The sequence below is a fragment of the Natrix helvetica genome (assembly GCF_964273705.1).
Source record: "Natrix helvetica genome assembly, chromosome: 2".
Taxonomy (NCBI): domain Eukaryota; kingdom Metazoa; phylum Chordata; class Lepidosauria; order Squamata; family Natricidae; genus Natrix; species Natrix helvetica.
In genome coordinates this window covers 35,233,468-35,521,825 of record NC_138552.1, presented here as the reverse complement: position 1 = coordinate 35,521,825, position 288,358 = coordinate 35,233,468, and the positions used below count along the sequence as shown (strand labels likewise).

At 39.3% G+C, this 288,358-nt stretch overlaps 4 protein-coding genes across 6 annotated transcripts in view; 3 read left to right on the top strand and 1 right to left on the bottom strand.

Moving 5' to 3' along the window:
• The window catches only part of SV2C (synaptic vesicle glycoprotein 2C), a 90,474-nt gene extending 2,763 nt beyond the window's left edge, over nt 1-87,711 (top strand). Inside the window, exons 2-13 of the mRNA XM_081940310.1 lie at nt 20,616-21,300; nt 35,555-35,735; nt 40,304-40,455; nt 55,814-55,947; nt 56,468-56,557; nt 65,476-65,586; nt 67,345-67,433; nt 71,887-72,051; nt 73,912-74,045; nt 75,760-75,963; nt 76,933-77,092; nt 84,998-87,711. Of these exons, the coding sequence (XP_081796436.1) occupies nt 20,721-21,300; nt 35,555-35,735; nt 40,304-40,455; nt 55,814-55,947; nt 56,468-56,557; nt 65,476-65,586; nt 67,345-67,433; nt 71,887-72,051; nt 73,912-74,045; nt 75,760-75,963; nt 76,933-77,092; nt 84,998-85,181 (2,184 nt within the window). The 5' untranslated portion in view covers nt 20,616-20,720 and the 3' untranslated portion in view covers nt 85,182-87,711. The remainder of the gene's footprint in view (nt 1-20,615; nt 21,301-35,554; nt 35,736-40,303; nt 40,456-55,813; nt 55,948-56,467; nt 56,558-65,475; nt 65,587-67,344; nt 67,434-71,886; nt 72,052-73,911; nt 74,046-75,759; nt 75,964-76,932; nt 77,093-84,997) is intronic.
• A 30,770-nt stretch (nt 87,712-118,481) lies between these two features.
• Nucleotides 118,482-253,132, top strand: IQGAP2 (IQ motif containing GTPase activating protein 2). Of its 2 annotated transcripts, XM_081940132.1 has the most exons (38): nt 118,482-119,051; nt 150,586-150,685; nt 192,134-192,290; nt 194,287-194,364; nt 195,797-195,873; nt 201,252-201,319; nt 201,710-201,823; nt 203,156-203,334; nt 205,380-205,467; nt 205,963-206,126; nt 206,513-206,600; nt 208,035-208,198; nt 210,525-210,685; nt 211,120-211,244; nt 212,063-212,226; nt 218,719-218,809; nt 222,700-222,861; nt 223,904-224,046; nt 224,817-224,987; nt 225,605-225,688; nt 226,302-226,373; nt 226,664-226,733; nt 227,963-228,171; nt 229,572-229,721; nt 231,507-231,670; nt 232,073-232,297; nt 234,855-234,995; nt 235,317-235,401; nt 238,226-238,458; nt 238,923-239,055; nt 241,390-241,492; nt 242,743-242,884; nt 244,737-244,824; nt 247,344-247,556; nt 248,708-248,868; nt 250,776-250,919; nt 251,077-251,185; nt 252,317-253,132. In XM_081940132.1, the coding sequence occupies exons 1-38, from the start codon at nt 119,000-119,002 to the stop codon at nt 252,428-252,430; spliced, it is 4,986 nt and encodes a 1,661-aa protein (XP_081796258.1). In that variant the 5' UTR covers nt 118,482-118,999; the 3' UTR covers nt 252,431-253,132. The 2 variants fall into 2 exon arrangements, with proteins under 2 accessions (XP_081796258.1, XP_081796259.1); XM_081940133.1 differs by lacking the exons at nt 205,963-206,126; nt 206,513-206,600 and having other exon boundaries at nt 118,486-119,051.
• On the bottom strand, nt 213,909-216,604 carry F2RL2 (coagulation factor II thrombin receptor like 2). Its single transcript, XM_081940136.1, has 2 exons — nt 216,414-216,604; nt 213,909-215,266 (listed from the first exon to the last, which is right to left on the bottom strand). The coding sequence occupies exons 1-2, from the start codon at nt 216,475-216,477 to the stop codon at nt 214,167-214,169; spliced, it is 1,164 nt and encodes a 387-aa protein (XP_081796262.1). The 5' UTR covers nt 216,478-216,604; the 3' UTR covers nt 213,909-214,166.
• A 9,292-nt stretch (nt 253,133-262,424) lies between the features above and the next one.
• On the top strand, nt 262,425-271,662 carry F2R (coagulation factor II thrombin receptor). Of its 2 annotated transcripts, XR_014174253.1 has the most exons (3): nt 262,425-262,616; nt 269,379-270,840; nt 270,877-271,662. XR_014174253.1 is itself a non-coding variant. In XM_081940134.1 (2 exons), the coding sequence occupies exons 1-2, from the start codon at nt 262,532-262,534 to the stop codon at nt 270,572-270,574; spliced, it is 1,281 nt and encodes a 426-aa protein (XP_081796260.1). In that variant the 5' UTR covers nt 262,425-262,531; the 3' UTR covers nt 270,575-270,842. The 2 variants fall into 2 exon arrangements, 1 of the variants encoding a protein (XP_081796260.1); XM_081940134.1 differs by lacking the exon at nt 270,877-271,662 and having other exon boundaries at nt 269,379-270,842.
• Nucleotides 271,663-288,358: the final 16,696 nt, after the last annotated feature.

The following is a 288,358-nucleotide window of genomic DNA, read 5'->3' as shown; positions in this document are numbered from 1 at the left end:
ATCCTATCCAAATCTTAGTTGAAAACATTCCGATTGATTGTATTAATACTGACCCAAGTAAATACTGCAAGATTTTTATAACCTTGTCACCTAGGTGGATCCTAAGCTTGCGAATCTTAATGGAAAATCCCATTCAATATAATTAAGTTTGCTGTCATTGTCTATATATAGCAGGGGATCTATATAAACCTATTTATCAAAATCTGAATGTTGGTGCTTATTTAATCAAACACGTTTATTAGATTAAATGCAAATAGAAAGGAGTTTTCAGCTATGCAGGCTTTGTTATGTCACTGATAGCATTTAACATTTAACTAATTTAATTGAACTTTACTAAGTAACAGGATGTAGCTTTAAAAGGATGAGTAAAAATGTTTATTTTATAAAATGAAGTGCATTATATATATTAAATTATTAGGCTCAAAGGTATCAGCTTGTAGTATTTCCTTTTTAGATAAAAATACATATTAAAAAAACTGTTTTAGGATGCAAGATTAAACATGGGAGCAAACTTTAATAATGTACTTCATAAAATGTATACCTATCAGTAAAAAAAATCATTTTTTTTGCAATTACTGCATGTAACTTTTAATTTTACGCATTGCAACCCAGCAATTATAAGCACTAGGCAACCAAATGTGTATTTTGTGAAGGATATCAAATCGGCAACCTTCTTTTATAAAAGTACAGTATGCTCTTTGATGGACCATTAAAAATGTCTTTTACTAGATAATTTTGATTAGTAAATTAGATAAGTAAATTAGTAAGATTATTAAAAATCTCTCTTTTTAGCTCCAGTATGACTATTCGCTTTAACAAAAAGGTATTTTCCAGAATATCTTAACTGTTGTGATATTTTTTAGAAATAAAGATTATCTGCAAATTATTTGTAGGATATTTTACTCAGGAGAAAACTGATGTTTGAAAGGTAGGAAAACTATTAACTTGGAGAACTTAAGGATGAAGTAGCTGTATTTAAATTATATATTGCCTGTGCTAGATATTTTAAACTGGGAAGAATGTAAATCTAATATATGTTAACTGTGCAAACAGTAAACTTGGTATTCATCTCAGAATCAGGAATTCTGGTGGAAATTCCACTGCCCCATTCTAAGATTGTACAGAAAAAATAAGATCAAAAGAAAGCAGCGCCATGTTGGTCTGTGAAGTTCTTTTTCATTTCTGAGGTAGAAAGTAGATGAATAAAAGGCTTGTCTCGTACCCTTGCAACCTATGCAGAAATATTTAGAATATATTTCTGTTTGAGTATTCATAGTGGATAAATAAAACAAATCCAAATGAAAGTATCAAAATCAGCTGAAGTAATACCTACCAAATAGTAATTAGATGGCCTTTTATCCTACATATCTAAAGGTGGCTTTTCCAAATATAATTAATTTGTTTTTACATTTTATGCTGAAATAACAAAGACTTGCACTAGGGGAATAGTTATCAGTTTTCTAACCTTTGGAAGGTTTTCAAAAGGAGGGGGGACACAGGTTTGTTTGGGGATTGGGATAATATTGTCCTTCAGATAAAAGTTTTTCCATTGCAGTATAAAGTGAAAAAACAATGAGGTATCTGAAGAAGCTGAATCTAATACATTTATTGTTAAAATGTACATTGATTTGAGAGTGTTGTCAATTGAAGAAACAGGTTTCAAGTAATAATTTAAAATATCCTTGATTTATCTGAATGCTGTGGGCAAAATTTGCTCATGCACTATATGGTTCTATGTATGCATTTTAACACTGACATTTTTCTTGTTTCCTTAATCCATTCAATAGATCTTTTATAGTATTATTACTAACATTGGATTTGAATTTTAGGAATAAGAAAATGCTCCCCTCCCTTTATTACAAACACACCAAACACAGATTGAAGTGCTGTATTAACATTCATAATAGATGGCACAAACTAATAAAATAGCAATGTCTTCCGATCTTACAGAAAAGAAAAATAATCTTGCAGTTCCTAGGTAGTTTGATAGAATTTCCTGGGTATAATTGAACAGGCTAAACTAGAAAAGAGTGGTGAGGAGAAATCTTATCATTTTGCATGCTGGTTGTGAAAATAATTTCCAGAAGGAAGAGAAATTACTCTTCAGAGAAAACCAGCAGAAATCACTATTGATTAAATAAAAATAAAATGTTTAGGAAATCAAGGCTAAATGTGTAAAATATGATTGCCCGAAGGTATAAAACATCAGTTGATAATTAAAGTTACTACATTACCAAAATAATTAGTTCCCTGCTTCAAGTGCTAATTAACCGTAACCCCATATTCTTGCAGCATTGGGTAATTCATTGATTGGATTTATATATCACACTAAGCCATAGTTTGTTTAACCTGATTTATAGAATAAATTAGATGACTGAATTTGAGAATGGTTGAAGTAATAAGTAATTATTTATAAACTATAGCATCTGAGTTCATACAACTTACTAAGGCAAAATCAAATAACAATGACATTAGATATTTGTGTGAACCAAAATATCAATTCAGAATAGAGGGAAGTGACACTCATATTAGAACAAGGAAGAAAAATTAACATTATAGCTATTGCAAATGCATCTTTGGATTAGTGATTACAGGAGCAAGACAATAAGTCATTGCAAGCTCATTTTATATAGTTTATTTGGTTTTGGAAATCCTTGGCGTTTTTCTCCTTTGTTGTTAAGATGTCCATGAACTATTGGTGGATTGGTTAAGATATAAGCAAAGATCAACCAATTAGCAAACTTGGAAATCAATGTGAAAATTGAAGGGCTTGAAATATGATTAACAAAAATAAGAGAACAAAACTTGGAATGGGACAGATAGGCTTGAAAGAACAGCGAGGGAGCACCAAGAAAAGAAAATATGGAGTAGGGAAAGAAAACTGGAGAAAGGATGGATAGAAAGATATTTGTCAGGGAGAAAGAGCAAAAACAGCAAGCAGCAATTATCCAAGTTGTGTTGGGTGCAAAGCCTCATTATTTTATTGGGCTGGTTTAGGTAGTCCACAGGTTTCCTAAGAATGGGCAAATATAGGAAAAATCTGAAACCCACATCCTCCTTCAGTACAAGAAGTGCTCTTCATAATCTCTTAGCTGACTGATCAAAACAGTTGATTCATCTGGTAGATGTGGAAAAATATTTACGAGTAATTGTTGAGGCTCAGGTCACATGGCAAATGGCAAATGGGTTGGAGGAAGTAGCAAGCAGGGCCATATCTAAATTGATCACTCATGGTTTATCTTCTCATATATAAGGTTGACTATAAAGGGCAGATCTGTCTTGCCAGGGTTTGAATTGATTACTTAGAGAGATAGACTAGAAACGGGATGTAATTAGAGTAAAGTGGCACATTTAGTCTTACTAAATTAATACCTGTGATTTAAAATCCGACTGTGGTTCTGTCAGGAGATAACTTTGCATAATGTCTTCTAAGCACCTACTATACATTGACATTACAAAATGTTTCACAATAATAGATGCAGAATTATTTAGCTCCACTGATTTTCCAGAGTGGTAGATTTGAGAATAATTTTTGGTGGAATTTTGTGGAAAGTACACTGTTGGAATTGGGTTTTAAATAGCTGTATGTTTGGTGGAAGTCATTGGGGTTCATATTCAATGTTAAATTGAAAAGAAATTTTGAGGTTTCCTTTGACTATTTATTTCAGCATCCCTGTTTAAAGTTGTTTTGTTTACTTAAACTAAATACTGTGTGTCTAAGTTCAGATATAGCGAGACAATAGAATTAAAAATAGCAACAAAATGTATTCACATATTTAAATAATAATTTAGTATTAAATCTAAACAGGACTATTGTTTAACCAATTTGAATTATATGCAGTACTATGCAAATGTCTTAGACCACCATTAGATTTGTTGTGTATAATGACCATATATAATTATGTCTTAGTCTCCTTATTAAAATACAACCAGAAAATACAAATTTGTATGCAGTATTCAAAAACAGGAAAAATCAGCTTTCATAGGCCATGTAGTGTGACCTCCCCATATCCTTGAGCATCAGCAGACACACAGCTCCCATAAACCTAAATGTAATGGAACCTAAGTACAGTCATTGCTAACATCTGTATGTGTTCTATTTGTGATCCAAAATGATGCTGTGCAAAAAAGTCTATTATACCAGGTTTGTGCAAGATGTGCTTGAAAGTTAATTAGCAAGTTTCCAATGTAATTCATTGGAAGCTTGTTAATAAAAATCTGATGAGAAGTTCCTCAGAATATCTTCTTTGAGAGACTGGAGGAAGTCCAGCCTGGTTCAGCATCTGGCAGCTTCATTGGGATTCCAGGTTGACCTTTCTACAGTCAGATGAAACTTGATCAAGAAGGTCGTTGTGGAAGGGTAGCAGCCAAGAAGCCACTTTTGCAGGAGGGGTACAGCATGAAAAGTCTAAGAGATGGACTGAGGATCAGTAGGAAAGGATATTATAAAGTGATTAATCCTAATTTGAAATTTTTGGGTCAAATCGTTGACAATATGTGAGAAGAAAAAATGGAGATAGATGGACAAATGAGAGCTTGTGGCCTTCAGTGAAGCATGGCAGGCTGCATTTCTGCTAGTGGTGTCTCCAGAGTCCAGACCTGAATATTATAATGTCAATACGGGATCACTTGGACAGAGAAAGAAATAGAAGACAACCTAATTCTAAAGAACTCTGGAAAGTGCTGAAAGAAGCCTGGTATAATATTCTAGAAGACTACCTTAAAAAACTTCAGGAAAGTCTCCCCAAAAGAGTTCAAGTGCTTAGAGCCAAGGGAGGTCACACTAAATACTGACTTGCCTGACGAAGCCATTTTGTTCTGAAAATTGTATTTGTTTAAATTTTGTGTACATATTTCCCGTATTTTCTGTTTGAATCTTAATACAGAGATTGAAAAATAATTATAATGATAATTAAAACTTTACTAAAACAACAAAGTGGGTGGTGGCCTGTGACTTTTGCACAGTAGGCTACTAGTTGATATTTTTGTTGTTTTTCCTACAGATTATGCTAAAAGCAACTCACATTTTTTATAAAAAAAGCAATAATACAAATGTGGTCAAAAGTATTGGCATGTCTCCGTTTTTGCCCATCGCAGGCTCCCAGAAAGCCTCGCACATAGAATTATGGGTGTGGCCATTCCTGCACACAACCCCCCTGCGCTCCCCCCGCTTTTGGCACGCGATGGGAAAAGGTTAGCCATTACTGATATAGAAGAATATCTTAAGATACACGAAAAGCAATGTATTTGGTCTATGGATTATAGAATAAAGAATGGTGGATGTTATTTTCTTGTGTCAATTTCAATTTATTTTACAGTAAATTGGGATTTTTTTGGGGGGAATGTGGGGATACCAATATTTTAACTGCAATTATAAAATGATTCAAATACATAATAACTAGTCTCAGAATAAAATGAATGATAGAAATATAAATCCAAAGAATAGGAATACACTGCAGATAGGAACAAACAGATCTCCATTTTATAAATACTACATGGGATTTTTTTTTTGTCACGAATGTTTAGATACTGTTAAGAGAGCTGCACAATTTGAATCATTAACGCAAATAGACTTTGGCAACTTGAAGATGTATGGACTTCAATTCCCAGAATTCTCCCATCAGCCATGGAGAATATACAAGGAGTGTTTTTTTCTGTGTATGTTGTGATGCTGCATGCATGTCCCAAATGGGTCTACGACAATTTGCCATGGCCAACTTGCCATCACCAACTCACTGCAACCAACTTGCCACAGCTGACTCACTATGGACAACTCCATGGCTAACTAGCTGCTGGAGAACTCACCATGGCCAATTCACTGTAGGAGAACTCACCGCGGGACAAGAGTTACACTAATATTGAAGAAATAGTGGAATAGAGGGATAAGATGAAAACAAAAATTAAAATATTTTAGAAATTGTTTTAAATAATTAAATTGAATTGAATTGTCCCACAGCAAGTTGTTCTGTGACGAGTTGCCCATGTTGAGTTATCATGGAGCGAGTTGGCTGTGGCGAGTTGTTCCATTCTGGTCCCAAAGAGATGCAGCATTCTCACTTTCATTTTTCAGAAATTGAATGTATATATGCCATGTAAAAATGTATATATGCCATGAAAAAGTAAACAGAAAGTCTTCAAGAAGTCTTATTAAGTATTAAGACAGTGCACGAGGCAGAGGCCTTTATTAAAAAACATTTTTCTCTCCCAGAGGATGAAGACAGTGGAGGTGGGGGAAAAAGCAGTAATCTAGAAGACATGGGGAAGGGGGGGGGGCTGTGGCTCCACCTGGGGACAGGAAGGAGGGAGCAATATCGCAAAGGCTCAGGTCACAAAAATAAATATATTTGAAATATTATTGTAATTGTTGATATTCTAGAAAGTGACAAAGAAAGAGAGGATTGAACATATGGCTGATATAATGTAAGAACTCTGTATATGATTATCCTTTACATGTTATTTTTAAAATTGTAGAAGCGTGAGAATTGGGGGGATTTCTACTACCAACATGGGAGCTACCAAAATTTTCTATGTACCGTATTACCCTTTTCCCATAAATGTTTTAAGACCAATAAAAAAAAATTACCAAAAAAAAGTCTTATTCAGTAACATTTAGCAAGAATTGTTTTTATTGTGCCTAATTTGCCAAGTCATAAAATAGATGTTCCAACTAAGATTCTGTGTTGATTTTTTGCAAGAGAGTTATAATTATCTTTAATTACTTCCAATTCTTTTTAATAATGGAAAGTAGATGCTTTTGATCGGTGTTTATTATCATAACAATCAGTTCATCAAATTTGACTTCTGTTTCAGTGGGATCTTTATTCATTTCATATTTTAATAGTTGTGTCCTTAGGATTTTGAAGAAAAACAAGTATCATTTCTAAACAAATTAATTATATGGAATAAACATTTTTATTACTCTTAATACTCTGTGATAATCAATAATTAGATTAAATAAAATAAGGAAAAAAACCGGCACTTTGATTTAGTACTCTTGTTTATTTCAAAGACCTTTATGTCTGCTTCACTGATTCTGATTATAGTTTGTATGGTGAATATAATAGATTGATTATAGCAATATCATTAAATACACATTCCATTTCCAATAACAGACCTTTCAGAAATTTGCATTCCAAACTATCAAGTGCTTTGAAGACCCCCAAAGGTAAAAAAAACCCCAAGTAGAATGATAGTACACTTAAGAATGATGTATTGTGCGAAGTACTCATTATACAGAATTATGTTAAGGACATTTTTGTTCCTGGTTACCAGATGCAAAAATGAATATCCATGGGGCAAAATATTTGTAAAGAATTTCTTCCTGGTGAGATTTTGATTTACAGTCATTTTTAATTCTCTAATGTTATATGTTAAATAGAATGACTGATTAGAAGGCATCTTTTAAAGTATTTTCCTTTGTCATAGGCAATATCTGAGTAAAACAGCCTTCTTCAGCCAGACAATCTCCGTGAGATGTTGGACAACCCCATCTCGCTCAGTCTGTCTTAGGAGAATAGTTGCTTTAGTTCGGACCTCAGGCTGGTGTCAGGGTGAAAAAGTCTGGGGCTAAAAAAATGTTGCTTTGATTTGTATTCCTGAGTCTGAAATCAATGTTCTTATGTCGCATCTTGCAGTTAATACCTAAAAACTGAAAAAAGGATCCACAATTAGCTAATATTTCCATAAAGAAATTCATGATGCTATTATTAATCAAGTACACCTACTTAGGTTAAAAGAATGCAATAGCAGCAACAATGAATGATGAATTGTTTTGAGAGCTTCGTGAATTGTAGAGGCTTTGGTTTCTGTGAGCTTGTATAAATTAGGTGTTGATAACAATACAGTGCACCTTATCTGTGACATACAGGGAACAATATTGATGAGGAAATGCTTCTATGATTTGCAGATAATCATGATGTCTACAGTTGTACCAAAGAAGGCTTATTTTTAATGGTGAATGTGAATTATATCCACGCATACTTTTTTTTTTTTGGCATCCAAGGGGCTGCTTAAAAGCAGAAGTGATTTAATTCAAGAACAGTACCTGTAACTAGTTATTATAAAAATGCCAAATTGTCAAAGGGAAGAAATAATTAAAACTTGTAAGAAATTGCTAGTTTTTCTTGACGGGGAGACAAATTATTAAAGAATGCACTGAGAAATGAAGAACTTTGCCCACAATAGAATTACTGATTAAAGTTGCAGCTATTCAGCAGTACGTGCTTCTTGTTCATGGGAAGGCAACAAAGATCATGTCAAAAGAATTCACTGGGATATAAAATCCAAAGGATAAGTATAAATTTCAAGTTTGTAAATATATTTCTTGAGACTCTTTTTTAAATGTCCATTGAATTGAATATCTTGGTCATCTGCTGTTGGTTCTGACCATAACTTCACCTCCTTTTCACTTGAGTGTTTCTTTCAAATGTATTTAAATTCATGTGTGTGTATGCTCATTTTAATTATGTCCCATTGGTAAGAGAGCTAATACATCTGATACTGTATTTAGGATATCAATTCTAGAATGGACTATATTTTAATTTCCCATTTTGTCAGTGCAGAGAGTTGCTATCAAGCAAGTGATAAACTGTCATATATAAGGCAAAAGGAGTAGGAGTACTAGTAGGTATTCTGGGGATGATAGTTTTAGTGAGCAAAGATTAAAATTAAAAACGGCTGCTCTTCTGTGTTAAAGCTTGATTAATCCTTCTAATTACCTTTATCTCTGAATTATTGTTGAGGATGGATTACTTAATTAAAATGTGTAGGCTAATTCCATCAAGCTTTTGATTTTTGGATTTTTCATCTAGAAAAGCAACTTAGCTGTTGACCCAAGCTTTGTTAGCGAATACCCTCCAGATGTCTAAAAATGAAACTCCTATTTTATCTAATGGGAGTCCAGTATGTATAGTGATCTATGTATCTGGAGGTAATAATGCTGGGAAACATCTCAGGAGCTTCTGATTTCCTGGGTGACAACTATTTATCTTCTCTCTGGTGTTTTTTAATTAAATAACATGCGGCAAATAGGCTGCATGTCTTAGCAGGCAACAACATGAGAGAAGTGTATGGTGAGATTGCAGGAAGGAATGTTATAAAGCTGAAGAAATTATAGTGGTCAAAGGATGAGAAAATGTTGAACTATTTGATTAGAAATAATGTCAGTCACATGATGAGACACTTAACATTTGGCATGACTTATGATGACTATAATTCCAGGCTCTATTATGATCTTAAGTCAAGGACTGCCTGCACACAAAACAAGGCTTGGGTAACTTAATTAAATAAAGCCAGCTGCTTAAGTTGTTAAAATGTTTAGTTGATGACTAATGGAACATGCACACTATATATTCAGCTCAATGTATTATTAAACATACTTTCTTTGGTGTCTTTGTATTAACAGTTACTGAAAAAAGGTTAATCTATTATTCTAGATTTAGTCATTTCACCCTTACTATATATTTTAATAAGAATGATGAAATGGCCATTGCCCAATGCATTTAGAAATATTTTCTGCATGGTATAAGAAAAAAAAAGAATTTGCATATTGACTCTAATACCGTGATGATGAATCTATGGCACATGTGCCAGAGGTGGCAGGGAGATCCCTTTCTCTGAGTATTCACGTCATCGCCAGCTGCTCTTCCATCGCACGCATCCATGCCATCCAGCTGGTTCGGCACCTATGTGCATGGCAGCCAGCTGCTGTCTTCTGGGTTCCAGTGCATGCATTCACACCAGCCAGCTGATCTTCGTACAACCAGCAAGCCGGCATGCATGCTCACATCGGAACCCAGAAGAGAGCAGCTGGCCAATGTGCATGCTCACAATGGAACCTGGAAGTGAACCTGGCTGCCACGCTCATGCGTACTGGCCAGCTGTTCTCTTTCGGGTTCTGGTGCATACTCGCACTCCAGTTTTGGCACTCGCTGTCAAAAAGATTAACCATCACAGCTCTAACGCAACAAGATTTTTTCTTGATAATGTCAGAGGATATACTCTATACCTGGCTGAAGCAATATATATTGTACAGTTACACAGGAAGCTGCATTAAATCAATAACTCTAAAGAAACTTTGTGGGCACAATCTCATCCACTACCACATAGAGATAATGTCAATTTCTGTTTGTTTAGGGAGATACTGAAACATACTCTCTCTGAATTCTAGAATTAGCCAGGCACGAGTAGAGTTGCTTGCCGAAATCTTGATATGCAATTTGAAAGTGATCTAGCCACAGAAAAGGACAGATGTTAACATACAGGTAGTTTGACTTAAAACAGTTCATTTAGTGACTTCAAAGTTACAAAGGCACTGAAAAAAAATGACTTAAAACTGTTTTTCACACTTAAGAACCGTTGCAGCATTCCCATGGTTACATGAACAAAATTCAGATGCTTGGCAAGTGATGGTATTTATGATGGTTGAAATCTGTTGGGATCATGTGATCTTCTTTTCAACCTTCGGGCAAACAATGTCAAAGGTGAATCCAGATTATTAATTTAACAAATGCATGATTCACTTAACTGTAGCAAGAAAAGTTAAAAAATGGGGCAAACTCATTTAATAAATGTCTCACTTAGCAACGTAAAGTTTGGGCTCAATTATGGTCATAACACAAGAACTACCTGTACTCCGTATTCAGATTATGCTTCATCTTCTCCAAAGCAACATACAGTATGTGCGTGCCTATGTGAGTTGGAGCTGACATTTTCTGAGACAAACCTATGGCAGGGGTGTCCAAACTTGAGAACTTTAAGACTTGTGGACTTCAACTCCCAGAATTCTGGGAGTTGAAGTCCACAAGTCTTAAAGTTCCCAAGTTTGGACACCCCTGACCTATGGTCACTGAAGACTCAAATCAAAGGCCAATATGGGCTCCTGTCCCAGATCATGTAGATTCCAATTCTTTTGCCCAACTCCATTCCAGTTCTCCTACCCAAACAGTCTTAGGTCCAGATCATTGTATCAACTTTTTATTTTCTTTTTCTTTTTACAGTGTCCCATTCATTATCGCTTTGATTTTGACTACATCTCATACTATCAAATATCTCAAACTTAACCTTTCCTTAACTTTCCATAAGTCTATTCTGTTCCTCCTTTTATCTTCCATTTCTGTTGTCTTGCAAAAACCCACCTTGAAAAACAACCTTAACTCTAAAGTGAATTCTGTTGAAGGAGACCTTTGATTAAATTTTATAGTATCTAATATATTTAAAGGACTATGTATACATTCATTTAGAATCTTAACTCTTATTCTAAATGTAGCAGTATTTTGAAGGCCTTGTTAGGCAGACTAAGTGTATTGTACAGATGATTCAATATACAGGCTTATCTGAAAGAAAACTGCCAACAATCATTAATTTTGATAAAATCAGAGTAAATCACATTAAACCATCAGTTTGAAAATGGCATTGTACCGGAAGTATTTTGCTATATGCTTATCAGTCTCTTACTGATAAGAGGGAGATTTGTTTGGAAATCACTTTTTAAAATTTTAAGGAATTGTGGCATAACTCCAAAGTTCTTTAATGAAAGAATTGTTATCGCTTTGTCTGATGAATTGAAAAGAGAGGTATTGAGATGTATAACAAAGTACTTCCACATACAATCAATCTAGTCTTATAAACACTCCATACGATTATCCAAGAGGAAAAAAGCTCCTTTTAAACTACCATGGAAATTTACAAGGGATGTTACTTCAGTCATATCAGGGATGTTGATAGAACATAATGGATTTTCCTGTACACTGCTTGGAGAGTCCAAGCATGGGTTAAATTAGTCTGGATGCCCTAGAAGTGAGGAATCTTTTTATTTGGCCACGCCTCCTGGTCCTCCTTAACGCCAGATTTTTTTCCTCAGTCTGGCCCGTGTAGGGACTTTTTTATGAGTTCCAGCTTCTAATTTTAACTCAGGTTTGGACTCTCTTTTCTTAACTTTGTTTTCCTTTTTCCTTGCTCCTGTTTTTTTTTCCTATCCAGCTTAGCCTTTTTTTATCCGTATTCTTTGAGTTTTTTGTTATTTTTTAATTTATTCATTGACTATTGACTGTGAGCCTCAATTACTGGCATTTCTATTGACTGTCTTTTGACTCTGATCTGCATTGCATCAGAATCTGCATTACCAGGGCATTACCAAAATCTGGCATTACGCCGCCCTGAGTCCTTTGGGAGAAGGGTGGCATATAAATCCAATAAAACAAACAAACCATCTGTGCCTGACCCAGCTACTTGAGTCTCCATCGTCTCTGCTATTCATCCGCGCCTGATTCCAGATGGCTGAGAATCCTAACACTGCAGCTATGGAGTAGCCTGGACCATGTTCTTCCCTTGACGGTAGACCAGGTCCCTCCCAAGCTCCTAGCCAGGAAAAATCCTCAGGCAAGGGCAGGAAGGCAAGGAAGGGCAGGGTGGCCAGTCAAGGTAGTCATCCCTACCAATCATTCGCAGCCATGGATAGGAATGCTGAATGGCGGCAGCCGGCTCTCGAGAAACAATTTGAGAAGGCCCAATGCCAGGCATCAAAGGAGGCCCCGCAGCTCACTGCATGGGCTGAGCCGGCCCTTCCACCTCCTTCCATGGGGGATCTCCTGAGGGTCATTGAAGAGGAGGTACAGTCACAGGATTTATCCCTGGATATATCCTTGGCAGATCCAGGTTCCCCCACACCTTCTTCTGTCTCGGAACTAGGGTCAGGAAACGTAGCGCCCATCCCTGGGGAGATTATAGGCCCATCGCCTGTGAGCCAGGGACACTCCTCTTCCAGGGCTAGAGGCAGACATGGACCCACTGATGTTCAGGAGCCCGAACTGTCCGCCCACATGCAAGCGGTTATCGCCCATGCTATCTCCCAGGGCATAGCTGAGAGTTTTCAGAGGAGGGACCAGATGCTGGACAAGACAGCACCAACTGGTTCCAGACAGGAGGCACTCGCTACCAGCTGCCGGGCACGCCATCCTTCTCTGGAATCTTCTGTGCTCAGTGTGGTCTCCGTCTTGGAAAACCCGGAGCAGGAGGAGCAGGAACACAGAGGCCGCGGGAAGCCCCTTTGCAGGGTAGAGCAATTTGGTGAATATCTGCAGGACAAAATCGCTCAGATCCGGAGTGAATGGGACTCCTTTAGTGATCCAGGGGGAGACATCAGAGGCGAGTCTTGAGGGACCATTCTGGGAGGAGTTTGACTCTGTTGCCGCCGAGGATATGGACAGGTTACGTGGGCGACTGTGGGCCACCACATGTTTATTGGACCTGTGTCCCTCCTGGCTTGTACTGGCAACCTGGAAGGTTACACGAGGCTGGCTCCAGGGACTAGTGAACGCTTCGTTGAGCAAGGGGTCCTTGCCAGCCGTCTTGAAAGAGGCGGTGGTGAGGCCCCTACTTAAGAAGTCTTCTCTGGACCCAGTAGAGTTAGCTAATTATCGTCCTGTCTCCAATCTTCCCTTCTTAGCGAAGGTTGTTGAGAGTGTGGTGGCGCAACAGTTCCCTCGACACCTGGAGGAAATTGATTATCTAGACCCGCGCCAGTCCGGTTTCCGGCCCGGTCACAGCACTGAGACGGCTTTGGTCGCGTTGGTGGATGATCTCTGGAGGGCGAAAGATGGGGGTTGTTCCTTCATCCTAGTCCTTCTAGATCTCTCAGCGGCTTTCGATACCATCGACCATGGTATCCTGTTCCGTCAGCTGGAGGGATTGGGAGTGAGGGGCACCGTGCTGCGGTGGTTCTCCTCCTTCCTCTCCGGTCGGACGCAGTGTGTGTTGATGGGGGAGCAGAGGTCGACCCTGAGGCCGCTCACGTGTGGGGTGCCTCAGGGATCGGTCCTCTCGCCTCTCCTGTTCAACACATACATGAAACCGCTGGGCGAGATCATTCGAGGATTCGGGGTTGAGTATCATCTGTATGCTGATGATACTCAGCTATACATCTCTACCCCGAGCCACCCCAACGAAGCCGTCGAAGTGATGTCCCGGTGTCTGGAAGCCGTCCGGGTCTGGATGGGAGACAACAGACTCAAGCTCAACCCCTCCAAGACGGAGTGGCTGTGGCTACCGGCGCCCCGCTTTAGCCAGTATGTTCCATCTCTGGCCATTGGGGGTGAACAATTGCCCCCGGTGGACAGGGCGCGCAATTTGGGCGTCCTCCTAGATTCCCGGCTGTCGCTGGATGATCATGTGACAGCCGTGGTTAGGGGGGCGTTCAACCAGGTTCGCCTGGTGCGCCAATTGTGCCCCCTACTAGAGCGGGACGCCCTTCGCACAGTCACTCATGCCCTGGTGACTTCCCGCCTTGATTACTGCAATGCTCTCTACATGGGGCTCCCCTTGAGATGCACCCGAAGGCTACAGCTGGTCCAGAATGCAGCCGCACAGACAATAATGGGGAGTACTAGGTACTCCCATGTAACACCGCTCCTGTGCGAGCTGCACTGGCTGCCTGTGGCTTTTCAGGTGCGTTTCAAGGTGTTGATTGTCATCTTTAAAGCGCTCCATGGCTCAGGACCTAGTTATCTGCGGGATCACATCCTACCCCACACATCCCTGCGGCCAATCCGCTCTCACAGAGAGAGACTCCTCCGGGTACCATCCGCTAAGCAATGCGGGCGGGCGGTGCCCAGGAGTAGGGCCTTCTCTGTGATGGGCCCAACCCTGTGGAACGACCTCCCCCCTGATATTAGAACTACTGTTGATCTCCGCTCCTTCCGTAAGAAACTCAAGACCCACTTGTTCAAATTAGCTGGCCTGGCCCAATTGTAATTGTAATCAGAAATATAGTATAATCTAATCCTGACCTTCCTGGATGGCATTTTAAATTTTTAAATTTTGGGATTTTTAATTGGTTTTAATTGGAACTATTTTAACTATCATTAGTTTGGTTATTGTACAGACTGTGTGTTTAAGTTGGTTTGTCTGGGTTTTGTGTTTTGCCTTGTCTATTGTATATTTATTGTCTGTACACCGCCCCGAGTCCCTTCGGGGAGAGGGGGCGGTTTATAAATTTAATAAACTAAACTAAACTAAACTAAACTTTTGGAGGACGAAGATCATCTTCTGGATGCCTCTGCCTTCTCCGGCCTTTTTAAGCCTAATTTATTTAAATCCATCTTGCATAAGGCTAAGACCATTACCCAGTTGGGTACTAAGCCCTAAGCCGGTCAGGGTTCCTCAAATTCAACCTTAATTAACCCTAACGACACCATTTTTAATATGCAGCCCCCCCCCAGGACCTTGTCCCGGTTCCCAGCCTCTTCATGGATGTCGTTCAGCAGTAGTGGGTCCCACCTGGTTCCCTCGCCACACCAAGTGATGGGGACAAAAAGCTTTATTCGGTAGAATCAACTCTAGAGGATGTATTGGTCTTACCTTCGGTAGACCCCCTGATATTGGTCCTTACCTCCAACTCTGTTCTTCCTGCAGACCTTATGGAGGGCCTCAAGGCGGAAGACAAGAAAGTGGAGGGGCCTGCCATAAAACCCATCTGGCAGCAGCCTGGGCCATTAAGGCGTCTTCTTCCACATCATTCTTAAATAGAGCTTCCATCATTTGGTTACGTGAGCTACAGTTTAACCTTCCAGCGGGAGACATTTGTCTCAGGATGTATCCAAAATCATTGCGGTGGCGCAGTACTCAGCTGATGCCTCCCTCAATGTGGTGAAATTTGCCTCTAGGGCACTAGCCTCCAATGTGACGTCTTGCCGCCTGATCTGGCTTCGTCACTGGCAGGCAGACCAGAAGGCCAAGTGGAAGCTCGCTTCTGCTTCTTTTAAGGGGACTAAGTTGTTTGGAGAGCTCTTAGACCCCTTCCTAATTGAATCCAAAGATAAGGGGAAGATACTTCCTACCCTAAACAAAAAGCAGGAATGCAAGTCCACTCCCTATTTTAGGAGGCAGTCCTTTCGTGCAAACGACTCCTCATTCAACTCTTCCTGCTAATCAATCATCAAACAGGTCCCAGGACAGGGGTAGGCAGCAGTTCAATTTTCACAGATCCAACCGCGGTGGAGGCTCCCAGAGGCCCTACTGCAAATCCAAGTGACCACCACGGCTCTCCTCCCATTGCGGGACAACTCCAGCTCTTCGTCTGCCAGTGGCAACTGACCATGGAGGATGCTTGGGTCCTGCAGACCGTGAGAGAAGGACTCTCTCTAGAGTTCCTCTTGCGCCCCCCAAGGAATTTCATCTGATGCCCCACCCCCTCTTGTCCTCTCAAGAGAGAGCTCATGGCCCAGGAGATTCATCATCTCCTGGAGATCAATGCCATAGAGCAGGTACCACCCAACCAGGAGCGGAGGGGATTTTATTCCATCCTCTTCCTGGTACCCAAGGTGTGTGTGTGGAGGGCAATACTGGACCTCAGGAACCTCAGTTATCATCTTGCATGCAGGAGGTTCAAAATGCAATTCCTGCAGACCATCTTTGCAGGGATTCGCCAGGGGGACTTCCTCACGTCCATAGACCTCAAGGAGGCATACCTACACATCCCAATTCGGCCACAACACCGGTTCTTGTACGCGGGCCAACGCTATCAATACAGGGCCCTGCCATTCGGCCTGTCATCAGCACCCAGGACCTTCACCAAAATTCTGTCAGAAGTCACAGCACATCTCATGCGTAGGTCTGTAAGGCTCCAGTGTTACCTGGACGACATTCTCATCCAGTCGCCGTCCAGGAAACAGGCCTTGCGGGACCTTCAGGTCACATGCAGTCCCTCCAGATCCACGGGTTCTCCGTGAACCTGGAAAAAAGCCACCTCACCCAGACCACCAAGTTTCTCCATCTGGGGGCAGTGATAGATTCGGGGCCATCACATCAACTTGGACACCTTTGTTTGTCTCATCACACCATCAGCCTTCACTGGTTCCAGAACTGGTCAAAAATCTGGCGTTAAGGAGGACCAGGAGGTGTGGCCAAGGAAAAAGATTTCTCAGTCCTAGGGCAACCAGACTAATTTAACCCATGCTTGGACTCTCCCGCAGTTCACAGAAAAGGACACTTTAGGTAAGCCAATGGTCATTCTCAGACAATACTCTAATTTCATGTGCAAAAATATTGCTAAGTATTATTGCCACCTGTGTATACACCAAAAACTTTGCAGGTGAGTCTAAGTACTAGACTAAACAGCCTAGGTGTATTAGAATATAGATAGGATAAGGTATATCCTCCAATCTCTTAACTATCACATTGCCTGTATTGAATCGTACTCGTTCTTTTGCATTTTGAGTAAAATATGCCGTCTCTCTGCTTTCTTCATTAATCACTCCCAAAGGAAAATCAAAATCAATTAAAAGCAAATTTAAAAGTATTTTCTGTAGTCATGTTTCCTGAACATGATTCTGCAAGTTCAGATTTTCTAGAAGTTGCATTAGTGCATTTGAAATAAAGTAGAATAGAAATAATTTGGTTTTCCAAAAGTGAAAGAGCTTCACTATTATGTGCCACATTTACCAATGAGTGCATCCAGATATTTTGGACTATAACCGGTTATGCTGCCGTATTAAAGAAAATTGTAATTTGGAATATATGGACGGTACCCTAGATTATATGATCATATAAATATAACCAGAAAGTCTGTAAGGAATTAGAGAGCCAATTCATCAGGCTAGAAACAAGGAAAGTGAATTCTAGTTTCCACTTGGACACAAAGCCATTTGGATAATCTTGAGCTAGACATTGGAAACCGTCAATGGCAAATGACTTCTGAAATCTTGCAAAGAAAACTGCAAATTTTTGTCCAGATTCTTGAGCTGTCAGAGCTCAAACACACACACACACACACTCATGAATCATTGAATTATAAATTTAAAGATCCTTTCATAAGTGCCATTGTGGCAGATAGCTGAGTGTTTTCTTTGGTATCAAGCCTTTAACTCTTGATCCCCTTGGGCATTTACTCTGGAGCACAGAATATACGTTCTTGGAATTTAACAATATTGATAAGATTACTGATGCTTTTTAGAGCTCAGAGAATACTTGGTGACCAATAAGGATCAGAAGATATTATTTTCCTCCAGTCCTAATTAATCCCTTCTCCAAAGTCACTTAGTTGCAAGGTAAAATTTATACCTATTCCAAATTGCAGGATATCTTCCTGGAAAGCTGGGTGGGTGGGTGTCAACTCCCTCTTCCCAACTCCTAGTTTCTCAACTAGAATATTATAAGCTGTTTGGTTCTGTTAGGTCAATATATTCATAATTAATTAATTAAGAATTAACGATTGAGGCAAGAAAGCTGTTTGGAAAAACTAAAGCAAGAAAGTAAAGAAGGATTACTCTCTTGCCTTAGTTTTTCTAAACAGCTTTCATGCCTCAATCAATTACATCAAATTAATAAGAAAATTAATAGAACTCTAAAAGTAATTTACAAAAAGTAAGATTGAAAAGATGAGGAAAAGGCCAGAGAGTTATAAAGAGAATGTCTATAGATGTGTACCTTATGCTTCTGGTAGAAAAACAAGCCTAGTTCAAATGTTGGTCACCTAACGTATCTAGAAACCTTTACCTATGTGACTATTGTTTCAGTATCTATCGGCTAAAAACAGGTGCTCCAAATCAAAAGTTCACAGGTGCCTCTTAGGACCTGTTTGTATCTTAGCCTCTGTTCATATTAAGGGCTTGTATGCAGTGGTGGCATTCAGCCAGTTCGCACCTATTCGGGAAAACCAGTTGTTAACTTTCTAAGCAGTTCGGAGAACACGTTGATGGAAGAAAACTTACTTAGTTTTTTTACCCATTTTACAGGGCTAATCCTGTAAGGAAGGCAGGAAGGAAACATTCTGGTGTTGCTTCTAGCCCAATCTTTATTGCCTTGCTTACAGAAACTGCCTCTCTGGTTAACTCTTATTACATTGTAACAACTAAGGCGAAGAGCCCATCGACCTGAGTGAATTGAGTTGGCTATGCCCACACGGTCATATGACCACTGCCTACCCAGCTGGTCATTGGGGCAGAGAACCGATTGTTAAATTATTTGAATCCCACCACTGCTTGTATGATGTGAAGTATGATTGAAATAAATTACGGAGATTTTTGCGATTGCATTCTAGACACTTGATTGCACAGAATAGAATTGAATAATCTTAATGAATGAAAAGAAATGGACTCAGACACAGTGAAGGAATAACCCTCCCCCAATAATAATTACGCATTTTGCAAAGATGCCATTCTCTTCTTTCTTTTACTGTCTTTGTGCTTTCTCGTTAGCTTTCAGTTCTGAATGTATGAAATCACACTGCCTTTACAGAGGTGATAACATATAACCCTTGAGGCTGGTGGGGCTAGCTTTTTACAGTATCATTTTCATGAGATGTTTTGGAACAATGTCAGGCAGATTTTAAATCAAAGATGCTCCATTCATGAGTGTGCTGCAGTGAATATGTGAACACTTAATCATTGGAAAATGGCATTGTGTAGTGACAATTCCATCCCTTTTCCTTTTAGCAGAATTGCTAAATCATTTTGATAATAGCATTTAGGACTAAAGTGAGAGTCCTTGGAGAGGAGTTTGGCTTTTTGTCTAATTGGATTGCCTTCATTCTATTGGTCTTCCAAGTGTCATTAATCTCTTCCAGACGAAATAACTAAGCATGTAATGATTATTAAGGATAATGCAACCTGAAATCTCTGTGTGACTTGATTTTATGGTGCAAAAAATCAAATACATACTAGATTTCATTTCAGTATATTTGACATCTAATTTTAGGCCGATGGGCATATATTTTTAGTGTAAGATGAATGGGAAAGGGCTCTGTTCTTGATGTGCTGTGCAGTAAACTTAAAGTCTGAACAGATGCTAAATTTATGGGTTCTGTGTGAAGATTGCAGAGTATTACATAAAGCTTCGCTTTTGCATGATTGGATGATTAGTGTTCAACAATGGAAATATGCTGGAGATAGGCAAGATGCAGGCTTGGAACAGAAACTCCCTCCCTTAGCAACTCCCTTTAAACTGCTGAAATTTGATCTTTTGAACTGACCCTTTTTCTTTTAGTGCAGAAAGTTATTCAGTGTTGCTGAGAGAAAAATACTTTCTTCTTTTGTACGATACTTGATCATTTCCTTGATTCTATGTTGGGTGTCAAACGATTTCATTGAGGGACACATCAGGGTTGTGTATGACCTTGGGGGACCGGAGCGGGTATGGCCAGGGTGGTCATGGCCAGCTCAACATCACTCAAGTTGGACGCGCCTGTGGTGGCCTGAGGTTCTACCAGAGAACGGGCTTCCGAGCTCCGTTTTCGGCAGTGATGGTGTCCTGCAATCCTCTGCCAGTGAAAATGGAGCTCGGGAGGGCTATCCACAGCCTTCGGTAGCTCCATTTTCGTTGGCAGAGGCACCGTGAACTGTTCCTTTGCTGTTTCTAAGGCGGCCCGTGGGCCAGGTCTACAAGTGCCATGGGCCGGATCCGGCCTGCAAGCCTTGAGTTGACAACCCTGATCTATGTCATCTGAGATCTGTGTTGTGTGTAGGAGCATTTCTGTATTGCACCAGACATCTGTAAACTAGTATGTTTTAATCTGTGGGAAATGGGGTAGATAGTTATGTTTCCTAAGCATGAATCATTTAAAATCTTTTCTGTGATTATCTTAAGAATAAACAACTTTTAATTTACTTTCTTCTTCTTTTTAGGTTTTGTTTTGAAAGTGAATGTGGTTTGGAGTTTCCCACTGCTGTTATCAAGCACGCTTACCTTTTTGGACAGAACTATAAGGAATACACCTTGCTAAGTAGACAATGGATAGAGCTTATGAGATGGATGATAGGGCTTCATTAGCAAAAGGAGCTCGGGACATTGCTAAGGAGGCCAAAAAACAGGCAGTAAAGAAATCAAACCGACCAGTAGATAGAGCTCAAGATGGCCACACTGAAAGATCTTACAGTAGATTCCAGACTGAAGAAAACAATGATTACTATAATCAAGATGGAAATTATGAAGGAGAACGAAATGAAGATGAAGGATCAAGTGACACCGAAGGACATGATGAAGATGATGAGATTTATGAGGGAGAGTATCAAGGAATCCCAAGTACAGACCAGAACAAAGACAGAACTGCAGCTTTAGGACAGCAAACCACAGATGTTTACAAGGATCGAAGTGAATTGGAGACAGAGCGAAAAGCTGATGAAGAAGAGCTAGCACAGCAATATGAGTTAATCATTCAAGAATGTGGGCATGGACGTTTTCAGTGGGCCCTCTTTTTTGTCCTTGGGATGGCACTAATGGCAGATGGAGTAGAGGTTTTTGTGGTTGGATTTGTATTGCCCAGTGCTGAGACAGATTTGTGCATCCCCAACTCTGGATCAGGGTGGCTTGGTGAGTGTTACTTCAAATCTGTCACATTTGAATCATAATCAGACCAATGCTATCTGGATAACTATTTGAACATATGTAAGATGTTTTCTATTTTGGTAAGACAAAAGTTGTGTTTTTCTTTTCATCCGCATTAAGACAAGCAAAAAAGCAAGTTTATAGTATAGTTTTTATTGTCAGTGTACAAAATAAATACAACAAAATTGGTTTGTTGTTCCTAATTGTCCAGTTGCTTAAAACTGAAAGCTAAGGTGTAAAAGTCTTTAATAAATATATGCCTAGGCCCGTGATGGTGAACCTATGGCGCATGTGCCACAGGTGGCACGTGGAGCCATATTTCCCGGCACGGCAGCCCACAGCTCTGGTACGCATGTGTGCACCAGCCAGCTAATTTGTGGCCTTCTGGAGGGCCAGGAGAGGCCATTTTTGCCCTCCCCAGGCTTCAGGAAAGTCTCCGAAGCCTGTGGAGGGTGACCGCATGCGCAGTTTGGGGGGTTGTGCAGGCATGCGCAAGTGGGGTCGCACATGCATGCACCTGTGGGGGGGGCACACAATTCTGGTACACCTTTAGAAAATGGTTAGCCATCACTGGGCTAGGCTATGAAGCATAAAAACAAGTATATAAGGTTAATGAGAAATTAAGAAATTGCCTTAATCTGCAGTATATTGTGAAGGGTAAATCAGACAAAGTTCAAAGGCAAAGAAGCTGGTACTAAATTGATCGACAACAATCAAAGGAATCAACTCTTCTTTCCACCCAGAAGTGAAAAACCACACAACCTGTTATGCTGCATGAAGGAAGAGATTTAAGCGGTATCGTTTTATTCTGTCATATATAGGATTAGACTCTTAACAGACCGAAGTAGTGGGATTTCTTCATTAGCATCTTATCTGCAATTGTACGTAAACATGGAGGGTATGCTGCAGTCAGGCATTTTGTTTGGAAAAATGCCCACCTGTACCTCCCCCAAGGGTCAGTGATAAACTGGGGTACAAGCATCATCATACGGGAGTACCCTCCCCTATTTCCCCTATGAAAAAATCATATTTTGTGTCTGGTGTTTTGTGAAGAGGCATGCTTCTTATGAAAATATCCTTATCATGTTCTCAAAACTCAGAATGTGGCCACTGCCCCTCTACTTACCTTTCCTATTGTCCTTTCTGGATATTATAAAAATCTATCCTGAATTTATCAGCATTTTCTACATGTGACAAAGCAAAGAAATATTGGAGTAAGGTTCACGTCTTAATACAGAAGATTCTTAGAGTGAATATAAAGATAAAATCAGACACTTTTCTTTTAGGCTTAATGGATAAAGAATTTGGAAAAAAAAGGAACTTTGATGTTATATATGTTGATGGCAGCAAGATTACTTTATGTACAAAAAAATGGAAGGACACTTTGATTCCCACAATGGACGAATGGCTGCAAAAGTTGACCGTTAGCAGAAATGGCTAAACGGACTGCTTTGATCAAAGAAAAGAACACAATTAACTTTGTTTCTATTTGGAAATTGCTCTTGGACTTTGTATTTGAAGTGGGGAAAAATGAAACTTTGATTTGGGGTTTTGCTGATTAGATAGATTTGTTTTTATAGAAATGGCTAGTATATGCTATTATATACAAATAAAAAGTTGAGGTTTTATATTATTACTTATTCTACTGCACCAAAAGGAGTAGGAAGTCAATGCTTCCCACCCCCACCTCCCACACACACTACATTTCTCTCTTCCCTTTTCCCTTCTTTATTTTCCCATTATTTTATTTTTTTTCTTGTAGTTCAGTACTTTATATTGTGATAAAATAGTAAAATAATAAAACAGAAAAAGAATTCATCTGCATTTTCAAAATGGTGGCTTTTCAGAAGAATATAACCCTTTCTGTCTATGTTGGGAATGTAATATAATTTTGGGCCATTATGTATTCTGTTAGGTATACACTTGCTTTCATTTAGCTGCAACCAGCTAAATTAAGATAGTTTCTCTCTTGCTTGGCATCTTTGAGTGTCTGTCTTTTGCTTTGTGCTCTATCCACTGAGTCAGAAGTTTTGGAGGCCATGTTTCATCATCTGAATGCTCTAGCTGTTCTGACAGTGCCTGTGTTTGATCAGAAATTGAAACTCTGGAAAGAGTACAGAGAAGAGCAACAAAGATGATTAGGGGGTTGGAGGCTAAAACATATGAAGAACGGTTGCAGGAATTGCGTATATCTAGTTTAATGAAAAGAAGGACTGGGGTGACATGATAGCAGTGTTCCAATATCTGAAGGGCCTGCCACAAAGTAGAATGGGTCAACTTATTCTCCAAAGCACCTGAAGGCAAGACAAGAAGCAGTAGATGGAAACTAATCAAGAGGAGAAGCAACCTAGAACTAAGGAGAAAATTTCTGACAATGAGAACAATCGATCATGGAATGACTTGCCTTCAGAGGTTGTGGCAGAGGTGGTATTCAGCCAGTTCTGACAGGTTCTGGAGAACCGGTAGCAGAAATTTTGAGTAGTTCAGAGAATCGGAAAATAGGTTGCCCCTGCCTCTGCTGCCTCCCAGCCAATCTTCTTTTGTTGCCGTGAACAGGGGAACGGAGCTGGAAAGCAGGTTAGTGGGGTGGGGAGAGAATGTTTTTTTTTGCCAGTAATCTTCTCCCAGAAGTGGGGAGAGAATGGGGATTTTGCAGTATCCTTCCCCTGCCACACCCACAAAGCCATGCCCACAGAGCCATGCCCACAGAACTGGTAGTAAAAAAAATGGAATCCCATCACTGAGTTGTGAGTGCTTTAAATGGAGGTTTTTAAGAAGAGATTTGGCAACCATTTGTCTGAAATAATATAAGGTTTCCTGCCTGAGCAGGGAGTTGGACTAGAAGACCTCCAAGGTCCCTTCCAACTCTGTTATTCTGTATTCAGTCATCTCTGATGATTCCTGGTTTGGAGTCTTCTGAGGCTGATATTCCAGAGATTCATCTGGAGCTGCTTTTTAGGGTTAGAGTCTAAGGCTTGGGACTTGACAATAGTTAAGGAATACCAGTTTTGATGTAGCTAGTTTACATAGTGTAGCATGGGCCTGGGTTATTTGAAGAATTATTTCTCCTCAGTTACTGCATCTATCCATCCTATCAGGCCTGGGAGAAATGGCTTGTGACGAGTCTCATCATTTAAGGAGATAATCTAACAGGACCCAAGAATACTTACCTTTTGGAACATCATCTCTCCCTCCAGGTTAGATTTGTCCCAGACCTACTTGCCTTTCAAAAAGCTCTAATGACCTAGTTGCATCAGTGAATCTGCGGATCTAGTTATGGTTTGAAACCGGGTGGATTTGATTTAAATCAAGTCGATTTAAATCATGATTTAAATCACTAGTAAAAAGGCTTGGTTTAAATCAACCCCTACTTAAATCATAATTTTTAAAGAACAGCTGTCATTTCTGACAGAACAATTAATCAGTGGAATAACTTGCCTCCAGAAGTTGTGAATGCTCCAACACTGGAACTATCTTTAGACAGGTTTTTACTCCAAAAGCATTTTATTAAAATAAATTTGATAAAAATAAAGGATTTTAATGATTTAATGATTTAAATAAAGAAAATCCATTTTTCTGAAAATCATCTATTTTTAGCCATCATGGTTTGAAAACTGCTCGATTGTTATTCTGATTAACTTGCACTTGCTTTTTATGCTTTTTGGGTTTAATTTCAGTTTTAATTTGCCTCAAAAGGTTCTTCCGTGTTTTGGATATTGGTTGCATTATTTGGGTTGTTTTTATTTATATAAGTTGCCCAGTTGCAATTATGAGATGGGTGATTATGTAAATTGAACGAATACATAAATAAATAGCCACCCTCTGTTTTAAAACATTTAAAAGAACCCAATAGAATTGCCTTTTCTTTGTTCAACTTCTCAGACTAACTTTTGTCATTTTTGCTGTATTGATTTGTGTTCAGGTGTTCATTTTGTAAAAAAAATAATCTTCCCTATCACTTTTTGCATGTTGGCTAGCTGATAGCAAATCAGTGTGGACTGTTACCACAACTACTCTTGTGGTGCTTAAGTGAAAAAAAGTGTGAGTTATCCTTGACCTTTGAGCATTTGTTCAGCAACCATTGTTCAAAGTTATGATGGCTTCTCCGGTGGAGTGTGGGATGCAGGCCGTATGTCCCGGTGCGGGCGTACCGGTGCCTGCTTGGAGCACCGAGTACCGGTATGGTACGGTATTCCGGAGGGCCCGCCCGCCCATCCTCCTTACCTGTATTTGAGCTTTTCAGCGTTTCCGCGCATGCGCACGGTGCGTACAGCGGCTGCGTGATGTTTCGCCAAGCAGCTGGAGCGTCATGGAGGCGTTGCAAGAGATGACGCATGCATGTGTGCTGCACGTGTTCATGTGGTGGACGCCGGGCCCTATTGCACTGTACCAGTTGCAACGGGATCCAGAACCCACCACTGCTCCGGTGTAGTATGAAATATCAAATTGCCTTTGCTATTGTCACTAAGGTGAGCAATGGTGCAATTCAGCCAGTTCTATCCAGTTCGAGTGAACTGGTAGCGGTGGCTGCAGGAGGCTCCACCCATCCGCCCAGATGTCATCACGTTCCGCTTTTGACATTCTGCACATGCGCGTGTGCTCACATTTGCGAACCAGTAGCGAAGGTAAGTTGATTTCACCCCTGAAGGTGAGCATCTGTTTTCACAGTTTTCACATATAGATGCTGCCTGAAATAGATTGTCTGGAGTTCTATTTGTCTGGGGTGAACTTCCCATCTTGGGCGACCCTGTTGGGAGTAAATGTTCTTGATGTAGTGTTCTTTACTGATCCCTCTGGGATCGCAATAAGGCAGCATAGTAGGACTTAAAAGAATTAGAAGGAATAGATTAACGCTTTTTTTTAAAAAAAAAACATATCTTACCAAACTCAATGTTCAAATGATCCGTATAAATCTTTATGATAAAGAAAAAAAAATTAAGATCCTAGCGAATGGATCTTCTGAATGTGACCAAAGCACATCTAGTTTAAGCTGGTCAATCCTGAGTAAGTAGACAGAGTTCTTGTTCCTGTGAGCTCTGCCACAGGATCTGCATGGTATAGCTCCACACCTCTCTTGTCTGGTCGAGGTCTGCTGGGAGGTGCCATGCAGTTGTAGTCCAAGCAGTAGTTAGTGCTTCTTTGTGAGAGGGGGTGATCCCACCTGACTTAAAAGAAGGGGTGATATGCCCCGTCCTTAGGAAGCCATAGTTGGACCTGATAGTTTTGGGTAACTTCTGCCCAGTCTCCAACTTTCCCTTAATCTAAAGTTTTGTTAATAATTCATTTTGACATATGATTCATATTATACTGCCTCTTTTATTTAATATTTTTTTAATGTTAATAACCATTTTGAAATCTCAGATTAATGCAAGAAACTTTCAATCTAGACCTGCTCCAGGCAGGTCCCCCCCCCTCCCAAGAAAGACTATTAAGAGCGGCTGCAGGGAGTTTGGCTTTCTCTGGCCATTCCCTGCCTGATTCCAGCGCAGATCTGCAGCGCCTTGGGTCTTCCAATTTTGGCGCCAAAAAAATTGCTCGCTGTTATTGATCCCTGCCGAGCCCCATTTCCTCAGGACCTGGACTGAATTAAAGGGCCTATTATCCAAAGCTATATCACATAAAGGGACTAATTACAACCAAGCTGTGATAGGACTGGAAGTGTACCATGGCCAGCAAGAGTGTGGCTGAAGTCAGGGATCAAACTGAACCTACCTCTAACAAGCGCAGCACGCCTGCTGCTAAAGAGGACAGTGCAGGATGCCCTGCAAAAGGGAAACAGCCCAAAGCCGGGAAGGTCTCAAAGGCTGCAGAAAGGTTGGCTGAGAGGAGACAGAAGGTCCTGGAGAGACAATTTCAAAAGGCAGTTAGTGCTCAGGCACAAACTGTTCAAGTCAGGAAACCACCACCAGCTCAGGTTCCTGCAGACATTCCCATAGTGGATATTCCACGGGAGGGCTCTCCGTCTCTAGCGGACGAAAGGGACTTTGGTTTTTCTCCCAACCCTTCCAGGACATCCCCCCAGGTCTCCTGATTCCTCCCTAGAAGAGGTGGACATGGAGGAGGCCTGCTCTCTAATGGGGGAGGAGTCTCCCCCTTCTGGCCCTATTTCTGGTACCACTTCTGAGATTCCAAGCGATGCAGGAGGTGGTTGCATGGGCAATATCACAGGGAATTGCAGATGGCATCCAACAGCTGGGGCTCACCTTGCCCCTCAAGAACAAGGCCAAAGCTAGGGTGCAGACCACAGGAGCTCACACTCAATCCACTGGAGCCTCCCCTCCTGCTTCCTCAGCTGTCAGCGAGGTGTCTGAAGAGGAGGAGGGTGGTAGGACGCTCCTGATCTGTCGGAGGATGAGAATCCGGTCCCCGACACCCTCGCCTTCTCTGGCTTATTCAAGCCTTCAATGTTTAAGGCCATTCTGACAAAGGCTAGAGCTTCATCCATTCAAATGGGACTCCCCACCCAATCCGATAAGACTGCCACTGAACAGGGTAGCAAGGAAACGGTCGGATCAGGGGATCCAGGTGCAGGTCTCTTTAAGGAGATGACCCCCCCCTCAGGACCTGGTTCCGGCACCACAGCAGTTCCTGGATGTTATCCAGCGACAATGGGTCCAGCCTGGGTCGATGGCTAATCCCAGTGGGGTGGATAAAAAGCTCTACTCTATGGAAAGTGGCATGGAGGATCTCCTGAAGCTTCCTCAAGTAGATGACCCCCATAGTGGCGCTACCCCCAACATGGTCCTGCCAGCCGACCTACTGGAGGGATTCAAAGCGGAAGACAAGACTGTCATTAGGATTTTAATTGTTTCAAAGTACTGTAATTTATTTATTTATTTTCTACCTCCTCCATATTATATTGTTGTGATTGTTGTTATTGTACATCGCCCCGAGTCCCTGGGGGGAGAGGGGGCGACTAAGAAGTCAAATTAAATAAATAAATAAATAAGAAGGTGGAGAAGGCCTGTCATAAGACTCACATGGCCACCACGTAAGCCATGGAGGCTTCTTCCTCCTCTTCCTACTTCAGCAGGGCAGCCCTATTTTGGCTCCGCAAGCTGCTAGCCAACCTCCCTGTCGGAGACACTAGATCGCACCAAGACGTCAACAAAATTATTACAGCGGTCGAATACTCGGCTGACGCTTTCCTTAATGCCAACAAATTTTCCTCAAGGGCTATGGCATCTAATGTGACCACACGGCGTCTGCTGTGGCTTCACCACTGGTAGGCAGACATGAAGGCAAAGTGGATGTTGGCCTCCGCCCCTTTCAAGGGTGGTAAGCTCTTTGGTGAGGCCTTGGACTCAGTCTTAATTGAGTCCAAGGACAAACGCAAAGTCTTACCAGCAGTCACCAAGAAACCGGATCGCAAGGGTCGTTCCTTTTTTCGTAGGAAGCCCTTTTGGAACACTGACTCCCCCTCCACATCTGGAGATTTACTAGATCCTATCCCCAAATGCAGGACCGCTCTCAGGATAGGACATCCTTCAGGGACAAAACCAGACAACAGGGTAACCGCAGGTCCTTACGAGGAGGGTTCTCCAAGCTCCTTTCGCAGAACCAAGGGACCGTCACCGGTCACCTACTATTGGGGGTCGGCTACAGCTCTACACCGCCCAGTGGGAGGAGACAATGACGGATGTTTGGATACTGAACACGATCCGTCACGGCCTTACCTTAGACTTCCTTTCCTTTCCTCCACGGACCTTCATCCGCTGCCCCCTCCTGAAATCGATCCACAAGCTACAATTGATGCAGGCAGAGATCCAGCATCTACTCAACACATTGGCCATAGAGGAGGTGCCCCGGGGTCAGGAGGGAGGATTTTACTCAATCCTCTTTCTAGTCCCCAAAACCTCGGGAGGGGTGAGAGCCATACTGGACCTCAAAAAACACAACATTCATATAGCATACAAGCGCTTCAAGATGCAATCACTCCAGACCATCTTGGGTTGCATCAGGAAGGGCAACTTCCTGACATCAATTGACCTGAAGGAGGCGTACCTGCACGTTCCCATTCATCCATTTTATAAATTTCTTTTATTTATTTTTATTTTTTCCATATTTTCTCTTAGTTGTAGTTTTAAACATCTACTAAAGTAAATCAACTAAAATGGAGGATTTTCATTGTGAGGCGCAATTAATCCTAGAGAATGAGGAATATTTATGTGGTTTCATGGCATATGCCATTGAGGATCTCTTTAAACCTTAAGTAGATTTCAGACTAGAGAATCATGCTAATTTGCTTCTATGAAAGGATGAATTTAAGCCTTTCATGGCTACTGCTTCTGCATTTAATATCAAAAATCTAAAAGAAACATTTGAGGGTCCTCAGTTACAGAGAAAATAATAATCTGACTTGAGTGTTATTACAGGGAATATAACATATACTTAACCAAGTCTGCCTTATCTCAGTCTTGTCAGTTAGGATTCTCTCTTAAATATTAGCAGGAACTATTGGGTAAGTGAAGATAGGTTCAAATGATACTTTTGACGCTATTAGTAAAAGTATCTATCAGTTATTTCACATCATTTCTTGAGATAAATTTAATATTGGTAACCTTGTTCAGTAATTATTACGTCATAGTATTTGCATTAGTACATGTATATATTTTCTTTCATGATTAAACTACCTTTCAACAGATGCTGTTTTTATTTTGCATGGTAATAATGGAACACATTATTTGTGCAAATTGGATTAAATAATGTGGCCTCTGTCTAGTCTTTGGCTATTCAAGGGCTATATGATGATTCAGGTAGGCAATCTGGTGCCATCCAGTTAAACTGAATTTCAGTAACCATCAACCTTGCCCAGCATTGGGAATTGCAACAGATTTCATACTATATATTATCTATTTCTGTAAGATGATAATTAAGCTTGGAAATTATTCCTTTGATTTTAAATGCATTTGAAAAGCAACTCTATTTAGCTGGCTCTTGGATTTTTCCCCTTTAGTGTTATCATTCATCTGAGGTATGATGAATTACAGGTAGTCCTTGCTAAATGTCCATTTATTCAAAGATAGTTCAAAATTATGATGGCATCGAACAAGTCTTAGTTATGGCCAGTCCTTGATGTTATAGCCATTGCAGCATCCTTATGGTCACATGATCAAGATGTGGAATCTTGAAAAACCCACCTGCATTTATGACCAGGTCACTGGTGGGTTCCAGATCCCGTTGCAATCGGTATGGTTGCAACGGGGCCCGGCGTCCTCCACATAAAAGTATGTGACGTGCGCATGCGTCTTACCTTCTAGTGACGCATCCGCAGGCCTCCGTGAGACTCCAGCTGCTCGGTGGAGCATCGTGGAGGTGCTGTACGCGCCATGTGTGTGTGCAGAAGCGCCGAAGGCTTTAAAGGACAGGTAAGGAATGCGGGCGGGCGGGTAGGCTCTCCGGAGCACCGGAACGGAACGGTAGCCGGTGCTCCGGGCAGGCTCTGGTATGCCCGTACTGGGGCATACTTCCTGCAACCCACCATTGGACCAGGTCCACCCACCTATCTCTTCCCCATCACTGTCTTTTAGTCTGCTTTGTATTCTGTTGCTCCTCCTGCTCTACGTTCTGTTGCTCTAGAAAGGTTTTGTCCAACCAACAGCTATCCCATGATGGGCTAAGTTGGGCATGCCTCATCAGCAGTGGGAGGAAGAAGATGACAAAGGTCAGTTGGTGCAGGGGGATACAGGATAGCCAAAAGGGCAGAGATGGGGGAGAAATAGGTTGGTGGGAAAAGTTGAAGTGGAGGTGAATGCAGTTGGACAGGAGAAAGTGAGCTCCTGGCTTATCAATGGTGCATAATCCTGCCTAACAATTGCTGCCAGGACTACCAAAACTTTTGTCACTAAGCAGTACAGTTACATGGTATTTTACCTAATGCATCATTTAGCAAAGGAAATTCCAGTTCCAGTAAAACTCTTTAGTCATGAACTAGCTGTATACTTTGTACATTGCATTTTCTTGTGTCTCTTTGTTTAGGGAGACTCCAGATTTAAAGACAGACTTCGATGAATTGGCTTGCTTATAAGTGTATGCACTCTTGATTTAGATGTTAACATCAAAATATTTATGAATCTTCCCTGAACACAATGGCGAGGAACGCGACAGAGCTGGAAAGGTAAGAGGTACGCCTCGCGGCCCAACACCGCCCACTTCGCCCCAATGGTAAAGGCAGCCTGCCTGGTTCCCTTCCCTGCCATCCCTTTAGCGAAGGGTGGCAGGTGGGGGAGGGCGAGAAGCAAGGCGCGCCTCTTATCTTTCCAGGTCCGTTGTGTTCCTCGCCCATTAAAACCCCTTGTAAAAAACTCGCGAGTGGAACTCATGAGGTTTTTTTTACAAGGGGATTCAATGGGCGAAAGGGTGAGGAATGCAATGGACCTGGAAAGGTAAGAGGTGCGCCTCACTTCATCCCCCCACCTGCCACCCCTCGCTAAAGGGACGGTGGGGAAGGGAACCAGGCAGGTTGCCTTTACCATTGGGGCGAAGTGGGCGGTGTTGGGCCGCGAGGCGTGCCTCTTACCTTTTCAGCTCCGTCACGTCCCTCGCCATTGTGTTCAGGGAAACCCCTGGTAAAAAAAATCCCTTCTCACGACTTCAAGAAGTTTGATTGAACTCGCGAGGTTTTTTTACCAGTGGCTTCCCTGAACACAATGGCGAGGAACGCGATGGAGCTGGAAACGTAAAAGGCGCGCCTCGCTTCTCACCTGCCCCAGAAAATAATAAGCCCTCCCCTATAATAAGCCCAAGGCCATATTTCATGGGACAAAAGAAAATAAGACCCTGTCTTATTTTGGGGGAAACACAGTAACACAGTTGTTAAGTGAATCTGGCTTCCCCATTGATTTTGCTTGTCAGAAGGTCACAAAGGGTGATCAGGACACTGCAACTGTCATAAATGTGAGTTAGTTGACAATCACCCTAATGTTGTTTATGTGGCCATAGGGATGTTGCAATGGTCGTAAGTGTGAAAATGGTCATAAGTCACTTTTTTCAGTGCCATTGTAACTTTGAATGATTACTAAATGAACTCCAAGTTGAGGACTTTACTCTCTCTAAGGTTTGGTGTAGAACAGACAATGTAGAAGAGGTTTGTATAAACATTGGATTAAAATTAATTTAATATTTTCGGCTAGCATGGCCTCCTGCCCTGGATGAAGGAAATTGATTTAAAGGTTTGTGTTCTGTGTCAGAGATCAATAACACAGAGCCGGTTTATGTCTCCTCACATTCCTCTCAATGAGAATTATACTTCCAGGGCAAATTGTTGTTCTAATTTTGGGGAAGGTCAGGACTAAGGCTGCCAGATTTCACCTTCAAAAATCTAGACAACCACAGATATAAAAATAATAGCTTTATGTTTTTATTATGGTTTTGCTGCTATTGAAAGGGCCAGATTTTAAAGGCTAAGAGACATATTCTGAATTCAACCATTACCCATGTCCAAAATAGACAATTTTTCCTCCAAATTATATTTGGCACCAAAAGTTAATAATTTAATGCTCATTTTGTGCACACCTCTTATGTTACTGTTGGACTCATCCAATCTAAAAAGCCAAAATAGAAGAATGTGGGATATTCCTGTTACTTTTATTATGTTTGTAGCATTTTCTTTATTCTTTTTCCTGGGACATGCATCATATTTTTGGTAATTACTTCATGTTTGCCATATATTGGGCTATATAATCCCCTTAAAAAATAAATACATCATACAAAGTTTGGCAAATTGAAACTCACATCCCATCGAGGTGACACATGGAAGCGGACCAGGGCAATGTCTCTTGACTGCAAAATCATCTGGTCCTCTGATGGTCATGTGTTATCCACAACTGTTGTGGAATTAGGAACTCTTGTTACATGGAACATATGTGAGAAACTGCTCGTATATAGGTTTCACCTGGAAGACTTATATTTGCTGAAGGGATGGTATTGCATGTGATTCACGAAATAAAATCTGGAGAAACAAGTCTTGTCAGACTCTTATTCTTGTGAAAGTGCACCGAGGAATATAAGGTATGGGCTATAATTTGAAATAAATGCCCAGAAAAGTTTTTAAAAAACTTAAGCAAAATCTTATTTACGGTAAGTATTTTTTACTGCACCATTTGTCTTTGGGCTGTTTTATAGAAAGCCTTCTAAATAAAGTGAGATGCTAGCCTCCTCCTCAGGCCACAAAAGCAGTTGTAAAAACGTGAATTTACATATTTTCACAACAGATTGTCAATTCCTTGTGACTGGTTTCAAATTCTACCTGGTTTTGGAACAAAGATATTAAGAATTTATGCTGATGAAGCAACTGCAGCATTTCTTTAGCCATGTTTTTAGGAGACATTGAACCTGTAACGTGACGAGATATAATTCTTTTCGAACATACTTGACAACCTGTAACCCATTAGGTCATCCTTTGAAAGAAGGTCATACAGTCTGAGTGACCAGAATTAAGATTAAACTTTAGACTGATCATATTTTTTTTACAACGTTAGATGGTTCTGTGATCGTCTAAGAAGAGCATGTAAATATATAATGTATTTATAAAATATATAAATCATAATCATGTCACCATGGGCAATGCGGCCCAGAGGCACTTTTGTGAATGAAACTGGTCTGATTATCATGGAATTTCGGTTCTACAGTAGTAATGGGTCCCAGATTTTCTACCCATTTTTATAAGTAGACTTGTAGAAATCTTGATTCAAAAATTGTTATGATATGACGCACCATTTGGGCTAACTTAAAGGTACAAACAGAAAGATAAACATAATAAAAGTTTTAGTAGTATATAGATTTATAGTGGAATATATTATATTGGTAATTTCTTATTTCATTATTGCTGTGGTATTTGCTTGCCTTGTGCTTTATTTTATTATATCTATGTGCATCTGATTCAGGGGTGAAATGCTACCAGTTCACCCAAACCGGTAGTACAAATGCTACCCATTCACCCGAACCAATAGTAAAAAAAATGCTACTGGTTCGGGCAAACTCTTTTTTCCGATGATCAGCTATAACACATGATTTAGATTAGCGAGAAAGCAGGATTGCGTGGCACAGCAAATTTAAATACTAGATATTTTGGCAAATAAATATATATTAAATGTGAGATATGAGGGGAGAGGGAACTGTTCCCATAAATGGATATGCAAATTATTCACTTGCAATAGTTCTAAATAAATGATAGCACTGGTTAATACTAAGAGAGTTAGGGAGTTAACAGACTCAAACTCAACCCGTCCAAGACGGAGTGGCTGTGGCTACCGGCACCCCGGTTCAACCAGTTACGTCCATCACTGGCCATTGGGGGCGAACAGCTGGCCCCCGTGGATCGGGCACGCAATTTGGGTGTCCTCCTGGATGCCCGGCTGTCAATGGATGACCATGTGACAGCCGTGGCAAGGGGGGTGTTTCACCAGGTTCGCCTGGTGCGCCAATTGCGTCCCCTATTGGACCGGAACGCCCTCTGCACAGTCACCCATGCGCTTGTGACGTCTCGACTGGACTACTGTAATGCTCTCTACATGGGGCTCCCCTTGAGATGCACCCGAAGGCTGCAGCTGGTTCAGAATGCGGCCGCGCGGATAATTGTGGGAGCTACTAGATACGCCCACGTAACACCTTTGCTGCACTGGCTACCTGTGGCTTTCCGGGTGCGTTTCAAGGTGTTGGTTATCATCTTTAAAGCGCTCCATGGCACAGGACCTAGTTATCTGCGGGATCGTATCCTGCCCCATACATCCCTTCGGCCGATTCGCTCTCACAGAGAGGGACTCCTCCGGGTGCCGTCCACTAGGCAATGCCAGCGGGCGACGCCCAGGAGTAGGGCCTTCTCTGTGATGGGCCCGACCCTCTGGAATGACCTCCCCCCGGATATCAGGACTACCACTGACCTCCGCTCCTTCCGTAAGAAGCTAAAAACCCACCTGTTCAATTTAGCCGGCCTGGCCTAATTCCCAATTTTAGTCCCTCAAGCCTGCATTTTTAAGTTTTTTAGGGGTATGCTTTTTAGTTGCTTTTAATTCTTACTTTTCTGTACAGCTGTATCAGGTTTAATTCGTTTTTAAGGGGATAGGATATTTATCTTTTGTATTTGTTTTAATGAGACGCCTGTACACCGCCCCGAGTCCCTTCGGGGAGAGGGGGCGGTCTATAAATCCTGGAAAATAAATAAATAAATAAATAAAGAACAGAAATGTTATCGTGATAGTACTGTATAATCCTACTCATTATTTTTTTGTGTCTGTTTCAGGTAGCATAGTATACCTTGGGATGATGGTGGGAGCGTTCTTCTGGGGAGGCTTGGCAGACAAGGTGGGAAGGAGACAGTCTCTTCTGATATGTATGTCGATCAACGGATTCTTTGCTTTCCTTTCATCATTTGTCCAGGGCTATGGCTTCTTTCTCTTCTGTCGATTACTCTCTGGATTTGGGTAAGCTCTTCTTCTGCTTTCTTCTATTTTCTCAACCACACTTGTTTGCTGATCTGTTTTAAGATGAAGTGATACTAATGGTTATTCCCCTTCAAAAGATCACATTTGAAAGTAGGGTGCTTCAGATATTTTTACATTCTTAGTCTGCAATTTTGGCTATAGTCATCCCTATTATTCAGGTATGGCAATGTTATACAACTAAGGAAGAATAAAGGAGATAACTCCAACAGTGATGGCTGAAAATCCTGAAATAGATTAGCCAGTTTTGTTTGGCTGAAAGGAGAATTCCTGGAGAACCTGGAGCAAGGCTCTCTGAAACGGACATCAATGAGGGTCCCGGAGAGAAAATGAAGGGGGAAGAGGAACCCCCTGGGACAAAAAACTACCCATAGCAGATGGATTTGGAAAACTGAAGAAGAGTATGAGAAATCAACTGCTGGTCATTAGCAGTCTGAGCAACAGTGCTAGTCAGTGTAATTACGCTTGTCTTATATCTAAACAGGAAGTAGGAAGTAAGTTTAGACACAAATGTAAGTACTCTATTCATGTAATTCATTGATATATTATACTATACACATAAGAAGTAGCAGAAATTTTACTACTAGCAGGAAACTTTACTTTTTACCAGTACTAAAGTAACAACTTATTACATCAAACTTTTATGACATCAAAGGATTGTGTCAAAAAATTATCAATTTAGATCTTCTTAATTCATTCTTATCAATTGACCCATTTGATAATGTCAATTTGCTAGCATTCGTGTAAGACCATCCCCCACTTCTTCAAACAGCATTGCTCTTTTAAATATTCTAAAATTTGTAAAACTTTACAATATAGGACAGCGATGGTGAACCTTTTTTGGCTCGTGTGCCATAAGTGGGGGGAGCGCAGGGGGGTCATGCACAGGCGTGCCGCACCCATAATGCAATGCGTGACCCCCAGTGGGCATGCGCGCACTACAGGCGCAACCCCCCCATTTTGCATGCTTTTTTCGCCCTCCCCAGGCTCCAGAGGCTTTTTAGGACCATGGGGAGGGCAAAAACAGCCTCCTCCGCCCCCCGGGAAGCCCTCTGGAGGCTTCAGGGACCTTCAGGAGGCTTCCCTGAAGCCTCCGGAGTGCTCAAAACGACCCTCCAAGCAAACCGGAAGTCACTTCCCGAACGTCCAGTTTGCCCGTAGAGCTGTTTTTTTGCGCTCCGGAGGCTTCAGGGAAGCTCATGAAGCCTCCGGAGGGCCTCTGGGTGCGGGGCGGGGGAGGCTCTTTTCGCCCTCCCCAGGCTCCTATAAAGCCTCTGGAACCTGGGGAGGGCAAAAAATGGCTTTTAAAAAGGGTGAACTCAGCTGGCCAGCTCACGCATGCGCGCTGGCCAGCTGACAGGGCAGCTCCACACGTGCCCTGACAAATGGCTCCGTGTGCCACCTGTGGCACGCGTGCCATAGGTTCGCCATCTATAGGACACTGGGTTAGCCTCCCAGAGATATGCAAGGCTTCAATTTTTTGTTGGTTTCGGAAGTTTGTTCCCAAGCCTGAGGTTAGAGCTGTGGAGCCCCTGTTGTTGTTTTGGTCTAGGCAACAATTCAGGTGATCCTGAGGACACAGATAAACTTCCAAGTGGCCTTAATGATTCTCTAAAAGAATGCAAATGACTAGCTGTCTGCAAGGAATATAAATCCTTCCGTTCCCCACCATCCAGTCAGAGCTGGATAATCTTCTTGGATGAGAAGCGAAATGTCTTCAAAGAAAAACAGGAAAGTCCAGCTGCCTATTGAATAAGCACCTTTGGGACAACCATGACCCAGATGACTGAGAATCTCCATAGACAACCATCTTGGTGTCATTTTTGGATTGTGCAAGTGATCCAGAGAGACTGAGCCCTAAAGAATCCCAATTCCTTGTGTGATATTGACCGAGTACTACGTCAAAGATTTATCACTTTGAATATATACATTTAATTTATTCCAACTAATTGGCCTTAATGATAATATTGATTTACTAGGATTTATGTAAGACTATCTCAATTTCATTTAAAAAAACATAAGCCCTTTTAAACATTCTAAAAGAAAAAACTTACATTCTAAGAAAAGAAGTTGCAGAATTCTATAAATTCACTTCTAAGGAAATATTCTATGAAATAAATCTTGAAACGGGAGTTTATAAAGAGAGCATGTAATGACAAGGAAAGTTTATAAGGGAATGCTTACATATTTTCTGTTTCACTATTTGTTTGAATGACTTCAATAAAGGTGTGCAAAAATATGAATTTGAAATAATCTGATCAATCTTTGACTTGCTGTTTCAAACCTGGGTAATGGCTTGTTCTGGGTGTTTTTAAGATGGTCCAATCTAACACAGTTTGTTTTGATTTTGGATCAGTCTTGATATATTCTTTTATGTTACAACATTTTGTATCGCAGTAATTTTCACTGTTGTGCATGTTTGCTACACTTCAGTTCTTCAAGATATTATAGCTATATCTTGCTACATATCATTAAATGCATATTTCAAGTCTGTGCAGATTGTCTATTGTCCATATGTTTGATTGCTTGGGGTGGGTGACCTGAATCATTGCCAGTTTTCAGTAGTAACTGTTTGTTTAGTTATAATTTAATTTTAAATGGTTGATTTGTGTTGTGTTACTGTACTTTTGTTATAAATTGATTTGGAATTTTAAATGGTATGAAAAGTAGCATAAAATTAGTAAATAAAAATATATCGATATTTTTAGTATATTTTGTAATTGGTCCAATACATTCATTAATTTGTTTGTTAAATTTTAAACTCTTTCAGGAGCTTAGTGTAATGTGCATAGCAATCTTTCCTCCAATTATTTCTCCATAGCATCTCAGTAGCATTGCAAGAGATCTCTTTTGTAGCAGCAGTGGGACCTAATATTAGTTCAAGCTGAAGAGAGCCAAATTTGCAGCTATGAAATGTCCTCCTTAAGGAGACCTCAGAGACAAAAATTGTGCCATTAAATATTTGTCTCTTTATCTTCCTTTCCCTTGCACCATTTCCTAGCTGGATATTGCCTTTCTGGATTAAATAACTGTCTTTAAATCTATCGTTTGTTGCAAATAGGTAATTGTGGGAGAAGATTTCGGTAAAGTAGGCACTGGGAGATCCCATTTCCAAAACACGATGCTGCTTAAATTTCTCTGGATCTGAACAGTGACTCATGTGTGATAATCTTTTATGTGAAAATTGTTTCTAAATATTAAATAGCAAGACCTTTCAGTATTTAATAGTTACATAAAGTATTTCAGTATGTGGTGATGTTGCCTCAGATGTCTCCTTAAGCACCAATATCAGCATTAAGAGCTTATGATAATCAAAGCTAAATTTCAGACATATTGAACAGCTTATGTAGAATGGGAACTTATCATTGTTTAAGGTTGATAGTAATATCTGAAATACTGTGTACAACGTAACAATCCCCAGATACCCACTGTCTAACTCTAAACCATCAAAAATATTACTAAATTGTGTATTGTAGAAATGAATATTTGTAACTCACGGTTGAACTGTGGGGTCCTTGGTGCTCCCTCAGCTTAATTGTTTTCTTTAACAACCAAGCGGAGAGAACGCTAATTACCCCCATATGTATTGCTCATTTTGATTATGCAATACGGTTGATTTTTTAAAAATATCTTAAGTACTGCATTATTTGTTTCACTCTACAGTATATTTAAGGTCTGTTTACACAGACTAAAATAGTAGCCATTAGCTAATATTGTTTGAAATACAAAAGACTGTACTTCATATACCACTATGACAATTTAAGAAAATTTTAAACCAATTGTGGGTGACCTTTTCACATTCCTCCATTGCATCATTAGTATCCCTGATCTACTACATGGATATGTTTCTTCCGTGTCCTCAGGTCCGTCTACATGCATTTATACTTTCTTCTTCCTGTCCAGAGAAGTTCAGGGAAATCACGAAATATTTCTATCTCTCCCTTCGATATCTGACGCTTTGGCTCTGTGTGAGGTGCTAGGAGCATCCATCCAGCGGTGCCTGCAGGCTGTCAAAAAAGTCAAGATAATACTGGATCCAGAAAGGTCCATTTGAAGCATTGTCTGCTTTTTATATGCAATACGTTTTTGACCACACCCTGCTGATGCCATGTCAGTGGTGTGCCTGGAAAACAGGCAGTCCCATCACCATTGAATCTTGGCACCTAGCGGTTTGTTACCGTAGATGAGCAAATCCATCAGAATCTTTGCTTAAGCAAAACAAAAACACTAAATAAATAAGAGCAATTCAGAGAGGCTGGGAGGATTTACATTCTTTTTCATCTCAGATTACAATAAAGCCAGAGAAAGGCTTGGGGAGTTAACATGCTTGTATTTCTTCAAAGCTGTGCCTGGATAATGTTCGGCAATACAGTGGCTTACAGATACAAGCTTTCCTTAATCAACATTTCTTTGATGTAAATAAGTAATTGGTTTATTTGTCAAGATTTCCAGAACTCTATTGCTTTTGGCGTGTTCCTTCTCAAAATAATGCAGAGCTCCTACAGACTTTTTGTTCCTGTTATTCTTTTTGGTTTTGCTTTTGTTTTTAGGATTGGAGGAGCTGTTCCAGTTGTATTTTCATATTTTGCTGAAGTACTTGCTCGAGAGAAACGTGGAGAACATTTAAGTTGGCTTTGCATGTTTTGGATGATTGGAGGTATCTACGCATCTGCCATGGCCTGGGCAATCATTCCTCATTATGGTGAGAACGGCAAGATTTTTTTCCTGTAACTTCTATTTCCATTGTACATAAACACTTAAACCAGTTTAAATTACAATTGTTCTTCCATTGCCATTTTCCTGATGGAATTACTTAGAATCAGAAGTATTCAGAAAAATATATGTACATAGAGTTCTTGACAATATGCACATGTATATTTTTAAATTCAGTTTAATATAATTCTGCTAACAGAAGCCATTGTCTGAGGTTACAGATCTATGTGAAGTTAAATACAAACCATTGCAATAAATGGTGAGACTATTTGGCCCTTATCCCATGATGTCCATACAAAGACATTGTTCTTTGGGTGGCAATTTCACATCGGAGAACCTGCATTATCTAAAATTCCAGTAATATATGCAGGAATGCGCAACCCTAGAGTAATGGAGGGAGAAAAGTTTTGTTCTGTAATTATAGTAGCACTTTTAAAAATTCAGTATACAAAATTTACTTAAATTTATTTTTAAATAATAAAAGGATCAATAGTGTTTGACTTAGAAATAAGCATGATTTCTTAACTTATCTTGGGGTAAGGCATTTATATACACAGTTAAGTGTCTTTCAAAGGTTATTTACCATATTTGCTATAAATAGCTTAATAATATTTAAATGCCATAAGTATTTTCACTTTTCTTTCGGTAAATATTTGAAAGAAATATTTCTTTTTCCTCAATAGAAGATATTTTGGTTATGCCAAGCCACTTAACCTTTTCAGTACTGATTATCTGTGTTACACCTAGAATCTATTCAAAGTTTGTGAGGTTGCTATATATAGTACTTACTGTAGCAATAACACTTAGACTTACATACCACTTCACAGTGCTTTACAAGCCTCTCTAAGCAGTTTACAGAGTCAGCCTATTGCCCCCAACAATCTTGGTCCTCATTTTATTGACCTTGGAAAGTTGGAAGGCTGAGTCAACCTTGAGCCTGGTGACATTCAAACTGCCAAATTGCAGACAGCCTGTAGTTAGCAGAAGTAGTCTGCAGTACTTATACAGTCAGTAGTATTATTTTATACTATTCCAGAACTGTGATTACTAGGCCATCCCATTGTTACTAGAACCTTCTTAATAGATGAGCCTGGGTGATGAATGAACAGGCATTGTAATCTGTATAGGCCACCATCACCAATATGTTGATTTATTTGGGAAGGAGGAAGTCAGCCAGCTACTGGCTCACTCTGTTTTCCATGTAGCAGCCATAGCATTCTTCCATCATATCTATTCCTGTAAAGCTTAACTTAGACTTGTCTGCGAATAGTGAGTAGAATGAATGAGCTGGAAGCTTGGAGGTCTTCTAGTCCAGCCCCCTGCTCAAGCAGGAGAACCTATACTATTTCAGATAAGTGTCTGACTAGTCCAGGGGTCCTCAAACTTTTTAAACAGGGGGCCAATTCAGGGTCCCTCAAACTGTTTGGTGGCCAGACTGGCTGGATGGGCATGGCTAGGAGGTCATATGACTAGGTGGGTGTGGCCAATTTAGCAGTCCATTAAACAATGCATACAAACTTTAATTTGTTTTGTTCCTGGGGGAGTTTTGTTTGCTTTTGTTTGCATGTTGCTCTTTTGGTTGACTTTTCTTTTTACTAGATCGTTTCTTTAGTTGTTTAGGAGTCTAGTGGTCCACTTCAGGAAACTCAGTTTTGCAGCAATTCTTTTCAGCCCCAAGGAGCTTACAATCAACAAGTCTCTCTTTCTCTGTCTATCTGTTTATCTCTTTGTGTGTCTCTCTCTCTCTTTCTCTCTCTCTCTTTGTGTCTCTCATATTGTCTTGTCTGCCCACATCGCTCCAGCCACCCGCCGGCTCCTGCCCTGGACTGGAACTGGAACACAAGGCCAACATTTTTGGCCTGTAGAGTGCTACTGGAGATGGGGGAGGCCAAAACAGGCCCAGGAGCGTCTGTGCACCCCATTTTTCACCTCCCTGCTTCCAGAAGCACTCTGCAGCCAAAAATGTTGGGCCTTACGTTCCAATTCCAGCCCAGGATGGGGGCCAGTGGGTGGTTGGAATGATGTGGGTAGGGCAGTTCAGTCAGTCCTGCGCGAGCTGGATTAATGGCTTCGGCAGGCCGTATGCAGCCCGCAGACCATAGTTTGAGGAGCCCTGGTCTAGTCTCTTCTAGACTGACTCTTCTGTGCATAGGCATTGACATCTAACTATGCTGAGAAGGAATTGGTAAGTAGAGGTTGCAGATGGGCTAATACACACAGCTCACAAATCTCAACTACGTGTTGTGCAAAGATGTGTGTTCTGCATGCTGAGTAGTTAAACCAACTTTCTGTTGGGAAGCAGACAGAATACAAGGCCTGTTTTCTGTGCTTTGTTGTTTGAGCACCCCCTAGCCAGAACTTTAACAGAGCTGCTTGTTTGCATGGGTATTTAAGGTAAATTCCATAGTTCAGTCAGTTCAATTATTTCAGATATTTTAAAAAGAACCATCCATTTGGGTTGGGTAATGCTTTACAGAATTGGTATTTGAAGGGTTGGATGACCTCTCCGTTATGTTTTGGGAGCTGACAGACCTGTTATTCCTTGCGTTGCAGAAGACTACTGAAATTTAGGACTAGAATGATACACATACACAATTAAGGCTAAATCATGAGCATATGGCTAGCGCAGAGGTTATTGGAGCATGCTTGTATCATAGTTAGACCCAAATATGAAATGGCTTTTAAGCCAGCTGAGTGCCTTTAGGCCACTTATTCTCATTTACTCCAACTCACCTCACAGGTTTGTTGTTGTGGGGGGGAAAGGAGCAAGAGCAGTGGTGGGTTCCTACCGGATCGCACCGGATCGCGCGATCCGGTTGGAGAATGAACCCGGAAGTGATTTCCTGCCCCGCCCCCTTGGCGTTTTTTGCATCGGGGCTGACTCCCCGCCACCACCCTGCCCGATGATTCCGGGGGGCCATCCAGGAAGACGAGGAACGCAAGGGGGGGACGAGGAACGCAAGGGGGGGCCCTGCCCCCCCCCCACTGATGGCCGAATCTCGACGCGTTCCTCCTCTCAAAGATCTTTTGGGAAGGGATAGAACTGCAAGGGGGAAAAGCCTCCCATTGAAAACAGCGCTGAGTGAGGTGGGGAATCCTTCCGTTCCCCTCTCAAAGATCTTTTGGGAAGGGATAGAACTGCAGGGGGAAAAGCCTCCCATTGAAAACAGCGCTGAGTGAGGTGGGGAATCCTTCAGTTCCCCTCTCAAAGATCTTTTGGGAAGGGATAGAACTGCAGGGGGAAAAGCCTCCCATTGAAAACAGCGCTGAGTGAGGTGGGGAATCCTTCCGTTCCCCTCTCAAAGATCTTTTGGGAAGGGATAGAACTGCAGGGGGAAAAGCCTCCCATTGAAAACAGCGCTGAGTGAGGTGGGGAATCCTTCCGTTCCCCTCTCAAAGATCTTTTGGGAAGGGATAGAACTGCAGGGGGAAAAGCCTCCCATTGAAAACAGCGCTGAGTGAGGTGGGGAATCCTTCAGTTCCCCTCTCAAAGATCTTTTGGGAAGGGATAGAACTGCAGGGGGAAAAGCCTCCCATTGAAAACAGCGCTGAGTGAGGTGGGGAATCCTTCCGTTCCCCTCTCAAAGATCTTTTGGGAAGGGATAGAACTGCAGGGGGAAAAGCCTCCCATTGAAAACAGCGCTGAGTGAGGTGGGGAATCCTTCAGTTCCCCTCTCAAAGATCTTTTGGGAAGGGATAGAACTGCGAGGGGGAAAAGCCTCCCATTGAAAACAGAGCTGAGTGAGGTGGGGAATCCTTGCGTTCCCCTCTCAAAGATCTTTTGGGAAGGGATAGAACTGCGAGGGGGAAAAGCCTCCCATTGAAAACAGCGCTGAGTGAGGTGGGGAATCTCTCAACAATCTTTTGGGAAGGGAGGCTTCTCAAAATGGGTTTCTCTTTGCACCCTTCAATCCGTCTCTCTCTCCCTCTGACGTCCCCCAATGGCTGAGCATGAAAAACTGGTGGGAACAGTGCAGAGGAAAAGGAGGAGGAAGGAAAGGGGGGAGAGAAACGGGGGGGGGGGGAGGAAGAGAGAGAGAGAAAGAGTGACACCCAAAGGGGGGAAGTTGGGAGAAAGACCTCCCTCTAAATACTGATGCCCTCTGCTTTTGGGGGGGAAAGGAGAGGAGGGTCCTTGGTGAACCTCTACCCCCTATTCCCCCTATCCCAGTTAAGCCAGCTAGGTTTGGGACCCAGCCTTTCTAACCTCATTTGGGATCTTCTAACATCCCACTCCCACCCGGTCACAAGGCCAGCAAGCCACTCCCACCCGGTCACATGGCTGGCAAGCCACTCCCACCCGGTCACATGGCTGGCAAGCCATTCCCACAAAGCAGGCCACACCCACAGAGTAGGTTCCAAAAAATTTTGAAACCCACCACTGAGCAAGAGGGTATGTTAGATATGTCTGCTGTCTTGAGTTGTGTATAAAAATAATAAAGGCATGATATAAATTAAAGAAATAAAACTTTATTTAAATTTGGGCAAACAGGAAAATCAGCTTATTCAGCTCAAGGTGGTTTGTCTTTATTTTCTTTTGTTAGGAATAACTGCAAACTTGACAAACAGATTCCCTGAATTGGTTGACATAAACACAAATGTTGACTTGGCACGCTTCTACACAAATTTTATTTGATGTCATTTCAATAGCTTATTCACCAACATGCTCAATATTGTTCATGCACGTTAAAAATAAGCCAAATGCACAAAACAGCTGCCCCTAATTGTTCCATTATTACTTTAAACAGCATTTCCTCTTCTCTTTCTCTTTCCAACTCTGCCTACCAAAGAATTGTTTTGGTCAACAACTTGTTGATATGGAAAACAAGTGTAGCCTCAGAGTTGTGGCTTAATTCCCAAGGAAACCAAAATCTGATGTTGGTTAGTCATTGATAGCACTAAGAATATCCAACCATTGCCACCTTTTGCATCTGCTAAAACAGTAGAGATACTTATTTTTTTTTCACCAGTGGCTTTTAGAGGATGCGCTTACAGTTCTTCCATAAAATATATGTTCCTAACTGCAAATATACATGATTGCACCAAATCCAAATCTAAATTTTAGAAAGGACGTTATTCTAGTATTTTTTATAAATAAATTTGTTTTGGTAGCTGATAATCTATTGATAGTACTAGACTTACCTCAACAATTGGCACTGGAACCTCCATAGCTAAGCAATGCAGTCGTTAAATGAGTCATCGTGACCACACCCAATTTTACAATTTTATTTTTTATTTTTTGCAGGAGTCATTATGGATTAAATAAGAATCTTGTAATTGTTTAGTGAATCTGGCTTCTCCTGTTGACTTTGCTTGTTGCTCCTATTGACTTTGCAGGCAAAGTTGCACATGATGATCAAGTGACCATTGGGTTACTGTGAAGGTTGTAAATGTGAGGACCACTTATAAGTCACTTTTCCCAGCATTGTTATAATTTAAATGGTTGCTAAATAAATGGTCATAAGTTTGGAATTACCCGTAATTATTTAAATATGATTTACAGTGCTGGATACCAAGCTATTTCAGAAAACCTCTGTTGGCTAATATTGTAAAATAAATATATCAAACGGGGAAGAGAGAGATAGAAAGAATCTATTTAAAAGATTATATTCAGCATAAGAATCATTTTCATTCTGGTGGAGACAGATCATTTACAATACAACCTAAGTTCCTAATTTATTCCTAATGTATTGTTTTACTGTACTTTCATGTTTTTATTATTCAAAATTACTTCTTTATGATTTCAGACATTTTAACTTCTACATTGTCAGATACCTGAGTTCAAATGTTTCTTTTATTTGTCGAGACCAGTTCTAATGGTCTGTGCATCTGAACCTACTACATTTTTGGAAAATACATTATCGGTAGCAGAAAAGCTGATTGCAGTGGTCATGGATGACTTCATTATGGAAGACAGTGAATTGTTTTAGGCAGAATGCATCTCTTTGCAGGCAGTATCCAGTCATTTCCATCTACCAAAGTTGCTGGTGGACCATATTTCCCCCCTTTTTTTTACGTCCTCCTGATGCCCATTTGATTTGTGATGGAAGCTTCACTCTATCTAAATATTCTATCTTGAATACAATGAAGTTATTTAGAATATCAGGCTGTAAAGAGCTACTCTGAGTTTATATGTATCTTAAATTGAGACAAGATTTGTACTAGCAGTTTTGTATCTAAATGTTATAAGAGTGCCATCCAGTGGCTAGTTCAGCTTTTCATCTAATTGAAACCAGTATTCCCTTTCCTACTGTATATCCCCATGGCCATAGTAAGCATTTATTTACTTATTTAATTTGATTTGATTTGATTTCTATAGCTGCCCATCTCAACTAGTAACTCTAGTCAATGAACACCATAAATGCAATAATATTATTAACACTACATACCTTGACTTTTTTCTGGAGTTCAAATGACAATCCTGTGAAGGTTGAGACAATGTAATCTACTGAACTCTATGGTTGAATGAGATTGAATGGGAATTCCATGGGATTTGAGCCAGAAACTTCCCGGTCCAATTTGACACCTCAACCAGAACCTTACATCTTTTTTTTAAAAAAATCTGGTTTAAAAAAATAGCAAAAAAATTCAAGAACAGTAGTCTTAAATGAAATCTGGGGGATAAAGTAATTTTGTCCTTTGATAGGTCATTCTGATGACATATCTAACTGCAAGCTAAGTGCATTTCAGTAGAGTTAAAATGAAAACAATGTAACCATTTCTGTTTTGGGCTGATCTAAGCTCCCTTAATTATTTGTGGGCATGGAAGAAGTTAGAAAGCTAATGATATTTTGGACCTGGAGCTTTTCATACCTTGGAATTCCTCACCTCAGAACCAGCTGTGGAGATTTGCAACATTGGCGTGGATCCTCAAGTCGTATTCCTCCTTCTGAGGTTCAGGGCTCAGGATTAGGCACGAGAAGAGACTCAGAAAACCTTATCTCAGAGACCATAACATTTTTTTTTCCAAGGAGAAAGCCAGCTAATAAGTTCCTTTAATATCCAATCAATACATCCTTTTGCACTCCCTAACTTTCTGTTATACAGGTAATCCTTGACTTGCGACCATTCATTTAGTGACCCTTCAAAGTTGCAGCAGCACTGAAAAAAGTCACCCAGGTCGTGGTTGTCCCAAAGGTGCTTTTTCAAGAACCAACTGTATTTTCTTGGTTTTCTTTGAAGACGTTTCGCTTCTCATCCAAGAAACTTCCTCAGCTCTGACTAGATGGTGGAGAATGGAAGGAGTTATAGGTGAAACTCAAAAAATTAGAATATCGTGCAAAAGTTCATTTATTTCAGTAATGCAACTAAAAAGGTGAAACTAATATATGAGATAGACTCATTGCATGCAAAGCAAGATAGTTCAAGCCGTGATTTGTCATAATTGTGATGATTATGGCTTACAGCTCATGAAAACCCCAAATCCACAATCTCAGAAAATTAGAATATTGTGAAAAGGTGCAATATTCTAGGCTCAAAGTGTCCCACTCTAATCAGCTAATTAAGCCATAACATCTGCAAAGGGTTCCTGAGCCTTTAAATGGTCTCTCAGTCTGGTTCAGTAGGAATCACAATCATGGGAAAGACTGCTGACCTGACAGTTGTGCAGAAAACCATCATTGACGCCCTCCATAAGGAGGGAAAGCCTCAAAAGGTAATTGCAAAAGAAGTTGGATGTTCCCAAAGTGCTGTATCAAAGCACATTAATAGAAAGTTATATGAAAGGGAAAAGTGTGGAAGAACAAGGTGCACAAGAAGCAGGGGTGACCACAGCCTGGAGAGGATTGTCAGGAAAAGGCCATCCAAAAGTGTTGGGAACTTTCACAAGGAATGGACTGAGGCTGGAGTCAGTGCATCAAGAGCCACCACACACAGACAGATCCTGGACATGGGCTTCAAATGTTGTATTCCTCTTGTCAAGCCGCTCCTGAACAAAAAACGACGGCAGAAGCATCTTACCTGGGCTAAAGAAAAACAGACCTGGTCTGTTGCTCAGTGGTCCAAAGTCCTCTTTTCTGATGAGAGCAACTTTTGCATCTCATTTGGAAACCAAAGACCCAGAGTATAGAGGAAGAATAGAGAGGCACATACTGCAAGTTGCTTGAAGTCCAGTGTGAAGTTTCCACAGTATGTATTGATTTGGGGAGCCATGTCATCTGCTGGTGTTGGTCCACTGTGCTTCATTAAGTCCAGGGTCAACGCAGCCTTCTACCAGGAGATTTTGGAGCACTTCATGCTTCCTTCCGCAGACGAGCTTTATGGGGATGCTGACTTCATTTTCCAGCAGGACTTTGCACCTGACCACACTGCCAAAAGCACTAAAATTTGGTTCAATGACTGTGGGATTACTGTGCTTGATTTGCCAGCAAATTCGCCTGACCTGAACCCCATGGAGCAGTGATGGCAAACCAATGGCACATGTGTCACAGATGGCACACGGAGCCATTTGTCAGGACATGTGAGGCGCTGCCCTGCCAGCTGGCCAGCGCGCATATGCGCGATGGCCAGCTGATTTCACCCCTTTTTAGAGCCATTTTTCGCCCTCCCCAGGCTCCAGAGGCTTTATAGGAGCCTGGGGAGGGCGAAAAGAGCCTCCCCCGACCCCCCCGGAGGCCCTTGGGAGGCTTCATGAGTTTCCCTGAAGCCTCCAGAGCGCAAAAAACCAGCCCTACAGGCAAACCGGAAGTTCGGGAACAGACTTCCGGTTTGCTCGGAGGTTCATTTTGACTGCTCCGGAGGCTTCAGCGAAGTGTTCTGAAGGTCCCTGAAGCCTTCAGAGCGCTCAAAGCGACCCTCCGAGCAAACTGGAAGTGACTTCTGGTTTGCTCGGAGGTTCATTTTGACTGAGACTGTGGATTTGGGATTTTCATGAGCTGTAAACCATAATCATCACAATTATGACAAATCACGGCTTGAATTATCTTGCTTTGCATGTAATGAGTCTATGTCATATATTAGTTTCACCTTTTAAGTTGCATTACTGAAATAAATGAACTTTTGCATGATATTCTAATTTTTCGAGTTTCACCTGTATATTCCTTGCAGACAGCTAGTCATTTGCATTCTTTCAGAGAGTCATTGAGCTCATTGCCTTGCTTAGCAATGTAAATTTAGGGCTCAATTATGGTCATAGGTTGAGGACTACCTGTACTACCTTTCATGGTAGATCTTACAAATAAATGTTAAATAATCAATAACAACTACATAATAGGTTACTGAAGAAAAACATTTGCCAGTACAAGTATTAATTCTAAAATATTTGAGCTAGTCACAAATATAAAAGATGCCCTGTCTTTAAATGAGTGCCAATAAGTCTTAGATATATCCAGCTTAATCCAAACTCAAATGAGTGGCTTTTTCATTGTTTATGTGTGTAGAAAAAGTATTGTGGCAAGGGGCATTAAAAAAAAAACCCATTGTGACTGCATGATCAAAGCTTGCCCTCTTTATGTGCATCATGAAATACAAAACAGGAACAGACTTCTGTTGTGTAATCATGCCTTCCCTCTTGATGTCTCGTACCATCTCCCAAAGCCCCTATTACAGGTTTTCAACAAAGACCTTCTTTACTCTAAAGCTATTGGATTCAGTCTTAGTGCATGATATATTCTGATATAGCCCTCTCAAAAAATTTCCGTACGCTTACGGAAAATATTCTAGAAGCCATCTTTTTGCTGCAAAATCAGAAAATAAAGAAATAAATAAAAAGAAATACTTCCCCTGCTCTCCCAACACACAAAAACTAGTTTAGGGTTGATTTATTCTGAAAAGGACTTAGAAATGAAAAATGCAGTTTTTATTATTTTTGTTAAAAAGCGAGACAGCCTTTCTTGGCTATAATGGGTTCTGTTGAATAGGATTGTTTATGTGTTTTATCATTGATCTCTCTTATGCTAATATCATCCTGTAGCCTGTCATTGCAACTTGAATGATTTATTTGGTCTTTCTTGTAATCAGTAGAGTGAGAAGGTGATATTTAACGTGAAGCTGCTGCAGAGATTGAAAAAAAAACTGAAGGTTTTATTTCATGCCACAGCCCCAGAAAACCGTTCCCAACATGCACTTGGGCCTATTGTTTTAACAACCCGTCTCACCCCTTGGAACTTGCTGCTGCTTTCAAGATTAATGACTTTTGAATTCAGCATTTGCAGGGAGCAAGGGTGAAGTTTAACTTTGCAGAACTGCATTGCTGTCTGAATGAATCAGACAAAGAACGCTATACATCTTCCTGTTAGGTCAAAAAGAACGGCAGATGGAAACCAAGAGCACACCTCCATTTGGCAGAAATGCTTATCTGCAGATAAATCTATTCCAAATGCATTTTTAAAATTTAGTTGGTGGAAAGCAATATCTAGAAATCACATCCTTCATTTGCAAAATAACAAGGAATCTTAAAAAAAAACCAACCCAAAATGGCATATACTAGTATAATCACTTGTATAAAGCTATAGACAATTGTACGGTTCTACATTAAAATAAATAACATTATACTGTAATTATTTTAAAAATAGATTAGTTTATTCTCTGTTGCGATATTAAAAAGTAAAGGATCCAAATTTTCAAGAGGGCGAAATTTTATTTTTTGACGATTAGTTGGGTTTTGGTAATTATAAGCTATGGGACATCTAAGACTGAGTGAAGTAAAAATTAAATTACAGCTGAATGTAAGAAACATCTGGCAACATTGATATAATAATTGGAGACTATTTCATTCAAGCCTTGGGGTTTCATACATAACTGATGTGGCATCAAAATACGTAAACGGAATGACATTTTTAGCACTATCCTGTTTTTAGCAGCAATCATGATAGGTGTCTTTTCTCCTTTGAAACAAGTGAACATGCATAGTAAATTTTTGAAAATAGGAGAGATTGGAAATTATGTTTTATCCTGTTTTAGATACTTCAGTTTGATTAGATACAATACAATACAATAGCAGAGTTGGAAGAGACCTTGGAGGTCTTCTAGTCCAACCTCCTGCCTAGGCAGGAAGACTTATACCGTTTCAGACAAATGGCTATCCAACATCATCTTAAAGACTTCCAGTGTTGTGGCATTCACAACTTCTGGAGGCAAGCTGTTCCACTGATTAATTGTTCTAACTGTCAGGAAATTTCTCCTCAGTTCTAAGTTGCTTCTCTCCTTGATTAGTTTTCACCCATTGCTTCTTGTTCTACCCTCAGGTGCCTTGGAGAATAGTTTGACTCCCTCTTCTTTGTGGCAACCCCTGAGATATTGGAACTATCATGTCTCCCCTAGTCCTTCTTTGCATTAAACTAGACATACCCAGTTCCTGCAACCGTTCTTCATATGTTTTAGTCTCCAGTCCCCTAATCATCTTTGTTGCTCTTCTCTGCACTCTTTCTAGAGTCTCCACATCTTTTCTACATCGTGGCGACCAAAACTGAATGCAGTATTCCAAGTGTGGCCTTACCAAGGCATTATAAAGTGGTATTAACACTTCACGTGATCTTGATTCTATCCCTCTATTTATGTAGCCTAGAACTGTGTTGGCTTTTTTGGCAGCTGCTGCACACTGCTGGCTCCTATTTAAATGGTTGTCCACTAGGACTCCAAGATCCCTCTCACAGTTACTACTATTTAGCAAGGTACCACCTATGCTGTATCTGTGCATTTCGTTTTTCTTGCCTAAATGTAGAATCTTACTCTTTTCACCATTGAATTTCATTTTATTAGATAGTGCCCAATGTTCAAGTTTGTCAAGATCCTTCTGCATCTTTAGCCTATCTTCTGGAGTGTTGGCTATTCCTGCCAGCTTGGTGTCATCTGCAGATTTGATGAGTTTCCCATTTATTCCCTCATCCAAATAATTGATGAAGATGTTGAAGAGTACTGGGCCTAAAGCCGAGCTTTGGGGAACTCCACTGCATACTTCCCTCCATGTAGATGCAGTTCCATTGAGAACTACACGTTGAGTGCGGTTGGTCAGCCAGTTACGAATCCATCTGGTGGTGATGCTGTCTAACCCACATTCTTCTACTTTATTTAGTAGTAGGTTATGGTGTACCTTATCAAATGCTTTACTGAAGTTCAAGTAAACTATATCCTCTGATCCACTAATTTTGTAACTTTGTCAAAGAATGCAATAAGATTAGTCTGGCATGATCTGTTTTTGACAAACCCGTATTGGCTTTTGGCTATTACTTTGTTTACTTCTAGGTGTTCGCTAATTCGTTGCTTGATTATCTTTTCCAGAATCTTTCCTGGTATTGAGGTCAGGCCAATAGGTCTGTAGTTTCCTGGATCTATTTTTTTTCCTATTTTGAAGATGGGAACCACATCAGCTCTTTTCCAGTCCTCTGGCAGTTCCCCAGTGCTCCAGGATCTCTGAAAGATATAGTTCAGTGGTTCTTAGGTCTCGTCTGCCAGTTCCTTCAGAGCCCTGGGGTGTAATCCATCCGGTCCTGGTGATTTGAACTCATCTAGGGTAGACAGGTGCTCACTTACCATTTTCTTCCCTATTTCAATTTGTGTTCCTAATCTAATTTTTGTGGTGCTGTTTTTGATAGGTTGGACTGTTTTATCCCTTTGTGTAAAGACAGATGCAAAAAATGAGTTAAATAGTTCTGCTTTCTCCCTGTTGCTTGTCACCTTCTTGCCACTTTCTCCCAGCAATGGACCAATTGTTTCCTTAACTTTTTTCTTGTTTTTAACATGTTGGAAGAAGCTTTTTTTGTTATTTTTTACTTTTGTGACAAGCCTTTCTTTATTGTGAGCCTTAGCTTTCCTCACTTCATCTTTACAGGCTTGGCCTATTTGCTGATATTCTGCCTTAGTTATGTCCCCCTCTTTCCACTTTTTATACTTATCTTTTTTGTCTTTCAATTTGTCAGAGAGTTCTTTATGCAGCCATGCTGGTTTCTTTGGGGAGCTGTTATTTTTCTTCTTCATTGGTATTGTGCTAGACTGGACTTTTGTAATCTCATTTTTCAAAATTTCCCAAGCTTCTTGAGTTGTTTTCCCCTTGAGGATTCTCATCCATGGAATTCTTCCCAAGCTCTCTCTAAGTTTATTGAAATTAGCTCTCTTAAAGTCCAAGACTCTAGTTTGACTTTGTTCTACTACTTGTGTTTGTACAATGTTGAATTCCAATATTGCATGGTCACTTGCCCCCAGGGTTCCTGTGGCTTCAACACCTTCTATCATTTCCTCTCTGTTAGTGAGAATTAAGTCTAATATGGTGGATCCCCTTGTTCCCTTCTCTACTTTTTGGGAGACAAAGTTGTTCGTTAGGAACCTGTTGGATTTTCCACTTGATGCAGAGTTTGTTTCTCAGTTAATGTCAGGGTAGTTAAAATCCTCCATTATTATTGTAGTGTGCTTCCTACATACCTTCGTTAGCTGACTAGCAAAAAGTTCATCTACTTCCTCTGCTTGGTTGGGTGGCCTGTAGTATAGACCTATGGCAATGTCATTCCCCCCCCCCCGACCTTTAATATTGACCCAAATGCCTTTAACATAGTTCTCATCATTGTTGTGCTCTATTTCTGTAGAGATGTAATTATTTCTTATATGTAGTGCAACTCCACCTCCTCTTTTATTTGGTCTATTTCTTTTAAATAATTTAAATCCTTCTAGCTGTATGTTCCATTTGTGGGTTTCATCCCACCAAGTTTCTGTAATGGCAACAATATCGTATCTGCCCTCATTTACTTGAATTTCTAATTCACCCTGTTTATTCCTCATACTCTGTGCATTGGTGTATAGACATTTGAGTCCATTTTGATTGACCCTGTGTTTACTGTCTACATAACCTATGTTATGCCTTACTGCCCATATTTTCTTGCCACTTGTATGATTCATGCACATGGTATGGCACTCACTATTAAATGCTTGGGTTTGCTTGACAGCAGGAGTGATAATCTTACACGCACAAACATCTATGTTACATGCACTGATAACCCTATGAATTTTAGATTGCTAGGGACATAAATGTTCTGTCTCAATGCAAATCATCTCTTTTGTACAGTTTTTCATTGGACCAGCTGCAGGCATCATGACTAATAAAACCAAAGCCTTCCCTTTTACACCACTCCTTTAGCCACACATAAAACTCTGCTACACGCTGGCCCTTCCCTTTTTGTTCCTTAGATACTGGTAAAATCTCTGAAAAGATAAGCCTACAACCTATACTACTAAGTTCATACCCCAAGCTCTGGAAATCATTCTTCACAGAAAGTACTTCTTTTTGGGACAGATCATTTGTGCCAAGATGTATAATAGCATCAACGTCACAGTCCTTACTTGCATTCTTGACTATCTTAAGAATATACCTCTTGTCTCTGCTGGCAGTAGCACCTGGCAGACACCTAACCTCTTTTAAAACCTCCATATCCTTTCCTAAATTTACATCCCTTACGATTGAATCACCAACCAGAAGATGACTTCTCTTTTTGCATACCTTGCTCTTCTTGTGCTCCCCATTTCGCCTTTCCAAAGAAAGTTCTTCATTTTGGACTACGATCCCCTGCTTATTTGAGTCATCATTATCACAACTACCTTGACCTAATGGCATGCGGGCCCCTACCTCAGTCTCTTTGTCTCTCTGACTCCCCCCTTGTATCCAGCAGCTCCAATCACCAGTCTCAGGAAGTTCAAATGAAATTGAGTTAAAAGGCCCCTACCTCAGTCTCTTTGTCTCTCTGACTCCCCCCTTGTATCCAGCAACTCCAATCACCAACCTCAGGAAGGTTCAAATGAAATGGAGTTAAAGGGCCCCTACCTCAGTCTCTTTGTCTCTCTGACTCCCCCCTTGTATCCAGCAACTCCAATCACCAGCCTCAGGAAGGTTCAAATGAAATGGAGTTAAAGGGCCCCTACCTCAGTCTCTTTGTCTCTCTGACTCTCCCCTTGTATCCAGCAACTCCAATCACCAGCCTCAGGAAGGTTCTGGGAGCTTCTGGGAGTCATTTAATCTGTGGACTCTGTAAATCTAAAACTTGTAGACTTGAATAAAATACATATTTTATGCAAGATATTTGTCTGGTGTCAATTTGTGTCTGAGAAAACTAGGTTTTAGATCTTTTTGTACAACGGTAATAGTATAGGTACAGTATTAATATATATTATAAGAGAAGATGTAATTTCTTTGCATGGTTAAATGTGTGGATCTCAGATGAAGATATGCCACGTGTATAATCTAATATATTAACTAGTTCTTAATCTTATTGAAGATATTTTATACATGCAATGCAAAGGAAAGCTATTGCAGATATGTACAAAATAAATACTTGGTCTATATATGAATAATAAAAAGGCAGTTCCTTTTTACCATAATTTCTTCATAATTAATGAAAATTGAGTGATACTTTTATCTCCCTTTTCAGGATGGAGTTTCAGCATGGGATCTGCATATCAGTTCCACAGTTGGCGAGTATTTGTTATAATGTGCGCCCTGCCTTGTGTTTCTGCTGTGGTGTCACTTACCTTCATGCCAGAAAGTCCAAGGTTCTTGCTTGAGGTAGAATATCTTCATTCCTTCAAGATGTTGAGCTTACCTGAGTCTTAATATCAAGCTCAGATCCACCATTTAAATAAAAAATAAATAAAAATCAGGCAAAGCATTTTCAGTGGGGACTTGACATTTTTGAAGTTCTCTGTCTGGCAAATGTTATTTTTCCTCTTTCTCTTTGAGAGATTTAATAAAAAATCTTTTTAAAAATTCTATCAAGTTTTCATCTATATTGCTTTTAGTCTGATTTTATTCTAATTTTTATTTGGTGATCTGTCTTAGGTGAAAAAATGTATTGCTGAAGATCTAAACATATTAAGGAACAATGTTCACAATAAATATTGCTTTATAATATTACAATAAATGAGGTGATTTAAGGCTATTTGATACCAAATATACTCCACAATATGCCATTGAGATAGAAAAATATTTAAGGGTAGATGTATTTTGAATGAATACAGATTGCTTTATCAACAGCTTGCATTTTCATAATTCTTTCTGAAATTTTCAAATGTCTTCATATCCTTAGGTTGGAAAACACGATGAAGCTTGGATGATTCTCAAACAAATTCATGATACAAATATGCGAGCTCGTGGCCAACCTGAAAAAGTTTTCACAGTGCGTATTTTGTATACAAATATATCTCATTAGTGGAAAATAAGTTGTAATTTAGACTGGAAAAGTTATCAGTAAAAACCATACATTCTTCTTGAGGAAAATAACACCGTGAAGAATACCTACAACAATTATTCACATAGATCTTGAAGATATGTTTTTGTTTAAGGACATTTCTTGATCCGTCATTGGGGTCCCGATAGCCTTGATAAAATTATCTGGCCATAATTCTTAATTCTTGTAGCCCTAGGGCTGCAGCATATTCTTTCCCCAGTTTCCCTCTGCTCACACACAAATACACATGTACCCTTGCCTCCCTCAATTTGCACCACACTGCAACAACCCTCTAACTCATGCGTAACCTGCACTGGGCCTCCCCCATCACCCTGCAGCAGCCCTGCACTCCTCATCTGGATCTCTCTCTGCTTTTGGTTTAACAACCCATGCATCACAACCAGGATTGCTGTCACCAAGTCATGTGATCATGTGAATTGCACTTTATGACTTCATCGCTTGGAAATTCTGGTCCCAGTTGTGGTCATAAATTGATGACTCATGCGCAAGCAGCCAGATCCACATATGAAAGGTTCAAGTTGACTACTTTATTTTGTTCTATCTATTATACAGGAATATCCCAAGACTGCTTACCTTCCCTTGGGAACAAACAGATAAGGTTCCATGAAACTTAAAGGGAATCAGCTCTTGTGGCTGTAAAAAGACTCAAGACTACCATAGTTCCCCATTTGATCCCTCCTCCCTGCCTGGCTGGAATTTTCCCAATAATGACTACCTATAATGTTCTTTTTTATGTATTGTTAAGTTTAGTAGGGTCTGTAAAGTTGCTTCTTTTTCCATGTTGGTTATAGCTCAGTTTTGAAGGGTATTATGCAAAAATCATAACAACATTAAAAATTGATATTGTCATGAATTTATTTCCTTCATTCATTAAAGTATGTTTTTAAAGAGCTGCAGTCAACCATTTTTATAGTTTTTAAAAGCTCTACAGATAAGCTGATTTCTCTAATAATACGCAAAATATCCCTGTTTCTAAAGAACCTGCACTTTCATATTCTCCTGTTCAGTTGACTTTCTATGCAAATCGTACTTTTCCTGTGCGCTGCTTGGAGAATCCAAGCATGGGTTAAACTCAGCCAATCTGCCCAGGACTGAATTGAAACTTTAGCTACGCCTCTGGTGTTGCCTTGACTGCCAGATTTTTCAATTCAGTCAAAGCCCAGTGGACACAGTTTTTTTTCTCTCAGTCTTTTGCAGATTGCTTGGACTCTCTAATTTCCTTTTTTTGCTGTTACTTTAAATATTTTTCCTTCCCTTCCTTCCCTAGAGAGCAGCTACGTTCCCTCTAAGGTGCGCGGCTGCGCTAGCGCGCAGGTGGCAAGAAAACACCGCGCAGCAGTTTTCAACTGCCGCGCAGTGATTTCTATTGCCACAGGCTTTGGAAGCTGGGGAGGTCCTTTGCAGGCAGCTAGAACGGGCTGCCTGCAAAGGACTTCCCCAGACTTGCTTTGAGGAGCACGGGGCGACTGAGGCTAGTTGTGAAGCCCCAAAGCCCCCACCGCCACCGGAAGAACTGCTGCCACCTCCTCCTCCTCCTCTAACAGGCAGCACTGCCGGATTTGCCGCCCGGCGCTGCGGCTGAGATGAAGCCGGCAAAGCTCCAGCCGGCATCTCCGTGCGTGGCAGCGGCGCCTCCCCTCTGCTCGGAGCACCTGAGCTCAGCGCTGGGTTACCCCTGCCTGCCCCCTCCTCCTCCTCCCCCGTGCTTTTGAAGAGCCATGAGGCTGCGGGAGACAGTAGGAAGGCAGGGAGGGAGCAGGGGGGGAAAAAGCCTCATGTTTCTTCAAAAGCACGGAGGAGGAGGAGCGGGCACGGGTTACCCAGCGCTGAGCTCAGGAGCAAATCTGGTGGTGCTGTTGGAGGAGGAGGAGGTAGCAGCAGTTATTCTGGTGGCAACTCGTCGGCAACTTCAGCAGCAGCCCTGCCCACAATGAAGAAAGCAGAGATGGAGCAGATCCACGCAGATGACGTCGCTGCAACATGACTGGAGGAGGAATTCTGGGAGTTGAAGTCCACAAGTGTTAAAGCTGTCAGGTTTGAAGAGCTCTGCATTTTTTTTCTAGGGGTGGAAGGGTCTTGTAACTTGACAGCTTTAAGACTTCCATGCTTCAAATGCCAGAGTTCCTGAGCCAACAGGACTGGAGGAAAAATTCTGGGAGTTGAAGTCCACAAATCTTAAAGCTGTCAGGTTTGAAGACCCCTGGGGGTTTTTTTCCCTAAAGGGTTAGGGGTGCAAGGGTCTTGTAACTTGACAGCTTTAAGAGTTGCGTGCTTCAAATGCCAGAGTTTCTGAGCCAACATTTTGGTTGCTAAGCAGGAGCGTTGTTAAGTGATACTGATATTATATAGCCCTTTGAATTAAGCGGGTACCTTGAAGAAACATAACTTTGAGTTTCAAATAATACTGATTTCGTTGTTGTCTTAGGTGACATCTGTGAAAAAAATTCGGGTGCTCAGGCATGAAAATGTGCCGCTCAAACACTATACTTTTCTGCTCACATCGAAAAAAAATTAGAGGGAACATTGGAGAGCAGAAGCGGTGAGAAGAGTTTTTTATTACCTTTTTGGTTTGTCTCTCGTCCTCCTTCACCAGTCTCTGCTCCTATGGTGTCCCAGGCTCGCTCGGGCGCTGCGGAGGTCGTAGGTAGCTGCCGGTTGAGGCGTGGGGTCGGAGTGCTGACGCCCATGCGATTGCGCTGTTGTTTTCACCTGTACGATCGTCCCCCCAGCAGGGGGCTTTTGTCGCTGCCATCCGTGCACATCTGGAGGAGCCGGCTGCTGGCGTGGAGGCTCGGCAGGCTTCTTTAACTACTTCTGGCAGCCATTTTGGATCAAATTTTGGCACGGCCACCATTTTATTTTTGCATTTTTCCCGCGTTTTTTCTTGCCTGCTGATGCCTTTCTGCCCTGCTCACAACAGATCGCCGCTTCAGACTGCTTGTCCGGACCTCCGGCGGGGTCTTTGTCCTGGGATTGATTCCCTGCGGCTCAGGAGTTCTCTTGGCCTCAGCGGTCAGGCTCATGGCTTCCCGAACTGTGCTGATGCTGGGAATAATTAACTCGCACCTGATCCACTGGCCTCTATTTCCACCAGATTCCTCTGGCTGCCGCCTTCAGTGCCTCCATCTCGGGAGTGCTAGGGCATTGATCCAGGGTCGCTAGGGTGATGAGTGAAGAGCCCCTAGTTCCCTTCTAGTCACCCCAAGATTGCTGAGATGGCAGATCAGGGCCCTGAGGATATTAGCCAGCCAAGCCCCTCTACCAGCAGGGCTCCTTCCAGGCAGGATAACAAGGCAGCCAAAGAGGCCCTAAAGGCAAGCAAGCCCTACACTAGACAGGATAAGCAGCTAGGGCCAGGCCTCGATAGAGATGCCCTTCATCTCTAGAAGGCCTTGGAAAAGCAATTCCACAAGGCCCAGCAACAGACCCAGGCCTCCAAACGGACCCCTCCCAGGGATTCCTCGCCCGAGGCCAGACCAGGGCAAAAGCCTCCCATCACTGAGAGTGAAGGGGAAGGGCAGGAATTCTCCCCTCAGGCCTCGCTAGCTATGGCAGCTTCCCCAGGCTCCCCAGGACCCTCAGTGGCTAACCATGTAGACCTTTTTGAATGCCTCTCTGAGGGAGAGGAGGATCCAGCTCCCTCGAGTCATCTGGCCCACAACTCCTACTGGATCAGCCTTCCATTAGGGGTCTCCCTGTGGAGGATCAGGGCCCCAATCTTTCTGTTGAGATGCAGGACGTTATTGCCAGGGCCATTTCCCAGGGGATTGAGAATGGGATGCGTCAGCGGGCCAAGTGCCCACCCAAGACCCACCACTCTCAGGCCCCGGCTCCCCCCAAGGACGTTCCACAGGACCTATGGCGTGCCTCTCCCCATTCCTCCCTGGATAGTGAGGATTCTGCCTGGAAGGAAGATATCCTACCCAACTCTGAGCCAGACTTCTCAGGGGATGAAACTGCTGTACCTGATAAGCCCGCCTTCACCGGTTTGTTAAAGCATACTAATTTCGAGACTATCTTGAAGGCCTCTACCCATTTAGGCTCTTCCACCCCGGACCAGGCAGTTCCTGATCCCTCGGACCTCAGTGAGGGCCTGTTCGACGAACCGGTTCAGGCTCAGGAAATAGTTCCCATTCCCAAATTATTCCTTAATGTAGTACAGAACCAATGGGCACAGCTGGGTTTGGAAACTGGAGACGTTATGTTTGGAGCGCGGCGGCGGCGGCACCCTGGCTCTGCAGAGAGAGCTGGGCCAGGACATGGTGAGGCTGGGAGGCATGCTTGCTGGGGGCGGAACAGGTGCTCGTGCAACCCCCTTCTCCATCCGGGCAGAGCTCCATGCTCTGCCCTAGGGGGTATCCTTAATGTGCCAAGCCACGGGAGCTGGGAAGCAGGCAGAGTGCCTTAGGGATACCCCCTAGGTCAGTGAATGGCACTCTTCCCAGCTGGAGAGGGTTTTTTCTGGACGGTTGCTCATGAGCGTGGTCACCTCATGGCTACTTCGTCCCTGAGGCTGTGCCCGGCTCTTCGAGAACCCGCTCGCAAGGGAGCAGCTGCCCGGCAACCCCAAAACAATAATTCCCCCTATAATAAGCCCAAGGCCATATTTCATGGGACCTTATTTTCAGGGAAACACAATAGTCTGGAAAACTTGCTGAAGCTGCCCCCTGTGGACGCGCCGGTGGCTGCACTCCTTCCTCAGTGCTTCCTCCCGACCTACTGGAGGGGCTCAAGGCAGAGGACAAGAGAGCAGAGAAACCCTGCCATAAAACTTAACAGGTGGCTGCTTGGGCGATTAAGACATCCACCTCTGCATCTTTCCTTTCCAGAGACTCTCCCCTCTGGCTGAGACAGTTACTCATCTGACTCCCGGCCGGGGATAGCAGACTCAGACAGGATGTCAACAAGATCATTGCGGCCACTGAATACACGGCAGATGCCACCTTGAATGCCACCAAGTTTGCGTCTAGGGCCCTAGTTTCCAACATCACCACCTGTCACCTCTTATGGCTTAGATATTGGAATGTGGACGTGAGGTCAAAGTGGAAGCTTGCTTCTGCCCCGTTCAAGGGGGATAAGCTTTTTTGGGGAGGCGCTAGATCCAGTCCTTATAGAAAATAAGGAGAAAAAGAAGGTTATGCCTTCGGTCACCCAAAAATCTGAGCGTAAGGGTTCCAACTTTTATAGGAAGCAGGCCTTTCAGGCCGTGGACTAGCCTTCCGCCTCTAGCTCCTTCCAGAGGTCCTACTCTCAGAACGCTGACAGATCACAGGACCATCAGTCCTTTTGTGACAGAGGCTGCCAGCAGAATTTTTCCAAGCGGCCTTTCTGCCGGGGGTGTGTGTCTGGCTCCAGACCTTTCTGCCAGTATAAGTGACCACCATCGGACGGCTCCCAGAGGAGGGCGTCTTCAGCTGTTCCACGCCCAATGGGAGCACATCACTCGGATCAGTGGGTCCTACAAATGATTCGCATAGGTCTGACACTAGAATTCATTTCACCTCCACCTCGTCACTTCATCCAGTGCCCAACCCTCTCCTGCCCTGTCAAAAAAGCTCTCATGGAACAGGAGATCCTTCACCTCAGGGAGATCAGGGCCATAGAACCGGTTCGACCCGGTCACGAGGGAACAGGGTTTTATTCCATTCTCTTCCTTGTCCCAAAGAACTCGGGGGGGGGGGGAGAGTGGAGGGGCATATTAGATTTTAAAAAGCTAAACCATCACATAGCGTACAAGAGGTTCAGGATGCAGTTCCTCCAGTCCATCTTGGGCTGCATCAGGCCAGGAGACCTTCTAACATCCGTAGATCTGAAGGAGGCTTACCTGCACGTACGGATGTTACATATCCGCAAGGCCCACCGCAGATTTCTCAGGTTTTTTTATGCAGGCCAGCACTTTCAGTACAGGGCTCTGCCATTCGGTCTGTCATCAGCCCCCAGAATTTTCACAAAAATCCTCGCAGTGCTAGCAGCCTACCTCAGATCGCGTCCAGTGCAGCTCCAATGCTACCTGGACGACATTCTCATCCAGTCATTGTCCTGCCAGCAAGCGAAGCAAGACCTGCAGTACACGATGAAAATCCTCCGAGACCACAGGTTCTTTGTCAACCTAGAAAAAAGGCATCTGGAGCCGACCACCAGGTTGCAACACCTCGGCACCATCATAGACACTATAGCGTGTCAGGTCTTCCTGTCTCTAGACCAAATGACAAGCCACAAGACCTTTGTGCAACAGATACACCAGTCGCGGCACACCTCGATTGTGCAGTTGTCCCAACTTTGGGGCAAAATGATATCCTGTCTGTCCATCGTGCCAGGCCAGGCTCCACTCTCGACGGCTGCAGTGGCATCTCTTACTGCACCAGCGGGCCAAGCAGAGCAACTCACCAGCATTGATTCCGGTCCCTCTGGGTGCGTCGGTCCTTCGGATGATGGATGACTTCCACCCTAGCGAAGGGCTCTTTCTTCAGGGAACCAGACCGTGTCACCATCACGACGGATGCCAGTCTTTTCGGCTGGGGGGCTCACTTCCACAAGCAAATAGCACAAGGCAGGTGGTCAGCAACCAAGTTGACACACAGCATCAACTGTTTGGAATTGGGGGCAGCGAGATTGGCTCTTCTTTGCTTCCAGAGCAACATCCAGGGACAACACATGATGATCCTCACAGACAATGTGGCGGCCAAGGCACACATAAACCGCCAGGTGGGCACCCGATCCAAGTTCCTGGTGGCGGAGGCTGAATCCCTAGGAAAGTGAGCAGATAGATACCTGTGCTCAATTCATTTGAAGCACATCTCCGGGGTGAACAACATCCAGGTAGATTGGCTGAGCAGGGCCATGGTCGACCATTCGGAGTGGCGCCTGCATCCGGACCTGTTCCATTACCTGTCGCAGAAGATTTGGCCAACCGGTAGTCGATCTATTCGCTACCCTGGAGAACGCTCATCTTCCCAGGTTCTTCACACAGTTTTACACCCCAGAGGCAGAGGGGGTCAATGCCTTACATTGCCCCTGGCCGCCAGTACTTCTCTATGCATTTCCTTTGTTGCCCTTCCTGCCCAGAGTGATTTGAAAGATCCTGGTGGAGGTCCTGCTTGTGGCGCCCTTCTGGCCCAGGAGGACCTGGTTCGCCTATCTCGTGAGTCTGTCCATCAATCCACCTTGGCTGATTCCCCAGCAAGAGGTCTCTCTCAGCTAGGGGGCTCTATAACATCCGGAGTCCCAGCGGCTGCAACTAGCCATCTGGCACTTGAGAGGGACCTCCTGAGCAAGGGCAGACTCTCCGACAATGTCATCCACCCTATTCAGGCATCCAGAAGACCTGCCACGACCAGGATATATGACGCCACCTGGAGGTCCTTTGAAAATTGGTGCACACCGCATGAGGTAATGCTGGCTGTGGCTACCGTCCCTCAGGTTTTGGACTACTTACAGGATGGACTGGACCAGGGTCTGGCACCTAACACTCTCAGGCGTCAGGTGGCTGCTTTATCCACGATCCTTGTGCCTAATAGTCACTCGTCGCTTGGCCGTCACCCCATCATCCGTAGTTTCCTGCGGGGCACCACCAACCTGAGACCACTGGTCGTCCATCGGTACCTGTCATGGGAACTCGAGGTCGGGTTACTAGCCCTGATAGACACGCCCCTTGAGCCACTACGTTCCGCCAGTCTGAAATCTGACATTTAAGACCGTCTTTTTAATTACCATCATATCTGCGCAACAGATCTTGGAGTTGGCAGCACTGTTGGTTCAGGAGGACTTGTGTCTGATACATCCTGACAGAATGGTCCTCTGGCTGGACCCAGCATTTATTCCGAAGATCAACTCCTGGTTTCGCCAGGCCCAGGAAGTTGTCCTTCCGGATTTCTGTCCACATCCCAAACATCTGAGGAAAAAAAGATGTCACATGCTTGATGTTCGTCACATGCTACGTAGGTACATCAAGCGCACGGCAGCGTTCAGATGTTCTGAGTCACTTTTCGTGTCTTTTCAACCTGCATCCCAATGTCGCAAAGTCTCTTTATCTACCATCCGATGTTGGCTGCGTGCATGCATTGCCCTCCCTTACGTCCTGCAATCCAGACCAGTGCCACACCATATTACCACACATTCTACATGGAGCGCCGCCGCCACCGCGGCCTGGGCGACCCAGGCACTAATAGAGGAGATTCACAGGGTGGCTACTTGCACTTCCTTATCTCTGTTTGTTTGGAACTATAAATTGGACAAATTCACTTCTGCAGAGGGGGCATTTGGGAGTCCTACAGGTTATTCATAACAGCGGAGAGACCATGGACTCATCAGTTTCCTGCCCTAGTGACATTTAGCTTGGGTATGTCCCATGCTTGGACTCTCCAAGCAGCGTACAGGAAAATGAGCATTGGCTTACCTGAAGGGTCATTTTCTGTACGCTGCGAAGAGAGTCCAACCCCACCCTGGGGTCTTTCTCCGCTGTCGATTCGTACTTTGGACGCTTTATGGACTTACTTGGACTAACTTTCAACACGCACAGATCCACACTTTCATTGAAAAATTTGGCAGTCAAGGCAACATGAGAGGCGTGGCTAAAGTTTCAATTGAGTCCTGGGCAGATTGGCTGAGTTTAACCCATGCTTGGACTATCCTCGCAGCGTACAGAAAACGACCCTTCAGGTAAGCCAATGGTCATTCTCTTTCTTTCTCAAGAGATGGAAACTACAGCCAAGATTAGATGTTTTAATTTATAAACATGCAACTTGAAGCTGTTTATCACCTTTTAGATAAGGTGGTTAAATTTCTTGAACAATCAAATGCTTGTTTCTCAAGTAGAAAAAAAAATACTCTTCTTGTGTTCTCCATAGGTTAACAGGATCAAAACGCCAAAACAAATAGATGAACTTATAGAAATAGAAAGTGACACAGGCACCTGGTACAGGAGATGCTATGTCAGAGTGCGCACAGAACTGGATAGCGTAAGTAACAATCTCTATAATATTATTTATATTTAAGTAAAAACCGGTCTAGAGAATCTAGAGAAATTAAACATTTACCATTATTATCAAGTTTAAATAAGACAGTGTTAAAATTACTAAAATAGATATAAAACATCTTCTTGTGCTTTTAATTTCTCCCCCAAAATTAAATATTCTGTGATTCCATGTTTTTATAGGGATAAATGTTTCAGATAATGGTACTTGCTTTATCCTTCCCCTTCTCCCAAAAGTTGGTGATATGCTCTCAATTTATTCTTGTGGCTTAGTGGCTCACTCAATAATCCACAAAGATAAAGTTTGATGTGGGTTCTCACATGTCCATTTTATTACTGTCATACAGTAATGGGGTATGCTAACTGAATTTGGCAAGAATAGCTTCCCTATACATCATGCAACAAGGCAAATACAATCAGGTTATGGCTTCTAAAGTTTATAAATATTGTTAATCAGCTGGAGTACAAAAAAAAGGGAAGTCAGAACTCAAATACTTATCTATACTTTTTAGTAGTTCTTTTTCATTTCCTTTTTCTTTCCTTTTTAATATTTATAAACAATAATGTGGAGATTTTGGAACTAAATTCAAAGATATGTATTTCTACCTTTTGATAAAGATAATTCAATATATTTGGTCAGGTCTGGTCAATTTTTTTATTAATGTTAAAGCATTATTGTATAAATTAAATTTTTTTCTTTATCCAGTTATTGTATTGACCGAATAAAGCCACCAAAATGGGATGTACTGAAACTTCCAGGAAAAACTTGGTTTCTTTCGTTCTTTTAAGTTGCTTCTTAAATTTGCCAAAGTTTATATCATTTATATAGCCCCTGTACCAGTGGTGGGTTGCCAATTTTTTTACTACCGGTTGCGCAGCGTCCTGGTGAGTGGGCTGCGAGTACTGGCACTGCTAATATGATCCAGGCCGAACCGGGAGCAACCCACCTCTGCCCTGTATATTAAATTGTTAGACCAGAATTGGTGTGGTTCAGTTATGTTGCATCCCTGGTGCTTGACTTCTAAAGCTTAATTCAGAAAATTAAACTAAAAGTAAAATAATTTCTGAAATAATAATTAAAAACATCATCTAGAGTCCTCTACCAAAATAACAGTAATGTGGATACTTCGAGTGGGTAAAGATGCTAAAGGTCCCTATTCCAAAAATGACCAATATGTGATGTCGTTCTTCTACTTTTATGCAGTCTGGGAAATCTGGGGTCTGTAATCTCCAGTACTTAAGTTTCAGATGAAAGATGTTAGCTCTCTGTGCCTATTGATGCCATATTTGGCCCAAGAGCATTTGTTACCACTATCTGATACTCTGGCTTTTACTCCTAGTTTTGAGGTTCATAAAGGCTTCCCTTTCATGTTGCACTGCTCAGTTAGGGGTTGTGTTATTTCTTGATTTAAGCAGCTGTTGTTAAAAGCAGATCAAGTAGAGTATTCAGAAATCCAGTTAAATCTGTAAAACAAGACTACGCAGCTTTAGATATGAGCCTGATATTCCAGAAACTGGATTAGTTATTGCTGTTTCAGAGGAAAAATTGGGCACCTCAAGCATTTTTCCTGTCATATATGTCACTGAAAACCATCTTTCCCTCAAAGTAGCATTTTTTTGAGGATCCTGAAGTGAAGCACAGAATCTAACTTTCTGTGATGCTTATTCTCAAGTTTACTTGTATTTTTCATTTAGGTTTACATGAAACTTTAGAAACAATGCAGTTTTTCTTATTTTCTCACAGATTTGGTTAACATTTAAGAGGTGTTTTACCTATCCAGTCAAGGACAATACAATTAAGCTTGCAGCAGTTTGGTTTACTCTTTCTTTTGGGTAAGGTTGATAAGAAATATATAGATTTTGTAATTGTATTGCATTCATTTTGTTGCAAATTCATACTCATCCACGTATGGTGCAGTGGACTGGATGGATATGCTGCATTTACTTTGTGAAGAAAGATTCAAACAAGTTAAACATGCCATATTCCATTTAATAGGATTTTTCTTTATTATTCTCTAAACTAAAAACTTCCCCCATTATATATTTACTGTGAAGCAGCCGTGCTGGTTTCATTCATTTTCCACAATATCAGTGTATGGTATCATCAAATTACTGTCATCTTAAATTACTTCAAATCCTTTTTGAAACTGAAGAAAATAAGTCTTTGAAAAGCATAAAATTACACTTCAACATGCTACACAATAGAAATACTCTTTTTTTTTTAAAGACGTACAATTTGAGATGTGCAATAATATTGCTAGTGATTGGGCTACTTCCAAAGTATCTGTATCTTGGCATTCCCTTAGTGCAGTGACGTGCGGTGAGGTTTATGACTGATGAGGCTGGTGACGTCATCAAACCACGTGGTTGCTCCGATCGCATGGGCGCAGCCCAAACGGAGAAGTTTCTTTTCTCAGAAATGTCAGAAAGAGGCAGGCAGGCTGCCGCAGCTCCACTGAGAAGACATTTCTGAGAAGAGAAACTTCTCCTTTCTCCTCCTCCCCCCCCCCCCTTCTAGCACTGATGATGTTACCGTGTTTCCCCGAAATTTTGGGGCTGCCGGGTGGCTGCTCCCTTGTGAACTGGCTCCCGAAGAGCCGGGCACAGCCTCGGGCGAAGCAGCCATGAGGTAACCATGCTCACGAGCAGCCGCCCGGCAAATCCCCTCTCCAGCCGGGAAAAGCGCCATTCACTGACCTAGGGGGTATCCCTAAGGTGCCAAGCCATGTGGTGCTCTGCCCGCCCCCCCAGCTCGGCACATTCGGGATACCCCCTAGGTCAGTGCATGGAGCTCTGCCCGGCTGGAGAAGGGGGTTGTGCGAGCGCCTGTTTCTCCCGCAGCTTCACCAAGCCCTTGCGCAGCTCTCCCAGGCCACTGCCGGTGACCGCCCCGCTCCGAGCATAACTTTCAAAGTCCAAAACTCGGGGCCGAGTCTTCCGGCATCGGCCGCTCTAGGAGTGCTCTCTATGGCTGCTGGAAGACTCTGTCCGGAAAACTCTCTGTCCGGCAGCCGGCCCACCATAGAGAGCACTCCTAGAGCGGCCGATGCTGGAAGACTCAGCCCCGAGTTTTGGACTTTGAAAGTTATGCTCGGAGCAGGTCGGCGGCGGTCGGCGGCTGGCGGTGGTGGCCTGGGAGAGCTGTGCAAGGGCTTGGTGAAGCTGCGGGCGAAACAGGCGCTCGCGCAACCCCCTTCTCCAGCCGGGCAGAGCTCCATGCACTGACCTAGGGGGTATCCCGAATGTGCCGAGCTGGGGGGGCGGGCAGAGCACCACATGGCTTGGCACCTTAGGGATACCCCCTAGGTCAGTGAATGGCGCTTTTCCCGGCTGGAGAGGGGATTTGCCGGGCGGCTGCTCGTGAGCATGGTTACCTCATGGCTGCTTCGCCCCTGAGGCTGTGCCCGGCTCTTCGGGAGCCAGTTCACAAGGGAGCAGCCACCCGGCAACTCTCCCCTCTAGCGGTATACCGAAGGCGGCAAGCAACGTGAGCGCTCCCCTCCCGGCTCCTGTAACTTGGCCCGGGATCCTTGCAAGGGGAATGGGACCACGTGTGCAGGCGGCTCCTCAGCGCACAGCCTCAGATTAGCAGAGCCGCGATCCCCTTCCCCTGCACACGTGGTCCCATTCCCCTCCTTCCTGAGCCAACATGAAGGGGACCGCGGCTGCGCTGATTGAGGCTGGAGCTGAGGAGCCTCCTGCACATGTCCCATTCCTCTTGTAAGGATCCTGGGCTCGCCCGATGTAAAAAATGGCGAGATCGGCACACTTGGGGCTGCTGCTGAGATGTCCAGGGAGGCTAAACCAAGCCGCGCGCCTCTCCCAGCCACTTTCACGGCTTCCTGGAGTAATTCTTTTTTATTTTTATTATGAGAGTGGTGAGGCTCCGCCTCCCCTGCCTCCCCTGACTGCACGTCACTGCCTTAGTGTTGCTTTTCCATTTAGTGACATGGCTACAACAACAAACTTTTTATTGTTTTATAAAATTTGTAAATTGCTCTTTTTTCATCCTTTAAAATTTTAAAATATTCAAACAAACATTTTTATTAAAAAAAACATTCTGCACTGACTTAATATTTAAATTAAACAAAAACCAACACATACCCTTTTTCCAGTCCAGTCCACACTATTATATCAATGTTTTCTATTTTTTACTTCTACTTTTTAACCATTTGCTTTAACCAAATAATAGCTTCTAAACAAGGTTGTTCTGTAAAGTATATTTTAAAAATGGTTATTAAAAATGAGTTTAAAACTCATTAAATAGCGATTGCTCAAATGAATGGCTTTTCCCCTAACGACATGATTTAAAAACTGAAAATAATTTTAAAGGAGATTACTTCTATAGCAAATGAATTGTGTGATCACAATACAACAGGGGTGTCCAAACTTGGGAACTTTAAGACTTGTGGACTTCAACTCCCAGAATTCCCCAGCCAGCTGGCTGGGGAATTCTGGGAGTTAAAGTCCACAAGTCTTAAAGTTCCCAAGTTTGGACACCCCTGCAATACAAGCTTACAAAATACAGGTTTATAAATATTTCTAGAAAAACAGCTAAATAGGTAGGACTGGAAAAGTACAGGAAAGGACAACCAAAATGATCATGGCAGCTAAAACAATCTCCTGTCAGAAAGAAATAATACAGGGATTGTCTAATTTTTTTAAAAAAAGCTAAGAAAGGGGAAATATGATAGAGATGTATAAAAGTATGCTTTGTGTTAGCAAATGAAATACAAAGAAGCTTGCTTCCTCTATCACAGTAATGGTGAACCTTTTCAGCAACGAATGCCAAAAAGGTCACACAGAAACATCGGATGTGTGCATGAGTGCTTGTCAGGGCCACACTCCAGAAAAGCCGAACTTCAGGTTCTAGCATGCATACATGCCCAACAATTAGCTGGGTGGTACACATGCGCAGGGCAGTTTTTGGCACTGCTGCGCATGTGAAGGGATTACACTCTGGAAAAGCTGAACTTCCAGGTTCTAGCATGCATACACGCCCAACAAATAGCTGGGTGGTGCACATGTGCAGGCCAGTTTTTGGCACTGCTGTGCATGTGAAGGGATCACGCTCCGGAAAAGCCCAACTTCTGGGTTCTAGCACGCATACATGCCCAACAATTAGCTGGCCGACGCACATGCTCAGGGCGATTTTCGGCACTGCCACACACACAGACAGCTGATTGTCACGTGTGCATGTTCGCCAGAAACCTGCAAGACAAACAGGCAAGGCTGCACGTGCTGGGCGACATGGCTTCATGTGCCACTTTGGGCATACATACCATAGGTTCGCCATCACGGCTCTGCCAGAATCTGTGCCATTTTATTTTCCTAGAACATTGTGAAGTCATTTTGAAAGGAGATGAGACACCCATAGATAAGGCAAAGTCTATTAGCTTTGAAGCTGTAGGTCATTTACAGAATCAGAAATAGTACTACTTATAACATTCTCAAGGGTATTTGTGGGAAATTGACTAAATTAGAATAAAGCTTAAACAGTTTTGGTAGTTTTATTTGTGGTTTTTCAGTGGGAAGACGATTAAATACTGTAGTGCTACAAATCTACAAATATGCTACTATTACTCCTCTCAGAAACAGTAAGGCAATAAAAGTCATTTCAGTCAATGCATTTCAAAAGCCTCTTTCAAAATGTTTTTCACGTGCCAATTACTAAAATTACAAAATAACATTGCAAGCTATTTCTATTAATACAAGCTTGGGAGCAAAACCAAAAAAGAAATTGGACATATTCTACCTTTTCCTCTCTCTATATATAATCTCCAATTTCTATTTATTTCAAAGATTCAGCATTCTTAATTTTGTTTTTTTTCCTTAAACCATATTAAAAATTTCAAGTATGAGACCCTTAGCATAAGCTGTAAGTTTTGGTTTTAGAGCTTGTAGGCATTGTCTTTCTCCTCTTATTCCCACCCCTACCCCCATGCCACCATCTATATGTTGTCATGACTTCACCTTCATTCTTCTATAAGTTTATGCAATTGGTTTATTTGGATTAATCATAGTTAACATAGCATGTGACACAATATATAATATTAATTTTAGATGAACATAGCAACATCAGTTCTCATGATAATTTTTGCAAAGAGAGAGAGAATTCAGAAATCTGTGGGAATGTTATGCATGTTCTTGTTACATCTGAATGCAGCTAGAACATTGTAAAACTACTTTTTTTATCAGTATATATTCAACATAATGCTGCATTACAGTTCATTTTTGTGCCATGTATTTCTATTGAATGCTGAAATTACACCAATTGCTTTCATAGGTACTATGGATTGTCTGTCTGGTTTCCAGATGTCATTAGGCATTTACAAGCAGATGAATATGCCAGTAGAGGGAAGAATTTTAGCAATAAGAGGATCGTGGACTTTGATTTTAACTTTACTCTGGAAAATCAGATCCATTTAAATGGGACATTCATCAATGACAGGTTGAGAAAAATAAATATATTTCTAAAATGATTTGCTGATTGTCCATTCTGCCTTTCTTCTAATGCCTTCAAGATAGCATATTTAGCACTTTCTCTCTTTCTCTACAATGGTTATGTGGGATGGGGTAGGCTGAAAAGTAGTGTAGTCAAAAGTTACTCACCAACCTTATGCATCTGAACCCACAGAATGTACTTGAATGTGGTCCCAAAGGTGCTTTTTCAGGAGGCAATTGGATTTTCTTGTTTTTTTTTTCTTTTGAAGATGTTTCGTTTCTCATCCAAGAAGCTTCCTTATATACCTTGGAGACAGCTGGTAATTTGCAACTCCTTTTGAATGGTGTGGGAGTAGGAGTGGATTTCCAGAGGAAATAAATTGTTGTGTACAGGAACCAGGAGCACTACTCAGGTGACCCTAAGGACAGATAAAATCTCAAAGTGCTTCAATGACCCTCTAAAACAGTGTTTCTCAACCGTGGCAACTTGAAGATGTCTGGACTTCAACTCCAAATTCTGGGAATTGAAGTCCAGACATCTTCAAGTTGCCAAAGTTGAGAAACACTGCTCTAAAAGGATGCAAATTACCAGCTGCCTGCAAGGAATATAAATCCTTCCATTCCCCACTATCCTGTCAGAGCTGAAGAAGCTTCTTGGATGAGAAGCGAAATGTCTTCAAAAGAAAAAACAAGATTAAGTCCAGTTCATTCTTGAAAAAGCCCTTTGGTACAACCATGATCTGGATGACTGAGAATCTCTACAGACTTTTACATGGAATGTGGATTTCCCAAGTTCTAGTTTAACACTGTAACTTCTCCATTATTACCAAATTACACCCCCCCTCTTGATTTTTAATTGTTGTTATAATTGGTTTGGAAAGTTTTGTGTCATAATTGTGCACCTTACAAATACCTCTATCCTTGCTATTAAAAGATCTTTGAATTATCATGTTTTATATTTGACCACAACCGATTGAGAGAAGTTCAAATGAAAAGACCTTATGCTTTGAGCACCCAGAGTGTTGCCCAGTTCAGGGTCATCTGGTCCGTCATACCGGTGTTCGTTTTATGTTTCTTTTTCTTTTTCCTTTTGGAGAAATGCAGAGGTGGTATCCTGCCAGTTCGCCCCGGTTCAGGCGAACTGGTAGTGGCGGTGGTGGGAGGCTACGCCCACCTGCTCAGACGTCATGACAGACACTCTGCACATGTGCAGAAGGTTCTGCGCATGCACAGGAGGTTCTGGGTATGCGCAGAAGCGTTGCACGTAGCAATGAACCGGTTGCAAATATAAGAGAAAACCATTACTGGAGAGATGGGTATTAATATAGGTTAATGTTCTGCTTTTCTTAGTTCACTCTTTACCTTCTTTTCATAATTATAGCTAGCTCTAATCCTCAGATCAGTAAGTCTTATTAAAAGTGGCTTCAAATATACTTTGGAGTAAAGTTGGCTGATGATAACTGTAGTGTGATTCAGCTATCACATAGTCAAGAAGGTTAGGAAAGTTGTGGAACTTCACAAGATAGAAAGAATGTGAACTCTTGTCTTTCCTGTCTTCCTAACCCAGGGGTGTCCAAACTTGGGAACTTTAAGACTTGTGGACTTCAACTCCCAGAATTCCCCAGCCTGGCTGGGGAATTCTGGGAGTTGAAGTCCACAAGTCTTAAAGTTCCCAAGTTTGGACACCCCTGTCCTAACCCCTCCGAGTTTGAGCATGCGGAATTTGAACATATTACTGCAAAAGACTGAACCTTCAGAAGATGTTTGTATTTAGCCATACTATTATTCAATCGTTTGAAAAATGCTTCCAGTTAGACCTCTTCCCTCATGCTTTAAATCAGTACAGTAAATTCTTTGTTTTTCTCAGGTTCACAATGATGACATTCAAAGCAGTTACTTTTCAAGACTCCCTTTTTAAGAACTGTTACTTTGAGGATGTTACTACGCTGAATACATATTTTAGAAACTGCACTTTTACCGAGACGGTTTTCTTCAACTCAGGTCTGTTGGGGGAGGGGGAATGCCACATTCTTTTGTCCCCCAAATCCTTCAACTGTTTGGTAGTTATTTCAATGGAGAAGAGAAGTTAAGCAGAATACTTTTTAAACTTTTTTTTTTAAACCAGCTGTAGGGATGTCAAGTGCTGCATTTCTGGCTAAGCTTATTATTTGGCAATGTCAGAAGTAACTAACTTTTTACAAAAATCACTTTGAAGAAGAAAGAGCGGGAATATTTGGCCCCATGAATAATTTCTTCATCTTGTTGGCACGAAGGTCTTTCCGCCAAGGGTGATTGGAATGTAACTGAGATTTTCTATTGGAATATGAGAAAGTTGAACTGGGCCAACTAACATTTAAATTTTTTTAGGCAGCCACAGAGAAGGACCCTTCAGGATTCCAAAGGCAAAATGAAGTCAACTTCTGCATGTTATCTTGGAGGTGCAGGGGGTGGAGGATTGGGGAGAACATACTGTGCTTAACATCACTTTGGGAAAGAACTAAGAGTGTTTTATCATCCAGGTTTATTCATTTTTCTGAGGTGCTTTGATTAAGGCTAATACCACTGCCAAGAACTACATCTGTCCTTGGGGGAGAGAAGGTCTTTCCCCATTTTAAATTAAAATAACTTAATAGCTGCATATCATGTCATTTTGGCCTTCAACACGCATTTCAGATTAATAATTATAATAGAGTTACAAGGAAAATACAGGTAGCCCACAGCTTCTTGCATTCAGCACTCATTCAGTTACAGCATTGCTGAAAAAATGGACATACAATTGGTCCCTGAAATTCCAGCTACAGCACTTAATGTTTGCAAACTGGGAGCCAAAAATCACATGATTGCAATTTGTAATCTTTTCTGCTGGCTTCCCAGAAGGACATTGAATGGCGAAACCAACAAGGAAGGTCGCAAGTCACTCTGGAAAGTGACTCCTGCCAACAGCATCCTCCGCCATGTATTAACTCTGCTACCACTCCCAGACCCTTGTCGCCCTTCCCAACTTATGTACTGTCTGAACTGGGCCTCCCAAACTCTCCACTGACCTCCCTCAATTTTTGTGCAGTCTGCACCAGGCCCCTCGAGCCGTCCTCACCCTGCCTAGATTTGTGTACAATCACATATTTCCGTCCGTCCCATCCCCCTCTTTTTGTATTTTAAAATTATAAATAGTGGAGATTTTGGCGAATTCTTACTTGCATTCTTAAAACAATTTAATGTAATTTAATGATTTTTCTAATCAATGATACACTGGGCACTAACTCTAAAATGTGTCACTCCTTTGTCCACTTCTGATATTATATTTTTGTACCAATTATTTTTTTTGTTTTTTCTTGTTTGGTCTTTGTTTTTCTTTTTTAAGTGATTAATAAACTTTTTTAAAAAAAAACTACATTTGACTTAACAGACATGTTACCTTATTTATAAAACATTTATTTATTCATCTTTCCACCTGATGACAATAAAAACATATTCAAAAATAAACACACATGATTTTAGTAGAAGATATTGATGTCCTGCTGAGGAATAGGCATATCTAAGTTAGCGAACACAACATTACAAAACTGGGAAAAAAATCATTAAAACATTAACATACCACAATATTAATATGCCGGACAATTATACTAAATATTAATGTTGGCCTTTTAGGCAATATGTAAAAGATCCTGCCTTTGAAATATATTGCAACTTTCACAAATTTCTTCTATTTCCACAGATCTTGAGCCATATAAATACCCGGGCAGTGAATTTATAAATTGTACGTTCTTTCACAATAAGACAGGATGTCAAATTTCGTTCGATGATGATTACAGTGCCTACTGGATTTATTTTGTCAATTTTCTGGGGACTTTAGCAGTATTACCAGGAAATATTGTCTCAGCTCTTCTGATGGATCGAATTGGACGTTTAACTATGTTGGGTAGGAACTTCGCTTTGAAATTGATTGATTTTTTTTTTAAAAATTAAACATTCTTATTTTCTCCTATTCACTTAAGGATTTACAAATAATCAAGCACGCGGTGAGGGATCCATATACAGAGAGTTGTTTCACCCACCAGCTAGTTTTCAGATACATAGAAGAAGTAGATGCAGTGATCCTTTATTTTAAGGAATAATGAATTTGTGAGAGGCTTAATGCAGCCTTTCAGCCATAAACCTCCCTAATCCTATTTTCTCCCAAAACGATAGCCTCTTAGCTGAATTGCCTATAAAGAGAGAGAGAGACAAGAAAATAACCCAAAGTTTGACTCCCATTTAACAAAGTGTTTCAGGCTTTTCTGTGATAAAAAGCAAGAAAAGAAAATCATTTTGCTTATCAAACTCACAAACTCCTGCTATAAATTCCTCCCCCCCCCCAACTTGAGAGATCATGACAGCTGAAATTTTATGTTTTATCAGTTTATCTTGTGGTATTTGTGTGCCGAAGGAAGCTTGTTTTTGTCTCAGTGCTGGTCCTTGGGAGTGGAACATTTCTGAATCGAGGTTTTCATACAGATTATAAGAAAGCATAAGCTTCTCATAGTTCAAGATCAGAAATCTTAACACAGAGAATACTAGCCAGTAGCAAGTTTTTTCAGTCTTTTAAAGAAATTTGGACAGTAGGGGACTTGCCACCGTGAAAATTCCAAATCCAATTGAGTTCTTGTATGGACTTCTTAATTCCATTTTAAGCTGTCCTTTCTTCCTGAATAGTGGAAAGCCTTAAGGACATGATACTTAACGTATTATTCTGACATCCAACGCTACTACAAAATCTTTGATCCTTACAGGTTCTTTGCTTGCTATAACCTTGCTTAAGTTACTACTCATGTTGACAACATTATATTAATTGCTTTGTAAAGCCTTTGCCAGAAGCAATAGTAACTATTAACATTTGGTTTTCACGCAGGTGGTTCTATGATTCTTTCTGGAATTAGCTGCTTTTTCCTATGGTTTGGTACAAGTGGATCCATGATGATAGGCATGCTGTGTCTATACAATGGCCTTACCATCTCAGCATGGAACTCTCTTGATGTCATTACTGTGGAGTTGTATCCTACAGATAGAAGGTATAGTTTTATATTCTTGCCATGTTTTACCTTCTTTTCAAAACATAAGTCAACTGGACATTTCGAAAATACATACTTAAAAGGTGAAAAAGGCTAGGAAATAGACTGTTGATTATGAATAATAAGAATTTTTTATTTTTGTGACTTCTACTGATCTGCAGTAGGGCTATATTATTTAACTTCTGTTTAAATTCAAAATTGATCAGGAAAGCTATGTTTTGTGCATTTCTACTAATCTTGAGCTGTATTAGAAACAATACATTCAAGCGGAAAGCATTAGGTGCAGATGTAATGCCTATTTCACCTGTTGTAAACTGTAGAAAGAAGTTAAAGTGCTAACAGTACTATGTTACAAATATGAAAAAAACACTAATGTTTTAAGGTTGGAAAAATAACTATCCCAAATAAAGGAAATGTAACCACATGTGTAGATTATTGAACGAATTCTTTATGTATCCAGTTTTCTTGAACAATTCCAAAAACCAATTGATCCATAAATGCAGAGAAGCAGAAGGATTTGAGACTAAATAGCTTTCAGAGATGAATAATAGAGCAATAATACAAGATTTCATTTTGTTTAACTGACAAAAGCTTGTAAATGTAGAATGGGAAATATATAAAAGCTAATGGATATGCCAGAATATCCGATTATTCTTCTGAGGAATAATGAATACAACACTGTTGGAAAGCAATGAAATGATAGATAATTTGTTTTCTTGCATTTTACATTATTTGCATAAAATAAATGTGCTTGGAAAACAAAGAGGAAATTAATCCAATGGTAAAAAGGCTATGAAAATCTTGGGATATTTCATGACAAAAAGATCAGTATAGTTAATGATCCTTCCAGTGATAATATAATTAACATGTTACAATTGTTAATTTATATGATACTTGTAATCTTTCTCATATATAATATACATCTGCATAACCAATTATTTTCTGTACTTCCCCCTCCCCAACTTTCCTTCTAATGTTTCCCTCCAACTCACCATAATTTAAATCCTACACTGTTCTACTCACTCTAGGTATCTGATGAAATGAGTAGCAGTTCACAAACGTTTATGTTCTTTCATATAACTTGTTAGTTGGAAAAGATACTATGAGACTCCTGGTTTTTTGCCAATACAGATTAATATGGTTCTTTTCCTACAATATTATTAAACCTGGCTTATTTGATAAGTGCTGTTGAGTTTGGCCTTTGACAACTGCAACTGCTATCTTGATCTATCCCCAACAGTAACACAGTTCTTCAAAGGACATTCCAATAATCATTTTAATATCATTTTATTCATTTTATTTATAACCTTTCCATTTTTCTATATTAACATTTCCAGCAATAATATTTTTTTCTAGTTCATCTTATGCTCAGTGACATACACAAATTATATGATGTTTTGCTTGCTGATCATTGTCTCAAGAGTTCCATCAGCTTCCATTTGATCTACTATTTTTATTATTTTATTTTATTTATTAATTTGACTTCTTAGTCGCCCCCTCTCCCCCAAGGGACTCGGGGCGACGTACACTAGCAACGGTCACAACAATACAATACAATATGGAGGAGGTGGAACAATAAATAAATAAATTACAATACTTTAAAACAATTAAAACCCCAGTTATAATTAAAGTTTAAAAATTAAAATTACCAATTAAAATGCCCAAGAGGTGGAGAAGCGCTAAATTAAGCCAGGCCGGCTAATCGGAACAGGTGGGTCTTAAGTTTCATACGGAAGGAGCGGAGGTCAGTTGTTGTCCTAATGTCTGGGTACTAGATACTTTGTAATGTTTCTAAAATCCAAATTTGGAAGGCATGTAATTTTCACCATTTTAGTGTCTATTTTTCATAGATATACAGTATCTCTTTAAAGATAATTACTTTAGTAACTAGTTGTAATCTTTTTCATCATTGCAGTATCCTTGAGTTTTGTGATTTTGCCCAAGGTTTTGTAAGTGAAGTGAATCTCATGATTTTCACCTTCATTTTAAGTGAGCAGTTTTATGTCTGTCAAACATTCAAGGACTACCTGTATGCTTTTAAAAATCCATATGGTCCTTGCTTCTTGGAATTGACAGCTACTGTATATGGAGCCTGTCGCTTATTTTTAATGTAGAGATTTTTTTTATAAGATTGTTACTTTTTTTTTCTGTGTGCCATTTTGGCCTCCTCAAAAGGAAGAACAATATACAAATAAATAAAACAAATAAATGTTTGTTTGTTGCTTCCAATTTAGTCCAAGAGAATGGAGAAGTATGGGATCCTATGGATCCATAATGACCCATCTTCATCCAGTGTTGAAGAATTATAAAAGAAATGTACCTATTTAGACATCCAACAAAAAATTATATGGCTCTGGGTGCTCCTTCCAGATTATTGAGTTGCAACCTAAACAATTTCCTTTGAAGGAATCCTTTCCTTTGTTTGCTATTATGAACTATTGCACCCCTTATTTAATTTTGTCAGAAAATATGTGATTTGAAACAATTTGCAGATATTGGGACAGCAGGTTTTTTACTGCCACCCTGTGGAATGAATATCACAATATTCATTTAAATTCACCCATCCTGTCTCCCCCCAGCCAGGGTATTGCTCTTCTCACTGTTATCTTTATTTTAGGGTGTGTCAGTGGGGTGAGATGTTCATTAAATCAAGCCCTCAAAAATTGCATGTGACACACTCTAGAAAAGCATCCCACAGAAATTCCTGACATTGTTATTTCTCATGAGGTGCATATGGAATCTTGTCAGACTAGCTAATTATGTGTTGAAAACTTGCTCTCCTTCATTATATCTCATGTCTTTTTTCATTTTCTTGGGAGACTTTGTAAAACTGGAGCTTTGAAACTGCCCCGTTTTCCTTATTTTCCACCTTCATGGCTACAGACTAGAAGCACTATTCACACCACACCGTAATTTTTGCTCTCCTTTTTGTAATGAATGATGGTAATTACAGTTTTTCCTGCCTGGATAGGCAGGGTGTGTAATTTAATCCTGATTAGCTGCCCACTGTTACCCCTAATCTTCCTCAGATGTCTCACTATATAGGCTACCTCATTATATTTTGCTTCAGATACGATCTCAGGAAAGATTTGTATGTAATATAATTTGATTATTTCAATCTCTGTTCAGAGTTGCATGCTGCAAGATTCTATTTCACATAAACCCAGCAGGTACAGCCTTTCTTCATGCTATAAAATATAAATGAAAATGTAGAATAGGCATCTTTTCTCTAATGACACTTTTCAAAGAAGTTACAAATAGTCCTTGACTTACAAACAGTTCATTTAGTGACCGTTCAAAGTTACAACAGCTCTGAAAAAGTGGCTTATGACCATTTCTCATCCTTATGACCGTTGCAGCATTTTGATGGTCACATGATCAAAATTTAGATGCTTGGCTATTGGCTCCTCTTTACAGGTCATGTGATCCCCTTTTGCAACCTTCTGACAAGCAAAGTCAATGTGGAAGCCAGATTCACTTAACGACCAGGTTACTAATTTTAAAACTGCAATGATTCACTTAGAAAGATTGTCTAGAAAGATTGCAAAATGGGACAAAAACTCATTTAACAAATGCCTCACTTAACAACATAAATTTTGGGTTCAATTGTGGTCATAAGTCCAGGGCTATCTGTATATATGTCGATTAGATTATTAGATAATGTAAACTCAACCTGAAATAAAAATTGATTCTCACAGTGATAGATTCCACGAATGGCTATCAGTTTGTGACAAGACCATGGTTTCTATCAAACACCTTATAACCCAGTGACTGATTCAAGCCATGATATAGTTTGACTTTGGATTTTGTGTGAACCAAATTACATACCTTATAATTAAATAAATCCGTGGCTTATTTTTTTCAAGTTTCTCAGTCACCTTCCAAGACAGAGGTTGCTACCAACTATCAAATTCTGTCTTTTAAGTATAAACAAAGATGCTCTCAAATAAAGACCAATTCCTAGTGATTGGATCCATGCAATTTTATTGCTACCTTAAGGAGGTTGGTTGCCATTATATTTCTAACACAATGTTTCCCAGCTTCCCGATTTCACTTATAGCTTTGCAATTTGCAGGTGGTTCCTATCCAAGAATTAAAATATTTCTTTAGAGTGGATGCAACCTAGAGTTGAAGCTATTCAACTGAGATTTTAGGTAGTCAAATATGCCATATTCTCCTGATCACTTAGCGGCCTGGCACTATGTTCAACAGCATGAAATTGAAACTGTTAAAAAAAACTATAAACTTTCTTACGCTTGTAATCTTAAAAATCTATTCCTATTAGCTTTATTAGGAGTTCTTCATAGGAGATTAGCATGGAATACCAGGGCCTTACATTAGATTGAGAATTTAAATTCCCAAAGATACCATTGTCAAGAAAATGGTGCAAAGTTATACACTCAACCCAAAGAAGGTTTTATTTATTTGATTTCATAATTATAAAAAATAAACTTATTTTTGCAAAATGCAAATATTTGACTACCTAAAATTTATAGTAAGCTAACAAAATGCCCCAGAGGACATTATTTAAATTGTATGCATGGCTATGCCATATTATTGCAAGGAGAAACATTTTTCCCACAGATATGCAAATAACCAAACTAGTTCTACTGAATATGTCATATGTATTTGTCACCATGTGTTTAAGGGTGTCAAACCAGCTGCATTCCCTTCCCCTATTCCATGCAATTACTTCAAATTCTTCAAGCACAGGCCTTCTGGCTTTTAAATTTGGCTTACCGTCTTGTAACCCATATTTGTGTTGGCAATTAAGTGCATAGGCATTTTTGTGGACCTCTATAAAACAATGCTGCTGTTTTGTTGTTTAAGAGCACATATTTGTTTCTGTTTCCCAAGGGTCTGTACATTGCCCCATTATCTAAAACTGGTTTTTCAGAGTAGGAAATAATATAAAAACCTCTGCACAGACAGAATTGATTTGGATGCCGTCTCTTAAGCATCTTCACCAAGTACCTTATTAGCTGGGTCTCCTGAAGGCAGTTTCTGTTTCTCATAAGATTATTTATCTGATCATGTGTAAAACCTGTGGCCCTGAGGCAGCTGAAATTTATAGACCTTTGCAAGCAATTTGTTCAAAACTCTGGCAAAAGTAATTTGTCTCAGTCTTGATAGCCTACTGGGCAGAGAGGACAAACAAACAGGAGAAGCCAGAAAAAGGAATTGTGTTTGATGTGGAATTGGGGAAATAAAAAGAATAGTTTCAAGAATAACCTGGCTCAAAACATGCAAGGATTTTAAGTTTTGTACTGATTTTTAGAGAAGCTAATCAAATGTTAGAAAGACTTACCTTTGAGACATGATATAGCAATTACTTAAACATAAGAGTACAGCATTTAATTACTATCTCTTTATATTATGGTAATAATTACTTAACTATAATTATTTTCATTATAGAATTGTATTTCTGTAATCTATCATATAAAACAGAGAGAGAAATGTTATTCAAAGCATTTAGAATATTCAGAAAGATTCTCCTGCATTTTCATAGTGATGTACTTCCAACCTTCTATACTGTTTCAGAATTTCCAGCTTGTATACGCTATTATATAGGCTGCAGCTCTTTGATGCATATTGATACCTATTCTCTATTGTCCCTGGTGTGTTTAGATATCATAGATTTACCACAGGTTACAAAAAACCATTTTTACATAAGAATTATTTCCATCATGAAATTGTAATGCACTCAGTGCCCTTCCATTTTTGCAAGAAAGAACTAAGGAACCTTTAGATCAGCCCTTTAAAGCCACAAACGTATAGCTGAGCTGGCTGAATTCTAAAAATTGACATTCATCTGCCCAGAGGGCAAACAAGTGGAGGAAACATGATTTAGATTCAGACAGGTGCATTACTTTGCTGGTATGACCCACCTATGATTAAATAATGTAATTACAGGTAGTTCTCAACTTACAATCATTCATTTAGCAACCATTTGAAGTTACAGCGGCACTGAAAAAAGTGACTTACACCTGATCCTCACATTTAAGACCATTGCAGCATCCCCACAGTCATATGATCAGAATTTGGGCACTTGACAACTGGCAAGTATTTACAACAGTTGTGGTATCCAGGATCATATGATCTCCATTTGTGACCTTCCTAGCTATTTCTAACAGACAAAGTCAATGGGGAAAACTGGATTTGCTTAATGCAGGGGTGTCCAAACTTGGGAACTTTAAGACTTGTGGACTTCAACTCCCAGAATTCCCCAGCCAGCATGGCTGGCTGGGGAATTCTGGGAGTTGAAGTCCACAAGTCTTAAAGTTCCCAAGTTTGGACACCCCTGGCTTAATGATAGGATGATTCACTTAACAACAACAGCAATTTGTTTAACAACTATGGTAAAAAGAGGTTGTAAAATTGGGCACGACTCACTTAACAACTGCCTTGCTTAACAATTGAAATTCTGGTCCAATTGTGGTCATATGTTTAGAACTACCTGTACTGTATTGCATTGAGTGTCCAATCTGGGTCGATCACCAGCACCAGTGGTTTTGTCTTCAAAGCTATCGGACTCGTACTGGAGCCCATCTTCAGGAAACTTCTCTCTAGCAGAGCAACTACTCTATTGAGTAATCATTTGTTCGAGTAGCCTAAATTTGAGGATTGCCGATTGCTAACTAGTCAGGCCTCATTCACACTGTTATTATTTCCCCAAAGGTTCTTTTTCAAGAGGCAACTGGACTTTCTGGTTTTTCTTCAAAGAGATTTTGCTTCCCGTCCAAGAAGCTTCTTCAGCTCTGACTGGATGGTGCGGAATGGAAGGCTTTATACTCCTTGCAGACAGATGGTTATTTGCATTCTTTAGTGAATTGTTAAGGTCACCTAGAGGTCATAGCCGAAGAAGCTTCTTGGATTAGAAGTGAAACGCCTTCAAAGAAAAACCAGAAAGTCCAGTTGCCTCTTGAAAAAGCACCTTTGGGACCAGGATGACTGAGAATCTCCATAGATCAGGGGTGTTCAAACTTGGGAACTTTAAGACTTGTGGACTTCAACTCCCAGAATTCCCCAGCCAGCATGGCTGGCTGGGGAATTCTGGGAGTTGAAGTCCACAAGTCTTAAAGTTCCCAAGTTTGGACACCCCTGCCATAGATAATGTTACTATTTGATTTTTTTAAAAAATTATATCTTGCCTTTATTATTTGTATAAATAAGTCAAGGTGGTGGACATATCCAGTTCTCCTGTTTTCCCCACAACAACATCTCTGTGAATGAGTTGGGCTGAGAGAGGCCCAAAGTCACCCATTTGGCTTTCTCTTGTTGCTTCCATTTCTACCCTCTGAGTAAAACATGAGACCGAATAACTACATGAGCTTCATTATTAGTCAAGAGCAATTTCATGCATCACTGAATAACACTTTTTCTAATACCAGAATGTGGCAAAATGTTTCTTAATAGTGGCACCAAATTGGTATAATTCCTTCCCTGTGTAGAAGCCTGTCAGGCATCAACACAGCTTTCTTTTTGATACTAACAAACATGCTATTCTTCCCAATTTTATTTTTTCTCTTTTAATATTTGGTTATATAATTCATCATCTTGATCTTTTTGTAAACATCTGATAAACGGCATATGGCCTTTAAATTAAAAACGTGCTGATAATTTCCCCTCCCCCAGAAGTAAACACATTTGTACTAACATCTGAATTGACATGCTTAGATTCATGTATACCATATGTTGTTTCAGAATTGTTTATTAAGGGTAGGTAGTCACTAGTGTTTTATCTTTTAAAGAATGTGTGTGTGTGTGTGTGTGTGTGTGTGTGTTTATACAGATAAAAAACTTTTTTTAAAATCAAGTTCAAGTTCAGACAACACATTATCACCATCATTACTGTATGTGTGTATTTTCTGCATATTAATTCTAATTTATTTTCCTCTCTTTCAGGGCAACCGGCTTTGGCTTTTTAAATGCACTCTGCAAAGCAGCAGCTGTTCTTGGAAACTTAATATTTGGTTCTTTTGTTGTCATTGCCGTATCAATACCTATTCTGTTGGCTTCTACAGTTTTAGTGTGTGGAGGTTTGGTAGGACTTCGACTCCCTGATACCAGAAACCAAGTACTGATGTAATTTTGAGATGGGTGGTGGATAAAAAAAGCCATTTATTTGCTTTCCTCTGTTTCTAAGTGTCATTTCTTGGATGGATGGGACGAGGCTTCAGATTATTGATTCAAGGAAAATAATTGCACAGAGAAGTTCTACCCTCAAAATGAAACCACAACAACAAAAAATTAAGAGAAACACAAGAAAGGGGAAAGAAGAGTGAATTCAGTGGAGCCATTTGTCCCAGTGTTTTGCATCTCATCAGTCCAACCCTGTTAAGTTTACATCTGTAAAATTCCAACAACTGGAGTCTACATGTGTCATTCCCTCACACAGACCTTTGCAGGTAAAAAGTGTGGAGGAACCTGTAGACACCCAAATTACGTTTTTGTGAAAGGAGAAAGATGAAAATTATGGACTGGAACCGTCCATAATTGGACATAAGATATTAGGGACCAAAAAATTGGCCATTGCCAATCTACCCCTCAGTTCATTTAATGAGTGCATAGAGATGTTTTTGAAGACAGTTGCTATGAAAACAAAAACAGATATAACCCCTGTAGCAGGGAGAGGTTTGACTGCCTCCTATTTGGCATGGGTGAAATGGGGCCACCCGAGCCATCCCGCAGCCTTTGGGGCAGCCCGAGCATTGCTCAGCCACGGCACATGAGAGAAAGGGACAGTGGGACCTGGACTCTTGCACTTTCAGGAGTAGGGTTACATCCCTTTTATTTCATGCTGAAGGAACAGTTGATGAAGCTGGCATAGTAGCTTCTATGAATATCCCACCCTGAATTTAAGGTTTCCAATTAAATTAAGAAAAAAGAATAAAACTATTTCCTAGAAGCCTATATTTTTTCATAGAGATCATCTCTGTGTAGGAGAATGGGTTTCCAAGCCATTTCTGAAAAGCGCTGGTTAGTTGACGAGAATAGGGTTCTAAGACAAATATTAATCTAAAACAGCCTCTAGTCACTTGTGAATTTAAATAAATTACAGCACGGAAAGCAACATATCCTTCTAATGCTTATTATAGTGACAAAATTAATATTTTAAAAATTAGATGAATATAAATAAACATCTAACCCTTTCTTAGGAATAAATGTTAATCTAACAAAACTGTCTCCAGAACTCCTGCTTGTAGCCAAATTTGCATACAAATATGGACAGATTAGGGAAGGTTGATGTAACACATATTATGAGACAATTAGATTAAACTACCATATTTTTCGCTCCATAAGACGCACCTAGGTTTAGAGGAGGAAATCAAGCAAAAAAAAAATCAGGCAAAGCCTGAGAGGACCACAGATAGGTGTCCTGTCATATGCCAGCTCTGCGTATTGACTGTTGCACTGCAAAAAAGAGACAAGAGGGGCAAGGACAAAGACAGAAAAGGTGGGGTTTAGCACTGTAAAAGGACCTCGCCGTCATGGCCCGATGCACAAACATTTCCACCCATTTTTGGGAGGGGGAAAGTGTGTCTTATGGAGCAAAAAATATGGTACATGATGATACTCAAGCACTAAAATTTCCTATATTCATGGGAAAAGACAAAAAACATGGCATTGTTTCTTTTGTAAACCACTATAGGAACAATACAGGCACACAGACACACACACACACAAAGATAAAGGTGTGCAAAACCCTTTTGATATAACTGAATCTGTTTAAGATGAAAATAATAACTATACCAGTGTGAGCCAGCAGTATGCTGCAGCTGCCAAAAAAGCCAAAGCAGTCATAGGCTGCATCAACACAGGGATAGTGTCACAATCATGTGAAGTGATAATGCCACTTTAAACCACACTTGGAATTTTGCATCCAGTTTTGGTCATCACAATAAAAAAAAAGATGTTGAAACGCTAGAAAGAGTGCAGAGGGAGAGCAACAAAAATGATTAAGGGACTGGAGGATAAAACATACAATGCAGGAACTGGGTATGTCTAATCTAACGAAGGAGTAGGGGTAACATAATAGGAGTTTTCCAACATTTGAAAATGTCAAATGTTGGAAAGGGGGATTACCTATTCTCCAAAATACTTGAGAACAGGACAAGAAGTAGTGAATGGAAAGCTTATCAAAGAGAGATCCACCCTAGAATTAAGGAGAAATTTCCTGACAGTGAGAACACTTAATCAGTGGAATGGCTTCCCTCCAGAGGTTGTGGAGGCTTCATCATTGGAAGTTTTTAAGAAGAGATTGGACAATCATTTGTCTGGAATGGTGTAAGGTCTCTTGCTTAAGCAGGGGGTTGGACAAGAAGACCTCCAAGGTCCTTTCCAATTCTGTTACTCTGTATTTTGTAAGTAAACTAACAACAGGATCTGTCGGAGACTCTAGAAAGATTGCAGAGAAGAGCAACAAAGATGATTAGGGGACTGGAGACTAAAACATATGAAGAACGGTTGCAGGAACTGGGTATGTTTAGCTTAAGAGAAAGAAGGACTAGGGGAGACATGATAGCATTGTTCCAATATCTCAGGGGTTGCCACAAAGAAGAGAGGGTCAAACTATTCTCCAAGGCAGGGTAGAACAAGAAGGAATGGGTGGAAACTAATCAAGGAGAGAAGCAACTTAGAACTGAGGAGAAATTTCCTGACAGTTAGAACAATTAATCAGTGGAACAGCTTGCCTCCAGTTTCTGCCTTCAGAAGTTGTGAATGCCCCAACACTGGAAGTCTTTAAGAAGATGTTGGATAGCTATTTGTCTGAAACGGTATAGGGTTTCCTGCCTAGGCAGGGGGTTGGACTAGAGGACCTCCAAGGTCCCTTCCAACTCTACTATTGTATTGTATTGAATATAACAGAAACGTTTTTAAGGCATGTCATCCTTTTCAAATGGTTTTTTAAATTAAAATTATAGTATGGGAAAATAATGCCCCTCTTTTGTTCTGATAATAGATATATTTTTATAAGTAAGTATAGTTAACAAAAAGAATTGATATACAAATTGAAGGATTTTTAAAGATAATTTTAAATCAATTGTCTACTGGTTTAGTGATGGATATAGCATAATGTTTTAGCCTAGTAGAACAGGATCTCAGCTAAGTAGAAAGTGTAGGCCAACATATCTCAGAATCAGACTTGGAAAGTTCGATTTAGACCTTGAAGTCCTATCTCCTGCTCAGTGCAAAAATTCAGATTAAACCAAGTGAAAAAGATAGCTGACCAGCTAACTAAGGCATTTCTTTCAACCCCCTTCAAGAGTATTTGATTTACAACTTCTATAATCTTAAAATCAACTTGCCATGCTATTTGGGAATTAACGATAATTATAGTTCAGAACATTTGAAGGGAGATTTGTCAGGGAAAGCTAATTGTAGGGCTGTCTTTATATGGCCTGGCAGTCATATCTACATTTTGATAAACGTGTTTTAAGCAGATTGAACCAGTAACAGAGAGGTAAAGGTATAAATATATCCCATTGAGGGAAAAATCCTGTGTATCCTTACATGCATACATAGACTTGCACCATAATTTAACACACTATATTTCCTCTAAATTCTGACTGTTCCCTCCCCACTGCCCCTCCCAAAAGAATATATTAAGGTCAACTGGGGAAAAGTAGACATGCCTTAACTATGTACATTCTAAATAAAACAGAAGATTTAGGCTAACTGCTTTTTCTTTGTGTGTGATCTATAATATTTATGTTTTGAATTGTTTTTCAGTATAGATATTTGTGTTCTAATACTGATTTAAGCCAAGAATCCATACTAATTGTGTCTTAAATTGGTAGAAAATCTTGACATTGTTAATGAATTTTGTAATTGTTATTGTCAGTTCAATATAGCTCTTAATATTTTCCTTTTGTTGCAATTTGGTTAACCTTTTGTAGTCAGTTCTTTAATCTTTTAACAGCTTTCCTTTCATTCAGAGGGAAGAAACTTTTAAATCTGTGTTGCCCTTAGGGGACACTTAATACTTCTAGGTATGAAATCTGAAGCCTTGTACAGATTGGGAGTAATGATGAATCACTAGCTGTAAACCATGCTTTTGATATGCACTGTCCATATAAAATGATGTGTTTTGTCTGCTTCCTTCATGAATGTAATCACTTAAAATTCTGGAGCCATAACTAAGCTTTAGAAGAAAATCCGAGCACCAGCTCCAGAGTAAGGCCAACATAATAAAATCTCATCATAGTTACAGTTATGTTACTTTTTCAGACTCTAATAATATTTTGACTCCAGATTACATTCTCATTAAGGATGTAAGTGTGGCCAAATTCAAGATGCAACCTTGGCAAGATCTAGACAAAAAGAGAAAGTACACTTTGAAGATTAAAAGGAGGAAGTGCACAAAAATAACCAAAGACGTGTGTATTCATCTTGTCTGAAATATATAACCTGTAATACTTGTAAATCCTTTTGTCTCTGTGACCACATTTCCCCACTTCCCTGTCTGAATAGGGAATAGCAGGGTCTAAAGCATAAAAAACAATGCAAAGATACAATGGGATGTGGCGGAAAGAAAGTTTGGGAAAAACAAGTTTGCTAAAAAAGAATATACTACAGCAGTACAATAGAGTTGTAAACAAATGCAACCTACTCAAATGACAGGCTGTCGCTAAGACTTATTTATTTACTTACTTAATAGACCGCCCAACTCCATTGTGATGTTGCTGATGTTTGATTACTTATATTAATCGTTTAATGATCAAAATGTCATATATGTAAAATAAATTTGCTTGAGCTGTGTTATCACTTTTCATGTAGTGCTTAACTTTCAATTCAAAAAGGAAGAGAGAACACTGTGGACATCTCTTTGTCGGTTCTTAGGTCACATGTGCCATCCCTCTCGTTAGATCTTGAGATAACTTCAAATACTTTAAACACATGGGAGAGAATATAAGAAATATTTGCTACTTTTCTTTTTCCTGTCTTGCACATGAGGACAACAAATAGTGAATTTTTCCTTGCAGAGAAACAAAGATTCAAGAGGACGTGATATGCTCTCTACTACATGGCAGGTCAATAGGGTGTTGGTTTCTGTGACAGTGGAAAGAGAAGAATCTCTCCAAACTGTCCTGAACATGGGAAAATATTGTCAGAAGCAAACATGTATTTAGACTAAAGTTGACTAAAGTCAATTGACTTAAAATGTTAATTTAAGAAACTGCTTTCTACCCTTCGTACATCTGTACTAAGAAAATATGGGATACTTTAGACTGCACATCTGAAATGTGTATCTAGATTTGAACAGAGTAATGTTGCATTGACTTTAATAGTTTCAAATCGCATCTTCCTATCATACCAATGTGCAGAGTTAAGTATTCAGCCATTTCTGTTTGTGCACCTTAAACCCCTTGGCTTTGAAATGGTACCAAATTGTTTTGGTAAGGTGATTCAAGATGGCCAATAATGTGCTTCCTAGATCTGGATCCTTTTCTGTGTCAATTAGAGTTCGTTTCCATGATTAAAGCTGAAACTGCAATTATTCCTATTATCCATCCAAGGACAGTCTCAAACTTTTCTCTGTTACCATTTTAACATAATGTGAGTAACCATGTAAATGTGGATGGCCCTCCATCCTCCCTTCAGAATCAGTGTATGTACCTAGTCGTGCATATCTGCACACATCTTTTTCTAGTAAATGTTTTAACGCAGATCTAGGTTTGAAAAAGGGCAGGAAGTACAAAGAAAGCTGCTATTCTCAAAAAGTGGGGAGCAGGATGGTGCTGAGGGAATTGGCATTTTTCTCTGAACTTCCTGTCTTCCTGTTAAACCAACCTCACTATCAAAGCCTAGCCCTTGCTTCATATTAGTAACCATCTGTTACTATCAGGCAGGAAACACAGCAGGAAGCACTGCTGCATACTCACTAATCACGGTTCTTGAAGGTTTCTCTCTTCTTTGCTATTTTTGTATCCTTAAATAGCAGGATACAGAAACATTTGATATGTGCCATTGATACCTATGCTGAGTTGCTTAGAAGTTCAGGCAGAAGCTATGATGGTGCTAATAGTTTATGCCAGGGGTGTCCAAACTTGGCAACTTTAAGACTTGTGGACCTCAACTCCCAGAATTCTGGGAATTGAGGTCCACAAGTCTTAAAGTTGCCAAGTTTGGACACCCCTGGTTTATGCCCTGTGTCACCTGGTAACCACATCTTTCCATCTTGACGCTGTACAACTAACAACGCTATCTGTTTACTATGCACAGGATGGACCTAGAAGCCAGTTAATGTGACTGGCAGCTTTAAAACAAATGCCATCCATAACTGCAAACCGTATTTCTAAACTGCTCTGTGATTATGGTATGGATTTGGCAAAAATGAGGTGGGGAAAATCTATATAAAGAAACACCCATGTGCAGGACCTAGGCTTCAAATTGCTTTTTAATCCCAACTGAAGATCAGCACACTAATTTTGTGTGCGCCATAAATTTACAGTATCACACTTGTGGGTATATTTTTCTGCTTTGTAATAATTCCTAACTCGGCATTTGCTGTTTTTTTGCTGAGCTTTTAACATTTGCTGAATTGCTTAGTTAGCTTAGTTACTCAGTGAGTTCTGAATTTTTTTCTGATTTTTCCTTTAATCCAATTGAGGCTCTAAATATGTGTAATACCAAGTCTTTCACTTCCAATATCACTCTTAATATCAGTATTACTCAGATGTTGCTCCCTCTTCATTATTTCAATTCTCGGTATCCACGCATGAGTACTTTCCTCAAGCCCTCCAGATCATTGTAAGTACAATTCCTAGATGTGTGCAAAGTAAGAGAAGACTAGAAAAATGCTATATATCAAGTGGTAGAACAATTATGGCAGAAAAGTCTATTACCTGTTTTATTTGAGGAGAAAAGAGCCCTTTTAATCTAGCTTTACTGCAGCAACAGGTATAAAAATAGCATATTCTAAGGCAGAGTTTCTCAACTTTGGCAATTTTAAATGTGTAGACTTGAAGTTCTAAGACAATTTCCCCCCCTACCTTAGAACAGCAGTCACCAACTGGTGGTCCATGAGAAAAATTTGGTGGTCCGCAGAAAAAATATTTGCATTTTTTATATTGAACTAAATCAAGGGACTCCAAACTATGGTCCCTGGACCGGATATGTACAATGAAGTTTGTGTTGCTGCAAAGCGTATTCCCCTTTGGGGTCTTTTTGCGTGGGTCGGAGGAGGGCAGAAATTCCGACTTGGGGTCTGCTTTGGCCTCCTGGTGTGGGGCTTTGAGCAAAGGCTGGAGGGAAGTGCCGTTGGTGGCGAAGAGCCTCTTGTTCCAGTGACACTGCATCATCGCCTGGAACTAGGTGACCATCTCAACCTGCTGAGCCTCCAGGCGCTGGCACCTGGCCTTGCACTCCCGCAGGTATTCCCTCATCTTTGAAAGCCTATGCTCATAGTCCTCAGTGAGGTACTTCTGCTGAGCCTCTTTTTCGGCCAGGTCAAATTTGAACTGAGTTTTATTTTTTATTTATTTACTAAGCGCTTATAGACCGCCCCCTCTCCCGAAAGGGACTCGGGGTGGTGTACAGTCCATATCAGAAATACATCATTTAAATAGCTATAAAATTAGACAATTAAAATTATTAAATAAATAAATAGATACGAAGGAGGATAAAAGGTTTAAAGAACTGTACAGCTGAGTAAATAATTTAAAACCCCAACAAATATCCCATAAAATTAAATTTAAAAAACAATTCCCCTAAAAAACCAGTTGAGAAATATGTTTTCCAGGAGGTAGCAGTTATGATTATGCCAGGCCAGCCAATCGGAACAGGTGTGTCTTCAATTTTTGTCGGAAGGAGCGGAAGTCGGTGGTGGTTCTAATGTCGGGGGGGAGGTCATTCCAGAGGGTTGGGCCCATCACAGAGAAGGCCCTGCTCCTTGGCGCCGCCCGTTGACATTGCCTAGTGGACGGCACTAGGAGAAGTCCCTCCCTGTGAGAGCGAATTGGCCGCAGGGATGTGTGTGGAGAGATGCGATCCCGCAGGTAGCTAGGTCCTGTGCCATGGAGCGCTTTAAAGATGGTGATCAAAACCTTGAAACGCACCCGAAAAACCACAGGCAGCCAGTGCAGCTCGCGCAGGAGCGGTGTTACGTGGGAGTACCTAGTACTCCCCATGACAGCCCGCACGGCTGCGTTCTGGACTAGCTGCAGTCTTCGGGCGCATCCCAAGGGAAGCCCCATGTAGAGAGCATTGCAGTAGTCCAGGCGAGACGTCACCAGTGCATGAGTGACCGTGCATAGGGCATCCCGGTCCAGGAAGGGGCGCAATTGGCGCACCAGGCGAACCTGGTGGAACGCCCCCCTTGCCACGGCTGCCACATGGTCGTCCATTGACAGCCGGGCATCTAGGAGGACGCCCAAATTGCGCGCCCGTTCCACAGGGGGCAATTGTTCGCCCCCTATGGCCAGCGATGGGGTCAGCTGGCTGAACCGAGGTGCCGGTAGCCACAGCCACTCAGTCTTGGAGGGGTTGAGTTTGAGTCTGTTGTTCCCCATCCAGACCCCGACGGCTTCCAAACATCGGGACATCACTTCGACAGCCTCGTTGGGGTGGTTTGGGGTTGAGATGTACAGCTGAGTATCATCAGCGTACAGATGATATTCAACCCCAAAACCACGGATGATCTCCCCCAGTGGCTTCACATATGTGTTGAACAGGAGGGGCGAGAGGACCGACCCCTGCAGCACCCCACAAGTGAGTGGCCTCAGGGTCGACCTCTGCCCCCCTGTCAACACACATTGCGTCCGGTCGGAGAGGTAGGAGCCGAACCACCGCAAAACGGTGCCTCCGACTCCCATCCCCTCCAGCCGGCGCAATAGGATACCATGGTCGATGGTATCAAAAGCGGCTGAGAGGTGTAATAGGACCAGGATAGAGGAACAACCTCTATCTCTGGCCCTCCAGAGATCATCAACCAACGTGACCAAGGCTGTCTCTGTGCTGTGCCCGGGTCGGAAGCCGGACTGGCGTGGGTCTAGATATTCGGATTCGTCAAGGTGTCGCGGAAATTGCTGTGCCACCACATTCTCAACAACCTTCGCTAGAAAGGGAAGGTTGGAGACTGGACGATAATTAGCTAGCTCCGTTGGGTCAAGTGAAGGCCTCTTGAGTAAGGGCCTCACCACCGCCTCTTTCAAGGCAGTTGGTAAGGATCCCTCACCCAATGAGGCGTTCACCAGGCCCAGAAGCCAGCCTCGTGTCACCTCCCAGGATGCCAGTACCAGCCAGGAGGGACACGGGTCCATTGAACATGTGGTGGGTCGCAGCCATCCACGCAACCTGTCCAAATCCTCGGGGGCAACAGAGTCAAACTCCTCCCAGAATGGTCTCACAAGACTCACTGTTGACGGCTCGTCCGGTCCACTGGAGGGGGCCCATCCGCTCCGGATCTGAGCGACTTTGTCCAGCAGATATTCCCCAAACTCCTCTGCTCTTTCCTGCAAGGGTGCCCCCCGCGTCCCCTGCGACAAGAGGGAGCGGGTCACCCTAAACAGGGCAGCAGGGCGGTTATCCGCGGACGCAATAAGAGCGGCACAATGTCTACGTTTGGCCGCTCTCAATGCCACAAGGTAGGTCCGTAAATAGGCTCTTACCTGTGTTCGATCAGACTCGGAGCGTGAGGACCTCCACCTGCTCTCTAGACGTCTCCTATGGCGCTTCATCACCCACAACTCCTCGGTGTACCAAGGAGCTCGGGTGGATCACTGCCGTAGGAGAGGTCGCAAAGGCGCAACCCGGTCCAAGGCCCCAGCCGTCGCCCTATTCCAGGCGGCCACTAGGTCCTCCGACCGAGCGCGGGTCAGGGCTACAGGTAGTGGCCCAAGCTCCGTCTGGAACCTATCCGGTTCCATCAGGTGCTTGGGGCGGTACCAGCTTGGACAGTCTGGCTCCGCCTCCTCGCAGTGGAGGGTAGCGCCAGGGAAGTCGAGCCGGAGACATGAGTGATCTGACCATGACAGGGGAGTAACAACTAAATCCCCTATTCCCAGATCACTCGTCCACTGCTCAGATACAAAAACAAGGTCCAGTGTGTGGCCACCTTCGTGTGTGGGGCCCTGAATTAATTGGGTCAGGCCCATGGCTGTCATGGAAGCCATGAACTCCCGAGCCACCTCAGATGCTGCTCCCGTCGACGGCAGGTTGTTCTTCCAACGTTCTCATGGTGGCTACTTAGCTTCACAACGTCTTCCTGTTGGGGTCCTAAGGAGCCCATGTGGGCAGGCAAGGAGTGGCTAGGAAGGGAGGGGCGAGTAGAGGCTGGTGAGGCGCCCCCTGATGTGAGTGATATCGAGTTGGCCACGGCCACACAACCAATCATTAGGCAGATCATATTAGTGGTCCGCGGGATTTAAAATTACGAATTTAGTGGTCCCTGAGGTCCGAAAGGTTGGTGACCCCTTCCTTAGAACATATCAATTCTTATTCTCTCTGCAAGACTTCCTTGGTGCAATGGTTCAGAAATGAGGGTGGGTGGATATGTCGTTGCCACAGTATTTGTAGCCTGAATAAGATTTGGACCGAGGAAGGGTGAGATGCACATTACTGAATGCATTTTTCCTGGTAATTCGGCTAGCTTTGAGAGTGATACTGTTTCCTTTTGATTGGCCCTTCTCGTTTTGTTTGAGATACTTTGGACTGGAGCCTGACTGAGTCGTAGACTATATTGATGGATCTGTTCATGACCCATTTACTTGAATGCCTGGCTTTTAGACGTTATCTGGGTTTTTGCAATTTGTGTGGTCTAGGATTTCATATTCTTCCATTTGAATGTATGATTACTGTAGTCTAAGGGGGGGGGGGTGATTCAATTTTTTAGTATTGGTTCTTCATTGCACTTTTGGGTTACTTATTTTCTTGATGTGGTTGGTCACCCATAACAAAAACACAGAGACCCACATCTACAATGAACAAATGAGAAAAGCCAATCAAAGTGAAGGTAACAATGCCCCCAACAATTTGAACACCTCCCAGAAGACCTTTAATCACCAATCTCCCTAAATTCAAATCTTACACAGATTGCAAGTATTTTAACATACACACACACACCAGCTGAAATGTTGCATGGAAGAAGCCTCACAAACTAATGGGATGAAATGTCCCCATGGCTTCAGTATTGCTCTCCTAAAGGCTGGAGAACCTGAAAACAAGGTATGTAGCTATTTAAGTTTAAAACCTCCCTTGGATGTTTCCCAGTCAAATATAGGTAAGTGTATTTTATCTTACAATTGAAACATGTACTTAAGACTGCAAACCCGTGAAACATCTATTCCAGGAGGATATTCCTGAACAACACAATAGCCCGAATCTCACAATTTAATGGAAAACGAGCATACTAATGGAAGATTTGGTCTCAAATGTCTCTTCATGGGCTCTGTACAAGCCTCCGAGACCATTGCCTTGCTTTTATTGAATTGGAAGAAGCAAAAGGAGTATAGATTGTTAAGTTTGCTGTGAATAGATGAGTCTTCCAGTCACTAGATGCTCCTAAGATAAAGAGAAATATTTTTTTTGGAACTGGTGTAAGTAGTTATCTTCTCACTGGTCCCAAACTTTTTAATGGTAGAGAAAAGTAATTCCAACTTGTTCTGATATATTGAGGCTTAATTGCTCTAATAGTACAATTGCTCTATAATATTAAGGTTCTTCAACCTAAGCCACTCAAGATGTGTCAGACTTAATTCCTAAAATTTCTAAACAGCATAGATATTGGGCTTAGGAAAGCAAATCAATAAATAGCCCTGATAATAAATGTCCCTGGATTTTTCTATCATTTTTTGCAGGCATGCACCATTAATTTTCTTCATCATATGTGAAATTGTGTTGGAACAAAATTGCTGGCATATCTATGGAAAAAACAAAATTGAAATAAGAAAAATAGATAGATATTATTTTCTCTTTTTTCATAAAACAAGTTTCAACAAAAGATAAAAAGGAAATAGAAAAAAGGGATTGGGGGGGGGAAAGATCAGAAAGTGCGGAAAAGAACAATAGAAAAAGTAACTTTCTACAGTTCAGATACAAATCTAGAATACATTAGCCTCTTATTCTAAAATTAATAATAAACATTCAATAATCACCAAAAACTAAAGTTTCATTTCTTTCAGTATCAAGCAAAAAATCCAAAATGGTTTCCAAATAGAAACAAAGACAAAAGTATATTTTCTTATTCAAAATAGTTTTGCCATTGCAACCAATTCCATTAACTTCACCATCCATTCCTCCATAGTTAAAATTTCTGCTTACGGAAGTCTGTTGTTATATGTAAAAACAAAGTACCATGTTTCCTTTTAATCTGTTTATCCATCAAGCCTTAAAAGAAAACACCTGGTTTCAATTGTACATTTATTTTGTAAATAAATGTGTCACCCAAATGTCAAATCATGTTCATCCAACTTCAATAACCTATTTCTCAAAGTCACCTGGTCTTTCACCCATGCCAGGTATCAAGCAGCAATATACAGTTTTAAGTCAGATAATCCTAGCCCCTCAGGGGAGTATATATTTCTAACTGATATTTCATATATTTTTAATAATAAATCCACATATCATGAAAAAACACTAATTGTGCTTCAACAAACAGATGGTGGCTTTAGAGCAGTGGTGCTCAACCTGTGGGTCGGGACCTCTTTGGGGGTCGAACGATCCTTTCAGGGGTCACATAAGACCATCGGAAAACACATATTTTTGATGGTCTTAGGAACCGAGACACCAATTTTATGGTTGGGGATCATCACAACATGAGGAACTGTATTAAAGGGTCGCGGCATTGGGAAGGTTGAGAACCACTGCTTTAGAGAGTTGTTATTTTTGAGTAATGAAAAACCTGGATATTTTGCTTTCCTTATTGTTTTCAATATAGGTTTAAGCTGATATATGTGTAGTGTCTATATAGGTAATCCTGGACTTGTGACCACAATTGAGCCCACATTTTCTGTTGTTAAGCAAGACAGTTGTTAAGTGAGTTTTGCCCCATTTTAAGACTTCTCTTGCCAAAGTTATTTATTTATTTATTTATTTATTTATTTATTTATATTTGATGCTTCTAGACCGCCCCCTCTCCCAAAAGGGACTCGGGGTGGTGTACAGTCCATACAGAATAACAAAATACAATAAAAAAGTTAAATATGTACAGTTGACAGTTGGCATGGAGGAGGTTAAAATGCAATTAAAAGAACTGTACAAAGCTAATATAAATATAAGTTTTAAACCCCTAAAAAGGACACAATAAATTAAAAAAACCCTAAAATAACCAGGTAGTAATACATTTGCCAGGAGGGACAGTTGTAATTATGCCAGGCCTGCTAATCGGAACAGGTGGGTCTTCAATTTTTGCCGGAAGGAGCGGAGGTCAGAAGTGGTTCTAATGTCGGGGGGAGGTCATTCCAGAGGGTTGGGCCCATCACAGAGAAGGCCCTACTCCTCGGTGTCGCCCATTGGCATTGCCTAGTGGACGGCACCAGGAGAAGTCCCTCCCTGTGTGAGCGAATTGGCCGCAGGGATGTATGTGGGAGGATGCGATCCCGCAAGTAACTAGGTCCCGTGCCATGGAGCGCTTTAAAGATGGTAATCAGCACCTTGAAACGCACCCGAAAAACCACAGGTAGCCAGTGCAGCTCGCGCAGGAGAGGTGTTACGTGTGAGTACCTCGTACTCCCCATCACAGCCCGCGCGGCTGCGTTCTGAACTAACTGCAGTCTCCGGGCGCGTCCCAAGGGCAGCCCCATGTAGAGAGCGTTGCAGTAACTGAGGAGGAGCTTCCGGGGGGAATGGAGGACTGCCTCTGAGCTCCGCTTAATGCGGAGGGCTCTTTGACGGATGGGATGCTGCCGACCCTCACTTCCAGCTCGAGGGTCGGGATTTCTGGAGCCGAACATACTGGCCCCTGCCCGGGTCCAGGCTGGCCCGTCAGGTCGGTCGGGCAGCCGGGCGGGAGGAGGATAGTGCGCCGGTTGGCGCGGCATGGTGGCTGGCGTTTTTGAGCCGGCATGGCGGCTGGCGTTTTCGAGCCGGAGCGGCGGAGCGGCGACGCGGTAAAGGCCTGAGCGGAGGGGGCGGAGGAGGCTGGAGGAGGCTGGAGGACGGCGGCGGTGGTCTGTTTGACTGAAAGCATTACTGAGGGATGGTGGCGACCCAGGAGAGCCAGGGGCACCGTTTTACGGTGGTTTGGCTCCTACCTCTCTGGCCGGACGCAACGTGTGTTGGGAGGGGAGCAAAGTTCGACCCTGAACCCCCTCACATGTGGGGTGCCCTCGCCTCTCCTGTTCAACACATACATGAAACCGCTGGGCGAGATCATCCGTGGTTTTGGGGTGGGATATCATCTGTATGCTGATGATACTCAGCTATACATTTCCACCCCGAACCACCCCAACGAGGCCGTTGAAATGATGTCCCGGTGTTTGGAGGCCGTACGGGTCTGGATGGATGGCAACTGACTAAAACTCAACCCCTCCAAGACGGAGTGGCTGTGGCTTCCGGCCCCCCGGTTCAACCAGTTGCTTCCATCTCTGGCCATTGGGGGCGAGCAACTGGCCCCCGTGGAACGGGTGCGCAATTTGGGCGTCCTCCTGGATGCCTGGCTGTCCATGGATGACCATGTAACAGCCGTGGCAAGGGGGGCGTTCCATCAGGTTCGCCTGATGCGCCAATTGCGCCCCTTATTGGACCGGGATGCCCTACGCACAGTCACCCATGCGCTGGTGACGTCTCGCCTGGACTACTGCAATGCTCTCTACATGGGGCTTCCCTTGAGATGCACTCGGAGACTGCAGTTGGTCCAGAATGCGGCCGCGTGGGTGATTATGGGGAGGACTAGATACTCCCCTGTAACACCTCTCCTGCGCGAGCTGCACTGGCTTCCTGTAGTCTATCGAGTGCGTTTCAAGGTTTTGATTACGATCTTTAAAGCGCTTCATGGCACAGGACCTAGTTACATGCGGGATCGCATCCTGCCCCATACATCCCTACGACCAATCCGCTCACACAAAGAGGGACTTCTTCGGGTGCCGTCCACTAAACAGTGTCGGGGGGCGACACCCAGGAGCAGAGCCTTCTCTGTGATGGGCCCAGCCCTGTGGAATGACCTCCCCCGTGACATCAGGATTACTTCCGATCTCCGCTCCTTCCGTGTACAGCTGAAGACCCACCTCTTTCAATTATCTGGCCTGGCTCAACTGTAATTTTTTCTTATTCCTCCTGACAGTCCTTTTGAATTTTAAATTGTGTTATTATTAATGGGGTATTTTAATGGCTGATTTTTAACATTCTTAATGTGATGTAATTTGTTACCTCCTCCGTGCATGTATGTCTTTGTATATGTGTGTATTTGGATGTTTATGTGTTTGCACATATGTCTTTATGTTTTTATATGTTTTATTGTACGCCGCCCCGAGTCCTGTGTGGAGAGGGAGCGGCTAATAAATTCTTAAAAAAAAAAAACTAATAATAATCCAGGCGGGACGTCACCAGCGCATGAGTGACCGTGCGTAGGGCATCCCGGTCCAGTAGGGGGCGCAATTGGCGCACCAGGCGAACCTGGTGGAACGCCCCCCTCGCCACAGCTGCCACATGGTCATCCATTGACAGCCGGGCATCAAGGAGGACGCCCAAATTGCGCGCCCATTCCACAGGGGGCAGTTGTTCGCCCCCTATGGCCAGCGATGGAATCAGCTGGCTGAACCGAGGTGCCGGTAGCCACAGCCACTCAGTCTTGGAGGGGTTGAGTTTAAGTCTGTTGTTAAATGAATCACTACAGTTGTTAAGTTGGTAACACAATTGTTAAGTGAATCTGGCTTCCACATTGGTTTCTCAGAAGGTCGCAAAAGGTGGTCACATGACCCCAGGACACTGCAACTCACATAAATATGAGCCAGTTGTCATGTGTCTGAATTTTGATCATGCGATTACAGGGCTGCTGCAATGGTTGTGTGAAAAATAGTCATAAATCACTTTTTTCAGTGCCATTGTAACTTGAAATGAATAGTTGTCAGTCTAGCACTACCTGTAATTCAATAGTTTTCTGTAATAATTACCTATCTTTAGTTTGATGTTTCTGTCCTCATAGCTGTTCCTGTGATATTTTTTTACTACTATAAATTGATGTTTACGGTTTTTTTCTTAGGGGAGACTGGATATAGAACCCTTGGCAAGTCACACTTTAATTAACCAATATCTTTCACAAAATCTAGCCCAGGATCTGTTGTTACTAGGCCTAGATTCATATATGTTGCAAGTTCCTTGTTTTACAGTAGTACATTCAGAGAAAACAGAAGTTAAAAATAGGCCATTCCAAAGCTCTGGCATTTCTTGTTTCCCTTTTCACTTATACAAGTAATACTTACTTAGCTTTTCTGAATAACCAGGATGTGTGGATTTATTTAGCTGGGAATCACAGTCAGCAGAAGATATTTTCTCCATTCTCTCAGGAATAAGTATGGCCTATATAGACTCACAGGCAAATGAAGAGCCTACATTAATATAGTAGCAGAGGGATAAAGACTCAATATTGTCGATTAAAGCTGCTAGTTGTAATGGTTTACTAAACTGGATTACTAAACTGGTTGTGCTCACAAGATTGTTAAATGAACTACAATGGGCTGGATATAGATGACAACCTAACTGAAATCCAAAGTCATCACATTAAGAATGTTTTATATACATCCTGCTTAGTCAATATGACTGGAGTTACATAATAAGCTGGATACAAAGTCCAAACCTAAACAAACCCATTTTAATTGTTGGCCAATGGCTTGGTGAACATATTCTTTCTAGAATCATGTATGTTTTATGAAACACTTGCTATGATTTCCAAGCTTTCACTCTCAGAAGCTAGAAAAGATTTCCTAAATTTGGGGTGAATCTTGGTTGTCTGGCAGGTCTTTCAGTTACAGTTTGGCAATAGAGACAGTTGTTCAAGGAACATTTTAACAAAAGAAGAGTTATGTAAATTGGCTAAGAGCCAAAAGAAGGTCATCTGTTATTATATGACACAAGACCCTTAGGGGAACTTTGCTGATTCGTGTGATGGGTAAATACATTTATCACAGGCGATGCAGGTACATTTCATCCATATCAGATGGAACTTTTATCATGTATCTGATTAGCTTTAGTAACTTCAGTCCCTCAATATCTGTGCTTTGAAAACACATTATTTTGGAAATTTATAATTTCTAATTTCTCTCCCCCCCCCCCCCCGTGATTAACCATATCTCATAAAATGATGTAATAAATTCCAATTAAAATTGGTAACTGTCAACATGGTGAACTACAGAATAAGGTTTTGTTGTCTTAAAAATAGAGCGGTTGGAGATAGAAAATAGTTGCCTCTATAATGCATTAACATTCTCAGCAGATAGTCTTTCCTACCTGGCCGCTCCAGGTTATATCTGATCATGACATCTAGAATTCTCAGGGCCTAGTTGGCTTCAGAATCGGGGCAACAAATTGGAGAAGGCTTACCATGATTTCCGCATTATATCCATCTAACCAGGGTTCTCTGTCCGGTTGCTGGGTGGGCGTTGCCCTGGTGGGCATGGCCTAGTCGGCCTCCTCCACCATGGCCAGCCAGGGTGGGATTTGGAGGTTCTCTGAACCGGCCATAACATTAGCTATGGATTCTCCCAAATCTGGGCAAACCCATAACAGCCTACCCCTGCATCTAACCAGAGGAATTAGTAGCCATAATTAATAGTGACTACAGGAACAGTGGGGACATTCAGGAGAGCAAATGTGTGGCAGCTTTGAGATGAAAAGTGCATTGAGGTGGGAAGTGCATTCATGACAGAATTAATCCACCTTGTATCGTGACTTTAAGCTATTTCAGGGCCTCGATTGTACAGTAGAAATAATATTGACAAATATTATATGGAGAAATTTGATGAAGAAATCAAATGTCCATATCTATACACTTTGGATAGGATTAATTGTAAGGCTATTTTCTCTATTAACAGTTGTCCAGATGCATTGTGATTGCAACTCATTGGAATTTGGGAGTTTAATCCCAGGCTGTTTAAATGATTCAAGCTAGACAAGGCCTCTAAATACATTTTGCAGATGTTAGGACAGTACACCAAGTGAAGAATAGGATGAAAAGACAAGGCTTTGAATATCTCAGTCTTCCAACTAACATGAGTGGAAAAATCTTATGCAACATTCTATTAATTTACAGTACTTAATTTTTTCTTGTCCTGTCCTGTAGATGTCTAAAAAAATCCCAGAAACATCAGGAAAGGTTCTTCACACTGCACATCTGGATTTACTTCTGCCAAGACACCATCATTTTTTCTGGATTTAACACTCATTGTATATCTGTGTTTGTATGAACGTATATAAACACAATTAGTCTAGGCATTAATCGTCACTTTCAAATTTCTGAATGTTTTATTTCAAGTGCAAGTGAGAAACTGGTGATCTCATTCTTCTGAAATGCATCTTTGACTTGGATAGTATACATACACACCTGCATACATATATACATTACATACATACCCATTTTGCTTTTCCCTAAGAGAATAAACACTAATTATGAAGAACACAAAAAAGGAACAAAAAGTCAAAAGTATTTAACGTAGGTGATAAGAAGGAAAAGAAACATAGCTCAGCCCAATTTACATTTATGTCACTCACTGTATCTTGCATATCATTCTTCCTTCTACCACATCTATACACTGCTTCTTACATTGTCTTTTTATTTTAAACTTCCTGTCATTTTTAGGGTCTCCTCTCCATCTAAACAGGATTTTCTTAATCTTCTCCTTTATCTTAGCCTATTTATTATTATCTGTTCAGAACAATGTGAAGTCACAGTTGCTAAATCCTTAGTTGACATTGGCCTTCATATGCATCATGTTCTTCTCAAGAACCTAAGATGTTATAATGTATTGGCAAGTGTATATGTGTATCCAAGCAGAGTGGCCTATAATCAAGCATATTATTCCAATTATTCGGTCACATATGCAGTTTTCCCACTCATGTTAAACATGTTCTTGCTTCTTTTAATTTTCTTTGACTGCATTTTGCAAATATTTTCCCTCCATATAAGTTGCACTATTTCTTTGTATCATAATCTCTTTTTTCCGCAATAGTTGTCTTATATGAGGTTTCCCCTTCATTCAGACCCTCTTTCACCTCATTATTCAAAGAAGGCGTCTTTACTTTTGCACACTTCTGTGGCACTCCATAAAATATTTTTGCTGCGTTCTAGGAAACTTCCATGTTTTCTTTTCTCGCATCTGCTTTCCATTCATTTTTACACTTTCCCTTACAGTTATTTGACTTCCCACTCATTTTTTCACTTCTTTTCTTCCATGTCCATTTACCCATAAATACATTCTTAAGACTTGTCTGTTACACATTCAGGCCACCTCATTATCCTTTTATTTTCAATTAACTCTATCAAAGTTCCACATACCATCAAATTAATCATGCTTTTCCATTTATATTCATTTCTTTGTCAGGTGTAGCCATGAAAAGATTTACACTTAGGTCATGTACCTGAAACAGTCAAATGTCTTTTCTAAGCAAATACTAATGAGACACTATTCTCACTCTTTCTTTGATCTTAGAATGGCCAATCACATTTTTGTACTTTTCCCTCTTATTCCTACTTATTTATACATGATTTCATTCACAATTTCTTTCAAAGTGACCTCTTGTGTCATCATTGTAGCACTACATACACTATAACCAACTTATGGATGCCTTACTTACCTATGCAGCAGGATCCAGAATTCAGCAGCCATATACTTACCAACATTGAGAACATACTCTGTAAGCCTTGCTCTCATTGTAGTTTCTGAATATTTTTCAAAGGCCATCCTGTGTAAAGTGTATTGCAAGAATCCAATTGGGTAATCCATACAATACACATTCATTATCTAGGGCAGTGATGACTAACCTTTTGTCCTTATGTGTTAAAATCGTTCACGTGCGTGTGCCCACACCCACAATCCGTGCATGACACCCCATGCTCCCACCACCACCCACACATACGTGCAATCCCTGTCACCCCCATTTTGGGCCTAGCAGGCCTCCCTAGCCTCCAGAAACCAAAAACGGGGCACAGGGGATGCTACCACACATACCCGCTGCCCACCACATGTGTGCCCCCTCCCCCTGCACATTCACGCATGTCCTCCCCTGCGCATGCATGTGTGTCTCCTGCATGCGCAGCAGAGACTCGAAAATCAGATGGCCAGAGGGAGGCATGTGTGTATGCACGGTGGAGCTGATCTGGGGGACAGCTTGCGTGGTCACAAAGAGGGCTCCACGTGTCACCTGTGGCACGTGTACCATAGATTCACCATCATGGATCTAGGGACTGCCTTGCAAGCCAACACAGATAATCCTCACTTAACAACTGCAATTGGGACCAGCAGCTGCATCGCTAAGTGACACAGTTTTAAAGTAAAATATCATACGACTGCAATCCAATTTACAACATCAATTCCAGCTGTGGTCATGAAGCAATTCACCAGTGGTTATTAAACATGACATCATGTGCCCATGATTGTAACTTTCGGTCTGCTTCTCCATTGATTTTGCTTGTCAGAACTCAGCTCTGATGGTCACATGTGGTGATCAGTTTAGTGTGGGTTCAATGTAATAGCCATAAGTTCAAGGATCAGTTGTAAATCTACTTTTCAATGCTGTTTTAAGTTTGAATGTTGGCTGAACAAGACAATCATTAACAGAGGACTACGGATATGCTATTGCCCTTGCCCCACTAAATGGCATTTTTTTAGTATACTAACACATTATGAAGTTGTGCCTCAGCTGTCAAAAATATGAGGTCATGTGCATTTCTATACTTGTGAAAAGGCATGTTCTGTATAGGACAATGATGTACAGTATCAATCTAAAAGGTGATGACTGTATTAAGTATCTGCCAAAATATTAATCTGTGCAATAAAAGCAAAAATATTTAATGCATACCAGTTTGAATAGCAAACTCCATTATATTCAAATAAAGAACTATTCTCTGCACTGAGGATGTACATATCAAATGGTTTGTTACCCAAACAAAAAGATAATGAATGCAATTTTGTTCTGAAAACTACATACAGTGTTTAAATATGTGAATGGGTCACAAAATCAGATTAGAAGCTTTCATAGAACTGAGAGTATTTGAAAGGTAATGTGTTGATAATACATCAGAAATATTATGTTAAAAGTGAAATTAAAATTGTTTGCAGATCATCCTTTACTGCAATTGCCGAAACCTGTTTCTATAGATAGTCATAGCATATGGACAGCAACAGATTACTTGCTAATATTATTGCCACACATGATAAATAGCGACCTACGTGTGTTTTTTCCCGTCATGTTATGCTGTAGGAGAAAAATTATTTTAAATCTTGCATACCAAATAGGAGGTCAAAGTTGTTAGAATATTACCATAATATAACTTGCAAATGTAAGAATATTTTAAATCCTTTTCTATGTTTTATTTATTTCACCAACTAATTAGGATATTTAATTTATACTGACGCAGATTATATGGTAGATGATAGAATTACCTCTCACTATTGCTCTATCCATTTTATTAGCATGTAATAAAGGACAGGAGCGTTTGGGTGGTGACAGCTATACTTAGCCTGGCATATTGATGTAATTTGACTTCCTGCTTGATCCAGCTTCTTTAAATATATTGGTAGTATGATTTCACTACTTCTTTACTTTTGGGGTTTTTGTTTCTATAGTACTGCAGAAAAAAGGCTTTGCCTGTAGTCAGAAAATTATGTAAGTACAGATAGTTCTCAAACTTATGATCACAATTCCAACAAGGCTCCCAGTTGTAAGTCATGACAGTCACAGTTTAGGCACTCATGTGACCAGACCCAATTTTATGATATGGTCATTAAGCTCCATGGTCTTTTAGTGAATATGTAGTTAAGCAAATGCTGCAGTTATAAGTATGAACTCTCTCTCCTGAATAGGCGTTGTTGTTGTTTTTTTGCCAGAAACCAGCAAAAAAATGCTGGAAACTGTCAAAACAGTTGCAAATTGTGGTCACATGATCATGGGATTCTGCAAACTCGTTCTAAAGTCCAGCCAGTTGCCAAGCACCCAAAACATAGTCATATGACTGTATGTGGCACCACATTTTTTTGAGGCCAGAAGTGTTTTACAGGCTATACTGCACATATTATAGGCCTTTATAATGGTCTAAATAATCAGTCATAAATCAAGGACTACCTGTAACTTACTCCAGAAGATAGATAGATAGATAGATAGATAGATGATAGATAGATAGATAGATAGATAGATAGATACATACATACATACATACATACATACATACATACATACATACTCAATGGCCTCTTCTTGGCATTCAAAGAGCTTCTAGCAATTTGGGCTGTAAACCACATCTTGGACTGTGTTTATTCTGTCTCTATATGAGTTTATCTGAATAACATGTGAGGCCTATAATAGGATAGTTACTGTATTTTCAACTTAGAGCAGGGAAGAATAATATTGTTTCCCAGATGTTGGTAAAGACACTATTCCTAATTAGCATAATCAATGTTGGTTACAATCCAGTGGAGAGGTCCAAATCCTGTCTCCAGGAATTTACAGAAGAAGTAAATTAGTTCAAGCTGTTCATGGAATATATACTTTTCTTTATATATAGTTCAATCACTTTTTTGCAACCAGAGCAATCCTGAACGAAATACATTCAAAACCATAGAAATGGTGATAGATTTTAGGAGACACCCACCTATACTACCCCCTCTAACAATACTAGACAACACAGTATCAACAGTAGAGACCTTCAAGTTTCATATCTCAAGACTTAAAATGGACATCTAACATCAAAAATGTCATTTAAAAAGCACAACAAAGAATGTTCTTTCTACGCCAATTCAAAAAGCTCAAACTGCCCAAAGAGCTGCTGATTCTGTTCTACAGAGGAATTGCTGAATCTGTCATCTGCACCTCTATAACTGTCTGATTTGGCTCTGCGACCAAACAAGACAGACACAGACTTCAACGGATGATTAGAAGTGCAGAAAAAACAATTGCTACCAACCTGCTTTCCATTGAGGACCTGTGTAGTGCACGAGTCAAAAAGAGGACTGTGAAAATATCTACTGACCCCTCAGTAGATATCCTGGACATAGGATATGTCTACCCTCAAAATGACATAGGGCATGGCATACCAGAACAACTATTCAGCCAGTTTGCACTGGTTTGCGTGAACTGGTGGCAGGTCGGAGAACCGTTAGTGTTGACCAGCTGGCAACGCTCCCAAACCAGTCCCCTGACATGTCCCTGCTCACTCACCCCGCTTCACCACTGGTTTGGTGGGCGTGGCTTGGGGGGTCATGTGATTGAGTGGAGGTGTGTGTGAGTGACGTCAAGTTGGCAATGCACACTCAGTCACATGGCCCCCTCCTAGCCACTCCCACCAAACCTGTGGCGAAAACTTTTGAAACCCACCACTGATGTACACTGAGAGTATATGCACCAAAAACAAATTCCTTAGCCAATACAGAATTCTATTCTTTTTCCAAATTTATCTTTCAAACACTTGCTCTGGCCTTACTGAATTTATTGTTAGCAAACATCTGCTTGCTTGACTGCCACATCTACAATTCCTGCCTCTCACCCAAACATTACTGATTCCAATCATAATGTCAGATTAGCTAATTCTTGGCCTTACTTTAAATGCAAACTATTGCACAACTAATTCAGTTTTTGTACATGCACTTGACATTGGTGGGAGGGAATTTGGAATGCTAATTAGATTTCCCTGTCTGCTAGGAGACCCATTTCAGCTTCTTTGAGAGATATTCAACTTTTAATACTCTGAGAATAATTCTTCAGGCAATGGGCCTAGAAATAAGAACGCCTCCCCCCACATTAGAACTTCCTATCAGACTGTGTAATTAAAGTGGAATTGCGTTGAAATGAGAGCTGTGTATGTATGAGACATACTCAAATATAAGTTAGTTAGAATATATTAGGTTCAAAGGCCGGCAGTATATTTGAAACCTCATAACTTATGTATATATGTACTTCACAATTTTCCTTACCTTACAAAAATGATGGGCGCATCCTGATTGAAAAGTAAGAATAGAAGGGCAGGAAATTGCATCAGACGATGAATTCCAACAGATGAGCATTTTCTTTTCTGCTTAGTAACATTTATACTTCCTTTTTTAAAAGGACTAAATTATGCTGGTTACTTTCCATTCCAAGACTGGTCCGCAAACTAATCAAAGAATACTTGATTTTAATTGGAATTGTTTTTAAGATAAATGTTTTGGATTACATTTTAGGGAAGGGGGGGGAATATAGACTTGTCTTCTGGACCAAGATTGGAATTCTTAATCCTGAATCCAAGTATACAATGTATCATTTTCATCTCTAGAAAAACATATATCAAAATAGATCACTGCTACCTCATCCTCCTGCTGGAAATCATTATACATGGAAAGCTGGAAAAAGAAAAAATAATTAACTCCGATAGATTGTGCACTTTTTCTCCAGTGTTTCTCGCACTCCTCCTTTTTGGTTTAAACAATAACTGCAAAGAGAGAGACATTCCAAGTTGGCTCTGTAAGGCTCTTTCCATCTATTTCCCTCTCTGCAATTATGACATCAACGGAATTTATTAAAAAGTGTGCATTGTATGCAGAAGAATTTCTATTCCTACACTTTCAGGCTTCATTCAAAGTGAAATCATCCCAAAACTGATCTATGTCCTCCAAAAAATTTCAGAAAAATTAAGACACAATTTTACAGAAAGCACTCCCAGGACAGTAGAAGGAAAAGGAGAAGATGTATTTCCACGGTCAGCTGTAACTTCCTAATGGGAGTAACTTAACCAAGTCTTTCCTTTCTAGTTCCAGTCAAAGGAGGGATATATCAGGAACTGGTTTTTCATTCCATATTTATGATAAATGACATAGCCATTCCACTATTGTGATATTTCCCCCCCCCTCTCTCTCTCACACACACACACACACACACTCTCTCTCTCTCACACACACACACTGCAGAAAATATGAAATGGTTATTTGCCCGAGGCAAGTTTATTTCTACATCTCTTCTACTTCGTATTTAGTACCCTCCACTCCCTGTCAGCCCAATTGGCTGTCAGCCATGCAGTTCTCAAGGGCACAAGATTGAGAAACCTGACTGATCAACTCCGCTGCATTGCATAATAACAGCAATTCCCCATGGAAGTAGTAACGCCAGTTTTTCATTGCAGAAGAAAGAATCGTTGTACAGGAATACCTCATTGCGGAGCATGAGAATTTGAAATTTAGGAGCAGTAGGAAGGGTGTGAGCAGAAAAATGCATGGAGGACTGAATTGTTTCTACTCAAGACAATACTAGTCAGTACATGTTTCAGAACTTCCTTAACATAAATGAAGAGGCGGAAGGTGTTCAGAAGTGTAGTCTGCAATGTGATCACCAGATGGAGCTTCAAAGAAACATACCTGATTCATCTGAAGAAACTAGCTGCCAGGCTACAATATTAATTTCTGCATGATCACTGGTAATATTGCCCAATAATGTCTGCCAATTCTTTTGTGTGTGATATCAAAATGTTACTTCAACAATTATTTTTGGCAATTTAAGCTTTCATGACAGCGTGAAAAGTTCCTGTATTGCTTGTTCTGCATTACAGTATATGCATCACCTTGGATAATTAAACTATGGTTTCCTGAAGTCAGTTTTCTGGATTTGAGTAAGATACTGAAACTCATGGTTGAAATGTCTTACGGAGAATAACATAATAATACAATACAATAGCAGAGTTGGAAGGGACCTTGGAGGTCTTCTAGTCCAACCCCCTTCCTAGGCAGGAAACCCGATACCATTTCAGACAAATGGTTATCCAACATCTTCTTAAAGACTTCCGGTGTTGGGGCATTCACAACTTCTGGAGGCAAACTGTTCCACTGATTAATTGTTCTAACTGATATTGTTCTAACTAATAATATAACAAGGTCGCCTATTTGCAGTTGTGTTCAATGACCACCATCTATTAAAAAGGGTAAATTTCCCCCTGCCCAGTCGTGTCCAACTCATGTCCAACGGGAGGGGGGGCGGTGCTCATCTCCATTTCCTAGTCGAGGAAGCCAGCATTGTCGGAAGACACTTCTGTAGTCATGATTATACACCAAGGTGCGCAGAACACTGCTACTTTCCCACCAAAGTAGTACCTATTTACCTACTTGCATTAATTTTGCATGCTTTTGAACTGCTTGTTTGGTAGGAGCTAGGGCAAGTAACAAGAGTTCTTCCTGTCACACAGTGCTTGGGTTTCAGGTGCCAGCCTTCTGCATGACATCCCAATGTCTTAACCAAAACATATCCTTGTCAATGAGAATATCTGAACAAAGCAGTAAAATATAATTAAACATTTGGGAACAGGACTTTTGACTCTGAACTACCTATAGATGGAAATCATGCAGGGTGCCTGACTTGGAAAGGGTGATCTACACATGGAATAAATCTGACCATCTCCATCAAGCTTTTGTGCCATGCCCTTATAAGCCAGCCCATAGGGAGATGGTGTAATGACTTGCAAATTCTTTGCATGAACTGCCTTTATCCATCATCCCAGCTCTACTGTCTTACTCCTGGGGCTTCTTGAAAAACAACAAGAGCTGGCCTACTCAGCACATATAGCTTCCTCATGTCCCCCAGGTTGTCCTATAAGCCTTGAATGAATAGTGAATATGGGATGAAGGAAGCCACATATATAGTGGCTTCACCTGGCTATAGGCGGTATACAATGGATAGGATCATCCAAACTTTTTGGCTATATTTTTCCGCAGTGACTCTTTAGGGCAGGGGTGTCAAACTCGCAGTCCACAGGCCAGATGCGTCTCAAGTGCTGGCTACGCCTACCCCCTGGTTTAGCGAACGGGGAAAAAGTTGTGATAAAATTTAAATAAATAAATAAATAAATAAATAAATGTCACATGATGATGTGACGACGTGAGTTTGACACCCCTGCTTTAGGGGGATTGCCTCTTCCTTACTCTACTGTAGATACTGTTGTAAGTCAATAAGAATAAGTGGTTGATCTCATCCCCAGGACTGCTTGATGCATTATTTTTTTGGAGTTTCCTACTCTTAGGATATAAAAAGATAAAGGTTCCCCCGCACATGCATGCTAGTTATTTCTGGCTCTAGGGGCGGTGCTGGTCTCCGTTTCTAAGCTGAAGAGCCAGCGTTGCCCAAAGACGTCTCTGTAGTCATGTGGCTGACATGACTAAATGCCAAGGATGCACGGAGCACTGTTACCTTCCAACCAAACTGGTCCCTATTTTTCTACTTGCATTTTTTAATGTGCTTTAGAACTGCTAGGTTGGCAGAAGCTGGACAAGGAATGGAGCTCACTCTGTTACACGGTGCTAGTGGTTCGAACCGCTGAACTGCCGACCTTCTGATCGGCAAGCTTAGCGTCTTAGCCACTGAGCCACCACATCCCTGTAATCTTAGGATATACAGTTGGCTTAATTAGTGATTTATTTAAATAATGTGTAACTTAAGTCATGAGGCTTACATGGCAGGATTTCTTAATCCATGGCACTTTCTAAAATAAAATGGTTGTTTAGGGGGAACAAAATACAGTGAGTTCACACATAAAGTTCTAATGTGGCTTATGTGATTTTTGGCTTTATATGATATGTGTTTTGCAAAATTCTTCAGTAAGTCATAATTAAAATAAACCATGTTCTCAGAAAAAAGTATTATCCATCTAGTTAGCTATCATATGTATTCACATAGATATTCATCACAGTTCTCTTTGGGATAAACAATATTAGGAAAGCACATTTATTACTAAAAAGCAAGATATATAAAGCATCAGAAATTAAACACACAACATGCATAAGTAAATTTAGTTAGTGAAAGAGTTTGGTGTAGTGATTTAGGCATCAGGTTAGAAACCAGGAGCTTGTGAGTTCTAGTCCTCCTTAGGCAGAAAGCCAGCAATATCTTTCTCTCAGCCTTGGGAAGGATGAAATGGTAAATCACTTCTGAAAACCTGGCCAAGAAAACTGCAGGATTTTCCAGGCAATTTCCAGGAATCAGACATAATTGAAGGAAGGAGAAAAGAAACCTTCCTTTTAACCATTCATTGTTCCTTCATGTTCTTTATGATTCAAATTTCATTCATTCTCTATATGACTACAGCAATCTTTGGGGACGTGAAAGTTGCATAGGAACACTTCTACATATATCTTCTGACAATTTTTTTTTTGGCCGTTATTTTAATGCAGCAGAACTGTTGAAGGCAAAAGCTGAGTTATTGCTACAGGCCATGTTCTTCAGATCCTTTGTCTTCATATGGCCGTTTTTCTGTAAATGAATTAATTCACTTTTTCAGCTACATGATGAAACTCCCTGCATATTAAGATTGGATAAAATGGAGAAATACACAGCTGAAACATTTATTAAGCCAATATATTCTTGTTTCCCTCTGAAACAAATTATCGCTTCTTGCACATGGGCTGAATGAATTTTCCCTGATCATAAAGTGACTCAAAAACATCTCCAGGGCAGCCAATTCAAAATAAGAGTGTGGGTCTGCCATTTTTCCAGTATGTTTTTGCTCTCAGCTTTAGTTGACTCTATGCTGTGGCTTGACAAATAATCTTGAGTGGCTCAGAAATCTGCATATTTTCACCCACATTTCCATTATTCTTTATACCCTGAGTCTTTTTCACTTGAAGTTTTATTTCCCCTTGCACCAAAGAATAGAAATGCATTATTTATTCATGCAATTCTTACATATATTCAGCTAACAAAGTCCTAACAAATTGATAATTCATACAAACATTGAAAATGTTTGAATACATTTGTTCACGTTCTACTTGTGACCTGTAAGTAGTTCTGCTGTCTCACATGTAGCGAGTTGGGCTGCATAAAGGACCTCTAGGTGGCAGCAAAGGGATGTCTAAAACTCCACCTTTTAACTGCCACCTAGTGGCCATCCAGAAGATTGTAATCCATATCTCAATAGCCCTACTCTTTATAGCATAATCAACTTGTAACCAATCACTAACGTAGGTTGTGCATTGTCCTATTCTATAATGTGGGTTATTTGGATTTATAAAGCATTGTGTGTCAAATCCATAATACAAGACATGAAGTAATGTGAACTGAAACATTAAATCAAAGATTATAACAAGCCATGGTTTGAGGTTACATATCAGGTCCAGCTTTTATTATACAATAGGTGGGAGCCAAAACTTATGAGGACTTTGATTTGATTAATTGACACTGAGTACTTTTCCAGTATGAATTAGTGATAAATAAATACATTAATTGAGGTACAAAAGATTTGAAGCCATTAACGGGACACAATTAATAAGTGGAAAATATGCAGGAATCAAAGAGCTGGAGGTAGATACACATTGGGCTTGTAGTGGTATTGCAAAGTAATTCACCCACTATGAAGAATAGAAGAAGGTGAATAACACGTAATTGAATGAATGTGAAATAAATTGGGGAACATATTAGAAAAGGGTTTTAAATTTTATAGGCAATTTGAATTTTACAAGGAGAACCTGTCTGATGATCTGATAGAGCTGGAATAGTTTACTGATTTTATTTCTGGTTTTAAATATGCAAGAGGTGTTAATTGTCTTTGTTGTTTCAAAGATTCATATACTACTGACACCAAAATTCAAAAAAGGAAAGATCAAGTGGGTTGATGGAAGCTGAGCAGCAGCAGTTAAATCTAATGAGGTCAGTGTGTAAAATTGTGTAACATGTTGATTGAGTACGTGCCATAGAATTCCATGCTTGGTTTATAAAGCATTGTCTAAGAATATTAAGATTTCTTTCGAGCCAAACTTTTAAGACTGTTATAACATAACTATTTTTTTCCTTTGGGTGTTTCTGAAGTTGACTCAGATTATTTTTATTCAAAAAGTTTTCATACTAAATTTTAAAGCCAAATATTCATAACGCAGCTTGCAAAATATAAAACAGGACACATTTTGTTTATTTAGCATGCTATTAACTTTCATCATTTGTTTCATTCTTATTTAAAATTCTTAAGGATTTCAACCAGTAGTAGCTTCTAAATGCAAAATCTCTGGGCTCTTAGATTTTTAAATTCTGTTAGATAATATGTGTTTTGGGTTATATATTTTTTTCAAACATATTTCAGTTCCTCTTTTGGTGTTTCATAATGTTTCTGAAAAAAAACATGAGAGGAAGCATGACCATTCTACTTTGAAAAATTTCTTCATTAGTGACACACAGAAACTATGTGTAAATATTTTTAAAAATACAGATGGGAGGGGGCAGAGATGACATATGTTAGGTACTAGCTACAGTTATAATGGTTTCCACCAAGGTCCTCTGTTCCGGTAGGAACAGAGGTTTAATCTCATTGGTCGAAGGATCTGACAGCTCCCTATAAAAGGGTTGCTGTCAGACTCAACTTTCGCTGGATTGTACATACTTTTTCTTTTACAATAAAGAGCTGTTATTGCCTTTAGCCTGAGTATGCCTTTCCATTACCCGATCTAACAACATATATGCATTATTTTACTAAAAATGTGCATATAGAAAAATGCATATGGAAATCAGTCTATCATCCATTAGACTGGCAGTAGAAAGTCCTCCGGATTCAAAATTTCACTCTGCCATTGTATGCTTATATTTGGAGCTTATTGAGACCTTCTACCAAATGTGATTTTACAGCTTCCTTTATTTGACTAAAGAGGATCAGAACAAAGAATTAAGTGCATATTGAACTGTTTAGAAAATTTAAATTTCCACTCAAAGAATGTTCAGGACTGCAACTTCTAGAATCACCAGAGCAGCATAATGGCAGAGAATTCTAGGAATTACAGCATTAACACAAATGGAAGGAACAGGATTGGCAACCCCCAAAGCAATATTGAATAATCTTCATCTCTTCTGTGTGGGACAGCTTTCATTGTAACAGTGAATTATACCATAAAATTGTCGAGTTTATCATAGATACTATGATTATATGGCTTAGGTACAACTATTAATATATGCATGCATGCAATTAGTTCAATCCACAGCAGTAGATGAAAGTTCAGAAATGTTACCTATCAAAATGCTACATGAATGGGCATGATTAAGATCATTGTATGATCTATGCTCTTTTGCAAGAAATATTTGATCTTTTACTGAAATCCGTCTGTTGTTGACCTGCAAAAATATATAACAGTACATTGTCTCCAGATGTGTATTGCATTCAAACAAAATTGGGGGTACGCTAAAATATGTGGAAAAGCTATACTGAAGATCCTCTGCCCAAGCAGCAAACACCCAAACTGTGGTTTGTTTAAAATTGAGATTATGGTTCCAGTCTAGACCACAGAAAATAGTCAAGGTTTGTTACAATTACTTTCAATTTGTGTCTTGTGTTCAGATTTTAACTAAGTTCTGGCGTCAGTGGGTATAGTCACACTAAAAAGACACTTTGAATGTAGAAATCTTGTGAATGTCATGTCCATTTTTCTTATCCTGTTTTGTTTTTTCTTGTTTCCAAACACATATTTCTTATAATTCTATTCTTGGATTGATGATTCAACTCCTCCTACCCAAATACATCTTGAGTAATCATTTTGAAAACTTATTGAAAGATTTACTTGGAGAGGACAGATGTCAATAACTATTGACAGCATGATAAAATATTCTATTCAGATGAGAGGCAAAGCTCATTTGTCTGGTTAACAAGAATATGTGTTCCTTGATCTTATCTCCCTAGATGATTAATTCTAACAAGGTGTACCTTAGTCTAAAGCTGCAATCCTAAAACAACCAACATTACTGTTTGGGCAGCAGCATAATTCTGTTCAGTGTAACAAAAAGGCACTATTGCTGTTCCCCTATGGATACAGCATAATCTCATTTTATTTTGATTATTCATTATAATTCACTAGCTAGTTAATCTGCAAACTAGTATCTGTTTCTTGTTTCTTTAACACTAACAGAATGAAGTATTTTAAGGTTCTATGAGGCCAAATTATGCCAATCAATAATATGATCTTTATTTCTCCTAATATTTTTTTAAATTAATCAGCCAATTACAATTTATTTTTAATCTATGCTTAAGAAACCAAAGATTATTAGCATGATGTCCAAGTTGAATTATAATGCCAAACAAAAGCAAAAAAAAAAAAAACCCAGCTAATTAATTTGAGACATCATTCTAATTAATGTGAACTGTTTTACAGGCAGGACCGTACATTCTTATTTTGTCAAAACTAAGTTCAGGATTAATTTCTAAAAGCAATTAATATAATTATATTACACGATAGACAGGTTTTGAAAAACATAGCCTGATTTCCAAATAATTTTTGTACTCTGCATCAAATATGTATATTGAAAAAAAAATAGTATTGTTGACTTTAGTAGTCCTTACTCTCAAGCTCTGATTTCATATCCTCCAGATGTATTGGGTTTAATTTTCCATCATCTCTAAATACATGGCTAATGGTCAAATTAACCAGTAGCTATGGAAATTGGTATCACATATGGTCTGTGTGGGTGGATGAATCTATGATGCACTAAATAGGTAATTATGCTTGATTTAGCCGAGGAAAGCAGAAGAAAGGGAAGGCCACAGATTAGGTGGATGGTTGTTATGAAAACATCAAGTGGAACATTCTTACCAAGCTGTGATTGTGATCAGAGGCATGTCAAGATTGGTGAGCATTTGTTTTACCCCAAATCAATAGCGAAACGACTTCCTCCAAGGGGAAGAAAAAAATCCAGTTGCCTTTTGAAAAAAACCCAAACCTTTGGGACAAATGCACCAAACGCCAGGTTACAGCCTCACTTTTTCAGTTGCGCGATAACCTCAAAAACGAAGGTTTATCTATGCATGTTTAGAAACACTTAAGGCGTTCCGGAACTGAGTTTGTGTCTGCCACAATGCAAATGATGTGAACAAGTTGTCTGAAGGCTGGCAGCGAATAATTTCAGATTATGAAAGGTGTCCGCTGGTGAAATAGTTCCCACGAAAGGAGTTCTTCTCTGTCACCGAGCAACTGCCTGGGACAGAGATAGGATGAAACGCCTTAATGGTTTTCTCTCCTTGTGTCCCCGTGTTGCCCAGCATGCAAACCTTAGAAGCCACGCCGCCCAGCTCAGGCGAGGGGAAGGGAAGTCAGAAAGCCGAGAGCTCCCCCGTTACCTCCTGCAAAAATCGCCTGTATGCAGATTACAAGCGGAGGAGAGGAAGGGGCTCGACCCACCCGTTCGCCTCGCCTTTGGCGGACAGCAGAGGTCGCTATGGAGCAGCCTCAGCCACCGCCCCCCCGCCTCTCTCACCACGCCGATGAAATAACGGGGCTGGGGAGAAAGAGGGAAGGCGCCGAGCTGGGGGTGGAGGAAGAGTTCACTTTTGGGGGTGGGGGGGTCCCCTCAGCAAAAGAGCTGAGCGCGCGCGGGAAGCAGCCCTACACACACACACACAAACAAACACACACACACCAGCGTCGCCTGGCCCGGGAAGGCGCAGCTTGCAAAGAGGACAGGTAAAAGAGCGGGGGAAGCGAATCCAGAGGCCGCGAGGGGAGGCTCGGGAGGCTACCCCGAACTTCTTTCGCGCGCCGCGGCGGGACGCGCGCGCCTCCGGTCGGCAGGGATTGCGAGAGCAATCGGCTACGACGAGCGAGACCGCCTTGGGGCTGTTGCGGAAGACGCCAGGAACAGGCAACTCCCCCTGCTGTGTGTGTGCGTTTGTGTGCGCGCGTTTGTGTGTGTGTGTGTTCCCGCATTTGGGAGAGAAGCAACGGCGGCGGTGGCTCCAGAACGCTTAAAGATTGCAGCGGTGCTCCTCCGGGAAACGAGGATTACGGGGGCGGCGATTCCGCGAAGTTTGTTCCAGCTTGGACAGAACTCCCAGCTGCGCCGAAGAGAATGCATTATGAGGAGCCCTCTTCGCCGGCCTTGCAGAGACCTCGCTATGGCTGTGAGTAACACTCGGGTTTCGTTGCCGCCAAAATGGAGCGGCCGACCTCACCTTGTTTCCCTTCCCTCTTTTTCCCTCCCCTCCTTAGTCGGGGGCCCGGGATGCAGGCTTACCAAGCGCTCAGGTGAGGGTGCACGCGGCCCCCTAAACCTCCCCTCCCCCCCGAAAGGGAAGAGGGCGTGTGGTGCGCGGGGGACGGGTGGAGGCTGTTCTCGGTAGAAGGGACGGCGGAAACACCTGTCGTTGCTTCTGCTTGAGTTACCTGAGTGGTTGGGAGGATGGGCTTTCTCTCGCCCTTCCAGCTGGAAGCTGCAAGCAGCGCCGGCAAATAACTTTCAAGGGTGTCCCGTGTTCCTGGGAATCCCGCAAGAGAGGCCCCGGAAAGGTGCTGCCTTTTTGTTTTGGAAGGAAGTTTATACTTCGAAAAAGGATGTGAAAAGTCTCTCTCAACCAGATGCCTCTAGTAGTTTTGAGAGGGAGGTGGTGGCAGAGAGAGTAATAGTTCCTCTGTATGGTTAGGTAGGGTTTCCTAAGCATTCACTCAGAGGTCAATCATGACATCTACAACCCACATCTATGAGGTAGCTTTGGGGCCCTTAGAGAAGATTATCAGTTGACATGGAGTAAAGCCCATTGAATTGAAGTTCAAGGACACTTGTACCCAGGTATAGGGCTTTAAATCCCAGGTACTCAAGTTAGCGTCCCCCAACAGTGTTAAATAAAAAGTGTCACCAATTCTGTACAATTTCCTGATTTGCGGATGCTTTGCAATAAGCACACATTTTTCAAAACAAATTTAAAAGTACAGTATTTGAAACATTTTTTTTCCAAAAGACAGTCTGAGCTCAAGCAATTCTTCCTCTCAGAATTTCATGCCTATATGAAGGAACTTGCATTGGTTTCACTGTTTTTAAGGCGGAAACTTACAGCTTTTCCTTAAAAGCTTTTATTATTGTCCCTTCTGACATTTTCTGCCTGAATGCTTTTTTTTTTTTTGTCTTGGGATAAATGAAAATTAGTTTTTTTTTTGAAGACTTTGAGGTTGTGTTTTAGCTGGTTTTCAGAGTAACCTAGCAGAAATGAGTCATAACTTGATTACTTTGAGGCTTTAAAGGCATGCCTATTGTTGTAGATATTTACCCAACTACACTTGTATGGGCTATTAGGTTTGTGATATAGATAAGCAAGTACTGTGTACTTTGACCACTCCCATTACTTGTACTGTACTGTTCCATATACCTCCCTTGGCAAGGTTTGAAAGGGCAGTTAAAATTCCAAGATGCCAACATTATTTGAATTGCTACGCCTATGTAAATCCTGAGTATCCACATGAAATAGAAATTGGGTGACACAGCCTGCAAGAACACAAATTCTGAAAGGGGACTGTTGAAGGTGGGGTTTGTGAATGGGAAAGAAACCTTTCTTTTGCCTCTTTGAAATGATAAGCTCTATCTTGTGAACTCTGCTCTGGTGCTTTGAATGATTTCTGTGAACTTGCTTCTTGTTGTAAACTGGTCAAGTGTTGTTGGTGAACTTGTTCCTTGTTATAAAATGGTTGAATGTTGTTTGGGTAACTACAGAAAAATGATACATTGATTTGGTGGTCCTTCTTCCTCCTGCAGTATGCCACCATGTCCCCCTGCTTTCATGTCCCCAAAAGGTCTAAAAATTCCAGCTGAAGAATGTGCTGTTTTTCCTCTGACAATCATTGCCTACACAAAGGGCAATCACGTGATTCTGTAGCAGAAGTTCAGAATTCTTCAGACTGAGCAGGAAGTGGTTTGGAAAAAGATACACCTTTCCAAGGGTGACAGGCAGAGAAAATAGTTCTTGTTTGGCAAGGCAAGGATTGGGAACAGTTTCAAAAGTAGAATGTGGCTAATTGGTTAAATTTAGATGTATTAGATAGCGTGAAGAGAATCACAATTGATTATCTGGTGCAAAGAAGAATCCTATATTGCAGATATTAAAAATGAAGGATTTACTTTTTAATGTTATAGGCCAGGGGTGTCCAAACTTGGCAACTTTAAGACTTGTGGACTTCAACTCCCAGAATTCCCCAGCCAGCTGGGGAATTCTGGGAGTTGAAGTCCACAAGTCTTAAAGTTGCCAAGTTTGGACACCCCTGTTATAGGCAGTTATATAACAAGATAAGCTCAAATAATTTCCTATTGGATGTATACCTCATTTTCCTGTAATGTATTATTTTCCTCCTAATTGTTTGGGAAATATGTGCTGATGCAAACAGGTTACAGCCACTCAGGCTGGACTCTCACACTAAGTCAAAAGCCAACAAATCACTTTTTAGTTTAGCTTATGATACACATTTAGCTATTGTGGTCTGTAATTCCAGTAGATTGAGTTTTATTCACTAAGCCATAGTTACTCCTCTTTATCTTTTTTGAAAGTAAGTCAAGTTGAATAAGAAATGGAGGCAGATTGTATAATGGTAACATATATAAATTAGGAGAATCTTAAATTCAAATTTCTATTACAATGAATGTTTCATTTTATAATCCTCTGTTTAGCTACGTTTAGATGCCATGACCAAATTTCCCCTTAGGCTCCCCCCCCCCCCCCAAATAATGGACAGATCGATTGTATCTGAAGTTGTGTACATGATCCAGTTAATTTTACATTGATTTTACTTTTATTGATTTTATTTCACATCAGTATTATACTTAATTTTATAACATCTGTAGTCATATCATTGCCTCAGTTATGTCATTAATGCCATGCAGTGGCATACTTTCGTATTTATTGGAGGTTAGGGAATAATGGGTATCTCCACAAGTGTTTACTCTAAATGAGGTTTTACTGTGTTTATTTTCTTATATTGCATGTACATGTTATAATACTTAAGTGTTAACCTCAGGTGCAAACTCACTTATCTTAATAGCTCAAAAGAGATCAAGCAGCTGTGTCCTTAAATCTATATCTCTCATTAGAACAATATCAATTCAATTATTTTTCATATGTGGCTCTAATTTATATTTTCTAAACTGAAGTTTTGCTTTTCTGTACTACTTGGGCTTGAGGCAATCTAATTAACTGCATCTGTTAATTGAAATGGAGTTAGTAAATGAAAGAAGGTTATAGGATTGTTAGACTTGTTCTGCTTAACCCCATATTTAGTTCAGAGGGTATTAACTAACAATTCCACTTAATATAATTATTCTGACATGCACGTTATACTTTTACTGCCCTTTTAAAATTCTTTGAAACATGAAGTCAAATGAGAAGTCAAGTCTCCTTCCAGTTGAATTCAGTTCCTGGTGACTTTGTAGAGGTAGTCCTCACTCGTTGGTTGATGATCTCTGGAGGGCCAGAGATAGAGGTTGTTCCTCTATCCTGGTCCTATTAGACCTCTCAGCGGCTTTTGATACCATCGACCATGGTATCCTATTGCGCCGGCTGGAGGGGATGGGAGTCGGAGGCACCGTTTTACGGTGGTTCGGCTCTTACCTCTCCGGCCGGATGCAATATGTGTTGACAGGGGGGCAGAGGTCGACCCTGAGGCCACTCTCTTGTGGGGTGCCGCAGGGGTCGGTCCTCTCGCCCCTTCTGTTCAACGCATATGTGAAGCCGCTGGGCGAGATCATCCGTGGTTTTGGGGTTGAATATCATCTGTACGCTGATGATACCCAGCTGTACATCTCAACCCCAAGCCACCCCAACGAGGCTGTCGAAGTGATGTCCCGGTGTTTGGAAGCCGTCGGGGTCTGGATGGGGGGACAACAGACTCAAGCTCAACCCTTCCAAGACTGAGTGGCTATGGCTACCGGCACCTCGGTTCAGCCAGCTGACTCCATCGCTGGCCATAGGGGACGAGCAATTGCCCCCTGTGGAACGGGCGCGCAATTTGGGCGTCCTCCTAGATGCCCGGCTGTCAATGGATGACCATGTGGCAGCCGTGGCAAGGGGGGCGTTCCACCAGGTTCGCCTGATGCGCCAATTGCGCCCCCTACTGGACCGGGATGCCCTACGCAGGTCACTCATGCGCTGGTGACGTCTCGCCTAGACTACTGTAATGCTCTCTACATGGGGCTTCCCTTGGGACGCGCCCGGAGACTGCAGCTAGTCCAGAATGCGGCCGCGCGGGTACCAGATACTCCCACGTAACACCACTCCTGCGCGAGCTGCACTGGCTGCCTGTGGTTTTTTCGGGTGCGTTTCAAGGTTCTGATCACCTTCTTTAAAGCGCTCCATGGCACAGGACCTAGTTACTTGCGGGATCGCATCCTCCCACATACATCCCTGCGGCCAATTCGCTCTCACAGGGAGGGGCTTCTCCAGGTGTCGTCCACTAGGCAATGCCAGCGGGCGGCGCCAAGGAGTAGGGCCTTCTCTGTGATGGGCCCAACCCTCTGGAATGACCTCCCCCCTGATATTAGAACCACCACGGACTTCCGCTCCTTCCGACAAAAATTGAAGACTCACCTGTTCAGATTAGCTGGCCTGGCATAATTATAACTGTTATAACTGTTACCTCCTGGAAATATATTTTTAACTGGTATTTTAAGGGTATTGTTTTAAATTTAATTGATTTTAGGGGTTTTAAAGCCATATTTATATTCTTGCTGTACAGTTCTTTTAATTCTTTTAACCTCCTCCATATTTATTTATTTACTTATTCATCTGTTTATCTATTTAATGAATTTTATTGTGGATGATATATTTGCTGTGTGGACTGTACACCGCCCCGAGTCCCTTTTGGGAGAGGGGGCGGTCTAGAAGTGCAAATAAATAAATAAATAAATAAATAAATTAATTAATTAATTAACAACTGAGTGCTTAACAACTGGTCAAAGTTATGCTAGCCTTAAAAGTGATGCTTTACAGCCTGTAAAGCATATCTGATCATCAGAAAATATTGTGCATGCCCCAGTCATATGACCACATTTTGGGCACTTGGCAACCGGTTCACATTTACAACTGCATGCAATATTGTGTGGTCACATAACCATGATTTGCAGCTTTTTTTTTTTTTTTTTCCAGTAGAAAATGACCAAAAAAAACTATTGGATATACTGGACTCACTTAACAATCATGTAGTTCACTTAATGACCAAGGTGACTCATGATGGTAAAATCAGATGAGATCATGCAGTGACTCACTTAATGACCATACTAACTATAGCAATTGTCATAAATTGAGGACTATGCCAAACTAGCTTTCTTAGTATGGAAATAGTTTGCTATTGACTTCTTCTGGAATTCTGAAATTCTGGTCTACTCTGCAGTTTTGATATCTACTGGTAGTGTTTTATCTTTGAATGATTCAGGCCTGATTCTATGTGCCTCTGAGCTCAGACAATGTTAGGTAAAGAGTTGCCACCTCCTGAGACTTGAAGTCAAATAATGAGAGTTAAAAAACCACTTCGATGACTGGTCTATTTTATGAACTTTCGTAAGAGCTTACTTCATCATACTGAGTTACTGCTGAAGTGTCATCTTTTGCTTCGTTTTAAATGGGCATTGACTGTTTATGACTTGGTTGTATGCATGAAGTTTTGAATCTAAAAGTATAACGTGACTTATATCCTTGAATTATATGCTTGAATTTCTACTTGTAGAATGCATACACCCTTCCTGTGAGGACGAATTACGGAGATGATAAGGAAAATGATTATAATTTTTCATAATTAAGTTATTTTTTGTATAATTGTAATGGTTTTAACAGGGGACTGTATTTAAATAATGTCTCTTTAAAACCAAACCATGCTTGCTAGCTATGTACATTTTAGTATCTATAACATTATTATGTTTTCTGGAGCTAGCTTTTAGCTGCATATAAATAGTGATTGCAGTAATTTTGACAGCTAGATTTGATACTAATGTTCATCCTTTTTATACATAATTAATATATTTGCTTGATATAAAGTTCATCATCAGCCTGATTTTGTGGAGAAAAAAACGCTTCGATGTCACAGTTAACTATAAACTTATATCAAGCAAATAAATCATATTTATTTATTACATTTATATCCAGGTATTTCTCTGTGGAATTCAGGGTGGCCATATTGATGAAATCTTTGGAAGGACCAAAGTTAGGCAACCTTTTTACAGCCAAAACTTGAAAAAAATGGCCAAGATGTGTAAAGGTATAACATTGACACAGGACTGAAATTTCCATTTTTTCATACTTACTTTTTTTTAAAGCAAAATAAATATACTAAGCCCATGGGCAGCATAATACATTATATTATTGTTAAAAAAAAACCTTACTAAATTTTTATGTGTAGTTGTAGAATTTCAGTGATACATTTTTACCGTTTTGTTGTTGTAAAAAAGAAAGAAAAAGAATAGAAGGCGTGGGGAACTATATGCAAATTGCCCCTTGCTTGAAACCAACTAGACGTTTTAGATTGGGATCAAACTCTTATATTTTTATTTCATTGGTTCAATGAAGAACTTGAACTTTACATATGTATATTTTTTAAATATTTTGATCAAGTCATCACTGGAATTTTTCTTGAATTACATTTGTCTTGTTAGATTTTGTTACATGGAGATTGAAATTGATGAATGATTTTTTGATTCTAAAGACAAGATTTTTTTTTTTTTTGAATAGTATGTATTCTTCAGCAAGGTAATCTCACACAATTTAGTTTTTAAAATACTTTTTACTTGGTATTCTATTTCACAGGTACTAAACCTTTGCTTACTTATGCATTCTACTTAGTGAAGAGACTTTGTTTTTAACTGGAGACAGATGTGAATAAATGCTGTTTTGAAATTTTCAGGATGCATAAAGCAGCAAATCTCTTTCCCTAGCAGTCCTAGGTACAGGTTAAAGTCAGCACAAAACCTCGCTTGCAACCCATTCAATTAAAATTGGGCTCATTGAAATCAGTGTCTGTATTTACATATCTTGCTGAGCAAGTTTCGATGTGTGTTGCAGTTAAGAAGTTCTAGTAAGGCTGTTGTTGTCTCTGAACTGCAGATACCATGACAACGGCTAGATATGTTCTACTTTTACTTCCTATACCATATATTAGACCTGAACTGAAAACAGTGAAATGTATAGTACATATTTTGATTTCAGATTAGAATTACTATAGTATGGTCTAATATAATTAATAAACCTTAGTTTATGTCAGGCAACAGAGAGTAACACAGAATATGAAGACACCAGCAGGTGGTATCAATATAGGTAGTTCACAGATAATGTCCATCCCATTTATCAACCATTCAAATTTACAAAGACAGTGAAAACATCACATGACCATGCCCTGCATCAGTTCTGCTGGAGGTTATTAAGTGAATCACCCACAGTTGTTAAGAGTGATGTGTGACTGTGATTTGCAACTTACTGCCAGCTTCTCCTTTGACTTTACTTGTCAAATTTGGGTGCAAAGGTCACAAGTCGCAATCATGTGACCACATGGACAGTTTGTAAATTTAAGTACCAGTTGTAAAACTACTTTTCACTTAATGACTTAGTGATAGAGTTGCTGGATCCAATTGTTGTCAGTAAATGAGAACTATAGCAAGGTAGAACTACAGTTTCTAGTAACAATCTGAAGTCTTCTAGATGTAAGCAGTTTTATGTCAGCATTTAAAATGTGTGTTGAGTGAAGATGGAAAAGTAGGAATAATTGCAATGCTTAAAAACATGCGTGGGTTTAAAAGCAGATAGATAGCCTTTAAAACTTAAAAGAATTCTGAAAGCTTGATTTATCTTTTTATTTCAGTAATAGACCAGCATACCAAATATTTCTCAGTGTAATTATATAATAGAACTTGTTTCTGTAGAACATAATTCTAATTTAAACTGATATTAGTCCTTGTGTAATGAGTAGGCTTGATGACTCTTGTATCTTGTCTTCTTAGCCAATCTAATTGCTCTCAGACATAAATTGATGAATGACAAATTTTTATTTAATCTTAATCCTTAGAATCTAAAAGCAATTAATTCTGATGACTGTTATTAGGAACAGATGCAATATAGGAGTACTCCAAAGTGGACCCAGGGCAAATCCATTGATCAGCTGTAGCTTTTTTATGTGCCCCTGAGGTGATAACTGAAGGGACAAGATTACATTGTCATGAGATCCAGATTTGACCTTAGTTTTGTATTATGCATTTGTGTACATAAAGCACTGAAAAGAATTCTAAATTAAGGAAAGCCAATCAGAAGCTAATTTAAAAATACGCTCTGTGCCTTACAGTAGTTTCCTCTCTTTAATATAAGGATGATTTCCACCTATATTCACAATCTGTGTGTTTTCTTTAAATAGAAAAGACTAAATTTTAACTATTGCTTTCTGATACGAGCTTTGATAACTTCAGGGACTTTTCACTCACAAGATCAAGATAAAATGACACAAAATTCTGGAAAAAACGGAACACATAAAGCTTTTGTGGTAGATTAAATATCAAGTTTTCATAAACTTTTACAAACAGTTTTCCTCATATGAAAACAATATCTAATGAAGTGATCTGTAGCCATGAAAAGATAGTCTTGAACAAGCCTGGACAAGGGAAAGGACCATGCTGAAAAATTTAAAAAATCTTCATGAAATGAAGTCCAAGTTTCTATTTCCTCTTATCATTATAAATAGAAAGTTGATTTTGGGCCAGACAGTTTTTTTTGCTGTCATCATAGGAGGGTGGACTCGGGAGTAGTGATTTTGCTGTGTTTGCAAAATGGAATTGAGAAATAATGTATACTTATGAACGGAGCAAAGATTATGTTTGAGTTCTTGATTAGGTAAGTAATTTTTAGGATGTGCTAATCTTAGAATGTGCTTATGCTGCTTGCTTTCTTATTCCTCCAACTTTACCTTCCAGCAACACAGTCACGAATAGGTTGGTAAAAGGTATGCTTGTTTGTTAGACCTGGAAGCTAAAATTACCAGCATATTAAATATCTCTGGGACATATTCTGTTAAAGGTTTCTAGTGTTTTTGGAGAACTATTTTTAAATTGCTGTAATGACAAATACTGTGAATCTGATGCCATTGTAGCTTAATATAGTGTGAAATGCATAGTTTGATTAATATTGCCTTTTTTTTCTTCTGCTAGTAGAAAAATTATAGAAATACAGAATATTTTAGTAGTTCCCTCCTCTGGTTTGAACACATATCCCTGTTCCGAAGATGATTTTTGATAGTATGGCCAAATTTATAACAGTAAAAACTAAGCACCATTAATTTACAGGTTATTGTTACTCCAAAACCTCAAGAATGCTTGCAGCCTCAGTTACTACTATATCTGAATTACAAAAATCTGGTTGGCCATAAAATGGCAGCAAAGATACAGGAACTCTAATTCTTTGCTGTGGTGTAGTGGTCCTCTGGATTTTTGCAATACTAGGCTGAGTAAGCAGCAAGTGCTGATGGTGATTCTGATATACCCTTCCCTCTGCTGACTTTATTGCCACTGATCAGAGGGACAGCCTCTAATTTCCCTCCCAGTTTGGAGTGTATATCAAGTCTCCAGAACATCTTCCAAAACCTAGGACTCTCCTGGTAAAATTGGAAAGTATGGCCAGTTTGTATTTGACTTGGAAGATCTCCTCCACTGATAATAAATAATAGACTCCTTATTTTTAAGTTGTAATCTGCCTCCTATAAGTCTATTTTCAAATGAATATAATATTGACTTTGGAAGTGCTGGTCCAGACCAACTTTGAGTTGGCTGTAAGTGGTTTAATTTTGTATCTCATTCTGCTAAGCCCATCTAGTTGTTCTCAAACATAAAGCAAAGTTGAATGAATAGTAATATGTGGTAGTGACATTCTACTTCAGGGTTATGAAAATTTTAAAACAACTGCTCACCTAGTCTATATAGTCTAATTTTTCCAGTTCCAAAACTAAGCCTTTATTTTAAGAGCTGGTTTTAACATTAAAAGCTTTTATTACTTGAGACCAGTTTAACTGAACATTTTCTAAAATATAGCATCCCTGGTGAATGAACTTTTCCATACAGTTTTCTGGACAGAATATTAGAAGTGGTTGTTGATTTTTCTCAGAATATTTTTTTTTACTACCTAAACTGTTCTATCCAAGTGCTAAGCAGATTACATGCCTATTTGAAGCTTAAGATCCTTTTTATAAGTCCTTTTCTGTGTTCTTCTGGCAAGTGTGATTACATTTGACATTTTATTAATGATCTTTGTCATCATTTTAGGCCATAGGCCAGTCGTTCCCAACCTTTTTTTGGCCATGCACCATCTAAGCACCTTAAAAATCCTGATGCCCTCTCCATGACATATAATTCTTACTTTACTCAAAAAGTGAACACTACTCACCTGGAGGAAACCTAAAAGGCCATTAACTTGGTTTAAACAAGGTTCAAATTGCCCCCGTTAAAAATCAAATTGCCCCCCTGTGGGGCATGAGTCCCACATTGGGAAACACTGCCTTAGGCAGAGAAATCTTATGGAGCTTTCCAAGCTATTGCTAAGAAGCATCCTGGTGGATATGGAAATACTTTTGCATTTCTCCATCTTTCTCTGTTTTTTTATTTTTTTTATTTTGATTCATTTATGACATTGTAATTATTTTGGCTTGAGGCATGGAATGGGTTTTCCAATTAGAACTCTATTTTACTTTTGAAAGTCAAGGCATCTCAACTTGAGTTCATGTAAAATTTTTGGGAAAGCAACAGGTAGACTGATTTATTTTTCCAAAATAAACATACTTTTGTAGATTCCTGGAGGAAAATTAAAAAAAAATACGTAGCCTATGAAACACTGTTGGAACCATTAAAGTTCATAGCTCATTACTTAAATTGTTACATTAAATTGTGAAGACTTCAATATTTTGATGAACAGAGGTTTCTTATTAAAAAAAACCTTATTATGAAGTGGAAGAATTAAGTGTTTACACTATTTTGCTTAATTCTTAAATTCAGTAGAACTCTTTTCTATTCTCTGAGCTGTTCATTAGATGTATTTTTTTTAAATGTAGTTAGACATTTTAATGCTTTATACATTTTAATTTTCTTTATGTTTACAAATATATTGATAGACAATCTATACAAATCAATAATATAAATAGATTTTTTGGTATAGAGAAGCATATAGTGAGACAATCCCTTGCAAACAGAACAAATTCATAATAGTTGTCATAAATGATGTAGACTTTTTATTTATTTATTTATTTGAACTTGTTAGTCGCCCCCTCTCCCCACAGGGACTCGGGGCGACGTACAAAAGCAACAAACAAAACAGTATCATATAGAGGAGGTAAAAATAAATAAATAAATTACAATGCTTAGAAAAAGTTAAAACCCCAATAACAGTAAAAATTTAAAAACTAAAATTAACAGTTAAAAAATGCCCAAGAGGTGGAGAAGCTGTAGATTTATGCCAGGCCGGCTAGTCGAAACAGGTGGGTCTTCAGTTTCATACGGAAGGAGCGGAGGTCAGTTGTTGTCCTAATGTCTGGGGGGGAGGTCAAAGGGTAGGGCCCACCACAGAGAAGGCCCTACTCCTGGGCACCGCCCTCTGACACTCTCTGGAGGACAGCACCCGGAGGAGTCCCTCTCTGTGTGAGCGAATGGGTCACAGGGATGTATGGGGCAGGACACGATCCCGCAGATAACTAGGCCCTGTGCCAAGGAGCGCTTTGAAGATGGTGACTAACACCTTGAAGCGCACCCGGTAGACCACAGGAAGCCAGTGCAGCTCGCACAAGAGAGGTGTTATATGGGAGAACCTCGATCTCCCCATAATTACCCGCGCGGCTGCATTCTGGACCAACTGCAGTCTCCGGGTGCACCTCAAGGGGAGCCCCATGTAGAGAGCATTACAGTAGTCCAGGCGGGACGTCACCAGCGCGTGAGTGACTGTGCACAAGGCCTCCCGGTCCAAAAGGGGTCGCAATTGGCGCACCAGGTGAACCTGGTGGAACGCCCCCCTGAACAATATTCAGTAAGAAACGCTCAGGTGTTTCTGAATATTTCATTAGAGTTGTTGGTGCAGAGTACTGATGTTAAGTGTTATGCAAATTTCAGATTTGGTACAAGTAGTCCTTACTTAACAACTGTCCTATTTAATAACAGTTCAAAGTTACGACAGGACTGAAAAAATAGCTTTACAACCGTAGTTTACAATTAAGAACATTTGTAGCTTCCCTGGTAACATGATAGGTTCAGTGCCTTACAATCAATGGGCATTTACGATGGTAGCAGCATTCCACAGTCACATGATTACCATTTAAATGCTTCATAGGAGGCTTCCAACTAGCAGTATCAATGGAGAAGCTGCCAGTAAAAACGTATGTTGCAGTCATTGATGCCTTGCTTTAATAAATGAATTGCTCAGTGATGGAGTTGCCAATCCCAATTGAATTTATTAAGCAAGGATTATCTATATATAACAAAATAATTAATGGCTGCAGAATTGTTATTTATTTAGTAACCAAATTTATATATCCCCTGATCTCATGAGAAGTGACTCTGGGAAGTGTACAATAATTACAATTATTTGAAATATAATTGCCTTAAAATTATACTAAAATGAGTGCTTCCCAGTGTTACTGGATTGGAATGAGGATTCAAATTATGCTAATGTGATTCTGATAATAGATTATAGAGATTTGTATTTTCGGGTTTTTTGGGGAGCAGTTTTTAGTGATTTTATGCTTCTCTCTTCCTTGTTTTTATCTTACCCCCTTCCTTTAAATAATTGAAAAGGTCACAAAGTAAATACCAGATTTTTGTAATTCATCAGAACTCCTAATTGTCTACTGTTGGGCATACAAACAATTCACTCTCCTTCTCATACCCAGCAATGTGGGAGGGACAGAAGAAAACACTGTTGGAAAAGCCTTTGCCTGCAGTTAGTGATAGCTTTTGCCTGCAGTTAGTGATAGCTATGTAAAATTACATATATTTGACTAGGCTAGATGGAGCATATTTGGTTATATAAGAATATCTGCAGTAAAGGCTAAAGGAATAGAAAGCATGCTTGTTTTCCATTGAAAATACAAAATGCAATATATATTTTCTTCTGTCTATAGTTTAAATAAAATAAACAGAAAGCAAAATGAAGGAAAAGGCCAGTTCTTATTTTCAAGAAGGGATTAGTTTTAGAAAATTACAAATTACTTCAATAAAAATCACGTATGTGGTTATAAATATTACTGTCAAGTACAGTAGTTAATAGCAACACTTTGCCAAAAAAGATTTTATAAAAAGGCCATATTTGATTTGAGATTTGTTTCCCTTCCTTTGATTTTGGATACCCTTGGATAAATAGATAACGAATGTAGCTGAAGACCCAATGCATTTTTAAAAAAATGGTAGCCTACAGAAAGTACTTATGAAGCCACTGCACTCCTTTTAGGGTTGGCTTGCTTAAAATTTTATAAATACTTTGTGATTATTGAAGATTTAATCCATCTATTTCTTTCCCATAACTATGGAACAACTCTAAAAATGTTGTTCAGTGGTTTCTTTTTGTATTTCAGTAGCTTATTCCTAAGGTGACCAACTTTTTTACAGTGAAAAGGAGGACAAAACACGTTCTATTGTCCAAAATGCTAAGGTGACCAACTTTTTTACAATGAAAAGGAGGACAAATAAATTGGAAAAAATATATCGTAAATAAAAGAAATATTTTATTCATTGCAACAATAATACACTAAAATATGATATATGCATAATAAAAACATTTGCAAAATTTAATATTGTAATTATGCTTACATGCCTGTTAATTATTATTTAAATGAGTACTTTTCCATTGAATTAATATTTTTTGTCAATGTATCATCTTCTAACAATATATTGGAAATATCTGAACAAGAAATATCCTTCATATTGAATTTTATGGCAAGTGCTGCAGCTAGAGTATCAACATTCAATCTCGATTTCTCACTTGTCGAAAAATCATTGGCAATTGAAAAAAAACTCTTTCAACTGCTGCATTAGTTCCAGGGCAGCACAACGTAAATTGAACAAGTATAAATAAATGTTCACATGGAATAGGTTCATTTTTGAAATGGCTGAAAATATCCACCCATCTTTTATCAATTTCAACATGTTGATTTTCCCATTGTATTAATTTTTCAGAATTTAAATATACATTCAGTCTTCTAATTTCTTCAAAGAGACAATTGTCATCTATTTTAATGTCTAGCATTTCTTTAGATAAAAATTCAACACAAGATTCAATATCTGTTCAATATACTTGCGATGAAGTAAAAAAAAACCATTAAAAACTGTTTAATAAAATGTGAATTGTACTTACCTCTGTATAATTGAATATTCACTGAGAAAAAAATAATTACCGTGAGTCATTCAATTGCCGATGTGCCGTGAGTCTACTGCGTGCGTATGTGCCGTGTTGTGTTTCGGTAAGAAGTAAACAAAGCCACTTGCACGCGGCGCTCTCTCTCAAGGTCTCCCGTGCGGAGCGCATGCATCTCATAATCAAGTCTTATACCGCACTATACCGAGTCTTGACGAATTGTCATGTCAAATACAAATACGTCACATAACGCGCAACAGATTAGTCTTCAAATATCAAAAAGGAGGACATGTAGGAGGACACTTTTCGAGGGAGGACAGAACTTACAAAAGAAGGACTGTCCTCCCTAAAGGAGGACGGTTGGTCACCTTATTATTCCTGTGGGCCTCTGGATTGGGAAACAGAATGAAAGTTTTGGATGGCCTAGCCCAGTGGTGGGCAACCTTTTTTTTCAACTGAGCCAAATCTCGCCAAAACCACGATTGAAATTTACTTTGAGAGCCACATTTTTAAAACTGAAAATACATAGGATGGTACACTGTTTTTAGTTTCAATAAGTTTTTATTGAGAATATTCTGCATGCAAGTATCCACATAGATTGGAAGGATACAAATAACACAACTAATAAAACAAAAACTTTAGAACGATATTATTTATCGATAACGTTAAATTCCATAAAATTTGCCTTACAATGTAGAGAAAATTACATCCTGACATTGACTGACAAAGTCACAACCACTAATGTGAACATTGGCCTTGCATTTCCTTGGATAGTTTGAGTAAGTCAGGTTTGTATGTTGTTGTTTTTAATTTCATCTCTCTCTCCCACTTTTTCTTTTTTTCTTTTTCTTTCTCTCTCTCTCTCTGGCTCTTTGTCTCTCTCTCCCTCCCTCCCCCATCTCTGTCACTCTGTGTGTGTGTCTGTCTGTCTGTCTCTCACTCACTCACTCTGTGTGTGTGTGTGTCTGTCTCTGTCTCTCCCTCTGTCTCTCTCCCCTCCCTTCCTCTCTCTCTGTCACTCTGTGTATGTGGGTGTGTCTGTCTCTCACTCATTCACTTAATCACTCACTCTGTGTGTGTCTCTCTGTCTGTCTGCCTATCTTTCTCTCCCTCCCTCCCCCTCTCTGTCTCTCTCTGTCTCTGTGTGTGTGTGTGTCTGTCTGTCAGTCTCTCTCTGATTCCCTCCCTCACTCCCTCTCTCTGTTCCTTTCTCTGTCTGTCTTTCTCACTCACACACACACACACACACACACTGTGGTCACCTTGTTGAGTGTTCCAATCACATTTGAAACACTCAACAACTGGCCTGCATTTATGGTATTTTGCAGCATTCTGCAGTCATAGGACCAAAATTGGTTGTCACTCGCCCGGGCTTTTGCAGAAGCTTCCCTCCGAAGCCTGAGAGGAGGGAAGGGAGCGGGCACCCGGCACACAGAAGAGCCGCATTAAAGGGTGTAAAGAGCCGCATGTGGCTCCCGAGCCGCGGGTTGCCCACCACTGGCCTAGCCACTTTAAGACCTAATCTTTGGAATTTGTACAAAAATTTTGCTTTTGAGTTTGAAGTTCTATGGACAATAATCATACTAATAATAGAAGCTTTTTTGAGGAGGCTTTGGCACTAAAGGACAAAAGAAGGGAAATAGTGTGTAAGCAGAACAAATACAATTAAAACTGGGGACAAACAGTTCACTAGGCAAATGCATGTGGGTAATCCATTAAACTTTGATTGCAGGTTTAGGACATCCTAAAAGTAATCCTCACTGCATAGAAATTGGGAGCACGAATTGCATTGTTAAGTGACGTAGTTATAAGGCATGATATCACATGACATGCCAACTTAACATAGCAGTTCCAGTAGCCCCCGTTACTGTTGTTAGATAGATCCTGTATGGTCACATAATCCCCTGGTCATGACTTGCCAATTTCTCCAATTGCTTCAATTGTCAGAAGCTAGCAATGAAGGGGGCAAATGGGTAATCGTATGACTGACTATAGATGCAGCAATGTCATAATTCCGAGCTGGTTATTGAACACCCAAATTGCAACCACATGAACAGAGAGAAACTGCAACAGCCAAAGCTACAAGGACCCATTGTGACTACTCATTCAATGGATGAGTGGGTGTTAAGTCAGGACTCCCTGAATAAAAATAAAATCAAAAGAAGCCTTGGTGGAACAATAGTTAGAGTGCAGTATTGCAGGAAAACACTTCCTGCAGCCTGGAGTTTCATCCCAATGGGACTGAAGATTGACTCAGCCTTCCTTCTGAGGTTTGTAAAATGAGGACCCAGATTGTTGGGGTCAATATGCTGAAATTAGAAGCTGCCCAGAGAGTGTTGTAAAGCACTATGGAGTGGTATATAGGTCTAAGTGCTATTGCTATCAATATTCAATAATTTAACAAAGGCAGCCAATTCCAATTTGTTTTAAACTTTTATTTGAATACTTAGATCAGTTCTAGTTCTGTAAAAGACATACAAAAAGAAGAGTGTTTTTTAAAATTAAATTAATTAAAAAACCATTTTGGCCCATTTTTGTTAATTGCCAAAGCAGTGTCTGTGAACTCCAACTTGCATCTCCCCTTAATATCTACCTTTTGAAAAACTTAAGTGTTTTAATGTGTTTTCATTCTAATGCAAAATTGAGAATAATTTTTCTCATGGTGTTTTTTGACTGGGAAAAAAGTTTCCCCCTTGACTTTCTTTATTAAGAAAAGGTTGTAACACACTGCTATAAAACTGAGATTTAATTTAGCCTGTCTACTTAGCTTTACTTCAGAACTTTTCATTGTGAGCCAACTTCTTCGTAAAAGTACGATTGGGTTTTTAATAGCTGGTTGGCCTCTCTGGTGGCAAATAACTTTGGAACTGCATGGACTATTAATTTCATGTGATCATGAACTAAATGCAAATTAGTTGAAGGCAAGAGGTGAAAGTTCAATTGGTTATTTTACCAATAAGATAATAGTATATCTTCAAAAGAGCATAAAGTGGTTGAAAAAATTACCATTTGCTTTAGGCTACAGTTACCTTTAGAAAATTTATAACCAGGACATGCAGTTGTCTTTAGAATCTGTCTGTCTGTCTGCCTATCTATCTGTATCGATTAGTCAATCTTATTTTATTTAGATCTTCAATTTTTCATTTATATGCATGTTTTCACTTTCCTAAATTTACTACAGAATTATGCTAATAAGAATTACACTGAATAGTAATTCAGCCCTATATATCTGTAAACTACCCAGAATCACAGCTATTGGGGAGATTGGTGGTATATATTTTAATAAATAAATATGTCAAGAAAACTCTAGATGTATCCATAAGTATGGTATATACTTTATTCTTAAGATGAATTTGCTTTGTGAAATACTAAAATTTTAGAACATGATAGAATCCACCATCTCATGGCTTATAAATAATAATAAATTATCTGAAAACTATTAATGTACATCCAGGTCTTCCTAAGACATTCAAGCCACAATGTGGGTTGGTTTATTCACTGCCTTTGTTTGTTAAAGTTCTTGCAGCCAGTGCTTTCTGACATTTATGTAAACTCATTGGCGATGTCATTCAGAATTTTGCTGACAACACCCAATTGTGTATCTTTTCAGTTGATGCCAAAGAGGATGTGAAAGTCCTGATTTTTTATAAAAAAATGATTAATTTATATTCTACCTTATGTAAGAGGTGTTCAAGGCAATGTATGTAATGCTCTCTTCTCCACAACAGCTGCCTTGTGAGATAGGTTAGGCTGAGGGAAAGTAATTATCCAAAGTCGCCCGTTAAACTGTTGGGTTGGATCTCCCTACTCCCAAGTCCCATATCTTAGCTATTATACTGCACTGATCCTCAAAACAAGGATCAGTGGGTTTTAAGCCAAAAGCTTTATTGTTTATATTATTCTTACAGTAACATGAGATATGAAGTGATATTAACTGCTGTGTATACATGCTGGATTTAGAGGAATAACTGAAGCTCATCTATTGACCAGTTTGTAGTTTGGGAGTATGAACTCCTTTGGATTGCCTGTATGTCATCTGAAGGACAAAGTAGTTAAGGCCTCAGGATAGAAATCAAGAAATTGTGAGTTTTAGTTTCAAATTAGGCTTCACATTAGACTGGATGACTTTAGATTGACAATTGGTCTTACCTGAACTGTTGTTTTAGGAGGTTTTGCAGGATTAGCCAGGATTGGGAATTGTGATGTCCAATTGGCCTTGAGACAGAGTTAATTTGAAGCCACGCCTCTGTGCTCCTTGCTTCTGGTTCCCAGTTTCAATGAGTCAAGCCCACTGCAAAACACCTGAAAACAAGTCATAAGGGAACACACCCTACCCCTGAACTCCCCCAACCCCTAGACCAATGCTAGGGCCGAAACCTGGCTAATCCAGCAAAACCTCCCAAAACAACAGTTCAGGTAAGACCAACTGTCATTTTCCGGAGGAATTTTGCAGGATTAGCCAGGATTGGGACATACCCAAGTTAATGTCCCTCGGGGGGCACTATTGGTCCTGGGCCCCTCATGCGCTACCACCTGTTGTAACACCCTATGACCAAACGCCGCATCAGCCAATGGAAACATGTCTAACCTGTAGTGCCTGATAAAGGGAGCCGGGGACACCCACGTAGCCGCCCTGCAAATCTCCATGATAGGCGCCTGTGTGGCCCAGGCTGCCGAGGTAGCCGCACTCCTGGTGGAGTGTGCTGTGATGCCCTGGGGCACCGGAAGATGCTGAACCTCATAGGCCAATGCAATGGTCAGTTTGATCCACCTCCCTATAGCCAAGGAGGACACCCTCTTCCCCAGGGAAGACGGATAAAAGGAAATGAAGAGCGCCTCAGACTTCCTGAGGCCCCCCGTGTGCCTCAGGTAAATGCGCAAGGCACGCCTGACATCCAGCCGGTGCCAGAGACGCTCCCTATCATGAGACGGGTCTGAACAAAAATCTGGTAATACCACCTCCTGCGACCTGTGAAAAAGGGAGTTAACCTTGGGAACAAAAGTTGGATCCAGTCGCAGGACGATCCAATTATTGTGGAATGTACAAAGATCCGACCTGGAGGACAATACCCCCAGTTAGGAGATGCAACGGGCTGAGGTGACCGCCACAATGAACACTACCTTAAGGGTTACGAACTTCAGGTCAACTGTCTACAGTTCGAATGGTGCTCCTGTCATTGCTTGGAGAACCGTAGTGAGGCTCCATGTCGGAAACCTGTGGACTACCGGGGGACAGAGATTGCCCCCCCTAAAAACCTCTTAATTAACGGGACCTGGGAAAGTGGAAGGAGCCCCTCTCCCTGAATAATCGTGGAGAGGGCTACCACCTGTCTCCTGAGGGTGCCATGTGAGAGCCCCCTATCCAATCCATCTTGGAGGAACTTCAAGACGTGTGGTACCGAAGCCTCGCGAGGATTCGCTCCAGAGACCTGGCACCACTCTGCAAAGACCTGCCAGGTGGAATCATAAATCCTAGTGGTGGAACCCTTGCGTGAAGCCTCAATTGTGGAGATCACCTTCTGTGAAAGCTGGGCGGCCCTTAGGCGCTCCCGCTCAATCTACACGGCTAGCTGTAGCCACTGTGGCTCGGGATGCACCAGGTTTCCCTGTCTGAGGTCCACATCCCTCCCCAGGATCCTCCAAGGGTGTGACACTGACAGGCACATTAGGTCTGCAAACTATGCCTGGTGCAGCCAGTAGGGCACCACTAAGATGAGCTCTGCCTGCTCTGAAATCACTTTCCGAACTACCCCAGGGAGAAGGGGAAGAGGAGGGAAGGAGTAGAGCAGGCCCTCCGGCCACGGAATCCAAAGCTCGTCAACTCCCTCCATCCCCCAAGCCAGGAACCGATAGAAGAACCGATCCACCTGAGCGTTCTGCGGTGTGGCAAACAGATCCACCACCAGATGGCCGAACCTGGAACAGATGGCCTGGAACAGTTTCGGGGAAAGGCTCCACTGCCCGTGGTCGATCGTGGCCCGACTGAGCCAGTCGGCTTGATGGTTGTTCACTCCTGTGATGTGCTCCGCCCTGAGTGATCGAAGATGCCTTTCTGCCCAGGCGCCGAGTGCCATCGCCTCGGTTCGAAGAGCCCTGGAGTGTGTGCTGCCCTGTCGGTTGACGTGGGCCTTCACCGCCACGTTGTCAGTCAGCACCAAGACGTCTCGATCCTGAACATGGTCCTTGAAGTGCCGCAATGCCAAGTGAATCGCTCACAGTTCCAGCCAATTTATATTGTGTTGGAGGTCCAACCAGGTCCAACGCCCCTGCACCATCCAGGACTCCAAGAGAGCTCCCCACCCGTACAAGCTGGTGTCCATTGTCAGGATGAGGCGCTCCGGCTCCCTGAACTCGCAGCCCTCGTGTAGCGCTGGGGAGAGCCACCACCTCAATGACAACTGCACCTGTGGTGTCACTGGAGCCTTTTCCTCGGAATTGCTGGAATTTGACCTCTGATGCAGCAGGAGACACCACTGGAGCGACCTCGCATGTAGACGAGCCCAAGGCACCACATCTATGCAAAAAATGAATTTCCACAGCAAGCTGGAGAGCACTACTACAGGAACAAAACGTTGACTTCTAACTTGTCTAACTAAGGCCAACAAACTAACTTTATGGTCGTGGGACAGGAACACCTTCCCCATCTTAGAAACTATGATGGTCCTCAGGTGAGGAATCCTGGTGGTGGGAATGAGGGAACTCTGATCTAGGTTAACCGAAAAACCTAACTGCTGTAGTATGGATACCACTAACGAATGATCCTCCCTCGCCTGCTCAAACAATGCTGCTTGGACTAAGATGTCATTGAGATAGCATTGGACCCTGACAGAGCGCTCATGGAGGTAAGCCGCCATTGCAGCTAGGACCCCTAGTGAAGGTCCGAGGCGCCGATGCCAAGCCAAACGGTAGGGCCCTATACTGTAGTGGCTACCTAAATAAGAGAACCTGAGATACTTATGATGGCCAGGGAAGATGGGGATATGGAGGCCATGAAGTCATTGCGCCTGACCCCCGGCAAGATGGATTTAAGCGATGCCATCTTGAATCTTCTATAGACTAAGTGAAAATTTAGCAGCTTAAGATCCAGACTCGCCCTCCATCCCCCCGAACTCTTTAGAACGACAAAGAGGTTGGAATAGAAGCCTGACCCCACTTGGTCTGGTGGAACCGGTTCCACCGCCCTAATCTCTAGGAGGTGTCGGATCGCCTGCCTCATGAGAGTTTGTTGATACTGCAAGTGGGGTCTTACCAAGACATTATAAAGTGGTATTAACCATATGATCTTGATCCTATCCTTCTGTTAATGTAGCCTAGGACTGTGTTAGCTTTTCTTGCAGCTGCAGCACAATGAAATTTATGTGATTGTCCACTAGAATTCCAAGATTGCTGTTACAGCTATTGAGCCAAGTACCACCTTTTCTACTATACCTGTGCATTTGGTTTTTCTTGCCTAAATGTAAAACCTTAATTTCTCATCAATGTTGAGGTTACTTATAAAAATAATAAAGGCAAATAGAAAGAAATGGTAGGCAATACTTTCCTACATAGTCATCTGACAGTGTTGTCAAGAATGCCTTTTGACCAATTTAAACTGCTGGTTTTTCTGATGCCAAAATACCCGGAGGCTGCCTCTTCACTCTCCACCTGAATCTTACCAAAAATTATTATTTCATCTTCCTTCTATGCATCCTGTCTCTTAGAGATGAAGCTAATGTAACAGCACATTGAATTTAGAACTGCCACTTGTAACTCTGCTTGAGTGCAATGACTTTGTACATCATGCATAATCATAGTGTGGCTTATTTGGTATTGGCATAGTATCTTCTGTGAACCCAGCTATTCTAAGTTAAACCATGCTTAACAAATGAACCCACCCAGTGCTGACTACAGGGCCACCCTTTTGGTAAGGATAATACGGGATGCGTTAATTTTCATATTTTACTGACAGCTTGGTCCATTCCAAACTGGAAATTCTGCGGTTGTGCTTTAGGCTACATTACTATTGGTTAAACTCACTTGGGATTATGAGAATTTTAGTTCAATGCATCTTCAAAGTCCAGCTGATTAAGGAAAGCTGGAATAACAAATGTTTATTGAGTACTATGTCAAAATCCACTTACATACTTATCTTCCTCTGGGTTCTGATGGCTATATATAGGTTGGCTTTTTTCAGCCACTTCTGTAAGTCTGATTACCTTAAACCTTGTATTCATCAGTGCCCATTCAACTAATTTATGGTTTCAGTCTCTGTAATATGTATAGATACATTTAGTAACATAGCAACATTTCTCATAAAGCTGCCTTTTTTAATGGAATCCTACCCTTTTACTGACCTATTCTTCAAGCAGATTTTTAAAATGTGGTTTTTGGTATGCCTTTATTTTTCTCTCAAGATGATTAAATACTGAGAGTAGACAAGTTAAAGATTTGCCATTTTGCTGTTTTGAATGTTCTATAAGGCACAAGATTTTTTTAAACAAAAAGCTCAATTTGATGTTTAGTCCACTTGCCTACCATTTAGTCTAGTTGCCATAGCAATGTTGGGAGACTCATGTTTCTATGTTCTATTTATCTATGTAATCTGTTTTTTTTTCCAAAAAGGCAGAGATTTCTCTCTTTATGAAGCAATTTATAAAAGTGCCAGTAAGAGAGATGGTAAGACAATACATTAATTTGTGCAAGTGGAAATCTAAAATTGGTCCTAACTGTTTTTTAAATAGTGTATCTATTACATCCCAAAGGTGCTTTTTCAAGAAGCAACTGGACTTTCTGGTTTTCCTTGAAGACCTTTCGCTTCTCATCCAAGAAGCTTTTTCAGCTCTGACTGAATGATGGGGAATGGAAGGATTTATACTCCTTGCAGACAACTGGTCATTTGCATTCTTTTAGAGAGTTGTTAAGGTCAACTGGAGTCATCAAGTCACCTGAGTGGTGCAAATGGGTGTGGAGCCTTCTTGAAACTGTTGAAAGGACTTGTATTGTAGACTGGAGATAGATGATGTCGTATCCCTCCCCCTCTGTTGAGAGAGGGCTGTTTAATTTTGACATAGATGGCCTCTTTGACCCCTCTTTCAAACCAGCGAGCCTCTCTGTCCAAAATGACTGGTAGGGGTCAAGATAATCCATTTCATCCAGAAATCTCTGGAGCTGCCGCGCAACCATCTTCTCGACAACTTTTCCCAAAAAGGGAAGGTTGGAGACAAGTCAGAAATTATCCAACCAGGTTGAGTCCAGTGATGGCTTCTTAAGAAGAGGGCGGACCACAGCCTCCTTGAAGTGCTGGGGCACTGTCCCCTCCTTAGAGATAGCATTAATCACCGCCAGAGTTCACCCGCCTGTCACCTCCTGGAAAGCTTTCACAAGCCAGGAGGGACATGGGTCTAATACACAGGTGCTTGTGCACATACTCCCTAGGATCCTGTCCACTTCCTCAGGAGCAACAGGGTCAAACTATTCCCAGATAACAGGGCAAGAACCCGCATCGGGCTTCCACTGGAACTTGTTTGTTTAACTAGGCTGTTTGATCTTCACTGATACCTTTAAACTGAAGGTTTCATTATCTTTAAATTGGAAATTAATTATAGAAGCTGCAAAGTTATGGATTTTCACATTATGTTATTACTGATAAGTATTAGTAGACTATAAATAGGTGGTGTCAAATCTTAATGGTTATGGTTATAGAAAGTCAATTGTAGATTTAGCAGCCTTCCCTAAAGAGGTTTTTTAAATAGTTGTTCTCCTTTTTAAAGTATAGTACCTAAACCAAATATTCATCCCTAAATTTAGGAGATCACTAACCTTAGCATGTTTTAATTCACTTTCAACAGCTTTCGTTCAAAGAAAGTGCTAGAATATTTCTTATTCTGTAAGAGTTTGTTGTTGTGTTGAAGTGGTGGTTGAAAATGCAAACCATGTATTATAGTGGTGCCCATTTTATAAAAATACAAAGTTAGGTTTTGTATCTTCCTTGCTCTATTAACTAAGTTTCTAGGTTATTCAGATTTATTTAATGCACTGTAGTTATTAATGATATGTAATTCAATTTCTTTGAAGCCTTTTTTTGCTATTGTTTCTAATTATATTGATTATTTGGTTATTGTAGTTTGTTTTTGTAGTTTTTTTGTTTTTAAGCATTTAATGTATATATTTTAATTTCTGTCTCTTAGAAGTGAAATTCTAATTTTTGGCTATAATAAAGAACTGATTGACTAGACCTGGAAGATGCGTGACTTTAACTATGGATTATCTCTGTCTGTTTGACAGATTGCATAGAATTAGACTGAAGAGACCTTCAGAGATCATGTCCTGAATAATGAGTCAGCTCAGTGGATGATTTCCACCATAGCATTTAATTGCTAACTCCTGTCTTTTACAGGTGGAAAATGGATTATTCCAATGAGCTAATAGTGAACTTAGTGAACTTCCCCTCACTTCTTCTAACGTATGCCAACATATGTTTTCTAATATAATTGTTGTAGTATTTTGGATAAAGCAGTCTTCTTCAAGTTTGTTCCTCACCTCCCCAATACACTAAGATAGCAACACCCAGAATTTCCAGTTAATGGGAATTTGACAGTGTTAGAAAAAACAACCCACGAGTTTCTTTAAATGTGTGGAAATGTATTCCCGGTTCTTCAGATCCAAACTATTCTTTAGTTGGATGATGGCAAAATCTGTAGGTCTTTTAGTAAATTATATTGATGATTATACTTGCTTTGTCCTACGATAGGTATATCTGCTTGGCCCCAACACCTATAATTTATGCCCTTCTAATAAAAAGTCACTGTAGCCACAGTGAAGTTTGACACAGTAATAGTCTTTAATCTTGCTTATCTTGCTTGGCAACATTGTGCTTTCTTTTTGTAATTGTTACAGTTGCATGTAAGTTTAATTATCACATGACATGACTGAAAATAATAAGATACAGGTTATCTAGTCTTAAATTATCTTTCATTAATCCATGAATATTGTAGAATGTTGTCATACATGCATGTATATGTATTGAAAATGTGTAGTAATTTTGCATCAGCACAGAGCCTGACTTTTCATATAAATAACTTTTGTACAGATTAGTTTGTAATCTGGGTTTGCATACGAGGAACAAGAAGCACAAGAATAATTTCATTAGAAAAACCCCAATTGACTCAAATTGTTCCAGCAGCCAATTTATTAGATAAGGGAGTGCAGTTCATTTCCAAAATGTTAAAGTAATTTTGCCACAGATACTGATTTTGACTGAAAACATCCTTAAGACAAAATTCAAATCCTGCATTTGAAACCAATTTATTTAATTGCTGTATTGCTTAGTTTTTTTTTCAATTTTACATTGACCTTTCTTATAAAAACATTTATTAGATATGCCCTTCATTCTTGCAGGCTCCATGTTGATGTGCAAATGCAATTTAAAGATGAAATAAATGTCACTTTTAAAAAATCTGAACCATTCTGGGAACAAATTTACTGAATATGAGTAAGTGAAATAGAAATACAAAGCTTCTTCCTATTTTGCTTATAGTTCAGAAGAACTTTTTGCATCTATTCAGTGCTAAATAATGCTGGAATTATTTGGAGACTTGCTGCAGGAATTGACATAGTTCACAGCTTTAAAAACTTGATGTACAGAGTATACAGTAGGTAGACATAGAGTTACAACCATTTGTTAAGACACCATTAAAGTTACAACAGAACTGAAAAAGTTACTTATGACAACTTTTCACACTTATGTCGGTTGCAGCTGAATAGAGGTTCAGTTGTGAATCAGTTGTAGATAGAGATTGACCTAGGCCTGTGGTCTGATTTACATACAGATGGTCCTTAATTAACAACCATTTACTCAGTAACTATTCAAAGCAAATTTTTAAATAACTTTATTAAGTTTTTTGAAAGTAAAAAATAAGTAAGAAGCCACAGCATTTGGAGATTTGGAAAATACTGTTTCAAATCTCCATATAATCATGAAGCCCAATCAATTATTTGAACTTCTCACTTCTTCTCTCCACATCTCAGATAAGGTCTCTTTGAAAGAGTTTCTAGAAAAAAAACCTGGATGTTTGTGTAATATTAAATAAATGATGTTGATAAACCATACTTTATGAACCATAAAGACTGGGTTCACATAGTATGCAAAAGACTTTGTGGATCAGTGAAGTACGCCAGACAGGTCTCTGAACTTTCCTTTCTCTTCTGCCTGTCAGACATAAACGGTATTTTTTCTTTGTGTCTCATTAAAAATATCGCCTTTGTTTACACTCTTCTATTTCAAGTTAGTTATGACTCTGAAGAAGGTTTTTGATGGTATGCAAGTCTGCTTAAATTATAGAGGAAATGCTTATGAGAAGTTTATGTCTGTGTATAATCTGTAATCTGACAACTGGGAGTTAGAAATATGTGATTTTTGGCTGAGTTAAATGGGTAATTGCTAAAAGCATTCATAAGCTTCCTTATCCCTGCAGTTGTTAATTAAAAGGTTATACTGATATATGGATTTGCAAATGTTTTTTATCAACTGCTTCAAAAGATGATTTGAAAATCTACTTTCCAATAACCAGTAGTTTAAAGGACAATGAATCTTGATTAAATAAATATATGGAGGCTAGCTCTATCTAACAATGATGTTTGGAAACTCTGTGTCTTGAAACAATAGGTAGAGTGTTGGGTATCTTCAGTCTGAAGAAGCTATTTGGATAAGCAGCAAAAGATTTCAAATTAAAAGAAAAAGAAGTCCAGTTACCATGACTCAACTTCTGAAAGCAAGTAGGGATGGGGCTGATCTCATGATTGTCCTTATTTTGGACAAAGATCAGTACAGAAAAAAGAACAGTTAGCAAATAAAGTAAAAAAGGTAAACTAAACCTAAGACTTAGATTAAAAATATATTGTCACTATTGTTACTACTGTAAGATATGCTTCTATGGTATTATTATTTATTTTGCCAAGTGTGGTTAGACATGCAAGGAATTCTGTATAGAAGCATTCAGACAAATTCCTTGTATTTCTATCCATACTTGGCCAAATAAATAAATAATAATAAATAAGTAATAGAAACCTATCTTAGAGTGGTAACAATAGTGACAATATACTTTTAATCTATGACATGTTCTAGGATCAGAAAACTATGTTATTCATCTAAAAGTAAGACATAAAGCTAAAATTCCTAGGGCAGGAGTGTCAAACTTGATTTCATTGAGGGCTGCATCAGTGTTGTGTTTCACTTTGGGGGGGCAGAGTGGGCGTGGCTAGGGTGGACGTGGCCAGATCAACATCAGTTGTGTCGGGAGCGCCTGTGGTGATCCGAGCGCTCTGCCAGAAAAAACAGGCTCCCAACGGTCTCCTATAACCTGCCAGCAAAAACGGAACTTGGGACGGCCGCCATTTTCAGCTGTGACAGCCTCCTACAACCCTCTGCCAGCAAAAACGGAGCCCGCAGCCCTCCCGAACTCAGTTTCACTGGCAGAGGCATCGCGGGCCAGTCCTTTGCTGCTTCCAGGACAGCCCCACGGGCCAGATCTAAGCATCTTGTGGACCAGATCCAGCCCCTGGGCCTTGAGTTTGACACCCATGTCTTAGGAGGTTAAAATAAATTAAAATGAAGTGACATCTATCTATCTACAATACTTATTTAATATTGTTTAAAAGTTAAGCACAATTATACTAACTATAGAGTAGTGAGGGACGGACATCATTCAGCTTGAATCTTGTCTTACTAGCAGCAAACAGAATTTGGCTATATCCAGAGAGGTAGAAAATATCAGAATGACTTAGATATTTTACCAGATAAAAGAGAAGTAAAATGTGAGTAACAGATTTTATGGTGCCTATAACACATGGCCATAATCAAGTAGCATATAGTATTGAATTTTTTTTTGTATCTGATTTTCAAAATGGTTGCCAGCATTAAAGCCCTTCTCATCTTGGATGTATAATATTGTTTAAGTATCTTGCCAGTTTAAACATATAAAATTGACTGCTCAGGAAAGCATTCCTTGGCAGTAGAGCCTGGTTTTGTATTCCACAATGTGTTAAAACTCCCCTGGCTTGTTCATGTCCCCAAGAAAGAAAAACCTCTTGTGAAAAGCCATAAAATTGCAATTTAGCAAAGAGCTATCACTTCCATCTAAGCACTAAAAATTGTCTACGAATGTCAGGGAGGTCAAACCTATGGGGAAAAAATTAACTCCAGGCATTATGTGAAGAAAATAAACCAGTTTTTTGTCTCAATCTTAATTGATCCCGTTTTGCAGTGGAGCATAGCATTAGAAACTCTGTGGTATTTAGAGGATATTTCTTAAGAATTTGGATTGTTCAGTTTCTAATTCTGAATAATTGTCTTAAGGGTCTAGCTATGACCATACAAGAACTGGACACATATTTGGCTGTAAATAGTTGTAGGGGGGAAAAGAGGCTGACACAAAAAAGGCACTTCTTGGTCTGTAACAAATTTTAATTGCTAAAGCTGATCTTTGGGGTAACAAGTTACGTAATCTAGATACAGTACATGTTCTTATGACCTAAAGCCTGGAAGACGATTCCAAGATACCTAAAAACTTCAGTTTATTCAATTTTGTGTCCATTTAGTTGTTACATATTGCTTCAAGGGTGCTTAGCAAATACTCATATTTTTATCTTTTCATATTTTATTGTTACGGCAATTCATCATCTGTGCAATAAGTGGCAAATGATCTTAGTGCAGATTTTCAGCTAATGAGTCTAGAAAAATGGACCTGCATCATCCATATAAAGTAGCATTGGTATGCATCTATGTGCCAACTCTGGTAGAAAAAAATCAGAAGTGTTCTGACAAGTCACTACAGAATTTAAAAATAGATTCAATAATGGCGGTGACAAAATGTAGCCCCAACTCCGCACTAAGGGAACTGTTTTTTGAGATGGCCTTGTGAAGTAAATCAAGTTTTGTCACAATTTATATAACAGTAGTAATAGCCATTTATTGTGGATGTACTGAGTTTGCCCCACAGTTGACTCTAGATATTTATTGTAGAAAACTTTACTCTCAATTTAGGTCACGATTTAGGACAAAAATGACAGTTGTTATTCTGATGGAGGATATTTGTCATAAACTGAATGACAGGACACCTTTCTGCTCTTGGTAATCGCTCAACAGTACTTCGTACTATTGATCATGATATTTTTGGGACCATCTGCAAGGGTTTGGAGTGAGTGATAGTTTGTTTCAATGGTTTTGTTGCTTCTTGAGTAGACTGTTCTGTCTGGGGAATGGGGAGGTCCTATGGAACTCCTTTGCGGGATGCTGAAAAGTTTGATTTTCTTTCCACTGATTTTAATGTCTACATGAAATTGCCGAGAGAGGTCAGCTGTTGTTTGAAATGTACTATTCTCAGTGCAATCACAATGTTCAATTTTACATCTCTGGAGATAACAATATAAAAATACTGTGAAAACCAAAGCTGTTGGGACCTAATAAGATAAAAGGCTGAGGTTGAACTTTAGCCCCACAGAGTAGTTTGTCAGAGGGGCTTATTAGCTCCAGTTATAACTATGAATGGGATGGCATTTATTCTGAAGGAGCAAGTTTGTGATTTGAGGGGTTCCTCCACCTCGCCTAATGGCCACTGCTAGATAGGCAGGCAGAGGCAATGGCCAGGGGAACCTTTGCCCAGCTTCAGTTATTGTGCCACCTGCAACTTACCTGGAATGAGAGGCCCTGGCAAACTGAGACTATACAAAGAAGGTCTTTAGTAATTCATCAAGAACCTACAGTTTTAAATGCTTTGTTTGCTTATTTATTTAAACAGTTAATTAACTGGTTGTTTATCTTACCACAGGGTAACTGTAGGCAGCTTACTATATTAAAAATATAAAATTATACAAATAAAATACTACAAATATATAATACACAACCCTAGCTAAAAATGGGGAAGGAGGGAGTGGGGTAAGCAGGGGGGAGAGGTGGGATCTGTTATTAATCTATCAGCCACTCCCAATGTGATCCCTCCGCCTTTGGAACTCCAAGCCAACTGGCAGAGCCAGGACTCTTGCAAAAAGTCAGGAAGGTAGGAGCCAACTTCATTCTAGATCACTGGGTCTCAACCTTCCTAATGCCGCGACCCTTTAATACAGTTCCTCATGTTGTGGTGACCCCCCAACCATACAATTATTTTATGTTTTCCGTATTTTTTTTTAAAATATGTGTTTTCCAAAGGTCTTAGACGACCCCTGTGAAAGGGTTGTTTGACCCCCAAAGGGGTCCCGACCCACAGGTTGAGAACCACTGTTCTAGATGAAGAGACAATATGTTTCAAAGGGCAGGAGCGATAGCAAAGAAGGATTCCTGGACCCTGCTAGCTGGAATACTCTGACTGATGGCGACTTAAGCATGCCTCTTCTGCCAGCACTAGTGGGGCAGGCCAATCTCAGTTGGGATGAGATGGTCCTCAAGTAACCTGGGTCCATACTATGAAGGGCATTATAAAGATGATTACTGACACCTTGAATTGCACCTTAAATCAAACTAGGAGCTAGTGCAGCTCGCAGATCAGTGGTGTTACATGAGCCACCCTTGGCCCCCCCAAAACTGCCTGCACTGCTGCACTCTGCACAGCTGTAGCTTTTGAACACTCTTCAAGAGTAGCCTTACGTAGAGTGTATTGCAATAGTCCAAATGCGAGATGACTAGGACTTGAATGACTGAGTGCAGGGACATCTGATCCAAGAAAGGCCACAACTGGTGTGCAACTTGAGTTGGCCAAGGCTGCCCTTGCTGTGACTGCCACCTGCTTCTTCAATAGGAGTTGTGAATCCAGGAGAACCTCCAAGTTGCAGAACAGATCTATCTGGGACAGTGCCACCCATCCAGAACTAAAGATGCCAAAGATCCAGATTTTAGGACTATTATTTATGTAATATTAATTATTTTATTTTAGGTGATATTTGTATTTTGTTATTTAGGTATTTTTGCCAGGAATAAAACTTAAAGAAAACACTTTTCCATAGGATGGGAAGGCTTCATCTATGTTATCTTATTTTGTTAAGGTTTCTGTTGTTATAAACTGTTGAAATAAATATCTTGCAGCTGTGATTAATCTAATCTGGAATAAAATAAGTCAATATTGTTATCTTTTTTCTTAAAGTCTTTATTTCAGAATTTGTGCTCTTAGTATTTTGGTAATTAATAGAAATGCAAAATGTTTATGAAAAATATGGAATATAAAACATGGAACTTAAATCTATCTTTTAAATAATCAGCTCAGTTCATAATGAGCAATTGCTAATTTGTGGTATCTTCTGTCCTACTAAAAGTAATGCCGTGACTGTTCCTCTTTACATTTAATTTGACATGATTTTCTAATTACAGCTATTGTGGATGATGAACGGCTTTCAGCAGAGGAGATGGATGAGAGGAGACGTCAGAATATTGCTTATGAATACCTATGCCATCTAGAAGAAGCAAAAAGGTAATCATTTAAATGATATTGGGAAAGTTCTATTGTAGAGCTTTGAAAAAATGTTTGATATTGGCAGTACATCTCATTTTACAGAAATGTTAAAACAGCTAATATTAAGTAAAACATTGTGGCTGGGAAGCCAACATAAATAGATGCATTTCTGAGAAAATGCCTAAAACATGTCAGTTTTTGGTTTGGCTTATCCCAAAGGGAAGATAGATGTCACCATACAAAGAAGGGGGCAGTAAAGACCTGATTACTTTGGGTAATGGGAGAATGACAACAATTTTAGGGTAATCTAATTTAAGGCTGTCACTGCTGTTCCCCTTGTCCCCTTGTACAGACACTAGAAATGAATTAGAAGCTAATAGTTTTTTTTCCACCCTCCTTCTCCTAGGTAAGGAAATCGAATTATATTATAGGAGATTAAGATGGAGAAAAACTAAGTCTTTTAATTAAATAGTTCTTAATTTAATTATAGAGGTATACTTCAGTAATTGTATTCCTGACTTTTCCCCTTTTTAGAGTATATACTTCAGAACACTATTCAAAAACTAATGGGACTCTCAGTCCAAATAAAGTTCTACATCTTAACCTTCTATTATGTATTGCTTTTAATGTAACGTCGTTGGTTTTCTTCTGATTTCTTTCAACTTTGGTCAAGATTTTAATGCCCTAGTTTTTTGAGATTTTGATCTCTATCTCTGAGTTTCAATCAGTTACAGTGTGCCGGTGATTTATTTACATAGTTAAACTACAGCTGTGTTAAGTCATTCAGATGGGTGCTATTATTTGTGGTGACTCTGTTAGTGAAATGTTGCTATTTGAAGCTCTGATTGTGTTATCCTCTTGAAGGTTTGATCTGGCCATTTTGAAGGCCTTCCCAAGTTATATGTGTGTGGGCAAAGAAGTGGGCAGAGTGTGTGGGCAAAGAAGACACTTTGATCAGGATTGCCACTGAATAAATGGTGCTGCTATAAATAAAAGGTTCTTGTGAATGATTTGCCCTGCTTTGTTTTTTGCCATAGACCTATGGTAGGCACAGAATTTTAATTGATAATTAGGGCTGTGCTCTGGCTTATAAAATCTGGACCTGGAGAATGATGTAGAAATTCAAAGTTATTTTAGATTCCCTTGAAGTGGGCTGATGTCTCTAATTGGCTCTATTTTCAATTCAATTTCTTTTGCTAAGCTTTTCCCCAAACATGTACTTTTGGTACTCTACACATCTGTTGTCAAATCATAATGTCACATTGTCCAAGCCCAGTTACATTTTTTGAACAAGTAGTGAAACTATAACAGAAAAAGATGAATAAAATTTGGCTTCTATTACAACTGCGCACAATTTTCATTGAATGGATTTATGTGAGATTGTACTCCTTTTCTGAATGACTAACTGATTTATGTTTTATCCTCTTTCTTTTAGCTTGCTTATAAAACAATTGTGCCTCTTTTTCATATTTGTTCTCTTTGCAACATGTAAATAATCTAATGTTTAATATTTTGTAGACATATTTCAGTTTTAATACTATTTACATAGTTCCCTTTTTCATGTTCTCTTTTGTAAATTATTTCTTGGTCAATTTGTTTTGCTGCAAAATTGTAAAAATATGTGCTATCTATATTTCTATCCTTGACTTTATCAGTATATTTCTTTTCCCCCCATTTCATTTTGGCCTTTCTGATAAATGTGTATGTTTGTTGGTGTAACCATGGTGATCAAGGATAGGAAGCCTCTGTTAGATTCCAGTTGCAAAGGATTATTGGAAATTTGAGACAGCTGTGAAAGTGATCTAAGCAGATATTAGGATCAGAAGGCAATACTAATTCCATCTTCATATTCATATATGGAATTTGGACATTTCTCCATAATGCTACATCTTTCCTACAATGTGTTTATTCTGATTATTAAAACAAATCAAAGGGACTCTTAGCCATATTTTTCTCATACAGAACTCTGTTTTTCTCAGTTCATGCTCCAGAATTGGGAATGAGTCAGAACATGCTATCCTAAATCTGATGCAAGGTGGGTCTGGGTACTTCCAGAGCTATAAATTTGGTAATTATGTAGGTTGGATAGTCCTTTCATACTGTAGCTTCTCTGATAATTTATCAACTATTTTTTTCAAGTTCAGGACATTCTGTACTTAAAAGATCCATTCTTAAATGTTTTTTCAAAATTTCTTTCAAATAATAATGGATATCTCATAGCTTCTCTTGGTGATCCATTCTAGGACCAAGCTGCTCTTAAACTTGAGTTCTTTCTAGCTTCACCTTACTGTGTGGCAGGTCATTTACCATTCCACTCAGAATTTGTTTTGAAGGCCTTTTGGAACAGAGGTAGGAGATCTTAAACCAGTATTCAGCTAACATCTTATTAGAGCAATATTGCTGCAGATTGTCATGCTTGCTTTAAAAAAAGCTGACTTATGACTATATAATTCAAAATGCCATGGTTAATAAGTTGAGGTGGGTGTATATTGAGTGCTTTTTAAAATTACTATTTGCATACTCCTGAGTTGTAGGTTTAGTAAGCTAAAATATGTGCTATAAACTTGAAAGAGTTGTTTCAGTTAATTATGTTTCTGTAAACAATGGTTTCTGCTCATGGTGATATTCATTAAAGGAATGGAATTGCATTTACCAGTAAGTATGGCAAGCAGTTTATCTCCAAGTGGATAAGTACTGGATTGTACCTTAAAACACATTTGTTTTTGTTTAGCTTGAAAAAAATGTGGGCAGAACGCATAACATAAATCAGAAATTGGTCTTTTTATACTGTTCTTAATTTATTCTTGAAACTTAGTTTTAGAAGCTATTGCATGAAAACTGTGAAGAGATCTTTAAAATAATAAGAAAAAATAAATGTTCATGTATCTATAGTGGCGCACTTGTTAAAATGCAATATTACAGGCTAACTCTGTCCACAGCCAGGAGTTCAATCCTGACTGACTCAAGGTTGACTTAGTCTTCTATTCTTCCAATGTTGGTAAAATGAAGACCCAGATTGTTGGGGGCAATATGCTGATATTGTAAACTGCTCAGAGAGTGCTCTACCCACTATAGAGTGATATATATCTCTATTGCTATTGCTATCTTATTAAGTATAATTATTCAGCTTAGTTTTACAAGCATTAAAGAGTTAACATTTTCTTTAAATATAAAACCATGGAATAAAATGTGCAATTTATTAGCTAAGAAAGTGTATCTTATATACTTGCTGTGTTATAAACTTGTTTTTAATTTGTTTTAAATTAAAATTGTACAGCTTGCACTATAGTTATGTTTCTACTATGTGGACCATTATCTTGGATGATGAAGTGAAGTACAAGAAAAACCTGCTTTTCACTAATGCAGCCCTCTCTCTCTCTCTCTGTTTTCTCATAGTTAATCAGCTTGGGAAAAAATGAACTTTCCATTTGTGATTTTTATTCAAATATTCAGCTCAGGCGAGATGAATGTCACCAATGATGTCATTAATTTCATTGGTATTATGTGAAATATATCATCTTAGCTTGCATTGTTCTTACATAGATCTTACAGTGGTGTCACAAAATCACAAAAGGAAGTATTTTCTAAACATTTTAATAGATAATTGCTTGAAAATTCTTATTAAATCCAGCATTTGAAGGAGAGGTAAAATAAGGGTGGGTTCAAATGTAGTACAATTATACAAATGATGTATAATTCTTGTTTATTTTCTGTTTATTCCTTTGTTTCCAAAAAGCAGTTATTAGTTGGTTGCTTAAGACAAGTCAAATAACTTACTGTAGCATAGACTTCGGCAACATCTGATTTCTACTTCCACAACCCAAGTCATTAAAACATATGGAACTTTTAAAGATTGACTTGGTGTTAACTTAAAACCAGCTCACTCTAAATGCTGATAAGCAATTTTAATGTTAACAGTGAAGTTCAACAATTTAAATTTTATTGCAGACTTAACATCACAAACACAAATAATTAAGAAGTGCCAGCCTATGAATCAGATCAAAGACCATATAATCTAGCATCCTGTTTCCCACAGTGGCCAAATATATTTTCCAGGAAGCTTACAAGCAGAGCATGAAAGCAACTGCCAAGGTTCCCAAAGAATTACTATTCACTTCTATTTTGCTTCTGAAATTGATGTTTTGTGAAGTTGTAGTGTTGTTCAGGCCTTTATTCAAAAATAATGGGACTTACTTAATATATAACTGAATAACTCAGCAAGCATGGGGTTCTGTTTGTACAAATGATGTTTATGCAATATAGCTCTTATTAAGTGAACAGCAAATATGGATAAATGTTCAATGCAGAAAATTCATAAAATTCATAAAATACTTCATAGCTAAATTTAAAATTTATCCTGAAATAACTGAAATAGATATGAGGGACGTTGTTTGGGACAACTTGAAGATGTCAGGATTTCCATTGGCTAGGACGTCTGGCAATTATGTACCCAAAAATCTGATTGGGGAAGGCTTGATTGCCATGTCAGGTTATCCAAAGTCTGCTTTTGGTTTCTGTGTTAGTTCTAACACAACATTTTACGATGAATGCTGGTTATAGAAGAAATAAGATAATATTATCAATGTGTTCAGTTGATGGTAGACTACATTGCATCTTGTTTAAAATGCCAAATGAGAAAAATACCACACTTCAAATTAACCCATAAATAGTTTATATGAACTTTAACAGTTATTTGGAAAAATAAGTAGAAATGAAAGCAAATGACCATTGGCATACCTGAATGGTCGTTCTCTAGGCGCTGCAGGTGTGTCCAAGCATGGGTTAACTTCAGCTTGCTGCCCAAGGAGTGAGTTTAAATCGTTAGTGTAGCCACGCCTCCTGCTCCCTTTGGAAGTCAGTTTGAAAAATGAGGAGGTGAAGTCCAGAAGGATGTTGAAGAAGGTGAACTATGTCTTCAGGAGAGAGGATTTGGCTCTGCCAGATTACCCCAGGGTGGGTTTGGACACTCCTGCAGCGCCTAGAGAACGACCATTCAGATAAGCCAATGGTCATTCTCCTAGGTGCTGCTTGGAGTGTCCAAGCATGGGGCATACCCAAGCTATATAGTCCCAGGGTGGGAAACAGAAACATTCTGTTGTTCCGGAGCCGCTAAGACTCGCTGCATGACCCTCCTTCCAAAGGAGGCCTCCGCTGCTGCAAAGGAGTCAGGTTTATAGTTACGAACAAATGGGGATGGCGAGGTCCAAGTCGCTGCCCTGCATATCTCTTTGATAGGTGCCTGGGTTGCCCATGCGGCCGAGGTCGCGGCGCTCCTCGTGGAATGAGCAGTGATGCTAGGAGGAACTGGCCTGACCTGATATTCATAGGCCAGCTTAATGCAGGTGCGCAGCCAACACCCAATAGTCGAAGAAACCTTCCTGCCCATTGAGGCGAGCTGGAAGGAAATAAAGAAGGATTTGGACTTGCGAAAGGAGGCTGTCCTATTCTTATATATGTGTATCGTCCATTGTACGTTAAGTTTGTGCCAGACCCGCTCTCTGGGATGTCTGGGATGCGGGCTGAGGGAGATTTGCTCCTGAGGAATGCGCCAGCACTTGGTCACAGACAGGTCGGCGAACCGGGATCTTCTCAGCCAATGGGGCGCGACCAGCAGCAGCTCAGCACCCTCCAACAGGATCTTCTTGATCACCTGAGAAATGAAGTTGAGAGGGGGGAAGGCGTAAAGGAGACCTGGAGGCCAGCAACATCACAGGGCGTCCGTCCCCTCCACTCTGGGGCACTGGTAGCGTGAGAGAAACCGGGGCAGTTGTGTGTTCAACGGACTGGCGAACAGGTCTATCGTCAGAAGACCGAATCTCTCAAACAGTTGGTGAAAGAGAGATAGATGGAGCCACCATTCCGATTTGCTGATTGTCGTTCTGCTCAGCCAGTCTGCTGTTGTGTTCTCCTCCCCTGAAATGTGATCCGCCTTCAGCGACCCCTGGTGGCGTTCAGCCCAACACCCGATAGCCTCTGCCTCCAGCATCAGGTCCTTCGATCGAGTGCCGCCCTGATGGTTTATGTATGCCTTGGTGGCAATGTTGTCCATCATTATTAGGACATGTGCAGCAGATATTTGCTGGCGGAAATGTCGAAGTGCCAGCCTGGCTGCCCTGAGCTCCAGCCAATTTATATTGTGGGTGAGCTCCTCTGGCAACCATCTGCCCTGCGTCACCTGAGTCTGAAAGTGGGCGCCCTAGCTGTACAGGCTGGCATCCGTTGTTACAACCAGGCGCTCTGGATCCTTGAAGAGGAGACCTTGATGCAGAGCAGGCGACTGCCACCATCTGAGCGATTGGATGACTCTTGGAGGAACCTTGACCATCGTCTTGGAGTTGCTGGCCTTGCACCACTGAACCGGGAGTAAGAACCACTGGAGCTCTCGTGCGTGCATTCGAGCTCAGGGGACTACCCCTATGCACAAGACTAGTTTCCCCAGCAACTGGGATAGGGTCACGGTGGAAGCTGACCTGGATGTCCTGATGCGTCGCACAAGAGAGGTTATGCTGTCCGCTCGCTGTTGTGTGAGGAAAACCTTGCAAATGGTGGAGTTGATCACCATGCCCAGATGCTGAATTCTGGATGTCGGAGTCAGGTGACTTTTCTCCAGATTCATGGAGAAGCCGTGTTGTTCGAGGGTGTGAATGGTGAGGCTGAAGTCCCGACATGCTTGTGGGACAGATGACGATAATAGGAGAATATCGCCCAGGTAACAAGGCGAACAGGATGAGACTGGAGATACTCTGCGACTGCGGCCAGGAGCTTTGTGAATGTCCTTGGTGACGATGAGAGGCCAAATGGGAGGGTCTTGTACTGGTAATGATGGTTTGAGTACTGGAATCTCAAGAATTGGTGGTGCGCAGGGTGAATGGGGACATGCAGGTACGCCTCCTTCAGGTCGATCGATGTTATGAGAACGCCCTGCCTGATGCAACCCAAGATGATCTGTAGAGATTGCATCTTGAAGCACTTGTACGCTATATAGATGTTGAGCTTCTTGAGGTCCAATATTGCCCTCCCCCTCCCCCCTGATACCTTGGGCACCAGGAAGAGGATCAAGTAAAACCCTCTGCCCTCCTGCCCTGGGGCTACTTGCTCTATGGCTGCTATGTCTAGCAAATGCCTGATCTCCGCCTACATCATCTGGCATTTGAGGGGCGATTTGGGAAGGGAACAACGTTGGAACCTTCGTGGAGGTATTGAAAGAAACTCTAAGGTTAGCCCATAACGGACCGTGTTCAGCACCCAAGCATCCGTCGTGGTCGCCTCCCATTGGTTGACATACCATTGTAGACAGCCTCCAATGGGAGGGGACCGTTGCCGGTCACTTAGTCCGACAAAAGAAGCGGTTGGAATATCCCCCTTTGAATGACCTGTGATTCCCCTGCTGCCTATTCTTGTCCCTGAAGGAAGACCTCTCATGGGAGCGGTCCTGTGACTGGGTGTATGGTCTAAGTAGCCCCCCGATTTAGAAGGGGCGTCTGAATTACGAAAGGGCTGCTTACAAAAAACTGTTGCCCTTTCCGTTCCGGCTTCTTTGTAACAGCCAGCAAGACCTTGCGTTTATCCTTGAACTCAATTAAAAAGGAGACCAAGGCCTCCCCAAAGAGCTTGCTTCCCTTGAAGGGAGCGAAAGCAAGCTTCCACTTTGCCTTCATGTCCGCCTGCCAGTGACGAAGCCACAGCAGGCGACACGAGGTCACATTGGAGGCAAGGGCCCTAGCTGAGAATTTGGTGGCGTTAATCAAAGCATCAGCCGAATACTTGACTGTCGGGATTATTTTGTTGACATCCTGGCGTGACCTAACATCGCTAGCCAGAAGAGTGGACAGCAATTTGCGCAGCCAAAATAATGCTGCCCTACCAAAGTAAGAAGAGGAAGAAGAAGCCTTTATGGCCCACGTTGTGGCCATGTGAGTTTTGTGGCAGGCCTTCTCTGCTCTCTTGTCCTCAGCCTTAAGTCCTTCCAGCAGGTCGGCTGGGAGAGACGAATTTGAGGTTAGGGACAATATGGGGTTGTCCACCTGAGGAAGCTTCAGGATATCCTCCATGGCGGCCTCCATAGAATACAGCTTCTTATCCACTCCACTTGGATTTGCCATGGAACCCGGCTGGGCCCATTGGCGCTAAATAATGTCCAGGAAAAACTGGGGAGCTGGAACGAGCTCCTGGGGGGGAGTGGTCTCTTTGAACAGTCCTGCACCTAGATCCTGAGTTCCATCTGTTGGCTTATTGCCCTGATCGGTCAAATTCTTATCTGATTGGGCAGGAAGCCCCATTTGGATAGAAGAGGCCCTAACATTGGTAAGAATGGCCCGGAACATGGAGGGCTTGAATAAACCCGAAAATGCGGAGACGTCGGGGGTTGGATTCTTGTCCTCTGACAAATCTGGGGCATCTTGACTGCCCTCCTCTATGTCAGATGCTTCACTGACGGCCAAGGAGGCCGGAGGGGAGACCCTGCCAGTTTGCTGCGGGGGATCAGGAACCTTTGCCTTGGCTTTGGTTCGGCTTGGGAGGGGTAGGGAGAGGCCCAATTGCTGGATACCATCAGCAATCCCATGAGATATGGCCCTTGCAACCACCTCCTTCATGGCTGTGGTCAGCTCGGGGGTGCGATCCTGGTCCTGGGGAAAAGCCTCGCGACAGGGCCAGAAAGAGGGATTTCCTCCTCCAATAGGGAACCAACCTCCTCCAAGTATTCCTCCTCTAGGGATGAGGCTAAAGATCAGGGAGAGACTCTAGAGGGGTTGGGGGAGAACCCAAAATCACCCTCCTCTACAGCAGATGGGAGTTCATCTGGATGAGGATCTATAATGGGGGGTTCAGCAGGAATCTCAGCTGGTGGAGGAAGATCCTGTTGAAGCCCTTGGTTGCCCTGAGCCTTTTGAAATTGCTTTCCTAGGGCTCTCTGGCATCTCTCAGCCAGCTCTCCTCTGCCTTGGACCCTCTCTTTGTTCTAGGCTGCTTTCCTTTAGTGGGCATGCTGCACTGGCACCCTTGGCCACAGGATTGGACGTGCTGTGCTTGCTGCTGGTAGGCCCTGCCTGATTTGTGGCCTTCGCCACACTCTTGCTGGCCATGGTGAACTCTCAGCCCTCAAACGTCGGTATTCAGAAGGTTGCTTGGAGTAAGTAGAGTCCCAATAAGAGATGAGGCAACGGCTCGGCAGGGAATGCAGCAACAAAATGGCGCCAATAGGAGAAGTCCTCAGGGCGCTGCAGATCCGCACTGTTAATAAAGACAAGGAATGGCCCAGAAAGCCAAACTCCTTGTGGCCGCCAATCAAGATCTTCGGGGGAGGGGGAGGCCTGCCTGGCAACCCAGAGCAAGGCCACTTGACCAGTACCCCTCCCGGCGGCGATCTGCTAAGGGACCAGGCTGCAGCAGAGTGAACGGGAAAAAAGCAGCTTGGATTTAAAGCGCGCATTTTCCCCCCTCCCAAAATGGCTACCATGCATTTTGGAGCGACACCGGGCTGCCGTTGGAGATCCGGAGTGCCCAGCAGAGCCTCCGGAGCTAAGAGGAGTCTTCCGACGGATTGCAGGGGTACCTGACTTCCCTACCTGACCCCAGGGCTCGCCAGCGGCTGCTAACGAGCCTCCCAGTGCTGCCAGAGCCTTGTGGAAACGAGGAAGGCTGTAATGCTCCCAGCAGCGTGGTCTGCGCATGAGGAAGCAATTAGACGAAGGAAACTCTGTTCATTGGTAAAAACAAAAAAACCTAGGTCTATCTAAAACCATCACAGTGGAAAAAAGCAATAAAAAGGCTATACTAATGCTATTAGGAGAAATCCAGCTTGCTATTCAAGGACTGGAAATCTCAAATAGATCCTTTTAGGGCGACTGAGTTTTTCAAACTGACCTCCAAAGGGAGCAGGAGGCGTGACTACACTAAAGATTTAAACTCAGTCCTTGGGCAGCAAGCTGAAGTTAACCCGTCCTTGGACACTCCAAGCAGCGCCTAGGAGAACATGAAGAGGAATAAACTTAAGGCTTAGCAACTAAGCAATGAGGATACACTGAAGCATGTTGTTATATGCAGTACAGGTAGTCCTCGACTTACAACAAATCATTTAGTGACTGTTCAAAGATACAACGGTACTGAAAAAAGTGACTTAAGACATTTTTCACACTTAGGATTGTTGCAGCATCCCCTGATCGTGTGATCAAATTTCAGATGCTTGGCAACTGCCTCATATTTATGACTAGTGCAAAGGGGTCACATGATCCCCTTTTGCAATCTTCTGATAAGCAAAGTTAAGGGAGAAGCCAGATTCATTTAACAACCGTGTTACTAACTTAATAACTATAGTTATTCACTTAACAACTGTGGCAAGAAAGGTCATAAAATGGGGCAAAATTCACTTAACAAATTTTTCATTTAGCAACAGAAACTTTGGGCTCTATTGTTGTAAATCGAGGACTATCTGTACCCCATTTCTTAAGGCTCTGATAAAATTTAATGTGCCTTGCCTCACTAAAAGCAATATGCTACTGTGGACATGATTGTGGCCGGACGCAGCGTGTGCTGGCAGGGGAGGAGAGGTCGACCCTACGCCCCCTTACTTGTGGGGTGCCACAGGGGTCGGTCCTCTCGCCACTCCTGTTCAACACATATATGAAGCCGCTGGGTGAGATCATCCGTGGTTTCGGGGTGGGATACCATCTGTACGCTGATGATACTCAGCTGTACTTTTCCACCCCGAACCACCCCAACGAGGCCATCGAAGTGATGTCCCGGTGTGTGGAAGCCGTACGGATCTGGATGGATGACAACCGACTCAAACTCAACCCCTCCAAGACGGAGTGGCTGTGGGTACCGGCTCCCCGGTTCAGCCAATTAATTCCATCATTGGCCATCGGGGGCATTCAACTTGCCCCCGTGGAGCGGGCGCGCAATTTGGGCGTCCTCCTGGATGCCCGGCTGTCCATGGATGACCATGTGACAGCCGTGGCAAGGGGGGCGTTCCACCAGGTTCGCTTGGTGCGCCAATTGCGCCCCCTATTGGACCGGGACGCCTTACGCACAGTCACTCATGCGCTGGTGACGTCTCGCTTGGACTACTGTAACGCTCTCTACATGGGGCTTCCCTTGAAATGCACCCGGAGGCTACAGTTGGTCCAGAACGCAGCCGCGCGGGTAATTATGGGGAGTACTAGGTACTCCCATGTGACACCGTTCCTGCGCGAGCTGCACTGGCTTCCTGTGGTCTATCGGGTGCGTTTCAAGGTTTTGATAACAATCTTTAAAGCGCTCCATGGCTCAGGACCTAGTTACTTGCGGGATCGTATTCTACCCCATACATCCCTGCGACCAATCCGCTCGCACAGAGAGGGCCTCCTCCAGGTGCCGTCCACCAGACAGTGTCGAGGGGCGGCGCCTAGGAGTAGAGCCTTCTCTGTGGCGGGCCCAGCCCTGTGGAATGACCTCCCTCCGGATATTAGGAATACCTCTGACCTCCGCTCCTTTCGTGTAAAGCTCAAGACCCACCTTTTTCAAGTTGCTGGCCTGGCTCAACTTTGATCCAACTATATCGCTCCTGACGGGTTTTTTTATTTGGGGTATTTTAATTGCATTCAATTTATTTAGGGGTTTTTAAACATTGTGTTTTTACTTGTTTTTATCTATCACTTCACCTCCTCCTTGTATATGTCGTGTATATGTCTTGGTATATGTTTTGTTATATGTATGTCGATATATTTATTTCCTATGTTTTGTTGTACGCCGCCCCGAGTCCTTCAGGAGAGGGTGCGGCTAAGAAATAAATATTTATTATTATTATTATTATTATTATTATTATTATTATTATTATTATTATTATTATTGCTGAGAAGTCGAGAAAAGGCTTTTGAGCTTCTGGTTGTTGTTTTTAAGTGATGCTTTTAAAAACAAAAAAAGCATATTTTTCTATATTAGTTGCGGAAAACAGCTGCAGAGACCTCTTAGACCTCACCAAATAACCAGGTACAATATTTTTGGTCCCAGTTCTTTCAGACTGCATATGGGGAGATTGTTTGGTTGAATATCTTGTTTATAAAAGAATCAAGAATGTTAGAAAGAGGACCCAGTTTCCTTGGCTACCAGTTTTGTGTATAGATATTCCCTTGATTTGAAATCAGTTAAAGAAAAGTGGTGTGAACTGCTGTCTGCCTGAAACTTCTTCTTTAAAAGATATTGTGTCCTATCATACCAATCTGCGCCCCGTATGATTGAGAGAAGTGGTAATTAACAAAGATGCCAGCTTCTTTGCTCGAAATATAATTTTTATTTTAAATAAAATAAAGTGTCTTTACGTTATTTTATCTTCAAAAAATCAAAAGGAAATCTTGAATTGTGCAAGGCATCAACTTCTAATTTCTTTTTTATAAGATTGTCTTCAGTCTCACATTGAATTCATCTTTATAGCCTAACTATGACATGAACAGCTTCATTAGCAATTTTTAAATGATGGTCTTCTCGGTCTTAACCCAAAGGAAATGTGGCTTAAGGTTGTTAATTGTTTTCATTTTGAAATAGTACTTTCCTGCTTGTCTCAAGATATTTTTTTCTGTGGACATGATTTGGCACATTTTGTGGCTGGGACCTGTCAAGCTCCCTCTGGGATACATCATTGTGACATACCCCTTCCCTTGTTGTTGCTAGGCTCTCTTCTCCCTGGACATTTTGTCTTGGCTTGCAGGAGAAAGTGGACAGGTTGTTTCCGTAGAGGCAGAATATACTTCTTAAGTCTTATGCGAGATCCATATACAAAGATAAATGTGAGTTTAAAACTCTTTTGAAAGAGCAGTTTGACAGCTAATTAAATCTGCGGTTCAGAACATCTGCCCGCACTCATTCTATTCTTCCCCAAGACACATCACAGAGAGTCATTTATGTTGGACTTCTGACCAGCAGATGACACTCCATGGAAGGGAAAAGAGCAATATATTTATTTGTCTGTCTGTCGTTTGCCTGCCCACCTGCCCGCCCATCCATCCATCCATCAGTTCGGGGTAGATTACCATCTGTACGCGGATGATACCCAGCTGTACATTTCTACCCCAAACCACCCCAATGATGCCGTCAAAGTGATGTCCCGGTGTCTGGAAGCCGTACGGATCTGGATGGGAAGTAATAGACTCAAGCTCAACCCGTCCAAGACGGAGTGGCTGTGGCTACCGGCACCCCAGTTCAACCAGTTGACTCCATCACTGGCCATTGGGGGCGAACACCTGGCCCCCGTGGATCGGGTACGCAATTTGGGCGTCCTCCTAGATGCCCGGCTGTCAATGGACGACCATGTGACAGCCGTGGCAAGGGGGGCGTTTCACCAGGTTCGCCTGGTGCACCAATTGCATCCCCTATTGGACCGGAACGCCCTCCGCACAGTCACCCATGCGCTTGTGACGTCCTGGCTGGACTACTGTTAACGCTCTCTACATGGGGCTCCCCTTGAGATGCACCCGAAGGCTGCAGTTGGTTCAGAATGCGGCCGCGCGGGCAGTTTCGGGAGTCGCTAGGTACTCCCACGTAACACCTCTCCTGCGCGAGCTGCACTGGCTACCTGTAGCTTTTCGGGTGCGTTTCAAGGTGCTGATTATAATCTTTAAAGCGCTCCATGGCACAGGACCTAGGTATTTGCGGGATCGTATCCTGCCCCATACATCCCTTCGGCCGATCCGCTCACACAGAGAGGGACTCCTCCGGGTGCCATCCACTAGGCTGTGCCAGCGGGCGACGCCCAGGGGAAGGGCCTTCTCGGTGAAGGGCCCGACCCTCTGGAATGACCTTCCCCCTGATATTAGAACAACCACGGACCTCCGCTCCTTCCGTAAGAAGCTTAAAACCCACCTGTTCAATTTAGCCGGCCTGGCCTAATCCCAGCTCTCCCACCTCAGTCTGTATTTTTAAATTTTACGGGTTGGTTTTAGGCCGAGCTTTAACTTTTATAAATTTGTACAGACGTTAAGGTTTAATTTGATTTTAATGGTATTTATTCTTATGTGTATGGTTTTTTTTAATTTGGTGCCTGTACACCGCCCCGAGTCCCTTTGGGGAGAGGGGGCGGTCTAGAAATCAAATAAATTGAAATTGAATTGAAATCCATCCATCCATCCATGGCTTTCACTTTTTTGTCCTGCATTAAAACTGCAAGGACAGCACCACTTCTGGTTTTCTTACTGGGATTTAATAGAACTTGGCAATGAGAGCAGCACAAAGTTACTACACTTTTCTGTCTGTTCACAAACTGGAGATAAGACTCATAGGCCCCATAGGCATGCTTGGACGGGTGGTGGTTGCCATGTCCTTTGCTTAGAAATGTGACCAATAGAAAATGGGTGTGGTAGGAAGAGAAAATTAGTCACAATTAGTTAATTTCTGTTTTAAATGCATTTCCTGAAAAGGTTTGGTCACTATGTTAGTCAGCCTTTGAATAGGCAATACCTCCCATGACAGCTACCTTTGGGAGACATAGTCTTAGAATTTCAAATATTATCATTGCCCCTATAAAGTGTATGCATCATTGGCTTGCAAAGATTAATAATTTTTAAAAACTGTATCATATTTGTGATACATTTGTTCCTTAGTATAATAAGAGAGTTTTGAGTATCCATATAATTAATTTTAATTTAATTTTTAACTTTTTAATTATTTTCTCCTTTAACTCTAGGTCTAGAAAATAACTAATATTCCTTCCTCCTATTTTCCCCACAACCACCCTGTAAGGTCAATTGGGTTATGAGAGAGATACTGGCCTATTGTTGAAGTCAACCATTGTGGAGTTTTAGTTTTACAGGCATACAATTGCACTGAACTCTTCTTAATCAAGAGAAGCTATTTGAAGTTTTAAAGAAATGCTCTTGGCAGAGATCGCAACCTAATTTACTTTTGACCTTTGGGTTGATTTCCCTTTCCAATTTTTAAAGAGGGGAGAAAAAAAATTCCAATTTTGCAGATATGACAGGGAAATTTATTTATTAAATTTTTATGCCACCCATCTCACTGTCAGAAGACATTGGATAGCTTACAATAACCCTGTTTTTTTCTTTAAAAACATACTGTGTGGCATGGCGAAAGCATTTGCTTCACATAGTTAATTTAATTTAAAATAGTTTTTCTTACTCCTGTATCATCCAGTTGTCTCTTAGGTAAAGCTGTGTATCTAAGCACCCTGATGGCGAACCTATGGCACACAGCACCATCTTTTAGGGCACGCAAGTCATTTCCCTAGGCCAGCTGCAGTGTGCATTTTCGGCCTTCGAAGGGCCTCTGGAGGGCCAGGGGAGGCCGTTTATGTCCTCCCCAAGCTTCAGGAAAGTCTCCAAAGCCTGGGGAGGGTGAAAAACGTGCCTACTGGGTCTACCTACGGGCCATTTCCAGCCTCTGGAAGCTTCAGTGAGGCCTGCTAGGCCCAAAACAGGGCGGGGGGGGGTTGTGCGTGCATGCGTGAGGGCAGGGAAGTGGGGGGGGGGAATGCATGCATGCACGGGAGGCACAGGGGTATTGAATTATGGGTGTGGGCTTGCACACGTGTGCTATCGCAAACGTGCACACTTTCCGCACCCGAGCCAAAAAAGGCTAGCACAACAGTAAATGACTAAAAATGTTGAATCTGTAATCCCAATAGATCTGGAGGACACCCAGTCAGGCAGGAAAGTGTTAGATGAAAACAACCACAGGAGGCTATAACACTGATAGGAAGAAATTCGGGGTTTGTGCGTGTGAATGAAGTGCCACATCATTTCCTTACCAGCTGTTTGAGCTCATGCTATACTAAATATTTCTTACTGTTTCGTTCAACTATTCTCACTATTTCTTGGAAAGGAAATTGTTTTGAAATCTTAAAGAAATTCTGATCCAGGGAGCAGAGTTCTTGCAGGATATGCGAGTATCCTGATTACCAATGTACAGCTCCTCTAACTGCTCACACTTCAGCTAAATTTCCACATTTCCAGTGAGTCATTTCAGATTTGAAAAATCTAGCATCCAACAAAATTACAGAAAAATGAAGAGATGTGTAAAAGAAAAGCAGATGAGAAGATGTTTTGAAATGAAAAACCCAAAAATGTCTATTGTCCAAGGACACAAACAGAATGGTAGGCAAAGCAGAAGCAAGGTGGGGAAGTGACTAAAATGAGTAAATTCATCCTATAACTAACTCGGTTTTAATTTGACCCACTTAACTGGGCCACAGATGGAGTTATACAGACACTATAATTCAGTCAGCAAAAGGAAGAGAAGTAGAAAAACTGAAGCCTTTTTTCCAAGGAAAGATAATCTATGGGAAATTGTAAGAGAGATTTTGATACAGTATTAGAATACAGAAAAAGATTGTGGCGGGGTTTTGTTTTTTGTTTTGCACAGTAATGAATGCAAGTTTGCAATCTTGGCGAGGGATGAGGTGCTTTAAAGATGACCGCAAGAGAGGGTTAAAAGCTCTCTTTAGCTTCTTGCTGCTTTCTATTTTTTTTAACTGAAAGCTGCTTTGCATTATCTAATATTGGATGCATGGATTTGTTGCCTATACTATAATCTTATAAATAAAAATCATGCATGTTGCAGCAGTATATTTACGTAAACTTGAGTAGTTTTCCTCCTGCATATTATACGCTAACTTTCTTTTACAGGGCCTACAGTAACAATGTGGAACTATTGGGTCTTAATTCTTTGATGTGACTATTTTAGAACTTTGACTGGAAGGCAGAGTACAATACTAGGCATTATGTTGGAAAATTTCTTGCAGATGTCTGTGTTGGGATAAGACTAGATAATATACAATGGAAAAAAACATTTTTTCTCTTCAGTGAAGTCAAGGTGACTGGGGTCTGTTTTGAGCTAAAATGATTTCCTACTCATCCTCCTGCTCACTGGATTACAAGGTTTGTATGACACTAACTCCATCTGTGACTCAGTTAAGCAGGTCATATTAATATAGAATTAGTTGTAGGATGAATTACTTATTTTAGTTACCTCTCCGCCTTGCTTCTGTTTTGCCTACCATTCTGTTTGTGTCCTTGGACAACAGACTTTAATCTATTACTGTTAAATAAATAGAGTTCTACATGTGATTTTTCAGTGACAGAGTTCTGATTTCAACATTTACTCCTGGTTCCTTAAGTTCAAAGTGGAATCACATGGTTTATTAGTTAGCCAAGTAATTCACTCGGTAAGAGGTGAGAATATTGAAAATACAGCTAGACAAGTACAGTTAGACACATATAAATGCTTGCTTAACTTGTGATACAGCTAAATAAATCAACATGACAAATTCTCTCTCTCTCTCTCTCTCTCTCTCTCTCTCTCTCACACACACACACACACACACACACACACACCTCTTAATCCTATATAATAATTTAATAACTTTGCATTTTATCTTTTCTTATCCACAATGTTTAGCATGTGTGGTCAAGTGTGGTAAACAGATTAAGTCTGCATCTTTGATGTCTACATTTGTCAACTTTTGAGATAAAAGGAAGGAAAATTTATGATTTTCAGGCATTCATACATTGGCAGAAATGTGCCGTTTAAAAAAATGGAATGGCAAAGCCTCTAAAGTAATATACACTATATTGCCAAAAGTATTCGCTCACCTGCCTTTACTCGCATATGAACTTACTGTAAGTGACATCAAATTCCTAATCCATAGGGTTCAATATGACGTCGGTCCACCCTTTGCAGCTATAACAGCTTCAACTCTTCTGGGAAGGCTGTCCATAAGATTTAGGAGTGTGTTTATGGGAATTTTTGACCATTCTTCCAGAAGCGCATTTGTGAGGTCACACACTGATGTTGGACGGGTTTACGTGGCCTACCACTTCGTGGCTGAGTTGCTGTCATTCCCAAACACTTCCATGTTCTTTTAATACAGCTGACAGTTGACTGTGGAATATTTAGGAGCGAAGAAATTTCACGACTGCATTTGTTGCACAGGTGGCATCCTATCACAGTTCCATGCTGGAATTCACTGAGCTCCTGAGAGCGACCCATTCTTTCACAAATATTTGTAAAAACAGCCTGCATGCCTAGGTACTTGATTTTATACATCTGTGGCCATGGAAGTGATTGGAACACCTGATTCTGATTATTTGGATGGGTGAGCGAATACTTTTGGCAATATAGTGTATCTCAAAAAGTGGTACATACTAGATGGGATACAATTCCCCTTCCCAAATTGGGAAATAGCTCTTGAAAGAGGAAGGAGAGCAGAGCAGATAGTCTTCAATTAATTGTATAAAGGAATGGGAAGTGAGAATCTAAGCAATGTATCCCTTTGAGTCGAGAGTTGGATTAGTCATAGTAAATAGTTAAAGTTTAAAAAGATTTGTGCTTAGAAACTGTGATAAAGTACATTTGAAATAGATCTCTCACGTTAAATAGAATTGAAGAATCATAGAATTGTGGAATTGGAATGGATCACAAGGCTCATCTAGTTCAACTATGCAGTCTGTAGGAAAATTAATAAAAACATCTGTGATAAGTAGCAAACCAACTTCTTAAAATCTCCAGTATCCACAAACTCCATGAGCAGAAATCTTATCACCATAAATATTTTACTTAAATAAAATCAAGGTAGCTACAATTTCCTGCCATCATTTGTGATTCTAGTTTCTGGGTCAGTGGTGGGTTCTGGATTCCGTTCCAACCAGTACGGTTGGAACGGACCTGGCGTCACCCACATGCATGTGCGCAGCGCATGTGCACACACGTGCAGTGCACACATGCGTTGTAGCTGGAAACGATGCTTCCGCAAGCCTCTGTGATGCTCCAGCTGCTCAGCAGAGCGTCGCACAGGCGTTGTGCGTGCACAGAAGCAGCAACAGCTTTAAAACACGGTAAGGAGCATGGGTGGGCGGGTGGCCTTTCTGGAGCACCGTACCGGAACGGTATCCGGTGCTCCGGGCTGGCTCCGGTACACCCGTACTGGGGTGTACCGTCTGCAACCCACCACTGTTAGCACCCTTTTATATTTCTTTGCAGTGATATCACGTCACTCCTTGGCTTCTTCAGATTGAACTTTCCAAGTTCGTTCAGCTTGTCCTTTGGGAGAGATTGTAAGGAACTAAGGAAGGGAGAGTAGACATAAACAGTCAAGAGACAGAGGGTGACTCAGTTGTTAACTTATCTCATAAATGACAACTTATCCTAAGAGGGAAGAAACCTGGGTGTCAGCTTTTTGAAACAGGCAAAGCAGGAATTATTGGAATGCTTTGTATTGTTACAAGGTAGAAAACCAGAATCTTGAAAATCTTCAGAGTTTCTCTCCAGTCTGTCTTCATTTCTTTCTGCCATTTTCCTCTTTCTTAGACCTAAGTGGTTGTTTCTGAAATTCTTCTCCCCAATTCTTCCCATTCACAAGGTCAGATTTACATTACTTTCCTATATAGGAAAGGAAGATTTCAAATTATTCAAAATTATCCCACTTTATTTAATTCACTATAAATGTAGATAGTTTCCCTGATTTTGTTGTGTGAGACTTGACATCTTTATAGACATATCTTCAAGTAGCTTTATCATTTTTGTTGCTTGCTTCTGAAGCTATCCTAATCTGCTAATATCCTTCTGGAAATGATACAAATTTCTCTTCAAGTGATCTAATAAGTACAGAGTATAGAGGACTACAGATTTCATTTGTCTGTGATAATGCTTCTAATGCACCTCAGAAAAGCATTAGTCGTTTTAGGATCTGTTTCACACTGTCTTACTCAGCTTATTATCAATAACCACAATAAACTCTTTCACCAACATTATGCTTCCCCTATCTTACAAATGTGATGCATATTTTTCCTCATATTTCTTTTTTTAAAAATTTATTGGTTTTTTAAAACATTTATGGGGAAAGGGTACAAAGGTGCATAAAATTTTTTGGCAGCTCCCATGCTAGTGGTGGAAGTCCCTCCAAATCTCATAATTTTTTTCAATTTTGAAAACAACATTTAAAAGATAAGCATAAACAGAATTCTTACATTATATCAATCATGTGTTCAATCATCTCATTCTTTGTCACTTTCTAGTATATCAACAATTACAATAATATTTCAAATACATTTATTTTTGTGATCTGAGCCTTTTTGATATTGCTCCCTCCTCCCTGTCCCCAGATGGAGCCACGCCCCCCTCCCCCATATCTTGTACATTGCTGCATTTTTCACCACCTCCCTTATTTTCATCCTCTAGGAGAGAAAAATGTTTTTTAGTGAAGGCTTCAGCTTCTTCCACTGTGTTAATTCTAATTCTGTTTCCCTCCCAGAAAATCAGCATTCCCTCTGGCAATAACCATCTAAACCAAACTCCTTTATTGTATAGTTTCTTAGTTTCTTTGCTAAGGAGGAATACTTCCTCCTCCTTTCTCTAATTTTTTTCGTAATTTGCTTAAGAATGGTAATGTCAGGCCTGTAGTTATATTCTTTTTAGGATCTTTGGCCTGCCACACTTTCTTATAATTTCCTATGCTGTTTCATTAGTGTAGTAGTTGGGAGGGGGGAATAGAAAGGAGTAGATTTGTGGAATGTATTGTTGCCATACTTTTTTTAGAAGCTCAAGGTCATCTTTTGTCTCCGCACCTCAACACCTGACCGGAAGCAGAGGGGTGTAGATGCCAGCGTGGAAGATGATGATTGGAACATGTGATGGATTTGTGGGTGTGGGGATAGATCATGAACTTTCAACTGGGTGGAATTCCAAGAAGAAAATCAGAGTTGGAATTCCATAGACGTGCTAACTTGCCTGTATGAATAAATGGGAACTTTAAGGATGATTCTGCCTTGGATTCTGATTTAATTCATACATGGTATTTGGAACACTGACATGTAATTTCTTTATCTTGATATTTTAATGGTCCCTCCCTTTGGGCCCCTAGCACTTCATCCTTCGTGGTCCTCCTAAGAAATTTAACATGTACCTCCCTTGGAACGTTATGGGTTCTAGCATATGCTGAGTTAATCCTATAAACCAGATCCATGTCCCACCACAACCACAACTGTTCTTTATTTGTCTTAATATATTCTGCTAAAATTGTACTCATAATATCTTTAAGATTTTCATTCTCTGTTTCTGGTAGGTTCTGGAATCTGAGAAAAAAGGACATTCTTTCAAGTTCTATTGAATGTATACTAATCGGCATACATTAAAATAAAATTTCATTGCATACAGCTGTCAAAGGATCACCACCTCCAATATACACTGCATAAACATGACTAACTAAATAAACAAACAAACAAATAAATGGAAAATATATATGCCCTCATATAATATATGACGCAGAGAAACAACACAGTCTAGTTCGGATTTGTACATGGTGAGAAAAATTATATAAAGAATAATCTGTGTGTGAACGCACACATCACATCTATTCAGTACAACTACTAACAATTACTTGTTGTGCTTGTTTTGTTATCTGCTTTGAGCATTCCTGATGTAAATTATAAATTAGAGATGTTCTTAGTAGTTTTAATCATTTTGCTGATTCTATGTATTTCTTCTTTCCTGACACAACAGAAATAAAATCAATACTAGATCACCTTGTTTTCCTTGCAATATTATACTAGAATTTTCCCCTATGTAGAATTGCTATAACCCTGTGATGGCAAACCTATGGCACATGTGCCACAGCTGGCATGCAGAGCCATATCCGTGGGCATGCAGGCTCAGCTTTGGCACGCATGTGCGATGGTTAGCTGGCTTTCTAGCCTTCTGGGTCCACCAAAATTTGGGAAACGGTGTTTTTGGCCTCTGGGGGGGATGGGGAAGGCCGTTTTCGCTCTCCCCAGGCTCCTAGAAAGGGTCTGGAGCCTGGGGAGGGCGAAAAACGGGTCCACTGCGCCATCGCGTACCAAAAGCGGGGGGAGTACAGGTGTGTGTGTAACACATGCATGCCCGGGGGTGGATCCATAGAATTATGGGTGTGGGCATGCATGCGCACGACCCTCCCGTGCTCCCCCCGCTTTTGGCATGTGATGGCAAAAAGGTTAGCCATCACTATCTATAACCAGTTCATATAGTCTTCTGATTAAATATATTGTAGATAATTGCTTCTGCTTTATGAATGGTCTCTTCCCTTGATTTCTGTATGGCAATCTAAAACAAAGAACTTGTGTAGATTCTTAAATTCAAATTAGTAATTTTTCACCCGGGAACTTTCAAATTTTTAAAAATGGAAAATTAATATAAAAATCTAATATTTTAACTTGTTCAGATGAATACATTTTGTTCTAGAGATGAATTTATTGGAACAGATCAATTTAAGTGATGGGTATCTTTCCTCTGTCAGAATTATTACTGAAGTTCTTCAATGAGAAAAGTCATAATGGTAGATAGCTTTGAGAAAAGAATATTGTCTTCTTATATGAACTTACTTTGTTTATTAGAGACTATATTTTGGAGAGTATTGGAAAATGTTTGTAAAAAACAGTAAAAGCAAATTAAAAATCATTCCAAAGGAAAAAGTTACTTGGAGATTACTTAGGGAGGGCCAAAGCAGCTAGCATATTCATTTGAGAAGTGGGAATTATGTCATTCTAACTCTGAATACTTTGTCCTCCATATTATTTCGGGCTCACTAATTCTTTGAGCATGTTCATATGAAGTAATAGAAGAATTAATAGATTTAACTTGAATCAGAAAAACTCCTATTATGATTATCTTTAGAAGTGTAGTATTCCTTCCCACTTCCCCCACTTCTGCCATCATTGCACAGTTTATTAGAAAGTTATAGTTACTAAAACCATATAGAAACTTGTCTACTCTGGTATTTCCATTATGGGATCTAATTTGATCTCAAAACCCCTTATTACTGTTTTGAAACGCATAAAATGAAAATATCTATTTTGGCTTTCTGAACAAAGATTGAATGCTTGCCTAGCAACTAGAATAAAAATATTTAATTACAAGCTTTGAACATCTGATAGAGAAAACAGGTGTGCAAATATAAGACTACTAATCCCTCCCTTTTAAAAAAATTAGATGGCAGTTATTAGTTGCTTGGCAAAAGAATTAAATATTTTGTGCCTTAGAGTGATGTAAGTATTCAATTATCTGCAGTGCTCTCAATTTAGTTATACAGGTAGTCCTCGACATAATAGTTCATTTAGTGACCATTTGAAGTTACGACGACAGTAAAAAAAGTGACTTTTGACCATTTTCACACAGACGACCATTACAGCATTCCAAAGGACACATGATCAAAATCCAAACCCTTGGCAACTGACTCTTATTTATGACGGTTGCAGTTTCCTGGGGACATGTGATCACCTTTTGCGATCTTCTGACAAGCAAAGTCAGTGAGGAAGCCAAATTCACTTTACATCGTGTTACTAATTTAACAACTGCAGTGATTCACTTAACTGTGGCAAGAAAGATCGTAAAATGGGGCAAAACTCACTTAAGAAATGTCTCAGCAACATAAATTTTGGGCTCAATTGTGGTTGTAAGTTGAGGACTACCTGTAGAAAAGGAATTGAAAGTCGTGAACTGAAATTTCATCAGTGTACATCAATTAATGTTAAAAGAAGTTTCAGAAAAGTAATGAAATGTTAGGTCAGTTTTGTTACAATCTTATTATTCAGCTAATCCTTTAGCACAGATATATGATTAAAAGGAGCCACATTTCTAATGATGAAATAAACAATTTTGAGCTGCTGCCTTCAGGAGCCAACTCATTGTTTGTATTTTTTTTAACAGAATAGTTCAAAATATTGGACACATTGGTTGAAGTTCTATAAAAATTCCCTTTGTTTCTATTGTCTTGTAAGACTGGAAAATTACTGTATGTCCAGTTACTTCTTCCTCCAAAAGATCATTATAAAAAATTAATGGAAGAAAGGAGGACTGCAATACTTAGAGATTCACATGTCGTATTGAATAGCGATTTCTTAAAACATGGCTCAAGTAAATCACAGTTGCCTGTGTCCAATAATTGCATTAACTCATATGTGAAATTGAACAAATTAAAATCATAGTGACTAGATCCTCCCAATCTGCTAACTTGGCCACAAAATGATGTAGTTTATTATAATGTGAGAATGTTGTTATAATGGTAACACTCAAATTTACAAGCAAAATGTGCTTTTAAATTATGATTTACACATGCCCAGGGGATAAATTCTTCCTTGAAATTTACCTCAGTTCATCACTATGTAACCTTGAGAAAATGCTGCGAAACACTGAAGATTAACTTAGCGAATTAGTATTGGGATGCTGGTAAATGATATGGGTAAAACAATAGTCTATAAAGTTAAAAATGCCATTGAATTAGGAAGCAGCCTACCTTCTTGATTGTGTCATGATAACATTTGATAACATAGCCAGGCATATCTGAGGTTCTGAGATAAAAGCTGTTTAGTCTCTTAAATATTGGATTGCCTAGTCAACTGTAGTGGTCCACCACAACTTCTATAGCATTTGTTGTGTTAATTGCAGTAATTCAGATGTAAGCTTTATTTTTTTGTTTAATTTTTAGTTGTGAGAATAACATAACAGCTTTGCAAATCATTAAATGGGTCACATGATTGTTAAGCAAAACTAGTTTCCCCAATGAGTGTTTTTTTGCTGTATATTGTCAAAAAAAGGTTCATGAATCATGATCACAGGACACTGCAATCGGTCATAAATGCAGAGTTGCAAAATGCCCAAATTGTGATCACATGACAGTGACCTCAGTGATAGTTGTAAGTGCAAATATAAGTCATGTCATTTTTTCCAAGGTCACTGCAACTTTGAGCTGTCATTAAATGAACGATTGTAAGTTGAGCCTGTAGAGAGCATTCTTTTCTTTTTGATTGGGTCAATAGACATCTAGAAGGATCTCGAATATTGTTTCTAGTTTGCGGTTGCGTGAGCACTGGTAGATCACAAGGATACTATATAAAGCAGTGATGGCTAACCTTTTTGTCCTCGTGTGCAGAAATCGCATGCCCACACCCACAATGCAATGTGCCCTGCGCCCCTATGCATGCATGCACAACTCCCTTGGTGCTCCCCTGCCCCCCTGTGTGACCCCCGCACATGCACATGACCCCCTGTGTATGGGCATGCCGTCCTGCACCCCGTTTTGAGCCTAGCAGGCTTTCTTGAAGCCTCCTGGGACCAAAAATGGGTTGCAGGGGGGACCGCAACCCCCCTGCAGCCCATTTTGGGCCTAGCAGGCCTCCCTAAAGCCTCCTGAAACAAAAAATGTGACACCCCCCCCACACCCATGCATGCATGTGTCTCCGGCATGCGCAGCAGAGATCCAAAGATCAGCTGGCCGGCAGGAGGTGCACGCACATGCGCAGTGGAGCTGAGCTGGGCGACTGCTCGCATGCCCATGGGGCAAGCATGCCATAGGTTCGCCATTACAGATATATAGTCTCTGGTATTTTCTTTTTTCTTTTGGAATAGAATAGAATTCTTTATTGGCCAAGTGTGATTGGACACACACAAAAATTGTCTTTGGTGCATGTGCTCTCAGTGTACATAAAAAAAAGAAAAAACCCAAACTAAGTATTTTTTAATTGTTGAAAATCTCAATAGGACTGTTAAATCTTGCAAAATCATTTTTTTAGTTTTTTATCCTGCTTTTATTACTTCATCACTCTAGAACCGTGATGGCGAACCTATGGCACGCGTACCACAAGTGGCACGCGGAGCCATTTGTCAGGGCACACGAGGTGCTGCCCTGTCAGCTGGCCAGCGCGCATGCGCACGCTGGCCAGCTGAGTTCACCTTTTTAAAAGCTATTTTTTGCCTTCCCCAGGCTCCAGAGGCTTTATAGGAGCCTGGGGAGGGCGAAAAGAGCCTCCCCCACACTCCCCGGAGGCTTCAGGGACCGTCTGGAGGCTTCCCTGATGCCTTCGGAGCGCTTAAAACCACCCTCCGAGCAAACCGGATTCCGGGTTACTCGGAGGGTGGTTTTAAGCGCTCCGAAGGCATCAGGGAAGCCTCCGGACGGTCCCTGACGCCTTCGGAGCGCTTAAAACGACCCTCCGAGCAACCTGGAAGTCACTTCCAGTTTGCTCGGAGGGTGGTTTTAAGCGCTCCGAAGGCATCAGGGAAGCCTCCGGATGGTCCCTAAAGCCTTCGGAACGCTTAAAACGACCCTCCGAGCAACCCGGAAGCCTTCGATGTTCCCTGAAGCCTCCGGAGGATCTCCGGGGGGCGGGGGAGGCTCTTTTCGCCCTCCCCAGGCTCCTATAAAGCCTCTGGAGCCTGGGGAGGGCGAGAAAAGCATGTAAAAATGGGGGGGGGCGTTGTGCGCGCATGCGCACTGGGGGATCGCGCGTTGCATTATGGGTGCGGCACGCCCGCACACTACCCCGCCGCGCTCCCCCCACTTGTGGCACGCGAGCCAAAAAAGGTTCGCCATCGCTGCTCTAGAAGCTACTCAAAGCATAATTCTCCTTATTCCTCCTATATTCCTCATAATAGCCACCCTGGGAAATGGGTTGGGCTAAGAGAGAGTGACTGGCCCAAAGTCACCCAATCGACTTTCATGCCCACTGGTAATGTGAAACTAGAACTCAGAGACTTCAGGTAGAAAGACCAAGATTTAGCTGGTGATTTCTACATTTTGAAGTTAAACTTCAGGTTTTAAATTTTTTTAAAATAATAACTTTAACCCTCTCTAACCCACACCTCTCACGCTCCCTTTTTGACCCATGGTGCCCCTTTAAACTTTCCTGACCTTTTATACACCCCATAATCCCTTCCCAACCCGTGCCAACTGCCTGCATGCCGTCTCCAACCCATATGGCACCTGTCATGTATCCCCATGTGTTCTTCCTAACCTACATATAACCCCTTGCTCCTGTTCCCACTGCTCTGTTTTTGTCTTTTGTTTTTGCCTGCCACTGGTCATCCTGTTTCTCTGTTTAGGTAAGGAAATATCTCTGAAACAATAACCCAATAGGGCATGAGTTCTCTAGTATACTGCTAAACCTCTTGTGTCCATTTGTAACCTTCAAATTTGGACCACATTTGGGCCAAATTGGAAGATACAGGCAACCAAGGTGACTAAATCGACTAACTTATACAATGCTGGAATCCAGGGATGTATGTCTCCTGTGGAAATGAAATTTGGGAAACCTATGACCACTTCAGTGTAATTACTTTCCAACTAAACTCCCCAGAAACCTTTAGTTTGTGTTGTGCAAAGGAAGCTGCAAGGGTCATGTCCCCACCCTCTTCCCACCTCCCTCTGGTCCCTGCACCCAATTGGCAGATGACAGGGTTTGACAAGGAAGCAATGATTGGTTGCTTTGGAACCAAGGTTGATTTTTTTTTAAAAAAAATGAAGCTGGTGGCAAAGACAAAAGAATGACTTAGATGCCTGCTGCTAAGGAGTGGCAAGCAAAATCCCCATTCTCTTCCCACTCTAGGGGAAGGGTACTGCAAAATCTTCATTCCTACCCTACTCTAGGGCCAGCCAGAGGTGGCATTTGCTGGATTTCACCCTGGGAACAGGTTTATAGTTTTCTTCATGGTCCATGGCCTTTTTGTGCTAGATTTATTTTACTTGTTTACTTACTTTTCTATATCCAGCCTTTATTTTTATATTTTATATGTTATATTTTTATTTTATTATTTTTATAAATAACTCAAGACAGAAAATACATGCAATATTTGCTCTTCCTATTTTCCCCACAACAACAACCCTATGAATTGAGTCACCCAGTTGATTTTCATGCCCAAAATGGGACTAGAACTCACAGCATCCTGGCTTCTAGCCTGATGCCTTAAGGCAGGGGTGTCCAAACTTGGGAACTTTAAGACTTGTGGACTTCAACTCCCATGGCTGGCTGGGAAATTCTGGGAGTTGAAGTCCACAAGTCTTAAAGTTCCCAAGTTTGGTCACCCCTGCCTTAAGCACTAGGCCAAACTGGTTCTGTTATGACCAAGATGGTAGGATCAAGTCTTAACTGCTCTCCTGAAACTCAAGAGGGGAGAAGCAGACCAGATCAATGTGGAGAGGAAATTCCAAAAGATGGAAGTAGCAAATGAAAATGCTAGGCTCTGAGATTCTGATAGCCTCCTAGGTAGATAGACAGACATGATCTTCAATATGTTGAACCTATTCAACTCTTGATTTTGGAAGAAGATTGGCTGTTACTTTTGTACTTAGCTTAAAGTTGTCCTGACTGTAGAACTTTATAAAGTAATAACTAAAGTACATAATAATTTGATTACAATAATTAAAAATAGCTAATCAAATCCGATAAAAAAGCTGTCAGATTTGGAGATATATATTGTTTCACTTACAAGCTGATTTACATTCCCTACCCTTTAGGAAAAAATAATTTCTGATCCCGAGGAGCAAGGCCTAAAATTCATTTTCCCAATTATTGTCTTAGCAGCTAACATCCCATCATTTATTCATTTCAGTATGTTTCTTTAGAATCAGGGAGTAGGAGTAAATGTTGTTTAACTAATAATCATCTAATCAAACCTTCTGGGTTGGAACTTTAAAAAAAATAATTTCATAAACTTTTGTTTTCAAATATGCAATTTGTTGTATTTGTAAGTAGAATTACTCTGTTTTTAATGGTTGAATCACCAAAGGTTGCGTCATGAAATGGTTGCTATAGTACTCTGAGAGCTACCTGGCATTCTACTGTAGCTACAATAAAATCAGACTAAGGTTATTTAGTTTTAGAAATGTTGGCTTCCTTAGAGGGGTTGTTAATAGTTTGAAGACCCCGTTGCTATGGAATTGATTGCAGCAAATAAGAAATATATTAAAAGGCTATAATACTACATTTGTTCTGACTTCATTTCTAAATATGTATTGCCATATTGTACTTCCAAAAAACATCCCTGGAATGCTGTGGTAATTGCAAGATTATTTGTTGTGTGAAACAGGTATTTTCTACCATAGTCTTAAATTTACTTCAACAAGCTTTGTAATAGGAAAGTAGAGAATGTATCAGTGGTGGGATCAAAAATTTTTTTACTACTGGTTCTGTGGCTGTGGCGTGGTGGGCCTGGCTTGGTGGGTGTGGCAGGGGAAGGATATTGTAAAATCTCCATTTTCACCCCACTCCAAGGGAAGGATACTGTAAAATCTCCATTCCCTTCCCACTCCAGGGGAAGGTTACTGCAAAATCCCCATTTCCTCCAGATCAGCTGGTACTCAGGAGGCAGAGAATAGATGCGGGTTGGGCCAGTCATAGGTGATATTTACTGGTTCTCCGAACTATTCAAAATTTCCACTACCGGTTCTCCAGAACTGATCAGAACCTGCTGAACACCACTTCTGGAATGTATGTATATGTGCAAGTATAAACCCATACCAGTAAGATTTTATTAGCTTCATGTTCAGATCGCATTTTACAGACACTATTTTGGATTCATCTTCAGAAACATTGGCGGCTTTGAAGCATAAGAGACAATTACGTGAATTTTATGCTTAGGGAGAATTTTCTTTCTTATTTATTTATTTATTTATTTATTTATTTATTTATTTATTTATTTATTTATTTATTTATTTATTTAAATGAAGCTATAAGATTAGAAGGCTATGTATGTATTAGTGTAACATGACAAGCAGTAGTTGTTACATTATGAGATTGAAGTTTATTAAAAGTACTGAATTTCTGTTTTCTTAAAAAATGATGCTTTGTCTTTTTGAGATCTGTGCTTATTTTAACACTCAATTGTGATTCTTATGTGGTAACATGACGGAACCAAAATAAGAGATGAGCATTAGTAATGAACAACATTTTCCAAGCTTAGATACAATGAATGCCTTTTTTCTTTCTTTGAATGCTGTTGCAATACAGTTGGTATTTCTGCTTCATATTTAATCCAAGACCAATGAGTAATGCATCTAGATTAAAATAAACGTACTTTGTATTTAAGTGTTTCAGATGATGGATTCTTTCCAGATCTTGAAAACCATGAGAGTAATACAGAATTTGCAGCTATATAGATTTTTGGGAGGTGCCGTTGTCTTGAAAATCTGAAAAACTAAACATTTGTCTTTCTTCCTGTAACCTGTATTATCAGTCTATTATTTTACATAGTCTGGAAATTGTTTAAATTAAATATTTTGAAATCAAAGTTAAATATACTGAATATATTCAATATTGAAAGCATATTTTTCATAACAGTTCTAATAAAGTTTAACTCTAATAATGCTGAAAAAATAGTTGTTTTGTAATAGTAAACTCTAGTGAACACTTCCTATGAAAGTTGTGAAATACTTTTGCAATGGATTCTTGAAAGGAATATACAAAATTATAAGAGGAAATTTTTGACTAGTTTTTGCTATGCCAAAATATTTTACTTGTTCAAGCACGTTAATTTATTCAGCTCATAACCTTATTCCTGGAGAGGTGCTGAACCATCAGGCAAATAAATCTTTAGTGATAAATCAGTCCAAGAAACAATTATTCCATCATGTATTGTTAAAGAATGTTCAAGAATGCTGCCATTTTTTTCCGCAAAAGGATTAACTAAAATTCTTATTCTGTAGAAACTAAAGTTGTTATTGTGATGTCATTGTCTATGTAATCCAATGATCTGTATTTATTTTTTAGATTGGAAATTTGTTTAATAAATGGATATGTAACAAATGTAAAATAGATTAGGTATCTTTCTTGTCCCATTTCTTGAACAGCCTTGAATCGTTTGGAAGTTTGCTTCTCTTATATTATCAGAAACTTGTTTTTAAAGCATAGATCACTTAATTGTTTCTTTTTCACCTGTGATACTTGTTCTGCTCTGTATCAGTAGTTAAGAAAGTTAATGCTTACAATTATTTAATTGTTAAACTATTAAAAATCCTTTTTGCACTATTTGACTTAGTATGGATCATTATATTTTTAATTATAAAAAAATTATTCTGTCAATAACAGATTTGATTTTATATACTTTCTGGACTGAAGACCACCTGGAAATGTTGGGAAATCACTCTGAGCTAATTAATTTTCCCCTGCTTCTGCTCATGTGTACAGATGCCTGTTCTTCATATGCTTATTCGTATCAAAATCTCACTTTATATCCATTGTATTTTTACACTTGAACTAATATTAAAATATAGTTGCATTCAAAAGAGTTTCAGCCTTAAGAAGGTTGCCAAGTAATATTATATACCAGTGGGTTTACAATCACATTTGATATAAGCATATATCTATAATTAAACCCAGTCATATAAAAACTGACCTTGCAAAATGCATACCAGAGACTGTAAACTCTGATTCAGTTTTTATGCTCAATTTATGTTTTAAATGTGTAATTGTTTCCCAACATGATTAACTCATCTGATTTGCCACTCTGATCCATGTGTAAGGTAGACCAGAACACTATGAAGGTGAGAGAAATTTTAAATTAGGTTTGTTCCTTTGTAGTTGACTTTCCAGAGAAATCCATTTGGACTATGCTGTAGAATCTGGCCCCAATACTTCAGGATGAATGAATTCTAACTTTATACTGTGTACATGTACATGGGAGATTTTGTTTTTAGAAAAAATCCTAAAGCTGTATGGCAAAAGGCCAAAACAGATTATATTAATGCTATGATGGGCTCTGGAATTGATGGACTAGAAAGTCAGCTTGTGAGTTTTTGATTGCTTGCTTCTATCAAGCAACAGAAAAAGAAGAACAATAAAATAAAAATGTAGAAAGTTTGAATTATAGTATGTAACTTAACTAGTCAGGTCTAGGGAATTTTATTTATTATTGTAGATATTTAGTTTTAGCCCATGGCTAAATTTAGTAAGAACTAGATCTTCACATTGGGACATTTTTAAGGAAAACTGTATTATCTTTTGGCTGTGACGTGGTTTCAAAGCCAGTCAGAGTGGTTTGTTCACACTGGCCGTGTTTGTACTTCAGGCATAACTCAGTTGAACAATAGCTCAATACAGTAAAATCTTATGGAGATTCTGGCACTATTCCCAACCAGTTTTTTCCAGGAAGCACCTGGTATCCCATGAACTCTTGAACCAGGATAGTGCTGGCTAGGCTTTATGGCCTCATTAACTGCTGTCCTATTGATTTGGTAGGCAGCGATGAGATGGAAAGAAATCTAGGGCAAACAAACAGGTATTCTAAATCTGATTCATAAAAAAAAGCATAGCTCTTGTTTGCTCTATCTTCCTGATTGGCATTCTTTCCAGCAATCCACCATTCCTAATCCCACTGGACGATATTCTCTCTGCCAGCCCGTCTCCCAACATGATGTAGAAGGCATCAAATTTGTTGGCAGAGGAAGTGCTTCTTCCTCTGAACTCTACCTGTCTGATCATTTCCCCCAGGAGAAGAAAAAGTCTCACGATTCATGTAAAGGAAACAAAGCCATTAGTAAGATAGAAAAGCAATAGCAAAATAGATTACAGTTCCCAGCCATAATAAACCCCAAGGGGAGCATAAATAATTTGGAAACAAGAGCAAGAGGAAATGCACCCATACAGTAAACCAGTAATTTTACAGTAGACTCGAGGGAGAGCCACACGTGGGATATTCCGAAAGCCTTGATTGGTCCAAAGACTGAGGGAAATTTCTTTTAACCTCCTGGCAGATCAATATGAGGATGAATTTGAGAATTTAGAATTATTGCCCAAGAGCATTAAGAGGCTGATCTCCTCCGCCATATCAAAAGGGGTCTCTTCAGCCCTCAACCAAAGGGAATTCTCCCCTCTGAGGGATAGGGCATCCCATTCCCTTCAGCAACCAAGGGACCCGTCCTCTGCTCAGAGGCAGGTGCCTGCTAGGCCTCCTTTTCCCTCAGTGGTTAGTGAGAGATCAGTGTTAGACGTGGAACCTCGTCAAGACATGGGGTTTTCAGAGGACAAAGAGTCTGCTCTTCCTGACCCCCCTGCATTCCCTAATCTATTTGCTCCTCCTATGTTTAAAACTCTGCTTCAAAAGGCCAGAAAGACCACTAAGGTGGGGACTGGGGATCCAGATGTCTCTCAACCCAGGGATCATAACCTAGTCATGTTTTCCAATACCGCCACCAATAAGGAGGAGGTCCCTGCTCCTCCTCTGTTTCTGGAGGTGGTAAAGAATCAGTGGGCCCGCCCCTCTACCTTTCCCAATCCTGGGAGCAATGACCGCCGCTTCTACAATATGGAGCAGGTCTTTTGCCAGGCACTTCAATTGCTCACAGTAGATGTCCCTGTGGCTTCTTTGGCCAATGTGTCTTCTATTGTGTCAGGCGACATAGCAGATAAACTAAAACTGGAGGACAAGTGCACGGAACTTACCTTGCGTAAGAACTTCAACGCTTCTGCCTGGGCAATAAAATCTGCCGCCGCGGCCTCCTATTTCATGTGACCGGGTGGGCATGGCCAACTTGGAAAATGTGGTGAAACTCACTTAACAACACTCTTGCTTAGCAATCAAAATTTTGGGCTCAATTGTCATAATTCTTTCTTCGTTCCTTCATTCCTTCCTTTTGTCTCTCTCTACCTCTTTCTCTTTCTTTCTTTCTTTCTTTCTTTCTTTCTTTCTTTCTTTCTTTCGTCTCGCTCCCCCACTCTTTCTTTCTTTCTTCCTTCCTTCCTTCCTTCCTTCCTTCCTTCCTTCCTTCCTTCCTTCCTTCCTCTTTCTCTTTCTCTCTCTCTCTTTCTCTCTTTTCTCTCACTCTCCATCCATTCCTTCCTTTCTTGTGTGTATCTCTCCCACTTTCTTTCTCTCTCTCTCCCAAAGAAGGAACAGGGGCGAGGATTTGGCTGTTGGACAAGCCCACATAGTGCAGAGGGAGGAAAAACGCATGGATTCCCCCCCCCCAATTGGAAATGAGGCAGCTGTCAAAGAGAAGGGAGCAACGCGCGCCACATGGGCTTGTCCAACAACTGAAGAAGGAACAGGAGGCGAGGATTCAGCTGTTGGACCAGGCCCTGTAGCGCCCGCTGCTCCCTTCTCCTTGAAAGCCACCTCGTTTCCAATGGGGGGGGGGAATCCATGAGGAGGGAGAAAAAATGCATGGATTTCTTCCCCACCCCTATTGGAAACCAGGCAGCTGTCAAAGAGAAGGGAGCGCACGCCACGTGGGTTTCTCCCAATCCTCTGTTCTGGCAAAGGAAGTGGGTGGGTGGGGAAGCCTGGTGCGGGGGGAACAAACGGCGACTGGGCGGGGGGACACGAGCAAAGTGACAGGCCAGGGGAGGGACATTCCGATACGGGAGCTCAGGTACGAGAAGGCATGCTAAATTTCATGAAGCGGTATGCGTGTACCAGTGCGTACTGGCTGAAACCCACCCCTGCTGCAGACATGAAATCCTTCCCTCACCAATTATGCTAGGGTTCCTAAGAATATTACTAGTTTGCTCACATTTTGTTTCTTTACATTTGGAAAAGTAAATAATTTTGGAGATTATGGTTCAAAGACCCTGATGAATATTTTTTTACTCATTCAGAAACATTATTGTTTATAAATTCTTGCAGAATGACTCAAGAAGTTTGATGAGGTGGATAAGGCAGCATTGGTTGCCTTTTGTGGTTGGTATTAAAGAGATATGTTCAATATCTATGAAGAATTGGGATATTTTGAAATAAAGAGCAGGGTTTTCTGCAGTCTAAATTCTTGTTCCTTTAAAAAAAAGGAGGATTGAGCTCCTGAATACCATAATCTACCTTTGACTGGATTGTATGGGCAAAACAAGACTGGATAAAACAGGACTGTTAGTGGGTAAAGTTCTTCTTGAAACCGCAGGTGCTGCTCGTGATCTACCATAGTTAAGCATGGAACAACATTACCTATGTGAAAAACTGCTTTGGTTTTAGAAATGATGGACAGCTTGCTCACACTGGATTTCAATATTAGTTGAGGCTGATGGGAAGTTAGAAATTCTGTAAGTCTAAAAGATCTGCATATCTAAATAACAGAAAGCCAGGCTACGTATTTTTTAAAGTAAAAACTAGTGGATTTTCTCTCTTTCTTTCAGAAACTCTCCAGATTTCTGAAACTACTTGTTTGTCACGGAACAAGTTCGCACTTGAAAACATGTGTCAGTGTTAGTTCTTTCCCTAATGTTTGCTACTTTCCTTTAAACTTTGGAGGCATTTTAATTATTCTGTTTGTACAATCTCCCATGTTACCTATATGATTTGCAGTGGCTCATAATAATTAAGAACAAGAACAATATCAATATAAATAAAAACAATAAACATACAATCCATCTTATAACTAACATTAAAAATTCAATTCAACATAAACGAGCACAGTATAGAGATGCAAAGGTTCACCACTATTGCCAGACCCTCAAATCTGGTGGTTCAGCCATTTTTCGGGCCATAAAGACCAAAAGGGTAGGGACAAATATAGGTTCCATGAGAATGATGTTCCAAAAGTTGGGCACCAGGCTCTCTTTTCTAGTGGCATCCAGTGTACCTGGTAAAGTAGAAGTGTAATATGTACTGCTTGAAGAATACTTGTGCTGCCATATTTTGCACCAGCTATAGCCTCCAGAATGCTCTTCAAGGGCCGACCCATGTAGAGCATAATACAGTGGTCCATTCATGAGATAACCAGGGCATGAATGACAAGTGAGTTTTAAACTTAGTCATAATAAAAACAATTAATATTTGAGTTTATATAAATAATAGTAATCAACTGGATTGACAGTGCCAAACTTAGAATTATCTCACATGAAAGTGTAATACATGTCTCTTGTTATATCTGGTACAAATAATTTTAGAATTTGGGCTTAGCTCTTCATGGGCTTTGACACTGTCTACTGTGACATTGGCTTTCTTGCCTTCTTTCTTTACATTTTTCTATCCCCTGGCGTTCTTTGATAAGATCAACATGGTGTAATGTTAAGATAATATGATTATAAGTTCTGTATGGTTACCTAAAGTAAACCATCACATCAGCAGGTAAGAATTTAACAGAGTTCAAATGCAATGGGCATGGGTTTTTTGTATAATATATGCCTCTATATGTGGATAACATTCTGATTGTTATATAAAAGCCTATTTCCATTTAATGTACATATAGAATGTGCAAAACACATATGTATTTGGAACAATTTGGATTCAATGTATATTTTGTTTTAATAGGCAGATCACCCTTTTCCCCATTTGTCCATTAAATCAATGGTTTACTGTACAGAGACAGTTCTGTTAAGTAACACAGATTCTGCTGTCAAGTAAATTGTGGAAATAGGAGAGGAATGAGTAGGCAATAGATGAAAGCTGAGGGTTAAATCCTCCTGCCTTTGTTGATATAACAAGGAGTAAAATGAGGCCCAGAATGGATGTAAAAGTATAGAGTTTTTTTCCAATTTCATTGTAACCTTCCAGAAAATAATTTTACCTAAGCCCAGTCAGATCATGGGGGACCGGTTAGTCACAGACTTTAGCCTGTGTATTTAACATGTGATCATCAAAATGTTCTTTCTATGCCATCGGTAGGTGAAATTAGTTACCTATTACTGGAAGTGGAAAAAAATCAAATGATGGCTAGCTGCAACATTTTTCTGTGGAATAAGGTCTGTCTATGACTAAGCCTTTTCTGTTAACCTTTTCCGTTCTTTCATGTAGAGAATATAATACTTAAATGAAAACAGCACGTTTTCTTTCAGGACAGTACAAATCTTGGAATAGCACATTATGTTATATATTTTTCTCTATGTAAACACTATTAGGAGATGCCAGGAAAAAAAATCTAAAATTCTAGTCTGTGTTAGTCTGTTAATCTTCGATGGGCAAAAAAACAGGAGTTGGTTAGGATGTTTTCCTGACCCTATTTTTTTCTTATTTTTTAAAAACAGATTCGTTAGTCTGAAAAACTATTACTACATTCCTTTTTTGGATTGTTGTTGCTTATTTCAAATACATACTATTCAATCCTCATCAGTTCCTTATAAATCAAGGAAACACATATCAGCAAGAAAGTTCAAGACAGAGCACCACTACGATATACAGATAGTCCTTTATTTATGGCCACAGTTGAGTCCAGAATTTATGATGCTAAGTGAGAAATTTGTTAAGTGAGTTTTGCCTCATTTTATGACTTTTCTTGCCACATTTGTTAAGTGAATCACTGCAGTTGTTAAATTAGTAACATGGTTGCTAAGTGAATCTGACTTTCCCATTGACTTTGCTTATCAGAAGGTCACAAAAGATAATCACATGATCCCGGACACTGCAACTGTCATAAATATGAACCAATTGTCAAACATCCGAATGTAAATCACGTGACCAAGGGGATACTGCAATCGTCATAAGTGTGAAAAGTGGTCAAAAGTTACTTTTTTCAGTACCTTTGTAACTTTGAATGGTCACTGAATGAACTGTTGCAAGTTGAGGGCTATCTGTACTCTTTTGGACTGCTCTCTTACTTTCCAATTTGGCTCAGTCTTAATGTCAAATCACTGAGATTAGAGTCAGTTATAACATACTTATACCACTATTAGCCATCTGTTCCACACCTTTTCAAGTTCCAATGCCTTGGACCAATTATGAGTAGCTTCTGTTGTTATTGTTCTCTTATCTTCAGAATAGTTGATTCTTTAAGATACTTATTTGAGTCAGATTTTATGTCCAGGTTCAGATGGCCCCTCTTATCGCAATGCTGACAGGATGCGTCTCGTAAACGACAGGTAGACCGTAGCTAGTGCAAGGCAGCAAGCGTGAGTTGAATTTTTGCGCCGGCTTCGTGCGGCTACTGCACATGCGGTAGCTGTCATCTTCCTCGCTGTCAGAGGGCTCTTGTTCTGCGGCCTCATGATGGACGCACGTTTGCTTCTGCGCAGTTTGTGGCACATTATGTTGACGCTGCAAGGCTTCTATGGACTTGTCTGCGGATTCGGACACCCTGGCCTCATCAAATGCGATCTGCAGAGACATGTTTGATCTGGCAAATCAGGCATGCCCTGGTCGCGCCATTCCATCTGGCTTCCAGTGGTCAGGCAGAGAGAATGGTGTGATCTGCAAAAGAGGTCCTCACTAGGATGAGCCCGGGGGATTGGCAAACACGGGTTGATCACTATTTGTTACCCTAACCCAAATTACTCTTACACATCGCCCCCTGACTCCACAAGCAAGATTTGAAACTTTAGCGTAGGGGACTCGGTATACGCCCACAACTATGCCAGGGGGACTCTGTGGATCCCTGCCACGGTGATAGGCATCACCAGGCCTTGCTCTTATCTGTTAAAGCTAGAGGATGGTAGAAATTGGAGGAGGCATGTTGACCAACTCCGTGGTCGCCTCTCCCACTCCAATCTTAGAACACCAGACGAAACTCCTGAACAAATCAGCCAAAGCCCTACTCTAAAGGAGCAAACACTCACTCCTTCTACAGCCAGCTCAAACCCAAGGGTACCGGGAAACCTATCTGAATTTGTTGCAGGCCCACAGCGAGCTCCAAGCGAGCAAATCCAAGAAGCTCCAGCCATGGCCTGGGAAAAGTTCCAACAGGTTCTTCCTGCCTGAAGAATCAGTTCCAAATGAACTGCGCAGGTCTGGTAGAGTAAGACAAAGACCCGCCTACCTACTGGACTTTGTAACCAATAGGAACATCCCAACCAAGAGGGGAGGGGTGTTAGATTTTCACTCTGGTCCTCTGTTCCAGTGGGAACAGAAGTTTAATCTTATTGGCCAAGAGGTCTGACAGCTCCCTATAAAAGAGCTGCTGTCAGACCAAGCAGTTGCTGGATTGTACATACTGTTCTACAGTAATAAAGAGCTGTTGTTATGTTAAGCCTGTGTCTGCCTTCTCATTACCCAATCTAACAACAAGGAAATTTAAGTAGAAGTTAGCCCAAGCATTTTTGTTAGATGTTTTTATTTTGCTTCAAAAGCAAGCTTTGAAAAATGTTTCAGGTCACCATCAATAACTTGAGTCAATAAATAAATTGATGCTCACATTTTCCAATTAATTTTAGACTGAATAAAAATGGGTAAATGGTTTTGCATTATTAACATATTAACTTTATATTTTCCTGAGTTTTTACCTGATTGTCCCATCAGCTCAGAGTGGTATATTATAGTGGTCTAACTGAGCATATTTCAATTTTGATTTTGATCTAGAAAAACAGTGAATAGGTAAAATTCTAAGTTGTTGGGATACAGATTTGGAATAATTACTGTTTATAGCTACAGAAGAATTTATTTCAAGAGGAATGGTTGTGCTAACTATTTTCAGAGTGTGTTGTTTCCAAAGGTTTCTTCTTCTGTATTATACACTTTCAGTTTCCATTACTGTCCAAATGCAAGTAAATCTCGCACCATCTTGAAAATGTTATTTTACTAAAATGCGGAGCTTTAGCAGTATTTATACAATAAGTCTGAAGAGATTGTCTGAAAGTTGTTGATATGCTATTAAAAACATTCCCACTCAAGAAATAATGACTGTCTGATATGTCTTGCTTGTTTTGTATCTAAAACAATGAAATACAGTATTTTTATGGCTATAGACTGTTCTTTTTGTTTAAAAAATATTTTGAGGTTACTCATAATTGGTCCAGGGGCTGAGTTGATATTGCTAAAAGAACAGAGCTATTTTTTTTCAGCCTATTTTTTTCATATTAGGGGATGTTGTTACTTAAAATAGATGTATTATGTCTGCATGCTGTTCAATTTTAGTAGTACAGTCCCAGGAACTTTGGTTGGGAGCATATTTAGCCCATGAAAGTTTAGTTTTTCAAAATGAAAAGGAAAAATTAATTAAAACAGTCTTGCTATTTTATAACAATAATAACAATAATAACAATAATAACAATAATAACAATAATAACAATAATAACAATAATAACAATAATAACAATAATAACAATAATAACAATAATAACAATAATAACAATAATAACAATAATAACAATACATTGTTTTTACTTTTAATCTATTCATTTTATTCATCATAAATATAGCTAAAGAATTAGTAAATCAGTTACGTTAATATGATGGTTAAATAATGGTAAAGTAGTAACTATCAGAAATAGAAAGAATGGTAATCAGTTTATACTTACCATCTATCCATGCACATATATACAATAAATACTTATACCTAATTTCTAATCGTATGGGCACATTTTAAATATTTGGTCTTTATAAAAGCCACAAGCAATATGTAATATTTCAGTTTGACAGTATCTATGAACTAGAAATGATGTCTTTTATTTTTATAATCCACATTCAAATATAACAACACTGATACTTCTAAGTAATATTTTTCCTGAGAGAAATAAACTACCTCTCTTAATTTAAATGCACATATTGGGAAAAAAATTGTATACATTTTACATTGTTTCATGTTTGTTTGTTTAATTAATTATTGTTACTTACATTATTTTTTAAAATGCAGATGAGACTGTAGGCAAAAGGCTACAAATATATTAACAGATTTAATTATATTAGTAAGTATAGCATACTAATACTAGCAACCTGTTTGGAATGTCAACAATTATAATTGAGTAGTAGAATTAAGTTCATAATAAATTTTAGCAACATATAATAATGATATAAATAATATAAACAAAAAATATATTACTAATATTTAGAGCATATTGGATTCCAAGAGTTTGATTGTAGTAAAATTGGAATTGATTTTTTTTAGCTGTCTTATGAATGAAAAACATCTCTAGTATTTCTCTAAACTGTTCAGAATTTGGGCAGCTGGACAGTTTATAAATATATGTAATAAGTAAATTTCTATAATCGGGTATGAAGCTCCTCAGAATTTTGAGTTAAAAAAAGGAAAAGTGTTTCACATAATGATTTATTATTTTTTTAACTGTTAACACATTTAACCCCTCTATTTAATTTCTCCAGGACCAGAATTTATGGTGTCAATTGTATGAGTCTTTCTTACATATTAAATAAAATATTTTATGATTTAAACATATACTATTATTTTTTATTATTATTATTATTTATTTAATTTATAAACCGCCCCCTCTCCCCTTAGGGACACTAAAGTGTATCTTTGAGGTATAAACATAATAGATTCTATTTTAGAATAATATTTTTTCTTAGTACATAGCAGACTTCATATTTATAGATACTAATTAATGTAGTTCCAATCTTTGTGGAAATTTTCCAAAAAACTGGGACTGAGGAAAGGGACAAAAATTGAAATATTATGAAAAAAAATGCCTTGCTAGCTTTCTAAATAGAATTTTATAACTCACAAAAGGAAAACTGAGCGCTACAAGAGGCTGTAGTATTTTAAATGTACCCGTGGCTCATTTCCTGTTAAGTCAGGTAAAAGCAGGGGGTTTTTTTAGACAGCGGTCCACATTTGCCTTTAAGGGATATGTCAAGTCAAAAGGAATGGTCAGTTAAGATAAAATTCAAGCTTAAATTTAGTTAGATTAGTATAGTTAAATGAAATACCATCAATATAAATATCCTCAATGTGTTCAGTAAATTTCTTCTTGTGGTTTAATAAAAATTGTTTGGAGAAAGCCTGAACACTATATCCATTATTTTGAAGTAGGTCACAGGCTAAAAGGCTTTTCTCTGAATTATGGCTAGCATGATTCTAATCTATAGAATCTAAAAGCATTATCTTACAATAAACCTACAACTGTTATATGGGAATATTTGTTTTCACAGGTGGATGGAAGTCTGCCTAGATGAAGAGTTACCACCTACCACTGAACTGGAAGAAGGTTTAAGGAATGGTGTTTACCTTGCCAAATTAGCTAAGTTTTTTGCACCAAAGCTGGTCTCTGATAGGAAGATCTATGATGTGGAACAAACACGTTACAAGGTAAAATTTACATACAAGAAGTCCTCAATTTATTACCACAGTTGGGACCAAAATTTCCATTGTACAGCAAGGCCATTGTTAAATTAGTCATGCCTCATTTTATGATCTTTTTTGCCAGAGTTGTTAAGTGAGTCATTATAATTGGTAAGTGAGCCATATAGTCATTAAGCAAATCTGTTTTCCCCCATAGATTTTGCTTATTGGAAGCCAGCTGGGCAGGTACAAATGGAGATAACATCATCCTGAAACGTTGCATGTACCATCATACATGCCAGTTGCCAAGTGCCCAAATTTTAATCACAAGACATGATAGTTTTAAGTTAAAAGATTGGTTCTAAGTCACTATTTTCAGTGCTGTTGTAACTTTAAACTGTCGCTAAACATATGATTCTAAATTGAGGATGACCTGTATAAGATTTGAGTACAACATAGAAAAAAGGGCGCACTCTATAGGTTTACTAAAGGCTATCCATGCCCTTTTTTTGGATTAAAAACGGGCCCGTTTTCGCAAAAAAAAAAGGAGGTGTTTTTTGCTCGTTTTTGCTCCCCCCCCCTCCCCGTGGCCAGGAGCATTCTACAAACTGCCTAAGGGCTATTCATGCCCCTTTTTTGAAAAAGTCCAGGCCCATTTTTTGTGAAAAACAGGTTGTTTTTGGAAGGTTTGTAGAGTGCACAAACTTTTTATTTTATTTGCCTCTTCAAAACCTTGGTGCGTCTTATACTCCGAAAAAAATATGGTAGATTTGGTACCAAAAGCAATTGTTAGGATTAAAACACTGCTAACTTTGATATTTTTGCTACTTGTTCCTCTAGAAACATAAAGCCTTAAATTCTTAAGAAAAGCATGCTTAATAGGTTTGTAGAACTGATTCAATATTTTTATTTTTTTTAGTATACTATTCTGCTCCGAGTTTTATTTTTACTGGTTGGAAATAATGGAGGTTCTTTTTCCTTCATTTTTTGTTATCATTATTATCTAATGATTGCAATAATTTTTTAAGGAAAATGTTTTTAATTTAAAAGAAAATTAATTTTAATTTTAAATAAAAATCTAAGATTGTTTGCTAATCAATATGTGTTAGCTTGCTTGAGTGGCATGGTTTACTCTGTGTCTCTGTATTATCTGCATAATTTTTATGTTTAAAAACATTAAACAGCCATTGATAATTTCTTTTAAGAATTCTTCTCTAGAACTGGCATTGATCTACTTAATCCAGATTTTGCTTTATTAAAAATATATAGTTTAACTAAAGTTAAAGCAAATTAGAATTTTTGCATAAATAAGTTAACTATTATATATCTTTATTATTTTTAGAAATAATGTGTGTATATTTTTATTTGTAAATTATTTGAGTGTTGAACATTGAGAGATTAGAGGAATAGAAAATTTAACCTTTTAATTTGCTAACCACTCTAAAATATTGGTTTTATTTTGGTTAAGGAAAACCTTCAAGGAATCTTTGAACAATTTCCTTGACTTTCATAGAATGCAATAAAAAAACAAAAAATACCCATGACACCTAAAGTGTGTGTGTGTGTTTATTTATGTAGAATACAGACAGTCCTCTTTTAATGATTGTTTAGTGACCATTCAATTACAATCGTGATTAAAAACGTAACTATATGACCAGTCCTTGCTTTTACACCCTTTGCTGGTCCTGTAAAGCAAATGAAAGCTGAAGTAAGATTATAAGTGTAGTCACTGGTTTCATTTAGAGACCTCTTTGTTTAATAACTAAGTAGACAGTCCCAATTGTGATTGCTAAACGAACTACCTACAAAGTATAGCTCAGAGTTATTTGTTGACAAGACAGCATGTCAAGTAATAGTTTTATATTTTAAGCTATTTTTAAGCTTCTTTTTTTAAAAAAATCTTGTTTAAATGCAATTTAAATTTCATGCACAAGACATAGTGAGGCATTTATATTTGTTATGTACTCATTGAAAATAAATACATCTTTTTTGTTTCTGTCTCTTTTTTCCTTTCTTGCATTAGCGTTCAGGTCTACATTTCCGACACACTGATAATACAGTACAGTGGTTACGGGCAATGGAATCCATTGGCCTACCAAAGGTAAGCATTTGAAAACTAAATACTGTGTAGCCAATGGTAAAGTACTTGTTAAAATAGGGAAGTATATTTAAAATAGGATACAAATTTGCTTTGTATCAAAAACGACCATTGATTCATTTCTACTCTAGATTAATGGTAATAGCTGGAAGTCTTGTGAAGCTGTATGTAAATGTGCTAACACATTTTGCACATGAAACATTTCCATTCCAGTTAACTATAGTTTTCCCCTAAGGAATAACTGAATAACCAAGGACTCCATGAAAAAGTTAAAATGGTTGTATTAACAAATCACGGCCTATTTGGAAAACGTTATAACCTAGAAATGTTCACTTCTTATGCTTAATTGCAAAAGCAAATGTTGTACTATAGAGTTGTCATTTTTTGAAAAAAGATAATACACACCAAGTGATTACTATTTATCTTACATGACTTAAAATTCTACTTAGAATTATAGTTGGACTTAGAACAAACTCTTACCCATGTCTGACTCCCATGATTAATTCCCTCATTAACTGTTGGTACAATTACTTGCAATCCATTTTTATATGAGGTACAAAAGCTAACCGTTTAAATTTGGCTAGGACACGTTGTTTAATATACATGCCAATTTTATATTCTGAAATATTAGAACAAAGACAAAATGATATTTTGAGCCATGCTATTACTATAATATTGTATGCATGAATTCTTCCATGGCAAGTTCTAAGAAACAATTTTTATTTCAGAACTATTCAAACACAGTGAAATGTCATAAAAATGCATAGAATATATTATATTTAGTCATATTTTATTGAATATATGACAGAGGTTAATTTATATATAATACTAAGCCAATGGCCCATTGTACATATCCTGCTAAAGAGAAGAAAATTATATTGTCTCTGTACTTTAGTGTGAGAACTAAAGCCAATATACGTGTATGTTGACTTACTAACATTCCATAGGTTTTTTTTTTAAAGAGTTGAGGATGGCATTTTGATTTGAAAAAGGCCCAGAACCTTTTACTGTCACATTTATCTGTGATCTGTGGAATTTTGTGATATTTCTTTGAGTGCAATGGTTAATGAAATGATATGTTATTCATAGAACAGATACTTTACATTATTAAATACAAATATATCTAATACAATATAGTATAATAGGAGATTATATGAATAATCACACACAACATAAAGTATACATATAATAAGCCGGATCTTAGAAAATTCATGCTAGTGCTTTATCTGGAGATTAATTCTTCGTTTTATTTCTGAGTTAGTGTATTTGAAAAAGTGTCAACATACATTTGACACCAATTCTCCACTGAGCAAGAATTTGTTTCCTATGTCAAAATGTACCATTGATCCTCAGCTTCAACACATTAGTAGTTAAAATCTGAGTAATATTAAATATTTGTTAAGTTAAGTGATGCTTGATCCTTTTTCATCTTTAGATTTTCTACCCAGAGACCACAGATGTTTATGATAGGAAAAACATACCTCGAATGATCTATTGCATTCATGCATTAAGGTAAAACAGATCTTTGCTAAATTTCTAAGGTTTTTTTTTTCCATTTCCCCCTTTTAAAAAGTTTGCAGCAAAATCTAATTACTTCATAGTTATGAATCAAATTAATCAGTTTGACTCAGTTAAACTGTTAAGGATAAAGGATACTGTTAATATTCAATGCTGCACCTGTAATATTAATTTCAAAAAATAAAAGTGGGATTAGTTTGAGAATGAAAAGTATCCAACTCTCTCCCCCCCCCCCCACTGTATATAGTTAAACTGTGTTTTAATTATAGAAACCTGTAAAACTGGCTGTTGTGATCTTTGATTACTTATTCACTAAAGTCCTATTTCAAGGTTATGCTACTATGTACATAATAAGGCTTAGCAGCATGCTCAGGGAATTTTTTTAACAATTTGGATGTCATAAATGGAATCCTGTTGTTTCTATAGAATTTGCTAAACTTCAGAAATATTGTTTAAGTACTATGCGCAAACGTATGTATGTATGTATGTATGTATGTATGTATGTGTGTGTGTTACAACCCCTGGTATGCCCAAATATGGGAGGGAGCTCACTACTCCCCCTTTCTGTCCTTCGGCTCATTACAGAAAACCATCCAGGCAGAAAACCATATTTTTATTTTTAATGTTGCCTTTTTATATTTGTGTTGTATTTGTGCCTTTATTTATTTATCAGCACAAATACAACACAAATATATGTGTGTGTGTGTGTATACATACATACATACATATATATATATACACACACACACACGTACACACATATATACATACATACATACATACATACATACATACATACATACATACATACATACATACATATATATATATATATATATATATATATATATATATATATATATATTCTCCATTCATACTCAAATTAATATGGGACAAGTATTCATTTAAACATTACTGTTCAGGAAACTAGTGCTCACCAACAGCACTTGAGACCAGCAACTCAATCAGTAAGGCAACATGATTGTAAAGTAAAACATTACATGACTGTGCCTGACTTACAATGTCACTTTGTCAATTCCAGCTATGATCATTAAGCAAATCACCATTGTTTGTTAAGCATGCCATCACATGAACATTACTTGTGACTTTCTGCCGACTTCCCCACTATCTTGGTTTGTCATATGTTATCTGCGAAGATTGCAAATGGTGATCACATGAGGATGCTGCAGTTGGCATAAATGTGTACCGGGTTGCCAAGCATCCAAATCGCAATCATGTGATTGTAGAAACATTGCACAGGCCATAACTTTGAGTAAGAATTATAAAAACCTCCTTTTTTAGCGCCATCAAAACTTTGGTCTGTAAGTGTTCAGTAAGCTGCAGTTCAGAGTGGCAGATTGCATGTTAATGATTTTCATATATGTAACCCAATGGCCATATGAAAACAAAGTGCATTTCTCCTTTGTCAGCATGTAGCGTTTTGGTTTGGATATCTGCATCCTATGCAAGCTTCCAGCTGAGCATAGAAGAGCAATAAATCTTAAATAAGGTCTTTTCTGGACAGATATTATTTGGTATAGTCAATATCTTTCTGGCATTTTAAAGAAGATTCTTGGGTCAAGTCATCATTTTTACCTCTTTAAATAGGATAGAGAAAATTTTGGGCAGATGACTGGGTCCACCACCTTTATGAAAAATTCTAGGAGAAGGAAAATTACTGAGCATAGACTGATATGTGACAAACTGTATGGGCGTGTCATGTATCTTATTGGGCCAAATTTCATTGGTTTTTAGTGGCTGAAACATGACACTCATTCAATTTTGGATGTTTTGGATCTTTAAATATGTATGTTTGTTTTCTTGCTAAATCATGTCATTAATGTAACTCTGCAAACCTGGTTGCTGAGCTTGTTTAAATACGTTTGTAACTTTGTTTTTTAACAAAGTGAACATGTGGGACTCTAAATATTAAGCATTTTTAGTATTAAACAATTAGTTCATAACAAAATGATGCTAAATTCCACCCTAGTGATATCATAATCCATGGTCACAAATTCTATAGAACGTTGAATACTGGGAGGCTTTCAAATATTGATATCTCTTAGAGTACTAAAGATGCCTTAAGTGATTTCCAAGCTTATAAAAACATAGATATGGAGATCTTCACGTCGGCTTTCCCAGGTAGACCAGATTGTCCCCTTTACAGGCCTGAGAACCTGGGGGAGGTCCCTTCTGATCTTTCTTTGCCCATGAGACAGCTGATGCTGTATCCTCTGTTACCTTCAGCAGCATTACTTTATCTGTTTCTCAAGGTCTTTCCCACATTCTATTACATCACATTTAACTATACATAATTTCAAGGAAAGCTATTTTTCTATATGTTTTAACTCTACTCTTTCCTCCAAGACAATGTCCTATTAATTGGATATTATTTAGAATACATCAGTCTGAACCATCAGATGAATGATGGAATAATTTAATGTCTTGCTGCATTCTAAACTCTTCTATTAGGAAATACAAACATTTAATTTTAAAGGAACCTAGTATCGGGTACTATATTTTGGTGATTTGTTTATTGATTTCTTTATTGTCTTATGCATTCATATGTATTGTTAACTTGAATGTGAACATTGCCTTCTTTGAAAATTGTGTTTTTAGTTGGTATAAAAATTGTTTGGAATTTTAAATGATTCCAATTATCATTTGTTATGTTGATTTTGGAAGATGGCCACCCACAATAGAAATTCCACAGAAAAGTGCTCTTGTCTCCCAAACCTTCCTTTGCAGAATTGTTTAGCTGTAGAAAGTACACAACAACAAAACTGTGGTGTTTCTACTGCTAACACAAAGCGAATACTGTATATTGAGCTGAAGAATCAACACTTTAGGATTTGCTTGATTACTTCATTGTTTTGTATACCAGGTCCTGGACCTTGTAACACTAGTTAAATAGGGGAAATCTGGAATCATTAATTGAAAAGCTTAATACCGAGTAAGCGGGATTTCCTATTCTGCATCCAGAAGAGTATCACAGAATAAACACGTACTCATGTAAAACTCCTTCTCCCGAGGGAAATAGATACACCCACACACTTCAGAACTCAGGTGGCCAAGAATGTGAGGGTAGAAAACTCAGGAGTCCTCAGGGAGGACTGGTATATGCATTGGTGAGAGATATCCTCACCTCCTCCCTACTGTACTGTCATTAAAGTGATAGAAGGGTGTGTGTGTGTGAGAGAGAGGGGGGGGGGGAAGCGCATAGAAGCACTGCATCTTCCATATCTGTTTTCCTTGCCTATTAGAACATATGTAAAGCATATGTGAATGCATAATAATCCTACTCTTTGAGGAAATACTTTATATTAAGATTTGAACATTAGATGCAAAAAATTACATCACAATGTCTAACAATAACAACATTACAAAACCCAAGCATAAGTAATATTACTTGTTTTTGAATAATCTGCATGTATTTTATCGTTAAAAACAACTTCAAAACCTGAATAATTTCAAATTTATATTTGTGCCACGTTGTTGACTTGCAGCTTTGTTTAATATGAATTCTTTCTAAGGCTTCAAATACTTGTTTTAAAAGACAGTTCATACTAGTAGTGTGTGACTGTTAACACCATTACAAATGCCAAAAATAGCAATTATCAATAAAAATGAGAAAGGAATATATTAAATAAGTATGATTTTATTTTATTAATAAAATAAACATTATTTCTAAAAGTGTGCTAAGGTGAATGTTTATTATTAATAAAAATAAAATTCCATTGCCCTCTAGTGGTCCACAATATTTCTCTCCTCAATTTTCCTTTTCTTTCTAGCTATTAAATATTATGCTATCCCCATAATTAAGCAGTTGTTAAAATGTCAAAATGGAATATATTAATGGCTAATTAAGGAACTCAATTGTGTAAGAAAACGGCAAAGCCCTCCTCCCATACATAAAAGGCACCACAGACAGAATCAGCAAGATCCTCCACAAACACAACATCAAGACAGCATTCTACACAAACCGAAAAATATCCACCATCCTGAGAAACCCCAAAGACAAAATAGAGTTAGAAAATCAAGGAGTATATGAAATCCCATGCCCCACCTGCCCCACCACATACATCGGACAAACCAACAGAAGAATAAAGGCACGCATTGAAGAACACAAAAACTCAGTCAGAAAGGAGGAACCAACTTCTTCCCTGGTCCAACACCTCAAAGCCACAGGACATGATATAGACTTTAAAAAGACCAGAACTATTGCCAAAATTGAACACTTTAACAACAGAATAATCAGAGAAGCTATTGAGATAGAAAAACGACCACACAGCATGAATAAACGAGATGATACCTCCCGCCTACCAGCCATTTGGAAACCCGCCCTCACTGACAAACGAGTCCCTAACACTAAGAATGATACCAGACCCACACTCACGAAAACCACACAGGATGTCACTATCACACATCCACGCAAAATGCAAGCCCAAACCCACACCGATAATGACCACAAACCAGAAGCCCGACCACAAACCAGAAGCCAGACCACAGCTGCATTATTAGCCACTTTAAACCCCTCCAATCCATACATGAAGCAAACTGATGCCCACCACGGAGATGTGGCACGACCACAAACGCGAAGCCAAGCAACAGCAACGCAGCTCACCAGCTCAAATCCCTCTGCAACTCAGACTAACACAAGCACAACCAGGCCCCCACCCAAACAGAACACGCCCCCATCCAATCAGAGCACAGCCAAACTCCCATCCAATCAGAGCACAGCCAAGCCCCCTACCAATCAGAATACACCTCCACCCAATCAGAATGCAACCAAGCTCCCACCCAATCAGCACAAACCCCCACTGGCAGTTAAAAAGAGGAACCGGCTGAGATCTCACATTGCTCCTCGAAGCAGCAAGCCAGAGGCACCAAGCCGGAAGCAGCAGCCTGAAGATGATGAATGAGACTTCATCGAAACGTCGTGAAGATACTTCCAATTCTACGCGGGAGAAAACCCGAACAACCAAAGACATATATATATATATATATACATACATACATACATACATACATACATACATACATACATACATACACATACACATACACATACACACACACACATACACATACACACACACACACACACACACACATACACGCATATATATATATATTATTTTGAACTGTCTTAAAGGAGATAAAGAAGTCTTGCAAGTCCAATTTAAAAGTGTTTTGAAAAGAATATAGTTGTAATTATTTTAAGAAATGTATCATTTCTAACAAAACTTGCAGCATTGTATAAAGATCAACATATGCATTGAGGAATAAACACCAATAGGCAATACCCAACTTTAATTAATCACTCCTATTGTATTTATGCAATTCATTTACTTTTTCTTTCTCTCCCTCAGTTTATATTTGTTTAAACTAGGAATAGCTCCACAAATCCAGGATTTGCTTGGAAAAGTAGACTTTACAGGTACTTTTAATCTTTGTAACTTTTTTGTATTGAGAAAAGTTTATTTTTTGAAGCTTTAACTAATTCCTTAATTGGTTAACAATTCCATTCACTTCCATTCATTCTTTGTGTTTTTGTGCTGAAGTGGGTGTAAAATAGCTATGTAAAAATGTGGTGTATTTTACAAAGAGCTGCCGGGTAACAAACAAGACAGTTATGTGTGCTACAGTATTTCTCATATAGAAAAAGGAGATAAGAATTAGAGGAATAACAATTGTCCTATTTCTGTTACGTTACACTTGATTTTGTCACTTAGTAACCTGGAAAGTTTTTTTTCTTGCATTGTACTCTTTTTCCTTCCTTCCTTCCTAACTTTCTTTCTTTTTCCTTCCCCTTGTCATCAATAATTAGAGGAAGAAATAAGTAACATGCGGAAAGAACTGGAAAAATATGGTATACAGATGCCATCATTTAGTAAAATTGGAGGCATCTTGGCCAATGAGCTTTCAGTGGATGAAGCTGCATGTAAGTTCCCCGGAATTTTGGGAAATTCTAGTCTAATCTGTTTCCTAATGTTCCTGAAAGTTGCTTTAACTTTAAATATAAAGTGACAATCAAATTTACCGAGTATCCATAGTAACTAGAACAAGGACATGAAGTAGTTGTTTTTGCAACTATGTGTTCTAGTGTGTTTTGAAGATTTTAAAGATTTACATATTTTAAAATACAGGTAATTCTCAACTTATGACCACAATTAAGCCCCAAATTTATGGTGTTAAGTGAGAGATTGAGTTTTGCCCTATTTTACAACTTTTCTTGCCACATTTATTAAGTAAATCATTGTAGTTGTTATAGTAACACGGTTGTTAAGTGAATCTGGTTTCCTCATTGACTTTGCTTGTCAGAAGGTCGCAAAAGGGGATCACATGACTCCAGGACACTGCAACCGACATAAATTGCGAGGTAGTTGTCAAGCATCCAAAAGTAAATCACTTGACCATGGGGATACTACAACAGTCATAAGTGTGAAAAATAGTCATACATCACTTTTTTCAGTGCCGTTGTAATTTTGAGCGATCACTAAATGAACTGCTGTGAGTCAAGGACTAACTGTATTTGTTTGCTACCCACATTGTCAATTAGAACCAGCATATCAAAAATTAGAAAGGTATCTAAAACCATAACACAGCATTTAAAAGAGTTAAGCTTAAAAATGTAACTACCAAGGAAAAAATAATAACCTCTTCATCTAATTGTTTTCTAATGATCTCTTGGGATAGTCGTTGGTTTAGCTATGTATATTTGTAGCCTAAAAACAGGAAAGGAACAAGGGTTTCATTCAAATATACACACGTTGGGTAGTCTGAGGAAGCATTTTTATTTAGATCAGGGGTCCCAACCCCCAGACCGAGGGCCACTAGTGGGCTGCAGAAGCAGCAGGAGACCATGCATGCACACACATCCCTGCTTGCATGAGCAGTGGGCAACCACAGGTGTGAATGCTTCATTTACGCAAGAATCTGGCACGCTTGTCCGCCACTCCCACAAATGGAGCTGCACATGCGCTTGCCAACCGCTCCCATAGTCCCCCTAACCCCCTTCCGCAGAGCCGGAAAGGTTGGGGAACTCTGGTTTAGGCTGTTCGGTTCTGATTTTAATTTTTGTGAGCATGTCTTTGCATACTCTCTTTTTGCTTGCTTTCTGTTTTGTATGAAACCATACTAGTTAAATAGAAATTGGGCAGAAACCAAATTGCAAAAGTATGATAGTTAATAACAAAGATTTGGAAATTTTAATTCACTGAGGCTTTTATTTTTAAATATTGAATTATTATTCTGGTTTATTATTCTTTTTTAGTGCATGCTTCAGTTATTGCAATTAATGAAGCTATTGAGAAAGGAATTGCAGAGCAGACCATCAAAACATTGCAAAATCCTAATGCCATGTTAGTAAATGTGGATGATAATTTTGCCCATGAATATCAGAAGGAACTTTCTGGAGCAAAAAAGAAAAAAGAAGAGAATGCAAGACTTAAGGTGAAGAAATAAATTACTTATTATTCACTGTGTGATGTGAAAGTGAGTTGTCTCAGAACACCAGTTTTAATTTATTTATGGCTGTCTTAAATATGCAAGCTTGTAAAACTTAAAATGTCAAATTTATCAATGCTAGTAAATATTTTTTTGCATATAAAACAAGTTTGTTTGTTTTATGTTTATACCACGCAACCACCCAAAAGATCAATCATTACATATTAATATATCAATAAATGCCTTTACAAAAATACATAAAAAACCAATCAAAATGAAAAATATAAATTAATTTAAATTTAAATCAGCATTTCCCAAAATTAGGAAGCAGACCTACCTTCCTGGAGTGAGGGGAGATGGTAAGAAATAATCGCCTGGCGTCAAAAATTGATTGGAAGGAGAAAAGTGTCAGCTAATTTGGGTTGGTTCCTTTTTACCTCTTTAGGAACACATCCAGAACCTGGTCCAGAATGCAGACGCGCGGGCAATTACGGGGAGTACTAGGTACTCCCATATAACACCGCTCCTGCGCGAGCTGCACTGGCTACCTGTGGCTTTTTGGGTGCGTTTCAAGGTGTTGATTATCACCTTTAAAGCGCTCCATGGCTCAGGACCTAGTTATCTGCGGGATCGCATCCTACCCCACACATCCCTGCGACCAATTCGCTCTCACAGAGAGGGACTCCTCTGGGTACCATCTGCTAAGCAATGCCGGCAGGCAGTGCCCAGGAGTAGGGCCTTCTCTGTGATGGGCCCAACCCTCTGGAACGACCTCCCCCCCCAATATTAGAATCATTGCTGATCTCCGCTCCTTCCGTAAGAAACTCAAGATCCACCTGTTCCAAGTAGCTGGCCTGGCCCAATCATAATCTAATCCCTGACCCTCCTGGCCAGTATTTTAAATTTTAAATTTGGGGGTATTTTAATTGGTTTTAATTATTAGCTAATTTTATGATCATTGTACAGACTTTTTGTTTAATTTGTTTTTCTAGGGTTTTGTATTTCTGTTGTTTATAGTGCATTTTATTTCTGTCTGTACACCGCCCCGAGTCCCCTCGGGGAGAGGGGGCGGTTTATAAATCTAATAAATGAAATGAATGAAATGACATAGCTTGAATGCAAACAAGGGGGAGGGGTTACAAAAATGTCTTAGATGTTTTATGTCTTTCTTATTTACATGACTATGAAAGAGGTAGGAAGGGAATCAAAATCTTCTATTTTATTACTATAGCCCAGGGGTGTCCAAACTTGGGAACTTTAAGACTTCTGGACTTCAACTCCCAGAATTCCCCAGCCAGCCATGCTGGCTGGGGAATTCTGGGAGTTGAAGTCCAGAAGTCTTAAAGTTCCCAAGTTTGGACACCCCTGCTATAGCCAATCTAAATAAAATGCAATAAAGAAGGTCTATTTCTTATTCTGGTTGCCAAGTAGACCTGGTAGCACTGACACCTATTAAGATGAGATTAAATATCAACATTTATTTTTCCAGACTTGGATTCTTCAGAGAATATTAAAAAAGGGAGTCCCACTTACCATTTCTACTATGCCAAAAGTGTAATGTGAATTTAGAAATACAATATAGGCAGTTCAATTTATATTTCAGTTTGGTTCATTATAGAAAATTTAAAATATTAGAATGCTATTACAAAGATAATATTAGTTTAAAGACCTGAATATATATTTTTAGATTATATAATATTTTTGGAATTTATCACTAATCATTTTGTAAAGAATTACATTATTTTACATGAGGAAGGGGTAGCAAAGAAAATAATTATTCATGCAGGAAAGATAGTTTTCTTAGATTTATGTTTTTGAATTATACATGTTCACCTGTTTATAAAGTGAATATTGACATAGTGAAAAGACTCAGAAATATTATGACTTATGTTTGAGAAGTAATTATTTCTTTCTAAATTCAGTCGAAATATATCTTTTGTGTGTTACATGTTTTTGTATGTGGTCTTTCCTCCCATAATTCTCAAAACCTCCTTTTTAAAATCAGGAATACCTCTACCCTTCTTTCTATTAATGGTAATTGTTGCTTCTAGAGTGACTCGGTTTTGGAAGAGGAAAGAGATGTATATGAAGAATTGCTTACACAAGCTGAAATCCAGGGAAACATCAATAAGGTCAACCGTAAGTATTCTTCTCTCTTATGAAAACATTGATTCCTGGCATACCCACTCTTAATATTGGGGGAAAGTACCAGTGTATGTTATTTTCTCACAGTTCATTGAAATCTAAAACTGGCATATATTATTATTATTTCATCAGTAGTGTGTCATTCTTTCAGAGATACTTTGCTGTTCTACTACTACTAATCCTGGATAAGGATATTCTTCTTTGCCCTTTTGCATTCTCAATAACAATACAAACATTATGATTCTAGTCTGCTTTACCACAACTCCTCTCCTCTTCTGCCAGCTGCAAAGTTCTGTAAATTTTGACCCCTCTTACATGTTGCATTTTAGTGTTGGATTTAAGAAGTGTCTATTCTGAAGTGTCCTTGCATGCTTGTCCAGAAGGATTTAATGCAAGTTATCTTAAACAACTGCATGTATCAAAGGGCTAAAAGAGAAATAGAAAATCTTTATAGTGTTTTGCTTTCTGTAAGCATTGTTTTCCTTTCAGTTCACATAGCTTTAGCCCAAGTGAATGAGGCTATTGACATGCAAGATGAAGTGGCACTAATGGCAGGCTTGAACAACCCAGCTCTGAGCCTGCTTGAAGTTCTGCTGCAAAATTCCTCCTGGTACCTAGCACGGTTATTTGATACTAAAGAGCAGAGAACACAGGTAACTGATTATAACGTGCTAGAGTGACACCGAAATCGCTTAACTTTAAAGTGTGATTTCAGTCTTGATACTTTGGCCTTCTTGCAAATAGGAGAGGCTTTCAAAATATTTTATATATAATATTGCATAATTTACTCTTAATTTAACTTGGAAACATAATATTTTCTAAGTTTGGCTATAAACAGGGGAAAATATCTAATTTGAAAAATGTTGAAATTGTCTGACTATTTGCTTTATGAAAGGACACCATGTTTTTTTTATAACAGCCTATTATTGATGTCCCTAAAACTGATATCCACCTAGTAGTTTTTAATATTATGGTATTAATTATTTATTTGCCTTTTAATTAAAATACAGTAAGAAATGTTTTCCCCCTAATCTGTTAGATAGCAGGGGTTCCAATTATCCTCGACAAAAATGAGATTCAGAATGAAGTTAGTGTTGCCAATGAGGAATCAGACTCTCACAAATTTAGTGAGTAACTTGTTAATTTTCACTTATAACTTCACCTCATGGTAAATTTTAAGATTCAGCAGTTCTAACGATAAAATATGAGTCCAGTTATATTTTATCTAAGCTAGTTCCATGATGCTTTTTGTCATTTTTGCTTTGTTGTCACATTGCTTTCATTATTTGGTTCAGTAGCTTATATCCCCTCACCCCACCCTGCCCTCCGCCCCAATTATCGTGTTCTTAATCCAGTTCAATTACTGGGTTAATTACACTTTCCCGCATAAAAGATAGAATTTACTTACTCTATCCCAGTTACTTTGTATTATTAAGTTGGTGTTGTAAAAAATAGAATTTTGAAAGTATGGCATGCTTCTATAATATATTACTTAAAAGTGAGTATGTGTAATTTATTGTTGAAGTTAGTTCTTCGAACACTATGTATAAGAGGGTTCTAAATTTGCAGTTGCCTTTCTGTCAGTTGCTCTTTGCTTCTTGAGATATTAGAGCTTTTCTTCTAGATGTTGATTTGAGCTCACTTTTCATTTCATGCTTTCTTTGGTTTAACTTAAGAGCAATTTATTCTCCATAATATTTGAATTGAATTCATGAATATAATCATTTTTGGTTGTTATATATGCATCCGTTGACTTTTCAATCCGAATTTCTTTAGAGGTAGAGTTTTTATTAGCATATTTATATTTTGTTTCATTATTTGAAACACTAAATGAAAATATGAGTGAGATAAACAAAACCATTAGTTTTATTAAGTGTTGTTCTTCAGTCTAAGCAGGTAATTATTTTGCATGTAGTGGGTTATCCAGTAATGCCTTATATATTTTGACTAGTCAAAGCACATGTGCAAGTGCTCCTGCTTGATATAATGACGCATTCAGCATCTATCTCATGTCTGTGAACTTGTCAGAAAATTAGTTGTATTTGCTGATTTTAATATAATATGCGAAGCATAGAGTTTTAAAGACTGCTGTTTTATTTTGAAGAGAAAACAAATTTCTGCCCTTTATGGTAATACAGCTCTTGAATACAAATTAATATTGAGTAGGCCACTTTTCTTATTTCCCTAATCTTTGATTAGATTAATTTAATAAGAAATATTAGATTATACTTCTTACCTTTAAAAAAAACCAAAGGTCAAGGAAATGCAATTATTTTAATTAAATTATTTGATAAAAACCTGTCAAATTAAATTTCAAAATATAAAGTATAAGCTTGCATGGTTATGAGCACCTTTTATTTGGAATATTTTTTAGATTTTTTTTTTTTTTTTTTGCTTTTGGTAGTTTTCAGCAGATTTCGGTGGCATAATTAGCTTTAAAAAACAATGTAACAATTTTCTTCTTTTATATCATTAGAAATACCAGATATACAATCTGTATAGTAGTATGCGGTGGAGGAGAGTTAACTGGGTTTTTGGATATTTCTCTTTTTTGGCACTAGAACTTATTGCAGTTGACAATATTAACCTTGCAATTCGTAACTGTGACTCAAACATGACAATTGCTGCTTTAATGAAACCTGAAGCCCAGTTACCTGGCGTTTATCCTTCTGCTGCCTCTGTCTATCAGACTGAACTCTTCAATCTCCAGCAACAGAATGCTATGGTAAGATGGAAGTTATTTGAATGTGTCCCCAAAGCCAACTAACTGGAAAATAGATATACTAAATTATCCATAATTTCTTCTTTGACTTTTAAACATGCACTTTCTGTAAAATTTTGTAAAATTATCCTGGTTGTCAGTGCATTTGCACAAATGTATATTCATTATTGTAGAAGATATAAGAAAAAATACTAGATTTTTAAAATGTTTTCATTTGTTTCTAAAGTCATATGTAGTCCTAACTTAATAATTCTGTTCTTGAGCTAGACTTTATCTGAGGATGGATTTAACATCCCTGATAGTTTAGCCTTGGTCATCCTGACCTACCTCAAGGAATCCTTTCTTTGCTATAAAAAGTTGATTACCAATGTTTACAGCTAAAAGAAGGTCTCTTGTTGCAGAGGCTTTGTTAGGCCTCTTTCTACTTCAGATTTTGCTCCTTGAGTTTATTTATCAATGGGTCAGCAGTTGTTTTGTATTTGAACAATTTAGCTATTGTGGCTGGGAGGCAATATATGCTTTCAAAGCGGTTCTTGCAACAGGATCAATTTTCCTAATTTTCTTGTCAAAATTACAACAAAGAAGGAAAAAAGGATAAAGGATAAAAAAAATGATGATATGGAGTATTGAAGAAAAGATAGCATAGAGAGAAGCAAAGAAAGAGAGCAAAATGCCTATAAAAGCATTTGCTTGTTCATTCCTGTATGGTTAATAAAATCAAAAATGAAATAACATTAAAATTTATATATATATGTATTTGTGTTACAACCCCTGGTATGCCCAAATATGGAAGGGAGCTCACTACTCCCCCTTTCTGTCCTTTCGGTTCATTACAGAAGACCAGGCAGAAAACCATATTTTTATTTTTAATGTTGCCTTTGCTATGTTTCTGTTGTATTTGTGCTGATAAATAAATAAATATAGAATTTATAGAGAATAATTATGGAAGCCATCGAAATTGAGAAACACCCCCACAACATGAATAAACATGATGATACCTCCCGCCTACCAAACATCTGGAAACCAGCCCTAGCCAACAAACGAACACCACCCACCACCCAGGCCGTTACAATACAAAACAACAATGCACACACAGCCAGCACCAATCAGCACCAATCTACCAATCATGATACAACCACACAACCAATCATTCCACTTACTGAAACAAAGCCAGCACCCCATCCCCTCCCACCAAGATTTACAGAAAGACGGCAGCTCCGATCCCATTTTAAGCCCAAGCCTGAAGATGGCAAGTGAGATCTTGCCGAAACGTTGCCAAGACAATCTCAATCCTACACGGGAAAAGACCCGAATACAACAAAACCAGCATACCTACACCCATGAAAATCTACGAAAACAAATATATATATTCAAATCCCAGTAAGGGTATGGCTAGCTGATGAGAGCTAATTAGCTCGAAATAGATCTATACTAGTCTCCCTTTATTTATTTATCAGTACAAATACAATATATATATTGTATATATATATATATGTATGTATGTATGTATGTATGTATGTATATATATGTATATATGTATATATGTATTTATATATGTATTTATATATGTATATATGTATTTATGTTACAACCCCTGGTATGCCTAAATATGGGAGGAAGGTCACTACTCCCTCTTTCTGTCCTTCGGCTTATCACAGAAGACCATGCAGGCAGAAAACCATATTTTTATTTTTAATGTTGCCTTTTTATATTTGTGTTGTATTTGTACTGATAAATAAATAAAGGGAGACTAGTATAGATCTATTTTGAGCTAATTAGCTCTCATCAGCTAGCCATACCCTTACTGGGATTCGAACCTGGGCTGTATTATATCTTAGGCAGGATATATGCTGGTTTTGTTGTATTCGGGTCATTTCCCGTGTAAGATTGAGATTGTCTTGGCAACGTTTCGGCAAGATACACACACACACACACACACACACACACACACACACACACATAATTCAGAGAAATATGCAAGCTAATAATTATTGTATTTTCGGATAGTTAAGGTTGGCCTTTCTTAATTTTTTAAAAAAGTACTAATTTTAAGTAAGCAAAACCTGTCATCTACTGTGTACTGTGAATGAAAATAATTTTCAAATGTTTCTTGAGGCAATACTTTAGGTGAGTTAAAATGTTTGCAAAATGATATGTGTTTGCATTTCTAAGATGAAATTTGAAAGCTTACACATTATTTGGTAAAAATGCAGTTGGCTTAATAGACGTATTACTTCAATATTGGCATTGGCTTTTTCAGGGTTAAGCCATAACTCATTTTTTACATATTGAAAGCTTTCCTTTTGCTGATCTGAATATATTTCTACAGAAATACTTAGCTCATGATGAACTGGCTATCGCTGTTGAAATGCTCTCAGCTGTCGTGCTGTTAAATCAAGCTTTGGAAAGTAAGAACATAGAGGCAATAAAAGAACGCCTCAGCAACCCATCCATTGGTTTTAACAACGTGGAGGAAGAGAACTTGCAACGGTAAAAACAATTACAGATGTATTTCTGTGACTTATTTATCACTAATATTTTAAGAAAAAATATATAATTATACAAGTTCTATAATTTAATGGTGCTTTTCTGTGTGCAATTGTTTATTAAACTATTTTAATAATTTTTAAAGTTAGATTAAATAATTTTTAAAGTTAGATTAAAATTTTTAAAATTTTAATCTAACTTTAACTAAAATTGTACAGTAAACTATTGCTACCTCCTCCAGCCCTATATTTATTTTATATTTATATTATGTATATTCACTGTTTTTAATATGACTGTACACCGCCCCGAGTCCCTTCTGGGAGAGGGGCGGTCTAGAAATTAAATAAAAGTTAAAGTTAAAGTTATGATAATCTTTTAGCTAATCTAACTCTAGGTTATAGTACAGTACAAACAATTTTTTTATTGTTTCTTCACAGTTATGCTGACACCTTGCTGTCTATTAAATTAGAGGCTTTGTCTCAAGGACAAGAACATTTAAGCTGGAATGACATCCAGAATTGTATTGACATGGTTAATACACAAATTCAAGAAGAAAATGATAGTAAGTATTTTGATCCATTTAACTGTTCGTTCATACATTTTAATAATAAAATATGGATCGACATATAATATATGTTAAACAGCATTAATTCATTTACAGTACTCAGTTCGTTTCAATAATAATAATAATAATCCAGGATTGTGGGATTTCAAGCCATAACAAAAACTCGTCAACCAGAAACTACATATTAAATGTTTTGTGTGTGTTGCCTGAAAAAAAAACCCCTCCCTTTATTTATTGAATATAGGGAAGATCATTTCCATTTCAACCATCAAACCCATTTAAAAAACAGTTTGGAGATAATTCAATTATAGCAGCAAACTGTTGAATTAATGGTAGACTTTCTATGCTTCAAAAAGATTTCAACAGATCTTCATATATCTGTAAAAACAAGAAGCCTTGAGCATCTTTGTTCCAAAAATAGCATGAAGTTAGTATAATGAAGACAGCCATGCATATGTTAATCTAGCTTTTATTATTAGAATCAAGCAGATAATTTACAAGTGTTCTATAGATATTTGGAGAATTAAACTAGAAGAAATGAGTTTCAAATTGTTCTTCCTCTAGTTATAGTTCACTTATGTATATTCCCATATTGCTGTCCAGTTAAAATTGCTTAAGACTACTAAGTAATTTTGATATGTTTCTTTCAATCAGTCATTCATAAATAAAAGTATATTTTTGTGTACTTTAAAAATGTAATAATTAAAAGCTGAACAATAAATTTGGAATTATTAGTTTAAATCAGTTTGAATATTGATACATAACTACAGTTACATTTCTTTAATAGTATATTAACTGTACACCTTTTTTAATAGAAATTTTGGCAGTGGGTTTTATTAATGAGGCTATTGATCGAGGAGATCCAATAAGAACAATAGAAACACTGCTGCTTCCCACAGCAAAATTACAGAATATAAAAGAAGCAAACGCCTGTCATTATCAAGCAGTTTTGAATGATGCAAAAACACACAAATGTCAGGTAGACAATTTTCAGTACTTTTTCCCCATTTTGTCACAGGTTTTTGTAATTCCTATATATATGCATTGCAATAATTTATTACAGTATGCTGATGGCATCTCTGGAAGATGTAAATCCCCTAAAACCCCTCTCTTTCAAAATGTAGACAAAACATTTTGTTTCTGCATATTCTGTGGAGTCTTGGGGTGCTAGGGAATTATGAATTGTCCTCAGCTTGACATTTTCAAAGATCTAATTGTCTTCTCAGTAATGAATTTGAATCTCTGTTATGCATTCTTTAAATACTATTATACCAGTAACATAATTTTAATGAAATTCTTGGGATTGGATTTTTAAGAATTTGCACAATGGATTTAGGGGTTATTGGCAAATTCCCTGCATCTTTGTGGATGTTATATTCTATAACAGAAAAAAATGCTTAGATGAAGGTTTTGATCTGAGATTGAGCAGTTTGTAATCTTACACGTAACCCTGCCCTTGTAAAACCCATGCCTATCTACATAATGAGAAAATAGTCACATAATATTGTGAAAACATGAAACCTGTTGCACACTTAGGAAATATAGCTGTCCTGTCCTGCACACTTATGAAATGTAGCTGTCCTATCCTGCAGTCCTATGATGCAAAAGTGGAATCACTGTCATTTTTTTATTTTTTACTACAGGGGTGTGTTACTGTAGAATCAGAGCAAAAAATAAATTTTATTTCATTTATATTTAAATTTAGCTAAGATATAGTTAATACGTTACATGCAGAATAGTTTTTTTTTTCTCATGTAACATTAAAGATTACAATTTGGTATCATCTATGGAGATTGTCAATTATTCAGATCATGGTTGTTGCATAACAAATAGATTAGTCTGAACTTATTCTTCCATTTCCTCAATTCCACCCCAACATTCAGCCACAATGGATGAAGTTTCTTGGATAAGAAGCAAAACATCTTTTCTTCCTCAAGGGGAAAAACATAGTCCGGTTGCCTTTTTAAAAAGCACCTTTGAGGCGATTTGGTATCTACAGTATTTCAGCTAATATTTGGGGGCATATTCAAAACATTTGACAGCCACATCCCACTCTAGGCTTAGATTGTGCACAACTCCGGCTTATTATGTTTGCCATATTGTCTAGCTGCTATTATGTCAAGCAGTACATGCAATCTTCTAGTTTAGCAATGAAATTTGGGAATTGCCCATAAAACAGGAGCAACTAAGGCTTAACAAATCATTTAGAAGACTGATTTCCTTGTGACATGGCTACATGGAACTTAACACTTCTCAAAGAATTTTGTGGCTTACATCCTTTAGGGCTTGGTGCCGCTGGGCTAATAGAATAACAGAATTGGAAGGGACCTTGGGGGTAGTCTAACCCCCTGTGATACACAAAGGCCTTCCACTGGGACTATGAACATGAAAGGCTCTTAAAGCCTTCAGCTTCCAAATGTTTGTGTAATCAGTAGCTTCACTGCTTAAATAAAGTGTGTGTATTACTACCTTGTTGATTTTTTTTAAAGGATTAAATACTAAATTGGTCGAGAAGTTGAAGATTCTTAATTAATATAATAATTAATAGCATTCAAATTTAGCCAAGTAATCATTAAAACTAAACATTAAATCATAATGTAAAATATTTTTGAGACATGTTAGAAATATAACATTGCTTAAATTTAAAGAATCACTCATTGCTGAAAAAAAAGTCCGGGCTTATTTATTTTTTGTTGTCAATTATAAAGATATGCTACAACCAAAGCATGATCAAACCAAAGTACCAGTGTAACTTTTAACCCTGGGAATTAAACATTTTCCCCAGCGAAATAAATATGAATAGCTTTAAGTATTTGCATATAATTTGATGTTTGACATTATAAAAATAGAAGTCTTAAATAGGTAATTTTGTCAAAAATTTATGTATCTGCAGCTATCAAATATCACAGGAGAGACATGTCATGTTTTTTCTTCCTGAGCTATTTTAACCATGGTGAGATAGGTCTTGGTGTTGTCATTGACTTTGGACATCAGGAAATAAAGGAAAGGATCAAGACAACTATTCAGGCTGCTTAGGCATAAAGTAATCAGATAAAAGAAATATAAATTATCTTTAGAACTATAATAATAATTCAGATGATGAGCAATTAGTATAACATTGCTAGGAATATAACAAATAGCAAAAATGCTGAGCACAAGAAGACTAATTTTGATGTACCAGAACCACTTTTGTTCATAAGCCTTGAGTGTTTGAATAATGGAAACGTAACAAAAAATAACAATGCAAAGTGGAATCATAAATCCAAACACTGCAAGGAAGATAAAGTAGTAGTGTTGGAGAGGAAGCATAGTTTCACAAACATTAAAAACATCATGGCAGGTAATGATATTTAGCTGGTCCAGACGATAGCTTTGTTTCATGATTATCAAAGGCAGCATATATAAAAAAACAACCGTCCACACCACAACACAAGTTGAAGTAGCTAAGAACTTTTTAGGTAGAGTCCTGAAGGTAAACGGATGAACAATGGCCATGTAACGGCTGATGCTGATACCCGTGAGAAGCAGGGTGGAGCAGTATGTATTTCCATAGAAGACAGCAGTCATGATTCGACACATTGCTTCTCCAAATATCCAGTTATTGCCATTCAGGTGGTATGCAATTCTGAATGGCAGCATTATACAGAAAAAGAAATCTGAAATAGCCAAATTTGTGTAGAATATGGCAGTACGGACTGATCTGATTCTGAAAAACAGCATCCACAGTGTTGCGACATTGGCTGGTACTCCTATTAAGACAACAGCTATGTATATAGCTGGTAACATCTTCACACTCAGTGAGCTAGTAAGGTACTCCATGGTGATATTATTTACTTTCAGTGATGAGATGTTGGATATGTCCATAGGACACTTTTCTTTTTTGTGATTGGGCTTTGTCAGTCCATCTAGGGCGGAAATAGGTATCGGCTCATACATATCTTGCGGAGTGCCATAGAAAGTCTTAATGGGGAGTGATTTATCATGTTGAAAGTTCAAACTGCTGTTTTCATTCTTCTTTTCTAAAAATTGAAAAACAATGAAAATGTAAACTGTACAACAGAAATAAGCAGTGATATTTAAAAGTTTCTTTCTTAATAAAGAAGACTTATTCCACAAGCATTAACAGGAGAGTGACATTTTAAAGTTCGTTTAAGAAAGAAAATAGAGGACTGGAAAAGTATCCTGTTTATCAAATAAGCTTTGTTTGTTCTATATTATGTTAGGGAATAAAATTAGCTGTGTTGAGGATAATTCTAAATAACTCTTAGTGGAAAAGAAAGACATTGAAAGGGGGGGGGGGGATGAGAATTGGCTCCCTAAAAGTCCTGCATTTCTCAATGGATTAAAGGTAGCCCTCTGTTTTCTGTTGCTAAGTGAGACAGTAGTTAAGTGAATTTACCTCATTTTATGACATTTGTTAAGTGAAGCTACTAAGTTAACATGGTTGTTAAGTGAATTTGGCTTTTGTTTGTCAGAAGTTTGCAAAAAATGATCTCATGATCTCGGGACACTGCAGGCGTCATAAATATGAGTCAATTGCCACACATTGAATTTTGATCATGTGATCATGGGGATGCTGCAATGGTCGTAAGTGTGAAAAACAGTCATAAGTCACTTTTTTCACTGCCATTGTAACTTTGAACAGTCACTGAATGAACTATTGTAAGTTGAGGACTACCTGTATTTGAGAGGGAATGTAGCCCTGTATAAGTAAGTAAGTAAGTAAGAAAGGAAGGAAGGAAGGAAGGAAGGAAGGAAGGAAGGAAGGAAGGAAGGAAGGAAGGAAGGAAGGAAGATTGTCCACCCCTGTGTAATAGAGGGCTTCTCAAATGGATGTAAGTATTTTTAAAAAATTATTTAGAACTATGTTACTTAATAAATAGCTGAAGAACAAAATGTATGTTTTCCCTTCTTTCTGAGGGTGTATATTTTTAAGTGATTGCTAATCCATATGTAATGGGACATATCACTAAACGGTAATGCAATGTTTTCTATCCATGTCCCATGAATAAAAAAACATTAATTTAAAGGGGAAATCCATCTGATTTGAGACCTTCTTTAATAACCTATTTGAGCCTGTATGGTTGTTTTCTCTCAGTAGCAGATCTAGTTGCTAACAAAATTAAAAAGGGTCAAGTTACTGACACACAAAATCACATATCTTACCTTTCCGGCACAAACAGGAAGACAGATAGAACAATCCAGTTGTCAATAGGATCCAAGTTTTCATTGTAGCAGTGATCAATTCTTAATTTTCTACAATAGGCATTTTAACTTGTAGAGTCTTGCTTAATCCCCATTTTAGTGAAAAGAGCTCAGAGCATCCGATCTGTTTACTGAACTCATCCTCTTTAGCAATTTTGCAGAAAATGGCTGATTTGTCCTTTTTCTTGTAGTGAGCAGGGTATGAGGCATCAGAATGCGGAAGTGGGCGTGACTGCTTAAACTTCCAATCAACACAGACAAGAATTAACTCTTGAAGTACTGTTAGTAGAGAATGAAATAATTATTTTGTACAAATAGTGACTGAATTTAAAAACATTTGTTTACATTTTACAGTGTCTCCTTACATTTTCATTGGAACATATTGCTACCAGACATGAAGGACAAAAACATACAAAACTTTCTGTTCTCTTCTAGTAGTTGACTAGATTTTTACAGTCCAGATTTGGTAACCCGATTTGGTAACCCTAACTTGCAACTGGAAAGAGAAGTCGTAGCTAGAGTCACGTAACATTATCTAGCAAGCAATTCATTTTAACAAAATTGTATATGTCTGGGAAAATGAATTGCAGAATCAAATGGATTGTAAAAATAACTTTATAGCATTTTAATAAGGAATTTGTTCTTAGCACAAAGGAGGAACAGACTATTAAAAGAGAATGCCTGCTTCTTTGAACTGTTGATGAAACCATTGGTCACATCCTTAGCCATGGAGCTGTACTCCAGTCTAGGAGCTGGTTTATATAAAATATTTTCCGAATTATCCTTAGGAAGCTAAAATATGAAAATAACTGAAAAACAAAGAGATATAACTGGTCTTCCGTTTGGGAAACTTCTGTCTTTAGAGCAAATTTGCTATAATTTTGGAGTCGTCTTCTTACCTCGACTTTCTGTGGGCTAGTTCTGCCTTTTTCATACTCCTTGCTTAACTCCTTGTGCTGTTTTTGTCAGGGCTGAATGTAGCTACTTTACTTCGCTGCTTCCATTCAAAAATGAGGGGTCCTTAGTGCTTTTGGGGCTTGGTTGTTTCCTTGCAGATGTTTCATTACCTAATTAGTAGCACCGATGATGTTATCTAGTTTGGGTAATGAAACATCTATAAGGAGCCAAGCTCAGAGACCATCAAGGACCCCTCATTTCAACCCTGAGCTACAAATATTATTTATTGGTCCTTTCAAGAATCTTGAAACTACAAACTAACTTTTCCTCTGGTATTTGATTCAGCTTCATGTATGTATCATTCTATTTTATTTTGATTTATTTATTTATTTTGTGAAACATGAATTAGATAACAGATATAAGTATAAACATTATGAATACATGATATGAATACGAATACAAGGGAATATTATGCACGCCCCTTAAAACCTCTTAGGAATGGGGTGAGGTTGACAGTAGACAGTCTAAAGTTAAAGTTTTGGGGGTTTGGGGAAGAAACCACAGTGTCAGGTAGTGGATTCCAGACATTGACAACTCTGTTACTAGAGTCGTATATTCTGCAGTCAAGTTTGGAGCGCTTTATCATACGTTTGTATCTATTGTGTGCTTGTGTGTTGTTGTGGTTGAAGCTGAAGTATTCATTGACAGGTAGGACATTGTAACAGATAATTTTATGTACTACGCTTAGGACGGATCGAAGTTCTAAGTTGTCTAAGCCCAAAATTTCAAGTCTGGTGCCATAAGGTATTCTATTGCGAGCAGAGGAGTAGAGGATTCTTCTCGTGAAATATCTCTGAACTTGTTCGATTGTTCATTTGATTGTGATGTTTTTCACTGGGAATACATTTTAAATACACATGCCTGCTGTTTTAATTATTATAGTACCCTACAATCCATGTTTTATGTAAGTTCAAATATATAAGTAGAAAATTAGAATTATAAAAACTGAATATAACTCTCAATTATGGTTTTAAAAACCATATTAAGTATTAACACATTAGACTAATACATCTTATCTGATATAGTAATGATAGTGTGATTTACATGAACTGAAAGCATAGACATTCTAGACATTCTGTACAATAGAGATAATTCAAGGTGAGTTGTGTTGAGAATTAATAGGTATTCTGGGAAGGAAAGAGAGTAGGCCTCCCTTTGCAATTAGTCCTTATCAGGCCTTTAATTTTCATAATATAAATGCATACCAGTATCCCCTTTTTAGAACAGCTTAATAATCTTGGGATATTTTGGTTGACCAAGTTAAATTTTCAAAAATTGTAATGTCTAGTTTTATCTTTGTTTTAACCAGGAATCTCATGATAGTTCATCCATGCTTTGGCTAGATGAAATACAGAAAGGAATTGATGATGCTAACAGAAACTTGGAAGAGGCATCAAAATGTGAGAACTGATTTGAATATTAAGCCCTACTTCTTTTGCAGTCGCTACTAGATTTATAATTGATTTCAGCATGCATTCTCAAATTAATCTTCTATCTTGGAACATATGTTTGGCAACTTGATTGTATGAAAGTACTTAATGTGCAACATCTTGCAACAGATGTGAGCTTCTAAAATGATTTCACAATTTGACTTCAATGACCTCCTGAATTTGAGAATTGGGCAATCAGTAACTATTTGTCATTATGGCTATATGCACCCTACAAGCTGTGTGTGGTTCTCCGTACGTGTGTGGAAAGATCATTTTGCATTTTAAACTTAAGGACTTCTCATAGACATCTATTTGGCCACTTTAGCAACAGGAAGCTGTATCAACTGAATGGTTATTATTTCAAGTCTGCAAAAATCTGGATAAATACCAGATGAGAACAAAAAGATACAGAAAGAAAGTTTTTGCTACTGTCTAGTTGGTCTTCAGGATTTTGCAGTCCAGATGTGATAGCTCTGCGCAAATGGGTCTTTAGAAAACAGAATTAAATAGATGAAAGGGAACTAAAATTGATCTTTAAGGTCCCAACTATATTGCTGATCAATTGAGAGCTGAACAAAAAGAAATGTTTTTCTGGGAATCTGCTGAGTATGTAGAGACGTACGTCAAGTTCCCTATTAAACAGGCAAACACCTGTTAGGAATCTTGCTCAGAGTTAATTAAAATGCTTATTACACTTAGCATTGATGTCATTCTGTTCATTACAATACTGCATATATTGCAGGAAACTACCTTTTATTTGTAAGTGATTGATTATCTGAAATCATATAGACAAAAATATTTGCTACGATAATTCTGAAAAGCTTCATAAAATAGCTTTAAATCATGTCACAATATGAGAATTGCAAAGTGTTGATGGCATCTGGGCTGAAAAAATCTAAATGAGAATTTGATGGTGGTCAAAAGGTACAATTCTCTGATCTCTGCCTTTCCCCAGTGCTTGTCTAGATTGTTACAACCTAGATATGGAAAGCCTGGTATTGGGTACATTAAGCATAGTTGGTGGGGGGAAGATTTTAACTAATTAGTATTTTTAAAATATGCCAATTTACATGTGGTGGCAGATCCATGTGTCAAACTTGATTTAATTGAGAGTCACATCAGGGTTGTGTTTGACCTCCAGGGGTGTGTGGCCAGGGTGGGCATGGCCAGGGTGCACATGACCAGCTCGACATCACTCATGTCAGGGGGCACCTGTGGTGGTCTGGGTGAGGCTGTGGCAGAATCCATTGTCTCCTGCAGAGGAAGATGAGACCAGGGAGAGGGTCAAATCCTTCTCCTTCAGAGGAGACTCGCCGTGTCTCTCAGGCCACACAGAGGACCCCCCAGATGGTGGTCTAGGCTGTCTAGAGCCCTAGGCAGCAGAGGGCAAGCACCCATCCCAGGCTTCAAGCTCCCAGGGCACCAGGACCGCACAGCCCAGCCCTGCTTCTCCGAGACGGTGCCTGACAGTGTTTACCTCCTCCTCGAGGCTGTTGCTGCAGTTCTCGCTCTACTTGGCCAGGCTGCTCATAGTGTGCCTGGGAGGGCAAAGTGTGTGGGTCATAGGGAGGTCAACTCCCTCTCCATGCAAGGAGACCCAGCTTTGTAACCAAAGGATCCTCAGCAATAGAATGGAAGACCACCAGGAGAGATCAGGAAACAGAGACAAGGGGATGGCAAAAGGGCAGCAGGGCTGCTGGTGGCCAAGTGCTAAGGCAGGACTTCCCTCAGACCCTCCCTCCCTCCCTCTCCTTCCTTCCCCTCTTTCCTTCTTTTTCCTTCCTTGCTTTCTTCCCATCTTCCCTTTTTATTTGTCTTTCCTCTTTCCCTTTCTCCTTTCCTGTCCCTTCTTAGATGCTCAAATGCAAAAGGGGAAACATTTCTCAATGCCTCTTTGCCTTGTGAACAAATGCCACTTTTGCTAATAGTTTGTTTTGCTAGCATTCTGCCAGCAAAAATGGAGCTCCGTTTTTGGCAGCGACGGCCTCCTGCAGCCCTTTGTCAATGAAAATGGAGCTTGGGGGGCTGCACAGCCCTCCTGAGGTCCATTTTTACTGGCAAAGGCACCACGGGCCAGACCTTTGCTGTTTCCATGGTGGCCCCGCGGGCCAGATCTAACCACCTTGTGGGCTGGAGGTATCCCGTGGTTCTTGAGTTTAACACCCCTGTTTTATGTGTAAAAAGATTAAAGGGTGACATAATGATAAGCAACAAAGGTACAAATACTATTTGTAATACCTTAAGACAGCAATTCATTCCTCTGTTTTTTGCTTAAAAATGAAGCCATGGACTCTGAATCTAAATATTTATATTCTTTGGGAGCTTTGTTCCCAATGTTCCAAGCCAAACATTCTCCTAAGATGTTACATTCTGGAATGTAAACAATCTGTAAATACTTTGTATCTCAACCCTTATGTAATAATATAAAATGGTCATCCGAAATTAATAGGATTTCTTGAATGGGAGGAAAAAGAACAAGTATCAAATGCAACATTAAAAATGAAAAATAAGTTGCCAAAATTTGAATCCCTCAAATTTAAGAGGAGAAACTCTTGAACTGAAGCAAGCAGTAGAGCCTTCTCGGTATCTCATATTAGTTTAGAACACAAGAATAAGGAATTTCAAGGTTGCAACTGCCCTCCCTCCTCTTGACAATTATTGCTTCACTTAGAAAACCAGCACATCTGGGAGGAATCTGGAGAGAATCCCTTATCTTGATTAATTCTATTTTCACTGTGTGAAGAAATAACAAATACTGCTTTGTCACCTACATTCTGGAATGCGTTCAACAGAGGCCGTGTACCATATGGTACTTCTAAAAGTGTAGATCAGAAATGTCAAACTTAAGGGCACAGGACTTTGTCACTTGAAAATCTTGGATGCATTCCCCAGAACCCTTTCAATAGTTATCCTTAATTGTAATGTGTTACCTTGAATGTTTAATGTGACAGAAGGGCAGAACAATTAAATACTTGGAAAGTAATTGCATTAACTATATTTAATTACAATGTATATTAAACTAAGCTAAATATAGCTTTTGTCACAGCCCATGTCTTTGCCTTGCATATCTCTAGTTTCCACTATAAATTTGGCCAAAGAAGGTCTTTGTTCAAGGCTCAGTGTTATATACAGCTCCTTCCATGGCAATTTATCACCCAGATTTTCAGTCTTTAAAACATGCTTCAAAAGGTTCATATACATCTGTACATATTCATGCACAAAACATGCTCCCATTTAATTTTATATGTTCAAATTAGATATGTAATAAAATCAAATTAGTCTTGGAAACTAATGTGCAAATTTAAACTTTGTCATTGATTGACATGAATTGGAGTACAAAGTCACCACCATCCTATATTTATCTATAATGTTGGGGTTGTGTATGCTTTTCAATCCTTGCCATCCCATGCCTCCCCTCTTACTCTTCCTGACCCTCCCCACACTCCTATACACTCCCTTGCTCCCTCCTTCACTCGGCAGCAGCCTCTTACCTGTCTGTGAGCTTGGGACTTTCAACTTTCTAACAGTTTCCCTACTGACTTTGGTTGTGGGAGGTCAGCAAAAAGTTGCCTCTCCCAACACCCGTAGGAGTAATTTAACAATGACAACTGTGACTGCAGGAATTGCCATAGCCCTTTACAACTGCATTGCTTAGTAATGGAATTTTGATCCCAATTGCCACCATAAATCAAGAACCACCTATAACTTAGTAGTATTGATTCTTTCTTTTAAAAGGCAGACAACCTTTAATATGGGGGTGGGGGGAGTGCAGAAAGAAAAAACATGCAGATTGCCTATTCTTTGTGTAAGATATTGTGGGAAATGTACAATACTAATACTTCGTTGATTCTACTCCTTAGTGGCTATTGGAATATGTATGATTAACCAGTGTTTAGAAAAAGGTGATTCTGCATCGATCATCACAATTTTACAGTCACCTAATTTCAATCTGAAAGCTGTTCCAGAATGTGCTGAAATCTACTATGAACATTTGCAGGAAACTAAGAATTTAAAAACCAAAGGTATTGTTGTTTGTGCCATTTTACATAGCATAAGAAATGTATAATTCTACTGAGGTACTCCAGCGCTCTTCTTATTTAAATATTTCATTAAATATTTGTTGAAGATAGATCATGTATTTGCTGGCCTTGAAACAAGTTGAGGCCAGGAGTATGATTCAAAATATTTATTGAAGTTTTCCTGGATGCTTTGATTTAATGAGTACCAAATGGTAATTTGGCATAATTTGTTCCTTTAAAGTCCTGATTTAACTGAAAATTAAAGAGATTTTTTTACATGCCTCTGAAGCTGTTCCATCTGAACTATCTTTAAGAAAGGCTCCCTCTGTATTTTATACTGTATTGTTCCTACACATTTTCATTTCTGTGTTATTGCCCACAAATTGTATATGTTTGCGTGCTTTCTGTGCGAAGTATTTAAATGATGATCCTATGGTGGGGAAACCTTTCTTGCTGTTTAAACAGGAACTGTATCATTGAATCAATCAGTGAGTCACCAATCCCAACATCCGGTGTTTTCTATGACTGGTTTATTTCCCCTGAAACACCAGGGACAAGTAATAGAAAGCAATAATACAAACCAGCTCTTATTTTCAAATCAAATCAACTCTCAAAGTATACGAGGCTACGTGAAATGCATTTAGCAACTTTGAGGTAAATTATTTTGCACTTGCAGAAAGAATTACAGAAAGAATATGCATGTATCCATGCAAATACATACCCAGAGATGCCTTATTAGTTTTGTTACTGGGTGGTAATAAAAAAGGGCCCTATCGATGCTTTGTACATTTATCTCTTCCCTCATAAGGTCATTTGTGGAAGCTCTGTAACATACCATTGATCAACAGGGACTCTATTTCCATTTTTTCTAATGAGAGATCCAATTCTTCATTCTGTCTTATCAATTTGTAGAATGAATCAAGTTTTGGTGCCAAGAAAAATATTTTGTATATATTGTATTTTAAAATATAAGATAGAGACTTAAAATAAATGTATGTGTTTCAGCAACATGTAACCAATAAAATATTGTTTTCAACATGTTTAGAACCTGATGAAGGCCCATGGATTAAATTTTTAATTCAAGGTAGTTATGATTATTATTTCAATGAAGAAAGTGGAGAGGGTACATGTACTCCTTCTGAAGGAATTACTCCCAAAACATCCTGGCTCACTGGGGAAGAGATTCAGGTAAGATGTTGTAGAAACAATGGTTACTAGGGATAAGAAGTGGAGGGGGTGTTGGCGAATACAGGAGTGATCAAAGGATGAAATGCAGTACAAATAAAATGATGTATTAGAATATTATTTATTTGCAGTTTCCATTGGATTTGAAGTAAGATTTCTATTTCTATTTTATGTTACTATATTTAATCTTATTGGTGCATGTTATAGTTTATGAATAATTATCAAATAATAAGAAATTCTGTTGTTACTGCCATAGACATCCTCGGGGGGGAAAAGAGCGCCAGTGTGATGCAGTGGTTGTTGGTGTAGCAGTGGGGTGACTCAAGTTCTAATTCCTCCTCAGCTTCAGAAACTCATGCTGATTATTGTACTTCAGGTTGAGGACACGGTGTCAAACCACCCAACCATAGGATTTTTAGTGTAGAGAAAAAGGAGGAGGAAGGAGTGCTATGTATATCACCTTGAGCCTCTGAATGACAAACAGAATGTAAATATAATCAGTTAGTCAATCAGTCAGTTACTGTGGGTTATAAAGATCAAACTGAAAATAATTATGATCTTTACCTATTTAACAGTTTCCGTTTAATATTCAGAAATGCTTATTTGAAAAATATTCCAAAGAAGAAGCTAAAAAAAAAATTGACTAAAATATAGTCTACATAAATTTCAGTCAGTTTGGTTGGAAAGTGTAGTGTAGTTAACTGCTGAAACAATATGGATTTTGCTGAGTTTCTTATTTTGGCTGTCTCCTTAACATTTATTTTTTCTTGTAGAAAATTGTCAGTGAGATCACATCAAATTATAATAGAGAACAACTATGGTTTGCAAATGAGGACCTGATCATTCAGCTGCAAGCTAAAGCAAGGGGATTTTTAGTCAGGAAAAAATATAAAGAAAGAAAAGCTTACCTCCAAACCCAGGAGCCATCAGTGATAAAAATACAGGTAGTATGCATCTAGTATTGGATGACTAATAACCTAATGAAGAGTATTAATAAATACAGCACCTGTGTTCCCTCTTTATGTTTTCCAACACTCCAACATCTCAGTACAGATAAGGTTTTCTTGTAAATGTGCAATTAATGGCTGCAATTAAAGTTCTGTTTTTAATAATTAAATCAAGGATGGAATATAGCCTATGAAGATAAAGTAGTTTTACCAGGCATATCTAACAACCATCCCTAAACTTGCCTTGCAAAAAAAAGATACTTGTGATATATATTCTATGCTATACATTGTGTAGCAAGTGAAAAGCAATCATTATAACATTTTTAAGTGGCCAATATTGTAAGATTTATTCCATTTGGAATAACGAAATAGAAACTAAAATAAAGCTTACTATAAATGATGCTTAGAAAGCATGTTTGCTGTCACATTTTAATAGAAGCACACCTTCTAAGAGCACAATATAGATTTTTATCTGAAAAAGAAAAAAATGTTCCATTCTGAAATTTGCAAGTACAAGAACAGAAAGCATGACAACTTTGCTATGCTTAGAGAAAGTTTGGAATTGATTTAGTATTAGCCATATTGCTAATACCTCTTGTGTTTTAAATAAACAGGCATTTTGGAAAGGGTATAAACAAAAGAAAAATTATTCGGAAAGACTTCAGATGTTGCAGAGAAATGTTGCCTCTATCACCAAGGTAAATATATCTTGTCCGTAGTGACTTACAAAGCTAACTTCGGTATTCTTGTTATTGCCCAGTGGCTATGGCCTAATAATCTTTCTGATTTCCTACATTTTAATTGTGTACATCTGAATTGTTTCAACTGTTTTTTTAAAAAAAAATCTATTGTAAATGTGACAAGTATTCTGCAGCTTGCAACACCTTTGTAGTTGCCCATTGAAGCATATGGGATGAAGTCACTGATGAAATGTCAAAGATTGGACAAATTGGGCAAGAGCAAGTTTAATTATGCCTGTTAGTTGCTTTAAAAAAGTAGATGCCAATCATCTGACTGCTTTTCATTGAGAATTTGTATAATTGTGCAAATGGAACTGTGGAAATCTCATTTGAGATTTGAAGCCAGATGTGATGCATTGGGTTTGTGAGACTGAATGAAGAAAATTTACACTGGCTTAAGGGCAGTGAAGCTATTTCTTGTTCATGTCTTAATGTGAGATGTGACACATAGGCATATAACATTATATTCCAACTAATAAAAATAAGATGCTAATAAAAACTAACAATATGCTAAAAGCAAAAATATTTAACTATTGATCATGTAAATATTTCTTAATTCTTTAACTTTTAGATTCAGTCATGGATCAAAATGTGGTTAGCAAGAAGAGCATACAAAGAACGAATACAATATTTCAAAGATCATGTAAGATTTTTCTCTTTTTTGTTCTCCTGTTTAATAGTTAATTGCTTACAACAAATTTCATATTATCCCAATGTCATAGGATAGAAGAAAGAGAAAATTAATAAGACTATTGTGAACACTATCTGTTTGTATGTATGTATGTATGTATGTATGTATGTATGTATGTATGTATGTATGTATGTATGTATATACCATGAGAATACAAACTACAAAAGATATTTGCAGCCAGTTTGTTTCCTGGATAATAATTGTAAACGTACTGTATATATTATGAAGTGTTTTTTTTCCAGAATGAAGAAATTGTGAAAATTCAAGCATTCCTTAAAGCAAATAAAGCTAGGGACGATTACAGAATTTTGAGTAAGTACTGAACAATATTTTATGAATATACACTATAAAAAGGAATTAGATGTCGTACATACTGTATAACAAAATGAATATTCCCAAGCTCTACTTTTCCTTTTTATCTAATACCGATAAAGATGTTGGGTGTTCTAAAAGCTGCGTGATCAGGATAATGGACTGCATAATGGCCAATACATTTTGATTCAGACAAAATATCTACATTTCTCCAGCAGAATAGTGCCATGTCTGTCTTGGAGGGGTCTGCACATGCCTTAAAGAAGCAGGTTCATAGTTTGGGAGTGGTCCTAGATCCATTACTGTCACTAGAGGCTCATAGAGCACTTTTTATTCATCAGTTGTTTTCCCAACTACAAATCTACCTGAGACTACCTTGCAAAGTTGTTTATACTCAGTTATTCAATGTTCTTAATCCTTAAAGCCCTAACTGGCCTAAGGATCAAGTTATCTGAAGGAATACCTTCTTCCATGCGTATCTACCCAGATTTAAGAATTATCTAATGAGGCCTTCCCTCAAGTCTCCTAAACAAAGGAGAAGATGGGAACCTCTACAATTGCAAGAGCTTTTTAGAATAGGATAGGATAGGATAGAATAGAATAGAATAGAATAGAATAGAAGTTGGAAGGGACCTTGGAGGTCTTCTAGTCCAACCCCATGCTTAGGCAGGAAACCCCACACCACTTCAGACAAATGGTTGCCAATCTCTTCTTACAAACCTCCAGTGTTAGAGCATTTACAACTTCTGGAGGCAAGTTGTTCCACTGATTAATTGTTCTAACTGTCAGGAAATTTCTCCTTAGTTCTAAGTTGCTTTTTCTGTGATGTCACCTTATTTATGGAATTCCCTCCCCACAGAGACTTGAGTTAGGAGCAGCCACATTACTATCATTTTTGGTGCCAACTAAAAACTTTTTAAAATGTTCCCAGGCTTTTAAATTGTATTTCAGTTCATATTCTTGCAGTTTTTGAATATTCCGTGTGCTGTTGCCTAGATTACATGGTTTTTTATTTTGTATTTTATATACTTGTGTATATGTTATTACTTTGATTATTTATTCTTAGTATGCTTTATTATAAACTGCCCAGAGAGCTTTAGCTTTTGGGCAGCTGAACTTTTTAAAAAGAATAAATAAAATCATGTTTTAAATAAAAGTGTTTTGACTGCCAGGTACCATTTGTTTAGAAATGAATTCTGTAATTTTTAATTTGTTTACTTCATTTATAGCTAGTTCTGCAAATCCTCCTTTGAATGTCTTGCGCAAATTTGCTTATCTCATGGATCAGAGTGATTTAGATTTTCAAGAAGAGCTAGAAGTTACAAGGCTAAGGGAAGAGGTGGTCACCAATATCCGATCTAGTCAACAGTTGGAAAAAGATTTGAACTTAATGGATATTAAAATAGGATTGCTGGTTAAAAACAGAATAACATTACAGGTTAGTAGACATAATGTTTTCACAATTGTAGTAATTAAAGTCAGGTTTGCTTTTTTCTCTTCTTTTTATTACATATTTTTATTTGCCCTTTAGCTTGTAAACTTGTGGGCTGGGACTTGATTTCATGCAAGTAGTCTCTGCTGGAATGTTAAACATTCTCTGAAATAATATTATTGTTTATTATGTATTGTTATTATGCTTATTAATATTGGTTAATAATTTCCTGGCAAAGGTAATTGTGAGATCTCTTTGGTTTTCCAGAGAATTCCAGAAATAAATACCTATGTAAGTAAGAAAGACTATAAACATTTCTACTTCTGCTCCTGGATTCTTTTTGTTAAAAGATGCAGGACCAGTAATTGACCAGCAATTCCTCTTGATCAATCACAAAGACAGAGACGTTATATGAGCTTAAATAAGTATCTTAAATAAGTATTTATCCAATAAACCTTACTGTATGCATCTATCAGTGGACTTCAGATGCAACAGACAAAATTTTGGTCTGGACTTAACTCCAAATAGTCAGTTTTAACTTTGCAGTCAATTTCTGAAGCAATTCAGATAACTGATATAATTTAATTTTATCAATTACATCATTAGTATAATGGCAGAAATATAAATTGACATGGTTGACATAATTTCTTAAATTACATATCTACCCTGATTACAAAATTAATGCACATTATGTAAATTGCATCATTTTACATCCATTTGAATTTAACAGACCTTCAGCTTCACCAGGCAGCCTGAGAATACCTGTCTTAATTCCTGCCAGATTTGCTGCCATGAGGTTTTACATTTTAAACATTATTTTCTAACTGAAAATATTACTGGGAGCTGTTGGGAGCTGGCATGCTGCAGAGCAGCATCTTACACAATTCATGCTTATTCAAGGCCTCAAATGTGTCTTGTAAATTTGCTTAAATAAGCGCACTAAAATCAGAAGTTAATTGGAAAATATGCTAACCTATCAGGGAAAAAAAGGCAAAGTACTGGTAAGGGACAATAACATTTTGTTAAATTGGTTATTTGTATCTTCTTGCACTTACAAGATATGTTAACATTACAAATGGGCTCACCAAGCTTCAAGTCTAGAAACCCAAGGGTTATTATCTCTCTTCCTCTTCTCAATTGCCAGATTTTACTTAAACTCTCATAAGAAATTGTATTTCTGCTGATGGGGTTTAGAGCCAAGCCATGCTCTAAGCACTGAATCTCTTCCTTCTCAGGGGTTGCTTGATAAATTTTTGTCATAGTATTTTTGTATTTGATTAGGTACTCAGAGCCATACTACGAATTTCTCTCAAAATGCTAAATTGAAATGAATGTGATTGTAATAGCAAACTTTAATTTCTACCAAATATCAGATTTGAAGTGTTGGCATGGCTTTCATTTTTCAGGATGTTGTGTCACATAGCAAGAAGCTGAACAAGAAAAGCAAAAACCAGCTGCAAGAGATGGTAACTGGGGAAAAGCAAGGCATCAAAGGCTTGAGCAAAGAGAGGAGAAAAAAACTGGAAGCGTATCAACACTTGTTTTACCTTCTTCAGGTAAGTAATCAGTGTCTGAGAATTTATAATGCAGAGGATCATAAATTTCCTTTTTATTGGCTGTGGCAATAGCAGTTTTTGAAGCCAAACCAATTCAAAACAATTTGAATAAACCTCGTTATAATGTAATCCGGCTCTTCAGTCCTCTAGACAGACAGACAGACACACACACACACACACACACCACACACTGTACAAATCAAAATTTATTTTAATAGAACTGAATACTACGTTTCATCTTCTCTTTTTTCTTTTGCTGAAGACTACTCATTCTTGCACTTTCAAATACAAATACACATACATTCACTTATACTCAATTATGTATATACAGAGTATCCTTTTACTTGCAGCTTTTAGGATCAATCCAGAATTGAAATATGACCTATTACAAACATATTGAGAAGGCTGCATTCTTCTTTTTCTAGCAAAGAACAGAGAGTGCTAAATCTGAATCATGTGCATTTAAGAGGTACATGAACTCAGGCTCCATAGCTACTTGTAATCCTTTCATTAATCTGACAGATGGGAGAATTATTAAATGCATGGTAAATAAATATATAATTAGCTTTTGACCTAGCCCTACCTCGTTTCTTTGTCATGGTGCTGCCCACTGATAGCATATCCCTGAAGGACCAAAGGATCATTACCCATCCCACCGGTTACTCAGACATTTCTTTCATTGAACGAGAAAAGGTCAAAAAGTAATATTTGAGAAAAGAGATTTAATTACTTATGCAGTGAGAGAAAATTTGACTATCTACACTGAATCTAAGGTAATAAAAATTAGCATGTATCTAAAGAGTTTTGCTCTTTATTGAAATGTATGTAACAAATCTAGGTGTTGTTATATTTAGTTCTGGCAATGATATACAGGTAGTCATCAACTTACAACCATAATTGGGACTGGAATTTCTGTCACTAAGTGATGCAGTTGTAAAGTGTGGCGTCATCTGACTGCATTGATTAAGGACGGCAATCCCATAACACCCCATTGCCATTGTTGAGTGACTTCCAACAGTCCTTAGGCAAGGATACTTCAAATGTAAGGGATTGTCTCCCCTCCAGCTCTCCCCTCCCCTTCAATTCTCCCAAACCATCATGCACAGCCTTGGAAAGAAAGCCCTGTGCAGCCAGCAGATGCCTCACAAAGGGCCATACTGGGCATATTTGGTCAGCAGCAGGAGCAAGAAAACTATGATGGGCAACTCAGGCAGCAGGGGCTATGGAGTGCAAGGACCAAAAGGGGCGTAGGCAGGTAGACTGCCAAATGCTCAAATTTTGATCACATGAGAGATGCTGCAATGACCATAACTTTGGGAAATGGTCATAAGCTGGTTTGGTCTAGTGGTTAAAGTACCAACTAGAAAGCAAGAGGTTGTGAATTCAAATCACGCCCTATCCCTGAAATGGATGACTTTGACCTAGTCACTTTCAGCTCAATTCACTTCAGGGATGTTGTGGAGAAAACAGGCGGAGTAAGGAGCGCTAGATATGATTGTCACCTTGAGTTATTTGTAAAAATAAAGGTGGGATATAAATAAATAAAATAAATTAATAAATATTAGTTCCCTGACTATAAGGTACAATGGTTATAAGATAAATGGTTGTATGTTGAGGACTAACACAAGGTGAAAAGATTGCTAGAATGCTGCATTAGTTTAATTATATTTTATGTCAGTAATGGAATTTCTAGTCGAGTGGTAACACTTTTACAAGAGAATTTTCGATCATTGAAAAAATACATGTGGATATTTCATTCTGTTAACTCTAATATTCTTTACACAGACTAATCCAACTTACCTGGCAAAGCTCATCTTCCAGATGCCCCAGAACAAATCCACTAAATTTATGGATACAGTTATCTTCACACTATACAATTATGCTTCTAATCAACGAGAAGAATACTTACTTCTGAAGTTGTTTAAAACTGCTCTAGAAGAAGAAATAAAGTATGCATATTAGTTCTCTTCACTTTTTAATATTTGTTTGAGTAGGCACCATAGAGCAATAGAGAAAAACTATGCATTAAACTTATATTTCCTTTAAACTTGTGTAGCGAATATAAAGGGTTTTTCATATAATGGGAAAGTAGGAAGTTGTTTCTCGTTGCTCAACATAGGGTGCTTGCATCACACTTAAGCAGTTTTAAGGATCAGGCTGTAAACTTCAGCGGAAATGATGTGGGTTAATTGAGTAGATCTACATTTATATTTCAAAATGTTCCTACATCTAATTCTTAAATAGAGTAGTTTTGCAAAAACATGATTCATGGAAAAAATGCTACAATAGCAAAAATACAATTTTGATGTCTGAAGTCAAAATATAAATGTTGCTAATTTTCTTTACTGCAGTTCTAAAGTAGATCAGATTCAGGATATTGTCACGGGAAATCCTACTGTCATAAAGATGGTGGTTAGCTTCAATCGAGGTGCACGAGGGCAGAACACATTGCGTCAGTTATTGTCCTCAGTGGTAAAGGACATAATGGATGACAAATCCTTAGTCATCAATACAAGTCCCGTGGAAGTGTACAAAGCATGGGTAAACCAGCTGGAAATGCAAACTGGAGAGGCCAGGTCAGTACACAACAAATGAATAAAACCGATTTTGATTTTTCAGTATCTCAAGGGGCTGTTGCAAAATTTGGGATGAAAGAGGAGGATTGTGACAGAATAGATGACAAACAGCAAAGAAAAAAAAGTTGGTTACTCGTAACAACTGAAATTATGTGAACTGAATTCCAATATATTCGAAGAACCCTAGAGTGGGGAAGATTATATTAAATATAGTAAGCGAGTGTTTTTCAACCTTAGAAGCTTGAAGATGGGTGGACTTCAACTCCCAGAATTTTCCTGCCAGCTAGGCTGGGAGTTGAAGGCCACCCATCTTCAAGCTGCCAAAGTTGAGAAACACTGCAGTAAATGTCTGCAAAGATTCTCAGTCATCCAAGTCATGGCTGTCTCAAATGTGCTTTTTCAGGAGGCAACTGGACTTTTTTGTTTTTTCTTTTGAAGACATTTCTCTTCTCATCCATGAAGCTTCTTCACCTCTGACAGGATAGTGGGGAATGGAAGGATTTATATTCCTTGCAGACAGTTGATAATCTGCATCCTTTTTGGGGGGGGGGGGGGGTTTGAAGCATTTGGAGGTTTATCTGTGTCCTCAGGGTCACCGAGTAGCGTTCCTGTTTCCTGTAGTCTGCAATTTTTCTCTGGAAATCCATTCCTATTCCCACACCACTCAAAGGGTACTCATCCCAAATTGTATAGCTAAAAGTCTATAGAGATTCTCAGTCATCCAGGTCATGGTTGTCCCCAAGGTGCTTTTTCAGGAGGCAGCTGGACTTTTCTTGTTTTTTCTTTTGAAGATGTTTTGTTTTTCTGCGGTAAATGATTAGGAAGTCTATTTGGGGGTTTTCAACTTTAGGGGTTTTTTTGGTTCTGAAAAAATAGTGACATGAAATGAATGTGACGATTTGAAATACATTGTATTTATTTAATCTCAAAAAATGTGGTAAATGACAATCATGCAACACATTCAGAAACATAATGGCCATGGAATCGATATAAGTAGAAAAGTAATCTTTGATTCAGTGGATTGATTATATGCTTTCAAATAGTGAAAGCATGACCACACAGATAGAACTTCTCCAGGATGAAGTTACATCACCAAAACAATGGAGTACAAAATCTTTGGACATTTAAAGAACTCTTGTTATCAGAATGAAATGCTTAGAGACAGCAATATTTCTACATACATTATGTATTTAATATGATTTCCAGATGTGGAACTTCATCTTTGCTATACTTGAAGGCTTCTCTGTTTCTGCTGAATGAGGCCCTTCTGCCCCAAAAGAGAGACTTTAAAAATATAATAATTTCCTTTAAAAACCATTGTTGGTTTGATACATAATAATGAAATACATTTGAGTAGACTGATTCATAGCTATTATAAGGATGATATGCTTGATACTCATTCTATAAAAATGTATTACAGGTCTTATTATACATAAGTTTTAGATTCGTCCCAATTGTGCCCTTTATTGCATAAATGATATTTAATCATTCTGTTTGGGGTCTCGATATTTCTTTTTTTCTCAGATTTTTTAAAAAAACACTTCCTGAGTATACCGATGCTGTGCTGTTTCCTGGAAGGGTCATTACAATTTTGGTTCTCATTAAAAAGATTATATAAGATAATTTCTTAAAATGTTTTGCATATATGTGCATATGTATCTTGAAATTCATGGGTGATGTGAGAATGTGTTTCCATTTAAATTGTTATTTACCTATCAAAATAGTTTATTAGAAAACATGGAAAATCCCATTTTGAAGTATAGTTCAGTGTTTTAAATGATCAGAAGTATTGGCAGTTTACATTTAGTGGTAATCAGCCAAAACATATTTATTTTCAGTGTTTTGGATTTACCTTGTACACTTTGATATATTGAGCTGTTGCCATTAAAAACACTGGAAGACAAATTGCATTGAAAATTTTATGTAGTCAAAAAAAAATTGGGTTGTTGGTGGAATCAAATGCATCAGAAACATTGCAATCTATAAGATTATTGGAGATGTCTCAATAAGTTCACAGAAAAATAGCGCATTAGTATTGTTAAAATACTAAAATGGACGTGGTGGCTCAGTGGTTAAGATGCCGAACATGTCAATCAGAAAGGTCAACAGTTCGGTAGTTTGAATCCCTAGTGCCATGTAACGGAGGAAGCTCCCGTTACTTGTCCCAGCTTCTGCCAACGTAACAGTTTGAAAGCATGTAAAAATGCAAGTAGAAAAATAGGCACCACCTTTCGTGGGAAGGTAGCAGCGTTCCGTGCACTTTTGGCGTTTAGTCATGCCGGCCACATGACCACGGAGATGTCTTCGGACAGCGCTGGATCTTCGGCTTTGAAACGGAGATGAGCACTGCCCCCTCGATTTGGGAATGACTAGGACATATGTGCACGGGGAACCTTTACCTTTATTATTAAAATAAGCTATGATGCAAATAATTATAATCAATCCAGCAGATTCATTAACATATAAAATAGCTAAAGTATATATTTTTTAAAATGTTCAATAAAATATTAATTCTTCTGTGCTCTGTAGATTATCATTTTCTTCTCTCTTTTTGTAGTAAATTACCCTATGATGTAACAACAGAACAGGCCTTGGCACACCCTGAAGTAATGAATCGACTAGAATCCTCAATTCAGAGTCTCAGAGCAGTAACCGATAAAGTCCTTGCCTCCATATTTTCATCTCTGAACTTAATGCCGTAAGTGCAGGAACCTCTGAGAATGTTGGTGGAACTCTTAAATAAAAGGCAAACTTATTTTGTAATTCGTTAGTTGCTTTAATTTATAATGATATTTTACCAGCAGAGGGAAGTATATACTTCTCTATTACCAATCCCATTCTTTAGATTTGAAAAAAAAACATTCACAATGTATTTTCTTTTTGAATATATCATCCTGTTTTCTTTATTTCTAAAATATTTAAATACAATGTTTTGTTTTTCTGTTTTGGTTGACTTAAATATATTGTTTTTCATCCCAAATTTCCACTTGTTTCCTTTTTCATCTGTTTTTGCATGTAGTTATGGATTGAGATATATAGCCAAAGTTCTGAAGAACTCACTTCATGAGAAATTCCCAGATGCAACAGAAGATGAGCTGTTAAAGGTAGATTTGCTAGGGTGATTCAACAGCTTCATTGCACTTTCTAAATATATGAGAGGGAATTTATGTATTTATTAGCACTAGATACAGTATAACTTAGAAGAACCAGGAGAAAAATATAATATATTTCTATCTGAAAACTGATTTCTTAGATAAAGATCAGTGATACTTAAACTTTTTTGATAATACAATATGGAGGTCAATATCATTCATGTGAATGGGGTGTTTTTAAAATTAATTATGTTTTTATTTATATGCATTATTCCATATTAGTAAAGTATATTTTCTAGATCACAGAATATAAGTAAACGTAATCAGTTACAAATAATAATTGCAATTTTCTGCATTAGGGTATTTATTTTCCTTTTTTCAAACAACATTAAAACTGTGTTAGGCCTACAGTACTGGACATATGTGTGTGTCCTCCCTCAAAATGACAGGAAATGCCTGCCAATTTTTATCGGTGGTGAGTAAGGGAGATTTGGTGCAGGATTTAGTAGTATTTAAACAAAAGCCATAAAATATTTTAACTTTGTTTTTATGTCATTTAAAGCTATAAATCTTTAAAAACAATTTATTGCTCTAATTACAGTAAAGTTGGAACAAATTCATTTCTTGAATTTGTCTTGGTTTGAAAATGCTTGTATAAAGTGGCAGTGTGATCTTTATCCAGCCTAGAAAGCTGAGGCCATACAAAATACCTGCTTCACAATAAGACTTAGGCATTTGCCTGAATTTGTGAAGGGTTCAAAAAGAGAAGAGGGTTGAACTTGCAGTTCCCTCAGCTTTATAGTTTCTATGAGTTCTCGGAGAATAACGTGAATGCAACTCTAGCTCTCCATATAAGTCAAGATCCAGTCTGAGCTCTCTAATCATTCAAGTGGGGCTTTTGTTGCTTCAATAACTCTTTTTCTTTTGTTTTTGTCTTTGGTGCCTTTGAGTCAGTATTGACTAGTTCCTGGAGTTTTCTTGGCAAGGTTTTTTGAGGGAAGGGGTTTGCCATTGCCTCTCAGTCTCCAGTTTCTAGTCTGATGTTTTAATCCGGGGTGGGCTGCTATGGGTGCGCCCGGATTCGGGAGAACCTGTAGCTAACGTTATGGCCGGTTTGGAGAACCTCCAAATCCCACCCCTGGCTGGCCCCACCCACCCTGCCCCTCCCAGGAGTCTCCACGTGGCTCATTTTGGATGCAAGGTAGGGCCAACGTAGAGGACCTCTGGAGCCCAGGGGAGGCAGTTTTTGCCCACCCAGAGGCTCGAGGAAAGCCTCCAGAGCCTGGGGAAGGTGAAACCAGCTCCCCTGCCGTGGTGCAGGGGGCTGGCTAGGCCACAGCCACCATGGCCACGCCCACCCAGCAACCGGACAGAGAGACCATTGCTGAAATTTTTGAAGCCCACGCCTGCTTTAATCACTACATCAAATTGGCTCTTGCTCTCTCCTTTAGGAAATCTCTAATGTTGCATGATTAAAGAGGTAAAAAGTTTGTTTCAGCTCTCAATTTCTTATCATAGTGAAGATATTTCTTGGTGTCAAGTTTTTTTTTCCAAGCCATATTCTAAGAATGTGGCCATTTAAGGCAATGAAGAAGGGAAGAAAAGAGAAGGAGAAAAATGGAATGGGATGTTTTAATTTAGACATCTCTTTGCTCCCCCTGCATGCTGTTAGACTGCTCTGCCAAAGAAAGCTATCTTATTTTTTAGTAAGCTTGAGGGGGGGGGGGAGATGAAAGTCATTGAGTTTGTATTCATTACTAAACCTTTATACTCCATTTTTATAAAAGTTCGGAAAGGCAAGGCTGTTACATAGAATCAGAAAGACTAACCATACCTCCATTAATTAGGGGGAAAGTATTTTATTTACATGTTACTGTTTTGACAAAATGTAACAATCAATGCATCTATTTAAAATACTTCTTTATCATTATGAAACAGTTTTATTATTGAAAAGGAAGATGACACTGAATTTAAAACAGTCTCCTCTGCTCATCCCAGCATAAAGGCAGAAAAAACCCTCATGCCTACTCTTTCACCTTATCAGTCTTCATTGCCAACTCCAGCTGCAGCCAATCAGTTGAAGATTCGTCCCCCATAAATGTTTGAGTGGTAGATAAGCATGTCTGTACATGGGTAGATATACTATATCTGCCAGGATTTGAGAAGGAAAGAAACAATAGGATTAAGAAAAGAGGAAAAGGAATAAATAGCTGTACCAAGAAAGGAAGGGAACTGGATGCAAAAAAGGAGAAGGAAGTAGGATAAATTAAGGGGGAAAGAAGAAAAGACAATGCTTTTGGCATTATAAAACAAGTTAAAATTCACCAAATGGTTCTTCTCATGCAACTGATATTCAAATGATTTATGACTTTCAGCAGGTTATCAGGTTAGCACCTCCTACCCATTCACATGCAATGTCTTATAAACAAAATGTTTATAAAATGTTTATAAGTCTCCCTTCTTGCATGTAATTATTAGGGGGCAAAGAGCACATTTTCTTATTTATGTATATCTTAATTCTTACAAAAATACCTATAAATAATTGCTGGAAATGTTGAGAATGTTTATTTTCTCTAAGTAGCATGATAGGTATCATACTATTTATAGGTATTATAATAATTCATACTAAGTATTATACTAGACATAGGTATCAGTTATATCTTCAGATAAAGTGATGTAGTGATGCACATCATAGGTTTGATCCAAACCTATTGGATTTTATTCCTGATTTTCTGTCTCCAGTTTGTAGTATATAACCAATTGTTTAAGAAGTAGGGTTTAAATTGATGAATAAATATGCCAAGTAGAGGTATCTAAAAGTGACTTTCCCCAATAGATTGTTGGAAATCTCCTGTACTATCGGTTCATGAATCCAGCTATTGTTGCACCTGATGGTTTTGACATCATTGACATGACAGCTGGAGGGCAGATACATTCTGATCAGAGGAGAAATTTAGGTTGTGTCGCTAAAGTCCTTCAACATGCTGCATCAAATAATCTCTTTGAAGGGGAAAATGCTCATCTCTCGTCCATGAATAGTTATCTCTCCGAAACATATGAGAAATTCAGGTTGGTACTCATCTAATGTACTATAAAGCATGAGTTGAAAGGATATCTTCTACACACCACTCACTGTATATATTTTTATAAACTTGATGGTTTTATCTTCATTTCTTTTCATAACATTTCATTTTCTTAATATTCAAGATTCAGATTCTGCATTCTTGTTAAAGCTGAGCCTGTATCAGAATTTTCTCAGGTGTGATTCAGACCTTGCCTGAGCATAGCACACCTCTGCTATTCATTGAAGCAGCCCATCTTTTTTCTGGCTTTTCCACGAGCCTGAAAATAGATTCAGTTAATTAAACTACTATCGACTCTTTTAAGTTAACACTAAGGAGAAGATGTATTTTTAAATGCCTTTTCTCCATATAGGGTTAGAAAACCATTTTATCCAATCCTGAATTTAACCAATTGGATAGTGGTGGCATATATATGTAGTATTCTGAAATTCTATTCTCTTTCCCTCTTAGGAATTTTTTTCAAGCCGCATGTGTGGTTCCTGAACCTGAAGAAAAATTCAATATTGATGAATATTCTGATATGGTGACTCTTAGTAAGCCAGTAATATATATATCTATTGAAGAAATTATCAACACACATTCAGTAAGTGCATGCAAAGAAAGTTGTAAGTTTGGGCACTGTGGATCTGAAATGTAAAATGTATAATTTAATGATAAGAGACCAAATATTTTCTTCCTATTGAAATTAGATTCCTGTGATAACCTGAAGATTTGAGCAAATACTTGGAGACATTAATAAGAAATCATTTCTGTAGGGTTCTTTAAATTAGGAAATGTTCAAGAGTATTCAATATATTTTCAAAGAAAAGGTGAACTGTGTTGCTTTCTTTTTTCTTAGTATTAACAAAGCCAATCACTGCATATAACAATTATTGGGAGAAAGGGCAGGAATTCTTAATAAAAAGTTTTGGAAAGACACCTGTTTATATTTTGAACAGGACACCTGTTTATATTTTTACATTTTTGTACAATCCATTTCATAGAGATTGGAAAGGAATTACAGTTGGATAGCAAACATAATCTCTTTTTTATACATTCTTCAGAATGTTAGTTTTAAACAAGACCTGTTACATATTTATACATAAATCTTTAAAAAGAACACAAAGGATAATTGAGTTCCATACATAACCATTTTAACCATGCTTTATTTAAATATTCCAAGAAAAATATAATGGATAACCCAAATAGGAGAAAACTGGAACTACAGTGGTGCAATGGAACATCTAAAATCTAATTTCAGATCTCCATTTTACTCCTCTATAAAATATTTCTAGTTCTCTTAGATTATGTTTGGAACATAAAAATGTGTAATAATTTAATGACTGAATATTTAATCTGAAAGATTAGAATTATTCAGATTTGATCTTCAGAGTTCTGAGTTTAATACAATAGGCAGATAATTTAAGTTCAGAACTAATGGTATGATATTAAGGGTGTGGCCGTGCTTAAATAACAATTTGAGAAATGTTAAATAATGATTATTTAATGAAAGTTATTTGTTATCATAGTCTTCCTTATTTCTTACACCACTAGTAAAATTCCTGATTGTAGGCAATTAGAGGAAATCAGTTCAAATGAGAGGAAATCAGTTCGGATGGTCATTCTGTTTATATTTATAAATTAACATTTCTGCAAGGTTGATAATTTGGACAGTTGAAGAAACATAGCTGCATCTCTAATTATCATTTATGGTTGTAGATATAGTTCCTCTGATAGTGTTAGTATTTGCTGACTGTAGGAAAAGCATGGTTGAAAAGTTAATGGAGCACGTTTTTCTAAAAACATTTGGTTGAGATTATTACTTAAATATTTAAAAAGCATAATAAATTTTAACTGCTTTTTGACCTTTAACTTTTTTTTTTAGTATTCCTGAGTTTTAAATCATGTTGATTAATTTCCTGAAACTGAAATACATAATATTTTTGCAGGAATACATTTGGAACTTTACAGAAATCCAGAGAACATTTTGTTTTTTTTACAAGAACAATGATTTTTAAAGACACTATTGTGAAAAAAAAGGCAAAAACATTCCCGTAATAGAAAGGATGAATATGCAATATGATTGCAAATCATATTAAACAAAATAATCCGCCACTGAAGAGAGGAAGAGAATAATTTCCCACTTCCTGCTATTTTATATTTTTTTCTATGGGTCTTCTCAGTTCTGGGGACAATAAAATTGCCCTCTCACAGTTTATTGGCACATAGTTTCTTCTGCCAGCAGATGCCATCCAAAAAAAAATTAAAATTCTCAACTGTGAAATGAGGTATTTCGTAGGAGCAATAGATTTATAATAGAGAATTGGAAACCATTAAATAGAATCCTCTCTCAGTGAATTCTTTGAATCAGACATTTGATGTTGGTTTCATTGACTAATAATTTATGTGATTTTTGTGCCAAATGTCTTTAGGATTGTGACAATTCTGTATTAACCAAATCCAATTAATATGAAAGTGAAGAACAGTACTAATTTTAAAAATTATATATTATTTTCAGATGAAGAACATATTTTTGCATATACAATAGCAGTTTTGAATAACAAATCGGTGGAATAAATTATAATTGCAAAAATTAAGAATCTATTTTAGGACTGTATCTTATTTCTTGTACATAAATTCTTCCCGTTGTTTGATTCCTAAAACGGCATTGAAGGGACATTTCAGAATGGGGTAATTTATTTCCTGTTCATGTGAAATAATTTCTTCCATATGAATATGAGTTTTGCATTTTTCTTTATGAATACATATTGCATTTACTTCTACCAGGTCTCCCGAAAAGCTTTTTTATTATCCCTTTTGGTTTTGTGATTATTTCCATTTATATTATTATCATTCTGGTTCTGTTATCTATTTAAATATTTATTCGCATATGAAAGGTTTGTATCCATAGTTTTGACAAGTATAATCTCATTTACAGCTATTGTTAGAACATCAGGATGCCATTGCTCCAGACCAAAATGATGTCTTAAATGAACTGTTAGAAGGGTTGGGGAAAGTTCCAGATGTAGAGACTTTTCTTGGTAAGATAATACAACAAAAACCACAAAAAGGCAACTAAAAGATTGAATATAACCTGTACATAGATTTAAAACAATATCTGTTAAACTAGAATAATATTTTTGTTGAGTTAGTACAAGGTCTCAGGAAATTTGTTTGTTTGAAAATGTATAACTACACACACACACACACACAAACATTGCATAGAGTTCTGGACAAAAATAATATCTCAATCAGAGAATTACCACATCAAAGTGGATGAATTCATATATTTTCTTAACATGAAAAGTGTACATTTAATGAAATCAAGTTCAGAATGAATAAAGAGAAGATTGTGAGTTGATCCACTTTCTACTTAAGGTTTGGTATAACTCTGGGAGCCTGGTTAGCAGCATAATAAGACATTTCTCCTCTATATCTGCAGATGTCTGCTAGGAAAGAAGCTGATAGTAAGATGCACTCTACAGTCTTGTGACTCAACATTCTTATTTCTTCCAGCATTCATTCATTCTCTCTCTCCCTCTCCCTCTCCCCTCTCTATCTTTCTATCTATCCGTGTGTATGTATGTATGTATGTATGCATATTTCCCATTACGACTTGCAAGAGTCTCATATGATTCAGTGTAATCAGCAGGTGTATCGTCCTTTCTATCAGCATATGATTTTAGATTTTTTTTTTAATCTGGTGTTTTGCCAGCTGAAAAGTAAGTAAGCTACATATGTGTACATGCATATGTGAATATGAAAATCAAAAGTTAATGCCAGAACTAATTATTAGAAAAAGCACAGGTGCATTTTTGCAAGCTATTAAATGCCTTTACAGATAATTCAGATTCTTAAGGTAATAAAAATGAAAATTGTATTTTTTCACAGATCTCCAATAATATCAGATCATATGTATGAGAACTGCCAGGGAAACTCCAGCCTCTTGTGTGTATGCTAGTCAAATCTTTTAGCAAAAGCAATCCATAGAATGACTTGTTTTAATCAGAATGGCATGTAGCATAGAGTCGGAGTTATCTATACATTTCTTATCTCTGTTATTCCCATAGCTATCCACAATAGAATAACATGTTTAAGTAATTGAACTACAAATATACTTTGTGTAGTTCATGTACAAAATCTTCCTGAATTTTTGCTGTCATTGAAAAGTTTTTTTAAAGTAAGCATTATCTTTGTAGTGTTGTCTTTCTCTATGTTTGTTCAGATTTTGCATTTTTAAAAAAACTTCATAAGCGAAAAGTTGGAAGCACTAACTTTTTTTTCTCTGCAGGGGAAGGAGTTATTGATCCCAATGATCCTAACAAGGAAAATACTTTAAATCAACTTGTTAAAACAGAAATTTCTCTTTCACTGACCAGGAAATATGATTTACGGGAAGGGGAAGAACAAGACATTAAGGGCCTAATGATAAAGTATGTTTTTTATATACATGGTATATAAAACATGGTATACATGGTATTGAAAAGGCTTTTGTCAATGAATTGTAGTAATAATTACTAATAATCACGTTCTTTAGCGACTGAAAATCTTTATGTAGACTTTGACTACATGTTGAGAAGAAGTATTAGGCAGTAATAAATATAGGTGTCTGTATGTGTATGAAAACGTTATTTAAGTCCAATAGGTAGTAGGTTTAATACTGAGTTTTATAAGCATTCTTAAAATCACAAATGCACAGTGATACATATTTAGGAATTTCCTTAATTCCTGTCTTGTTATTAAGTGCAGTGTTGAATTTGTATGATGTTATTTGGCTGTGTCTCTAAATTAAAATGCTATTGCAAAATTCATAGAAAAAACACTGAAGTGGTTTCATGATAAGGTTACATGAAAAAGACACCGAGCAGCAGGACATAGATTAGACTTTCAGGAAACCAGAGGAAACATCTGCCTTGGATTTGTACAGTTAGAAATACTTAAAGTACTCTTTTTTTAAAAAAAGTACAGAGACCTTCTGTGGGAATATGATGAAAATTAACCTCTACTGCTGCTATTACTTCTTAGTAGGTCTGCTGCTATTTAGTTCTTAGTAGAGAAGGAGTTTCTATGAGTTGTGATTGATCTGTCTGTCTATGTTCTATCCACGTGTGGTGTGCTTTATAGTGTCTGGGAGCATGAATACAGCACCTGTTTACAATTACTTACTGCTTTAATTTTTCCTGTGATATCACAGCTGCCCCTTGCAGCACCTGCACAATCCTGGGAAAAGATACTGTGTCCTTAAGGAATTGCAGACAGATGCTATGCTGTACCAGATAGATTTTTGTGTTGGGAATCTGGAATTTTTCACACACCTAATATGTATATGCATACACATTACTTTTCTGTATGCTAATCAAGAATATAATCTCTGAATAGAAAAGAGTGAGCTTTCTTTCACACAAACTATGAGATAATTTTATAATTACATTTAAAGCAAAGGAAACCAGAAGATTCTTTTTTCCTTTTTCTGTACTTTTCTTTTTTCTTTGCTGTTTTTGTTCTTTATTAGTTTGGGTTGGTTTTTATGCTCTTTGTAAAACTTTTAGTTAAAATTTACTTTAAAAATGAATATTATTTTACCATTTCACTCCAAAGTTTTTTGCCAGATATAACATGTATAAGAGGCAGAATTATACCCTTACGCTTAATCTAAGGTATTTCAATATGAGGACTTTCATTAAAACAACAGTCAAATCATGCCATTCTTAAAAAGCACGACAACTGTAGTTCATAAACAACAGAAGGAAAAAGCAATACAAGAGTCCTCGACTTACAAGTATAATTGAGCCAAACATTTTTGTTGTTAAACAAGACAGTTATTAAGTGAGTCATACCCCAGGGTGTTGTCCAGGAGTCAATGTTGATTTGAAGGCTCATACATACATTTCCAGAGAGAAATCAATCAACATAAAGCCACAATTAAACAAGAATAGATTGGCTTATGGTAGTTTGAAAATTCATCAGTGTTGAAAGTGCTTGCCATCACTTCTAGATTTCATTTAATAATTTCATTTAGTATCCAGTAATTGCCTGCATAGGTTGCATTCCCTCATGCCTTCAGATATCTATGTCTTCTCTTTTGATTATATATTCACATCTTTCGAGTTAGTGGGCTTTCCCACTAGGTCTTATATAGTAATCCTCAGGGAGGATACATACTTATATGGGGGGACTCTATTGATATAGTGAGAATTATTTCTGAATAGATATCTATATATAAAATAATGTAGTAGTCTTTAATAACTATCCATTAATCACAATTTCTCTGATTGTTTCATTAAGAACAAAAAGGCTAATTATGGATGTAATACAAGCTCAGCCTGGGGAGTCACTTGCAAAAATTCTGGAAATACCAGCTTCTGAACTTCAGGTAATCATTCCATTTTATACGAATCTAAACATTTCAATTCCGGAATAATAACACAAATAAGCATATATATTCTTAAAGTAAAGTATCCATCTCCTTATTCTGGAGAATAATTGAATAACATATGTTATGTGCTTATTCTGCCCTATTTTCAATAACTTAGATTAGCACTCTTCTTCCTTCGTATTTACTGAGATGTATTGCTGTAGTACTGTCCAAATATGAAAATATGAAGAAAGTATCTTGAAGAATGGTTATAAAGGAAATGTTGAAGAAATTGAGGAGCATAATAAATTCTTTTTTTGTTATTTTTTATTTTTTAAACAGACATTAACAAACAAGACATAAAACATAAAACCTTATTTCATTATATACAGTGTGTTGATTGGTTACAAGGTTTTTGTGCATCCTTTCCATAGTCATCACTTGCAATTTATATAAAATCACATGTTATGAAATCCAAACTGTTTGTATATATTATTATCATTGTACGTTGTATATTCAATATCATTCTATTATTCTTGTATTGATAACATACTCTAGTGTCTTTCATTTTCATGTTTTTATATAACCATTGATAAAATAAACCCCATGTCTTATAAAATTGTTTATCTTCTTGTTCTCTAATTTCAAATGTCAATTGACTCATTTCAGCACATTCCATTATTTAAATAACTTCCTCCTGCATTGGTATTTTCTCATTTTTCCAATTTTTACCAAATACAATTCTAGCTGCCGTTAATACATTTACAATCAAGTATTTCAATTCTCTATTGTATGTTTCCCGTATAATTCGCAATAAAAAGATTTCTGGTTTAAGTCTATATGTTTTTTTATATGTTTTGTATCATTTTTTCCAACCAGGTGTGAATTTTAATCCAATATCTTTTTGCTTCTATACAAGTCCACCACATATGATAATAAGAACCTGGTATCTGATGACATTTCCAACACTTTTCCAATTTATTCTTGAACGTTCTTGCTATTCTCGTCAGGGATAGGTGCCACCTGTAAAACATCTTATACAATTTTTCTTCATATGCTGTTGACATTGTCATTTTATAATTTTGAGACCACAATTTCTGCCAATTCTCTAAGTCAATTCCATGTCCAAAGTTTCCCCCCCCCAAAATCATAGATTCTTTAACTTGTTCTTCTTCTAGCTTAACTTCTAATAAGTATCCATATAGTTTTTTAATTACCTTTTCATCAGTACCTATCAAAAATTTATCTAACAATCATTTTATCATGGAAACCTTCCATTTTAAGATCTTTATCATACCTAGAATATATTTGCGCATATGAAAACCAATTCATCTTTATACCCTGCTGTTCCAGTTCTTGCATAGATTTAAGTTCATCCTTTGCATTCAATATTTCACCATATCTAACTGTTTATTCCTTTTTGTATGTTATTGGATATGAAAAGACTTCAATAGTTGATATCCAGACTGGAATTTTTAAATAATGTTGCCTTTTAATCTTCTCCCAATTTAATAGCAAAGCCTCACGTATATAATGTCTTCTAAAATACCCCTGTGTTTTAGTTCCCTTGTACCATAGAAAAGTGTGCCATCCCAACAACAAATCATGTCCTTCTACAGTCAATAATTTAGAATTTCTTAATGTTATCCATTCCTTAATTATATTCCAGTTTTTTATCTCTTGCCTTCTGTAATATTTGTGTCTTAATTGCTTTCTTAGTGAGTCTTATATGAACTTCTCTTGGGGAGCTGTTTCTCGCTGCATATCTTGTATGGACTCAAAACATCTCATCTATACCATCCATCATCTTCTCTTTGGTTATCTCCAGGGCATCTGCCAAAATTTCTATCATTATTTCTGCCAGGTTTTCTCCCTTTTCCTCTTCTATGTTTTGAAATCTGAGGAGCATAATAAATTTTTAACCACTACATTGGTTTCCTTACATGCTATATCTGTCTGTTAGGAAATATTTGTGTTGTAATAATAGAATTAAAAATATTTCTTGCCTTAGGCTTGTTTTTTAAACCACTTTTAAAAAGAGTTATTTCTGGTAAGGAAACCAATGTAGAGGTAAGAACTAAGAACTAAAGCTAGGCATTCCAGATTCAACTCTGCCCTCAGTCACAGGTACTCACTTGGTGATTTTTGATTAGTCATTCGCAGCCCAACAAGTACACATATTGCTGTAGGATAAAATGAGGAAAGTTTTCTTCTTCTGGATGTCAAGGAAGTCACCTTAACCTCCAGAAAAGGCAGGATATGAAGAAATATGGATAAATCCAGCCATGTAAAAATGCTACAGCTCTCTCTGCTTCCACACCACCACAAAATCAGTCTTTATTGCTGAATCTTCCTTGATGCCTGCCCAATGTTTTCGTTAGATGTATTGGTTTTGTGTATTCATGAAAAGGTAGAATATGCAATTCTTAATTCTGATATGAACATATAAGCTTACTTATATAAAAGGTGGTAATCTTTCTCTGTCTATGAATACAGTATATACCTGTAATCTTACTTATCTTACTATTTTTTCTTAGGAAACGGAACACAAGAAAATAATAGAGAAACGTGCAATTTTGGATTCTAAAACACCAGAGAAAATGAAACATAGTCGATCTATCCTTGAAGAAGGGCAGTTACCATTAGAACAAAAGAAAAGAAAAATTCAAAGAAACCTGAGAACATTGGAACAAGCTGGGCTGGTTTCATCTGAAAACAAATATCAAGAAATCATCAATGAAATAGCCAAGGTTGTAGCAATATTATTATATTTTTCCAATCGTTTTCTGTTTTCATCTTGAATATAATAGGTTCATTTTGAGTAAAATAGCATGTTGTAAAGTGAAATGTAAGCATTGATGAAATATTCCTAGTAACCTAAATTAAAGAAATGATAGGATTGGATATCTGAATATGATATTTGTTCATGAATTTTAAATATATAATTGTTTTATTATAAACTTAATTTGATTGCAAGTTCATCCTGCAATGACTCTTAGTGGGTTATTCTTTGAACTATACTTAAAAAATAGTTGTGGTAATAAACTACATGATGCAGCTTCAATATTCAGTTGCCTGAATTGTAAATATTCATACAGAGTGTTCATTTTTAAAGTACAAGGATGGTTTTGTAATTACCATTTAGAAAGTATAGTGCATTCAGCTTCTCCATAATAGCAAAATGTCCCAATTACTTGCTTCCTAAATACCAATATTGAATCTCAGTGTTGAAAACTGCTTATGTCTAGATGAAATCAAACATTATATAGCATCACAATAAGTGCTTTGTTTGAATAAGGAGATTATTGTTTTTATATTGTGTTCCTATTGCTTATAAGCTGCCTAGAGATGAGTGAGCAAGTGGCCATATAAATTTCCTAAATAAATAAATGAACAATTGCTTTGCCAATATAAATAGTCCTTGATTTTCAACCAGTTGTTTAGTGGCTGTTTGAAGTTACAATGGCACTGAAAAAGTGACTTATGACCATTGTTAACACTTATGACCATTGCAGAATCCCCACGGTCTTGTAATCAAAATTTGGACACTTGCCAACTGGCTTGTACCTATGACAGTTGCAATGTCCATAGGACATGTCACCTGTTGTGATCTTCTGATAAGGAAAGTCAATGGCGAAACTAGTTTCACTTAATAACCGTGTTGCTAAGTTAACAACTGCAGTGATTCACTTAACAACTGTGACAAGAAAGGTGGTAAAACGGAGCAAAACTCATTTAATAACTTGTCTTGTTTAGCAACAGAAATTTCCCATCAGATTTCTAACATTCCTTTTCCTAAAATCTTACTTTATTCTTGCAGCTTTCTAAGGTAGGGTTTGTTTGCAGATTTTAAAAAATCCAGTAAGGAAATGAGTTTTCCTCTTTTGAAATGATTTTTTAGGATATCAGAAATCAAAGAAGATACAGACAACATCGAAAAGCAGAGTTGGTAAAACTTCAGCAGACACTGAATGCACTCAATTCCAAGAAAGCTTTTTATGAAGATCAAATAAATTATTACAATACCTACATTAAAACATGTTTAGATAATTTGACAAGAAAGTGAGTAAAATCTTTTCATATACAAAGAAAATACTTTCTATAGCAAATGTTTGCATTATTGTTATCTATTACACCTTTTTAAAAATCAAAACTATGCTGTTTTATGTTAGAAAATAAATTACTGAACCCTTTAAACATTTAAACAAATCTTAAGGATATTGATGAACCTCTCAACTTAGGTGATGCTGAGACTATTTTTCATAATTATATGGATGGCTACATATTTTAATACAGAACAGCTTGGTGCTGTGAAAAAATTATTGAGACACTGTGAGTGTTATGAATCAAAAAGGTTTGGGAAACTGTCAATAGTTATGGTGTAATATCATTCTATATGCTTTCAAGTAAGCAACTTCATATGTAAAGCAAGTGATCTTTTCTAGAAGCTGGTATTATGCAGGGATCATCAATTTATGTCCTTTAGATCAGGGGTCCCCAACTCCTGAATTGCAGACCAGCACTGGTCCGCAGCCCTCCAGGAACTAGGCCACACAAGCGAGCAAAACCCCATCTGTGCATGCACGGGATCTAGGCAACTCACAAAACTATGCTCCCCGTTCATGGAAAAAAACACCCTCCACAGAACTAGTCCCTGGTGCCCAAAAGATGGGGGGGGGGGCACTGCTTTAGATGCAGGCTCTGGGGCACGTTGCATTAATATTGAAGAAATTCAGTACCAAAATGGTTGATCACTGACTGTGCCATTATAAATAAAGCAAATAAGAAGAGGGAGTGAATGTATTATGCCTTGCAAAACCAAATAAATTATGTCTTGAAGATTTCTAACCTAAAAACAAAATATTTCTCTAGTAACTACACTGTTGAGGGACACAATATTTGCCCTTAGTTCTAGATGGGCAAAATATTATTAATGAATATATTCCCTTCCAAGACCGAAAAAAATGCCTACCCCTTATGCTCCTGAAGCACATAATTCAGGGTCTATGACAATTCGCCATGGCCAGTTTATCATGGAGAGCTTGCTTTAGGGCAACACCATCTCCCCACAGGAGAATTCACTGCTGGACCAGAGTTACACTAATATCCAAGAAATGGTAGGATAGAATCTTTAAAGAAAGTATGCAAAAGGAGGGACAGAATGAAATGTGAATGGCAAAAATTAAAATAATTTTTATTTATTTTAAATAATTAAATAGAATTATTAAATTGTTCCATAGCGAGTTGTCCTGCGGCACGTTGGCCATGGTGAGTTGGCCATGGTGTGTGCTGGCCACAGCAGGTTGGCTGTGGCAAGTTGTCCCATTCCCCATAATTAATTATCTTTATTATTGCACAGCTTTTTTTTTCTGAAAGTCCAGAAACAAGGTCAGGTCTTTGCCTATCCCATGCCAGCTTAGTCTAGTGGCTAAGGCTTCCAGGCTAGAAACCAGGAGACTATGTTCAAGTCCCAGTTTAGCAATCAAAGCCAGTTGGATGCCTTTGGGCCAGTCACTCTCTTTCAGGCCAACCTACCTCACAGGGTTATTGTCGGGGAAAATAGGAGGAAGAAAGAGCATTAGATTTCCTTGCCACCTTGAATTGTTTATATATAAAATAAAGACAGCATGTTAATTAAATAAATAAATAAATTTCATCCAGGCATCGAGACATTAGGAAGATCCTGGCTCATAAAATGAGGGTGGAGGTAACAATCATCAACTCTTTCTTACTTTCATTTCATTCATTTATTAACAGAGATTCCCCTTTTAATAACAACTTGTGAGTGCCTTTGCTCCTCAAAAAAAAAGAGAGAACGCCAGAATAGAGGTTGATATTGGCTTGATAAACTATTTTACATTTGAATATAAAAACATTTGTATTTATTCTATCCTTGTCTTTATTAGCAAAAGGAAAACATGTTTCTTCTGTGACTGGCCTAACATTTATTTATCTGATTCAATTTGCAGGAATTCACGAAGATCTATTAAATTAAATGGAAAGCAAGAGGAGAAAAGTGGAAACAAACTGAAGAATATTTCACTGAAATACACAGCAGCAAGACTATATGAAAAGGGAGTTATTCTAGAAATCGATGAACTTCAGCCTAATCAGTAGGTGTTGTATAGCTGATTTATCTATTCAAATGGATTTTTCATTTTAGAATTTAAATGAGTCATTTTTCAGAAGTGTTTTGGTTTTAACCCCGTAGCATTTTAACGTGAATATATTTCTACTTACAAATGATTATTTTTTCTCTTCTCTTCATAGATTTAAGAATGTGATGTTTGAGATTGCACCTGGTGAAGAAGTGGGTGACTTTGATATTAAAGCTAAATTCTTAGGTGTGGAGATGGAAAAAGTACAGCTCCATTTTCAGGTAAATTGTATTTTTAAATCATATGTGCTTCATTAGAGTCTTTTCAGGACTATTGTGGGAGTAGAAAGAAGAAAATAACTTGCAGCATGCATTTGGGTAGCATCTGAGGACCTATTTTGAAAGGGAGGGTTTTACAATAGTTTACTCTTATTAAAGGGATCTTCATTTCAAAGTAAAAAAGCAGAATTCCATCAGTTACACACAAATCAGTTCTTGGATTTTTGCCAGGTTTATTACTGATAAACTTTGAGATAAAACACACACTGCCACAAATTAGAACTGATTAGAGCAGTGCTTTTCAACCATAGCAACTTTAAGATGTGTTGATATCACTATCAGAATTCCTACCCATCATAGGGAATTCTGACAGTTGAAGTCCACACATCTTCAGGTTGCCATAGTTGAGAAATGCTGGATTAGATAATTACTCTGACATAACTATTGACAATTTGCATAAATCTCTATTCAGTTTTCTTACGGAGGTGCTTTCTTGTAATGCAGGATTGTAATCCTTTTTAAAGTAGTCACAATTCAGCAATACTTTGCCAGTATTTTTGGGTCTTACTGGATTTGCATTTGTTGTTAGGTTTGGGTCTCTTCTTTCCCAGTACAGGAACACTAATCTTCCCCCAAATAAAGGAAAAATAACAAGGAAGCAATAAACTACCATATATTATAGCAAAAGCAAATAGTGACTGACTCATCAAATTGCTTGCCTTGAGGATAAATTTTATATAAAAGTGCATGATAATTGCTGGCTAGTATCTTAAATTCTAGAGGATCACATTAAGTTGTCTAAATAGAATGTTTTCCTAGTGGACAGTTTTGTGCTTGTCCTAATTGTATCAATGGTATCAATGGTTTTAAGTCTTCTTGATTTTAATCTTCAAGATTGAATTTAGGTCCATCTAGCACGGGGGTGTCAAACTCACATCATCACAGTGGCATCATGTGACATATTGGGACTTTTTCCCCCTTCACTAAACTGGAGTTTGACAGCCCGGATCTAGCATTAGGAAAAATGCTAGGGACGGCTGTTTTCATATTTTGTTTGTCTTCATGTTTAATTTATAAGCATTGCTAATTCTGATTTCAATTTGAAAATACTTTCCTTTTTCTGCCTTGCTGCAGGACTTGCTTCAAATGCAATATGAAGGTGTTTCTGTAATGAAAATGTTTGAGAAAGCTAAAGTGAATGTAAACCTCCTGATTTTTCTGCTGAACAAGAAATTCTACGGAAAATGATTCACTACATATTGTTTCAATTAAGTCCCAGTTCTGGCTGTAGCTTAAATATTTAAATCTATTATACAACAGATCTTTCTTCAAGGCAGCCCAGAAGAAATTACTTGTGTGCCTTTTTCATCCTCTGATAATGTAATAATAAAATAAGAAACTACGAATCAGCTTAAAACACTTCCTGATTTCTGTGGTGTTGGTACTCAATTTAAAAACATAAGATCAAGTGACATCCAAACACTGTATGTCTGATTTTAAAAATATGGACATTTGAACAGCATATATAGAAATCTTACCTCAGTAAAATTATATATGTGTAAATCAGTATCAAGTACAGTTTTCCTTATTATTCATAGGAAAAATAATTTCTAATATGAGTCTCTAAAGAATAGTTTTGGCAAATATTTCTTAAGTGCTATTTTTCCAGAAGCCTGTCAATTGTAAAATGAATTATTGTACAATTCAAAGTTTTATAAGTAATAATAAATTTAACATTTACTGTATAAAATATATATTTTGCAATTCATTCCTATTAAAAATGCACTACTGCCTCAATAAAATCTATACACAGCCTTTTAATTTAAGTGTAAAGAAGTAATTGGAATAGTGATCTGTTTTTTGCAGTGTATTTGAGGTATTTTAAATTAATTGTGCCTGTCTTTTTTGTAAGAAAACAAAAAATTCAAAATAAAATGCAATAAATCGTAATCTACTTAATTTTTAATTTTCTTTCAACAAGTGTAGTTCTTTTATATCTAGTTGGGAGGACTCAGTCACTATGAAGTAATACTGCTGAGCCTGCTTATGCAGGCCCACATCAAAGAGTTTCTCGCTCCATTTCCAACAATGGACTATTCCTTTTAAATTTTACAGTGGCTTTGATGGAACATGGGTTGACTACAAAATCAAAGCAGTAACCCAGATTTTCCGTAACTATAACTTTATTAATATTTTTTAAAAAATGCTAAGTTAAAAGGTAAACAGTGATAGAAAATTAGAACAGAAAAGGGATAAAATAATAAGAATAATAAATGTGCTGAAAAGAAAACAGAAAATAAAAAAATGAGTTGCAACTTTCTTTGTTTCAGATATAGATATAGATATAAAGATTTACCGTGTTTTTTTGGACTATAAGATGCACCGGTGTATAAGACACACCAAGATTTCGAAGAGGTAAGTAAGAAAAAAACGTTTTTGTCCTCCCCGGCCCCCAGGAGCACTCTGCAGGCTTCAGCAGGGCTGGGGTAAAGCAAAAATGCCCCTGTTTTTTTATCAAAACGGGGGCATTTCTCCCTTCCCCCAGCCCTGTTGAAGCCTGCAGAGTGCTTCTGGGGTGTGGGGGAAGGCAACAACACCCCCGTTTTGGTGAAAAAGTGTAGGTCTCAGAAATCCATCATAGGAGGTGTCCAAAATGTCTGTCTGCCTTCACAGAGTTTATTTGGCTTTTATACAGTTTCAACAAGCAAAGCAAGAACATAGGTAGCAGCAGCATCTTATTGGCTTATTCTCCTTGTCAATCTCTAAGACCATCGCAGCCAGGATAGTGCCTGGTTGTACTAATTAGGTGGGCTCATAGATAGTTGAGGTAATCGGTTACTAAGGCGCATGGCAGTTTGCTGCTCACGACCCCTCCGTAACCTTTGTATAACCTCTACATCTCACTCTTTTTTATTTTGTTAGACAAGGTATCGTAAGAGGGGTTAATAAAAGAATTATAATCAGGAAAGGAACATAATTACTTATACAGGGCATATACTTGACCCTGAGGCAGTATGAAAGAGGGTTTTAGGGTAAAAAGCTGTGATACATATATTGCAAAGGGAGGGAAGACACTGAACAAAACAGCACCCACCAATCAGAATAGCACAAATAATGGCTAAATAACGTAGGATATTTCCCAATAAGTCTGTGGGCAACCAAGCCCAAAAGCTTTCCCACCAAGATCTTAAAGCAGGGGTGTCCAAACTTGGGAACTTTAAGACTTGTAGACTTCAACTCCCAGAATTCCCCAGCCAGCCATGCTGGCTGGGGAATTTTGGGAGTTGAAGTCCACAAGTCTTAAAGTTCCCAAGTTTGGACACCCCTGTCTTAAAGTATCAATTTTCAAATCAGAGGCCAAATTGTGTAAAATATTGAGCTGGTGCTGGATGGTTCGTGATTCATCTGAAAGATTGAAACAACACATTAATTACTAAAATAGCTAAAGAAGTAGCATTAATTATTTTTGCCAAATTGCACGCAACAGCATTAATATTAAGATAAGCACAAGCAGCAAGCCCTGGCACACCCACTATAAATACAGCCAATGCTACATATTCTACTTTATTAAGTAAAGCTATCTCAGAGTCACAAGTGCTGTCTAGCGTGACTCCGCATCGAGAATGGCTTGAGTGAAGTTGTTTGGAAAGCAAAGCAGGAATTAACCGGCTGAGACAACACTGTGCTTCACTAATATTAGCAGGAATATAATTAAAAGTTTCTTGACCACGTGTAAAAAACCATGCTTGCAGGAGCCAAACATAAGCAAAGTGAAAGGAAGTCGTCTCAAAAGCTGTACAGTTTAAAGCAGGTGAACTAATATGAAGACTGAGGTTTTTTACTTGAAGATGTACAATTAACTATTTTTGTGCATGTTATATTCTCAGGAACTGCTACTATCGGGGTGTACAAAGCAATTGCATCAGGGGGTGGATCATAGGCAGCCAACCCCCTACTAGATATAGTCTTATACTTAAAGTTTTTATTCAATAGTATTCTACGAGTCCCTTTTTGGGAGAGGGGGAGGTTTAGAAATCTAAAGAAATAAATAAATAAATAATAAAATACTCAAACCAGTGAACTTTTGAATTACTGTAGGCGGGATACAAACAGGAACCAAACATGTAGAAAGCAAATTTTCCATGTCAGACGATTCAGATAAGCAAAAGACATCAGTGTGTAATATTAGCTAGCTGCACCCATAGGTTTTGCTTCATTCTCTGTTCAAGTGAGTGTTTGGGTGAGGTGACAGCTGTGGATGCTAAAGGGCAGCAATTAACAATCAAACATAAACAAATGATGACTAAAGAATTGGCAGTTAAAACCGCAAAGATGGCAGCGCATAAGTTCTCGGGGATTTGTTCCACATGTTGCGCTTTGGTGGTCAGGTTTTTTCACGTCTCCCCACGTCACTGGACAGCTGGTCCAACGAGATCATATTGGCCGCTGCGCTGTCTGTAGAGTCACCTGGGCCATTTCTGGAACCGGATTCGGGGACTGGTACCACGACATCCTTAATTGGATGAACACAATGTGCTAGAATCCACAAAGACCCTGTAGAAGCAAGCCCAGCATATCCTCATCCCCCTAAAGGGGGAGGCAAACCTTTTTAACCTGTTGTATTACCAACACCAAATTGGACAAATTCAACAAATTGATTGATTGGGTACCTGAGAGCCCAAGAACAATCCTTTTTTATTTATTTGTGAAGACAGTCCTCAAAGGACAAATTAGCATGTTCCACAATGGCTTGACCTGTGGAATTATAGGGGAGCCCATGAATTACAAAATTACAAAAAGGCCAATGAAGAGTAGGCCATTATCAGTTTTTAAAGAGAAAGGTTTGCCCAAGGCAGTAATGGCTGAAAAAAGATGAGAAATAACATGATTAACTGTTTCTCCTCGTTGAGGTGTGGCCCAAAGTGCTCCTGAATAGGTATAAATAGATAAGTGAATATACTTCCAGAGAGCCAAAGAAGGAACATGGGTGACATCCATTTGCCATGGTTGATTAGAGGCCAAACTACGGGGATTAACTCTGCTTGGCCTGGTCAAGCGGAATATGGCAAACTTGTAACAGCCCCCTGGCATTCTGATGAAAAAAAAATGATTAAAGAATGGATCTGAAAAAACAGTAGTTAAACATAAACAGCTGCATCTGGATAACTGTTGCCTTAAGAAAGAGGTCCTGGAAGAAACAAATGACTACGTATGTGAGAAACAAAATATAAATGCTTTCGATCTTATAGGAGTTGCAAAGTTAAAAACAACGCCATAAGGGATTCGAGAGCCAGACGTCGCGACGATACAACGTGCAGTCTCGATAGTCCGAGACCACTGTTGATTCTTTTACTGCTGTAATGGTCCGTATGGACCTAAGCCGCCCCAAAGAGATGGTGAAAGGGAGACAAATCCTTGCTGGTCACAGGGACATTGCAAGGTCCCTGTTTGACCCAAGGGAAGTTCTCCAAATCGGCGGTAAACAGACAGCCCCCCAGGCTGACAAAGTCGGAGACAGCTCCGGAGGACAGGCAGTGAAAGTGAGTCTATTTGGTGAGATTTTTTTTCTTTGAGAATGATTTCTTTCCTTTGAGAAAGGAAAAAAAAAAGTAAGATAAATTAGTCCTTTAAGCTAAGAACAAAGCGGCAAAATTTATCTTAATTGGACTGTCTTAGAAAGTTCTTTTTCTTTTTTCTATGTAACAACGTTTTGTGGATTGAAGTGATTGTAACACTTCCCGTTTCTCCTCTTAAGTGAATGAATTGATTTTTTTCCCTACTTCTTGTTACCTTATTTTTTGGCTGAACTAAAACCCTTTTTTATCTTAACAATTCTTCCTCCTACTGTTTATTAAATTTTATTAACGACACTTAGAGATTTTTGTTTTGTTTTTTAAGCCTGAAACGAATAAGAGAAAGTTGAATCTGCCACTCGGAAGCCAGAACTTGGTCTTTTTTTCTTCTGAAACAGTATATCCTTTGTTTTACTTTCCTTGATTTTACTGAAGTTGGGGGGGGGGGTTGTAGCTTGTTTGTGGAGATTGATAACAACTCAAGGACATGTGATCTGTTTCTCTACAGTGTCTATGAGAAATATTTTGGGCAAGGGAAGGTAAAGAAAAGATAGAACCCTCCATTTCTGAAAAAACTAGAAGAAACTTGTGCTTAAGTAAATTCAAAACAAAAGTATTTTTATACATCAAAGAGATATTGAAGGCGAGAGTGGCAGTGGAGTTTAGATCTTTTTTTCTCTTTTTGGAAATATGTATCTATATACAGATGAGAAAGCTCCAAGTCTACAAGATGTTTTGGATGGACTTCAAAATATATTGGAAGGATTCGAGAGATTTGGAAAGAAGCTGGATAAATTATTGCTATGCGCAGAAAAAGTAGAAGGGATTGGAGCTCCAAAAATTAAAGAAGAGAATAAAGATATAGAAGATATAGAAGATAAAGGCAAGATAATAGATGAACCTACTAATGAAGCACCTATGAGTGAAAATGGAAAGATATTGAAAAGTGAATTTGATTATCTGGAGCTCTACCCCTCTTCTCAAGATATGGATTTGATGATGAAATTAAGAGGAGAAACAGCTTTAGAAAGACGTCTGATAATCAAAGATATGTTAATTTTAATACCAGCTGAAGGGCAACAAGACTACTTGAGAGATCTTTTAAGCAAAAAAGTGCGGAGAGAAGTCTTTAAGAACTCTATAAAGAGGTTAATAAGAGAATTGACGCAACAACTGGCTAAAGAGATAATATTGTTTTGTACTGGAAAGACACAGGTTGACAATGAATGCTGATAATTAAAAACTTAGTTAATTTTTGGTGATTAATAAGTAGAACTTTGTAGATGCTTATAGAATGTTTTTGTTTTTAAAATGTTTATTTGTTAACAAATAATCCATCATGACAATAATAATGAAATAATAACTTTAATTAGTAAAAACAATTTGGATATAAACTATAATATGGGACCTGGGGAAAAGATTTATTAATTTTATTAATATTTTTTTGTTTAGACTTCATTATAAAGATGTAATCTCTCCTGGGTATTTATAAATTCTATTAATAAATTTTTGTCTAGATTTATTATAAAGATGTTAGATAACTACAATAACAATAACAAAATGTTAATGGATAATGTTTAATGATTTTATATGTGTTGGCATTGGTGAAAGCAATTGGATATAAGCCTGAGGTTTACAGAAATAGCTAACAAATGCCAGTATGTGGTTGTGTCTTTAAATATAAATGATTCTAGATAAAAGCACATTTAAACAATTATAGTTAAATGAGAATGATGGTACATTGATGGTATATAAAGATTTTTTATTTAAAATGTACAATCCAATATGAAGGAAGTATAAAGAATGATTGTGGTAGTAACGCATGAAATTTATTTGTAACCAATCGACATGCTTTCTGGAAGACGTAATGAAGAATGATTTTCTTTTTGTGTGTTTTTGTTTAATTAAAACAATAAAAAATTTTTTTAAAAAACCCCAACGCCATAAGATTAAGGTCAATGTCTGTCTGCCTTCACAGAGTTTATTTGGCTTTTATACAGTTTCAACAAGCAAAGCAAGAGCATAGGTAGCAACAGCATCTTATTGGCTTATTCTCCTTGTCAATCTCTAAGACCATTCCAGCCAAGGTAGAATCTCATGTAACTGCCTGGTAATGCCTGGTTCTATTAATTAGGTGAGCTCATAGATAGTTGAGGTAATCTGTTACTAAGGCGCATGGCAGTTTGCTGCTCATGGCCCCTCCATAACCTTTGTATAACCTCTACTAAAAACGGCCCATTTTTTGCCCGTTTTTCACCAAAAAGGGGGGCTTTCTCCCTTCCCCCAGCCCTGCTGAAGCCTGCAGAGTGCTTCTGGGATGTAGTGGAAGGCAAAAACACCCCCATTTTGGTGAAAAATGGCCCATTTTCCACCAAAATGGGGGCATTTCCCCCTTTCTTTAGCCCTGCTGAAGCCTACAGAGTGCTTCTGGAGGGTGGGAGAAGGGGAAAAATGGCCCGTTTTTCACCCATGTTTCACAAAAATGGAGTGCGGGGACGTGGCTTCAGGAGACCAAAAATGGGTGTATTCGATGTATAAGATTTCCACTCTTTGGCAGGGGGAAGGTGTGTCTTATACTCCGAAAAATACGGTAGATATATTAGAACCTCATACTTCTCCTGCTTTATGTGATCTGCCTCTGCTTCAGCTCCCATCTCTCCATCATCTATGGCTTTTAGCCACTCTGAACTGCATGGCTAAGATGAAATGGCTGCTATATTCTCCCTTCACCACCTCCCTCACTGGCACTACCTCCAGCTGACTTCATTGCTTTCCTTGTCTCATCTCCCCTCTGCTGGGCCTGTGTCTGCCTTCCCGGCCACCAGGCTCCTGGCAAGCCTACCCCATTGCAACAGTCTCAGCTTGCTCTCAGCAATGGGTCATGCATGCATGATCACCACCAACTCTCACCACCACCAGCATTGGTGTGCCCAACAGAAAAGACAAGGTGAAGAAAATGAAGGTCAGTTGGAGACAGCAGCAGGTAGGTAGCAGTGGAATATATCTATTTCATCTTGGCCATGCTGTGCAAGGAAACCAAAAAGTAGACATGGAGGACGGGACAGGTGGTGGCAGGAAGTAAAATGGAGGCAATTTGCACAATGCAGGAAAACGTGTCTTAAGATCGCTGCATTGGTCATAAATGCAGGCCAATCACCAAGTGCTTGAATTTTAATCAGGTAACCCAGGGGTGCTTTAGTGGTCATAAATGTGGTGACTGGTCATTTTTTCAGTGCCATCATAACTTTAAGCAGTCATTGAACAAATGGTCTGAGGACTATCTGTATGATTATTTGGTGGTTTTATTTTGGATCCAGTAAAGGAAAGCCCCAGAGTTCAGAGGCCATATGCATTAACTCAGTTTCTGAGAACAATAAAAAGAGAAGATAATAAGCCTTTTGTTCTGACATCATTTGTAGGTTTTCAGAGATATCAAGCTGACCACTGGGAAACCAAAGATTTTGATTACACATGATCCTAAAATATAAAAACTATTTTACATTCATTATTAACAGTCCATGGGAACCAGGGATGGGTTTCAATCGGTACGGACCGGTACAGCTGTATCGGATGGTGACATTTAGCATGCCTTCCTGTACCAGTTGGGTCTGTACTGGAACGCTTCCTCCCCTTGTTCGCTCTTTCACTCACCCCACCCATCCTCACTGTGCTGCCGAAAAGTTATCAGAAGAAGAACCAGAAGAAGAAAGAACTGGTGAGTGGCTGGGGTGGGGAGGGAGGATGTTGGGGAAGAGGGAAGAGGCAGAGGGGATGCTAGAAGAGTATGTGTGTGTGCACAGGCTGTGGGTTTTAAAAAATGTCTGAGTGAATCCAGGAAGAGGGAAGAGGCAGAGGGGCTGGAAGATACTATAGGAACACACGCTTCCAACCCCTCTGCCTCTTCCCCCTTCCTGGATTCACTCAGATGTTTTTAAAACTCACAGCCTGTGCACATGCACACACTCTTCCACTCTTTTAAAAACATCTGAGTGAATCCAGGAAGAGGAAGAGGCAGAGGGACTTCTCCAGGTGCCGTCTACCAAACAGGGGGGCGACGCCTAGGAGCAGAGCCTTCTCTGTGACAGGCCCAGCCCTGTGGAATGACCTCCCCCCTGATATCAGGACTACCTCTGACCTCTGCTCCTTCCGTGCAAAGCTCAAGACCCACCTCTTTCAATTAGCTGGCCTGGCTCAACCATAGTTTTACCTTATCGCTCCTGACGGGTTTTTTAAATCTTGTAATTTAATTGAGGGTGTTTTAAATTGTCAATTTTAAATTCTATTTTATATATTTGTTACCTCCTCCATGTATATGTGTACGTACGTGTATGTGTTTATTTTTATCTGTATATGTATTGTTCATTTGTATATTTTATGTGCTTTTATTGTACACCGCCCCGAGTCCTTTAGGAGAGGGTGCGGCTAACAAATAAAATTTATTATTATTATTATGTAAGGTGGTTAGTAATGTTGAAGACCGGCAAGGACAGCCATATTTCCTCTGTAAGTGGCTGTTTTATTGTTTTGTGTACTTATTTTATTCTTATTTAAGTAGTAAGCCACTCCCACAAAACAGGCTACACTTACAGAATAGGTTCTAAAATTTTTTGAAACCCACCACTGATGGGAATGTTGGCAAATCTATAGCAAATCGGTTGAAACATTGCTGAAATTTAGGAATGAAAGAGCCAAAGTTGCATTTTAATTATACACACTTATATTTATTATTTTATTTACTTATATTTGTTTAGCTGTCCATCTCCCATGAAAATGACTGGGTGGTGTAGAACACTAAATTAAAAAAGAATAAATGCTTTAAGAACAAGTACAATTTTAAAAATTACATACAAAGCACACAAATAGGAGAGGATGATATTAACCCCAATAAGGGAACCATTGCAAAATCTCCCTGGGACCCCAGGCCTGACAACACAGCCAGATCTTGAGGGACTCGTATAATGTTGAGAGAGATGGAGCTAATGTCACTTCCAGAGACAAGAAATTCCCCAATGTGGGCACTGTAGCATTTTAAATAATTTGGTAAAGGAAATGTACACAGAATATATGTCCAAGTACAATTATTTAATCTGTTTCAATAGATACACTAAATGTCACAGAAGGCAACATGTAGTACCAGTCTTAAATCTTTGCCTCTGTTGGCTTGAACAGATTCGATTAAGTGTTCAAATTGGCCTAATAGCTAGACCAATTGCAAGAGGAACCCCACTGAACTTAACATAAACATCATAGGTAAAGAATACTTTTTGCTTCACACATGACAAGGGTGTGTAGTTGTTGGACTTTGCCTTCCAGTGTATTAACGTGAGAGGAGTCACGGATAGCACTGAGGGAGGAAAGTAATGGTAGTTTTCCTATTGCGAACATTCCCACCCACTCCCAAACATTAGCAGGTTTGTTCATTTAGTTTTACTTCTGTTGGCAACAGCCAAGGCTCTTTTCTATTATGTCAAACTTTTTAGATGCAAGTATCATCCAGCCAAAACACACAAAAAATTAGCACATTATGTCTTCACTGTCTTGCAACTGCCAGAAGAAGTAACGCTCTCTTCCCTCGCTCAACTCTCTCCTGGAGCGGGACGCGGGAGAGGGAAGAGGAGCAGCATCTCTCCAGCCTCCCTCTGGGTTTTGGGGCGGGGGTTTTAGCGGAACCTCCCTCGGCCTGACAAGGCGGCGCGCTTTCTTTCCCTTCCCCGCAAGGCAGAAGGAGCCTCGCTGTGCGCGGCTGTTCCCTTGATCCTCGCCGGCGAAGGCGGCCATGGGGCCGCCGCTCGTCCTGGTCGCCCTGGGCTGGATCGCGGTGCTGGCGCTTCCCTTGTACGGCTTCTCGCCGCCGCGAAATGGTAAGGCGTTCCTGCCAGACGGGAAGCGTGGGTTTTAGGGTGGTCGCGGCGGGGGCAGTTCAGCCATCTTTTCGAGCACGAACGGGGACCCTGCGCTGAGTTCCCCTTGCCGGTCTCCCCAAGGAGCAGTTCTGGATGCCTGGCAATAAATAATCCCCCTCCCCTTTCTTAAAATGAACGCCCTTTGATATGAAAACGCCTCGGGATTGATAAAAGGCGAAGCCGTCCGGGCTTGTACCTTAACTGGTGCTTTGAACTTTGCCTGGCAAGCAAAAGGCTGGATTTTCTACTCCGCCTTCGCTGGCTTCCGTGACTTTAATAAACTCGCACTTATTATGTACGTTGGTTGGTTTAGAAATACCACTGACATTTCGATTTGGTGTTTTCTTTTCTTTTTTATCTATCCCACTGCGGCTGCTTTCGACAGAAACTTGGAAGTCTGTTTTGAAGAGCGGTGTTTTCAGTTGTGGCTTTGTTGTGGCTTCCTCTCAACTTCTTTAGAATTGTCTTTACTGTGGCTGTTTCCTCATTTCTTCTTCAGTTCGATTTTTTGCCAGCAGCCTTTCCTTCCCACCACTTCCTGGATGCGTTGGACTACAACTCCCATTTTCTTTGGGAAGCACAAACACTTGGGCAAGAAGGGAGTTTACAATCCAATTCGTTTGCAGAATGAGGGTTTAGAGCAGTGGTTCCCAACTTTTTTTGGGCCATACCCCCCCCCCCAGGCATCTCTAAAATCCTGACACCCCCCCCCCCCATGACATATAATTCTTAATTTACTCCCAAAGTGAACTCTGTTCATGCGGAGGGAGCCTGAAAGTCCATTAACTTGGTTTAAATAAGGTTCAAATTGCCCCCATTAAAAATCAAATTGCCCCCCTGTGGGACTTGGGCCCCTCGTTTGGTTTAGAGCAGCGGTTCTCAACCTGTGGGTCGGGACCCCTTTGGGGGTCAAACGATCCTTTCACAGAGGTCGCCTAAGACCATCGGAAAACAAATATTTTTGAAAAAATACGGAAAACATAAAATAATTTTATGGTTAGGGGTCACCACAACATGAGGAACTGTATTAAAGGGTCGCGGCATTAGGAAGGTTGAGACCCATTGGTTTAGAGTAAGCTGCTTGAGAGAGTGATTTTGCATGGATCTCCTGCAAAGCAAAGTACTTTATCGAATTTGTTCCTCACTATGAATGTGACTTCAGTTCTATAGGTCTATAAAATCAGTTTTGGTGTTTTCTCCTCTGTGGTAACATTAGAACTTGAGGTCAACAAAAGAAAGTTAACCTAAACATATTATTAAACTGGAATTATCAAAGAGTAGTAATAATAATAAACTTAAATATTTTAAATAAGAATTAGACACATTGTTGAAGTATACAGTTATTGATCATTGATAACCATGGAAATGTATTGTTTCGGTTGTCAATTGTATTCCTAGTATTGGGGATGTGATAAGGGAATGTTGATGCTCTTACACATGGTTAGTAGTCTTGAAACAGGCATGTGGTTTATTTATTTATAATATTTACAAATTGCCTCAATTGTTATCCAGGCAAGATAACCTCCCCTAGAAATACCAAATCCAAAAACTTACTTAAACATCAAACAGTAATTTATGGTCACCCAAAACCATCCAGGTTAAAAGCACATCAGAATGGGATGGTCTTCATAGGCTTACAAAATGCAAATGTTGGGCAATTCAACCTTCAGGGGAATTAAATTCTGAAGAATGAGGATTAACATTGAAAAGAAAACTGGAACATATCCCATAAACTCCTGTGGCGATAGAGCATTCAGGAGACTTGTCCTAGATGTTCAAGTCACAAAGGCAGAATCGTCAATTTGATTCATTATTAACAGTAAATATTGAGCAAAGGCTAGATTGGATATTTGGTATAATCTAACATGACTTTTCTTATATTTTGAGTTTGTTTCAAAGCTATTGAATTATCGAGTGGTGAAATACTATGGAACTTTCCGTTTTCTTGAATCTCATTAAATTGATGGGAGATAAGCAGACAGAAAGCAAAATAATATATGTTGTGAAAGAAAAGCCACTTTTAAATGTTAGCTGAATTAGGTTTTTTTTCAGCAGAAAAAAGCATTATTTAGTTTAACAAGTTTTTTTATGTTTTGTATAAAAGCATATGATTTCTTTAACAAAATAAATTTTGATATTTGTGCTACCATGTATGTGTTATAGCGTAATTTGCTGTAACAAATCATCTGAAACCAGGATTTAAAGAGGACGAGTTAAAGCTCCCTCCTGTACCCAGTCAGTTGACTTCAGTGGACTGGAAAATTTATTGTATAAAAGAGACTGAAAGAATTGGATATATTTAATCTCCAGGGGAGAACAATGTCAATAGAAGAACAAGAATTGTACTCCTTAAAGCCAGATTGTAGAGCATAGAATAACAATCTCAGGCAGATTCCAGTTCAGCAAAGGTCATAACTCTCTCCTCCCTCAATTCCTGTAAATAAACAAAAGTTACTGTGCTATGCCACTAAGAAGTTAGTTATTTCTATTTCTGAATAGAAAAATAGACTAGAAAATGTTTTCAGTCATAACAAACAACCCCCATCTGACCCATTTTCCTTCAAGAACGTATGGCAGTACGTAGAAAGATAGGAAACTCTGTAACTGGGGATCCAGATTATGAAATGCGCACAAACAAGATAGAGCTACACATACAAAGCGGGTGGAAAAGAAAAAAAAAAGAAAAACACCACTTCTGTCCTGTTGTATAAACAGGATAATACCCAAAAGGCAATGGAACAAGTAGTAGGAATAACCTTAGTTCCCTGTAATTATCATTGTGATTTTTAATAATTGTGTTGTATTTTTAAAATGTATGGAACCGGTATGTAGAAGACAACTTTGTCATAATAAAAAAGGAACAGCTAGAGAAGACAAATGAAGCCATCAACAACACCTTCAAAGGAATAACATTTACAAAAGACGAAAATAACAACACACTTCCCCTGTTGGATATCAGGAACAGTAGAGGAAATGACGGCAAACTAGAAACCCAATTGGAAACAATGTGTTTTTGAGTACCAAAATAGCAACACAACTTCCTATGAGGAGCTATATAAGAACTTTATTCAGATAAACATAAACACATTTCAGCAAGTCAGTGTGCCAGAAAGAAGAAACAGACCACCTATACAACATCTTCCAACAAAATAGATACCCATCAGAGGTGAGTTGCTCCTGGTTTGGCCTAGATCGGGCGAACCGGTAGTGGTGGCGCAGGAATCTCCGCCCACCCACCTGGACCCTTCTGCCCATGTGCAAAAGCGTCACGCAAGCACAAGTGCGCGCACAAGCAAACTGGTAGTAAAAAAAAATAGAAACCCACCACTGATACCCATGCAACTTTATGAAAAAGTGCACACAATCCACTACAATACAACACTACAGCACATCCAATATAACAAAGGAAGAGGATAACATTCCCATGTATCAAAAACTTATCAGAAATATTTTTTTCATGGTCTTCTACTGTTTGAAGCAATACGAATCTAAGCAGCATGTAACATACCATTATGGCAATGCTACAACTATACAGCATCACTATAGCACACAAACCATCAAATGTTCTCCAAACCATTTTAAACAAACCAATAAGACCTAGTAATCCATGAAAAAAAAGGCTCATCCATAGTTTATAGTTCAAGGACTGAAGCAGCCACTATGTAGGACCAGCAGGCAGACGACTAGCAGAGTGCATGCAAGACCACTAAGAACACACCGCAGTGAAAAGACTTGACAAAAACTCCTTAATTTCACAACAAAGAGACAGATTCAATCATAATTTCAAATGGGGAACTATTGCACTAAGGCAAATCCAAAAATGCTCCTGAAAGCTTGACATTTAGACAAATTGGCCATCAGTAGATATATAGAGATAAACCATATTTACATGCCATCAAAAAGATGTTTTAAAAAATCTAAGACAAAACAAAAGGACCACTACATAACCCCTCCAGCGGACCCACATTCACATAAGCAAATATCAGTATTAACGCCAATTGACCAAAATATAGTCCACCTCCTGAATCCAGAAGTATGGTAAAACAGTGCTGGGATTCATGCAACTGGTAGCATCAATGCCACTTTTTAAGACCAAACTTGCTTTTTGTGGCTGTTTAGTAGTTTGAAAAGTGCTGGGTTAATAAACATGCAGATCCTGTTTAAGGATGGGATTATTTTTTTGTTTATTTTTTTCATGGTCATATAGCAATATGAGTCTAAGCAGCATATAACATACCTTTATGACAATGATAATCAGCATAAATCAATAATATAATATAAATTGCAATGGCATAAAAACTACCTCAACCCAATCATCTTCATCATTATTTTTTAGGTTCTTGTATATTTCTAGAATTTTCATTTCACGGTTGATACTCTAAATTTTAATGTCATAAAGAATGACTTGGTAATGGCCACATTTGGAATACTGTATCCAATTTTGGCCGCCACGATGTAAAAAAGTTGTTGAGACTAGAAAAAGTGCAGAGAAGAACAACAAAGATGATTGGGGGACTGGAGCCTAAAACATAACGAACGGTTGCAGGAACTGGGTATGTCTAGTCTGATGAAAAGAAGGACTAGGAGTGACATGATAAAATGTTCTGCTATTTCAGGGGTTGCCACAAAGAAGTGGGGAGTCAAGCACCAGAGGGCAGGACAAGAAGCAATGGGTGGAAACTAATCAAGGAGAGAAGCAACCTAGAACTAAGGAGAAATTTCCTGATGGTTAGAACAATCAGTGGAACAACTTGCCTCCAGAAGTTGTGAATGCTCCAACATTGGAAGTTTTAAAGAAGATACTGGACAACCATTTGTCTGAAATGATATAGGCCATGATGGCAAACCTATGGCACACGTGCCACAGGTGATATGTGGAGCCATTTCTGAGGCATGCGAGGCGTTGCCCTGTCAGCTCCAGCGTGCATACGCACGCTGGCAAGATGATTTTCGCCCATTTTTCGCCCTTTGGAGGCTTCCCTAAAGTCTCTAGAGGGCGAAAAACAACCCAACGCGCAAACCGGAAGTTCAGGAACGGATTTCTGGTTTGCCTGTTCGGCTGTTTTTCGCCCTCCCGGGGTTTCAGGGAAGCCTCCTGAAGTCTCGGGAGTGAGAAAAATGGCCCAACGGTCAACCCGGAAGTCTGTTCCCAAACTTTTGGTTTGCGTGTTGGGCTGTTTTTCGCCCTCCAAAGGCATCAGGAGGCTTCCCTGAAGCCTGGAGAAGGTGAAAAACGGCCCAATGTGCCTCCCGGAAGTCCGGCGGTTTTAGTAAAGCCTGCACGCATGCGTGGGGGGGTTGCACACATGTGCGGGGAGAACACATTGCATTATGGGTGTGGACACGCATGACTCCCCACGCTTTTGGCACGCCTCGACAAAAAGGTTAGCCATGACTGGTATAGTGTTTCCTGTCTAAGCAGGGGGTTGGACTAGAAGACCTCCAAGGTCCCGTCCAACTCTGATATTCTATTCTAAAGAAAATACTGTACTTCCCATGTGAAATCTTATTATAGCGTTATGTATTATTATATCTTATTATATAATAATTGTTAATATTTCTGCCAAAAGTGATAGAAGATTCTTCATTTTTCTTTTACACTTAGTCAAAGTGACTGCAATTAGTAACAAAAGATCCCAAATCAATTTTTAAAAAAGGTGAAAAACAATTAGTGTTTTGTGGGTTTGGCTTTTTTAGAGCACATAATCCTTAGTAGATGCATGCATTTATGATAAAATCTGACAGCAATTCTCCTCAGCTAGAAGGAAGAGAATAATAGATCATAAGGAGATAATGACTGTCAGCTCATTAGCACCTTCTTTAAAAATGAGGTGGGGGATTTTTGTTTAGATTTCTCTATGAATGGTGTTTGCACAGCTTCAAATCCCACTCAATATGCTTCTTTAGACAGTTTATCCAATTCACTTCATAGTATGTTTCACACAAGACATCCGATCTGAATTTGCTGTTGAGGCACTGGCAGCCTGTGGTACCTCAGGGTGAGTTCCCATTGATAGAAACTCTTGCCTATTCATGACTCCTGGGATTTCACACTTCCTTATAAAAGTAATTTTGATTAGCAGTTTTCTTCTGTTTCAAATTGAGCAAGGAGAAATAACTTTGATAGCTTTGTCCTGATAGTTTTCACCCCCCCCCCCGACCCCGGTTATAAATGTTTATGATCTGAAAAGTAGCCAATATTTAACCAAAGATTCCATGGATGAAGGGTAGGAAATTATTGAGACAGAGGATAGTTACTGTAGGAAGAAATGGGATTGCAATTCATTGCCTTGAGCAATGAAAGGAAAGGTAGAAATCTAATCAATTAATCAGCATCTGCAATGATTCTTTTAAAGCCCTCATACTGGCACACATGAGGACTGCCGTACAAATGAAAATAATAAATAAATAGGATTTCTTCCTATTTAAATTGAAATTTTTATTTTAATAATCTGATATATTATCTAATTAATATTCAGCTACAATAAAAATATATGACTATTACATGCATATAAACTAAAAATGTAAAAAAGGTAGAAAATACAGTACTGTAATGATATCTTGCTGGAAATGTTTTGCTTACAATGGCACTAAGCTGATCGTATATGACATACGAGTCGTATCATTACGCGATATTGATAGCAAAATTAAATACATTTTTCAACTCTAAAAGATTGGTATGTAATTACCTAATACCATAATATTTATTTTTCTTTTTAGGCTCTTCTTCCAGGAATGACACTGGGTCAATTGTAAGATCCTTTCCCATGGGAGTACAGGAAGAAAAATATGAACCAATTCCATTTTTTGATAACGATACTGAAAATGATTTGGAAATTGGGTCAGGATCCATCAGTCGAAGCAGAACACGGACTCTTCCAAAATATGTTCTACGGGAAGGTGTGGAACACTACCTACGTAGTGGATGGCTGACCTATTTTGTTCCAGGAGTCTATACTCTAGTTGCGTCCCTGAGTCTTCCTCTGAACATCACAGCAATCTTTCTGTTTTTGCTAAAAATGAAGGTGAAAAAGCCAGCTGTAGTCTACATGCTCAATTTGGCTTTTGCGGACGTACTTTTTGCCTGTGTGCTTCCTTTTAGGATTGTCTATCATTTTTCTGGAAACCATTGGCCTTTTGGACCTGCAATGTGCCGCTTTGTCACCGCAACCTTTTACTGCAACATGTACTGCTCCATTCTGCTGATGACAGTGATCAGCATCGATCGTTTCTTGGCTGTGGTGTATCCAATGCAATCTCTGTCCTGGCGCACCCTAAGGCGTGCCTCTGTAGTTTGTGTTGCCATCTGGCTCGTATCTGTTGCTGCAGTAGTTCCTTTGTTTATCACTGAGCAAACAAGGAACATACTTCCTCTAAACATAACAACTTGTCATGACGTACTGAATGAAAGTGACCTCCAAGCCTATTACCGCATTTTTTTCACTATTTTCTTTTCTTTTTTCTTTTTTGTGCCATTAATTGTTTGCACCGTTTGCTATGTCCGTATCATCTGGTGTCTTAGCTCTTCAAACATCGCTGTAAAATCGGGTAAAAGGACACGAGCTTTATTGTTGTCTGTGGCTGTTTTGTCCATTTTTATTGTATGTTTTGGCCCAACAAATCTTCTCTTGCTAGTTCATTATGCACATTTTGCTTACAGCAATTACAAGGGTAATATATATTTTGCCTATCTCCTTTCTGTCTGCATTAGCAGTGTAAGTTGTTGTATTGACCCTTTGATCTATTACTACGCCTCCTCTGAATGTCAGCGTCAGTTGAGCAATTTACTATGTTGCAGGAAGGACTCTGAACTCTGCAGCCTTACTTCAGATAATCCTCTGGGCAGCAGAACAAGCCAGAGAGCTACTGGCACCAGTACAATTGATAACAGTCTCTATCGCAAATTACTAGCATAGAAACATTTTTGGGTGTTTCTGGTATATGTGCCTCCATTTTATAAAATACTGCTGTGAGGACATGAACATCCTTTATCAGTTTGTTTTAGTAACATAAAGTCTGTCACTATAAGAATTGCAATAAACTTTGGGAGACTTAAGTAGTATGTCTGTACATACATACATACACCTTTATTTAAGGCTAAAAATGGAACACAAATTTGTAAAATGCTGTTAAACTTTAATGAGACCTTGTCTTTTCTAAGACCTATTTGAAGGATCATGTTGTTACATTTTTGCACAAAAGTTGGTTGTCCGGAAAGGTACGACAACACACAGTTCCTTTTTGTGTCCAAATCACTCTCTCTGAGATGTGAGCCAGAATGATCCAGGCAGTCTCTCATCAAGCCTGGTTTTTCTCCCACCACATCAGAATTATTATATTCTTCTGTGAACATCAGAAACAATTTGGGAGGCATAGAGATTAATGAAAAAATGCACCAATGGGAGACATGGAACAATTCTTTCTCCGTGATTTCAATAATTTGAAAAAACAGTGAAGCCATTGTTTGCATAGTCCTCTTATTTTATCGGCATAGTGCTTCCTTGGGTTCATGGTTAAATGCTGAGAACTCATATGCATAGATTTTAGGACACAATAAAGTCAAAGTCAATAAACCTTGGATCTATACTTGTAGTTCTAAAGAACCATACTGATGCAGTGATTAAAATGTATTTTTGCAGACTAATTCTGTTGATTGCCAGTAGTTTGATTCTCTCTGGCTCAAGATTGAATCAGCCTTTCTATCCTTCTGAGGTCGGTAAAATGAGGACCCGGATTGTTGGGGGCAATATGCTGACTCTGTAAACCACTTAGAGAGGGCTGTAAAAGCATTATGAAGTGGTATATAAGTCTAAGTTCTACTGCTATATTATTTTTATATGGATGCGTATGCATATATTCATGTATGCTAAATACACAAACATATACAAAACTTACCTTGTAATATTTTGCTCTATTAAAGCTGTACAAATGTTGATGGGCAGAGCTGTTTTATATTTTATTTTTGAAAATTGAATTACACTCAATTAATAAATGTGCAAATGGACTTTGTGATTTTCTATCAATTCGTAATTCAGAAACTGGGTGTCAAAACAGTACTGAAAATATGCCACAAGTTAAATTTTAAAAAAACATTCATTCATTCATTCTCTACATAAATGTACATTCGGGTAATACTACTGCTTTTCCAATGCCCAAACCAAATCCTAGTTTCCTAATACAGGTTGTTCTATATTTACAGTAATTCATTTAGTGACCATTGGAGGTTATGATGACCCTGAAAAAAGTGACTTAATTTTTTTCACACTTAACAACCTTTGTAGCATTCCCACGGTCAGTTGTTCAGAATTCAGATTTTTGGCAACTGACTCATATTTATGACGATTGCAGTGTCCCAGGCTCAGCTGATCACCTTTTGCGACCTTCTGACAAGCAAAGCCAATGGGGAGCCAGATTCAGTTAACCGTGTTACTACATAACAACCAGTGATTCACTTAACAACTGTGGCAAGAAAGGTCATAAAAAGGCAACAATTCACTTAACAAGTGTCTCACTTAGCAACATAATTTTGGGGCGGAAATGTCATAAGTTGAGGACTACTTGTAGGTTTTCAGAGGTAAAGCAAAAGGTACTGTGGAGATTTCTTCAAACCTAGGCATAGAATGCTAAGGGGTTGTATGGTTGTATCAGTGTAGTGCAGTGTTTCCCCACATTGGGAAATTCTGGGAGTTGAAGTCCACATACCTTAAAGACTCTTGAAATTGAGAAACACTGCTTCATTAAATGCCTACGGAGATGCCTACAGTCTTCCATATCATGGTTGTCTCAAAGGTGTTTTTTCAAAAGGCAACTGGACTTTGCTGTTGTTGATGTTTTCATTTCTCATCCAAGAAGCTTCTTCTTTAGAATTGAAGAAGCTTCTTGAATGAGAAGCGAAATGACTTAAAGAAAAAGCAAAGTCCAGTTGCCTTTTGGACACTGCTGCAGTATTTGAATGTACATTTCACACATTACCTTCAATTGGTGTATATATCACCGTGAAAGACCGAAATTGGTGAATGTCGACATTCACCGGTGAATGTTGGTGAATGTCGACATTCACCGGTGAATGTCGACACATACCAATTTCAATCTTTCACGGTGACATATATATAACGAGTCAGCGTAACGCTTTACTTTTGCTTTTCAATTCGCGGTCCTGGAAACTACTCGTTCTAACCGCGCAGGATCGCAGGTTTAAAAAAAAAAAACTCCGCGAATAGAAGACGCTTAAAAGGAAGCGAGGAGCCGAGGTATTAGGATAAGGGTATTAGGGTACGGGTGTCGAGAGGATAAGGGTATTTAGCAAATATTTCGAACATACACCAAGCGACTATGTGAATGTCGACATTCACCGGTGAATGTCGACATTCACCAGATTTCGGACTTTCACAGTAACTTATACAGAACTCTGTATATTTGTTCACAAGCAGATGCTTTTGGATGTTATGATGACGGCATATGAGAGTTGTATGCTTGTGAGAGACACAGTCCTGTTCACGCCCGCCAAGCCACACCCACAGAGCCAGTAGTAAAATTATTCGGATCCCACCATTGAACTGTACACATATGAACGCTCAGAAGCATTAAAAGGAATTTGTAGAGTTTTGAATTCAATTGCTTCTTTGGCCACTAGAGGCTGCCATAAATACAGCAGAATTAGCCAACAAGAACTCCGAAGAATAATGAGGAGGAAATAATTAAAAGTAGAGGTAGCAGTAGTGCACTCCTGCATTATATTTGTATGATTTACATTTTGCTTTCATAGAGTCATACTGTATAAGATTTATTGAGAAAATATCATGAAAAGACACAGCCACATCAACAAACAATTAATAATGATTCAATAAGCATGGATGAACAAAACCCACAACTTTATTCTGTATTGACATTATTTTTTACAGTGGTGTGCTGCCTTATATCACCCATGCTATTGCTGGGCAATTTTATAACCTGCAAGTCACTTCTGTGTTTATTTCAGTTTGGCTGAACAGACTTCTACAACTAGCAGCTGAATGCTTGAGTCACTTGCCAGTCTCTTGTGAGGCGAGGCGATACACCTTACCACTTTTCCTCAAATTCACAAAGCAAGTGTCAGTGTTTCAAGTAGAATACTGTCCATTCTTCTTCCTTGTGGCAACCCTAAGGCCTACAAAATGGCCTCAGTCAGGCTGGCTTCAGGGTTGACTGCAAGGTTATTGCAGCTGGGCTAGAAAGGACTAGTTTCTCTACAGAAACAGTTGCCTTTTGCAGTAATTATTCACTCCCAAGTACATTTTGCATCTTTCTTGTTGCTGAAAAAGGTAATTTTCAAGATCATTGACAGAGAACTATCTCCCCAGGCTTCCTGATCCTTCTCCATGTATTTCATCGTTTGGATTGAGGCTCCCCAAAATGCTGAACTGCTGATAACTAGGAGCCCTTATCATCCGAATGTAACTCACTGACTAAAAAGTGGAAAATTTCATTCCAAAATGTGTACTATATTGTTGTTTCAAAACAAAAACTAATTGCAATTTTTAAATTTTTCATTCAAAAAGATTTCTATAAATATAGTTGGCCGCCATTGCAAACATGTCATGCACTCTTAAAACAATATCCTGAATTTCCCCATCCTCTCATGGGCATTTAAAAGGCATGATGAATTTATGATCACATGGGGTCTCTATCTTTGACCCATGGAGATCTTGTTTCTTTCTTTGCTTCACTACGGTACTTATTATAAAGTCCTTTGATTCTATGGCTATAGCACAAATTACTTCGCTTCTCCGCCAACAGATCGGCTGTTCCTGATTTTTTCCCCCAAAGAAAGTTCAGCAACAAAGAAGGCACCCTTCCTGGGTTTCAGAAGTTGGCATTCTCAGAACTCAAACCTATAGGATGGGCACACAATTGGAGAAAGACGATCCACACATATCCAGCCTTATGCCATGTAAGGTTCTATATATAATGGTTGGAATCTTAAGTTGCACCTGAAAGCCTATGGTAACAGAGCTGTTATAATTATATAGACAACTGAAGGCATTTTGGACTAGTTATAACTCCCCAAGGGTAGGCACAAGGGCTAATGTACGTATAAAGTGACTAGAGGATTAATCATGAGAAAGGCTCAGATTTGGTCCAAGAAGGGGTGCATTTGGTGAAATGACAAATATGTGCAAACGTTTTCCTGATCAGGCTGTCAACTGCCTCTCAAGTAGGAGCTGTGAGTCCAGAAAAGAGCTCAGATTAGGTACCAGTTCCATTTAAGGAAGAAACGTGTCATTCCCTCTGGAGCCCAAGTTGGTAAATCACAAAATCCAATGATCCATGAGCCCACAGCCCCTTAAATCTTGCTAAGGTTGAGTTTAAGCCCGTTTGATCCCCATCCAGGCTCATAACAACTTTCAGGCACTGTGACAGAATCTTGACAGCATCACTTGGCTTCTTCCAGGTGAGTATATCTAGCAGTTTCATATAGAAGCTTAAAAGAAGAAGGAAGATAATGGAACCCTAAGAGACTACACAGACCAGAAGTCTCAGGTTTAATCTTTCCTACCCCACCAACACTGACTGGGATTAACCATGGAGAACCTCCACAATACAATACAATACAATACAATACAATACAATACAAGACAAGACAAGACAAGACAAGACAAGACAAGACAATAGCAGAGTTGGAAGGGACCTTGGAGGTCTTCTAGTCCAACCCCCTGCTTAGGTAGGAAACCCTATATCGTTTCAGACAAATGGCTATCCAACATCTTCTTAAAGACTTCCAGTGTTGGGGAATTCACAACTTCTGGAGGCAACTTCTGTTCCACTGATTAATTGTTCTAACTGTCAGGAAGTTTCTCCTCAGTTCTATGTTGCTTTTCTCCTTGATTAGTTTCCACCCATTGCTTCTTGTTCTGCCCTCAGGTGCCTTGGAAAATAGTTTGACTCCCTCTTCTTTGTGGCAACCCCTGAGATATTGGAACAATGCTATCATATCTCCCCTAGTCCTTCTTTCTCTTAAGCTAAACATACCCAGTTCCTGCAACTCTTCTTCATATGTTTTAGTCTCCAGTCCCTTAATCATCTTTGTTGCTCTTCTCTGCACTCTTTCTAGAGTCTCCACATACCTTTCCCATGCTTCCAGTCCCTGTAGCTGGTTCAGAGGTAGATCATCAAATCTTATTATAAAGATAACAGGGATGATAGCTGCTTTCATTGACTTATTGATTGATATTGATTAAATGTCATTATGTTGATGTTCTTCCTTAGAGACAACATAGATATTCTCCAAGAGACAGCTCCTTCAAAGGGTACTAACTTGGTCAAGTTTCATCTGGTTTTCTTCAATGGCTTCACTGCAATATTTATTAAAGAAAATATCCCTTGTTCTTCTTTTCAGGCACAGACAACTGGGATGAGCAGCGGTGGTGCAGTGGTTAGAATGCAGTACTGCAGGCTAGTTGCCTGCAATTTGGCAGATCGAATCTCAAAGGCTCAAAGTTGACTCAGCCTTCCATCCTTCCAAGGTAGGTAAAATGAGGACCCAGACTGTTGGGGGCAATAGGCTGACTCTGTAAACTGCTTAGAGAGGGCTGTAAAAGCACTATGAAGCAGTATATAAGTCTAATTGCTAAGTGCTATATGCAAAAAGAGACCAACAGCTTCTAAATTATCCAGCATATATGGAATATATGGTTGTTCCTGGGAAATAGCCCCTCACTAGTGACATGCTTGGATGAGCTAGGGTTGCAGCTTGCTGACCATGATTAGTTAGCAGAGATAGCAAAAGTGGACTGGCATGGTGAGGTATAAGCCACATTTAAAAAAAAATAGAACAAAAAAGTAGCATGCCTAGAAACCATTTGTGAGCCAGGCGTCGCGACGACACAATGTGCGGTCTCGATAGTCTGAGACCGCCATTGATTCTTTTGCCACTGTAACGGTCCATATGGACCTAAGCCGTCCCGAAGAGACGGTGAAAGGGAGACAAATCCTTGGTGGTCACAGGGATATCGCAAAGTTCCTGTTTGACCCAAGGGAAGCTCTCCAAATTGGCGGTAAATAGACAGCCCCCAGGCTGACAAAGTCGGAGACGGCTCCGGAGAAAAGGCAGTGAAAATGAAAGTGAGTCGATCTGGTGAGATTTTTTTTTCTTTGAGAATGACTTCCCACGGGAAAAAACTTCTTTTTAAGATAAATTAGTCCTTTAAGCTAAGAACAAAGCAGCGAAATTTATCTTAATTGGACTACCTTAGAAAGTTTTCTTCTTCTTCTTCTTCTTCTTCTTCTTCTTCTTCTTCTTCTTCTTCTTCTTCTTCTTCTTCTTCTTCTTCTTCTTCTTCTTCTTCTATGTAATAACGTTTTGTGGATTGAAGTGATTGTTTGCTTCCTGTTTCTCCTCTCAAGTCAATGAATTGATTTTTTTTCTACTTCTTGTTACTTTATTTTTTGGCTGAATTAAAACCCTTTTTTATCTTAACAACTCTTCCTCCTACTGTTTATTAAATTCTATTAAAGACACTTAGAGATTTTTGTTTTGTTCTTTAAGCCTGAAACAAATAAGAAAAAGTTGAATCTGCCACTTGGACGCCAGAACTTGGTTTTTCTTCTTCTTCTGAAACAATGTATACCTTGTCTTACTTTTTTTGATTTTACTGAAGTTGGAGGGTTTGCAGCTTGTTTATGGAAACTGATAACAACTCAAGGACATGGACTGTCTCTCTACAGTGTCTGTGAGAAATATTCTGGGCAAGGAAAGGCAAAGAAAAGATAGAACCCCCCCCCTCTTCTGAAAAACTAGAAGAAACTTGTGCTTAAGTAAATCCAAAATAAAGGCATTTTTATACATTAAAGAGATATTGAAAGCGAGAGTGGCAGTGGAGTTTAGATCTTTCTTTCTCCTTTTGGAAATATGTATCCATATACAGATGAGAAAACCCCAAGCTCACAAGATGTTTGGGATGGACTTCAAAATATATTGGAAGGATTTGAGAGATTTGGAAAGAAGCTGGATAAATTATTGCTATGCGCAGAAAAAGTGAAAGAGATTGGAGCTCCCAAAACTAAAGAAGAGAATAAAGATATAGAAGATATAGAAGATAAAGACAAGATAATAGATGAACCTACTAATGAAGCACCTATGAGTGAAAATGGAAAGATATGGAAAAGTGAATTTGATTATTTGGAGCTCTATCCCTCTTCTCAATATATGGATTTGATGATGGAACTAGGAGCAGAAGCAGCTTTGGAAAGACGTCTGATAATCAAAGATATGTTAATGTCAATTCCAGTTGAAGGGCAACGAGACTACTTGAGAGATTTTTTGAGCAAAAAAGTATGGAGAGAAGTCTTTAAGAACTCTATAAAGAAATTAATAAGAGAATTGACGCAATGACTGGCTAAAGAGATAAGAGTGTTTTGTTACTGGATAGACACAGGTTGACAATGAATGCTGATAATTAAAAACTTAGTTAATCTTTGGTGATTAATAAGTAAGATTTTGTAGATGCTTATAGAATGTTCTTGTTCTTTTTAAAATGTTTATTCATTAACAGATAATTCATTATGATAATAATAGTGAAATAACAACTCTAATTAGTGAAAACAATTTGGATGTAAACTGTAAATTGGGACCTGGGAAAAAGACTTATCAATTTTGTTAATACTTTTTAGTTTGGATTTTGTTATGAAGATGTAATTCTTTCTGGGTACCTATAAATTTTACTACAATTTAGATATAAACTATAATATGGGACCTGGGGAAAAGATTCATTAATTGTTTAGATTTTGTTATAAAGATGTAATCTTTCCTGGGTACTTATAAATTCTAGTAATAAATTTTTGTCTAGATTTATTATAAAGATGTTAGATAACTACAATAATAATAACGAAATGTTAATGGATAATGTTTAATGATTTTATATGGGTTGGCATTGGTGAAAGCAATTGGATATAAGCCTGAAATTTATAGAACTAGCTAACGAATGCCAGTATGTGGTTGTGTCCTTAGATACAAATGATTCTAGATAAAAGCACGTTTAAACAAATATAGTTAAATGAGAGTGATGGTACATTGATGGTACATAAATATTTTTCATTTAAAATATATAATCCAATATGAATGAAGTATAAAGAATGATTGTGGTAGTAATGCACGAAATTTATTTGTAACCAATCGACATGCTTTCTGGAAGATGTAATGAAGAATGTTTTTTTTTTTGTGAGTGGGTGTTTAATTAAAACAATAAAAAAAACTTTAATTAAAAGTAGCATGCCTAGATATTGCTTCCTATTTTTAAAACATTCAAACAGATGGCTATTTTTTCCTAATGTTAACTTGGCACTCATTCCTTCATTGTCAAAAGATTTCAAAGTATTCCAATCATGCATAATTCAAAAGTTAAGTTTGACCCAAGATTGTCTCCAGAGTTGGTCATCCTGTTAAGAGCTGTTTGGAGAGAACATTATGACACTCCTTTTAACACAAGGCAATTAGTACTTGTGAATAACCACATTAAGGAAGCTGAATGAACAAAGCCCAAAGCAGTTTTTGGTGGACACATCATTCCTATATCTAGTTGGAAACTGTTTTCTTCAAGTGTAGTGATCTGATGTCTTGTTTTTCAGCTCTATCCTGCTGCTGTTATAAACAAATAGAGTTAGGTTGGATTTACCAAAGGATTTCTCCCTTTGGGACCATCCATACTAATTGCTCTCAGTATTATTTCCAGTAGCTCTGGAATATTCTGTGTCTTTGGATGTATAAATATAGAAATACACAATTAAATTGTCACCTGTTGTTTATGTCTTTGTCTCCCTCTGCTTTGGCCTACCATAGAACCCACGTTCTGGGTTCCAATTAACTGCTTTGATGTTTTTGAAGTTTAAGAAAGCAGCATCAAGCTACGCATTTCACTAGTTGAACTGATTGATCTTTGCCCTTACTCTGGACTAGGCAAGGGGTTTATATAGACAAGGGTACAAACAAAACTAGAAAGTATCCATGCCATTTTTCTGACTATCAACTTCAATAACCACAGAGACAAATGAAATTATAAAATTAATGGTCTGGTTTTCAAGTCATTGTCAGAGTTCATGTACAGAAATAGAACCGAATTCTTTATTGGCCAAGGGTGATTGGACACACAAGAAATTTGTCTGGTGAATATGCTCTCAGTGTACATAAAAAGACACTATACATTTGTCAAGAATCATAAGGCACAACACTTAATGATAGGGTACAAATAAGTAATCAGGAAACAATCAATATCAAGATAAATTGTAAGAATACAGGCAACAAAGTTACAGTCATTCAGTCTTAAGTGGGAGGCGATGGGTGATAGGAACGATGAGAAGACTAATAGTAATGGTAATGCAGTCTTAGTGGATAGTTTGACAGTGGTGAGGGAATTATTTATTTAGCAGAGTGATGGCGTTTGGGGAAAAACTGTTCTTGTGTTTAGTTGTCTTGGTGTGCAGTGCTCTATAGCATCGTTTTGAAGGTAGGAGTTGAAACAATTTATGTCCAGGATGCGAGGGGTATGTAAATATTTTCATGGCCCTCTTTTTGACTTGTGCAGTGTACATGTCCTCAATGGAAGGCAAGTTGGCAGTAATTGTTTTTTCTGCAGTTCTGATTATCCTCTGAAGTCTCTATCTGTCTTGTTGGGTTGCAGAACAAAACCAGACTTTACTTTACTTTACTTTATTTCATATTTCTAGACCGCCCCCTCTCCCAAAAGGGACTCGGGGCGGTGTACAGTCAATGGAATACATAAAAAAGAATACATAAATACACAAATACTTAAATATTTAAATACTTAAATACTTAAATGGAGGAGGTTATAAAAACTGTACCTTCAAGTAAAGCATTTAAAATACAATATTTAAAAACGACCCCTAAAAATACCCCAAAGAATTAAATTTAAAATAGTACCCCAAAAATTCCCAATTAAAAATATCTGCCAGGAGGTAAGATAAAACTATGAGTGGGCCAAGCCGGCTAATCGAAACAGGTGAGTCTTTAGTTTTTGTCGGAAGGAGCAGAAGTCGGTGGTAGTTCTGATGTCGGGGGGGAGGTCATTCCAGAGGGTTGGGCCCATCACAGAGAAGGCTCTACTCCTAGGCGCCGCCCGTTGGCATTGCTTGGTGGACGGCACCAGGAGAAGTCCCTCCCTGTGAGAGCGAATTGGTCGCAGGGATGTGTGCGGCAGGATGCGATCCCGCAGGTAGCTAGGTCCTGTGCCATGGAGCGCTTTAAAGATGGTGATCAACACCTTGAAACGCACCCGAAAAACCACAGGCAGCCAGTGCAGCTCGCGCAGGAGAGGTGTTATGTGGGAGTACCTGGTACTCCCCGTGATGGCCCGCACGGCTGCATTCTGGACTAGCTGTAGTCTTCGGGTGCGTCCCAGGGGAAGCCCCATGTAGAGGGCATTGCAGTAGTCCAGACGAGACGTCACCAGCACATGAGTGACTGTGCGTAGGGCATCCCAGTCCAGTAGGGGGCGCAATTGGCGCACCAGGCGAACCTGGTGGAACGCCCCCCTTGCCACGGCTGCCACATGGTCGTCCATCGACAGCCGGGCATCTAGGAGGACGCCCAAATTGCGCGCCCGTTCCACAGGAGGCAATTGCTCGCCCCCTATGGCCAGTGATGGTGTCAGCTGGCTGAACCGAGGTGCCGGTAACCACAGCCACTCAGTCTTGGAGGGGTTGAGCTTGAGTCTGTTGAGACAGTTATAATAATAATAATAATAATAATATATTTATTTCTTAGCCGCACCCTCTCCCGAAGGACTCGGGGCGGCGTACAACAAAACATACGAAATAAATATGTACACAAAACAAACATAAAGCAAAAACATACACTGAGACATACACAAGGAGGAGGTCGATTGATAAAAACAATTAAAATACAAAATATAAAACCCCTAAAAATTAAATATAATTAAAATACCCGGTTAAAAACCCGTCAGGAGCGATATGGTTAGATCAAAGTTGAGCCAGGCCAGCTGCTTGGAATAGGTGGGTCTTAAGCTTAATACGGAAGGAGCGGAGGTCAGAGGTATTCCTAATATCCGGGGGGAGGTCATTCCACAGGGCTGGGCCCGCCACAGAGAAGGCTCTACTCCTAGGCGCCGCCCCACGACATTGTCTAGCGGACGGCACCTGGAGGAGCCCCTCTCTGTGCGAGCGAATTGGTCGCAGGGATGTATGGGGCAGAATACGATCCCGCAAGTAACTAGGTCCTAAGCCATGGAGCGCTTTAAAGATAGTTATCAAAACCTTGAAACGCACCCGATAGACCACAGGAAGCCAGTGCAGCTCGCGCAGGAGCGGTGTCACATGGGAGTACCTAGTACTCCCCATAATTACCCGCGCGGCTGCATTCTGGACCAACTGAAGCCTCCGGGTGCATTTCAAGGGAAGCCCCATGTAGAGAGCGTTACAGTAGTCCAAGCGAGACGTCACCAGCGCATGAGTGACTGTGCGCAAGGCATCCCGGTCCAGTAGGGGGCGCAATTGGCGCACCAGGCGAACCTGGTGGAACGCCCCCCTTGCCACGGCTGTCACATGGTCATCCATGGACAGCCGGGCATCCAGGAGGACGCCCAAATTGCGCGCCCGCTCCACGGGGGCAAGATGAATGCCCCCAATGGCCAATGATGGGATTAATTGGCTGAACCGGGGGGCTGGTACCCACAGCCACTCCGTCTTGGAAGGGTTGAGCTTGAGTCGGTTGTCATCCATCCAGATCCGTACGGCTTCCACACACCGGGACATCACTTCGATGGCCTCGTTGGGGTGGTTCGGGGTGGAAAAGTACAGCTGAGTATCATCAGCGTACAGATGGTATCCCACCCCGAAACCACGTATGATCTCACCCAGCGGCTTCATATATGTGTTGAACAGGAGTGGCGAGAGGACCGACCCCTGTGGCACCCCACAAGTAAGGGGGCGTAGGGTCGACCTCTCTTCTCCTGTCAACACACACTGCGTCCGGTCAGAAAGGAAGGAGCCGAACCACCGCAAGACGGTGCCCCGGACCCCCAGCCCCTCGAGCCGGCGCAGCAGGATACCATGGTCGATGGTATCAAAAGCCGCCGAGAGGTCTAATAGGACCAGGATAGAGGAACAACCTCTATCTCTGGCCCTCCAGAGATCATCCACCAACGCGACCAAGGCCGTCTCCGTGCTGTGACCGGGGCGGAAGCCGGACTGGCGCGGGTCTAGATAATCATTTTCCTCCAGATGTCGTGGGAACTGGTAGGCCACCACACTCTCTACAACCTTCGCCAAAAAGGGAAGGTTGGAGACAGGACGATAATTGGCTAGCTCCAAAGGGTCCAGGGAAGGCTTCTTGAGCAGGGGTCTCACTACCGCCTCTTTCAAGGCGGCCGGGAGGGACCCCTCGCCCAACGAAGCATTCACTAGGCCCAGGAGCCAGTCTCGTGTAACCTCCCAGGATGCCAGTACAAGCCAGGAGGGACACGGGTCCAATAAACATGTGGTGGGTCGCAGTCGTCCACGCAATCTGTCCAAATCCTCGATGGCAACCAAGTCAAACTCCTCCCAGATCGAAACCTCAAGACTCGCCGTGGGCGTCTCCACTGGACCACTGACTGGAACCCAGTCTCTCCGGATTTGAGCGATTTTATCCTGCAGATATTTACCAAATTCCTCTGCCCTGCCCTGTAAAGGGGCCTCCCGCTGCCTCTGAAACAAGAGGGAGCGGGACACCTGAAACAGGGCGGCAGGGCGGTTCTCCGCGGACGCAATGAGAGTGGCACAATATTGACGTTTGGCCGCTCTCAATGCCACAAGGTACGTCCTTAAATGGGCTCGTACCTGTGTTCGATCAAATTCGGAGCGAGAGGATCTCCAACGACTCTCTAGACGTCTCTTGCGGCATTTCATCACCCTCAGCTCCTCGGTAAACCAAGGGGCTAGGGTGGATCGTTGCCGCCGGAGAGGCCGCAAAGGCGCCATCCGGTTCAAGGCCCCGGTAGTTGCATTATTCCACGCAACCACCAGGTCCCCTACCCGGGGGCGGGTCAAGGTTACAGGAGGTGGCCCAAGCTCCGTCTGGAACCTGTCAGGTTCCATCAGGCGCCTGGGGCGGAACCATCTGGAACTTTCCGGTTCCGCCTCCCCGCGGCGGGAGGTAGCACCAGGGAAGTCAAGACGAAGGAGTGAGTGATCTGACCATGACAGGGGAGTGATGGTTAAGTCCCCTCCTCCCAGATCACTCAACCACTGGCCAGAGACAAAAACAAGGTCCAGAGTGTGTCCTCCCTCGTGTGTTGGGCCCTGAATCATTTGAGTCAGGTCCATGGCTGTCATGGAAGCCATGAACTCCCGAACCCCCTCCGATGCTTCTCCCACCGACGGCAGGTTAAAATCCCCCATCACTAGAAGTTTGGGGGTCTCAACCGCCACCGATGCGATCAGCTCGAGTAGTTCGGGCAGGGCCGCTGATGTATAGCGAGGAGCCAGGTATACTATCAGCAGGCCCAACTGTCTCCCAGGCCCCCATTTCACAACAAGGGCTTCACATCCGGACGTCTGTGGCACAGTAGACTCCCTCGGCTCTAAGTCCTCCCGAATAATTGCTGCCACCGCCCCTTCCCTGGGCCCGGGGCTGCATAGAGGTGCAGATGACAGACTCAATGAAATGAATTTTAACACTGCATACAGTAGTATCTGTAACAATTCTTAGAAGCAGCAGAAAAATCTGAAAAGTCCTTCCTAAGGTTACTTATTTCAATTTAGACTCAGTTTTGAGTTATGAAGCTGCTTCAAAAAGCTTAGAAATTGAAGTAATTTTTAAAGAATTGCACAACCTCATGAGATTAACACAGAGTCATGAGATTAAGACAGAATGAATATGGTACTGTACGTTGACTGTATTTAGAATGAAAAAATACTTCTTCATCAGTGAAACTATTGGCTGGTTTTAGACATAAATCTTCCAATTTCAAGTTACAGGGATGAGAAATAAAACAGATCATTTAGCCAACTGAGAAGATATGAGTTCTGTTGATTAAAGAGCTTATTTGCCACCTTCTCTTCTTTTTTTTCTTGGCCAGTCTTCATTTACAATCACAATAAATGCATCTGTACTCATAACATCTTCCATAATGTGTTTTTCTGAAACAATATGCTATTAGAAAGCACTTTTTGAGGACAAAAATAAAAGAGCGAGGGATAAAATCATTGGAGCTTTCCCATTATTACAACTCATTAATCGCCTGAAAAATAATTTAAAGGAAGAAAGGAAATGAGCCATAAGATGCTTTTTGGACCAGCCCAAGAGAGAAATTATCTCACCGTTTCTTCTTTCTTATGCTGCCCTCTGACTTCATGGATTGAAATGGTTTCGGGTTTAAGCAAAACTTCAGATCCCAACAGAAATGAAAAAGTAAAGAGGCAAATTATGTTTCCATTAAACCTAGATCAGAGAAAAAGAAGGTGGTTTTTGCAATGTCGCTTATTTACAGTTTGCACTGAGAAACCTATAGTAGTAAGGTTAGCAGCTTTTCCAAAGAAGAAATGGACTCGTCTATGAAGATGCTGTTTCCCCTTCTCTTCATACTCTGCATGTTATTTGCTACAGGGATCACAAATAGTGAGTACATGTCACTGTGATTAGTCACTTTTAATAGCGCGATTTTTACACAAGGTAAAGGGGGAAAATTGCAAAATATTATTCATTACAATGTTTCAGTTTTATGGATGTTCGCTTTAGCTTTAATATTGGATTTCAGTGGAGAGGAAATGGATGCGCTTCCGAGCATTTTCTTGTAAAGAGGCACCCTATTTGCATTGAGTCTCTGCTGGGGTAAAAGAAAAGATTGTCAAATTATTGTGGTTGCTGTTGTGATTGTCATTGTTACTGTTGCTGAATAATTAGCTCGTAATGCTCCCCCAGCTCAATTCTATACCTCCTCTAGAATCTGAAGATTTAGAACCTGAAGTGTCCCAATTACAGTAGGGAAAAAAGTTTAAACAAAAGTATAGCAACCTTATTTGTCTCAGAATGGATACATTTAAGAATCTAAATCAGTAGACATTGTAGGAGGAGATCCATGTTAGTCTATGGTAACCGAAACCCAGCATGGACCTGGTGGCACATTTTCAAATTCAGATATTTTATTAAAAGGCGTAGACTTTTCTGATGCACAACTTCTCCCAGTACAGAAGTGCAGGAGGGCAGCCCTGACTCCCATCACTCACTTCCACTTGAGTTTTGATAGACAAAAGTCCTTTTGCAATACAGCCACGCTACCTATTTAATGACGAATGCTGTGATTCATCAGAGCTTGTGCTTCTTAGTAAGATGTGATAGTCGGAAGGAGTGCGACCCAATTTCTGATTATATTCTACCGCTGAAACGTATTGCATACTGGTGGTCCTCATTAACAACCATAATTGGGACTAGCAACTCCACTGCTAAGTGGCGCAATTGTTAAGCAAGGCAACATGTGACCAGGATGAACGTACAAGTTCATTTCTGCCATAGTTGTTAAACGAATCACCCCTGGACACGAAATAGGACATTTACATGACTGTGAGTTGTGATTTTATTTCCGGCTTCTCCATTGACCCTGCTTGTCGGGGCTGTGCGGTGCACTAATGGCAATTACATGACTAGGATGCTTCAATGGTTGTAAAGATGCCCCACTAGTTGCAACCACAGGGTTTAGGTTTAGGTTTAGGTTTATTTGGATTTATATGCCGCCCTTCTCCAAAAGGACTCAGGGTGGCGTACAACATTAAAAACACACATCACAAAAATTAAAAAAAGATTAAACCCATTTCCAAAAAGACCAAACCGATTTTTTTTTAAAAAGAAACAATACATTTAAAATAAATTAAAATTAACATTAACAGGCCAGGCCGGCTTGCTGGAAAAGCCAACTTTTTAGGGTGCGTCGGAAAGACCGGAGGTCAGGGATTATTCGGAGCTCCGGGGGCAGCTCATTCCAGAGGGAAGGCGCTCCCACAGAGAAGGCTCTCCCCCTGGGGGTCACCAGCCGACACTGCTTGGCCGACGGCACCCTGAGGAGGCCAACTCTGTGGGATCGTACTGGACGGTGGGAGGCTACTGGTGGCAGTAGGTGGTCTCGCAGGTACCCTGGGCCTAAGCCATGGAGCGCTTTAAAGGTCATAATTAATACCTTGAATCGCACCCGGAAAATAACCGGCAACCAGTGCAGGCCGTCTAAAAGGGGTGTGACATGGTACCCCCATGACAACCCGTGCGGCCGCATTCTGGACCAGCTGAAGCCTCTGGGTGCTCTTCAAGGGCAGCCCCATGTAGAGAGCATTGTAGTAGTCCAGGCGAGAAAGGACGAGGGCATGAGTGACTGTGCACAGAGCATCCCGATCCAGGAAGGGGCCAACTGGCGTACCAGGCGAACCTGGTAAAAGGCCCCCCTGGTCACGGCCGTCAGGTGTTCTTCTAAACTAAGCTGCGTATCCAGGAGGACTCCCAGATTGCTCCCAGGGATGCTATGATGGTTGTAAATGTGAGGACCAGTCCCAAAGTTCCTGTTTTAATGTTGGCATAACTTCAAAAGGTCACTAAACAGGGCGGTAATTAAGCAAGTATTTCCGGTAGGGTATGTTGATGAAAATAATTACATGAAATGATGCAAAGGCACTTCATGCAATGCTCATATATTTCATTTCTCTATTGCTTTTTCTTTCGTTTTCCCCAGATTCATCAGATCAAATTATTCTTTCATCTAAGCCTAGGAAACTTTTGCCAGCTGCAATCAATTCTACAAATGGGACTCTGCCAGACATCCATGGTAAAGAAGGAAGTCCCATACACGTTGTAAGTGACGTTGAAACGTATTTCACGAATCCGTGGCTGACCCAGTTTCTCCCTGCGGTCGAGATTCTTGCATTTGTTCTGGGTCTTCCCTTAAATGTTTTGGCGATTCATATTTTTGTGAAGAAGACGAAGCTTTGGAAGCCGGCTGTGGTGTATATGCTCAATCTGGCTTTTGCAGATCTGCTCATGCTGAGCATGCTGCCTTTTAAAATCGCATACCTCTTTAATAGACACGACTGGGTCTTTGGGCCTACTATGTGCCATTTGGTTGCTTCTACTTTCCTCTGCAACATGTACGGCTCCGTTCTGCTGATGACAGGGATCAGCATCGATCGTTTCTTGGCTTTGGTTTGCCCCATGAAGTCTCTGTCCTGGCGCACAGCGAGACGGGCCTCGGTGGTCTGTTTTGCCATCTGGCTGCTTGCCATAGTGGGGGCGAGCCCGCTGCTGGTCTTTGATATCACTCTGTGGATACCTCAAATGAACATTACCACTTGCTTCGATATGTCTCTTCCTGTGGAATTGTTCAACTATTACTTATTTGCCTTATCTACTTTCTTCTTTTTTATCCCGTTACTAATCTCTACTGCTTGTTATATATGCATTATAAGGCGACTTTTCGTGGCCAGGTTTATGGCGCAGCCAGGGAGGAAGAGACGTGCGATCTTCTTGTCCGGCCTTGTCTTGTGCACCTTCTTCCTTTGTTTTGGTCCAGCCAATATCCTGCTAGTAATGCAACTCTTTTTTCCGCCTGAACAGCTTCAGAGCATCGCTTTTGCTCACATGCTCAGCCTTTCCCTGTCTGCCCTCAACTGTTGCCTCGACCCCTTAATCTACTATTATGCCTCCTCAGAATGCCAGAGGCAGATCTGGAGTGTTT

Coding starts and splice junctions, on each gene's coding strand:
- IQGAP2 (XM_081940132.1), top strand. CDS start 119,000: ATGCATTATGAGGAGCCCTCTTCGCCGGCCTTGCAGAGACCTCGCTAT. Junction 194,365..195,796: donor AATCCATTGGCCTACCAAAG/GTAAGCATTTGA, acceptor TTTCATCTTTAG/ATTTTCTACCCAGAGACCAC. Junction 231,671..232,072: donor GCTCTAGAAGAAGAAATAAA/GTATGCATATTA, acceptor TCTTTACTGCAG/TTCTAAAGTAGATCAGATTC.
- F2RL2 (XM_081940136.1), bottom strand. CDS start 216,477: ATGAAAACTTGGATCCTATTGACAACTGGATTGTTCTATCTGTCTTCC. Junction 215,267..216,413: donor TTCCTGTTTGTGCCGGAAAG/GTAAGATATGTG, acceptor TTCAATTTTTAG/AAAAGAAGAATGAAAACAGC.
- F2R (XM_081940134.1), top strand. CDS start 262,532: ATGGGGCCGCCGCTCGTCCTGGTCGCCCTGGGCTGGATCGCGGTGCTG. Junction 262,617..269,378: donor CTTCTCGCCGCCGCGAAATG/GTAAGGCGTTCC, acceptor TTTTCTTTTTAG/GCTCTTCTTCCAGGAATGAC.